The 288,358-nt window shown below is 36.7% G+C and overlaps 2 long non-coding RNA genes and 1 pseudogene across 3 annotated transcripts, besides 2 other annotated features; 1 reads left to right on the top strand and 2 right to left on the bottom strand.

Annotated features, from left to right (window-relative positions):
• Positions 1-22,055: 22,055 nt before the first annotated feature.
• Positions 22,056-171,498, top strand: LOC105370529 (uncharacterized). Its single transcript, XR_943932.3, has 3 exons — positions 22,056-22,180; positions 168,188-168,267; positions 169,830-171,498. It is a non-coding gene; the product is annotated as an uncharacterized LOC105370529 (long non-coding RNA).
• Positions 109,615-110,149: an enhancer, noted in NCBI's record as "OCT4-NANOG hESC enhancer chr14:62912186-62912720 (GRCh37/hg19 assembly coordinates)". NCBI's record gives its function as "activates a minimal SCP1, AML or CMV promoter by ChIP-STARR-seq in naive and primed H9 embryonic stem cells {active_cell/tissue: H9 hESC(naive and primed)}" and the evidence as "EXISTENCE:reporter gene assay evidence [ECO:0000049][PMID:30033119]".
• LOC105370528 (uncharacterized) lies at positions 135,333-156,771 on the bottom strand. Of its 2 annotated transcripts, XR_943931.2 has the most exons (5): positions 156,735-156,771; positions 152,410-152,534; positions 151,617-151,925; positions 149,750-149,974; positions 135,333-135,669 (listed from the first exon to the last, which is right to left on the bottom strand). It is a non-coding gene; the product is annotated as an uncharacterized LOC105370528 (long non-coding RNA). The 2 variants fall into 2 exon arrangements; XR_007064203.1 differs by lacking the exon at positions 135,333-135,669 and having other exon boundaries at positions 149,039-149,974.
• Positions 231,274-231,830: an enhancer, noted in NCBI's record as "NANOG hESC enhancer chr14:63033845-63034401 (GRCh37/hg19 assembly coordinates)". NCBI's record gives its function as "activates a minimal SCP1, AML or CMV promoter by ChIP-STARR-seq in naive H9 embryonic stem cells {active_cell/tissue: H9 hESC(naive)}" and the evidence as "EXISTENCE:reporter gene assay evidence [ECO:0000049][PMID:30033119]".
• ATP5F1AP4 (ATP synthase F1 subunit alpha pseudogene 4) lies at positions 268,260-269,869 on the bottom strand (annotated as a pseudogene).

Here is a 288,358-nt window from a genome sequence, read left to right on the forward strand (position 1 = left end):
CCATGAAAGAGATTTATAATCTAGGGGAAAAGATGAAAAAAAAATAAGGAAGTAGAATTCACATATGTTCTTTTCCTTTCAGATGGCTGAAGTGCATTTTCAATAAATGTAACAAGCAGTTTGTGAAATGTTTTCCAATAATATCTTTCACCTGTTAACCCAGAAAGATAATTTAATCGGGTATACAAATTTTGAAAGCAACTAGTACAGAGTGTGATATCTATATACATGTTTATATTATTGTGAATTTTATTTTGTTGTTTGTGGCCTAGGATTTTTAGTGGCATAATTGTATGGGGGTCTCCTGGAAGCACTGATGCTGAACAGATATCAAGAGAGTATTGCTGGTCTGAATACTTTGCCAGGAAATCTGTGGTAGGATTTTTCTCCAGTATGAATCAGAAAGAAATCTAATCTAGTGGAAGAAAGGGTATTATTAAAATTGATTAGAAGACAGAAAAAGGGCTAGGTATTTTTAATTTCAGGCATGACAAAGATGTAATCATTAGTCAACTGCACAGTGTTTACATTTAGTATAGAGATGGGCCACAGATTTACTAGAGCTGATTCATCCATATGGGTCTGACAGACACTGGATTTAATACAATTTTCTGTTAGGTCAATGATATAATGAAAAAAAATCTACATTCAAACACAGAAACAGTAATTAGACATGAGTTAATATGTGTTGGAAATAATCCCCTCTTAGGAGTTAGGGGATAGTCTGTTAAGGCATTTGGAAGTCTGTGTAACAGAGGGAGGAGGTCACAGAGACCAGGTATTCCATTACCATAGTCTGTGAATTGTTACAATGCTTTTGTACCTGGTGGAACAAACTACTGCCTTGAGCTTCTGTCTGTCCCTCCCCTGGGCCATCCCTGATTTACCGATGATCTTACGCCTGGAGGGCTAAAGCAGCCTTGCAGCTTTCTGCTCCAGCATTAGGGCCTGCATCTATTCTGATTGATTCAAGGGCCTTTCTCCAAAATCATCCTTAAATAATTAAGCACAAGTCCTGCACAAAGGAGTTGACTTGGATTGTTAATAAAGATAATTACAGTTACAATTTCTTGAGCTCTGCAGACATGAGCTGTCTCTAGATGGTATGATCATAGTGTGTAAATAAATTAGGTGCTAGTGTATTTATATTTTGCCTCCTTTCTACCTGGCAAGCATGGATCTAAGGATGGAACCCAAGCACTAGCAGATGATCATGTTTTCTGGGTTGAGGTGGCTTTTGTCAATTGGTTGTGTTACTAGGTATTGAGGCAGAAACCCAGATCACTTTGCCTGCTACTTGTTAACAAGGAGAGTTGAGGTCACCAAAAAGGAGTGGAATGAGAAGTGGGAGGGAACAAGGATGGCTTCCCCCCCGCTAATTAGGACACATCTCCCAGAATGATATGTGGTGTATTTAGATGTTTCCTACTACTGCCTTTCCAGGTAAGTGCCAATTCACAAAGCTGATTTGAGACCAAACTTTCTAGTCTTAAATATTAACTCCTTTTGTAAGATCATTGTAATAAGGTTGCTTCCTAGTCTAAGAGATTATAGGGGGACAGCCAGGAAGAAAAGAACACAAAGTTACTGAAAAAGCTATAGCTTTAATTATTTTTGTTAATGTTCCTTCTGGGATGTAAGTTGTAACAGACAGAAAAATATCAGAGCAAGAAAACCACAACAGTACATTTGAAATAAAGATTTATCCCCACACTACCATTATATGATAGAAATGAAATGGGCATCATAATTTCTTTAAAAGAAACCATCTGTTAACTTTTTACTTGAGTGTGGAAGTATAGAAAAAATGATTTTACTTAATTTCTAATGCAAGCTGGATAAAGTAAATACTATGGATCTGTTACTGGGAAATCTATTGACAAGATTAACAAGATGGCAAATTACATTTTCTACATTTGTACAGAATTTAAACTGAGCAGATATAAAGTTCTAGTTAGCTGTATAAATCCCTGTTTACCCAGAAGTATAATGACCTCATGTGTGCACAGGCCTTCTTATGTATGTGTACACATCCATGGCCAGCAGCAACATCATTCTAGCAATATTGACAGTCAGGTTGGCTACCATGGGATAAATTTTTATCAGTTATGTAAAAATGGCTTTGGAATTTAATGTGTGATGAAATATTCAGATATATATTTAGGTTTGGGATTCAGCTAAGAAGCAGCACCACCAAAAATGATGGGTTTCCTAGATTGCTCTTCATCCTTACCAAGGACAAAAAAATCATTGCCAAGGAAATAAGACTCAAAGTTTGCCAGATACTCTAATCAATATTTTTCTCTCACCCTCAATGCACTTCCCTTGCCAGTACCAGTAAAAATAAAATCAACATTCCACAAATGTGGAAAAGTTATAAACAACACTAGAGATTCAAGTTCTAATATTGCTGTAGAATTCAGCTGCTGGGGTGATATTGGTGAGTGGTTTACCTTTTAGAATTTTTTCCTCACTAGCTTCAGAGTCCTGTATTGAAATGCCATGGAATTTTCCAAAGCTTTCTTTTCTTTTTGTTATCTTCTAAAATGTCTGTTCATAATCAAACTTTATCATATCCAGTTTACAACCATGGTGACTTTTACTCACTGGTCTTCCTTAGATCCAGTGTCATAGATTCAGAAGTGAGTGACACAGTCTTCCTTCAATTTATATGATCATATTCAGAACAAAAAAAACTCAGGCCAGTTTCCTCTTTCCCTCTAAATGACTCAGGGAATTTTAATACCAACGACACTCCTATATGAATTAGGCCTTTTCATTTTGCATTGTGCTAAATGTCACTTAATCCTCACAATAACATTATGAGATGAGGATGGTTAGAATCAACCCCATTTGGCAAACAAGGCATCCTAGGTTAGGGAAAGTGAAGTGATTTGCCCAGGTTCAATCTCCTGGCATGGATCTGGAATTAGAACTAAGCCAGTCCAGTCCCAATGCTTGCCCTCAGCTTTTTCGCTCTACTGCATAAGCTGAACACAACATTTCCTGTCTGTGTCTCCCAGCGCTACCATGGGAAGTTAAGCGTTTAGGGACCGTTAAATTCTATTGATAATATTACCCTCTGTTTTTCTACCAAGATGAAAAATTTCCATTTTGACATAAATATTTGCAGTGATGTTGCCCATCTCTTTTCCCCTTTTCCTCTATTTTTTCTCTTAAACCTACAGACATGCTTAAATTATCTCTCAGTCCTAACATGTCATTCAATCCTCTACCCCTCTGCCAGTGTCAGATCCTGGGACTCTGCTCTTTCTTGCCCATAGTGGTTCTCGTAAGAGTCTTGCTGTGCATCCCGTTCTGCACCACTCGCTGACTCCTTGGCTGTCGGCTTCTGCTTCTTCCACTTTATGGGAAACACTGCAGAGCATGACTCATGAGCAAATTTAAGGGCCTTTTCTATCTTGACTCTTCCTGACTTTTTCTATAACATAATTGAAACCCCTTTATTCTTTTAGAAATTCTGTTTTACCTTCTTAGATGTTATATTACCCTGGTTCTCCTGTCTAAATCTGGAGTTGACAAACTATGACCCTCAGACCAAATTTGGTCCCCTGCCTTTTTGTGTAGTTAAGTTTTTATGGGAACATAGTCATGTTTATGTAGCATCTATGCTGTTTTCATACTATAACAGCAGCAGTAGTTGCACCAGAGGGCTGTGGGAGTAGCAAAGCCAGAAAAATTTACTACCTGGCCATGTACAGAATAAGGTTGCTAACTTCTGCTCCAAATGATGATTTTAGGTCTCTACACCAGGGGTGTCCAATCTTTTGGCTTCCCTGGGCCATCTTGGAAGTAGTATTGCCTTGGGCCGCACATAAAATACACTAACACTAATGATAGCTGATGAGCTAAAAAAAAAAATGCAAAAAAACTCATAATGTTTTAAGAACATTTATACATTTGTGTTGGTTGGACAGCATTCAAAGCTGTCCTGTGCTGCATGCGGCCCATGGGCCATGGGTTGAACAAGCTTGCTCTATACCCTTTCTTGCACGTAAATGCATTACAGATCACACAGGGCCATTTCTGGATATTTTTTCCCTTTTTTCTGTACCATGTCCTGCAGAAATCACCTCCATTTCCCTTCTTCTACACCCCACCTCCCTGAGGTCAGTATTCAAACATCTCTCCAGTCCTGGATACTCTCTGGAGCTCCAGACCCCTAACACATTTTCATGTGATTTAAGGGACATCACCACATAGGTGTTCTACTAACACCTGATGCTGAATGTCCTTAACCTTCTACATGAAGGAGTCACACCTCCTGATTTCCTGTTAAGTCCATCACTGTCTGTTTATGATGCTATCGGCAATTTCTTTTACCACTGTTGATAGTTTACAATGCATATTCATGTCTGGTGCCTCAATCTTCCCCATTATTCACTATTATTTCCTCTACTCTTTTCTCCTAGATTCTCACATTTGTGAAATTCCTGAATTCTGTGGAGTTGACATCTACAATATCCTCATACCCAGCCTTTCCTTTTCATGCCCACTGCCACTACCTTAGTCAAACCCTCACACTCTGTCACCCAACGGGCAGCTTTTGTGTGTCTCCATGGTGTTTTTGCAACACTACAGAATTAATATTTTTATAAAGGGAAGTTATGATCAGATCTCCTCTGGTCAAGAAGTTTCACCTTTTCTCTATTGCTTATCAAATAGTGTCCACACTTAACAGCCTGCTGTATATTTGAATTCATCTGACCAACTGGGCTCTCTGATCTCCCTGAACATGTCTCATGAGAATTCATTTGTTTACTTTTTCTCATGCTGTTTCCTCTGTCTAGACTGGCATTCTCTAATCTCTTTAGATCGGATTCATTTAGGATCTTTTTGGAATATAAGCTACTCCATGAAAATTGTACTAACCTCCTCAAACAAATAAGATCTGTTCTTACTTTGCACCCCAACAGCACTGGACTTGCTATTCTACTGACTCTTGGATTTCTTGTTTCTGTTGAGTATTTGTTAAGCATTTATTTCCCCTGCTAGGCTGAAGGACCTGCATTTGGGGACCGGTTTTCACTTATCGAGAAGCTCCATTTTAACCTAGCAGGATAATATAGGTAATTCCAAATGAAGTCACTTTAAATATTTTTTTGGATGAAGGTTAACAATATAAATACATCCAAGTGCATTCGTAGAACAAGTATTTTTGAAAAAACACACTGAACAAAGTCAATTTTTTTCACATCTAATTTTTATTTTCTTTACCATAGTATGACTACAATCTATAAGGCTGCAGAATAAAACCATGTTCTCAAAATGGCCTCACATATTTAGCAATGTGTAGGCTCTATTAGTCTGCCAGAAATATGATCAAGTGACAAGAATTGAGACCCAGAAGTCCTACAGGTGGATGTGTGGAAGGTGGATGCCATCCATACACAGTGCACTTTGCCACAGCCCCCTCTCTCTGCATTACATTCATCCTAGTGTTTTCTCATTTAGGTTTTTCTTGTGCTTTTAGTTCATTCTTGCAATGATGTCTACCAGTGCTTTTAATAACTGAAAATATAAATATTATTTGTAAAACATTTAGCCAGTATGATCTTCCCTCATTAAATTTGTTAAATTTATGATCATATGTCTTCATAAGTCCAATTAATTGCTAAAGGCTTCACCACTCCTTTTTAAATACAAATATGTTTATTTAAACTGAGAAAGGGGCAGGGAGTAGCGGTGGGAAGAAAGGATCCTTGCAAGAGATGGACCTGGAGTTTGAGCTCTAAATTTACCACTGGTCACCCTCATCACAGGTAGCCCATTTGCCATGTGGTCATGTCACCCCTTTTCTTCCAACCATACCTTGTCCTTACTCGACTGTGCTCTCAGCAGGTGAGTTTGTCTGTCCTGGCCACTAAGTTCAGACATTGAATTGGCCAATGTTTTCCCTTTTTTTTCTGTACATTAAATTTTAAGTTGACAGATAACCATATATATTTATGAGATACAATGTGATGTTTCCATACATGTATACCTTGTGAAATAATCAAATCAGGCTAATTAACATATCCATCACTTCACATACTCCCTTGTGGTGAGAACATTTAAAATCCAATCTTTGAGTAATTTTGAAATACACATTATTATTAACTGTAGTCACCATACTGTGTAATAGATCACAATAGCTTATCCCTTTTGCCTAACTGAAACTTTGCATCCTTTGACCAACATTTCCCTTTTCACGAATTCTTCCCCAACCCAACCACTGGTAACCATCATTGTACTCTCTAATTCTATGCATTCAACTTTTTTAGATTCCACATGTAAATGAAGTCGTGGGATTTGTCTCTATGTACCTGACTTACTTCACTTAGCGTAATGTCTTCTAGATTTATCCATATTGTTGGAAATTACATAATTTCTTTCTTTTTAAAGGCTGAATAGTATTCCATTGTGTGTGTGTCTATATATGTGTATATATATGCAACATACATCTATACATACACACCGTATCTTAAAAAATTCATTCGTCTGTTGATGGGCACTTCAGTTGTTTCCATGTCTTGGCTATTGTGAATAATGCTGCAACGAACATGGGTTTACCTATTCTTTTTTTTTTTTGAGACAGAGTCTCGCTCTGTCACCAGGCTGGAGTGCAGTGGCATGATCTTGGCTCACTGCTACCACCGACTCTGGTTCAAGCTATTCTCCTGCCTCAGCCTCCTGAGTAGCTGGGATTACAGGCACGTGCCACTACACCCAGCTAATTTTTGTATTTTTAGTAGAGACGGGGTTTCACCATGTTGGCCAGGATGGTCTCGATCTCCTGACCTCGTGATTCACCTGCCTCGGCTTCCCAAAGTGTTGGGATTACAGGCGTGAGCCACCGTGCCTGGCCAGGTTTACCTACTCTTAATGGAAAGAAGTCAGTCTGGAGGACTGAGTTGTCCAAAAATAATTAGGGCATGGATAGAAGAAATAGACATGTTAATAATTCTTTTTATAGCTTCTGTTGTTTCTCATGCCATGTAGTCTTACTATAAAAAGCTGGTCTTTTGCAACCAACTCTGCAGCTATGCCCTTGCTGATTCAGGCCCAGATAGATTTTATGCACATGTGACTCCTGGGCTTTAAGATTACACTGCCTGGCTAGCACTCATAAGCTGATATACCTTTTGTATCCAAACCACGTTGAGTGAACATACAGTATCTGAACCAATTTTCCCTGACACATTGAGGTCATCACATCCATCTTTTGTGAGGGAATGCAGAGTCAGAATATCTAGAAGTTACCAAGAAATGTAGTTCACATCTGGAGAAGGTAGGAGAAGCTGTGTGAAGTTTAGGTAAGAGGTCTTCTGTGAGACCTCTATGAATAGAGCTTTCTCTTGGATATTTTACTAAATTGAGGCCAGATAGCTCTACGGGAGCCCATCTCCACTTCAAAGAACCACTCATAGGTGGTTGCCTCTCTCATTAGTCCTCATTAATCTTATTCTCATTACTCTCCTTTCTCACATTTAGAAAGATGAAATGGCTCTTTTTTTTTTCTTGAAAACTGGTACTAATAATAATGAGAGTTCAAAATGAAGATTTACTGAGTTCCAGGTGCTGGGCCAAATAGTGTACATGTGTGATCTAATTTAATCCTTAACACTACCCTACAAGATAGACCTTATCTCCATTTTACAGAAGGGTAAATCAACACAGAGAAGTTTGCTGACTCGCCCAAGTTTACATAAAAGTATTAGTAGGCTGCAGACTTGGGTGAACCAAACTCTGTCTTAGTTTAGAGTTCATTTTTTCAATCCTCAACTTTTTAAAATATTTTGAGGAGAGATCTTAAGTTCAGAAGTAAGAAGGACTTGCTGGGTGCTCTTTGAGTCATCATTTTGGGATAGACCTTCATTAATACAAGCATTCAGAGACTGCCTTTAAGCAATTCTCATTAGGGGTCTAATTAAACATTTTGAGCTGTTCCTAAAGTTGATGGTGCTATCCCTTGTTCAATAGTGTAATTGAAAGTGGCTGAGCACAGATGAGTCAGGCTTTCTCATCGCTTCTACAAACTTATTATAAGCTCATTAGTGTCAAGTTAGCTGTGGCCTAAACAATGTCTCATCCTCCATCACAATGCCACAGAGAAGACATGAGGATCAAGATGTATGCTCTTCAGAAGAGCTTTCTAGGGCTACTCTCATGACCGGGTGAAGGAGCACAGTATATGGTGGCTGCAGGAAGAGCTAATTAAGTCTTGGATGTGGTAAAAAGAATAACTTTCAAAGCAGAAGAAGAATGAATTTTAGAGTGGATATGTAGAGTGGCAATTAAAAGAGGCTGCACTCTTGTGGTCATCAAATTAAGAAGTACAGAGGTAATATAAGAGTGTAAAGGGGCCGGGCACAGTGGCTCATGCCTGTAATTCCAGCACTGTGAGAGGCTGAGGTGGGTGAATCACTGGAGATCAGAAGTTTGAGACCAGCCTGGCCAACATGGTAAAACCCCATCTCTACTAAAAAAAAATTCAAAAAAAAAAAATAGCCAGGCATGGTGGCGGGCACCTGTAGTCCCAGCTACTTGGGAGGTTGAGGCTGTAGAATCGCTTGCACCTGAGAAACAGAGGTAGCAGTGAGCCAAGATCACGCCACTGCACTCCAGCCTGGGCAACAGAGCAAGACTCTGCCTCAAAAAAAAAGTAAAAGTAGAAAAGAAAATATCAAAAGAAGGAAAACCTGGAATATGCATTAATATTTAGCTTGTTTTCAAATCCAAAGAACATGCTTATTTTGGAATACAGTTATGTGATGCTTACTGATGGGGATACGTTCTGAGAAATGGTGTAATTAGGAGATTTCATCATTGTGTGAACATCACAGAGTGTACTTACACAAACCTAGATGGATAGCCTACTTACTACACACCTAGGCTATATGGTATAGCCTATTGCTCCTTGGCTATAAACCTGTATAGCATGTTACAGTACTAAAAACTGCAGACAATTATAACACCAGGAAGTATCTGTGTATTTAAACAGAAAAAGTACAGTTAAAAATACAGTATGAAAGATGAAAAAATGTTTCACTTGTATAGGGCACTTACTATGGCCACCAAAGAAACTGGAAGTGTATGAGGTGGTGAGTGAATATGTGGTAAATGAATGAGTGGTGAGTGAATGTGGAGGCCTAGAACATTACTGCGCACTACTCCAGACTTTATAAATACTGTACATATAGGCGTACACTAAATTTATAAAGCCTTTTTCTTTAGTAATAAATTAACCTTAGCTTGCTGTAACTATTTTACTTTATAAACTTTTAAGTTGGAACTATTTTACTTGTTCGTAATACTTAGCTTAAAACACAGGCCAGATGCAGTGGCTAACACCTGTAATCTCAGCACTTTAGGAGGCCAAGGTGGGTGGATCACTTGAGGCCAGGAGTTCAAGACCACTCTGGCCAACATGGTGAAACCCCATCTCTATTAAAAATACAAAAATTAGCCAGGCTTGGTGGTATGTGCCTGTAATGCCAGCCACTCAGGAGGCTGAGGCAGGAGAATGGCTTGAACCCAGGAGGCAGAGTTTGCAGTGAGCTGAGATTGCACCACTGTACTGCAGCCTGGGTGACAGAGTGAGACTCCATCTCAAAAACAAAAAACCACAAACATGTCATACAACTGTACAAAAATATTTTTTCTTTATGCAATTATTCTATAAGCTTTTTTGTATTTTTAAAATTTGTATACTTTTTATACTTAAAAATTTTTTTTGTTAAAAATCTAAGACACAAACACACATTAGACTAGGCCTACATGGGGTCAGGATCATCAGTATCACTGTCTTCCACTTCCACTTCCACATCTTGTCCCACCGGGATGTCTTCAGGGGCAATAATGCATGGAATTGTTATTTCCTATAACAACAATGCTTTCTTCTGGAATACCTCCTGAAGAACATGACTAAGGCTTTTTTCCAGTTTGCTTTTTACTTTTCATTAAGTAGCTGGAGGTTGCCCTAAAATAATGATAAAAAGTTTAGTATAGTAAATATATAAACCAGTAACGTAGTCACTTATTATCATTATATATGCTATACATAATTGTATGTGCTATAATTTATACAACTCTCAACACAGTAGGTTTGTTTACACCAGCATCAACACAAATGTGAGTGATGTGTTGTGCTTCATCATTATGATGGCTAAGTCATTACTAGGCAATAGGAGTTTTGTTTTGCTCTATTATAATCTTATGGAACCACTGACATACATATGGTCCATCATTGACCATAACATCATTATGTGGTACATGACTGTACTTAAGTAATGGAAGGAATGGCAGGGATATGAGAAGAAAAAGGGAGGTTAGTAAAAAGGTTGAGGTGAAAAAAGAATTTGAAGCATAACCCTATAATAAGTAGATGAATTTTGTTAATAACTTTGGTCCCAGTGGCAGGGCTGTTTCTAGTGTGCAAGATTCCTCCACACATAGGACTATTTGAATTTCACAGCCAATCTATCAAATAAGGAAGGCAGAAAGTCTTAGCCACATTTTAAATGTAAAATATAAATGTGAAATGGAAAAATGGAGAAACTGGAGCTAAGAAAGGTAGAATAATTTTCATTAGGTCATATAGCTATGCTTGTAATACTTCTTCAGATGCTGTGGTTCACCAGCTCATTTTTTTTTTCCTCAGATATTCTAGAAATTTCTGTACTGTTAATGGAGTCCATCTCCCTTTACCAATGCAAATCCACACTAATGGTTGGGAGTCAACACAGAATCAGGAAGAAGAATGTTAGAGTCTATGATGAAATATAAAAGATTAGCTGGACTGGAGTTTAAGTACTTAAGACCTGTGACCCAAAGTAACATGCTCTCTGTAGTTTCTTCCATGCTGCGGTGAAATAGTTCATGGAAATGTTAGCTTGGCTGAATTCATTTAATACAAAAGGTCTTTATTTTGTTTATAAAAAGTGTCTGGTAGTGTTGTAAATGTTTATAGTATATTGTAATGAGATTGCAGTGTTCACATTTCTCTACCTGTAAGTACAGTTTAAGGCTTATTAAATAGCCTTATTATTATTATTTTCTGACCAGGGCATTTTATTGTTCCATGTATCTTCAGGCATAGCCATTAAATGGGAACCACAGCTTCATTTAAAAACTGGGTAGAGCAGGGGTGTCCAATCTTTCGGCTTTCCTGGGCCACACTGGAAGGAAAAGAATTGTATTGGGCCACACATAGAATACACGAACACTAACAATAACTGATGAGCTAAAAGGAAAAAAAATCTCTTAATGTTTTAAGAAAGTTTACGAATTTGTGTTGGGCTGCATTCAAAGTCATCCTGGGTGGCATGCGGCCCACGGGCTGCAGGTTGGACAAGCTTGGGCTGGAGATTGTGATAATTAGTAGAGCTAGGTTGAAGTCAAGGCTGACCAGGGTGCTCAGGACTCCAGGGAGCTCAGGACTCCAGGGAGCCAGGCTTAAGGGCAGACTGGAAATTCGGATGCTCACAGTCATGCTTGCCTGCGGTGCCCTTTCCCAAAGTTTAGTAATCACATATCTTGAAAGCTGCAGTAGAGAACAACTCCCAGGTGACATTCATTACCTTAAAGTGCTAGACTTTGACAGAGATCTTCTGCTCTAGAAGTTGTCCTGAAATTTCCAAAAACAAGGAGATTTGAGAGCTGGAGAGGGTAACACAGGGAGAACTACAGTGACTGATGTAGAGCTGATTCTGGGCGGTGTAATCGGACTGCAATCTGCATAAACAACTCTCAGAGGAACATCTGCCATGCCTTTGGGTAAGTGACATCTTTTTCCCCATATTATTCTTGGACTCAAGGCATGAAAAACAAATGAAAGTCTGAATGGTGTGACATTTCTGGCGGTGCTTATGAGCTTCATCCTGCCTGCACATATTTAAAGGGAACCCATGCAAATTATTTCCAAGTCAGGCGTGACTCAATGTGACAGTACCTCCAGAAACCTCCGCCCCATGAAGCAGCTTTCCTTTTTCCCTGCAGAGAGCATTATCATTTTGCCTCATGTTGCTGTCTCAGCATTTAAAGTCTGATACTAATTCTACTGATTGGTCCTGAGTTCAATTCTGTATTCTGAATTATATCCTGCATATGTTTTGTGCACTCACTGGTGGTGTTATTGCTAATGATAAACATGATGGTGATCTGTTTGGACAGGGATTCTCAGCCATCGTCTAGTCAGAAACAGCCAATTAATGAGCTCAGGAACTGGAGTGCAAGAGATGGTGAGGCTGACAGATCCAATAGGTGTAGTGAGGAATGTGACGGAAAGAAGGCTAAAGAAACCTACCTGAGGCAGTCCTTACAGAGGATGGCTGCGAGGGAATCCTGAGACTTCACCAAGTTTGGGTTAGAAATCTTTTAGTTGGATGTATGACAGTGCTTCGATTTCAAATTAGAAAATTTTCCATCTGCAAGTTCAAAAGTGGCCTCATTCTTTTTTACTTTATAAATTTTAAATTATGCATTATGTGTATAATAATAATTATGTGTATAATAGTTATACATATTTGTAAGGTGTGTGTGATATTTTGATATAAACGTATGATGTGTAGTGATCAAACGGGGTAACTGGGGCATCAATCATTTCTTTGTGTTAGGAACATTCTAATTTCTATTCTTTTAGCCATTTTGAAACATACAGTAAATTATGGCTAACCAATATAGATGAAAGTGTTTTAAGGAGAAGAATGTCATCATTCATAGCAAGATCTCAGCTGCCTGCTGGTTGGTGTCTGTGACTATAGCACATGTTTTTTGCCATGTTGGTGCAAAACACTTGAATTCCCATGGGAAAGGAAATAATAGGATGTGATGAAGTCAGAGGTATTCTAGTTGGGCTTCTCACTGTCCTGGTTTGGGCGACATGGCAATCTTCAAAGAGATCTATGATCGTTAAAACCTCTACCCTGACCAGAAGGTAGGGCCATGCTGGTAGGTGCTGAGGACGCAGCATTGAGCCAAAGAGGATTATTCTCAAGCCTCTAAATCTAAAGGAATTTGTCCTGCTAGGTTTTGAATTTGCTTGGGACCCATTAACCCTTTCTTTCTGATTTCTCCCTTTTGGAATGGAAAGGTCTATTGAATGCCTTGTCCCACCCATTGTATTTTGAAGGAAGATAACTTGTTGCCTGGTTACACACGTTCACAGCTGAAGAGAAATTTGCTTCAGGATGAATCATAGCTCCAGCCTCACCCATACTTGATTTAGATGATATTTTGAGCAGACTTTTGCTGAAATGGGTTAAGACTTAAGGGCTGTTGGGATGTGGTGAATGTATTTTGCATGTAAAAAAACATGAATTTGGCAGGAGGAGGGCAGAGGATAGGGTGTTATGGGCTGAGTTTTGTCCCTTACAAAATTAATATGTTGAAGTCCTTACCTTCAGTTCCTCAGAATGCAACTGCATTTAGATATAGGGTCTTTAAAGAGGTAATTCCTTTATATTTTATCATTTCTATTTACATAAAAGGAAGCCCCTGGAGTAGAACTACCTTTGGTCCTGAGCTGAGGATTACTTAGGCACAAGCCTCAAAAAACCACACATGCGCGTGCACAGCACACCCCCACCCCACTATAATGGGGTATGTTAAAGGGACACAGGGGCCAGCTGGAAGAGCTCCCAGTGGTCACAGCTGGGAAAATTTGAGTGACAAAATAAATAAAAGGGCATTGGATTATAACTCAAAGTATAAAATATCTACAAGTTCATACTGAAATCAAAAATTATTACATATATAAATAAATGAGGGAGAATAGGGAAAGCTCTCCTGCAGAAGAATTACAAATAATTTATAGATATACTCTGGCCACAAGAAAATGGAACATAACTTCCCACTCCTTAAGTGTAGATTGTGCATAGTGAATTCCCTGTATAGAATACAGAAAGGGGAAAAAAATAACTCGACAGTGGAGAAACTTGATAAATATCGCCTTAGTCACATGATCAAGGTTAACATAAACAGTGATATGTTATACTGTTATTATGTACCCTTTATATAATGTGATAAGAATGGCAGTGCACCACCAGAGTCTTCCAAAAACCCATAAGCTCAGTCAAACTATAAGACAATATCAGAGAAATCCAAAATGTGGGAAATTCTTCAAAATATTGAGAGTCCTTCTACTAGGTTGGTGCACAAGCAATTGTGGTTTTGCACCAACCTAATAAAAACTGGCGAGGTTATCAAAAACAAGAAAAATATGAGGAACTGTCACAGCCTAGGGGAGCCGAAGAAGACATGACGATGTAATATGGTATCCTGGGTGGGATCCTGGAGTAGCAAAAAGAAACTAGGTAAAACTTAAGCAGATCTGAATTAAATGTGGGCTAAAGTTAATAATAATGTATCAATATTAGTTTATTAATCATGGTGTACCATATTAATGTAAGTAGTTAATAATAGGGGAAATTAGGTTAAGGTATATGGGAACTCTGCACTAGCTTCACATTTGTTTAATGTCAAACTATTCTAAAACAAAAAGTTTATTTAAAAAATCAAAACAGAAAGTTGAAACAGAATATTTTGTCTTTAAAATAATTATTGTGGTAAAAACACTTAATATCAGGTCTATCCTCTGAAATTTTTTAAACTTTATTTTTAAATTAACCAATAATTGTATGTGTTTGTAAAGTACCTTGTGATGTTTTGATACATACAATTTACAGTGATCAGATTAGGGTAACTGGTATATCCATCATCTCAAACATTTATCATTTCTTTGTGTTGGGTACCTCCAATATCCTCCTTCTGGCTATTTGAAACTATATATTATTGTTAATATAGTCATCCTGAGTGGTATAGTACACTAGAAGTTATGTCTCCTATCTAGCTGTAATTTTATATCCTGCCCTCTTAAATTTAAAGTATACAAATAATGTTGACTATGGGTACAAAGTTATACAGTAGACTTCTAGCTTATTTACCTTGCTTAACTGGAATTTTATGCCTTTTACTATTAACTCCCCGTTTTCCCCTCCTCACAATCCCCAGCAACCACAATTCTACTATTTGACTCTATGAATTAGACTATTTTAGATACTTAATATAAGTGGAATCATGTAGCATGTGGCTTTCTGTGACTGGCTTATTTCACTTAGTGTAATGTCCTCAAGCTTCATCCATGTTGTCACATATTGCAGAATTTTCTTTTTTTTTTTTTTAATATACTTTAGGTTTTAGGGTACATGTGCACAATGTGCAGGTTAGTTACATATGTATACATGTGCCGTGTTGGTGTGCTGTACCCATTAACTCGTCATTTAGCATTAGGTATATCTCCTAATGCTATCCCTCCCCACTCCCCGCACCCCACAACAGGCCCCGGTGTGTGATGTTCCCCCTCCTGTGTCCATGTGTTCTCATTGTTCAATTCCCACCTATGAGTGAGAACATGCGGTGTTTGGTTTTTTTGTCCTTGCAATAGTTTGCTGAGAATGATGGTTTCCAGCTTCATCCATGTCCCTACAAAGGACATGAACTCATCCTTTTTTATGGCTGCATAGTATTATGGCTATTGTGAATACTGCTGCAATGAACATGGGAATGTTAATATAACTTCAAGATGCTAATTTCTGTTCTTTTGTATAAATATTCTGAGTGGGATTGCTGGATCATATAGTAGTTCTTTAATTTTTTGATAAATCTCCTTATTGTTTCCATAATGGCTGCACTATCATACATTCCCACCAATAGTGTACAAGGGTTCCCTTTTCTCTACATCCTCACCAACAATTATTACCTTTTAAAAAATAATAACCGGGTCAGGTGCAGTGACTCACGCCTGTAATCCCAGCATTTTGGGAGGCCGAGGTGGGTGGATCACGAGGTGAGGAGATCGAGACCATCCTGGCTAACATGGTGAAACCCTGCCTCTACTAAAAATACCAAAAAAATTAGCTGGGCGTGGTGGCGGGTGCCTGTAGTCCCAGTTACTTGGGAGGCTGAGGCAGGAGAATGGCGTGAACCCAGGAGGGGGAGCTTGCAGTGAGCCGAGATGGCGCCACTGCACTCCAGCCTGGGCAACAGAGTGAGACTCCGTCTCAAAATAATAATAATAATAATAACAACCACCATTCTAACAGGCATGAGATGATATCTCACTGTGATTTTGACTTGCATTTTCCTGGTGTCTAGCGATCTTCAGAATTTTTTTGTATATGTGTTGACCATTTGTATGTCTTCTTTGGGAAAATGTTTATTCATGTTTTCTGATCATTTTCTGTTTTTTTCTGACCATTTTTTGCTTTTTTCTATTTACTTGTAGGAGTTCCCTGAATATTGGATATTAATTCCTTATCAGATATATAGTTTGCAAATATTTTCTTCATTCCATAGGTTGCCTTTTCATTCTACTGTTTATTTATTTGGCTTTGCAGAAGCATGTTAGGTTGATGTAGTCACATTTATTTATTTTTGGTTTTGCTGTCTGTGCTTTTGATGGTATATCCATAAAATCATTGCTAAGGCCAATGTCAGAAAGCATTTCCTCTATGTTCTAGGGGTTTGATAGTTTCAAGTCTTGTGTTTAAGTCTGTTTTGAGTTGATTTTTGTGTCTGTGTAAGATAAGGGTACAATTTCATTCTTTCGCATCCAGTTTCCTCAGTGCCTCTTATGGAAGAGACTCTCTTCTCCCCATGTGTATTTTTGACAATCTTGTCCAAAGATCCGTTGAACATATATGTATTGATTTATTTCTGGGGTTCTCTATTCTGTTTCATTGAGATACAGATACCCACACATATGCACATACACATATACATAGGCATATACATACATATATACACATAAATACATGCATATCCATGTCTGTCTTTATGCCAGTACCATACTGTTTTGATAACTATAGCTTTGTAATATATTTTGAAGTTGGACAGTATAATGCTTCCAGCTTTGTTTTTTCTCAAGATTGCTTGGTCAATTAATAGTCTTTTGTAGTTTCATATGAATTTTGTACTTGTTTTTTCTATTTCTGTAAAATATACCATTAGAATTTTGATAGGGTTTCTTTGGATCTATACATGTTGCTTTAGGTACCGTGTACATTTTAACAATATTAAGAGTTTCAATCCATGAACACAGAATGTCTTAGTATTTGTGACTTGTTTAATTTCTTTCATCAGTGTTTTGCAGTTTTCAGTATACAAGTCTTTCACTTCTTTAATTAAGTTTATTTTATTCTTTTTGTTGCTATTGTAAATTGGATTGTTTTCCAATTTTTAAAAGATAGTTTGTTAGTGTATAGAAATGCAACTGATTTCTATATTGATTTTTGTATCCTTCAACTTTACTGAATTCTTTGATTAGTTCTAAGAGCTTTTTTTTCCCGAAAAAAAATGGAGTCTTTAGGGTTTTCTACATAGAAGATCATGCTGTCTTTAGACAGGGACAATTTCATTTCCTTTCTAGTTTGTATGCCTTTTATTTCTTTTCCTTGTTCTTGCTAGGACTTCCAGTGCTATCTTGAATAGAAGTGGTAAGAGTGGACATCCTTGCCTTGTTCTTAATCTCGGAGGCAAAGCTTTTAGTTTTTCACCATTGAGTTTGTTGTTAGCTCTGAGATTTTCCTAGATAGCTTTTACTATGTTGAGATAATTTTCTTGTTTTGTTGGAAGTTGCTATGGTGAAAAGGTATGAAATTTTGTCGATGCCTTTTTTGTATCTTTTGAGCTGCTCATGTAATTCTTATCCTTCATTCTGTTTATGGGCATATCACATTAAGTTTCATATGTTGAACCATCCTTGCATTCCAGGGATGAATCTCACTATGCCATAATGTATGGTCCTTTTAATGTTATTGAATTCAGTTTGTTAGTATTTTTGTTTACAATTTTTGAATCTGCTTATCAAGGATATTGGCCTGTAGTTTTCTTTTCTTGTGGTGTTTTTGTCTGGTTTTGATATCAGAGTAATTCTGATCTCATAAAAATATTGGAAGTGGCTTCTCTTTAACTTTTTGGAAGAGTTTAAGAAGGATTGGCATTAATTCTTCTTTAAAGGTTTGGTAGAATTTACCAGTGAAGCCATTAGGTCCTGGCTTTTCTTGGTTGGGAGGTATTTTATTATAATCAAATCTTTGTAATAGTTATGGGCCTGTTCCAACTTTCTATTTCTTCATGATTTAGTCTTGATAGGTTGTGTGTTTCTAGAAATTTATTTAAATTTATTAAAATTATTAAAATAACATTTCTTTAAAAGGTTATCCAATTTGTTGAAGTATAATTGTTCATGCAATCCATTTTAACCCTTTTCATTCCTATGGGATAATGTCTCATTAATTTTTAAATTTTATTTATTTGAGTCCTCTTTTTCCTAGTCTAGCAAAGTTTTGTCCATTTTATTTACCTTAAAAAAAAACAATTTTTAGTTTCAATGATTTTGTTTTTCCTTTTTGTGTTTTGTATATATTGTGTTAATATTTATTATTTCCTTTCTTCTGCTAACTGTGAGCATAGTTCTTTTTCTAGTTTCTTTTGTGTAAAGTTAGGTTGTTTAATTGAAAATTTTATTTATTATTTCAATAGTTTTTTGGAAACAGGTGTTTTTTTTGTTACACGGGTAAGTTCTTCAATGGTGATTTCTGAGATTTTGGTGCACCCATCACCCAAGTAGTGTATACTGTACCCAGTGTGTAGTTTTTTATTCCTCACACCAGTTCCCTCTGAATCTCCAAAGTCCCTTACATCATTCTTGTGCCATTGCATCCTCATACCTTAGCTCCCACTTGTGACAATATACAATGTTTGGTTTTCTATTCTTGAGTTACTTCACTTAGAATGATGGTTTCCAACTCCATTCAGGTTGCAGTAAATGCCATTATTTCATTCCTTTTTGTGCCTGGATAGTATTCCATGGTATAGATATATACCACATTTTCCTTATCCTCTCATTTGTCGATGGGCATTTAAGCCAGTTCCATATTTTCCCAATTGTGAATTGTGCACTATAAACATGCAGGTGAAATGTCTTTTTTATATAATGATTTTTTTCCCTCTGGGTAGATACTCAGTAGTGGGATTGCTGGATCAAATGGTAGTTCTACTTTTAGTTCTTTAAGGAATCTCCATACTATTTTCCATAGTGGTTGTACTAGTTTACATTCCCATCAGCATGTAAAAGTGTTCCTTTTCTACCACAATGATGCCAACATCTATTATTTCCTGATTTTTTAATTACAACCATTCTTGCAGGAGTAAGGCAGTAGTGCATTCCGGTTTTCTCTATTAGTGATGTCGAGTATTTTTTGGCCATTTTTATATCTTCTTTTGAGAATTGACTATTCATGTTCTTAGCCCATTTTTTGATGAGACTACTTGTTTTTTTCTTGCTGACTTGTTTGCGTTCCTTATAGATTCTGGCTATCAGACCTTTGTCAGATGCATAGTTGTAAATATTTTCTCCTACTCTATGGATTGGCTGTTTACTCTGCTGATTATTTCTTTTGCTGTGCAGAAGCTTTTTAGTTTAATTAGGTCCTATCTATTTATCTTTGTTTTTGTCACATTTGCTTTTGGGTTCTTGGTCATGAACTCTTTGCCTAACCCAATGTCTAGAAGAGCTTTCCTGATGTTATCTTCTAGAAATTTCATGGTTTCAGGTCTTAGATTTAAGTGTTTGATCCATCTCAAGTTGATTTTTGTAAAATTTTCTTCATTTTTAATGTAGGCATTTATCTCAATAAACTTTCCTCTTAATAATGTTTTTGCTGCATCCCATAAGTTTGATGTTTTGTTTTCATTTTCTTTCGGGTATTTTTTTCTAATTTCCATTTTGATTTTTTCTTTAACTGAATAATTCTTCAAGGATGTGTTGTTTAATTTCCACATATTTGAGGATTTTTCAGTTTTCCTTTTGGGATAGGTACTTCTAGTTTTATTCCATTGTGGCCGTAAAAATATAATTTAAACCTTCTTAAATTTGTTAAGATTTGTTTTGTGACATGTGATCTTTCATGGAGAAGGATTCATGTGCAGTTGAGATGAATATGTATTCTGCTGCTGTTGGGTGGAATACTCTGTATACATATGTTCAGTCCATTTGGTGTATAGTATTGTTTAAATCTTCTGTTCCCTTACTGGTCTTCTCTCTGGTTGGTCTATTGAAAGTAGGTTATTGACATCTTCTATATTATTGCATCACTCTATATTTTTCCTTTCATATCTGTCAAGGTTTCCTTTATCTAGTAGATTCTCTGATGTTGGGTACATATATATTGTTCTATCTTCCTAGTGCATTTACTCTTTTCTCATTACAAAATATCCTTCTCTCTGTATCCTGCAACAGTCTTTTAGTTAAACTAAATTTTGTTTTATGTATATCTAGACACTCCTGCTCTCTTTTGGTTAGCATTTGCATAAAATAAGTTTTTTTCATTATCTTTTCACTTTTAGCCTTTGTGCATCCTTAAATCTAAAATGGGTTTGTTTTACACAACATATAATTTAGTCTTGCTTTTTTTTAAAAAAATTAAATCATCCTATGTCTTTTGATTGAGGAGTTTAATCCATTTACATTTAAAGTATTCACTGATAGGAAAGTATTTATTATTGCCATTTAGTTAGGTTTTTCCCTGTTAGTCTTGTAGTTGTTTTGGTATTATTCCCTTTTTCTGCTGTCTTTCATTGTTTGTTGATTTTTTTGTAATGATATGTTTTGATTCCTTTCTTTTCTCTTTTGTGTAAGCTCTAAGGTCTACAAGTACTTTATTTTTTGTGGTTATCTTGAAGTTTACATAAAATATCTTATAACAGTTTATTTTAAGCTGATAACAACTTCAGTTCAATTGCATCCAATCTCTGCAGTTCAACTTTTCCCCACAGGTTTTATTATAACAATCTGTATTTATTCATACTATGTTTCTTTTAATATATTTTAGTTATATTTCTAATACTTTTGTCTTTTAAATTTATATTAAAATTGAGAATGATTTACTTACCACTACTACCATAATATGGTACTTCTTTCTATATTTCTTTATCTTAACCAATGAATTTCATGCTTTCTATACCGTCATTTTCTTTTCATGTTAACTTGAAGAACTTCCATTAGAATTGCTTGTAAGGCAGGTCTAGTGGTAATAAACTCCCTCAGCTTTTGTTTGCCTGGAAAAGCCTTCATCCCTTTTTTCTTCTGTCTGAGAGTTAGTCAGACATAGCATTTTTGGTTGACAGGGTATTTCTTTATCTTTTTTTTTTCTTTTAGCATTTTAAAATTATGTCTTTGACTTTTGACCACTTGATTTAATGTGTTTTGCTGTGAACTTTTTTAGTTCCTCTTATTTGGTGTCCTTTGGGCTATTTGGATCTGAAGTCCATTTTCTTCCCTAATTTGTGTGTTTTTCAGCTATTATTTATTTAAATATTTTTTTGATCCTTTGTCTTCTCCTCTGGAATTCACCTAATGCATATATTGGTCCACTTGGTGTACAATAACTTTCTCAAGCTTTCTTTACTCTTTTGTATTCTTTTTCCTTTTTCTCCTCTAACTGAATTATTTCCAGTGTCTTATCCTATAGGATTTATCTTCTTTCTTTCTTTGGAACATCTTTGACTGATTCTTTATTTTCCTTGACTCTCTGTGTTAGTGTCTGGGAATTAGACAAAACAGGCATCTCACTCAGTCTCACAGACTTGTACAGAGAAAATCCCCATCAATTAACTCAGCCAGAGATTTTAGGAGCCTCTATGTATTCTTTTTCTCCCCAGGGAAAAGCAGACAGTTGTGGATTTTTCCTGCTTGCTCTTTTCTCTGCCAAGAGCAAGGACAATCCATGGTTTCTATCAGCCCATGCTGCCATTTTTATTATCCTCTGTGTGGCTAGAATGTGCCAGACCTGTAAGAGCTCAAAAACTGGCAAGAAAGATGCTAGTTCTTTGGGCAGCCCTGGAGAAGGTGGGCTATTGGTTACACAAATTAGCTCTTACTCTCTCTAGGGGAGAACTGAGAGCTGTGATTTTCATCTGTTTTCTTTGTGCTAAGCAGCAGGGAGGATCATTGGCATTTACCAGCTCAATCTGCTGCCTCTGTTCTCTCCCAGGTAGCTGGACAGTACTGGACCCATCACAATTTCAATACTGGGAAGAGAAAAGCCAGTCCTCTGGGGAAAGATGAAGCACTGGACCTACAAACTAACTACTTTCAACCCCTGGATGAATCTAGGAGGTAGGGTATCTCTTTTTGATTATATGGTACTGCACTGGGGAAGAGTCTCTGATAAGAGGACTGTTCTGAATCTCCTTTGGCCTGAGTGAGTGTTTTCACACTTGACCAAGTTGCAGGAGCCTTTTAATTCATTTCCTATTTCTCATAAAGGGAATTTGTCCATGTATTGTCGGTGAATTCAGCTTGGTTGTGGGGTGGAGGGTCCAAAGCTTCCTACTCCATCATCTTGCTCACGTGTATTTCCAAAAGATGATGTCTCAGTGTTCAAGTAAGTATTAAATCATAACTTCCATCATATCACTAAACTCAAACAGTATAATTGAGCTTTGTATACAAAATGTTATGGAGTTGAGCCTTTTGTAAAGTTTTAAAATTTAAGATAATAGTAATATATTTATACACAGATGAAAGAAATCAAAGGAAGTAACACAAGTACTTATAATGAAAAACTACAGTCCTCTGCCCTCATGGAATGTGTCTTGCTCTCTAGGAGGACTGCTTTTTAATTATTATTTTTGGGTTTATATCCATGTCTGTGACTTTATTTTACTTTTTCTTTCACAGATCAAGAAAAGGTTCTCTTACATTTTCAGCTCTTCTTATGCCTTCCTTCCTATATGTGTTTATCACTATTTCTAGTTTCTTGGATATTTTGCATTGTAACTTAAGGTGATACACATATATTTATTTATTGCTTTATTTCTTCAATCTCTACTTAGTCAGGGAATGTGTTTAATCACTGATTTTTTTCAACACTCCTCCTTCTTCCCATCTCTTGTCTTTTTGCTATCAACATACTATATTTGTTGACTTTTAAAATTAATCAAGTAATACATGACCTCTATTATTTATGTTTTCTTAGAAAATATAAAACTTTGTTTTGGGTATTTTAATTTTTTTCTATGGTTCTTTAACTTCTTATGTCACTCTGTAACTTATTTTTTACACTGAATAGTATGTTTTAGGTACCTGTCTAACTTACTGAATATGGAACTATAAATTTTTTCCTGCTCTAGTAAATATAGCATGCTTATATGGTGTTGTTTCCGAGTTGACAAATATTTATATCACTTTCATTTTTATGTTATAAAAATGCTGCAATTAACACCAGCATACAGAGTCTTTTGCATTTGTGTACCTGTTTTTCACAGATATGAAAAATGGAATAGCTGAGGCATGGATCAAGCAAGGATAAGCACATATTAAGCTGTTAACAGATATTGCCAAATTTTGTTTATATTTTGTTAAGAAATTTTTGTTTATGTTCATGAACATTTTGCCTATGTTTAAATAATTTTTTGACTGTTCTGAGCTTATTGCAGCAGAGGTAGTAATTTAACTTTTTCAAACTGGTTGCTAAGGAGGTTGTAAGTAGACTACTGTTGTCATATGTTGTCTCCCTATTGGCAGTTGGTGTATTCAGTCTCACAGCCCTCCCTCTGTGTCATTATCTCATTTCTAAGAGATTGACCAATACAGGGAACGCTGAAAATCAAGATCTTCACCACTTAAAAGTTGTTCAGTTTTCTCCCTAGTCATTTGAATTGTAGATCTTGATTTTTTGTTGTTATGTCACCACGGTGATCATTTAATTAGAGAACAGCTGCACAGAAGCATTTAAAACTCTGAATAGAATGCACCAAACCAGCATCATGACCACTATGAGGAAAATAAAAACAGTAGTTTCTCTGGGATTTCAGAACCAGGAACTCTAATTGCCTAACTCAGACTAAAAGAGCAAATCCTGTAGGCCATGAAGTTTAACCTTAGCCAAGTAGCTTTTCCCTACCTTGTCTGTTTCATTGATTCAGATACAGCAAGGAGTATTTGCGATGGGACAGGCATCATCATTACTAGCCAACAAGAAAATCTTAAGCAATGTGACTGTACATCAGTACTTATGCCCAATAAATTGAGACTGATCTGTATTCCATTTAGGGAAGAAGTAGAATCATTAGTGACTTATGACAGAGTTAGTGATGGTTTCTTACAGTGTTTTTTTCTATTTTTATGATTCCTATTTTGGGGAATACTGCTATGATCATTTGCATAAATGATGAATTAGTAATTCCCCCAGGTTGAGTGCCCAAATAATCAAGGATAATCCTGTTTTGAAACTTGTATCTGAATTAGAATTTCCAGCATTGGTGATTTACAGAATAAAGGCTTCTGCATACAGACAAAACTTGGAATAGTTTTCCTAAATTGCATGAAGTGTTAGTCTGGGGCAAACAGAACCACCCTGGAAAAAGGTAGTATCCAATGGCTCCATGAAGAACCAGGAAAATAACTAGTTTTTAATAACATGAGGTCAGAACTGAGGCCTTATGTTAGCTAGGTTATATATTTAAATCTTTATGAGTCTCTTCCTGGTGACAAGCAATTTGTCCACTGCTCTAGAAAGATTTTTGAGAATTACCTATGATATGATCAATAGATTGTAATAATTGGTTCTTTTTCCGGGAAAGAGGAACACTAGCAAAATAATAGGTTGATTTTTAGAAAAGTCATTTGTCTATATAGGTGTAATTTATTCTGCTTTTTATAATAAGTACATAATGATAGCATTATTTGGCTGTAATTCCTTTTGGTTTCATTTGATGAAAACAGAATTATCCAGAGGGTTTTATAATTGGGGTCTGGTGATGAAAGGTGTACCCAGCATTTGGTAAATTGGCAGTGGCTATTCTTTGGAGTAAGTTAAGAGTGACATTAGACGTTAGAATTAGTACGTTCTGACCTAGCTATTATAATACAGAAAGAGAAAGAGGATTATGGGTGTACAACAGCCAGATATTAATAAAATAATAAGAATTATTATAACCAATCAGACAGAAAATCAGGAGTCTGAGTCTGATATCTTGGGCAGAAGTTGTCCACTAAACAAGGTCCTCTGCTTGTTTCAAAGATCATCTGTCTAATTCAAAATATCAGATGCTTCTAGAAGATCTTCGAGAAACCTGAATTTGAGGCTCTCTATTGGAATTATGTTCTAATTCTATAGAGTTCTGGATTGTTGTGAAACATGACTTGAGTTTCACTATACTGTTGTTAACAATGCTAACAGTACTTCCAACAGGGTTTAAGAGGATTTTTTCTGTTTTTGTTTTTTTTAGGTTTTTTTTTTTTTTTTAGTAGATGAAATCTCCAGTTGAAGAGCATATAGAGGCTGTTTAAGAGGCTGTGGGAGGGCAGCCTTAATCTGTTGGTGATAGGTATAGTACATGTGTCTCTCACAATTCTTTGCCATGTCTCTGTGCAGAAGGGAGGAGTCTAATAACAGGATGAATTCCCTAAACACATGGTGTATTGTGAGACCTAAAATTTCAAGTGTTGCCTTCATATTTTTGAGCCTCACAGGGCCCTAAAAGCCTAGGTCTGTATTCCCCTGCTCTTGTCAGGTATGCTCTCCATGTGGTGGGAAAGGACCCACACTTGGCTGATTTTCCTATTAGCTGATCAAACTGCAGCCCCCCCTAATTCTCAACGTAATGAGTTTCACCTCCTTGCATGTCTGTGAAATTATTCAAGCCAGTTATAGCCTCCTGTAAGAACCAAGGGTCACCTAATGCTCTTGTTACTACAAAGCCTGCTTCCCACAGTCCCAGCTGTTTCATTGTATTCCCAAGCACAGTTCAGCCACCATGTGGCCCTGGTGGCATCCTCATTCTCTCAGGCTATGAGTATATGTGACTAATAAAGTGCTACAATTCTCATCCTTCCAGTGCTGGGTATTATGTGTTCAGCCGTCTCATACTATTTGGGGTGAGAACTCCCTCCTTCACCAATGGGATGAATAAGAGGTGATCAGAACACACGGGCCTTCCAATTACCAGTTAGTGGTTGGTAACTGTGTGTCCCTAAGGGCTATTAGGGATAGTGGGAGTAACATTAGTAAGGATGCTTAAGGGTTTCTGGGAGTTTGGCAGATTTTAAGGATGCCATTATTTTTTTCAAACTTTGCAGATGATTGTGGTTAATAAGGGTAGTGTAATTTTTGCATACAAAGCGAATCATTACAGAGTCCTTTTATGATGATTCCTGCAAAGTATGAGCCTCAATCACTTGATATAAAAGTTGGTATGCCCCAGGTTGGAAGCACAAAATCAGTTAGATTTTTAGTGACTGTGAGGGCTACAGCTTTTGGGCAAGTAAGAAAGCTACAATAATACCCAGAACCTGTTCTTGAGGATGGAAGCTGGATAAGATCCACCTGAAAGCATTCAAAGGACCCTTACAACTTTGATTTCTACTCCACCTCGGCACTTTCTCCAGTGTCATGTTGTTAACAGGTGATACATAACACAACAAATAATCTTGCCTGTCTTTTTAATGTTTCCCCAGAAGTGTTGATTTAGGACAATAACCAATTTATCTGCACCATGATGGGTAGTTTCATCAATAGATTTAGCTAACATTCATTTGAAATTATCTGATGCTACCAAATGGCCATCTTGAGATACCCAGATATTATCAAAGTGAGGGCACAGCCAAATTTTTTCCATTTTTTCCTTTTCAGAATCAGGGGCTAAGCATTTATATGTTATAAACAACCTCTTTGTTGTTTATTTACATTTATTTTAGGTTCAGGGTTACATGTGCAGTTTTGTTAATATAGGTAAATTGCTTGTTATGGAGATTTGGTGTACAGATTATTTTGTCACCCAGGTAATAAGAATAGTACCCAATAGGTAGTTTTTTGAACCTCACCCTCTTTTCTCCCTCTACCTTCAAGTAGGGCCTGGTGTCTCTTTTTCCCTTCTTTGTGTCTATATGTACTCAATATTTAGCTCCCACTCACGGGAATATGTGGTGTTCGATTTTCTGTTCCTGTGTTACTTTGCTTAGAATAATGGCCTTCAGATGTATGTTGCTGCAAAGGACATGATCTCATTCTTTTTTGTGGCTGCATAGTATTCCACGCTGTATATGTACCATATTTTCTATATCAAATCTACTGTTGAATGGGCGTTAAGGTGATTTCATGTATTTGCTATTGTGAATAGTGCTATGATGAACATGCACATGGCTGTGTTTTCATGGTAGAGCAATTTATATTCCTTTGAGTATATGCCCAATAATGGGATTGCTGGGGTTGAATGGTAATTCTGCTTAGAGTTAATTGAGTAATTGCCAAACTGCTTTGCACAATGGCTGAACTAATTTACACTCCCATCAGCAGTGTATAAGTGTTCCCTTTTCTCCGTAGCCTCACCAGCATATTTTTTTTTTACTTTTAAAAAATAGCCCTCTCACTGGTTTGAGATGGTATCTCATTGTGGTTTTGATTTGCATTTCTCTAATGAGGGGATGTTGAATATTTTTTCATGTGTTTGTTGGCCACATGTATGTCTTTTGTTTTTATTTTATTTTATTTTATTTTATTATTATTATACTTTAAGTTTTAGGGTACATGTGCACAATGTGTAGGTTAGTTACGTATGTATACAAGCCACATGTATGTCTTTTGAAAAGTGTTCATGTACTTCGCCTACTTTTTAATGTGGATTTTTGCTTGTGAATTTAAGTTCTCTATAGGTTCTGAATATTAGACCTTTGTCAGATACATAATTTGCAAATACTTTCTCCCATTCTGCAGGTTGTCTGTTTACTTTGTTGATAACTTATTTTGCTGTGCAGAAACTCTTTAGTTTAATTAGGTCCAACTTGTCAATTTTTGCTTCTGTTACAGTTGCTTTTGGCATCTTTGTTATGAAATATTTGCCAGGTCTGATGTCCAGAATGGTATTTCCTAGGTTATCTTCCAGGGTTTTTATAGTTTTAGGTTTCATAGTCAAGTCTTTAATCTGTCTTGAGTTGATTTTTGTATGTGATATAAGAAAGGAATATAGTGTCAATCTTCTGCATATGCTAGGCAGTTATCCCAGCACCTTTATTGAGTAGGGAATCATTTCCTCATTGCTTGCTTTTGTCAACTGTATTGAAGATCAGATAGGCGTATGTGTTTGAAATTATTTCTGGGATCTCTGTTCTGTTCCAGTGGTCTCTGTGTCTGTTTTTGAACCAGTTCCATGTTGTTTTGGTTTCTGTAGCCTTGGAGTATAGTTTGAAGTTGAATAATGTGATGTGTCCAGCTTTGTTCTTTTTGCTTAGGATTGCCTTGGCTATTTGGGCTTCTTTTTGGTTCCATATGAATTTTAAAATAGTTTCTTCTAATTCTGTGAAGAATGTCTTTGGTATTTTCAAAGGAATAACATTGAATATGTAAATTGGTTTGGCTAATATGGCCATTTTAATAGTATTCTTCCTGTCCCTGAGCATGGAATGTTTTTCCATTTGTGTCATCTCTGATTTCTTTGAGCAGTATTGTGTAATTTGCATTGTAGACGTCTTTTGCCTCTCTGGTTAGCTGTATTCCTAGGTATTTTATTCTTTTTGTGGCTATCGTGACTAGGATTGCACTCTTGATTTGGCTATCAGCTTGTGTGTTGGTGGTGTATAGGAATGCTACTGATTTTGTACATTGTTTTTTATCAGTAAACTTTTCTGGAGTTGTTTATCAGATCAAGGAGTTTTTAGGCAGAGATTATGGATATTTATAGATATAGAATAATCTGTAAACAGGGATGGTTTGACTTCCTCTCTTCCTATTTGGATGTCTTTTATTTCTTTCTCTTGCCTGTTTTTGCTGACCAGAACTTTTAGTACTGTGTTGAATAGGACTGATGAAAGAGGGTATCCTTGTCTTGTTCCAATTTTCAAGGGGATTGTTTGCAGCTTTTCCCATTCAGTATGGTGTTGGCTGTGGGTTTGTCATAGAAGATGACTCATTATTTTGAGGTATGTTCCTTCAATACCTTGTTTATTGAGCGTTTTTAACATGAAGAGAGGTAGAATTTTATCAAAAGCCTTTTCTGCATCTATTGAGATAATCATGTGGCTTTTGCTTTTAATTCTGTTTATGTGATGAATCACATCTATTAATCTGCGTATGTTGAATCAACCTTCCAGCCTAGGGATAAAGCCTACTTGATCACGGTGGATTAGCTCTTTGATGTGCTGCTGGATTCAGTTTGCAAGTATTTTGTTGAGGATTTTTGCATCCATGTTTATCAAGGATATTGGCCAGAAGTTTTCTTTTTTTGTGTGTGCGACTCTGCCAGGTTTTGGTGGTATCAAGATGATGCTGACCTCATAGAATAACTTAGGGAGGAGTCCCTTCTCCTTAATTTTTTGAACTTGTTTCAGTAGAAATTGTACCAGCTCTTATTTATGTATCTAGTACAAGTCAGTGCAAGTCAGCTGTGAATCCACCTGGTTATGGGTTTCTGGTTGGTAGGCTTTTTATTACTGATTCAATTTTGGGTCTTGTTATTGGTCTATTTTGGGATTTAATCTTGGGAGGTTGTAGATTTCCAGGAATTTATTAATTTTGTCTAGGTTTTCTAGCTCATGTGCATAGAGGTGTTTGTAGTAGTCTCTGACGATTTTTTGTTTCTATGTGGAGTCAATGGTAACATCTCTTTTGTCATTTCTGACTGTGTTTTGGATCTTTTTTTTTCTTTATCAGTCTTGCTAGTGGTCTATGTATCTTATGAATTCTTTAAAAAAAACCAATACCTGGATTCGTTGATCTTCTGTACGATTTTTCACAGCTCAGTCTCCTTCAGTTCAGCTCTGATTTTGGTTGTTTCTTGTCTTCTGCTAGCCTTACAGTTGGTTTGCTTTTGTTTCTTGAGTTCCTACTTGTGATCTTAGGCTGTTAACTTGAGATCTTTCTAACTTTTTGATATGGGTGTTTAGTGCTACACACTTCTCTCATAATACTGATTTAGCTGCGTCCCAGAGATTCTGGTATGTGGTATCTTTTTTCTCATTAGTTTCAAAGAACATCTTGATTTCTGCCTGAATTTCATTATTTGCTCAAAAGTCACTCAGAAGCTGATTGTTTAGTTTCCATGTAATTGTATGATTTTGAGCAATTTTCTTAGTAATGATTTCTATTTTTATTGCACTGTTGTCCAAGGGTGTGATTGGTATTTTTTTTTTTAAATTGGAGGATTGTTTTATGTCAGTTGTGTGGTCAACCTTAGAGTATGTATCATGTGCAGAGAGAAGAATGTCTACTCTGTTGTTATCCCTCCAGAGATTCATACTTTAGGGATTTAGTTAGAATTATTACCTCGAGGCTGTCTTACTGGCACAATAACCTGCTAGAGTATGTCTTTTAGCTTCTTTCCTTTTCTTTTTTCTTTTTTGGCATGGGCCTCAACTTTTATAATAGCTGTTTGTCTAGGAGGTGATAATGCAACTAAAAGTTCTACAACTTGTCCTTTCTTTACAAGTGGATGTACAACCCCAATTATTTTCAAAGCCTCCCCACATGTTGGTTTAGAAGCATACCTGTTGTCTGTATGTATGTTGACTCTCTGGTCTTTGGTTTATTGAGAAGCTCTTTATCATGTGCAACAAGTTAACAAGTTTTGCCATCTGAGATGAGTTTATTCCAGGTAGAGATCTATATTTTAAAGGACAACTTAAACAAGTGATAGAGTGTTCTTGATAGTTTCTCATTTAATTTTTGAGGCACGATCCAACAACAGGTAATATTAGGTTAGGATTCAAACTACATGAGTCGCTAATAAATCTAATTAAGTTACAGAAAGTTCCTTAGCTGAAGCAAGATAATTAAGAGGTTCCCTGCCTTTTGTTAGGGTCAGGAGAGTGGCAGGATTCAGCTGTGAACAGTATGTGAAATAGAGTAGCAGCATCTCAGCAGAGGTTGATGGCTGGATGAAAGTGTTGCATGCCCTCAGTTACTAGTAATGTCTGTACTGAATGAAGAGCTGTTAGATTATGTGGGGGAACCTAGAGCTAGTCCAACAGAAGCTACAGCATTTTTCCTTTTTTTGAGACGGCGTCTCACTCTGTCACCTAGGCTGGAGTGCAGTGGTGCGATCTCGGCTCACTGCAAGCTCCACCTCTGGGGTTCACGCCATTCTCCCGTCTCAGCCTCCCGAGTAGCTGGGACTACAGGCGCCCACCATCAGGCCTCGCTAATTTTTTGTATTTTGAGTAGAGACGGGGTTTCACCGTGTTAGCCAAGATGGTCTCGATTTCCTGACCTCATGATCCGCCCACCTCAGCCTCCCAAAGTGCTGGGATTACAGGCGTGAGCCACCGTGCCTGGCTGCTGCAGTAATTTTTACAGTATAAGTTATTTCTCTAAGACCACAGGGTTAAGACTTTGCAACTGGGTCTAGGACGTTTTAGAAAGAGATGGGTTTTTGAGGGTTCTTATAAGTGAAACCTAGAAGAGATTGTCCATATGGCTTATATACAAATGGACAAAAGAGTGTTTTATAGTTAGGGATGCCTATGGAAGAGGGGTCTATTGAAAGACTTCTGGCCAGGTGCAGTGCCTCATCCCTGTAATCCCAGCACTTTGGGAGGCCGAGGCGAGCGGATCATTTGAGGTCGGGAGTTTGAGACCAGCCTGACCAACATGGAGAAACCCAGTCTCTACTAAAAATACAAAAAAATTTAGCCAGGCGTGGTGGCACATACCTGTAATCCCAGCTACTTGGGAGGCTGAGGCAGGAGAATTGCTTGAACCCAGGAGGTGGAGGTTGCGGTGAGCCGAGATGTGCCATTGCCCTCCAGTCTGGGCAACAAGAGCAAAACTCCATCTCAAAGAAAAAAGAAAAAAGAAAAGCCTTCTATAGGTTATGAAAGGCCTTCTCATGCTTGAGTTCCTACTGAGGACTTAATCCATAAACAGGTAGCAATCTCAGAAAAAAATAATTGACCCTGCTGTCTGCAAAACCCAATTAAGCATGGAAATCTTCTTAATTGTTATTTTGTGAGGGGTCTAGGAAAAGTTGGTATTGTGTTTTGTCTATTAGGAGATAGTGATAATCCATTCTAAGTCTTTCCCTAAATAGTGCATTGAGTTTTTATGATATTAACTTACCTTTTTAAACACTGTTGTTGTTTTGCTAAGGCTAAGTGCAAGTAGATGGAATTGTTTTTACCGATTTCTTTTTTTGTGTTGTTCTCTAAACAAAGTGGGAGATTCACTACTTATTATATCACAAACTGAATCACAGGGAAATTTAGGTCTTTGAAGCTTCTACTGAGGACCTGGGACAAATAGGACAAGCTTCAGTGAACCCTGGGGACATGATCAATTCATATATATTGTTGCTCTCTGCAGATAAAGAAGGTATTGACCGTCTTGGTACAGGGGTACACAGAGCAAAGATCAATTAATATGGTGAAGCAAGTGGTTTCAGGTAGAATTGATGATAGGTATGTAATCAATTTAAGTACTACAGTAAATGAAGGGATAATAAGTTTGTTGATGGCCATGAGATTTCAAACAAACTAATATCCTTGTCCTTTTGGTTTCTTTAATGTCAGGGAGGGAAAGTTACAAGGGCTATTGTAGAGTATGAGAAGGCCTTTGGATATATGACCTTCAACTACAGGTGTGAGTCCATTGCTTCTGGCTTCAAGGAATATTGGGGAAATGTAGGTAACAACTTTGCAGGGTCTACCTGAATTTTAACGGGTTTTATTCTAGTTTACCTATGTCAGTGGAATTTTTAGCCCATAGAGTGAGGTGCGGTGCCAGTACTTCTATTTTTGACATGCATTAAATATAATAGAGAGGGCAAAGATATGCCCAGAACAGATACAACTTGATTATGAATAGAGGAGTCCTCTGGAACATCCATAAAGAGTCCTGCTGGTGTAGGTTTAATATTACAATTCCATTTGCAAAATCAGTCTTTCTCTGTTAAACTTGCAGGTGTGGTATCACAACGCAGGGAGGAATGTCTTTTAATCAAGGGCTCAAGGGTTAGAATTAAGGGCTGGGAGACAGGGAAAATCTGTGTTATCAGGAATACCTACCCCTTATTTGGCATGTTTATGCCTAAGATTGTGCAAAGGTGTCAGCATTTAACTGTAGAAAGAATAGCACTTCTATCTACCAGGAATTAATGAGGTTAATCACTGTATTTATAGTTAACTCATTTTGAGTGTTTAATTTTAAGACAAGATACTGGGTTATGTTTTTCCTTCCTTGGAGCGCTCTAGTTGAAGTAAACTGAGGGATTTTGTTTTGATTTGGTTTTTCTTTTGTCAGATGGAACGATATCTCTTCCAGTATCCCTTCGGTTTATAATATCTATAAATATCCTTGTTAATAAGTGTTTGGCTAGGAATTGGGCCAGTTAACTCTTAGATCTGCAGTGCCATAATGTTATTTTGGGTCCTGTTTTTATTTTTGTTTTACAGCTCTTCCAAAATGTTCTGTCAGGAGTTGTATGTGAATCACCATGATGAACATACTATAAATGAGCAAATATAAAGTGAAAAAGACACCATCTCTGTTTCCGGGGACCTTAAATATCTAATAGATGCATTGTAAACCTTAATTTGGGTTAAAATTTCCCCATAAAACTTTTTTTAATTCAAGGAAATGCATAATGGATACATAGATTGGGACCTTGATGAAGTTAGACTAAGCTTTAAAGGTAGGTTGATAGATCCAGTGATCAGAAAACGAGTCACATATTTAATATAAATGAGCATGTCCTTCATATGAAACACCTTATTAGGACCATAATATGTGCACTGTCAGGTGCATCCACTTATGTATTTTTTTTTACAAAGTATTTCATGCTTTAGATCTTCCTTTATTTCAGTGGTTTGTATCCATGGGTAATTTTGCTCCCTGAGGGATGTTTGACAATGTCTGGAGACATTTTTGGTATCACAACCAGGGGCAGAGGGATTGCTACTGATATCTGGAAGGTAGAGGCCAGGGATTCTGCAATGTACAGGACTCCTTCCCCTACTCCCTAATAAAGAATTATCTAGTCCAAAATATCAATAGGGCTAAGGTTGAAAAGCCCTTTGTTTAGCAAAGGTGATGGAATTCTGAAAGCAAATCCCTCAATTACCTATTTGTCAATGCCAAAAGGATAGCTTGTTAGTTGCTTAATTTCATACAACTGAGAATGGGGGCTGGACTGAGTGGGTCAAAGGGACCAGGAGTGGAATGAGGTGGGAAGATGGAAATGACTTCAACACTAATTTATTAACAGATATTTAATTCTTTGAAGTGGAGAACAGCTACTCAGTAGAACCCAGGTTACCATGGTAGCATGTGGCTTCAATCACTCCTGATTAATTTCTAGCAATTACAATAAATGGGAGCTTCTCTTAAATCTCTTGTAAGACTGAGAGAAACAGCATCAAATGAACCATTCTAAGAAGCAGAGTCTGATGCATTCAATTTTAAAATCTGGACTTTGTTTTAATCCCATGCCTGGCTCAGAAATGGCAATACTGTGGCTCTACACTGTGAGAGACTCCTTTCCATATGCTGCTGATAAAATGATTACCATTGGCATATCCCAACCATCTGCTCCTGGAATTCCAGATTGTAAAGGTGAAATTGACTTAGAGTTGCATCAAGGATACTGGAGATTGTTTTGTCTTTTTCATTCTATTAGTGTGCTGCTCATGTTTATTTTAAGCAGCTGAAACAGTAGCAAATAATCGTGCTAAATTTTCAATGCCTGTTTATTATGTATATTTATAACAGATTGTCAAATCCTGATAGGTGTTTACATCTTTGGTAGTGAGAGGTTGTTTCCATTTTAAAATGTTTTATTTATTGTTCAGATTTTGCAACAACTCAGGAAATAAAACATGTACAATACAACTATCTCTTTAATCAAATATATTCATTTTTAATATTCCATTCCAGTGTTGTTTATATAAATATATGAGGTAATACAATTTTGTATTATTCTTTTGCACCTACTCATAAGAAATTGGACTTTTTCCTTAGTTATAATCATTATTTTACACCTAAGGTGTTTCTTGAGTAGAATTTCTAAATCCTTCAGGGAAAATGCAAACAGTATTTGCTTCCAGTGTGGAGGACTAGATTGCCTCTCCTGAGTGAGGGTGAGATCCAAGCTGGCACTCCATCCTGCAGCATCGTGTACTGTACACATCCCAACACCTCTTATGAGGACCTGGGAGAGGAGCTTGGCAAATTGACTGTTTTTGTTAAACATACTTTCAAAAACTTCTATAATTTCTTAAACATGTACTAAGTGTCTGTTCTGTAACAGGCTCTGTGCTGTCATGAATACACAGGTGAACAAAAGACATGTACATGGGCCCTGCCATCTTGTTTACATTCTGCTGTGATAAAAGTGTGGGGCTCCGAGGGTGGATAAGCAGGGTGCTCTGGAAGAATGCAACAAGAACATCTGACTTAATCTCAGGGAAGTGTGTAACAGTCATGACCCTCACTCCTCAGAGCTAGATAAGGTAGCTGTGGATGTGCACCCACAGATCCTGCCCTGGCTTTTGTCCCTGTTCTAATTATACCACTGGTAAATAAACAATTTATTTTTTTTTATTTTCCTTTTGCTACATTCTCGCCACCTGCAAATTTCAGTTTCTACAAATTTTAGTTTCTGCAAATTTTGCCCCCTCAATTTCTGATCATTCCAACTCCTTGAAAAGGTCAGAGATTGAGTGTTCCCACTACAGAAAGGCTTTCTGACAAAGAACCTGGCTTAGATGGCCTATTAAATATATCAGAGATCCAGAGGTAACAAAATATTGTTAATTCAGACTTCATGAGTGTCTTAGTTCAGGCTGTTATAACAGAGTGCCGTAAACTAGGTGACTTATAAACAACAGAGATTTATTTCCCAGAGTCCTGGAGGCTGGAAGTGGGAGATCAGAGTGCCAGCATGGTCGGGCTCTGGAGACAGTAAGTGAGGGGTGCCTCACTTACTCAGCCCACAGCTCTCAACCCCTTGTGGGTAGGGGTGCATGCAGGTGAGCATGTTCAGGAGCCGGGGCAAGCGCTTCTGGGCACCAGCAGGAGCAAAACTCAGTGCGGGCCCATGGCAGCATCTGGGAGGGGATTATCTGTGACCCCCGAAGCCCCAGCGGGTGTATGTTACTGTGGGCTCTTTCAGCTTTGCCTTCCGTGGATGCCTTAAGTGTTCAACAGCTCACTGGCCCTCTGTCTTTTTGTGTGAGGCAGTAGCTCTCTGTCAGGGAGGACAGAGGGTCAGTGTGACAGCCTTAGTGCTCCCGTGGTACTCGAGCTCTTTTTCAGTGTCTAGGAAAAATCAGATTGCATAAACGAAATGAAGGATAGGAAACACAGGGGATTTTATTGCTGATGGAAGTGGCTATCAGCTGGAAAGGGGATGGTGTGGGAAGGTATTCTTCCCCTGAAGTCCTGCCATCAATGAAGTCAAGCTGCTTCTTTCTGACGTTCAGCTGCTTCTACTCTTCTCCCTCTCTCTGCTCTCTGCCAGTGGAGCCTGAGTTTTTATGGGTGCAGGATGGGTGGTGGGGTGGACCAGGGTTGGTTTTGGAAAATGCAACATGTGAGTGGGAAAACGGATATAAAGTTCTCACTTTGGGCCTCAGTTTCAGGCTTGAGGGTGGGGATTCGCCAGGGACCCTGCCCTTCTGCCTAGAATTTTCCTGCCTCCTGTCCCTATCAGTTCCATCGCTAGTCCCATTCTGATCTCATGACTTAATTACCTCCTAAAGCCCCTCCCCCAACTTCTTAATACCATCACATTAAGGGCTAAGATTTCAATATATAAATTTTGGGGATACACATTCAGTTCATAACAACTAGTCCAGAATATGAGATGATTGCATCTTGGTACACTCTGTTTTTAAACATGGACCTGAAAGGTCTATTAACATAGTCAACTTTCTTATGAAAAACCTTACAACTGGAATGTTTATGTATAAATATTCACAATTTTAGGTCTTAGTCATTAAAGCACACCCATAGGGCTCTAGAGAAGATGCCTCTGGTGCCCTAGTCACTACCTCTCAATCCAGCTCTAATTTCAGCTACAGCACCTCTTTAAATTAACTTCATGCTGACAGCCTCTCATCTCAAGTTCTTGGTGCATTTTCGTACTCACTGCTGTAGAGCTTTCTCTGAAGCCAGGAGAATCTGACATCTCCTCCCCTGTCTTATTCTCCCAATATCTTGACTGTCCTTTCTTGGGGTCAATTCGCCCAAAAAGCCACCAGCACGTAATGCCCTGTCCCAGGCTCTGCTTTTAGAAGGTTTCAAAACTAAGATGGCTCTCAACTTGGAATTTCACTGTGTACTTGCTTGTGTGAAAAAAATAACAATTTAAAATGTTTTCTTTGATATATTTAAGGTTCAGAATTTTTCATAGCTTCAGCCTGACCTTACCTAAATGTATCTCATTATTTCAGTTATTAATATATTTGACTTTGAGACTTCCTGGAATTCATAGGAAGAAAGCCTGCTTGTTTTGTTCTGTTTTGATTTTTCTTGTCTTACCTGACTGTAGACTCATCCTCTCTTAGTTGGAGACATGGGCTGATTTTAGAACTTTTATGAACTAAATAATCTTCATTTAAAAAAATAAATGAAAATAGCAGTGGAGGTGTGGTCATTAAATTTGACAGCTTTTTATAAGTGATTCTCAGCTTGGCCAGCTGCCCTTCATAAGGCAAAGGCACTCTCAGCTGTTGCTGTGGATAGATTTATGGAAACTGATTCAATGTGAATATTGACACATTCTCTAGAAGTGAATATGAACTCTATCTGAAGTTCAAAGCCAATACAAATCTGAAATGTCTAAGCCTTCTTTCTTTCATTTATATATGTCTTTAAGAAAAAGGGGATATCGGTAATAAATTTGTTATATGGACGTGGTATATTGTTTTTGGTCAGGAACATATTTGAACCTGAAAAGAATTAACAGATATATAAATCAGACTGAATTTCTATGCTCTTCATATATCTAGAGGATCCTTTCTTTTTACCTGACTCTTACATAGTTTAACAGCCAGTCTTCCAATCCTACCATAAGCTCAGGAAAGGCTAGTTAGTGCCATCTAATGACTGCTGATGTGCTTATGTTATTCTCTTAAAGGTATGTGGAGTCTGTTAAATATTGTCTCCTAAAGTCCCATGCAGATGGCTTCATTGTAAGCAAGAGGTGACTACAATTAAATAGAATTTAGCCAGAGGTTTCCATGCCAAGGTAATCTTTTCTGTGTTTCTCATCTATTATGTACCATGATTCAGAAAGTAAACATAACTGGGTATCAGTTAAGGGTAGGTTTTATTGGGAAAGTAGAAACTCCTATAAACAAAGAGTGAGCAAGAGAAAAAACTGATAAGCCCACACAACCAACCCCCATCTCCTCATCTCCTCACAGTGAGGCATGTTGTGGCCAGGGCTCTATAGGATTTTCTCTGTGAGTCTGTTGCATGGGATGAGACCTCAGTCATCCCTCCTTCAAACCCTCAGTCACTATATGCACAAGCATGATAGCAACCTTGTTGGGAAGGCAGTAGACTCCTTGATGTAGGAAGTCTGGATATAAGGATCAGGAATTTACAGGAGTAGACCATAGCCACACAATCCCCAGTGACCTTGAGGTCCATGGGAAGTCGTAATCACTTTTCTGGAAGTAGAATGACTCCAGAACTGTGGGAAGCTGAGTTTGTGTGCATCCCCCGGACTGGGAGCAGGGCCAATCCAGACCCAGTTAGCCCTTTGTCTAGGACATCCAGGGATCTTTCATGGAGTGACTCTTGGACAAGTCTGCTTTATCAGATTTCTCAGAAGAACTAGATCAAAGAAAAGAGTAAAGGTCTGCCTCAAATTCAAAAGTTTTTTCCACCTTATTAAGCAATAAAGGAAGAAAAGGGCACCCATTTAGCTAATCAGTTCAGCTAAGTCAATCTTGGCAGTCACCAGGGTGGCAATTGTCGTAGTTACATTGTTGCAAATATGTTCTGACACTCACACATTTTAACCAAGGTCGATGTGTGTGGTTTACTTTACCTGACATTCATATAGATATTTCAGCTTTTTTTTCTGGTTAGTTTTTGCATGGCCTATTTTTCTCCACTCTTTTCCTTTTAGGCTGTCTGTGCTGTTGTGGGTCTCTTGTAAAGAGCATTAATTGGGTCTTGCTTTTTAATCCAATGTGACAAGATTGTTCTTATGATTGATGTATTTAGACCATTCACATTTAAAATAATTATTGATATATTTGAATTAAAATATATTGCAATTTTTTTATTTTCTACTTTCTTTTCTTTTTCTGTCTTGGAATAACAGAATTTTAATGATTTTTATCTGTTTTGTAAACTTAAGATTTTACCTCTTTTTGAAATTACGTTTAGTGATTGCTCTAGGGCTTACAATATACTTTTAAAATTAATCTGAGTCTACCTTTAAAAATAATCATAAGGCTGGGTGCAGTGGCTCATACCTGTAATCCCAGCACTTTGGAAGGCTGAGGGAAGTGGATTGCTTGAGCCCAGGGGTTTAAGACCAGTCTGGGCAACATGGCAAAACATCATTTCTACAAATAATACAAAAAAATTAGCTGGGCATGGTGATCCATGCCTGTAGTCCCAACCACTTTGGAGGCTGAAGTAGGAGGATGGCTTGAGCCCGGGAGGTGGAGGCTGCAGTAAACCAAGATCATGCCACTGCACTCCAGCTTGGCAACAGAGTGAGACCCTGTCTCTCTCTCTCTCCGTGTGTGTGTGTGTGTGTGTATGTATATATGTATACATATGTGTATATATGCATAATTATATATATATACACATAGATATATAGATACATCTATATACCTATATATAAATATGTATATATGTGTATATAGATATATCTCTATGTATATATGTGTATATATACATATGTATGTATAGATATATATAGATGTTTATATATATATAAATATGTATATAGATGTTTATATATATCTATATAAATATATATATTACCACATTACTTATATTGTCAGGGATTTTCAACAGTGTTATTACCACTTTATCCCTCCCACCCTTTGTGCTATTGTTTTCATATATATTGCTTTTATATATGCTATAATTATACAATACAGTGTTATAATTTTATTTGAAACAGTTACCTTTTAGAGCAATTGTATGTTTGAAATGATTTTTATTTTATGTTTATTTGTTTCATTTCCAATTTTCTTTATTTCTTTATGAAGATCCATATTTTATATTGATCCAAGTTTCTAATCTAAGTTGTTCTGCTTGAAGAAATTCTTTTAACATTTTCTGTAGGATAGGTCTGTTATTAATAAATTTCTTTAGTCTTTGTTTTGCAGACATTTTTATTTCTCCTTTATATATCTTGTTTTATTTTATTTTATTTTATTTTTGAGACAGGGTCTCACTTTGTTACCCAGGCTAGAGTGCAGTGGTATGATCTCAGCTCACTGCAGCCTCAACCTCTTGGGCTCAAGATATCTTCCTACCTCAGTCTCCCAAGTAGCTGGGACTACAGGTGTGCACCACCATACCAGCTACTTTTTTTGTAGACATGGGGTTTCACCATGTTGCCCAGGCTGGTCTCAAGCTTCTGAGATCAAGTGATCCACCTGCCTCAGCCTCCCAAACTGCTGGGATTACAGGTGTGAGCCATTACGCCCAGCCTCTTCTTTGTTTCTGAAATATGTTTTTGCTGGTCTAGAATTCTGGGTTAGGAGATTTTTTTCCTTTTAGCACTATTAAAGACTGTTCATTATCTTCTTGAATGCATAGTTTCTGACAATAAATGCACTGTAATCTTTAATCTTGTTCCTCTGTAGGAAATGTCTTTGTCCTACAGCTGCCATGAAGATTTTCTCTTTGTCTTTGAATATTTTATGAGTTTGAATATTTCTTCATTTGTATTTGGCATTATTTAAGCTTTTTGAATTTGTGGTTTAATATATGTCATTAATATTGAAAAATTCTTGACTATTTATTTCTTAAAATATGTATCCTGACCTGTTGTGTCTCTCACTGCTCTTTGCAAGATTTCAATTACATGTTAGTTCTTTTTATTTCTGTTTGAGTAATTTCTATTGACCAATCTTCAACATCACTGATTTTTTTTGGCTGTGTTTATTCTACTCACAGGACTTCAAAAGCATTCTTTATCTCTCTTACTGTGTTTTTTATTTCTAGTAATTCTATTTGATTCTGTCTTATGGTTACCATCACTCTGCTGAAATTGTCCACATGATATTACCTGTTGTCTACCTTGTCCATTAGAGCCTTCAACATATTAATTATAGTTTTTTAAAATCCCCTGTTTGATAGTTTCAACATCTGTGTCATATGATAATTGCTTTGTCTCTTACAGGTGTGTTTTTCTTGCCTTCCCATGCTTCACAATTTTTGTTAAAAGCTGGATATCTTGTATAGAGCAGTAGATACTGAGGTAAATATTTTTTATGCTTGCAGATCTGTCCACCTTTCCTTCTTTTAAACCTGAAGTGTAGGGGTTTGTGTTCATCTAGATAGGAGTTAGACTGGATTTGAGGTTTCTGTTGCTATGGTTACCACAGACTTAAATTTTTTTCAAGTGATATTTTGTGTTTAGGTGTTAGGCTGGTTTGTAAGAGATTATTTTTCTAATTTCTACTCATCCTTTGGGTCTTTACTTTGGGCTATTTTCCAGACAGAATTTTTCTCTTGGTCTTCTCCCATCTGTATCCCACTGTCATTTTTACTTTACACTTTCTTAGCCTGCTGGTAAAGAGTGGATGGGTGGTTCTCTGTTCTGATTAAGCCCTGTCTTCTGCAATTATAGTGTCCCTGAGTTTCAGAAGTTTTGTCTTCCCAAGTGTTCCTGATCTTCTTCCAGATCTAGCCCTGTACCTGTCCCTTCCCCAGTGGTTGAGCTTCATTTTTTTCTTTTTCTCAGCTTCAGTGGGCTTCTACCAGTGCCCTAATAAAATATTTTTTTCTTTGCTTCTCCCCCGTAGATTTAGACTTTTGTTCCATATTGGAGATAGGAGAAGCTGGTCTGCAAGTGTTTCAGCAGTGTTACTGTTCTTCCCCAGCCAACGCTGGGAGGGAATTTTTTGTAAGAATCCTCCCATAATTTTCATTTGAATGTGTGCTGGAGTTCGTGGAGGGATAAGTCTGTAAGTGCTAATACCTCTCCGTTGGTAGTTCCCAGCAGCTTTATACTCTCACTCCAACCCACAATCCACTTTTAGTAAATCATTTAAGATTCTATTGGAATTATTCTCTCTGCCTTATATGGTGTTTATGTATATCTGCCCCAGGTGAAATAAGTGCTGAGGTCCTATTTATTCTGTAGCTGACTATCTCTTTGGATCTTTGGTTAGTTGTTTGCTCTGTTACATCAGTTCTGTAGTGTAATCAAAATGATTTGTTAAGGAGCAGTTAGTCCAGGTTTTTGTTTGTTGTTAGTATGGGAGTAATGCTCTTTCCAGCTGTCCATATCTCTGCACTGAAACTGAACTCTGCAATGTCTATTGGAGAGTAGTGCTAAGTTTCCCAAATTCACTGGAACACTCAACGTAGGAAAGACGTGTCTTCTCCCTAAGATGATCTATAGATTTATGTAATTCCTACCCAGTAAGGAGTTTTCAGACATAATACAAGCTAATTCTAAAAATTAAATGAAAAGACAAAAGACAGTAACTAAAACAGTATTGAAAAAGAATAAAGTAGGTGGAATCACTCTATCCAATGATAAGCTTTATTATAGCTACATTAATCAAGAAATTATGGTATTGAAAGCTGGATAAACACACAGATGAATTGAACAAAACAGAGAACCCCAAACAGACCCACACAATTATGCCCAATGGATTTTTTTTTACAATTGCATAAAAGCAGTTCAATGGAGGAAGAATAAATTTTTCAATAGATGATGCTGGGAAAATTGGGTATCTATAGGCAAAACAAAACAAATCCCATCCCAAATGTCGTATCTTATGCAAAAATTAACTGAAAATGGATCATGGGCTTACATGTAAAACAAAAACCCAAAAATTTTATAGAAAAAAATGGGAGAAATTCTTCAGTTCTGAAGGCTAGCCAAAGAGTTTTTAATTGTGACACCAAAAGCAGAATCCATTAAGGAAAAATCAAGAAACTAGACCTCATCAGAAGTAACTCTTTTCTTCTGTGAAAAAAGCTGTGAAGAAGAAAAAGGGAAAATAGACTTAAATAAAATACTTTTAATTCATATATTCAGCAGCGACTTTGTATTTAGAATATATAAAGAAATCTCAAAACTGAACAGTTAAAATTAATTACAAAATGAGTAGAGACATGAACAAAAATTTCACCAAAGAGGGCATGCAGATTACACATAAACACATGAAAAAGTATTCAACACTATCCTTTAGGGAAATACAAATTCAAACCATAATGAGCTACCACTACATACCTGTTAGAATGGTAAAATGAAAAATAGTGATGACACCAAATGCTGGCAATAATTTAGAGAAACCAGATCCACTCATACATTACCGATGGGGATGCAAAATGGTACAGTCATTCTGGAAAATAGTTTGATAGATTCTTATAAAACTATCATAAATTTATAATTTGACTCAGTAGTTGTACTGTTGGGCTTTTATCTAAGAGAAATGATAACTTGTGTTCATACAAAAACCTGTATTTGAATGTTCATAGCAGTTTTATTCACAATGGCCCAAACTAGAAACAACTGCAAGGTTCTTTAACTGGAAAATGCTTAACTAAGGGAGTTTAAGCATGGAATATTATGAAGGGGTGACAAGGAATAAATTATTGTTATACCCAACAGCCTAAATAAATCTCTCGGAGATTATGATGAAGAAAAACAAAGCTAATCTCAGAAAGTTATATACTCTGATTCCATTTGCATACCCTTATTGAAATTATAGAATTATGGAAACAGAGAAATTGTTAGTGTTTACCAGGAGTTAGGAAAGAGGGTTAAAGGTTGGTGTGGACATGAAAGGATAACAAAAGGAAGCCTTGTGATGGAACAATTCTGCATCATTATTGTGGTAGTGTTAACATGAAGTTACATGTGACAGAATTATATACAGCTACACATACATACAGGAAAATGAGTGCATGTAAAACTCTTGATCTAAAGGATTGGTGGATTCTTTCAGTGCCAATTTCCTGGTTTTTGATATTACACTGTAGATAAGAAAATTGAGTTAAGCATGTCCAACAAATTGCGGGAAGGGTACGAGTGACTTCTCTATACATTTTTTGCAACTTCCTGTGAATCTGCGGCTATTGCAAAATAAGATTAAGAAAGAGTCCCCAAAGAGTACATGGATTATTATTTGCCTATGTACTAACTGTTATATAGAATTTTAATCATGAAACAAATAATGTAAAAGATTATTTGCCTTGAAAAGCTAGGACTTGAAGATATGACAGGTTTATTACCATATAAATAGTGATCTAGGCCGGGCTCAGTGGCTCATGCCTGTAATCCCAGCACTTTGGGAGGCCGAGGCAGGCAGATCACAAGGTGAAGAGATAGAGACCATCCTGGCCAACATGGTGAAACCCTGTCTCTACTAAAAATACAAAAATTAGCTGGGCGTGGTGGTGTGCACCTGCAGTCCCAGATGGTCTCAGCTACTCATGAGGCCAAGGCAGGAGAATTGCTTGACCCGGGAGGCGGAGGTTGCAGTGAGCCGAGATCGTGCCCGTGCACTCCAGCCTGGTGACAGAGTGAGACTCCATGTCAAAAAAAAAAAAAATTAAAATTAAATAAAAATAAATAAATACTGATCTAAGATAGTTTGCTAAAAGAAAAATTATATGAATATTCAAAAGTGTAGGAAACTCAAAAGAAATATTTCTAAAGGGCTAATTGGTAGATCTGAGTACTTCAGCCAAAAGATGTGTTGTATAATGATAGCTTAATCAAAAAGTTATTTTGGGGGTGGGGGTGGGGTGGTTAGAGCCTAAAAAATTATTTTGAAATAAAGTTTTGGGATTATAAATGTGTTCTATGCTTTATAAACTGGCTAGAACTTTCAGAGAAAATAAGCACTGATTAAAAAACAAAACTAAGGCAAACATTTTAAAATGATAATTTATACATATTAGATGAAATATAAAACTACTTATCACTTAATTTCATGCTTCTTATAATCTCAAAATAATACTGTGTCTCCAGATAAACAATTTTTTGAGGATAAGTCTATAGCTTTTATATACACTTTATGTGGTCTAAAAAACTCAACCACACATTTATTAAGAACTTCCTAAATAACAAACTTTTGTTCATTTTTGAATGTAATTTTTAAACAATCTATAAAGTTGTCATTTGTATCCCTATTGTGCAGAAAAGAGAACTGAGACTCAGAGCTGCCTTGCCCAGTGTCACATAGCTAATAAGCTATGGATTCAGGATTCAAATCCTAGTCTCATTTTAAAGTAATTTTCTTTTCACTGCAACACTGACTTTTTTCTTTCCCTAATTTACTGCAGAACCCTTCACAGTGCTCATCAGATAGAAAGCACCCAATGGTACTCATTGATTAATGAGTACCATGAATTTAATCTTCAAGTGCAATTAGTTCAGTAATGTGAGTTACTTGGCCTACAGCTTATGGCCATTGCCAGCACAGCAATGAAGTATCTATGTATCAGGCTTTTTTCTCAAAGCGTGTCAAAACTGTAGTCTGTAAGTCAACTGTGATTACCGCATCCTGGGATTTTCTTGCACAAACCAGCTCACTAACAACCTACATCAATTGGAAGTCTTTCTACCAGAGGCAGAAATTAACCCACAGGATCCTTTTTTGGGCATAGTTTTCCCTGTGAAGAGCCATCCTGCAAACCTCAGGTGTTTGGGAGCATATGAACTGATCCAACATCTCGTTGAAAATCATTGAGCACTCACAATGCCAGCTTAATTGCAGGCTAAGGTGGTTTCTCCCCCATTTGTGTGTGAAGGGCTAGTACTGTACAGTGACTCGGAGGCAGCTGGGGCAGGAGCACTAAGGGTGAGTGATGACCATGGTAGCAAAGGGTCTGCACTGGGTTTACACGCGGGTACAGCAGCAGCTTTCTAATTGAACTTACTGTGCGGGCAAATTAATCACTGTGACAGATTCCCACTAATCTGCTTGATTGAACTGTCATTTCAGCAGGACCACTTTACTGTCTCTGTCGTGGGTACAGCCATGGTCCCCAAGTACAGCAGGTCCTCAAATAACCTGAGGAAAAAAATTGTTTCTTGGCCAGGGCCACTGTCTATGTGGAGTTTGCATGTTCTTCCCAGTCTGTGTGGGTTTTCTCCCGCTACTCCAGTTTCCTCTCACATCCCAAAGACGTGCACATTAGGCTGATTGTTGTGTCCAAATGGTCCCAGTCTGGATGAGTGTGGGTGGGTGTGAGTGTGCCCTGCAATGAGATGGCATCCTGTCCGGGGCTGGTTCCCACCTGTGCCCTCAGCTGCTAGGATAGGCTCTGGCCACCCTTGACCCTGAACTGCAATAAGTGGGGAAATCATTATCTTATTTGTTTTTTATTAATCTTTCTTAAAATGTATGGCTAGCTCATGTTTATTCCAATGTTTAATGGCAGAAGTGTTTGGGGTCTTTATTTAGAAGTTTGGTGATGTTTTTTGTGACCAGAAATGTGCCTTAGGAACTTAACTCTTGTTTATAAATAGCCTATGGTAAAATTGGTTTTGTTATATGTCATTTAGCTTAAAGTCACAGTTTCCAAGAACCTGTCAACTACATTAAGGACTTACCGTACCACTTTTCCCAAAGGTAGACATGCTCATGAGTATCTGTACCACTGACAGCTGGCCATCTGCTGTAATGTATATTGCATATGTATTTCTGATCAACACAATGAGCATATGCCTGTGTCTCCCTTTCCCAAAAAGAGTATTGCGTATTAATAGCTTTGAAGGAAGAACTGTTAGTTGAAAAAGGCTAAGAGGATTAAAAAAAACACCCCAACTCAGAAATCCAATTCAGCAAATATTAAATGCCTAATATGGGCCAGGCACAGAAATACATGCTGAAGATAAAGGTTTGTAAAGGACAGATGTGAATGCTTTACTCACAAAGTTTATATTCAGCTTACCAAGGTGTGCTTTCTCTCTTCCGGTTTTTCTTCTATTCTCTCCTAGGACTAAAATTTAGGGAAGGGAACTTTCAAAGAATAGAGTAGGTCCTAAATGGGGAGGCAGTATTTGCCCACTGCTTCAGCCTACCCATTTTAGACTCAAGCAGGTGTGAATTTGAAATGTGACTCCCTCATTTACAAGCTCTGTCATCTTAGTCAAGAATATTAAGCCCTCTGAATTTTAGCCTTTTAATAAATAAAGATTATGATGCTAATTTAAGAATAGTTCAAAGAATAGAAGTGGGGATTATACAGGAGTATAGAAATAAAATGCTTAGTCCAGTGTGTCTAGCATGTATAGTAAGTATTCAATAAATGTTAGTGATTATTAGGTTCAAATGGCACAGTAAGGGCATTTATGCCAAAGGGGGTGCAAAATGCCTTTCCTGATGCTATCTGCTGCCTCTGTGTTGCATGGCACAATCTTTTTCCTTGAGCGTTCCCTACTGTGTAGGCTGTGAATCATGTACAGGCAATGATTGCAGAAAATAGGTGTGAAGAATTCAATATTTATGCTATTTAACTAACAGCCTCCTCTTCTGAAGCACTTTAGCTATCACACAGTTTGATTCAAAAATAATTGATGGGAGTGAAGAGTCAAATGATTCTTTCTTTTCATCCTTAATTAAATATTAAAGACAAAGCCTGACTGATGGCAAGAGATGGCTGCTTTTGGCCTGGACTTCAATGTTAAGGAGAAAAAATATCACAAAGAAAAAAAAATCGAAGGTTTGAAAAATGGTGCCAATGAGGAATTTGAGCCTGCATTTCAAAGGTCTATGAACAGCCAAGTCTCATTGATTTATTGGGTGGAAAAGTGTAACTTTTAATTTACTTTTTATCTTGGTGAATAAACCTGTATAAATTTGGAATTATTGCAATTTCTTTGTAAATAGCTTTATTGAGGCATAATTGACATACAAAAAACTGCACACATAAAAATTGCACAATTTGGTAAGTTTAGGCATATATATATACATATATATATGTATATATATATATATATATACATATATATATGTATATATATATATATACATATATATATGTGTATATATATATATATATATATATATATATATATGTATATATATATATATATATGTACACCCTTGCAACTGTCATCGCACAGAAGATTCGAAACACATATAGCATGAGAAAATACTTCTTCCTGCCCCTTAGTAATCCTGCCCTTCCTTCTCTGTCCCTCATCTTTAAATACCTGCTAACCTACTCTCTGACAGATTAGTTTGTGTTTTTTAGAATTTTATATAAATAAAATCAATGTGGGTGACTGGCTTTTAAAAATTCAACATAATTACTTTGAGAATTACACGTGTGTATTGATATTTTCTTTTCATTGCTACATAAAATTCCTTGTGTGGATGTGCTACAAATTACCTGTGAGTAGCTCCCTATTGATGGATATTTGTTTCCAGTTTCTGACTGTTACAAATAAAGCTTCTCTGAATATGCATATACAAGTGATAAAATATAACTATGTTTTCACTTCTATTAGGCAAATTCTTAGGAGTGGAATGGCTATTTGATATGGCAGGTGGCTGTTTAACTTTATAAGAAACAGCCAAATTATTTTCCAAATTGAAAGTATCATTTTACGTCTGAACCAGCAGTGTATAAGAATTCTAGTTCCTCCACATCCTTGTCAAACTTGTATGATCAGTATTCTCAGTTTTAGCTATTCTAATAGGTGTGTAGTGGTATCTCATTGTGGTTTCAATTAGCATTTTCCTATTGCTAAAGATATTGAGCTTAGTAGCAATTCATCCAATCTTCTTTGCTGAAGTATGCAATCATATATTTTGCTCATAATTTTATTGGCTTGTTTGTTTTCTTATCTTTGAGTTTTTAGCGTTTTTAAAAAAATATATTTTGGGTACAAGTTCTTTGTGATTTCTAAGTATTACCTCCCTGTCAGTGGATTCTTTTCATTCTCTTAAAGTCATTTCTCACAGAGCAATTTTTTTTTAGGTTTAATAAAGTCCAATCATTTGATTTTTAAAAATGTGAATTATGCTTTTGTTGCTGTATCTAAAAACTCATCACTAAACACAAAGTCACAGGTTTTCTCCTATGTTTTTATCTAGAAGTTTTAGAATTTAAAATTTTACTTTTAGGCCAGGCGCGGTGGCTCATGCCTGTAATCCCAGCACTTTGGGAGGCCGAGGCAGGCAGATCACCTGAGGTCGGGTGTTCGAGACCAGCTGGGCCAACATGGCAAAACCTCGTCTCTACTAAAAATACAAAAATTAGCCAGGCGTGGTGATAGGCGCCTGTAATCCCAGCTACTCGGGAGGCTGAGGCAAGAGAATTGCTTGATCCTGGGAGAGAGAGATGGCAGTGAGCTGAGATTGGGTCATTGCACTCCAGCCTGGAGGACAAGAGCGAGACTTTGTCTAAAAAAAAAAAAAATTACTTTTAGGTATGATATATTTTGAGGCAATTTGTGTGAGGTATATACTGAGGTTTTGTATTTTGTATATTATGTCTAATTGTTGGAACACAGTTTGAAAAAATGATCTTTAATCTTTTCAGTTAAGGCTATCCTTAATTGAATTGCCTTTGCACCTTTGTCAGCTGTCAATATGTTGATGATACTTGTGTGACTCTATTTCCAGGCTCTCTATTCTTTTCCATTGGTGTATTTTTCTAACTTTTCACCAACAACACTCTCTCTTGACTATTGCAAGCTCTTTGTATTAAGTTTTGAAATTGGAGATGGTGAGTCCTCTCATGTTGTTCTTATCTTTATTTCAGAATTGAATTGGCTATTCTAGTTCATTTGCTTTTTCAAATAGATTTTAGAATTAGCCTGTTGATACCTACAAATAAGCTTGGAGGAATTTTAATCAGTATTGCAATAAATATTTTCTTAAATTGGAGAGAGGTCACATTAATACTATTGAGCCGTCTAAACCAAGAATATGGCATATATCTCCATTTCTTTGAAAGACATTTCTTTAATCAGTGTTTTGTAATATTCAACATAATTATTGACATGTTTTATTAGATTTATACCTAAGTACTTTGTTTTATTTGGTGCTTTTATTGCTGAACATTAACTTATATCCATTTTGTGTTTTTTATATTTAAAGTTCATTCGAGTGTTTCATTGCAACTATAGAGGGATGTGATGGGCTTTTGTATATCAGCCTTTGATATGGTTTGGTTCTCTGTTCCCACCCAAATCTCATCTCGAATTGTAATCCCTGGGAGGTGAGTGGATCATGGGTGCAGTTTCCCCCATGCTGTTCTTGTGGTAGTGAGGGAGATCTCATGAGATCTGTTGGTTTAAATGTGACAGTTTCCCCTGCATGCTCTCTCTCTCTGTTGCCACCGTGAGAAGATGTGTCTTGCTCCACCTTCATCTTCTACCTTGATTGTAAGTTTCCTGAGGCCTCCCCAGCCATGCAGAACTCTGAGTCAATTAAACCTCTTTCCTTTATAAATTACCCAGTCTCAGGTATTTCTTTATAGCACTTTGAAAACAGAGAATTGGTACCAGTAGAGTGGGGTACTGCTATGAAGATAATCTGCAAATGTGGAAGTGACTTTGGAACTGGGTACCAGTCAGAGATTGGAACAGTTTGGAGGGCTCAGAAGAAGACAGGAAGATGTGGGAAAATCTGGGACTTCCCAGAGACTTGTTGAATGGTTTTGACCAACATGCTGATAATGATATGGACAATGAAGTCTGGTCTAAGGTGGTCTCAGATGGAGATGAGGAACTTACTGGGAACTGCAGTAAAGGTCTCTGATGCTATGTTTCAGCAAAGAGACGGGCAGCATTTTGCCCCTGCCCTAGAGATCTGTGGAACTTTGAACTTGAGATAGATGATTTGGGATACCTGGCAGAAGAAATTTCTAAGCAGCAAAGCCTTCAAGAAGTGACCTGGCTTTTCCTGAAAGTATACAGTTATATGTGCTCACAGAGAGATTATTTGAAATGGGAACTTATGTTTAAAGGGGAAGAAGAGTGTAAAAGTTTGGAAAATTTGCAGCCTGGCCATGTGCTGGAAAAGAAAAATCCATTTCCTGGCATGGAATTCAAGCCTGCTGAAGAAATTTGCATAAGTAAGGAGGAGCTGAATGTTAATCACCAAGACAATGGGGACAATGTTTCCAGGGAATTTCAGAGATCTTCAAGGCAGCCCGTTCCATCATAGGCTTGGAGGCCTAGGAGAGAAAAATGGTTCCATGGGCTAGGGCCAGGGCCCAGCTGCTCTCTGCAGCCTCAGAACTTGGTGCCTTGCATCCCAGGCACTCCAGCTCCAGCCATGGCTAAAAGGGGCCAATGTAGTTAAGGCTGTTGCTTCAGAGGGTGCAAGCCCCAAGATTGGCAGTTTCCACGTGGTGTTGGGCCTTCGTGTGCACAAAAGACAAGAATTGAGCTTTGGGAGCCTCTGCCTGGATTTCAGAGGATATATGGAAATGCCTGGATGCCCAGGCAGAAGTCTGCTGCAGGGGTGGAGCCCTCAGAGAAAACCTCTAATAGTACAATGTGGGGTTGGAGCCCCCACACAGAGTCCTCACTAGGGCACTGCCTAGTGGAGCTGTGAGAAGAGGACCATCATCCCCCAGACCGCAGAATGGTAGATCCATCAACAGCTTGCACCATGTGCCTGGAAAAGTCACAGGCAATGCCAGCCTGTGAAAGCAGCTGCCATGGCTGTACCCTGCAGTGCCACAAGGGTGGAGCTGTGCAAGGCCTTGGGAGCTTACCCCTTGCATCAGCATACTCTTCATGTGAGATATGAAGTAAAAGGAGATCGTTTTATAGCTTCAGATTTAATGAGTGCCTTGCTGGGTTTTGGACTTGCATGGGGCCTGTGTCCCCTTTGTTTTGGTCAATTTCTCCCATTTGGAACAGGAGCATTTACCCAATACCTGTACTCCCATTGTATCTTGGCAGTGACTACCTTGTTTTTTTATTTTATAGGCTCATAGGTGGAAGCGACAAGTGACTATTTGCTTTGTCTCAGATGAGACTCTGGACTTGGATTTTTGGCTTATTGCTGGAATGAGTTAAGACTTTGTGGGGGACTGTTGGGAAGGCATGATTGGTTTTGGAATGTGAAAAGGACATGAGATTTGGGAGGGGCCAGGGGAAGAATAATATGGTTTGGCTCTGTGTCCCCACCCAAATCTCATCTTGAATGGTAATCCCCATATGTCGAAGGAGGGACCTGGTGGAAGGTGATTGGATCATGGGAGCAGTTTCCCCCATGCTGTTTTCATGATAGTGAGAGCTCATGAGATGTGATGGCTTAAATGTGGCATTTTCCCCTGTGCTGTCTCTCCTGCCCCATGAGAAGACATGCCTTGCTTCCCCTTTATCTTCTGCCATGATTATAAATTTCCTGAGGCCTCCCTAGCCATATAGAACTGAGTCAATTAAAACTCTTTCCATTATAAACTACCCATTCTCAGATATTTCTTTATAGCAGTGTAAAAATAGACTATTTTATAGTCTTTTTATAGCAGCATGAAAATAGAAAACCTTGTTTCCTGTTTGCTTGCCAAACTCACTTACTAGCTCTAGAAGTTTTCTTATAGATTCTTTCAGATTTTCTGAGTAGAAAATAACATTGTCTGTAAATACTCTAATTTTTTTCTTTCTAATCTGTGTGCCTTCTGTTTGTTTATTTTTGTCTTGTTACTTGAGGTAGAACTTCTAATACGGTTTTGGAGAGAATTGGTGACAACAAACATACTTGTCTTTTCCTAATCTTAGAGGGTAAACATTCAGTATAATCCTTTCTTTATGCTTTTCACTGTTATTCTTTGTTAGGCTAAAAATTTATTTTTGTATTTCTAATTTGCCAAGAGATTTGATAAAAAAAAATTGAATTTTGGAAAATGGGTTTGCTGCATCCACCAATGCAATTATTTGGTTTTTCTTATGTAGTGTGTTAATTTAGTGTATAACTTTGGTTGAATTTGGAAAAATGGTCCAAACTTGTATTCCTGAGAGGAACCTCAATTGATCATGATGAACCATCCTTTTTATATATTGTTATATTTGATTTGCTAATATTTTGTTGAGCATTGTCATATGTGTGATCATGAGAGATATTCGTTGATAGCTTTATGTTCTTGTAATGTATTTGATTTTCATGTTGGAGGAATACTGGCCTAGTAAAATGAGTTAGAGAGTGTTATCTCTTCTTCTATTTTCTAGAATAGGTTAATAGAATTTTAGATATTTCTTGCTTATATGTTTTACAGATTTTATCAATGAAACCAACTGTGCCTGTAGTTTTCTTCTTTGGAAGATAATATAACTACAAATTTGATTTCTCTATGATCATATAGGTTATTTATTCTCCAGTGAATTATGATAGAATAGTAATGGTTTATGTTATCTAAATTATTGAATACAGTTATTTAATAACTGCATTCAATTTATTGATCTAAATTATTGGATATAATTATTTGAAATATTCTCTTATTATCCTTTTAATTTCTATGGGCTCAATCATAATGTCTCCTCTTTTATTCCTGATACAGATAATTTTTTCTTGGTTAGCCTGGCTAGAGGTTTATCAATTTTATTGAAGTTTTCAAAGAACCAGCTTTAGTTTCATTGGTTTTCTGTATTGGTTTTCCAGTTTTTACTTTATTGACATCTTTTCCACTTTTCATTATTTCCTTTCTTCTACTTGCTTTGGGTTTAATTTTTTCTTATTTTTCTCATTTCTTGAAGTATAAGCTTAGGTTACTGATTTTAGATTTTCTTTCTTTTTGAATATATATATTTGATGGTATGAATTTTCCTCTAAGCATTGTCTCAGATGCACCACAAAAATGTTGACATGTTGTAAATAAACTCAGTAAAAAGTGGGCAGAGGACATAAACAGACACTTTCAAAAGAAGACATACAAGTGGCCAGCAAACATATGAAACAATACTCAACATCACTAATCGTTCAGAGAAATGAAAATCAAAACCACAGTGAAATTCCACCTTACACCACTCAGAATGTCTCTTATTAAAAAGCCAAAAAATAACATGTTGGGAAGGTTGCAGAGAAAAGGGAACACCTATAACTATTGATGGGAAGGTAAATTAGCTTAGCCACTATGGGAAGCAGTTTGAAGGTTTTTTGTTTGTTTGTTTGTTTGTTTGTTTTTGTAATGGAGTTTTGCTCTTGTCACTCAGGCTAGAGTGCAGTGGCACAATCTCAGCTCACTACTACCTCTGTCTCCTGGGTTCAAGCGATTCTCCTGCCTCAGCCTCTCAAGTAACTGAGATTACAGGCATGCACCACTACGCCTGGCTAATTTTCGTATTTTTAGTGGAGATGGTGTTTCACCATGTTGGCCAGGCTGGTCTCAAACTCCTGACCTCAGGTGACCCACCCGCCTTGGTCTCCCAAAGTGCTGGGATTACAGGTATGAGCCACCACACCCAGCAACACTTTGGATATATTTTTTAAAGAACTTAGAACTACTATTCAACCCATCAATCCCATTACCCAAAGGAAAATACATTGTTCTATCAAAAAGACACATGCACTTATATGTTTATTGCAGCACTATTCACAAGAGCAAAGACATGGAATCAGTCAGACTTGTCCATCAATGGTGCATCGGATAAACAAAATGTGGTACCTTTATACTGTGGCATACTACATAGCCACAAAAAATGAAATCATATCCTCTGCAGCAAGATGGATGCAGGCCATTATCCTAAGCAAATTACTGCAAGAACAGAAAACCAAATACTATATTCTCCATTACCAAATACAAATGTTCTCAATTATAAGTGGGAGCTTAACATTGGATACATGTGGAAATAAAGGTAGGAAGAGTAGACACTGGGGACTATTAGAGGAGAGAGAGGAAGGGTGGGTATGGGCTGAAAAACTACCTCTTGGGTGCTATGCTCACTACCTGGGTGACAGGATTTTTTGTACACCAAACCTCACGTGTTATGCAATGTACCCATGTAACAAACTTGTACATGTACCTCTTGAATCTAAAATAAAAGTAGAAAATTTTTTAGAAGATGAAAAAGCATTGAAAAAAATTTCATATGTTTTATATTTATTTTCGTTCATATCAAAATATTTTTTAAAATGTCCTTGAGTCTTCTGCTTTGAACCATGAGTTTTCTATAAATGCGTTAGTTTCCAAGTATTTCAGGATTTTTTAGGTACTTTTCTATTATAGGTGTCTTGTTTAACTTTACTATGGAATATGTATTCTTTCCTTGTTGTATCCAGCTTTCTATTAATGTTCATTAGGTCTATTTGGGTGATAATTTTCCTACGTCTTTTCTACTTTAATAATTTTATTTATATTATCAGTTACTAAGACAAAAGTTTTACATGTATAATTATGGATTTGTCTATCCTTTAATCGTCTATGCTTCATTTATTTAGTTCTTTTGTGAATATATATGTTTAAATATATGTACACATTTATATAGGGTATGTTCCATATTATATATTTATATTTTTTTCTTCAATTTAGTATGTGTCATGGCCACTCCAGCTTTCATTTTTATAGTGTTGGAATAACATACTTTTCCATTTCTGCACTTTTAACCTATTTATATGGAGAGAATATAATGGATATTGCTTTTTTAATACAATGTGACAATCTGTCTTTTTCCAGTTTAGAAAACTTATATTCCATCAAATTGCTAATATTGTTGAATTACACTATGTTACTAGTTGTTCTTTCTTTCATCTTTTCTTTATTACTTTCTTTTTTATCTGCCTGATTTTAAATAAGTTGTATGTTATGATTATTCCACTTATCTTTTCTACTGGCTTTTCATTATTTATACCTCTTGAAAAATAAGTTTAGCAATTATATGGCTTACAATACAAATCTTTCGTATTACAGTTTGCCTTTAAATAAGATTACACATCTTTATATTTAATGGAAAAACCTACAAAAATGTACTCTCAGTTTAGTTATACTCTTCTTTTTGGCATTGCTGTTAATAAAGTGGTCATACGTGCTAATTAGTTTCTGATTGTTTTGTGTATCCTTTGTTCGTTTTCTTTTCTTATTATTTATCTATGCAATTTGGTGATTTTCTGCAGTCATAATGTTTGATTTCTTTCTCTTTCTCATTTGTGTATATGCTCTATCAGTGAGTTTTATACTTCCCTGTGTTTTTATGACAATAGATATTGTTCTTTAGCATCCAGAAGTAGGACCCCCTTAAGCATTTCTGTAGAATTGGTCTAATGGTGATGAATGTCCTCAGTTTTTGCTTGTCTGGGAAAGACTTTATTTCTTCTTCATTTCTGAAGGATATCTTTGCTAGGTGTAGTATTCTTGGATAGCATTTTTTTTCTTTTAACATTTTGAATATATCATCTCACTCTTTTCTGGCCTGTAAAGTTTCTGCTGAGAAATCTGATGTTAGTATAATGGAATTTTCTTAATATGTGACTTGATACTTTTCTCTTGCTGTTTTTAGAATTCTCTCTTTGTCTTTAACTATTGACAGTCTAACTATAAGTTCCTTGGATAAGACCTTTTTGAGTTGAATCTATGTGGCAATGTTTGAGCTTTCTGCATCTGAATGTCGATATCTCTTCCAAAACTTGGAAGGTTTCCCGCAGTAATTTCATTAAATAGGTTTTCTATGACTTTTCCTATCTCTTATCCTTCTGGGACTCCCAAAATTCAAATATCGGTTTGTTTGATGGTGCCCCATATGTCTTTTAGGCTTTCTTCATTCTTTTTTACTTTTTTTTCTGACTGAGTGATTTAAAAAAAACTATTTTTTGAAATTCAGAATTTTTCTTTTGCTTGATCTAATAGATTGTTGAAACTCTCAATTGTATATTTCATTCTTTGGAATTGTTCAGTTTCAGCCTATTTGTTCAGGTTTTTTTCCCTTATAATTTTCATCTCTTTGTTGAATTTCTCATTCAAATCATGAATTGTTTTCCTGATATTTTTTACAGAACACTGTCTATCCGTGCTCTCTTGTATATTGCTGAGTCTCCCTAAGGTCATTATTTTGAATTCCTTTTCAGGCATTTCATAGATTTTCTTTGCTTTGGGATCTGTTATTGGAGAATTATTGTTTTCCTTTGGAAGTGTCATGTTTTCTTGCTTTTTATGTTTCTTGTGTCCTTACATTAATATATGCACATCTGGTATAACAGTTGCTTTTTCCAATTTTATGAAATAGCTTACATTGGGACTTTTTCTGTAGGTGTATCTATAACGTTGGTTGGGTAGGGTACTTTAGTTCTAGATAGGCACTATAGTGTAGTTTCTGTATAATGTAGTCAGCTTCTTGGGCTGTAATCAATGTCAGCAAAATCTGTGAGTTCCTCAGTGGCTTAGGTGGTGATTGTTTATGGACACTATAGTGAGGCTTTGGTGAGAACTGGGGTGCCAGGTGGGTCAGTCCTCAAGCCCCTGGGTGGCATACATGGGCACAGGCTGTGACAGCAGTGAGCCTTGGTGGGTTGGTCCTTGTACCTCTAGGTGGGATGTGTGGGCATTGTTGTTAGTGGTTGCTGGCCAGATGGGCATGTCCTTCAGCCCCTGGGCACCACATGCAGGCATCAGTTGTTGTGGTGGCCTTGGGTGGGCCAATGCTGGGGCCCCCAAGCAGTGCACATGAGCACTGGCAGCAGTAGGCCTGGAAGGACGGTCCTCAGGACCCTGGGTAGCACATGGGTATCTGTGGTGGTAGAAGCAGCCCAGGTGGGCCAGGTTTTTGGTCCCTGATGGTGTGTATGAATGTGCCATGGCCCTTCTGTTAGAGGGGGTGGGGTCACTTTTGGTGGTGGTGGAGCCAGTTAGGCAGCTCTCATGCTCTGGGAAGAGCACACTTTGGCTTTTTGTGTGCTGGGGGCAGCCTCTCTGATGCATTTGATGTACTATTCCCCAGGCTATAGGACATTGTAGGGTTTGGATGCTAGAGATGTGGCTGCACTGCTGGGTCCAGCTGATGTCGCAGTGCTGCAACCCTCTGAATGGATATTGGGAGATGACAGCAGGGTTCCAGGAATGTGGAGATGCAGAGATTATCTAATTATATTTTAAAACACTTAAAAATGAAAACATAATATATTTTAATATTACTTTTATTTTAAACATTGTTGAACTTTTATTTTAAACATTGTTTTATTTTTTATAGATCCAAACTTCTGCCCCATTTAATTTTCCTTCTGGATGACAAATTTTCACTAATATCTTAAAGCATAAATTTCAAAACATAAATCTCAGAGGTTGAAAATCTCCTTTCTTTAATTTTCTTTTTTCTTTTTTTTTTTTTTTTGAGACGGAGTCTCGCTCTGTCGCCCAGGCCGGACTGCGGACTGCAGTGGCGCAATCTCGGCTCACTGCAAGCTCCGCTTCCCGGGTTCACGCCATTCTCCTGCCTCAGCCTCCCGAGTAGCTGGGACTACAGGCGCCCGCCACCGCGCCCGGCTAATTTTTTGTATTTTTAGTAGAGACGGGTTTTCACCTTGTTAGCCAGGATGGTCTCAATCTCCTGACCTCACGATCCACCCGCCTCGGCCTCCCAAAGTGCTGGGATTACAGGCGTGAGCCACCGCGCCCGGCCCTTTCTTTAATTTTCTAAAACAATTTTTTGTAGTCATTTCTGAAAGATATTTTCACCAGTTATAGAATTCTTTGCGTATACAGTTGTACCTCAATATACACATGGGATTGGTTCCAGAACTTCCCGGGTACCAAAATCTGTGTATACTCAAGTCTTGCATTTGATCCTGCAGAATGCATGTATACAAAAATTTGGCCCTTCACATACGTAGATTTTGTATCTCATGAACACTGTATTTTTGATTTGGATTTGGTTAAAAATCATCTGCACATAAGAAGATCCAGGCAACTTAAATCCGTGTTGTTCAAGAATCAACTGTGGTTTTCTTCAAGTACCCTAAGGAAATCTCTCCTTTGTCTTCTGGCTTGCATGGTTTCTGACAAATATGCATAATTATAAATTGTATTCCTTCTCACATGTATTTTCGCCTCTGTCTTCAAGATTTTCTCTGTAGCTTTGGTTTTAATGGTTTTAATATGATATGTCTAAGTGTGTTTCTTTAGGCTTCTATTGTTTCTCGCCTTCTGTGAGCTTTTTGGAGCTGTGGTTTTATGTCATTCATTACTTTTCAAAAATTCTCTGTGATTTTTTTTCCTTCTATAATTCCTTCCTTTCTTCCTGACATTTCATTTACACGTGTTATTTTACACGATATTATCCCACATCTTTGGATGATTTCTTCTTTTTAATTAACACTTTTTAAAATTGGTGTTTCAGTTTGAGTAGTTTGTACTGACCTATCTTAAAGTTCACAAATTCTTTCCTTGGCTCTGTCAATCCTACTGATGAGCCTAAGAAGGAGCTTTCTCAGTAACTATATCATCATCATTTCTATTCTACCCTTTTTTATGGTGTCAGCTTTTTGATAAAATTTTCCATTTGTTTATCCATTTTGTATACTCTTTCCACTAGAGTGTTTAGCATATTAATCATACTTATTTCAAACATACTATACTATAGTTCCATCATCTTGTTGAACAATTCTGCTATAAAGAGACTCTGGTGCATTCTTTTTTTTAAAATTTTTAAATTATACGTTAAGTTCTAGGGTACAGGTGCACAATGTGCAGGTTTGTTACATATGTATACATGTGCCATGTTGGTGTGCTGCACCCATTAACTCGTCATTTACATTAGGTATATCTCCTAATGCTATCCCTCCCCCCTCCCCCCACCCAAAAACAGGCCCCAGTGTGTGACGTTCCCCTTCCTGTGTCCTAGTGTTCTCGTTGTTCAATTCCCACCTATGAGTGAGAACACGTGGTGTTGGGTTTTTTGTCCTTGCGATAGTTTGCTGAGAATGATGGTTTCCAGCCTCATCCACGTCCCTACAAAGGACATGAACTCATCCTTTTTTATGGCTGCATAGTATTCCATGGTGTATGTGTGCCACATTTTTTAATCTAGTCTATCATTGATGGACATTTGGGTTGGTTCCAAGTCTTTGCTATCGTGAATAGTGCCGCAATAAACATATGTGTGCATGTGTCTTTATAGCAGCATGATTTATAATCCTTTGGGTATATACCCAGTAATGGGACGGCTGGGTCAAATGGTATTTCTAGTTCTAGATCCCTGAGGAATCACCACACTGACTTCCACAATGGTTGAACTAGTTTACAGTCCCACCAACAGTGCAAAAGTGTTCCTATTTCTCCACATCCTCTCCAGCACCTGTTGTTTCCTGACTTTTGAACGATCGCCATTCTAACTGGTGTGAGATGGTATCTCATTGTGGTTTTAATTTGCATTTCTCTGATGGCCAGTGATGATGAGCATTTTTTCATGTATCTGTTGGCTGCATAAATGTCTTCTTTTGAGAAGTGTCTGTTCATATCCTTTGCCCACTTTTTGATGGGGTTGTTTGTGTTTTTTCTTGTAAATTTGAGTTCTTTGTAGATTCTGGATATTAGCCCTGTGTCAGATGAATAGATTGCAAACATTTTCTCCCATTTTGTAGGTTGCCTGTTCACTCTGATGGTAGTTTCTTTTGCTGTGCAGAAGCTCTTTAGTTTCATTAGATCCCATTTGTCAATTTTGGCTTTTGTTGCCATTGCTTTTGGTGTTTTAGATATGAAGTCCTTGCCCATGCCTAAGTCCTGAATGGTATTGCCTAGGTTTTCGTCTAGGGTTTTTATGGTTTTAGGTCTAACATTTAAGTCTTTAATCCACCTTGAATTAATTTTTGTATAACATGTAAGGAAGGGATCTAGTTTCAGCTTTCTACATATGGCTAGCCAGTTTTCCCAGCACCGTTTATTAAATAGGGAATCCTTTTCCCATTTCTTGTTTTTGTCAGGTTTATCAAAGATCAGATGGTTGTAGATGTGTGGTATTATTTCTGAGGGCTCTGTTCTGTTCCATTGCTTTATATCTCTGTTTTGGTACCAGTATCATACTGTTTTGTTTACTATAGCCTTGTAGTATAGTTTGAAATCAGGTAGCGTGATGCCTCCAGCTTTGTTCTTTTGGCTTAGGATTGCCTTGGCGATGCAGGTCCTTTTTTGGTTGCATATGAACTTTCAAGTAGTTTTTTCCAATTCTGTGAAGAAAGTCATTGGTAGCTTGATGGGGATAGCATTGAATCTATAAATTACCTTGGGCAGTATGGCCATTTTCACGATATTGATTCTTCCTATCCATGAGCATGGAATGTTCTTCCATTTGTTTGTGTCCTCTTTTATTTTGTTGAGCAGTGGTTTGTAGTTCTCCTTGAAGAGGTCCTTCACATCTCTTGTAAGTTGGATTCCTCTGGTGCATTCTTTAGTATGTCATTGCATTTTTCAACTCTAGATTTTCTGCTTGGTTTTTAAAAACTGTTTCAATATTTTTGTTAGATTTTTCTTTCTGTCTTATCTTGAATTTGTTTGAGTTTCCTCAAAACAACCATTTTACATTCTTTGTGTGAAAGGTAACATATTTTCGTTTCTCTGGAATTCTTCTCTGGTATTTTATTTGGTTCATTTGGAGAGGCCATATTTTCCTGAATGGTCTTGATGCTTGTAAATGTTTGTTGGTGTCTGGGCATTGAAGAATTAGGTATTTATTGTAGTCTTCCCAGTCTGAGCTTGTTTGTACCTGTTCTTCTTGAGAAGGCTTTTCAAGTATTCAAAGGGACTTTGTTATCTAAGTTTTTGATCACTACAGCCATACCTGCATCAGGGGGCAATTCAAATTCAAAAATGCTGTGGTTTCTGTACACTTGTAGAGGTACTACCTTTATGGTTTTGGATAAAGTCTGGAAGAATTCTCTGGATTACCAGACAGAGACTCTTGTTCAACCATACCTGTATTGGGGGGCACTCTAAACCCAGTAATGGTGTAGTTTTTATATACTTGTAGAGGTGCTACCTTCATAGTCTGGAATAAAGTCTCAAAGCATTCTCTAGGTTACCAGGAAGAGACTCTTGTTCTCTTCCCTTAGTGTCTCCTAAACAAACAGAGTCTCTTTCTCTCTGTGCTGGGCTACCTGAGGCTAGGGGAGGGGTGACACAGGCACTCCTGTGGCCACTACCAGTGGTACTGCACTGGGTCTGACCTGAAGCTAGTACAGTACTGGGTCTCTCCCAAGGCCCACTGTAAACACTACCTGGCTACCACTTATGTTTGCTCATGGTCCTAGCACTCTACAATCAACAGGTGGTGAAGCCATCCAGGCTTGTGTCCTTTTCTTCAGAGCAGCAATTCCTGCCCCCAGCCCTAGACAGGTCTAGAGATGCCATGTGGGAGGCAGGGCCTAGAGTCAGAAATCTTGGAAATCTACCTTGTGCTCTATTCTACTGTGGCTGGGATGGAACCCAAACTGCAAGACAACTGCTTTTCCTCCTTTTCCTCCCCTTTCCATAGGCAGAGGAGTCTTTCCCTGTGGCTGCCACCAACACAGCCCTATGGGGAATATTGCCAGACTACCACCAACATTCACTCAAGAGCCAAGAGCTCTTCAGTCAGCTCATGGTAAATGATGCTAGGCCTAGGACTCGCCCTTCAGGGGAGTGGGTTCCACTCTATCCCAGGGAAGTGCAGGTCTAGAAATGACATCCAAGAGCTAAGGCCTGGAATCAGGGACCCCAAGAGCCCACTTGGTGCTCTATCCCCCTGTGGCTATGCTAGTACCTAAGGTGTAAGACAAAGTCCCTTTTACTCTTCCCTCTGCTTTTCTCAAGCAGAAGGAGTATCTCCTCATAGTTACTGCAGATGGGAATGTGCTGGGTCTTACCTGAAGCCAGGACCTCTGAGGGTGTCACCCAAGACCCATGCCTACCACTTGCTGATTATTTAGGGCCCAAGGGCTCTTTAGTCTGCAGGTACTGAATCCTGCTGGAACTGGGTCCTTACCTTCAAGTCAGCAGGGTTCCTCCTAGCCCAGGATGTGTCTGTAAATGTTGGCTAGGAGCTAGGGCCTGGAATAAGAGCCTCAGGACTCTGCCCAGTGCTATATCCTACTGTGCCTGAGCTGGTACATAAGCTGCAAGTCAAGGTCCTCTCTACTCTTCCCTCCCAAGTAGAAAGGAATGAGCCCTTTTCAGAGCTGCAAGCTGCCCTGCGTGGGATTGGGGGAAGGGTGATGCAAGCACTCCCTTGGCCTCCCCTGCTGATGTCTCACTAGGTCATATTCCCCCTTTCCCTCACCAAGTACACTGGCTCTGAGCCCAATACAGCACTAGAACTTGTGTAGGAGTTACAGTTTGTGGCCACCCTTTCAAGTTTATGGAGGATCATAGAGCACTTTAGCCCATGGTGGTGAGGCTTGCCAGAATTCAAGTTCCAACCACAGGGTTGGGCGATTCCCCTCTGGCCAGGGCTAGTTGAAATGCCCCCTTTGTGGGTATTGGCTGTGTTCTTCCCTGTGTTGCTTTCTCAGTGGAACTCAGGGCAGTACTGAGTTCCAGTGCAAAGTCTCATAATCACTGTGCTCTTCCCCCGACAACAGCACAGATTCTCCACACCACATGGCCACTGCCAGGGGACATGGGAGGGATGGCAACGAAAATTCAAGACTGCCTTTCCTACCCTCTCCAGTGCCTCTTTCAGTGATATGAAGTTAAAACCAGGAGCTACGATCACTCAGTTGATTTTCGGTTGTTGTGAAAGTACTTTTTTTGTGTAGACCGTTGATCAATCTGGTGTTCCTGTCAGGAAGACGGTTGGTGGAGGCTTCTAATAGGCCATCTTGCTCCCTAGTTCCATCAGTTGGGTCATCTCTGTCTTTTCCTGCAGATTACTTCAGTTTGTTTTCCTTTATCTCATTTGTAATTGAATTTGGATATCTGCATAGAAAGTAGTGATATAAAAAGCTTCACTTTTTTTTTTTCTGCTAGACCATTAGTGTTGGAGGTTGGGTTAGTCTTATCAGGCATGTAGGCATGTGTTATGCTTAGAATTTGTTTTTTATATTTTTTTTCAGTGCCTTACCAGGTTCAAATTCCACTAACGTTACTGTGTGCTTAGGGTGGGAGGTTGGGTGAAGAAGGTTTTTCTCAATGTTACTGTTCAACTCTCAGCTTTTAGCATTTCCTATGAAGATGCAACACAAAGGGACTCAGTCTCTATGCTTTTGTCCCTCTTCCTTGTTAGACTGCTCTTGCTTATTACTTGATAATGGCTACTCTGGCAGTGTAGTAAGAGGATTCGGTTTTCTTTTTCAAGCTTCAGTCATAAGCAGGTCTTGTTTGCCTTTGTCTCAGGGACGGGACTTTCTCAGTGACCCTCTCCTGTTTTCTTTAGGCGTCAAACTCTGCCCCATGTCTTTGTTGTGTCTTGTATGGGTAAGAATTTCCTATTCTTCCTCCAGTGTTAGGACATGTGTAATGTTATTGTTGTATTAATACAATCATGGGCATAGGATGACTTCTGGACCCTCTCTTAGTGGTAGTGTTTTCCCCCCTTAACCTTTCCTCACCTGTAATATATTCTGGAGTATATAGAGTTTGCTACTCTAACTTATGCTTTTTATTTGGTTTCAGGGAAAAAAAAATGACAGCATTTCAGACATTTCCCACAGTGGCTTCTACTGTCTCTCAGATTTCCTATGTGAACCCAGTGGATATATATGGGGGAAAAAAAGGCCTGAATACCTGCAACTGTCTTTTTTTTCATTAACTACCAGGGGTCCTGTATTCTCACACAAGCTTACACTCAGCCTTTAGCAATTTATTAACCTTTTTACCTGATTCTTCTTACCTGCTTGCATGACACCCAGAGCCTGCAGTGCTCAGCTACTGATAAGCCAGTGCTTACTCCACCTCTCTTCCCAGAGGAGCTCATTTTTTCATAGTTTTTAGTCTAGTTTGTCATTTTTCAACTATAGTTCTCTGATGGATGTTTAAATTTTATGGCCGGGTGCAGTGGCTCACACCTGTAATCCCAGCTCTTTGGGAGGCTGAGCCAGGCAGATCATGAGGCCAGGAGATCAAGACCATCCTGGCTAATATGGTGAAAACGCATCTCTGTTAAAAATACAAAAAATTAGCCGGGCGAGGTGGCAGGCGCCTGCTAGTCCTAGCTACTCAGGAGGCTGAGGCAGGAGAATGGCGTGAACCCAGGAGGTGGAGCCTGCAGTGAGCCGAGATCACGCCCCTGCACTCTAGCCTGGGCAACAGAGAGAGACTCCTTCTCAAAAAAAAAAATTACCATTTTCTAATTTAGCCAGATGTGTTTTGGATAAGTGGTTGTGACACTCTTCAGCTTTCTCAATCCTATGTAAAAATGTTTTTCTCATATTTAAAAAAAATTAGTGATAACAAAATAATAGATTTTTATGTGCCACAAATTTTATCAGCAGTAGTAATAGATGGCATCTAGTGAGTGCCCAAAGGGTACAAAGAACTCTGCTAAGTGTCTTGCGTGCATTATCTCATTTAGTAATCAGCCCCACCAAATACTTACAAGGTAGGCAATACTGTATTAAAATTTATAGGTAAGACCCTTATGACTCAGAATTGTAGTATAACTTGCCTGTGGTTACATAGTAGTTAGGTGGACCGAGGATTTCAATCTAGTTCAGTCCTACTATTCTGCTTTAAAATTCAATAACTGCCTGAAATATACCAATGAATGCCATTCATAAAATATTGCTTAATTCATGATAAATATACAAAAGGCAATATTTTTTCTATATTGGCCTAAAGGGAACCCAGAAGCTAATTTATACATTCACGCCCATTATTTTTTAGTAAGAGAGTTGGAGTGGTAGGACAGGTGGGTGTCAAACAACATTAGAAACAGATTTCAACAATTTATTCATTAAATGGAATATAATGTAATGGAGACTCCTTTAACCAAAGAGAAATAGTAATTAATAAATAAGTATATTAGTAATAAAGTATATTACTAATTATACTGAATGCAATAAATAGCATTGGTATAGTAGAATCTTATCAGATCATCATCTCCTCTAATGAACTGCAGAGTTCAGCACTACCTAGATACTTTGAATAGCAGGGGCAGGAGGACTTTGTTATGATCATAATACTATATTACATTGATCTTTACTTAAATCAAATTGTGTTTCCTTCTAAATGAAGAAGCTAATGCACTAGTTTAAGAGCCGCAGAGTTCCTAAGGGTTACTGCTAATGTCTGTATTTTTGTCTTGATATGAATACACTGTGTTTTAACTCTGCTGTTTTGATTTTACCTTTACAGATGCATGGTTGAGATTGTGTTCAATTGACTGAAAGATCAGACTTATTCTTCCAAATGCTAATAGAATCATTTCAAATAAACTGTATTTGGGAAAAATTGTCTTCTTAAAATGAAAACTACCACGAGTCCATATCAAGACTTCCCCAGTTGATGTACAGATTTTTCTTTTGTTTCCCACTTTGTCATTGGACTCATGATACTTCTAGTTAATTGGTTAAAAAAAATCTTGGCATAATTGTTTCCCCCTTCCTTCTTAATCCATGTATACATGCTTGAAGAGATAGCATAAAATAATGAAAAAAATTGTTGATTTTGTCTCTTGCTGCTTATAGGACTTTCTCTTTGCCTGAAAATTTTGAAAGTTTGATTATAATGTCCTGGGGTAGTCTTATTTGGAGTGAATCTTACCAAAGATCTTTGGGTAACAATTCTAGTCTGTATTCATTTAGAAGTGTGACCTCGGGCAGCTGAAGTGACTGGAATATTGGAGGGGAATTATATGGCATCTCCTAAGATTCCTTTCAACTCAAAATTTGAATGACTTAAGATTTCTGTTGCTTTCAAGCCAACATTTGTGTTTATTATACTGTAACCATATTCTGTTCTCTATTTTTCACATTTCCTGTGGATCATTTTATGTTTGACAAGAGAGTAGATTTCCGAGTTCTGCATTAGAAAGAGACATCACAAATCCTCTTAGAAAAAAGTTAAATTCTCTCAAAACCTAACTACTGGAGTGTGGGAGGCAAGAAATATGATCCTTGGCAAAATGGTTGGCCCCTAATCTTTTTCATTACACTAACATAAAAAGTCTGCAGAGTCATGGATTTTGGTATTTCAAAAACTAGTATCACGCAATCCTCAAGAACCATCATTTGGTATGGTGGCTCACGTCAATGTCTACTGTACTTAAAGAATCTCTGGTTAAAGTTCAGAAAAAGTGAAATGAAAAACATGGAGGTAATAAATCCATATCTGCTTGGGAGCAAACTTGCTACAAATAAATCATAGGCCTTTGATTAGAAAAAGCATATGTAAGTATTTGACAGTTTTTAAGTACCAATGTTCCTTTCCCAAAGCAATCTGCTGGTACAAGTGTACGTGAAGCTGCTACAATTGTTTGGGCTAGAATTTGTTAGAGCTAGAAACTCATATGACCTCCCCAAAGGCCATTGAGGTTGTTAGTCATGTTAGAGAGCAGATGTACCCTGGGTCAACATTTGGATGTTCTTGAGGAAAATGAATTGTAGAATGAGCCTGCATCTTAGAGGTAGTCCTGTAAGGAGTCTAACTGGTACACCTGGCTAATTTAAATAATGCAGGCTCTCTCACGCTCTCCTGAAATTAACATAAGGTTTCTGTTGCTTTAAAACCAACATTTGTGTTTACTATACTGTAACTGTATTCTGTTCTCTATCTTCCACATTTCCTGTGGGTCATTTTATGTTTGGCAAGAGAGTAGATTGAGAGTTTTGCGTTAGAAAGAGGCCTTAGAGTCTTGCTGAGTCTCCTCCTCCTTTAGAGACTCTTGCTGAGTCTCCTGGACTGACTTTGGCTAGCAGTGATGTCCCAGGGTACCCCAGCACTCACTCTGTTTCACCCCTTAGTGTGCTTGCCAACCCTCTTCTCTTAACTTCTAAGAAGATCAGATATCCTACAAGCTCCTGGACTTTGACTATTCTTACTAGGGCATTACAGAAGATTGGGATATTAGAATGTTGCTGCCACACTGATTCTCAGTGACCTCACTCACTCATGGGGGAGACTGATACAGTTTGGGTATTTGTCCCTTCAAAATCTCATGTTGAAATGTGACCCCCCAGTGTTGGAGGTGGGGCCTAGTGGGAGATGTTTGGTGGATTCCTCATAAATGGCTTGGTGCCCTCCTCACATAATTAGTAACCTCTCACTCTATTAATCCTCGTGAGATCTGATTGATAAAAAGAGCCTGGCACCTCCTCCTCTCTCTCTTGCTTCCCTTCTCACCATGTGACACTCTGGCTCCCCTTGCCTTCCACCATGAATAAAAGCTTCCTGAAACCTTACCAGAAGCCAGATGTTGGTGCCATGCTTCTTGTACAGCCTGCAGAACTGTGAGCCAAATAAACCTCTTTTCTTTATAAATTAACCAGTTTCAGGTGTTTCTTCATAGCAGTGCAAAATGGACTAATCCAGGGACCCAGGAAAAGTTCAATGCTCTGGGCCAGTGGTGGTCCATTCCCTGACCTGGACATTGAGTTCTACACAGAGGTCAGAGCTCTTATCTATTCCCACCACTGCTGCCTCAGGTGTACAGCACCTTAGGGTGGCATGGGTGGTAGCAGGTACCCTGTATCTCCCACTGTTGGCATCCAGGGTAATCACTCCCTCTTCAGGATCCATGTTACATGTAAGGCATTTTCTTGGGGAAACTATATCCATCTATCTCTGAGGAATTCTGAAACTAGAGCTCCACAATGCCAATTTCTTGCCACCAACTGATGTGTTGACACTGTGCCCTCTCAGGTGGGTCCTTAAGCCTTGCCAGGTGCCAATTAGGGACAGCCATTTCCCATGTGAATGAGTTGCTCTTCTTTCACCTTGTCTATCTTTCCCACTGATGACAGTGTGTGGAAAGCAGGAGTGTGGTAGATGTTGAAAAAAACCATAGGAATAGAGTGATTACAGCTAACGAGTTTAAGAGAAGACATGGTTAGAAAGTGTGTTATTCTGTCTTTATGCTATATGATTCTGAATGGTGAATTTAGCGTGATCAGAAGATAATCATTCATTCACATTTTCCTTTATACTCTGTAAGATTTGCATTTGTGTTATCAATGAAGCACAGTAACAACCATGAGAGTTGTTGGAAGCAAATATCTAAGGGTGTCATGATAAAATGAGGCAGCCTCATGAGTAAATGGTATTACCAGCACTAACTAAATTGTATTAGGGATGCTGACAGAGGCAAGAAAATCTTGTTTCAATACAAACAGTTCCTGAAGAGCCATGGCATCATGGGTTACTAGCATTGCTGTCTTCTCCGTACAGTGGGAGATAGGAAGTTAGTCTGGACCGGCATATTTGACAATAAAGAACAGGAAGAAACAGTTTCCGGACCTGAAGAGAAAGAGGTGGTACATAGACACTAGGAGGAATCTCTTTGTGCCCTGAATGGACAGTAAACACATACAGAGCACTACTTCTCTGCTTATAATTCTAAAATAAATTATACTTCACAAGGACCTATTGGGAGTCTGAAAAAATGTTTGCCTGAGGCCCCGTGTACCGTAGCAGTGACCTTAGAGAATGACCAAAGCAGGTAAATTTCCTTTATAAACTGCTGTTGTTAACATAAAAAGATAAAGGGGGAGCATGAAGAAATGTCATCTATTCCTCCTCAGTAAAACACATACAGTGAGAATTTAGTGGAATACAAACGAGGCAACATTTTGTGTATTGTTTCAGTGGCAGCACAGTGGGGGCCATTGTGAAATGGACATAGATAAAGGTGAGCAGAATGCTCATACGCACCTGTGCAGCTGAAAGAATGTCAGAAGTGATACAGGATAAATCTGTGCAGATCATTCAGGGTACCCCTTTCTCAAGGACCATGCTGAGACAATGAGAGTACATAAGATTTATCTTCTCCCCAAGTATCTTTTATTACTTTTGCATAATAAAAGTTTCATAATCATGAAAAATAGTTATATGTTATTCAGCTAGGGCAGTTCCATAATTTAAAATACCAAGTTGTTTTGTTGTTCCAGAGGTTTGCGCTCATGTACTGAAAGCTATACATATATGTTCATACATTTTTTTTCTTTTGAGACAGGGTCCCACTCTGTTGTCCAGGCTGGAGTGCAGTGGCACAATCCTGGCTCACTGCAACCTCTGCCTCCTGGGCCCAACTGATCCTCCTGCCTTAGCCTCCTGAGTAGCTGGGACTACTTGCACACACCACCATGCCCAGCTAATTTTTGTATTTTTTGTAGAGACATGGTTTTGCCATGTTGTCCAGGCTAGTCTTGAACTCCTAGGCTCAAGCCATCCACACACCTCAGCCTCACAAAGTGCTAGGATTACAGGTGTGAGGCACTGTGCCTTCCCAAAAGCAGTAATTTAAAAAATGAATAAGAGTTGCCCTGTTTACTGATAGGTAGATAACAAATGGCCTAAGATATATTGATATCTTTATTCTTTTAGTTCTTTGTTCTCTGGAATTCTTTCTAATATTTTTACTCATTTCTATGCAAAATTAACATCCAGAGAGTCAATATCTAAAATTAAGAGGAAACTGCCTTGCTATAGTATTACTGAAATAATTGCAAGAGACAGGACAAGAGAAAACATTTTCTTAACTATGCTTATTATTGTAAATAAAATTCATCAGGCTGGTATATTACTTAGAATAATGCATTTACAATAAAATTTAGGTGCTATAGGAATAATTCACATGGAAATGCAAATATTTTAGCTAGTCAGATATAGAAGCAAGGCATGAACTACATTGTTATACTAGCTTAAAAAGTTAAAAGCCATAAAATCATCATCTGTTTCTTTGACCATCTTTTAAAAGAAATATCTAAAAGAGATAACCTAATAGGACATGTCAGTGATGCTACTTAAACAATCCCAGAAAGACTTAATAGATGTTTAAAAGAATAAATCAGCCAGGTGCAGTGCCTCATACCTGTAATCCCAGCACTTTGAGAGGCTGCGGTGGGCGGATCATCTGAGGTCACGAGTTCAAGACCAGTCTGGCCAACATGGCGAAACCCTGTCTCTACTAAAAACAGAAAAATTAGCCAGGCGTGGTGGTGCATGCCTGTAATCCCAGCTACTCAGGAGTCTGAGGCAGGAGACTCGCTTGAACCCAGGAAGTGGAGGTTGCAGTGAGCCGAGATTGCACCATTGCACTCCAGCTTGGGCAACAAGAGTGAAACTCCATCTCAATAAATAAATAAATAAATAAATAAATAAATAAATCTACATTTATTTCATTTGTTGTATGTATTCATTAGGTAAAAATTAGAAAAACAAAAACTGAATTTGAATGAGATGTAAATCTTCCCACAGCTCAATATTCCAATCCTTTACCTATATAGGTACCTGTTTGATGAATGGACACATATTTATTATGCATGTCATATTTTGCATACAGTTGCAGCCTGCTTTTTTACTCATTATATCACATATTTCCATGTAAACGATACACGTGTATTATCTAGATTATTCAGTGGTTTCTAGAATTGCGCCCTGTGAAGGTACTGCAATTTATTTAATTATTCCCCTGTTCTGGGAAACGTGGGTTGTTGGTAAACAACCCTGTGATGAACACGATTGAAAACTTATCTGTGTGCACTTGCTTGATATTTTCTTAGGATAAGAGTAGGGGAATCATTGGGTCAAGGGGTGAAAACATTTTAGGAACTTTTAATACATATTATTATATTGTCCTCCAGAAATGTTATTTGCTGTGCTTTTCTTCAGCAAAGGGATATCAAAGGGTTTTTGAATGCCTAAGTAATCACTTTGTTTTACCGACTTGCATCACAAAATACTTTATGCTCTGTTTCTGTTTGTGTTTAATCAATAATGACTTCTAAACTTTGATGTTTAAGTGACTTTGTTATGATTTACGTTATAATCTGGAAACAAACTCATTTATACAAAAGGGAGGAAATCTTCATTTAATCCTTTGTTAAAACAATTAAATTTTTGTAATGAAAATAATCTACCCTGATTAATTTTATTTGCAAATGCCAATATTGGCATTAAGATATCTTTGTAGAAAAGTTTTATTGATATTCTGCTTTTTCCAATTGGGTATATACTAACTGATGTTTATATTTTTATTTTAAAAGCTTGATAATGGATACTCAATTTTTATTAGTGCTTGCATATGAGTATCACATTTCTACTGTTTTAAAATTTTAATAATACACTACCCTAGACTTCATCATTTCATCCTTCTGTATCATCCCTCTAAAAGCCTGTTTCAAAGGCTTAAAACTCCTGGAAAGTTTGTTTTGTTATTCTGCTGAAATTTACAGTTGTTTATTCAATTTAAGAACAAGAAACCAAGATGCATTTTTCTTACCCGTTAAACTTTTTTTTCTATTTTAGAAAATTTATAAAAACAAAATTAGCAGCAGGTTTGAAAATTCCATAACAGTACCATCTGTTCAAGGAGATGAGAAACATACTTCAAAAATAACTTTTCAAGCAATGGTTCAAAGATATGTGGGTTCTGGGATTTCCATTATTAGTTTTAGTTTTTCCATTCCCCGGAAGCATTTTCTAAGAAGTTACTTCAGTTACTGGGAATTACTGGGAATGACTCAGATTTGCTGTTGTTATTTTGCTTTGAAACAACTTTTTATTATTAGAAAAAATTAATACAGTTTGAGTATTTCTTATCTGAAAGGGTTGGGACTGGAAGTGTTTTGAATTTCAAATTTTTTTCAAATTTTGGGATTTTTGCATATACATAAATGTATCATTTGTGTATACATAAATACCTTGGGCAGGAAACCCAAGTCTAAACACAAAATCCATTTATGTTTCATTTATGCCTTATACACATGGCCCAAAGGTAAGTTTATACAGTATTTTTAATACTTTTGTGCATGGAACAAAGTTTGTGTATTTTGAACCATCAGAAAACACAGTCCTGGTTTAAAGGAACAGATGATAACATAAATTGAAAGTTTCACAAAAACTATTTCAATATAGCTATACATACACACTTCCAAAGTATGTAAACATTGAAGTTTTTAACCTTCACTTAAGCTAATTAAGTATATTTAGAAGTACATTAAATCATTTTAAGTAAATGAAAACTACCTATAAATACATTAAATCATGAGATGATACAGAAAAGAAAGAAAAGTATTGCAGATTTAATAATGGCATGTAATTCATTTCCATGAATTTCAAATAACACACTCCAAATTTGCATGCACACGTTATTAAGTATATGGTAAATTTTCATTTGTGCTAGTGACAGCAAAGGCGGTTGCCAGTTCATGAGTATATTCTAGGCAATTTTCTGAATGATACACTTCTAATTACAACACTTTGTTAAATCATGTAACACTTGGTCCCATGGCATCCCTCCCTGCTCTGCTGGTGGCATCAGCTTGAATTACTGCATTTAGAAATGTAAGGCTGCTGTTTTACTAATTGAGACTGCTTCTGTGATAAGCCTAGAGGAAAAAAAGCTATGCTGATTCACAAAAGAAAGACCTTTACATGACAAAATACTTTGCCATAGTGAAGTGTATAGAAGAGTAAAGTATAACGTGAAAAAGCTTCGCTCCAGTAGCCTCTCTTGAAGTTACTTTAGTGTAGAATACTGAACATTCATAAATGCTTTTAGGGGTTTTATTCATTTGAATACTTACAGAGCAAATCAATGGAAGATATTTTTCTACTATGAAATGCTGAATACTAGAGATTTTAGAAAAACAATTGGTAGTAAAATGTTTTTACTTTGTAGCTTATCAAGATTAAAAATAAGCTTCTCCATTTGTTTTGTTCTTTTACTTTGTATATAACCAGCACATATGGTCAGGCCTTGCGAGAGTGGCATATCTGGGAAAGAGGAATCACTTTGTTTCTGCTATATAGTAACTAACAAATAAGCACTCGCATTTCTTGGCTGATTGTCTTTTTGATGTACCATTTCTGTGGTGTTAATAAACATGCATGAAAGTTTACACTGAAACCAGTTTACAGTGAACCCCATTTTTTTGTGACTTGGCATTGAATTTATGAGAGCTGCCAGAACTTATTAATGTGTTCATTTTTTCTCTGTTTAATATTGCACTTTCCATACAAGCTAGGAATAGTGTTGGATGTGTAACATCTATTTTCAGCCATGACTCACTGATTTCATCAGCATATTAGGGTCAACATTCTGAGGCTAAAGAGAAAACAGACTTGGATGTAGAGGAAATGCACACTAACTTCTGATGAGATAGCAAATAAATATAAATACTACATATGACATTTAGTACTTAATATTTCCTATGTAGAATATCATTTATTATACTTATCCCAGCTCTCCCACTTGTTAGCAGTTTGGCCTTGGGAAAACTACCAAACCTCTCTATGCTACAATTTTTTTTTTTTTTTAACCTGTAAGATTGGTATAATAACATTTGTTCCACGGTTATTGTGAGGATGAAATAAGATAATACAAGTAAACTGGAAAAGTAAGCAATCTATAAATGTTAGCTTTTGTTTTGTGCCTTGAATAAAAGTGAAGTTCAATTACTGTTTTTAAAGTACATTGCTGTGGGGAAACTGGCAGAAATTTTTTTCTTGTTTCATAAAGAATATTTGTACTTGTGTAATTGTATTAGTCTGAGTTCTTCAGGGAAACATAACCGTAGGACATCTATCTATATGTATGCATTAGGTTAGTGCAAAAGTAATTGCAGTTCTTGCCATTAGCAGTAATGGCAAGAACTGCAATTACTTTTGCACCAACCTAATATATATGCATATGCCATCACAGTGACTGTTCGTAATTATTCTAGGGCTCTAAGGTAAGCACATAAAGGCAGTTTTTGTATTTATTTGAAGTTTTTATTCACCTTAGAATGTACAGGCTTTCATTGGCAGAGGAGCCCCAATTTGTCCATTACAAACAGAATTTCTTTTGAACTTGTAAGTATTCCCTACTGAAGCTGGTCTGTAGTAATTGAGAATGTTATCCACAAGAAGAGAAAGTGGAGATGAGAGGCTGAGAGAGAAAAGGTTTGGGTGGCAGCAAGTCACTGGTTCTAGACTTTGCCCACTATACCCATCCCTTCTGGGTTGTATGAACTAGTCATTTTCCCTCTTTCTCTAAGCATATATGCATTTCTTCCTGTAACTTATAACCAAAGGAGTAATGACTAATAGAATGAAAGCTATTATATTTTAGGATGGTATTTAACTCTAGAGTTTCAGGAAACACAGCTCATCACATATGCTTTGGGTATCTTTTTAGAGATTAGAGTTATCATGTTAATGCATTCCCTCATTCTCTTGACCTTGAGAAGGCAATACATCCGGCCCCTCCCTCACTCACATTCTGTGTCCTACATTTGATCTTAAAGTTGTATACCTGCTATGTCAATCAAAAACTATTTAAATGATTTAGTAATAAGAGCATTTGAAAACCCTACTTGCTATCTCTTTGACCTTTTTTCTCTTCTCTTCTGCCAATCACAAATTTGCTTCTATCTGTATGTAGAAAGAGTCCAAAATAAAGCAACCCTAATTTAAATTTCATGGAGAAGACTGGGGATCCACAAACAGTGCTTTTTTTGGTAACAGTATACCTAGTGGCGTGTACTAAAATTTCATTCTCAGAAAAATATTGATAGATATTATATGCAGATAAAATAAAACGATTGCTTTTCACTGACTACTTTGTTGGAGAAAATAGGTAAAAATGACAAAACAAATATGCAGTAAGGTAGGGGGTAAAAAAGAGAACAAGAGTAGAAACTACACATTGCAATTCTTAATATGTAACAGGATAGAGTGATTATTTTTTAAAAGTCCCTGCATACTGGGTAGAGTATTCATTTACCACAAGCAGGTTGTCATGTGATTTAGAACAGTGAACTTGCCCAAGAATTCCCATGATCTCTTTCCATATGATAGACGGACTAGAAGCTGAAGATCAGAGTGTGAAGCTGAAGATCAGAGAAGTATGCCTTCTAAACATCAGCGGCAAGTTCCCTTTTCTCCATATCATTAAGTTCTTTCCAGGGATCAAACCCAGTAAGAAGCCTCAAGGGGACATAGGTTTTGGAAACATAGATTTGCAACTTTCCCAATTATAGAAAAGAAAGATTGAAAGGAAACATGAAAATTTCAAATTGGAATCAATGAGAGAACTAAAACTGTTTCAAATGGGATAGGGGAGGGAGTAGGCACAGATAACCATTACCAGAAATTGTAAACTGGGGAGTAGAAAGCAAGATGAATACCTCTTCCATTATGTCCAGACAATTTCTTTACAGCTTACAAAAACTGAAACACAGAAAAAAAAGTCCTTAGTCCTTATAACAAGTAAATTAACAGTGTTTTGAAGAAGAAAGAAGTCCAAAAGGAAAAAGTGATGAATATAATCAGATTTCTTCTAAAGTTTCTGACGTTACTGCATGGAGACCCTAGTTTGATTGTCTTTGGAGCAACAGCAAGCCTGTGGGTTACCCAGATACATGGTCTCTGAAAGGTCACCTTGGACACGACCTAGTTGACCATGTGATCTGTGGAGAGATAGTCTTTATGGGATGTGGTTGGCTGCAGTGTTGATTCTTTTTCCAAACTCAGATGCCTTCCAGAGAGAGCACATGTTTCTGGATTTAAGAAACAAGTAGTGACATGGACCATTCTGCCATAGACAGTGAGAAGTAGCATACATTTTTTTAGCCTTCACACATCTCAGTTCAACCACAATAGATGGATGTGTTAGCAGTTGAAGGATCAGGATTCTCTTTTCTTGATGAAGAAGAAAGTACAGTAGAGGGAGTTATGTGAGAGTTAGTGGAAGGGCACAAGTCATAGCCTTGTGGGAGAAGCACTCCTCTGAAATCTCTCCCAGTTTTTTCATGAACTCCAAAATAGCACTAAAGAACAGAGAGAAGCCAAAGATCAAATTAAGCTGTCTGCATGGGGTCGACTGGAGCACAAGGTAGGCAGTCAACTTTAAAACCTTGGAGAATAGAAACAAGAATTTCAAATCTGTCTTTGGTCAAAATCATGATATGAATGAAACTTCTTTCTGAGATCCTTCATACTATAGTATCCTTTTAATAATTCCTCGTTCAGTATGTAAAACCCTTAAACATAATTTATCTTGGAAGGTACAACATAAAAATGAAGATTGAATTAATGATAGGAGTTGGAACAATAAAACGTAATTTATGAAGAGAGAGTTTATTTTCCTGCTAAAGACTACAGAAATTGATTTTAACAATAGAATAAAATAAAAATGTCCAAGTGGTTACATTTTTAAAATAAAACTTGTAGGAAGTTTACGTGATGAGGGTTCACATTTTAAGTTCAAAACTTAAAACATTAATACCTTGCAACTCAGCTGAAGGTGAAAAATTACGTTACATAGGAAGGGTTATGACATTTGTCTTTCTTCTCAGTGGGGAAGTCTGGCTTCTGCTGGAACCCCACTCGGGAAAGTTACTCCTGAATACAACCTGTAACCATCACCACAGGGTACACTGATAAAAGGTGGCATGGAGACTCGTAAATAGAAGGAATCATTTCTAGGGTAGAAAATAAGGCAAAATAATGACTTTATTATTAGTCTTTTTGAAGGGAATAAAAAAAGTGATAAAGACTCTTACTTAAAAAGAGCAAGTAAGTAATTAAAGAATAAGAATTCTTGACTAATAGTAATAAACTTGGTCCTTGCTGGCCAAACAGACTTAGATCATCAAAGCCTAGGAGAAACCATTCAGAAGAGAAACGTTTCTGTTAGCTGAGGACTTTCTTCAGAAACTTAAAAAGCAAAATGTTTATTTAGGAATGCTACCATGTATAATTAACTCATGGTATATGTAAATATTTTTAAGTTAATTGTGTATTTACCCATCTTGGAGATGCTTTAGTAATTGTTAATAAGACCTTATATTGTTGATGAAGTTACCATTTAGAGAACTAATCTAGGCATAATAATGAGAAGACATATGACTAAAGGAGTCAAGACTCTGGCACCTAGAGTAGTAAAAGACATATGAACAATATCCTTTATAAAATATGTCTTATCAAAGCTTATTTCCATCTGAGAGTGATAGCATTTTGCCATTTTAAGAGGGAGCTCATTATATCATCAGTAAAAGCTGATTATCAATATCGATTCACTGCAACCTCTGCCTCTCGGGTTCAAGCAATTCTTATACCTCAGCCTCTGGAGTACTGGGATTACAGGCACTCACCACCACATCCAGCCAATTTTCATATTTTTTGTAGAGATGCGGTTTCACCATGTTGGCCATGTTGAGGTTGAACTCCTGACCTCAAGTGATCTGCTCACCTTGGCCTCCCAAAGTGCTGGGATTACAGGTGTGAGCCACCACGCTGGGACCTCTCATCACCTCTTAAACCATAAGTCTGGAACTGCTGAATGTGTATTTCCAAATTTTAATTGAACTTGAATCAACAAATTACCACTGAGAAAGCGGGTGGGGGACTTCTAGAGGTAAACGTAGTATCACAGTTAGTGATGAAAGACTGAATGAATTATTTCCCTTTAAGATTAAGAACAAGACAAGAACATCTACTCTTACCATTTTTATTCAACATGGTACTGAAATTCTAAGCCAGCACAATAATGCAAGAAAAATAATTTAAAAGGGCACAGAGTGAAAAAAAGATATAAAACTGCTTATATTTGCAGGCATATAATTGCACAGAATTTCCTGAGGAATCTACAAAAATTCCTAGAACTAATAAATGAGTTCAGTATGGTCACAGGATGAAAGAAGAACACACAAAAATCAGTTATATTTCTATATACTAAAAATGAGAGAAAATCAAATTAAAAACTCCAATGCTATTTATTGCTCCAAATAAATACTTAGTTCTAAATCTAACAAAATATGTATAAGATCTGTAGGCTGAATTACAAAATAATGAAAGAATCATAGAAAACTAATTGGAAGAAGTTTCTGTGTACATGGATTGGAAGGCACAGCGTAATAAGGATGGCAATTCTCCCCAGATTGATGTGTAGGATTAGAACAATTGCTGTACAACTCCAAAAGGTTTTACTAGACATAAAAATGCTTATTCCAAGGTTTGTGTGGAAGGGCAAAGGGCTGAAAATAGCTAACACAATACTGAAAGAAATGAAAAGAATCACTCTCTCCAATATTAAGGCTTACAATATAGCCATACTAATCAGGAGATTGTGGTATTGGCAGAGAGATAGACACATAGATCAATGAAACACAATAGAGAGCCCAGAAATATACCCACACATTTGTGCCCTAGTGATTTTTCTTTAATAAAGGCACAAAAGCAATTCGATAGAGAAACCATAGCCGTTTCAACAATGCTGCTGAAGTGATTGGATATGCACAGGCAAAAAATAAAAAAATAAAGAATAAATAAAGTAAATAAAACAAACATACAAAACATTTTCAAAATGTTTTTGAAACCTTCTAAACCTTCCAGTTTACTCAAAAGTTAAGTCAAATAACTCAAAATGGATCACGGACTTAAATGTGAAATGTAAAAGTTAAAAAGTTTTTAGAAAAAACCAGAAAGTTTGCAGGACTTAAAGCTAGGTGAAGAGCTTTTATATTTGGTGCAAAAGCATCACGATCCATTAAAAGAAAGACAATTTGGACCTCATCAGAAGTAAAACTTGAAGGAAACTGTGAAGGGGATGAAGACACCAGGTACAGACTCAAAGAAAATACTTGCAATCTACATATCCAACAAAGGCCTTGTATCTAGAATATGTTAAAGAATTATCACAATACAATGGTTTAAAAAAACAATTCAGGTAGAAAATGGACAAAAGACATGAAAAGACCTTTCACTTAAGAGGACATAGAGATGGCAAATAAATACGTGAAAAAAATCATTAACCATTAGGGAAATGCAAATTTAAACCAAATTGTGATGTCACTACACATCTTTATAATGGCTAAAATGAAAAAGCTGTTACACCAATACTGGCAAAGATGTGGAGAAACTAAATTACTCACACATTGCTGATGTCAACATAAAATGTTATTATTACTCTGAAAAATAGTTTGTTAGTTTCTTGTAAAACTAAAGTTACGATTACCATATGACTCTGCAATTAGACTCTTGAGATTTTATCCATAAAAATAAAAACATAGTCACACAAAAATCTGCACGTGAACGTTCATAGCAGCTTTATTCATAATAGTCAATACTTGGAAAGAATACGGATGCTCTTAAATGGTGAATGAGAAAACTGCGGTACATACATACCATGGGTTGTTAGGCATCCACATAAAGGAATGAATTCTTGATATCTGCAATAACCTGCATGAATTGCTAGGGGGTTTTGAGTTAAAAGTCAATCTTAAAAGATTATATACTGTATGATTTCATTTATATAGCATTGTTGAAATAACAAAATTATAGAGACGGAGAACAAGTTAGTGATTGCCAGGGTTTAGGGATATAGAGAGGGTAGTAAGTGTAGTGTTAAAGAGGTAGTAAGAGGGAGGTTTGTAGTGAGGAAACAGTTCTTTTGATGATAGTGGTGGTTACACAAAGCTACCTACATGATAAAATCACACAGAATTACATAGCCACATGTGCATGTGCACAGATGAGTGCATGACATACAGAAATGAGTACACGTAAATCTTGTGAAGCCTGAATAAGATTGTTGGGTTTAACAATGTCAGTTTCCTATTTTAATAGCTCTATAAGGTATTACCACTGGAGGAGACTGGGTGAAGGGTGCATAGGACCTCTCTGTACATTTTTTAAGACAAATTCTTGTGAATATATAATTATTTAAAAATCATAAGTTAATGAAATTTCTCAAAGATTATATGTATTATTCTCCAATTCTGATAAGTGTTGCATACAGTTTAAATCATGAAACCAATAGGTAATATAATCAAACAGCATTTGCCTTTAAAAGCTAGAGGGGTGACTTGATAGGCTTGTTTTGGTATAAATAGTCATATAGCATACCTTGCATTGAGAAAAATTATATGAATAATCAAAATGTAAAGAAAAGGCAAACTTCTCTGAAAGGTGAATTAGCAGATATAAGTACTTCAGCTGAAAAGAGAACCTAAGCGCTCTGTCATGCTAGACAAATTAAAACTCTATTTTAAAGTCTAGCTGTGGGATAATAAATGTGTTAAATACTTTGTATACTAAGCATGGAGAGAATAAGGACTGATTTTATTTTATTTTATTTTAATTTATTTATTATTTTTTGAGATGGAGTTTCACTCTTGCTGCCCAGGCTGGAGTGCAATGGCACAGTCTTGGCTCACTGCAACCTCTGCCTCCTGGGTTCAAGCGATTCTCCTGCCTCAGCCTCCCAAGTAGCTGGGATTACAGGCATGTGCCATCATGCCTGGCTAATTTTGTATTTTTAGTAGAGATAGGGTTTCACCATGATAGTCCGGCTGGTCTCAAACTCATTACCTCAGATGATCTGCCAGCCTCGGCCTCCCGAAGTGCTGGGATTACATGCATGAGCCACCGTGCCTGGCCAGGTCTGATTTTAAAAACAAAGCAGGCGGTTCAAAATATGATTGATAATTTTTAGTTATTAGGTAAAATGCAATTCCACTCAGCACTTGGTTTCATACACCTGATAATCTCTAAATAATATTCTCTGTTTAGATACAGTGATGGTTTCTTGATTGTGAGTCCATAGCTTTTATATATTTTTTGCATGGTCTAAAAACCTTTCAACCCCAATTTAAGACCTTACTAAACAACAGATACTTTTTTCTATGGTCTTGAATATGATCTTTAAATAGTCCTAGAAGATTGTCAGTAGTATTCTCGTTGTGCAGCTTAGAGAACTAAGGCTCAGAGGTTAGATGCCTTGCCCAGTGTCCACACAATTAGCAATAAGTGGTATATTCAGGAATAAAACTCTAGTTTTATTCTAGTCTGACTCCACAACACACTTCCTTTTTTCTTTCCTCTATTTCCTACAGAGTCCCCCTCTGGGGGCTGTGAGTGAGAAGGTTGCCAATAATACTTAGTAAGCATAACTCATATAACCATGAATTTCAACTTCAGGTGCAATTGGTTACACAATGTGAATTTCCTGATCAATGGCTCCATACCTATGACATAGTAATAATGAAATACATATGCATCATGGTATTTTCTCAAAGCATGTCATGTCATGTCATGTCACAGTTATAGTTAACTGTGATATCCACGTTCTGGGATTTTCTTATAGGAGCCAGCTTACTAACAACCAGTACACAATGAAACTCTTTCTCCTAGAAACAGACGTGAACCCACAGGGTCATTTTAGGGTATGGCTTTCCTAATGTCAGTGACCTGGTTTAATATTATTCTACAGTGTTTGTAATATGTTAACTTTCAAGGTGGCCGAGTAAAGGATGTACTGGACTTCCTGTACATTTCTCTGCAATGTCCCTCAGATTCTATAGTTATTGCGAAGTAAAAGTTACAAAACCAACAATTGTTTGGCACATAATTGAACTCAGGTCAGTTATCTGAATATGTGGTTTCCTACTAAATGTGGCACTAGACTATGTGTTTTAGTTTCACATAAGTGGTACAGATGAGAAATGCTTCCATGAGTTGGAAGAGACCATTGAGAGGTTAGAGTCATGAGAGACAAGGTTTCATGAAAAACAGATATTTGAGTTAGACCTTGAAGAGTATCATTTTTCTTAGCACATTAGCGTTAAGAAAGGCAAGAATGATTAGATAAGAGTGGGAGCAAATAAAAAGGGGAGGAAATGGGTGTGGTAGGCAGAACAGAAATGGACCAGAGGAATCAGCTTATGAGAAGCCGGGAGAGACAAGGAGGGCTCTGCCTGTTCCTAAATTGTCTATGAGAAGTCGGTGGAGATGGAAAGGCCCCGATACAGGACTTCTGGAGGAAAAGCTCCCCTGTTCCATATTGAAAAGATCATCCTATGGTCTTTTCTTTTTTAAGGAAAAAGTAATAAAGTTGTAATGGTTTTTACTGCCTGGGTTCACCTCCCACCTCCACTTGTTACCAGCTGAGTGGCTTGTACAAGTTTTGACCTTCCTAAACTTCAGTTTCCATATCTGTAAAATTATGGTAATAGTATTTCCTCAAAGAATCATTGTAAGCACAAATAACAAATGTTCAGATGATTGCTTCAAAAATGTTCAATTAATGGAGATGGCATTGATGATAATGATTCCTTTCTCCCCAATAACTATGTTTTTTTGTGGTGGGAGTACAACTTTCCAGAATTGAGGACCTGCCATATTAAGACTTAGGTCTGCCATAAAATGTGAGATATTATTAAAATCTTGATGTTATTGTGGTTCTCTCTCCTTTCTTGGACTAGCCATACTTTGGTTTCTTTTTCCCGGACAATACACACATTGCACTCAGTTCTTGTCCCGTTTTTGACCTGCTTCATTGCTGCTAGGTAGTTTCATACACTAACACTTCCATGGGTTGGCAAAGATTACTGCTTTTAATTAAGACATTGGTCAGTAATTAGGACTTCTTGGTAAAATCAAATCACAAGCAAAATTTGACAAACTTAATAGGCTCATGGTGAGTGTATTAGTTAAGATTATTTGTTCCTGGCTATATAAATACAACCGACTGATTTAAACCAAGGGAAATGTATGGCTAGAATATTGCATGGCTCCTTGGATCATCAGGAACAGTGGACACAGAGGATAAGAAAACAGGCAGAAAGGAAATGAGGTAGATAGCATTCCAACCCTTTGCCAAGGCTATACCAGAGTGTCAGTCCAATGAAGCCACTGCTGCTCTGGTACAGATCACAGCTTGCCACCTCCTGTCCTACTATCCCTGGATGCTACTGCAGACATGTCTTCTATGACTGCCCCAGCCATTAGATGTCTCTACCCAGTCATGACAGCAGAAAATAATTCTTCATTACCACTGTTTCTAAGTTACGAATTCCATATTAAAATGCTAGCAGGATGTACCCATATCTGAGCCCAAGTTTAGTGCTCAAGCACTAGCTGCAGAAAGGGCTGGCAAAGTGAGAAACTTTGGCAGCTTCTGTGGTAAGAAGTAGGCTGTGTCTTCTACAAGTTTCATGAGATAGAGAATTCCCTAAACTTAAAGGAATGCTGGGAAGTCTACAATTGGTAAATTTCCATCTAGAAAGGTAGAAACGGGAGCCCTATGGGAGGGCAGTGATTCTTAAAATCAGAGTGTATTAGTGGTTGTTCTTATTTTTATCTATGTAATGAGTCTGCTTCTCTTGCACTTTGTTTCTTTACAATATTCCTAAGAAGAGTCTCATTATGACCTCAATAACACAGTTGATAAATGAGGTTTTTTAAATTGGTTGTTCATAGCTAGATTTTCAGCTCTCACTCTCTCTTTTATATCCCTAGTATTTGTATAGAATGAAATATGAGGAGCAATTGAAGCAGAAATTAATCGATGGAATTCCAAGTAGGAAGGAGCTGAGTTCAGATGCCAGCCCTGTCACTATCTAGTTGTGTGATTGGCAACATCATTTAATCTTTCTAGACCTTAGTTTTCTTCTCTATAAGATGGGGATATTATTACCCAATTTGAAAACTGATCCAAAGTTTAAAAGATTGCTTTTAAATTAACCTGGTAGAATGCCTAGCATAAAACAAAATATTAGATAACTAACAAATGATAACTTTTTTGTTATTTTTGTCTTCCTCTCTTAGAGAGTCATTGGCTACAAGGACTTTAGTGTATCTGCAATGCCTACAAATATTTTCTTTTTCTTGTTTCTCCTTCAGTCCCTCCTAGTTCCATTGTTTGCTGTGATAGCTACTGAGCTTTGTTTGATTGGCTACAGTAGTCAGACATCCAGAAAGATTGTAGTCTGCCATCCAGAAGATTTATTCTTCCTGTTGGACAAGGATGAAGCTATCCATAGCACTTGGGAAGAAGTCTTTCTTACTAGAAAAACAAAACAAAACAACAAAAAAGGAAAAGAAGTAAAGATTGGGAAGGGATGTGTCTTGTAGATCTGCTAGTGAGCAGCATATCACCAATAGAGCTGGACAAAACTAGCAATATGTTACCATTGAAGCTGGTAACACTTTATCTAGAGGAATGCACTACACAAATAACTTGCAACTCTGTAATGCCCGACTACATTCCTGGAAAGCTGAATGGCAACCTGAAACTCTCTTCTCTGTTTACCCATGTAAATCTGTCCAAGGGAACTCAGGTCTCAGCAGCTTATTTTCTTATTAATAAAAGCACAGAGTGATATGAAATTAACATATGTATCAACAGAAGCACAGATTGCATAAAGAGATCAGAATTCTCTCAGGATGATTCTGCCCATTAAGATAACTGCAGGGCATAATATTTCATTATGTGCATTCTAATTGAGGAAATAAACTTTCATTTTCTCTATTTTTGATATCAGCATTTGGGAATATTGAGACAATTTAGAATAAGCTCTGGCTTGTATAGACTTGAAAAGAAAATGAAATTTGTTTTTAAGCACTTACACATTGAACAGTAGCTCTTAGAAAATTTGTTAACCTGGGTCATATTTACACTCCTATTGCCAAACCAATGATTCGCTACTTAGGATGAATTTATGGTCCTTTCATTACTTAACAGTTATTTGTGTCTTAAACTAAGAAAGACAGTACCTAAATATAGAAAGTGTGTGCAAATGAGCCTGTATATGAATTTTAGTTTGTAGTTGTAATGGAGTATCTAACTCAACATGAAAAACTGGAGTTCCTAGGGCACAGGATTTAATCTAACAAATAATTATCTTTCTCAATAGTACCATAAAGAGAACCCTAATTAATGTGCTAACAGCTACTCCCTGTTTACAGGGCATTATCTCAGGTCTTGAGCTGTAACAAATATACATGAAAATTAATGCTCACAGAGCAGAGAAAGAATACATTTAATTGCTAGAACTATGCTTGTGAGACATTTCAATCAGAGACAGCACAAGAAGGGAATCTTAAAAAATTATCTCCTTGAAGTCCAAGCCTAAAATGAGCTATTCCTTATAAAATAATTTACTGTTTTGTTATCTACAGACATAACCCAGAGGTCATCTCCAATTCCCTCCTGGAATTAAATAACCTTGGAATCTTACACATTAGGGACCCTGGAGGTCACTAGTCCAATCCATATCTTAGATATGGGTCCTTGACAGATGGTTTTTTAATCACTAATGGGATCTATCCAGTGTTAGGAAGCTCACTGGCTCTTAAAGCAAACTTTCCCAGATAAACAGTTTAACAATGAACATGTATTATTCTAAAATTATTTTCTTGAAATGTGGCCTGATTTTTTTCTTTGTTCTAGCTTCTGAAGCCGTTTAGAAGAAGCGTAGACTATTTTTATCCATAGTAGCCCTTCAACTTTAAATTGAAATATATAAACATGTTTCTCCCATATTGTCAAACCACATATTTCCTTCTTTTTCAAATGTTACTAGTGTATTCTGGTTTTCTAGAATTAAAATATCATGGGGCCTCCACTTCCAGCAATGTTGGCTTAGGTAAACTTGCTATTGAAAGCAACTTATCATTTTGGAGGGGAAAATTGAAATATTTTCCAAAATATGTCAAAATACTAACAATATGATCAGAGCAGAGGATGAGAACCTAGAAGGGTCAGTAAAATACTTGGACAGCTTTTACCCTGGGGTCACTTATCAATGCATAATACACAGGCTGAGACACTAGGCCATACTTCTGGTGACCCTCAATTGGATAGGGAGACAAAACCCAGTATCTGGGACTCAACAATGGTACAGATTCTAGAAAATATCCTTCGTTTGGCTTTAAGATCTTTCATTTAAACATAAGGGCAGACTAGAAATAAACAAACCCTAGGATGGTATACAAGCCCTGCTTCATATCATCTGGGTTCCCTAGAAAATCTTAAGACTTTAACATATATAAAGATGATCCTGAACTGTTAGTTCCCCACGCATCTGACTGAGGCAAATGAAAAATAATCCCTGTCAGAAAATATTATCATTTTATAATTCAAATTATTTCTACAAATAACTTTTCAAATGCAGCCTTTAATGATTCGTTAAAAATAACTAGGCACATGAGAAGACAAGATAACAGGTGCAAAAATATAAGAAAAGAAAAACAGACAAAGGTAACATAGAGATTAGAAATAATTGGAATTATCCAGTCTATCACTGATGGGCATTTGGGTTGGTTCCAAGTCTTTGCTATTGTAAATACTACTGCAGTAAACATATGTGTGCATGAGTCTTTATAGTAGAATGATTTATAATCTTTTGGGTATATACCCAGTAATGGAATTGCTGGGTCAAATGGTATTTCTGGTTCTAGGTCCTTGAGCAATCGCCACACTGTCTTCCACAATGGTTGGACTAATTTACCCTCCCACCAACAGTGTAAAGTATTCCTATTTCTCCACAGCCTCACCAGCATCTGTTGTTTCCTGACTTTTTAATGATTGCCATTCTAACTGGTGTGAGATGGTATCTTATTGTGGTTTTGATTTGCATTTCTCTAATGACCAATGATGATGAGCTTTTTTCATATGTTTGTTGGCCACATAAATGTCTTCTCTTAAGAAATGTCTGTTAACCTTCACCCACTTTTTGATGGGGTTATTTTTTTCTTGTAAATTCAGCAAACACAGGAACAGAAAACCAAACACCACATGTTCTTACTCATAAGTGGGAGTTGAACAGTGAGAACTCATGGACAAAGGGAGGGGAACATCACACACCAGGGCCTGTCAGGGGATGGGGGGCAAGGAGGGGGAGAGCATTAAGACAAACACCTAATGCACACGGGGCTTAAAACCTAGATGACCGGTTGACAGGTGCAGCAAACCACCATGGCACATGTATACCTATGTAACAAACCTGCATGCTCTGCACATGTATCCCAGAACTTAAAGTAAAATTATAAACCAAAAAACACAAACAAAAAAAGAAATATTAGAATTATCAGACATAGATTATAAAACCAATGTCCTTATTAAGTAAAAGTAGATAAAAGCAAAGTATAAAAATAAGGGAACTGGAAACTATAAAAAGTGATATATACTGTATTTTAAAAAGAAACAAAAATAAATTCTAGAACTGTAAAAACAGAACATTAAAGGAGTTATTATAACTAGATCCCTTATGTTCAAGAAGACAGAAAAAAGGATAAACATGTTAAGGCACTACGTAAAAGAATAAAGACCCAAATAGAACATCTAGAGAGGAAATATCCATTCTGTGACTTCTTGGTTCCTACATTCATGCCTCATGCCTACTTAGGGATACAGAACAACAAAGGGGTCTCTTAATTTAATGATTATGCTACAACTTAAAGGATGAACCCCAGCCCTTCAGAGTGTTGTCTCTGAGCTAGTAGCTCAGCTATCCTTTAAGAATGTTATTTCAGTGCTCTATGAGACTTACTGTTACTGAGTGGTATAGTATACGTTATAAATAGTGGGCCCTATGATGGGTGTAATCCTACGACAGCCCACTCTCACATGTCCTTTTCTGTAAAGTGGGTCACCTGGTCAGATGCTATGCTGTGAGATTTCATGCCTGTGAATCGGGCATTCTGTAAACCCTCAGACGGTGGTACTGACTGAGGCTTTGCAGGCAGGAAAGGAAAACATGTGCCTGAAGTTCTTACCTACCACTGTTAAGATGAACCATTGACCTTTCTAGGATAGATGAGGCCTGATGTAGTCAACTTGTCACTAAATCATCATCGGTTGGTCTCCTCTAGGAATTTTGACATATTGAAGGGTCAGCATTGGTGTCTGTTATAACAGGTAGGATATTCAGAAACCACAGATGCTGGATCTGCTTTAGTAAATACCATTTACTAAATGTGGAGTCTATACCATTGGCTCCACACACAGACTTTGTCTCTGCTACCATGACTACTACTTTCATATTACAGTTCTAAGGTAACAAAAATTAACATCAACCAGCCAAGACATGTTGTCTATTTGGTTTTTCAGTGCCTTTTCCATGTGGATGCTTTCTAGTATATGTTAATGACTTTGTGGCTGGTACTATCTGTTTGCCCATGTACTTCTAGTGCACAACTCCTTGACTTCAGTCATCTAGTGCTTTCCCTTCCAGACCTCTGATCATTCATCCAGGCCATTGGCCGCTGACCAGAAATCACTATATATTTTCACTGTGGGCCACTTCTTAACCAGGTGCACTGTTGACAGCTCTGCCCATCAGAGAGATTTTTATCTCCACAGTCTTTCAAGACCACCCATGAGTAGGACTTTAATGCAGCCGCTTCCATTTTTAGCTTGCATCCACTTATTAAGCCAACCAATTATAAGCTAAGCTTGGGGTTTTTCTTCCTTGTCCTTTAATGAATCAAATGGGATTACCACCCCCAACCAAATCAGCCAAAGGTATGAGTTCAGGAAGGGATATTTGTGTTTCCATGTCAGGTGATATGGGGGTTTGCATATCTGTTAATGTTGCTCTGTCATGTCCTCTGGTCCTCCTTGGGTTCAATCCCATGGTTATATTTCTATCTTATGAAAGTCTGTGCTAGGATTATCTCATTTTGTGATTTGGTGGGTCTGACAGAACCTAACTCATTATGAACAGTTCTAGACCCATGGACACTTGGTGCTCCATGGTCAAGTATTTCATCTCTATACTAGCATTAAACTAGCACACTAAAAATTGTTCTTTGAAAGGCATATAATTCTATGACTTTCTGCAGAATCTTAACGTCCTTCTTGGGTGGTTTGCCTTCTGTATCTTCCCATGGCAATGCAACTTTCTGGTGGGTCTGTGGCTTCACACAGTTTATTCCTCCCAGCATGTCCATGTCCCTCAACTTCTTTATTCTTTTCTTCACTATCTGACAGTGCAACTCAGTTGTCTCCACTTCACTTAGCATTGCTTTTTCCAGGCTTCTAATTGCCACTTCAACAATAAGTTTGCTTGATCTCCTAGAATTCTTGCCCCAGAGGATGTCCTGAGAAAGTGCCTTTCCAAGTCTATGAATTCTTGCTTATTCCATCTTATGTTCTGACTCTGCTGATCAAGCACCCTCAAAATCCAATCCGAGGAGCCCTCACCTGGTTCCTTCCAGTACAAGCTATCTAATTCTTACACCCACTTTGGCATATAGCTTTTTCCTTCCTTATCATGTCTAATATATCCAGCTCAATTATGCTGGGATTTAACCCAATTATTGGAATGGCTGTCAGAAAAGCAGATGGAGGTGCACCTAAGGTGAACGTTTATTGCTTTGCATGGAGGGGGTCTCTGTAATATCTTCTAATGGAGGAGAAATGCTAGTTGTTATCAGAAAAAAAGCCCTCTGCCAGGCCTACGGGTCTAGGGTATTCGACACGGCCAACTTCTTTGGAGGCATCCCCTTTCACATCCCCATCCTTTCTGGGTTCTAGGCTTTCCCATGCAAGACCCTAACAGATTCATCTTCACTGAGAATTGAAATGTCATTTTTTTGTGACTCTATCAGATTATCAGTCTGCTGCTTAGCTACCTCTGTTCTTCTGTGAGAGATGGAATCATTCTTCTAGGTTCTAAAGAGGCTCTCTTGTTAGAGATTAATTGTTTTCAGTGGCCTTCAGTTTCTCATTATCTCTCTACATAGAGACAGTACAACATTGCAGTAACCAACCAACTCTATTGTTATCGTAGCGATTGCCTACATGTTGCCCATTGCCTCCCCACTGCCCCCATCTCTTTCAGATGCCTGAAACATCTCACCTGCAAAGGTATGGAAATGACTGCTGCACTAAGATGCTTCCTTGGTGACCAGCAGTGAAACCTTCAGCAACTGAGTTGTCTGCTTGTGCCAGGGACTACTCTACCCCATTCAGGGTGGTGTCCTTCTCACTCTTTGGACATTGAATAGCCTTAGCATGAAGGTAGAAGATGATCCAGGGGAGCACCAGCTGGGGCCATCAGCAAGTGAAGCTCTTCGCAGCACGAGAGCTGACTGGTGCATTTCCATGGCTGCTGTACAAGATAATATATGAAATTGTTTAAATAATGTCCTATTTTTATTACCATTGCCACAGGATATAATCTGTCCTAGTCCAGTTTACAGCTTGCAGATATTCTTTAATCATCTCTTTGTCTACAACAGACTTTAAATCATTTAACAGTTTTTAACATATTTCAGAATGGAGAACATTCTCTTTGAAGAAAAAAAAATGTGGTTTTTGTCTCTTTATTCATTCACCTCTTATATTCCCTCTTCCTTACCTGTCTTTATTCCAGATAGTGGTGTTTGCAGCTATGACATTGTGGCGTTGTGGTTATTGTTCTCTCTAGAGAGAGAGAGAGAGAGAGAGATGGATTTTTTTTATTAAAGCAATGGGTCTGAGGATTGATGGAAAAAAAGAAAGAGTGGACAGTATAACTTGGCTGTCACTCTTAAATCTTCTTTTTGATAGGAACTCTTCTTCTTCTTTTTTTTTTTTTGAGATGTTCAAAATGGAGTTTCACTCTGGTTGCCCAGGCTAGAGCGCAATGGCGTGATCTAGGCTCACTGCAACCTCTGACTCCCTAGTTCAAGCGATTCTCCTGTCTCAGCCTCCCGAGTAGCTGGGATTACAGGCATGCACCACCACACCTGGCTAATTTTTTATTTTTATTAGAGATGGGGTTCCTCCATGTTGGTCAGGCTGGTTGACGAACTCTTCTTAATACTCACGTAGGCTTACAGGACTATCATAATGTCAGTGTCAAAATAAAACAAGAGAAATTTCACTTAGTGGGCAGACAATCTATCATTCAATCCTAAGAGGTAACAGGAGTTGGAACAACCAGAAAAGACCAGAAAACATTTAAAATAAAGACAAAGTTGGGGGTGGGAAGGCAGAATAAAGTCTTGAAAGTTTTAGGTGATAAATATTTCCATCAAAAGTAACACTTAACTTTATAAAAGCATGCCACAATTTATTATTCACTATAGGTGGCAAGATTCAAAAGCATGGGAGCAATTACATTTTCCTCAGAATGTATTTGTATGTATAACTTGATACAGGAAGCCAGAAAAGTAGATACTTCTGAATTCTAAAAATTTTAGAATATCAGAAATATACCAGTCTGATATAGCCTATGTTATGACATTTCACATTTTAGCTTTAATTAATTTTTGTTTCACTTCTATAAAATTGCTTATCTTAAATTTCAAGGGCTTTTAAACTTCATTTTCAGATACCAATTGCTTAAGGCCATTTATTAGTTTGTTTGGATAATTGCTGTGTGGTGGGGCTGGTTGAACTACTTGATAGGCAGATATTTCTATGTCAATTTCTATAAGAACATTGACCACTTTAAAATTTCAAATTTAGTACTTTGAAAGAAGAGAAAAATAGAATTAGGGCCCATGGCTGCTGATGTGCCATTTAACAAAATTTCTTGAAAGATGTTAGCTAATTCATGAGTGATGCTTCTGGACTCCTGAAATGTTCTCATATTCCACTGAGACTATCATCCTTTCTCATAATGCCTTACATGACTCTTCCCTGCTCTAACTAACTGGTTTTAGAGTACATTAACCCACTTTTAAGAATTAAACCCACAAGAAATGTACTGCTTGCCTCAATTCCTCATGTCACCCAAGAGGGACAAAAGGGTAGATTGGGTGAGGAATCCTCCCGACAAAACCACATGAAGCCTGGGCCAAATGGAAGATAAAAATAGCTAAAGCTAAAGCCAAGAGATTATCATAATACCTTTGCACAGCTTGTGAGCTAAATCCTTAGTGGGCAAGATCCATGTTGTATGCTTGTCTTACACAACTTCTGGTTGATTCAGAATTGTTTTTAAAGTGAGCCATGAATCTTGGTGGGTATTTTTCGAAGCATTTCTATCAGTTCTAACAAGACCAAAGTCACCTATTCAGCCCACTTAGAGGCAGCAGAAAGTTTTTTCCCTTTGCCGTGGGGATTACCCTAAGATCTAGGGTCTCCCAACAGTGTATTCTCAGACACAAAGGGAACTAGAGGAAATAGCAGGCATTTCTCAGTGTGAGTCATACCTACATGGAACACTTTCTGTTTGTAGTATATCATTTGCATTATCTTCTTAAAGAGCAGAAAAATGCAATGACATGGCATGTTTCTACCTCATTAGGTAATATTTATTTTTTAAAAATAAGATGAGTCGGCTGGGTGTGGTGGCTCACACCTGTAATCCCAGCACTTTGGGACGCCAAGGCAGGTGAATCACTAGGTCAGGAGTTTGAGAACAGCCTGGCCAACATGGTGAAACCCCATCTCTACTAAAAAATACAAAAATTAGCCTGGTGTGGTGGCACATGCCTGTAATCCCAGTTACTCTGGAGGCTGAGGCAGGAGAATTGCTTGAACCGGGGAGGTGGACGTTGCAGTGAGCTGAGATTGTGCCACTGCATCGCAGCCTGGGGGACAGAGTGAGACTCCGCCTTGGAAAAAAAATAAAAATAAAAAATATGATGAGTCAATTTCCATATGGCAGTGATTTTATGTACATTAGGTCCCTGTTAGATGCTCTGGGTATTTAATTTTTTACTTTTTATTGATATATCAGAGTTGTACATATTTTTGGGATACTTTTGATATTTTGATACATGTATACAATGTTTAATGATCAAATCAGGGTAACTGGGATATCCATCAACTCAAACATATATCCTTTGAATTGGGAACATTACAGTTCTTCTCTTCTAGCTATTTTGAAATATACAGTAAATTATTTTTAACTATAATTTCCCTGCACTATTAGAATACTAGAACTTCTGAGTAACCTTTGCTTTCATATAACTAAGAGTTAATATATTTTTTATAGAAATACAAACTTATTTTAAAAGGTAAAGAAAAATTATTCTCTTGGGCTAGACAAGTCAGAGGGCCAGCAGTGAATTTATCCAGACAGTAGGGAGATCAGGAGGATTAGCATAATATGCTAATAAGGGATGCTCCACTTCCTTGGTCTTGGAGACTTGTTGCTAAGCAATACCCACTACAGCAGTGTAAAAGATATGAAAACATAATTCAGTTATAGGAACAATAAAAGCCCTTACATTTTCAAAGGAGGTTGCAATAATACATAATTTCAGGCCAAAACCACTCTGGAGCTCACATGAGGGTTGCCGAGCAGTAGCAAATTATTCAGATTTATGAAGGGGTTGTGTGAGATTAGCAAAAACTTGATGGAAAATTGGGTTAAGCCTCACTGCCATTCATCACTCCTCTACAGCAGGACAATAACCATAAGCACAATGACATTACAAGAAACCACAAGTATACAAGAGATTTATTTCACCAATATGATGCTATCAGATCGAAACTAGATTTAAAGTTCCCATTTTGAAGGTGGGATATTTCATTCACTTAAAATTGTTTCTAAAGTTAACAGGCATTTTCTAGTAAAAGAACAATATTAAAGACCAAATATTTTCAAAATTTCAACTTTACATACATAAATATATCTCTCTTAAGCAATAAGTATTTTGGGCACATAACCTGAAATATTAGAATTCTATCTGAGTTAATTTTTAGGACTAGTTTTTTTTATTATTAAGTGTACTTGGTTTGGATAATAAGTAATTTGGAGGCTGAAATGTGAATTCCTTTTAATGCATTTATAATATCATAAATTACAACCAAGAGTGGTAAGTTTTTAAAGAGGGATTAGTCTCTGAAGAAGGATATATTGGCATTTCTAGTCATGCAGGTTTATTTTAATTGTGTTGAGAAAATATGAGGTATATTGTCACCACAAAGGCATTCTCTCTTGATTCTGTTGCTCTGATTCAAACATGACCCTTTCCTAAACAACTGAATTTTAAAGTCCTTACTACATGAGAAGGATCCATTTATATATGTTTTACATGTTGCCTGTAAATTCATCTCTCTATGTAACACTGTCCCTTGTTAGGGTTATTGACTGTTTCAAATATCTGGGGCAGCAGGGAACTACTGTCCAAAGTATTCTAGAAATGTTTGATGAGCATCTTAACTCTATTAAGTAATAATTTGATGAAATAACAGGTGTGCTTTTGTGCTTCTACCCATGTGCATCCCCCATTCATGCCCGAAGACATGACATTGCCATTCCATTTGTCTCAGGGGAGAGCTGTCTGGATTAGACACTTCTAGTACCTATAATAAAATTTATGAGTTCACTTGAAAGGAATATTTAGGAAGATTAGTAGATCAGCCAGCACTCTACCCATCACCCGGGCTATGTAGAGCCTTCTAAGCTGGAGGAACTGCGGGAGAGTTCAAAGAAGAGGCAGAGGTTCACACTGAAGTTTGTTCACACAGACTGGAGACAGTTCTGGTGGAAGGAGATCCATTTAAAAATGCATACAATTTGGGGACCTGAAAATGGTGGAGACCTGTGTCTCGCCGGGCTCACTGGATCTCTGGTAAAAAGTAACCTCACTGAGTATCTCATAAATGGCTGCCATGTGTCTTTAGGAGAAGAGTGAGGCTTTACTGATATATCTGAGTCCTCTGCCTCAGAAAGACATGGGCATGTAGTGAAATCTTTCCTGTGCTCCTGGGAAGGGTACAGAAGGGCTGAAGGAGAAGCAGCAGCTCTGAGGAATCCCACGGTAGGATCAAAAAGAAAGCAGAGTGGTATACATGATCTCATGACCTGAGGTTGTGGTGAGACCTGGGAGGGTCCGGTAGGGTAGGGGCCATGACTGAAATCCATGTGGGATGTCTGTGCTCCTCAGTGGGGAGCTATAGTTCCCACCCAAGCATTAAAGAGAACTAATACCTCTGCAGCTGAAGGAGGCAGTATTGCCCTATTCTGAGCATTTTCAACTTGGTAGTGTATACACAGGGAAATAAATTACTTTTTCTTCAGTGACTACTCCCAGCTTTGCCAGGCCAATTAGCACTTCTTCAAAGGCAGAGCCTTTAAATGACATGTTGAGAAGTTTGTATAACTTCCTGGTCAAGCAATTCTAAACTTTTAATTTCATATTCTATTCCAAGCTGCTTCTCTACCCCAGCCCCCATCACCCATGGAAATCTTGTCTTATGGGAGGGAAATGCGATCTGCTTTCTTAATCCTTCTGCCAACCCAGGATTTTAAAGTAGAAAGGGACCATGGTTTAGGCTAAGGCCATCTATCTCCTTTTTGTATTCCCTTTCTTCTTTCATTCCTTCATTTCTTTCTTTCCTCTTTCCTCTCTTCCTTTCTTTTCTCCTCCTTTTCTTTTCTTCCTCCTTTCCTTCTTCAGTTCCTCCTTCCCTTTCCTTCATTCTTTTTTCCCTTTTCCCCTTTTTTTCCATTCATTTTCCTCTTTCTCTTTTTCTTCCTTTTTTCTTTCCTTATATTTTCTTCCTTCCCTCCATCTTTTCTTCCTTCCCATAACCTTTTTATTGTTAAATATAACAAAAGTCATCTAAAGTTCTGCTTTGCAAGGACAGTCCTGAGTTATGCCTGCTGTTTCAAGCAGTACCCCATCCATTTTTTACTATCAAAGGTACATGAGATTGAATGGCTCATTACACAGTCATGCCAAGTGTAATAGCATGTGAACCAAAGGTACATTATCCCAAGATAACATTTATATAGCTTCCATAGGTCCAGAAATAGCATGCTGCCAGTATTTAGGAAACTTTCTTCTAATTCCTCTCCAAATCACTACCAAAGGTAACCACTATCCTTACTTGAAACACTATGCTAAGTTTTAAAAATTTTATAAAACTATTCTTTTGTGAGATTCATTAATGTTGCTGAGTGCAGCTAGAATTTGTTTTCGTTTTGGTATAAATATTCCATTAAAAAATTCATTCTACTGTTAAAGGTAGTTGGACAGTTTCTATTTTTAGAGTATTATGAATAATGCTGATAGGAACATTTATATACATACCTTTTGGTATATACATTTCTTTTAGGTAAAAACCAAAGACAAGAGCTACTCAAATAGAGTATGGACATATCTAGAATTGAATGGTAAACTGTTTTCCAAAGTGCATGCTCGTATATAATAATATGGCTGATTTTTTTATATGGATATAGTTTTATTTCCCAAAATAACCCTTTGTAAATTTTAAAATTTACAGATGAGAAAACTGAGACTTAGAAATGTTAAATTTCATGTTGCCGCTCAGACAGGTAATAGGTAGTGGAGCCAGGTGTTGTGCTAACTATTCTACTATAGAGGACTCATACTGAACTTTAGGGTTTACTCGCTCTCAGATGTTGAAAATACTGCTAGTTGCCACTCCTCCACATATTCTCCCTGTCTTCCTAAGCTGCAGAATCCCAATTTTCTCCAGGAAGCAAAGACTGTGTTTTCTAGTCTCATGCAGCTAAGGGTGCTCAATTAGACATAAGCAAAAAGTTTAGGTGAGAAAACTGGGAAGGGCAATTAATGAGGACTGACTCTTTTAGGAGTCACATTCTTTTGTCCTTTCTCTACTTCCTTCTTCTTCCTGCCCCAAACCTAGAGGCAATGGTTGGAGTTTCAGCAGCCATTCTGGACTATGAGGAGGCCCTTGAGGATGGATTTGTCTATTTCTTCTTTCAGGTCTATCAGTTTTGCTTCATGTATTTTGAAGCTGTTTTATAAGATAAACAATCATATGGGATTGTTATGTCCTCTTGGTGAATTTACACCCTTTATAGTGGTGAAATGAACCTTTATGCCTGATGTATTAGTTTCCTAAAAGTACTGTAACAAATTATCACAAACTGGGTGGCTTTAAAAAATTTATTTTCTCACAGGTCTAGAGGTTAGAAGTCAGCAATCAAGGTGTTGGCAGGGTCCCTTTCCCTTTCAAGGCTGAAGATAAGAATTCTTCCGTGCCTCTTCTGTCTTCTGATTGTTCCCAGCAATACTTGGTGTTCTTTTGTTCTTTATCTTGTGACAGCATAGCTGCAATCTCTGCCTCTGTCTTCACATAGAATTTTCCTTTTGTCTCTGTGTCCATATTCCCATCTTCTTATAAGAACACCAGTCAAAATGATTTTAGGGCCCTTTCTAATTAAGTATGACTTCATCTTAAATTGAGTAAATCTGCAAAGACCCTATTTCCAAGTGGGTGTGAATTTTGGGTGAGCATTACTTTTTTTTTTTTTTTTTTTTGAGACAGAGTCTTGCTCTGTCACCAGGCTGGAGTGCAGTGGTGCGATCTCAGCTCACTGCAACCTCTGCCTCCCGGGTTCAAGCGATTCTCCTGCCTCAGCCTCCCTGGTAGTTGGGATTACAGGCACGAGCCACCACGCCCAGCTAATTTTTGTATTTTTAGTAGAGATGGGGGTTTCACCATGTTGACCAGTATGATCTCGATCTCTTGACCTTGTGATCCACGTGCCTCAGCCGCCCAAAGTGCTGGGATTACAGATGTGAGCCACTGTGCCTGGTGGGTGAGCATTACTTTTTAAGAGACATTACTCAATCCAGTACATCTGGTAATATCCTTTGACTGAAACTCATTTTCTCTTATGTTAATATAGCCAGTCTAGTTTTATTTTTACTTGTGTTCATATGGGATATCTTTTTCCATTCTTTTACTTTTAACATATAATTGTTTTTTATATTTAAATAATCTTTCTTATAGACATATAGTTGGATCTTGCTTTTTTAAAAATCCAAGTAGATAATTTCTGTTTTTTTTAATTAGAGTATTTAGACCATTCACATTTAATGTAATTCCTAATATGGTTAGATTTAAATTTATCATCTTTCTAGTTGTTTTCTATTTGTATTCCATCGTTTCTCTGTTCTCCCTTTCTCATTTCTCCTGACTCTATTGTTAACATTTTTGACTCCACTTTAATTCTTTTCTTGACTTATTAACTATAACTTTTTGTTTTATTATTTTGTTGGTTGCTTTGTGGTTTATGGTGTACTTATTTAATTTATTTATTTTTTTTTTTTTGAGACAGAGTCTCACTCTGTAGCCCAGGCTGGAGTACAATGGCATGATCTCAGCTCACTGTAACCTCTGCCTCCTGGGATCAAGCAACCCCCCTTCCTCAGCCTTCCAAGTAGCTGGGACTACAGGCGTGTACTATCACACCTGGCTAATTTTTGTATTTTTAATAGAGGCGGGGTTTCACCATATTGGCCAGGCTGGTCTCAAACTCCTGACTTCAAGTGATCCACCTACCTCGGCCTCCCAAATGTGGTATACATTTTAAACTTATTATAGTCTATATTAAAGTGATATTTTATTAACTGACATATATAAAAACTTTAAGCTAACACACTTTCTTTACTTTCTCTTTCTTCCTACCTCTGCCCCTGACCTTCCTACTATTGTTTTTTGTATATCTTACTTATACCTATGTAATAGGCCCCAGAATAAATTGTTAATTTTGTTTGAACATTAAATTATCACTTAAAGAGATTTAAAACAGTAAGACAGGCATATTTACTATTTTACCCATGTGGTTACCATTTCTAATGTTCTTCTGTGTAAATAGATATTTCCAGTTGGTTTCATTTTCCTCCTGCCTGAAAAACTTGCTTTATCATTTCTTATAGTGTAGGTTTATTGATGATAAATCATTTCAATTTATTTTTGTCTGATAAAATATTTATTTCACTTAGGTTTTACAAGGATATTTTCTGTAGGTATAGAATTCTATATTTTTATATCAATACTTTAAAGATGTTACTCTCCCATCTGCTTATTTGCATTATTTCTTATGGGAAATAGTAGAACACCCTTTGTTCTCCTCTATGTAAAGTATCTTTCTATCTGGCTGCTTTCAAGATTTTCTCTTTATCACTGTTTTTGAGCATTTTGACTGTGATACATCTAGAAAAATGTCTTCAGCTTAGGGTTTCTTCAGTTTAGAATTGGTTGACCCTTTTAGAGGTCAACAGTTTAGAGTTGTTGCTGCATGTTTCTCTGTGGGTTTATAGTACTCATCAAATTTGAAAAATGTTTGGCCATTATTGCTTCAAATAATTTTTCTTTTCCCCTCATCTCTCTCCTTCCTTTCTGAGACTCCTGTTACCTCAAAACCTACCTGAATTGTTCCACAGCTTACTGATGCTAGACTTATTTTTAAAATTCTGTTTTTTTCTGTAATGTTTAATCTGCCATTATTCTTTAGTATATTTTTCACTTTTTACATTTTAGTTTTCACGTGTAGAAATTCAGTGTGAATCTTTTGTATATTTGTCATGATTCTCTTCTATTTTTTAGCATATTTAATACAACTATAATAACTTCTTTAATGTTACCTGTTAATTCTAACATGTCAATTTTAAGTTTGCTTCTATTGATTGATTTTTCTTATCTTCATGAGTTATATTTTTCTGCTTATTTGCATGCCTGGTAATTTTTCTTTCCAGACATTGTATATTTTACATTGTTGGATGCCAGATATTTTGTATTCTTATAAATAATCTTGAGATTTGTTATGGGATGCAGTTTAGGTACTTAGAAACAATTTGATCCTGTATTAATCATTCTTGGATTTGTTAGGTTGGAAAGAAGCAATGCTCAGTCAAGGACTACCACAAAAGCAATGCCTTTCTGTGTACTCTGCCCAGTACTTTGTGAATCATACACTTTTACAGTCTTCCTGGTAGTAATCGGCCCATTTCCAGCCCTCTGTGACTGTTAGACCCTATTACCTCTAATTATTGTGTGTTCTTTCTCCAGCCTCAGGTGTGTTCCTCACATACAGGTGCTGATCAATAATCAGGTAAATACTTAGAGGGTTTCTGTACAGATCTCTGGAGTTACCTCTTTGTGTAGCTCTCTCCTATTCAATCGGTCCTGCAATACTGTCTGTCTTATTCTACTCGAATCTCATCTCTGTATTAGTATTCAGGGGATTGGCTGGGTACCTTCTGAAGTTTCATTTTCCTTTACTATGGCCTGGAAACTCTCTGAGGGCAGTAAGTTAGAGAAATTGTAGGACTCGATTAATTTGTTCGTATTTCTCCGGGGTCATTCTCTTTCATTGCATGATGTCCAGTGTCTTGAAAACTGTTGTTCTATATATTCTATCCTGTTTATTTGTGTCAGGCAGGAGAGGAAATTCAGTGCCTGCTACTCCATCTTGGCAAGAAGTAAAATTCATTTTGATATATTTAAAATATTGACATTACATCTAGCAATCTTGTTAGACTCACTAATCATAACATTTTAGGTGTATTCTTTGGCATTTTAAACATATACAATCACATTATTCACAAGTATACACAGTTCTATTTCTCTCCTTTTCCTTTGTCAAGGACCCACCCCCTCCTACTTCACAGAGAAAATAGAGGCCCCAAGGCAGGGTATTAGGGTGATGCTGGCCTCATAAAATGTGTTTGGAAGTATTTTTTCTGGCTCTATTTTTGGAAGAGTTTAAGATGTTGGTAATAATTCTTTGAATGTTTGAGAGAAGTCAGCCATGAAGCCATCTGATCTGGGTTTTCTTTTATTGGAAGGCTTTAATTACTTTCTTAGTCTTTTTATTTGTTTTTCATCTTTTCAGGCTTTCCATTTTTTCCTGATTCAATAATGGTAGGTTGTATTTTTCTACAAATTTAACCATTTTCTCTAGGTTATTTAATTCATGACCTATAATTGTTCATAACAATCCATTATGAACCTTTTTATTTCTGAGCCATCTGTTGTAATGTCTCCACTTTCATTTGTAATTTTACTTATTTGAGCTTTCTCTGTTTTTGTTTTTAGTTACTCTAGGTAAGAGTTTGTTGGTTTTGTCAATTTTTTTCAAAGTGTCAACTTTTGGTTTTATTCATTTTTTTTGGTTCTCTATTTGATTTATTTCTGTTGTGATCTTTATTTTTTCCTTCCTTCTGCTAACATTGGGTTTAGTTTGATCTTTTTTCTAGCTCCTTAAGACATAATGTTATGCTATTTATTTTGACTATTTCTTTTATTTAAAAAATGGAGGCATTTATTGCTATAAGCCCTTCCCTTAGAGCTGTATTGATGCATCCCATAGGTTTTCATATATTGGATTTTCATTGTCATTTATCTCAGATTTTAAATTTTTCCTTTTGATTTTTTCCTTGACCCATTAGTTGTTCCAGGAGCATGTTGTTTAATTTCCACATATTTGTAAATTTTCCAAAATTATTCTTGTTATTGATTTCTAGTTTCACACCATTGTGCTGAGAAATAGTCTGGATATTATTTCAGTCTTCTTGAATTTGTTAAGACTTGTTTTGTGGCCTAATGCATTGTCTGTCCCGGAAAATATTCCATGTGTACTGGAGAAGAATGCATGCTCTGCCTCTGTTCAATTAAAAATTCTATGTATGTCTGTTAGATCCATTTGGTCTAAAGTGCATTTTAAGTCCAGTATTTTCTTGTTAATTTTCTATCTTGTTAATCTATTAATTGTTGAACATGGGATAGTGAAGTCCCCCACTGTTATTATATTGTTCTCTATTTCTTTTTTATGTTCATTAATATTTGCTTTATAAATTTAGGTGCTCCAAAGTTGAGTGCATATATATTTACAATTGTTATGTCCTCTTGATGAGTTGACTCTTTTATCATTACAAAATAAACTTCTTTGTCTCTTATAATAGTTTTTGACTTGAGGTCTAAGTTTATCTGATGTTAAGTATAGCTACCCCTGCTCTCTTTTGCATGGTACTGTTTTCCATCCTTTCATTTTTTAGCCTATGTATGCTCTTAAAGCTAAAGTGGGTCTCTTCTAGGTAGCATATAGTTAGGTCTTTTTTAATCCGTTTAGCCACTCTATGTTTTTTGATTGGAGAGTTTCATCTATTTACATTCAAGAATTTACTACTGCCATTTTGTTAATTGTTTTCTGGTTGTTTTGTAGCTCCTTTACTTCTTTTTTCATCTCTCATTGTCGACTGTTGTGATTTGGTTATTTTCTGCAGTGCTAAGCTTTTATTCCTTTCTATCATTTATCTGCTGTTGTTTCATTTTGTTTTCTGTTTGTTTTTTGCTTTGTGGTTATCATGTGGCTTACATAAAACATCTTATAGCTCTTTCAAGCTGTTAGCTAGTTAGCTTCAATCACATACACATACTCTAAACTTTGTTGCCTCCCATTATTTATATTTTTATTTTCAACATTTACTTTTTTATATTGTATATTTCTTACCAACTTACTGCACCTAAAGTTACTTTTGACCATTTTGACTTTTAAACTTCATATTAGACATTTGAAAGATTTACACACCACCATTAGAATACTAAAGTATTCCAAATTTGATTATGAATTTACCTCTATCAGTGAGTTTTATACTTTCATGTTTTTATAATAGTAATTATCACTTTTTTTCCCAATTAAAGCACTCCCTTAAGCATTTGTTCTAAGGCATGTATAGTGGTGATGGATTCCCTCAGCTTTTGCTTCTCTGTAAAATACTTTATTTCTCTTTCATTTCTGAAAAATAGGTTGGGTGGGTATAGTATTTTTGCCTGGCAGTTTTTTTTTTTTCTTTGAGCACTTTGAATCTATCATTACGTTTTCTCCTGGCTTGCAAGGTTTCTGCTGAGAAATCCACTGATAGTCTAATGGGGATTTCATTGTATGTCTCTTGACGTTTTTCTTTTTCTGATTTAAAAATTCTCTGTTTGTCTTTGACTTTTTTATTGTAATATGCCTAAGTGAGGAGCTTTTTGGGTTGAACCTGCTTGGGACATTTGAGCTTCATGGATCTGCTTGTTTGTATATCTCCCAAAACTGAGGAAGTTTTCAACAATTATTTGATTAACTAAGCTTTCTGTGCATTTCTCTGTCTCTTCTCCATCTGAAACTCTTATAATGTTAAAATTTATTCACTTAATGTTGTCTAATCATTTTTGTAGGTTTCCTTCTTTCTCTTAGTTTGCTGTCGAAGCTCTCATTTGTATTTTTTATTTTATTCATTGATATCTTCAGCTTTAAGACTTTTGTTTGGTTATTTTTTGTGACATATATCTCTTTATTGAATTTCCCATTCAGATAGTGCATTATTTTCTTGATTTCATTGAATTATCTAGCTGTATTCTCCTGTATCTTGCTGAGCTTCCTTGAGATCATTATTTTAAGTTCCTTTTCAGGTAATTTATAAGTTTCCATTTCTTTGGTGTCAGTTACTTGCAAATTATTGTGTTCTTGTAGTGGTGACATGTTTCCTTCCTTTTTCTTCTTTGTTATGATCCTGTGTTGATGTCTGCACATCTGATGGAGCAGTTGACTCTTCAGTTATATATTTCTGGCTTTCATAGGGAAAGACTTATGTGCAAATGAGTTGGAACTAAGATGTCAGTTGGACAGAGTGTGTTGGCTCTGGGTTCAGGTGGGCATGGTATTATAGTCTACATACATGTTCTTCAACTGTGATCAATGTCAGTGATGACTGCAGGCACCTCAGTGGTCTGGACTTCAGGAGACTGTGGCAGGGGTGTTTGCAGGGTTGGTTGTTAGAGTTCATAGTGGCAAACTTTTTAGGAGTCTTTTATTTTCTTTCCTCACAGTGGGAGACTTAGCTGATGGGGTCCTCATTGGTGTTGGGTCTGACACGGGCCATAGGCAGCTCAGGAGCACTATGTTCCAGGGTACAGGTGCTCAGAATGGCTGTGGAGCTGGTATGCTGGATTCAGTGTCCTGTTGAACTATCGTAGCACCTTTGATAAGAGCGAAGGTTTACTCTCTGAGGCACAGTGGATGCAGCTCTCCCACCAAGCTGAGGACTGTAACTCTAAAGGCACTCTCCAGTAGCTCAGCCCCAGGAGACAGAGATGTAACTGTGACTCCGATCCTCCAGCACTGGCAAAACTCCAGGAAAGGAGGAGTGTTTCACAGGTTCAGGCCCCAGGAAGAGGGCACAACTGCAATCCAGGTCCTGGAGCCAGCAGAGCTCAGTGGCAAGTTGGGCACAAGAAAAAGGAGATATTGCATAGTGGTGACTGGACCCTGGAGTAGTGGGACACAATAGTGGCCCAGGCTCTGTACATCCTGTTGCAGCAGCAGCAAAAACCCAGGAATGGTAGGAAAGCTGTGGCTTGGGCCCTAGGTGGTACAGAACACTGTAAGCATGGTGCCACTCCCCAAGGAGATAGGATATCTTAGCAACTCAAACTCTGGAAGGCTGGTTCTGATCTAGGGAGGTAAGGCACTGTGGATCTTTGGCCCAGAGGGTGAAGAAGCACAGCTCAGGAAGGCTCTATTTCCTTGGTGGGGCAGGGTGCTATGTCAGCTCAAGCACAAGGAAGGTGTGGCTGTTGTACTGGACTGATGTTCCAATTCTGGGAGGGGAAGAATCAGGTGGGACCCTGGGTTGGTTCAGGTCCTAGAGGATGAGGTTGCTATGCAGACTTGGGTGTAGTTTCTCTCTTGCACAATGATCCTGGTACCCAGGGAGATCAGAGTGCCACACTGGGTTGGACGCCAAGGTTATGGCTCCTCTCTTCATCTGGAACTCCAATTTCAGGAGGATGAGGCACCAGGTTGACTCAGGCACTAGGGAGCACAGTTGCTCCACTGGCTCAGGCATGGATTCTCTGCTGAGCCAGAGCACTTGGTCCCTGAGAGGCAGGACACCCCATGTGCCAAGGTTGCAGCTGCTCCCTTGGGTAGAAGCTCCAATTTCCTCAGCACAAGGCACCAGATTAGTTCAGGTGCCAAGGGTATGTAGCTGCTCTGGTAAATCCATTATATCTTACTCACTGGGCTGAAGGGTATGGTCCCTGAGGGGCAGGGTGCTGTGTTGGCTGTGCACGGGGTCACAGCTACTCTCAAGCCAATGCTTGATTCCTGTGGAGCAGGCGATAGGTTGGTTTGAGCATCAGGGAGCACAGCTGCTCTGCTGGGCCTAGTCTTTGAGTAGCTGGGGTTGAGGGGAGCAGCAATTGGGATTGGGGAAGTGGAATGCTTCCTATGCAGCTTATTTCAAGATGGTAGGGGGCTACAGAAGCTGAGTGAGGAAATGGTATCCTACCATTTGTGTGAAAGTGGGGGTGCAATGATGGCAGAGCCTCAGGGATGGAGGGATACAATGGCTACTGGCCCCCAGAACAGAACACACTCTAGCAGTAGCTCTGGTTTTAACATGTTGCAGTGCAGTAGCAGTTTGATTCACAGGGTGCAAGGTACAACATAGGCTCATCTGGAGTAGTGCCTCCATGTGAATTCTATGCAGCTCCCTTAGCTGGGCTCAGGGTCTGTGAGGGCTGCAGGATCCATTAGTAGTGAAAACTGTGAGTGTCCTCTACAGTGATGGAGGCTGCTAGGGGCCTTCTGCTTATCTTTTCCTTGCAAGGAGAAGTCCCTCCTGGTCCCAAGCTGATCTCAACTGAGGAGGAAGAGGGTATGGTGGATACATGATGTTTCTTTCTCTTCTGGATGTGTACATCCTGAGTTTCTGTGCTCCACAGAGTTTCTGCCACTCCCTTGCTGTTCCCCAGCACTCTCCTTTAGTCACTGTGGTTGAAATGTAGTTGTTCATTCATCATTTGGGTCCTTTTTTGTTGGGGGCAAGTGTTAGGCACCTCTAGTGAGCTGTCTTGCTGACATCACTCTCTGTAGCATTTAATAATGGAAAATTTATTTGTAGAACTATGCCTGTCCTACATCTTCTTTCTCTTATCTTTCTAAACTGATTATTTGAATATTGGACATCTAGGACTGAATCTTTAATCTTTGCTCTCTTGTTCTTCACATCTTATTGCTGTTTCTATTTCTAAGAAATTTCCTTAAAATTATTTTATACTGAATTTCTCATTAATAGTAACTTTTAAGTGCTCTTTTATACTTTCTCAGAATATATTATTTTAAAGCTTCTTGAAACTGCCATTGCAAAATTATAACTGAGACAGTCAAAGAGATCTTACCTAACCAACTCTGTCTTACTTTTAACCTCCAAGCTGTCCTTGTGCATTCCTGGGTGAAGGCTGAACTAACTTTAAGAGGAACTTAGTTTATACTTTAAAACAAAGACAATAACAGCCCTTTCCCAAAACAAACCTCCTTGCCTGGGGACTAGACTGTCTTTGTGGGACTAGACTGCCTTTGTAGTACTAACAAATTAGCCAAACATTCAAAATTATGGTTTAGGAGTCATGTAGCTGGAGGCTACAAGATTCTGACTCTCCCTAAACTTCACCGAAAATCAGTGTTTGAGATATTTGGCCGACCCTGAACTTGATGGGTCAGCTGGCACCACCCATATTGATAAACTGGCTCATCTGATCTGTGGCCCCCACCCAGGAACTTACTCAGCACAAGAGGAGAGCTTCAACTCCCTATGATTTCTTCTCTGACCCAACCGATCAGCACTCTTGACTCACTGGCCTTCTTCCACCCACAAAATTATCCTTAAAAATTGATCCCCCAATGCTTGGGGAGACTGATTTGAGTAACAATAAAGCTCTGCTCTCCCATACAGCCGACTCTGTCTGAATTACTCTTTCTCTGTTGCAATTTCCCTGTCTTGATAAACCAGCTCTGTCTAGGCAGCAGGCAAGGTGAACCCATTGGGTAGTTACACTCTTATTCTTATTTTAATTTATTTTTAGTGTTTTAAAAATTTTTTTCATTTCCCTGCCCATTACCTCTAATTCCTTTTTGTGCATTTGTTTGTTTTTATCTTTGTTTTTCACATTAGAGTCTTTTCTCAAACATTGGGTGAATTGTATTGAAGGGCACTGATATGGTTTGGCTCTGTGTGTCCCTACCCAAATCTCACATCAAATTTTAATCCCCATAATCCCCGCATGTGGGGTGGAACCAGGTAGAAGTAACTGAACCATAGGGGCAGATTCCCTTATGCTGTTCTTGTGATAGTGAGTGAGTCTCAGGAGATCTGATGGCTTGATAAGCATCTGGCATTTCCCTTACCTGCACTCACGCCGTCCTGCTGTCCTGTGAAGATGCCTGCTTCTACTTTGCTTTCTGCCATATTGTAAGTTTCCTGATGCCTCCCCAGCCATACGTAACTGTGAGTCAATTAAATCTCTTTTCCTTATAAATTACCCAGTCAAGGTTATTTCTGCATAGCAGTGTGAGAACGGGCTAATACAGCCACTCAAAAGCTGATGGGACACCCCATGTGCTTGCTCAGGACTTATAAATTCGTTGGCTGCTTTGCAGGGTGAATCACCAGTTGTCAGTATCTCTAGCCCATTTCTTTTGCACTGATTGGCACCTCCAAAGGTGAATCATCTAACATCCTTAGAGAAGGATATTACTGCCCACATTCTCAGAATAGTTTGTTACAAGAGGAGTGGATAACTCAACATTCAGAATATAGGATTTCAATTAATCTTCTGTGTTTAGTGCAATGACAACTCAGCTGTGCTTTTGGTCTCCACATCCAGTCTCTGGTTCATTGTAGATAGTGATTAAATTTCTAGTCTTCTGCCAAGAAGACACAGGAGCAGCAGCCCAGCTGTATGTGTGACAGGGTCGGGGTTCTAACTGCTTTTCTCACAGACTTAGAGCTTGTGTTCCTGGTTTGAGCTCTACCTCTAACAAAAAGTTTTAGAAATACTGAGCACCTCTAATTATGGGTTATTCTACTGCATGAAGTAGCTAGTTTTTAGGCTTCCCTCACTGCCACCATATGTTTCAAAAAATTTCTGGTCTTCAAGTTCAGTTATAACTCCTTCCTTTTCTTTACAGCTTTTAAAATTTATTGTAATTTCCTCTCTCATCCTCCTTAACTTTGTGAATTTATGCTTCTTAAAATTTCCTTTACTGTAGTATATTTATACAATGAAGTATGAAATAGCAATATGAATGCTATTTTTATAGCATTTGATCTATAATTAATATAATTAATATGGAGGAAAATAAGCCAGATACAAAAGAATTCATACTCCATGATTTTTTTCATATCAGGAAAAACCTGGAAAAATTAATCTATGTTGTTGGATGTCAGGGTAACGAATACATTTGGAGTTACTACAGTGATTGGCAATGGGATGAGGGAGTTCTTGGGATGCTTAGAAGGTTCTGTTTCTTGCTGTGTTTGCTGGTTACACATATATGTTCAGTGTTGAAAATTCATCAAGCTTTATACTTACGATGTGTGCCTTGTTTTGTGTGAATTATATATATGGTTTACTTCAAACTTTTAAAAGTTTATTTACTGCCATTTTAGTAAGTTCTGGAACACAGTAAAAGTCAACGCATAGATTGCATCTGTGATTTTTAACCTAAAGTTCCACATTTGTACAGTATTTCGTCATAATTTACTATGTGTCTATTACTAAAATACCTTTTAATTTACCTGGGGACATATTTAGAAAAATCGTGAAGCAAAGTTAACTATGCCTTTCATATTTATATTCCTCTACATCTCCAGCAACATATTTTGCTTCTGCAGCAGATTAACAATGCAATATGCTTACCTAAAAAGGGTCTTCTTTCTAGTAGTCAGGAAACTAGTTTTATCCCAGATAAAATCTTTTTATCTAATTTCATCGTAGACATGACCTCTTCTAAATTTAGTTTGGTTTACCCCATGAACATTTATTTTCTTTAGATAAGAATTGAATTTCTACTATAATCCCAGTGCTGTATCATAAACTGTTGAAACTAATCTTTTGTGCAAATACATGCATAAATAGTTTTAAATGAAGGTAAAATGTAATAAAGTACTAAACCCTGTGGCTTTTTAGGCAAGTCTGCCCTGAATGCCCCTCCTTTTTCTTATTACTCTGCCAAATACAACTGTACTTGAAACTGCCTTTTCAAACATTATAACAGTGACAAAATTATGACAGTGAAAGAGATCTGATCTAAGCAACCCCCATCTTGCCTGTAATCTTTAAACTGCCCTTAATTATTCCTGGGCTTGAGCCAAGCTAACTGGGAGACTTTATAGTTTAAATGACAATAGCCCTTCCCCAAGACTAAATCGCCTTTGTAAAGCTCATGAAAGACCACCATGATAGGAGAATGAAGAGCCCCAGTTCTGCTAAGATGTAGGCATAAATGCTTACCAGCTGTTATTCTGGAGGTCACAAGACTTGCAACTCCCCAATCACTCCTGCAGATAACATCATTATTGTGCAACCTAAGATTGGCTTTCTTGGGTATCTCTTCAGGTTTTTGCATGGGATGACTTCACCCGTGGGTCCCGTGACCCTACCCGGAAGCTGACTCCTTGTCCCACCAAACTATCCTTGAAAAACCCTACCCTCTGAATTTTCAGTGAGATAGATTTAAGTAATAACTCTATCTTCTACCTGGCGTGACCAGCCTCTAATATCTTTTTATCTTTTCTTTTTAATTATTATACTTCAAGTTCTGGGATACATGCGCTGAACGTGCAGTTTTGTTACATAGGTATACATGAGCCATGGTGGTTTGCTGCACCCATCAACCCACCACCTACATTAGGTATTTCTCCTAATGCTATCCCTCCCCTAGCCCTCCACCCCCTGACAGGCCGCCGTGTGTGATGTTCCCCTCCCTGTGTCCATGTGTTCTCATTGATCACCTCCTACTTATGAGTGAGAACATGTGGTGTTTGGTTTTCCGTTCTGTGATAGTTTGCTGAGAATGATGGTTTCCAGCTTCATCCATGTCCCTGGAAAGGACATGAACTTATCCTTTTTTATGGCTGCATAGTATTCCATGGTGTATATGTGCCACATTTTCTTTATCCAGTCTATCATTGATGGACATTTGGGTTGGTTTCAAGTCTTTGCTATTGTGAATAGTGCCGCAATAAACATACGTGTGCATGTGTCTTTATAGCAGCATGATTTATAGTTCTTTGGGTATATATGCAGTAATGGGATGGCTGGGTCAAATGGTATTTCTAGTTCTAGATCCTTGAGGAATTGCCACACTGTCTTCCACAATGGTTGAACTAATTTATACTCCCACCAACAGTGTAAAAGTGTTCCTATTTCTCCACATCCTCTCCAGCATCTGTTGTTTCCTGACTTTTTAATGATCATCCTTCTAACTGGTGTGAGATGGTATCTCATTGTGGTTTTGTTTTACTTTTCTCTAATGTCCAGTGATGATGAGCTTTTTTTTCATATGTTTATTGGCTGCATAAAATGTCTTCTTTTGAGAAGTGTCTGTTCATATCCTTCACCCACTTTTTGATGGGGTTTTTTCTTGTAAATTTGTTTAAGTTCTTTGTAGATTCTGCATATTAGCTCTTTGTCAGATGGATAGATAGCAAAATTTTTCTCCCATTCTGTAGGTTGCCTGTTTACTCTGATGATAGTTTCTTTGGCTGTGCAGAAGCTCTTTAATTTAATTAGATCCTCTTTGTCTACTTTGGCTTTTGTTGCCATTGCTTTTGGTGTTTTAGACGTGAAGTCTTTGCCCATGCCTGTCCTGAATGGTATTGCCTAGGTTTTCTTCTAGGACTTTTTTTTTTTTTGAGATGGAGTCTTGCTCTGTTGCCCAGGCTGAAGTGCAGTGGCACGATCTCAGCTCACTGCAACATCCACCTCCCAGGTTCAAGCGATTCTCCTGCCTCAGCCTCCTGAGTAGCTGGGATTATAGGTGTGCACCACCATACTCAGCTATTTTTTTGTATTTTTAGTAGAACTCCTGACCTCGTGATCCACCTGCCTCAGTCTCCCAAAGTGCTGGGATTACAGGCGTGAGCCACTGCACCTGACCGTCTTCTAGGATTTTTATGGTTTTAGGTCTTACGTTTAAGCCTTTAATCCATGTTGAGTTAATTTTTGTATAATGTGTAAGGAAGGGATCCAGTTTCAGTTTTCTGCGTATGGCTAGCCAGTTTTCCCAACACCATTTATTAAATAGGGAATCCTTTCCCCATTGCTTGTTCATGTCAGGTTTGTCAAAGGTCAGATGGTTGTAGATGTGTGGTGTTATTTCTGAGGACTCTGTTCTGTTCCATTGGTCTATATCTCTGTTTTGGTACCAGTGTCATGCTGTTGTGGTTACTGTAGCCTTGTAGTGTAGTGTAAAGTCAGGTACCATGATGCCTCCAGATTTGTTCTTTTTGCTTAGGATTGTTTTGGCTATGTGGACTCTTTTTTGGTTCTATATGAAATTTAAAGTAGTTTTTTTCCAGTTCTGTGAAGAAAGCTAATGGTAGCTTGATGGGGATAAAATTGAATCTATAAACTACTTTGGGTAGTATGGCCATTTCCACGATATTGAATCTTTCTATCCATGAGCATGGAATGTTTTTCCATTTGTTTGTGTCCTCTCTTATTTTCTTGAGCAGTGGTTTGTAGTTCTCCTTGAAGAGGTCCTTCACATCCCTTGTAAGTTGGATTCCTAGGTATTTTATTCTCTTTGTAGCAATTGTGAATGGGAGTTCACTCATGATTTGGCTCTCTGTTTGTCTGTTATTGGTGTATAGGAATGCTTGTGATTTTTGCACATTGATTTTGTATCCTGAGACTTTGCTAAAGTTGCTTATCAGCTTAAGGATATTTTGGGCTGAGACAGTGGGGTTTTCTAAATATACAATCATGTCATCAACAGGACAATTTGACTTTCTCTCTTCCTATTTGAATACCCTTTATTTCTTTCTCTTGCCTGATTGCCCTGGCCAGAACTTTCAATACTATGTTGAATAGGAGTGGTGAGAGAGGGCATCCTTGTCTTGTGCCAGTTTTCAAAGGGAATGCTTCCAGTTTTTGCCCATTTAGTATGAACTTTTTCTTTATTGCAATGCCATGGTATCCATGAATTGGCTTTGTCTGTGCAGTGGGCAGGAAGAATACGTTAGGCAGTTACATACTCAGTCTTCTCAAGGTCATAAACAAAAATCAAGCCCTTTTTTTCTAAAATTTCTTAACTCTATAATATCTTTCCTTACCCTGTTTGCTTCTGCTTTGCCAGACAGTTTCTCTAAATTTGGACTGGTCAATTTGATTTCTACTTTTGGATATCAAACTATTAGTCACCCTCCTTTCATTATTAATTTTTAAATTGAGTAAATGAAAACTTTACTCTCCATTATAAAAGAGAAGTGGGAAATACAGGTTACAGATCTTAATCTTAGTATATTAATAATCAAGCTATCTTCTATGAAATGATTGGTGTTATGTTGATGCTAAATTTAAAATTAACAGCTACTAATGCTTGAAATGTAGATCATGTAGGATCAAATTGGTTGCCATTAACAAAAAAACCCAATTCAACTAGCTTAAACATTGGGGTTTAGGTTATTGTCTCATATAACAAGAAGTCTGTAGGTAGGTAAATAGAAGGTGAGGCTTTCTCTATCGCTCTACTCTGATCTCTCTGATGTGTTAACTTTGTTCTCAGGTTTGCTCCCCTCATGGTTGCAAAGTGGCTGCCAGCATTCCAGGTAGCATATTCTGATGTGAAAATACCCAGAGGAAGAAGACAGTATTTCTTTCTGTGTGAATTTTTTCTTTCTTCTAAAGGAAAAAAAAAATTTCTCAAATTCCCTGGCAAATTTCATTTAATTCTCATTGCTCAGAATTAACTCATCTGTTCATGCCTAAATCAAATCACTAGTAATAGGATTGAGATTATAATAACTGGTTTCAACTAATCACGAGTTACTTCTGACGTAAGGATAGACTCCCCCTCAATGAAGGATGAATTATTGAACAAATTCGTTATTCTGTTTATAAGGGAAAAATGAGTGAGACATGAATATTTCTTTAAAAAGCAGTGGAACGTAATATAATTCAGTTTACTGTTTGCTTCATTTCTTTCACTTCTATTCAAATCCACAGACTTTTCTTGATGTTCACTGTCATGATGCTAGCAGAAAATATCAATATTGTTACTGGAAAGGAGCCCCAATCCAGGCCCAAGAGAGGGTTCCTGGACCTTGCACAAGAAAGAATTCAGAGCAAGTTCATAAGTTTATTAAGAAAGTAGAGGAATAAAGAATGGCTACTCTATAGTCAGAGCGGTGGTGTGAGCTGCTCGACTGAATACACTTACAGTTATTTTTTGATTATATGCTAAGCAAGGAGTAGATTATTCGTGAGTTTTCCAGGAAAGGGGTGGCCAATTCCTGAAACTGAGGGTTCCTCCTCCTTTTAGACCACATAGAGTAACTTCCTGACATTGCTATGGCATTTGTAAACTGTCATGGCACTGGTGGGAGCTTCTTTTAGCATGCTGATGAATTATAATTAGCAGTGAGAAACACCAGAGGTCATAATTAACATAATAAGCCATGAGAATGACCAGAGGCCACTTTTATCGCCACCTTGGTTTGATGGTTTTGGCTGGCTTCTTTACTACATCCTTTTTGATCAGGAAGGTCTTTGGGACCTACATTTTGTGCTGACCTCCTATCATCTTGTGACTAAGAATGGCTAACATCCTGAGAGTGCAGCCCAGTAGGTCTCATCCTTATTTTACCCAGCCCCTATTCAGGATGGTGTCACTCTGGTTCACATGCCTCTGACAAATCTCTTCTCTCGACTTCTGTAGTAGACTCTTAACTGGTCTCCCTGCCTACACTGTTACTTCCTCTGATGTATCTTCCACGTTATAAATGGTGTGCTACTGTGTGTGTATGTGTGTGCCTACGTGTATGTATGTGTGGAATATAATTATATCTATGCTTAAATCTTATTTATTTTTATCATGGCAATTAAACTTAACATGAGATCTCTCCTATTAATACATTTTTAAATGTACCATACAGTATTGCTAACTTGCTGTTCAATGGGTATAAAGCTTCAGTTGTGTAAGACCTATGAATTATAAAAAATCCGCTATACAATGAGCTGAAATCTTAAATAGCAACTTGGGTCACTCTCAGTCTAACCTTCTGTGTTCCAAGCACACTAATCTTTTTTTTTTTCCCCTCCTGGAACACGCCTAATTCTCTTAGTTCTATCTCGAGGGTCTTGCACATGTTCTCTTTCTGAAAAACTCCTCTCTTTTCCTTTCTTTTATCTTCCTTACCCACCCCATCTAAGTCAGAGCTCAATTCAAGCATTGTTTCCACAGAGAACTTTCTCTGAGTCTCCATTCTAGATCCAGCCTCTACTCCAACACAGGTCCTTAAAACTATTTGCTTCAGTAAAGCTGAGGTTTATCTACATCTAAGAAAAAAATACAAATAAGAGTGGCTTATACAAAATAGAGTTTTATTTTTCCCTTGTATAAAAAAAGTCAGAAGTAAGCCAATCAGGACAGCTATAGCAGCTCCATGTCATCAAGAACTCAGGCTTTTCTTTTATTCTGTTCCATCATCCAGAAGGAAAGTAATATATTTTACCCCAAATATATTTCTTTGACATATTATTAAATGGCGGCCCTTTAGCCAGCAAACAGAAGTGCAGAAGTGGCCATGCAAAGCTGTTTGTGTGTGTGTGTGTGTGTGTGTGTGTGTGTGTGTGTGTGTTGGTGGGGAGGGGGTGGACAATTTGCATCTGTAGAGAATCTCCATTAATGCAGCTATGCCCCTCCCCTTCCTATCCCCTTCCCAGATTCAGGAGAGATTGAGAGTCTGACATCTATAAAAGTCCAAAAAGAAACAATTACCATCTGTTCTCTCTGAGGGAGGTTCCATCTACATAGCAAGACCACCTTTGCTAGCCAAGTTTCTTCCTTTCTCTCTCTCTTAACCTGTCTTGCCGCTAAACCTGATTAACCAACATAACCTGTTCCTGGCCATGCTCTGAGTCTGCATTCTTTATTGTGGCCTCAGGACGGCATATAAATTTCTATAACTCATTGAAAAGTTGGTTCTTCATTCTGAAGACTGCCATTATCCGTGTTAAATACATTTGTATATCTTTTCTCCTATTAATCAATTTGCCTCAAGTCAGTGATTTTTAGCAAACCCTTAGAGGGCCAAGATCCTCCACAATCCTTAGCAGCTGACATTCATCCTCAGGGTCAATGATTTGTCACAAGATTGACCTTGCAGCTCTAGCCTTCCATAGTTGTCTCTGTTCCAGGCAACAGGGAGGAGAAGAGGTAAGGTCAGAAGCTAAATTTTGAGCTCCCAGCAAAATCCTACCCCTGTAAAGAATTTTTCCAAAAACCCCACCCAATAACCAATAGCTTCTGCTAACTTCTTTTTTTTTTGGATGGAGTCTTACTCTGTTACTCAGGCTGGAGTTTAGTGGTGTGATCTTGGCTCACCGCAACCTCCGTCTTCTGGGTGCAAGTGATTCTCCTGCCTCAGCCTCCCAAGTAGCTGGGATTACAGGCACCCACCACAACGCCTGGCGAATTTTTGCATTTTTAGTAGAGACGGGGTTTCACCATGTCGGCCAGGCTAGTTTCGAACTCTTGACCTCAAGTGATCTGCCTGCCTTGGCCTCCCAAAGTGCTGAGATTACAGGTCTAAGCCACCATGCCCTGCCGAACTTCTAACTTCTTTCAGCCATCTATCTCTTCAAGAAAGTCTTTTATCCACGCCTCTTTGCAAATATGTACGTGTATATATATGTGTGTGTATATACATATATATGCAATTATTTGAGCACCATTATCTATATATGTGTATATATATGTGTGTGTGTGTATATGTGTGTGTGTGTGTGTGTGTGTGTATGTACAAATAATTCCTTCCCAAAGTTAGTTCGGCCTACGCCCAGGAATGCTGTGCCCAGGAATGAACAAGGACAGCTTAAAGGTTAGAAGCAAGATGGAGTCGGTTAGGTCTGATTTCTTTCACTGTCGTAATTTCCTCAGTTATAATTTTGCAAAGGTGGTTTCAATTATAATAACTGGTTTCAACCAATAAACATTTACTTCTGACATAAAGATGGAATCCCCTTTGATGAAGGGTAAATTCTTGAACAAATTTGTTATTCTGTTTATAAGGAAAAAATAAATAAGACATGAATATTTATTTAAAAAGCAAGAGAATGTAATATAATTTGTTTACTATTTGCTTAATTTCTTTCACTCCTTTTCTTTCATTCAAATCTACAGACTTCTCTATCTTCACTGCCATGATGCTAGTCAAAAAATACTAATATTGTTACTGGAAAAAAAAACTATACACATATAGCTTTTTAGCTGAATATATTGCTGATAATGTACGGACCTGTTACAGAGGAAGAAACAGAAGACAGAATAGGCAACTAGAAAGCTTTACAACATAAGTCTCACTATTCATAGTTATGTATTTGTGTGATAACAATGTTTGTTTTCCACTTCACAGTACAGCTCATGGAGGGGGCCTCTATCCTGGCATCTAACTCATAGGAGAGAATAAATATTTGTTGAATGAATGAATGAATTTGCCTATCTATTACATAATATTTTCCTCAGTATCAACTCTCACTTGTTCTTGTAATTTGAGTCATATAAAGCCACTTGTTGGATGGTTCTGAAAACTGGACAACATGGATTGTGTGAGATTTAGCCAATACAGATATAACTACATCTTCCTTTTAATAAAAGACTCTGACAAAAAATTCATGTAAAGACATTTCATAGTTCAACTGAAATATATGCAAATGTTCCAGCATCTAGAAAGTACCTGACCCACTCTCAACTGCTTTGGCACTCCAAGTCCGTCTTACATTAATATTCATATTGGGTTTCAAGAGAGGCATTTTGCTAAGTTTAGAACCTGCAATAACTCATGAGCTAAAGAAAAAAAAAATTTAATCAAGCACTAAACTTTGTGGACCCAGTTCATTTACCCTTGGCAGAATGCAGCTTCCAACAGAACAGCTTATATAGCTGATTATAAAAGCTATAAGAGTTCCCAGGACAGACGATGAGTCCAAGAAAGAAAACATCCCAGTAGTGATCTGATTATTTAACTGTTGAAGACTGAGATGTGTAATAACAGATGTTCCTTCCTCCAAAAGCAATTTTAAAAGCCAGATGGAAAAATAACATGAGACAACCATATTCTTCAATTTAACAAATTTCAGGTCCAGTTGAGAAGAATTTGGGTGAGGATAGGCATAAAACACTAGTCAAGGATCTTTTCAAAAATACAGAATTATAATGTCATATGCATAGCATTCTGCTGGGGACTAGACAGCTCATGCAGCCACAATGTTTATATTATTCTGGCTCAAAATGATATCTTTGCTTTAATTTATGTACTAACTAAAGAGAGTCTGGAGGTCACCACCCAACTACTCGTGAAGAGAGGGGTTGACAAAGGAAATGACATAATTTCTGCCAATGTAAAGCCGGCAATTTGACAGGGTCACTTTTATCTTCCTCATCTTAAAATACTTGCACATCTTAGGTAATGAAAAGAGAACCACCGCCAGAGAGAGTCTGAACCATGAATATCAATGAAAAGGAAGAAACAAAATGAAATAAACAAAATAAATACACTGCCCCAACAAAGAAACTCACATTCAGCAAGTCCAGTACACTGTGTGCTCCGTAGATTTCAGGCATCATGGGGGCTACAGCAGTGGATAAAACAAACATGGTTCCTATGCGCAGGACTTCATATCTTCAGAGGAATAAAGCCCAGAACCACCTGATTTGCAGTTGACATGTTTCATTCATTAGCATAGTGTATTTAAAACAAGAAAATGATGACGATAATCATGATAATAATAAAACAACTAATCAGTTGCTGATGGAAACTGCTTCCCTATTGCCCTGGAAGGGTGGACTTGAAAACTAAACACCTCATTCATTAAAGAGCTTAAGCCTCAATAGCATAAGTACATGCATAAGGACCCAAATTCTTGTCCTTGTTGGGCTGTGTCAGATTTTATTAATTTCAATTCTTAACACCATTTTGGGATACACCGACTTTGTTCATGTGTCTTCTTCAAGGTAAGCTGAATAAGTAGAGCAAACTGACAGGACCCCAGTTTGCTGAGGCCAAGTTGGCATGCTGGGAGCATCCACCAGCAAACCTCACAGAGCTGCTGGGGACAGAGTATTCTTTTGTTCCACATAGGATTTTCTAACATTGTCTAACTTTATTTTCTGTTGACAGAAGCTGCTATATATCATCACTTTATTAAAGTCATAAAAAAAGAACAATTTTATGTACTCCATGGGTTCTTTATTCAGTCATTTTCAGACGCCAGGTTGTTCCATAAAAAGGACTAGATGAACCGTGTTTTTGTCACAGATGCCATATTTTCAGAGGGGGTTGTACAGGCCCACCCCATAGGCAATAAGCCATAACATACATTACTCACACAAAGACCACAACAGAAGACTAGAATGACATTGCTTTTTAATTTTTAGATGAACCAGTGTGCAACAAGATATATCTCATGTTGAACAACCCAGTGCTATGATATAGGTCACCTAGGCTCATGTTCGAAACTCCAGCAGTATTGAGAGAAATAATAAATTCTTGCCAGGAAGATGAAGTTAGCATAATTTTTCCCTTTGTGTGGAAACAAAAATGGAAAGAAGCTAAATATAATACTTCAAAAAATAAAATTCACAATATTCTATAACAAAACTAGAAGAATGTAAGGAAATTTTTGGCTTATTCCAGTTTTCACAATCCACCACATAGAACAGAAATTATAATTTGAATAGAAAGTAGTATCTCTCTCAGTTTTCAAGAATATACTTCTTGTCAATGCGAAAGTACTGCTTGCAGAAATTTTAAATACCGCTTTTAGTAATAGGGTTGGCTGACAGCATGAAAGGCCCTTTCTGTGAGGAGAATTTATTGGTTTAACACAATTAGCTGATATATTTTCTCTCTGTTCCCGTAGCTGAATGTGGCCCATCCTATCAATACATATTTCGGTCTACTGTTTTCACATTTTCTGAAAAAATCTGTTGGACTAGCATACTTTAAAATCAAGATCTGTTATTATTTCTCTCGTATTTACTAGACAGTCAACTCTAGCCATTTTTTTTTTCTGAATCATCAGAAAAACAGATTTTGAGGCTTGTAGACTCACTATAATGACATCATTTCAGAATCATCATTATAGAATGAAGAATGTCCAGTTCTCCAGAGATAATAAGGACACTACTTTGCCATGAATTCAGGAAAAAAGTACTTGGAATGGTCATTGTGATTTAAAATTACAAGAACTGTTAATTTACAATGATATCACTGGAAAATATATATCAAGCTAAAAAATGCCGATAGGTGTTTAAAATTAGAAAAAGGGCTGGGAGCAGGAGTGCATGCCTATAATGCCAACACTTTGGGAGGCTGAGGCAGGAGCATCGCTTGAGCCCAGGAGTTAAAGACAAGGCTGGGCAATAAAGTGAAACCCCTGTCTCTACAAAAAATTAAAAAAAAAATTGCCTGGGCAAGGTGGTACACGCCTGCATTTCCAGCTACTGGGGAGCCTAAGGCGAGAGTATTGCTTGAGGTGGGGAGATTGAAGTTACAGTGAGCCATGATCCTACCACTGCATTCTGGCCTGAGTGACAGAGTAAGACCCTGTCTCAGGAAAAAAGAAAATAAAAAGCCTGCATCTCACCTCCTTTGATCACAGTCTTTTTATTTTTGGTGCTAATATCTAGAAAGAACAGTTTGTTTAGAGCAAACTGGGTGGAGCTTAATTATTACATTTGCAAAACATACAAACACAATTTTTTCTTCCTGACAAATTTTAGCCATTAGAATATCTGACTGATAAAATTAATAGTCATTATTTGCATAATTCATGGAGCATTGACGTATCTCTTTAGGGAAAGTAAGTCATGGGCATAAAATCCAGGTTAAGTGATGGTGCTGTGCTTTAAATGGATTCACAGTTTGACTGGGAAAAGTAAACTTTATCAAGAAAAACAAAATTTTCAAAGCTTACCTGTGCTGAAGGGATTCAATACAAGTGAAGTAATGAAGACTAGGACTAGAGATTGTGAACCCACAATCTATATCTGAGACAGGTCTCAGTCAATTTAGAAAGTATATCTTGCCAAGGTCAGGGATGTGCCCCTGACCCAGCCTCAGGGGGTCCTGACATGTGTTCATGGTGGTTGGGGCACAGCTTGGTTTTATACATTTTAGGGAGACATGAAACATCACTCAATATATGTAAGACGTTCATTGGTTTGATCCGGAAAGGCGGGATAGCTCAAAGCGGGGAGGGGGCTTCCAGGTCATAGGTAGATAAGAGACAAAGGGTTGCATTACTTTGAGTTTTTGATTAGCCTTTCACAGAATATACAATTTATAGGAAAAGTCACTGATACCTTAGTCTGGCTTAGTGAAACAGTAGGGCAAAAGAGGCAATCAGATATGCATTTGTCTCACATTGAGCAGAGGGATGACTTTGAGCTCTGTCTTTCCTTTGTCCACAGGGAATTTCCTCATGGGCAAATTGTGAGGGCAGTATGTAGCTTTTAAAATCTTTGTAGCTATCTTATTTAGGAATGGAATGGGAGACAGTTTTGCCCAGTGTAGTTCCCAGCTTGATTTTCCCTTTGGCTTAGTAATTTTGGGGTTGCGAGATTTATTTCCCTTTCACAAGATGGTAGGTAGGTATAGCTTGTAATCAGGAAAGGTAGACAGAAGTGTTACCCACCCAGACTTATTGGAGGAGATAACTAGATATTTTAAATAAAATTTTTATTAAAATGATGTAGATTCACATGCTGTTGCAAAATAATAGATTTCTTGTGTACTTTTCCACTTTTTCCTAATGATAGTTCTTTGCAAAAAACTATAGTATAATACAACGTTAACATTGATACAATCAATGATTTTATTCAGATTTCCTCAGTTTTCTCTGTACTTTTGTGTAGATTAAGCTCTATACAGCTTTGTCACATGTATAGGTTCATGTATCCATTACCAGTGTAAAGGTAACAAATAGTTCCCATGCCACAAAATCCCTTCTCTTGCCCTTTAATTACCACACACACCCACTCTCTGTTCCCATCCACAAATCATGTCACTCACCGATCTGTCCTCTCTTAAATGTTGTCATTTCAAAATTTTGTATAACAGGAATTATATAGTATTTAATCTTTTGAGATTGAGGTGTTTTTATGCTACATAATTCCCTAGAGATTTATTCATGTTGGGTGACACTGCTGTCGTGTGTTTCAGTAGGTCATTCCTTTTAATTGCTAAGTGGTAGTCGATGGCATGAATATACCACAGTTATTTCACCTGTTGAAGGACATTTTGGGTGATTCCAAGTCTTGGATATTACAAATAAAGCTATTATAAACATTCTTGTACAGATTTTTTGTGTGAACATAGTTTTCATTTTGAGGGATAAACGCTTGAAAATGTAATTGCTGGGTTATATGGGTAACTGCATGTTTAGTTTCTTTTTATAAGGGAAGTGGATTTTTAATTTACATGAAGAGCACTGTGTTTCCTATATTTAGTTCTTATATCAATAACTAAAGAAAACTCCCTGGGGCCTGGCAGTGTGGCTCATGCCCATAAACCCGGCACTTTGGGAGGCCAAGGTAGGAGGATTGCTTGAGCCCAGGAGTTTGAAACTATTCTCAACAACATAGTGAGACCTTGCCCCTACCAAAAAACAAAACAAAACAAAACACACGAAAGAAAGAGAGAGAGAGAAAGAGGAAGGAAAGAGGAAAGAAAGAAAGAAAGAAAGAAGAAAAGAAGGAAGGAAGAAAGGAAGGAAAGAAAGAAAGAAAGAGAAAGAAAATCCTGGTGCTGTCATTAAGCAGTGAAAATCACAAACATTTTTGGGATTTTAATGGAAGTTTCAGATGATCTCATCAGGAAAAACATCATCACCACAATTATTTAGTTTCACTAAATCTGTGTTGCACACTATTTTAAGAGTCTCTATACATTAACTCAGTTGATTCTTAACACAACATCAATATATAGGAACCTGAGGCACAGGGACATTAAGCACCTAAGGTCACAAAGCTAGTATACGGCAGAGCCATGATCCAAACCTAGGCACTGTTATTTCAGAGTCCAAACAAACATCCCAAACAGCATATTGAAATCAATTTCAGGTATATCTCTACACCTCAGTGGACTTTATTGAGATGTATTTCATATACCATAAAATGTACCGATTAAAAAGATACAGTTCGGTGTTTTGGAACATACTGGGTTGTACACCATCACTACAATATAATTTTAGAACATTTTTGACTCTCCGACAACACTCCAAAACAAAACCCTGTGCACATTAGCAGTCAGTCCCCATTCCCCTTCTCCACTCCCCCACTTCCAGCCTCAGGCAACTGCTAATCTGCTTTCTGTCTCTACGGATTTGCCTAGTCTGGACATTTCACATAAATGGAACCATACAATACAATATTTGGTCCTCTGTGACTGGCTTCTTTCCCTTAACATGATGTTTTCAAGGTTCATCCATGCTGTCACGTGTGTTGGTACTTTTTTATTGCTTAATACTCTTTGATGTAGGATTATACCACATTTTACTCATCTGTTCATTAATGACCATTTTGGTTGGTTTTACTCTTCGGCTATTATAAATAATGCTACTATGAACATTCACTTTTGAGTTAATACATAGATATATGTTTTCATTTATTGTGGGTATATACTCAGGAGTAGAATTGCTAGGTCATAAGGGAACTTATGGAACATATGGGAGCTGTCAACACTTATATTGTCCTTTATATATTTTAGCCACCTTAGTGTATCTCAGTGTGGTTTGATTTGCATTTTCCTAATTATTATTGAGGTTAAGAATCTTTTTAATGTGTTTTTTGATTCTTTGTGTATCTTCAGAGAAATGTCTTTTCAAAACCATTGCCTATTTTCTAATTGGTTGTCATTATATTGCTGAGTTGTACAGGTTTTTTAGGTATTCTAGATAAAAGTCCCTTGTCAAATATGTCAATTATATTTTCTCCCATTCTGCCAGTTTTTTTTCTTTCTTAATGGTTGCTAGATAAAAGTTTTAATTTTAATGAAGTTCAATTCATCAATTTTTCTCTTGTCACTTTTGCTTTTTGAGTCATATCTAATAAACCATTGCCTAACCCAGGGTCACAATGATTTGCTCCTGTTTAATTTTTAGGAGTTTTAGTTATTTGTTCTTAAAGTTCAATTTGTTATCTATTTGTAGTTAAGTTTTTGTATGATTGAGGTGGGTTCCAAATCCATTCTTTTTTATGTGCATATCCAGTTGTTCCATCATATTTGTTGAAGAGATTATCCTTTTTCCATTGAATTGTTTTGACAATCTTGTCAAAAATCAACTGTTCATCAATGTGTGGGTTTATTTCTGAACCCTCAATTCTATTCCATTGATCTACATATCTATCTTTATGCCAGTACCACACTATCTTGATTATTATAACTTGGTAGTAACCGTGAAATTTGCAAGTTTGAATCTGCATCTGGGTTCTGTTCTTTTTTCTTTTTTCAAGATTGTTTTGAGTATACTGGATCACTTGCATTTCTTATACGTTTTATTATCAGTTTCTCTATTTTTGCAAACAAAGCAAATCAAACAACCCAGCTGGGATTTTGATGAATCAAATCCCACTTGAAAATAAATTGGGCCTAGGGAGCGGCTGAAATGTTTGATGCCCCAATAGTAAGATAGTCAAAATTGTGTTATGCTTGTCTTCATGGAAAACCTAAAATTGAGGTTTACATTCAATTTAAAATGGAAAGAACATCTGAATCAAATCCCAGCTGGGTTGTTTTGTTGTAGATTCAACAAAATTAAGTTACTTTGTGTCAAAGGACAAAGGGACCTTACCCTAGGCAGTTCATTCTTAGTAGAGGTCTAGCTTGTTTTTTCAGACTTTTTTGCTGTAACTGTACCCAAGGTCTCACCGATGCAATTACCCAGTTGGCGATAAAAAGCACTGTGCTCTGGCTGGTCTCCAGTAAGTCCAACTGTAACACTGATGAGGGACTGGTCACCTCTGAGAAGGACAAGGAGTCCACTCCTATCAATTCCTCTATTTCCTTCATTCCTGCCAAAGTTTATAACCTTTCAGAAATTCTATTTAGTTTCTTAGTCCTTGGGCAATATTGAAGTGCTAGGATTGTCTGGTTTGAAAGTTGTTTCACAGTCATGTAAAACTCAGGTGCAAATTTGTTACTCAAGATATTCTTACAATATAGCTTGCTTGTCTGGTAAATTATTCCTGTAAAATAGATGTGGTTTCTGAACTTATGGAGCTATAGTCTAGTTGGAAAGACATTATATAATTACAGAAGTATGTTGAAACGAACTGATTTTTGAGGATCCATATTACATCAGATAGGTAAAGACAGGCAAACTTGAGGAGTATTGGTTTGGAAATATACATAGTTATCTGGGCCTAGGGAGTGGCTGAAATGTTTGATGCCCTAATAGTAAGATACTCAAAATTGTGTTACACTTGTCTTCGTTGAAAACCTAAAATTGAGGTTTATATTCAATTTAAAGTGGAAAGAAAACATGGAAACTGAGCACATCTCAGGGCTTCAGCTTTTTGTGTCATTGTAGATGAATGATAATTCATTGTATTTTGTTTTAGAAAATTGTAGCATAAAATCAAGGTCCCTTTATCCAAATTCTTAGAGTTCTATTAGTAATTAAATATCTACCCCGTGACTATGTTATTAATTCAGCCTATAACACTGTAACGTAAAAGTGATTGAAAAGCTGCTAAAATGTACTAGTTAATACAAAATGTAGCTCGGAAGAGAGAAATCTGAATTCCCTTGCAGACATTAGCTTCTTAAGTCTGAGTCACATTAAATATGGATACATTCAAATCTCTATATTTAAATGTCTGAGTTTTATATTATTTAAATATTTTTCTTTGGCCTATTTCTGTAACTCATCTTCCTCTGACATAGGATGATTGGTCATGGGGAATAGATTCAGCTTGTCCATTTGGTACTCTGATGGTGGTCATCTACTGTATTGCCTCTTCCTAAGTCTCTTCACCAAGGAATTCCTGCTGTCCCATTCTCACTCCCTGCTTAGGCCCTTTGAGAATTTAGCCTCTTTGAGGACTGAGGAGAATGCTTATGGGTGGATGTGGTAGCCTTGGTGTCAACAGAGAGTAATAGGCCATAAATAAAAAGCAATGATTTTTTAAAGCTAGACAGATCTGGATTCAAGTCATGCCCTGTACCACTGTGCTATCTGGGTAAACTTGGACAAATTATTCACGCATTCTTGCACTCTGTTTGTTTTAATGTTCAAAATGGAAATAATAATGCTGCTTTCACAAGATTTTTCTTAGGAAGATAAAATAGATATGAAGCCATAAGGTAAGAATTAGGTGTTTAGTACATTCCAGTTCCCTTCCATGCCCTTTCTGCTGATATAAACCTAAAGGTACCAACCATAGATGAACAGTGGTTGCTACAGACTGAATATTTGTATTCCTCCAAAATTTATGCATTGAAACCTAATGCCCAATGTGATGTTATATGGAGGTGGGACATGTGGGAAGTGGTTAGGTTATGAGGGCTCCACTCTAATGAATGGGATTAGTGCCCATATAAAAGAGGCTCCAGGGAGTTCTCTTGCCCTACTCTGCCATGAGAGACTAAAGTGAAGAGACAGTCATCTATGAAGCAGAAAGTGGATTCTCACCAGAAACTGACCATGCTGGCACCCTGATCTTGGATTCCCCAGCTGACAGAATTGTGAGAAATATATTTCTGTTGTTTATAAGTCACCTACCTAGTCAATAGTGTTTTGCTGTAGCAGCCCAAATGGACTAAGACAGCGGTTAAAAGTAATTGCTCAGAAGTCTTCACATTACATGGGGCACTTGACTTTTACACTTAAAAGGAGTGCATTTATTTTTGTAAATCATACTTCAATAAAGCTGATTTCAAAAAGTGGGGTACTTGAAAGCAAGCTCAACTCAGAATGGCTCTAGATCTCTCCATCGACCTTCTTTTCTCTGTAAGGTATGCACATCATCTTTTTACAAGCACTGTGATTTTCTCAGGCAAAGATTGGAGAGTGACTTGTCTACAAAGAATACAAAAGACCTTTTTTCAACTGCTTAGACTCAGAGTAGTCTCCCTTTATCCACAGGAAATATGTTTCAAGACCCTCAGCAGGTACCTGGAACTATAAATAGTACCAAACCCAAGTGCTGTCAATTGAACACATTTCTGTTTGCCTTCTACCTTCAAATTTAATGTCTTTTCTATCTTAACTAAGCACTCATCTCACGCTGTGGCCATAACTTTTGTAGTTTGAGGTGTGATGGCAAAAGTAGCCAGCATTTCTCCTTCTAATTCCTCCTGAATTTATTTCTCCTCCTTTATAATTTCAGAGATAGAAAATTCGTTCTTACTGCAGACCTTAACAACCTCAGCATATGATTTTTTTCCTTATTAAATTGAGAACATTTACCTTTTCACTTAAAGCACTTTATAGCTTCTCTTTAGTGTATCCGAATTGCCAGCATCACTACTCTTACAGTTTGGGGCCATCATCAGGTAAAATAAGGGTTACTTTTGTACAAGCATCGCACTGTAGCAATTGATCTAACAACCAGGCTCCTTAGTGACTAATAGGCAAGTAGCATCTACGGTGTGGATATGCTAGGCAAAGGGATGAATCATGTCCCAGGTGGGACAGAGAGGGATGGCACAAGATTTCATCATGCTACTAAAAATGGCGTGTAATTTAGAACTTATGAATTGCTTATTTCTGTGATTTCCCATCTAATATTTTCAGACTGTGGTTGACCAAAGGTAACTAAAACCAAAGAAAACAAAACCTTGAATTAAGGGAGAATTACTGCATCTTATGACTATATATACATACAAACTTTGATTTTTAAAGTTAAAGGTTAGTATGCTTTGAAGACGTCTTAGGTTGATCACGGGATCCTAGCTATTCCTTCCTCACTACTCCGCAGTCAGCACAGGGGTAGCCTAGAATGAATAAGGTGGTTAGGTCAATATGTTTTGCTAGTTGGTCACCATCCTGGGAAAGATATAATACTTTGATGCAGCTGAAGCAGATGGATACCTATTTCAAATGGTATGTATGCTATATAAACACACGATTCTCTCATGAAGAACAATTCAATAATATCAGCCAACAAAATGCACACACTTTGTGTAAACCACACTATATTTTTCAGTTTGATGATGATCTCATTTATATTTTCATATACGTCATGGTAAATAGTGCTCACTCCTTGTCATTATACTCAATCTGTTTACTGGCTATGGGATCTCTCTCTTCTTTTTTCTTAAGTGTGTGTGTACATCTATTTACCTTTCCATTGAGGTGAAAATCTCTTTCTAGCACTGTTACAAATTTTACGATATGAGCTGCTTTATGCTTGTCTCTACTTACCAAGATATGCTGGATTTCAATGGCTGAAGGGTTTATTTTCCCTTTGAAATTGTAAGCCAGAGGAATTATTTTATACCAACAAATTTTCATTTTATTTTTCTTGCCTAGAGGTATTCTATGATTTATTCTTCTTCTGGTTATATATTTAAAGATACAATAGATAAAACACACTCCAATCCATTTTCTCTCTCTCCTTTCTTTTTCTTTAAAGCAGCTTTTATTTATTTTTATATTACTAACCCAGGGCAAACTCATTTGTGCTTTCAGTTCCCCAACCTTGAATAATCAGTATCTTAAACATTCCTCTGATAAAATAAGGTCTAGATTTCCAATAACTCTGTAAATATTTGTGTCCTATATGTTGAATCATTCGTCAACTAAAATCATTCAAGTCAACACTGAAATCAGTTCATTTGGGGTTGATGAGGGAATAGTCGATCTTTGATGATAAAAGCAGTTACTGAGATCTCAGTGTGGGCCATTTTCTGTTCCCTGCAGTGAAAAGTTATTTGATTCTACGAGTCAGGTGCCCTGGATGGCATTTTTCTCCCATTTCTGCCTGGCCTAATTCCACCATTCAAGATAAAGCTCAGATATTATCTCCATAAAACCTCCTCAGTATGTCTGGAACTTCTTTTCTGCTGATTTCCCCATACTTCTTGGTTTATTTATCCCTTATGGCACCTATCCTGATTGAAATTATAATAGTTGCTTATAAACATGTTCCATCTCCCCCACTAGATTATTAAACTTGTTTAGCAATATAACAACTATCTCTAATCTACCATCTGTTGCCTCAAAGTATTCAATATATTGCCTTCCACGTATTGGTCACTCAGTACATGTTTATTGAATGGGTAAGTGGATACCAAAGCATTTTAGGTAGAGCTTTTCTAATGAGGTGATATTTGTGTTTTAAGAAAAAAATCTGATGTCTCAAACTACCTTTGTAATAATTATTCAAATGCTTATTATCAAATTGTCCAGATAAGTGTAACTCACATAAATTCCAGAGCTCTTGTGGGTCAGCATGTTCCATTGAAAGAAATATGTCTGAATCTGAAAGCTGTGAAGAATATCATAAAATTTTACTATATCCTGAAGTGTGTCACAGGAGTTTTACACAATACATCACGTAAGAAGACTTCCTAAAAATATTCTATCTTTCTCCAAGATTTCTCATCCATGGTTTCAACTAAGAATATTTTATTCTCTCCAGTGAAATTTTTTACAATTAGGATTGCAAAACTACATACATTCAGGTAGATCTGTGCACATCATTATCTATTTGGAAAACTGTCTGTAGAATTGTGCCGTGTACCATCCATCCAGCCATACGCAGCAGCCCACAGTCATGCTGTTCTCCATTCATTTATACATTCTCTACATCATGTTACTTGCACACAAAAGTCCTTACACATGGCTCTAAGCCATTTTTAACCCCCTGGAAAGTGTAATTCCTTGACTTGGCACCCTTTCTCTTAAGAATTGATGTCCCTTGCAATTCTGATGAATACGAGTCTCTACCTAATTAGACAAAAATCAATTGCGATCAATACTCAAGAAATGAACCCCCTACACAACACTCTAAATTTGCTTTCTGATCCCTAGCAGGAACAACTGTCTATTCATTCATATACTCAATACTTTAGAACATACTGGGTACAAGGAATCATACTATATGCTGGAAATAAAATAATCAGTGATGCTGTCCTTGATTTTAAGGAATTTAAAACCCAAGTATGGAAGCCAAACAAGTAAATTGACAATCATAAAAGTACTATAAGAAGCATAAGTAAGGACTGCTATAGAAATACACAAGTGAACTTTTCAAGGCATGCATGAAAGAGAAAACATTCTATAGAAGTTTCATTCATTTACTTAATAAGTTAATATTCAGCCGGATCTGGTACTAGGTGCCATGTTAACAAGTCTGTATTTTATCCAGAAGGAAATGTGGAACTATTAATCACTGTTAAGCTTGCATGTGGCATAATCAGTTTGGTATTCAAGAAAATTCTGAATTACTCCACAGGTAAAGTTTTATTGGGATAACAAAGGGAAAGAAAAGGAGTAAAAAGTTATTAGAGGTTACTGATCATAAGGAATAGGATGAACAAGGAAAGAAAATTCAGTGACTGAAAAGCAAATAAATAGGAACATAGCAAAAATTCAGGACTGGCTAAAGAACTTGTATAGTGTAAATAACAGAGTGAGAAAAATCGAGAGATCATGATTCAGAAATGTTTTAGGATTTTTAGATGTAGAGGAATTTTAGGGGACAGTAGATCTAGGGTGTACCCAAAAGGGAAGACAGCTGAAATGTTAGATAGTTGAGATGAAGACCAGTGGAATTGAGGAGGCCATAAACTTGGATGGGTACTCCCCTTGGAAGCTGAGTTTAGCCACTTCGATGTTTGGACTCAAAGTAAAGTATAAAAAAGACAGTAGTCTTATGAGTTTATCATAGTGGATAAGACACTATTTCAGGAGGCAGATTGCAGCATACTAATTGTATGCTCTTCGGCAAGTTACTTAGCTCTTAGATTTTCCTCTGGGAAATGGGAATAATAATGGCATGTATCTCAAAGATTGGAGGTTCTTAGAATGATCTCTGGCATGGAGTAAGCTCTAAAAATGTTAGCTATTATTTTAATTTATATTGTAATGATATCATTAAAAAGTTTTAAATTTCTTAAGTTTCTGTTGCTTGAGCAAAAATAAATGAGAAACCACAGAAACATGTCTCAGTTCCTGCTGTTAGAATGATGGTGAGAACTATAGGATATCTTATAAACTGATTGCAAAAGTATGCCTTGGAGTAACAAATAATGGCTTAAATTTAGTTTTATGAAAAGCTTTTAATTTAGGTTTGCAGTAACATATGTTATATTTTAATTAAGCATGAGTACTGGTTTATTCTTCTGGTACAGGAGTGTCACAATTAACTTTCTCAAAGTCTCCTTTGATTCAATTTTTAATGTCAGTAACATAATTAACTACTCTCTTTGGCTTTGGGTTATCATCATGCAATGAGAAACTAGAGCATGAGTCAGTAAAAGGAAGGGTTGATGAGTTCACAACTGGCTAGCTTTTGTCAGGTTTATATCTTTAACTCCACATCAGCTAGCTTCAGTGTCTTTGGCCCAATATAATCTAATAGGAAAGATTAGCTAAAAGTAAAAAATATCTTCTGCAATTCCAAAATAATTGAAATTACATAGATTGATAATACTATCCTGTCCACAAACTGATTCAAAGGTTCTATTCATCTGACTTACATTGAATCAAATTTATCTAATACTCCAGACTTCTTACCGTAACTAAATTCGAAGTCTGAGTGCTTAGTAATCTCAGTTATCTATTTACTTTAAAAAGTAGGAATACTATAGCTGGTAAAATAGAATTACTGTCTATTCTTTGGAACATTATAGTTTAAACAACTTGGTGGTCTTTGTATTCTCAGATATAACTAAAAGGCTATTCAAGTGATTACATAAATTTTATTGTGAAGAAATACTCTTGGGACGATATAAAGGATCCCCATCGAGTTGTCCTCTAAGATACTCTATAATTAGAGCAGTTTCTTACTAATAGTATACATTTTGAAGTTCATATCTGAAGTTATTTTTATGACTTGGAATAGGGGAGCAACTATGAAGTGGCACAAATCTAATGTTGTATGAGCATTTATTGGTTGAATTCTAGGCCATCCCCAACTTTTATACAAAATACATTTTAAACATTCCATTCTATTGTTGGAATGTGAGAAAGTAAACTTGTGTGTTTGTGGGAGAAGGAGACATATAATGGGATGAGGGGGACTGGTTGAGAATGTTCCATATCTGAATTAAAAAAACCCTAATTTTACCTGTGTGTTCAGATACAATTATCAAGGATATACTTCCAGTACTGCATATATGTTCTCTTGATTTTGTTACCCGTTTTAAATTGTGTCTTCACAATTTAAAACTGAAATTTTTAATTTCACAATCAAAACTGAAATTTTGATAAGCACACCACCAATGACAATCGCATCTGTAAGAACTAATTGTTTTATATTTTGCAGCAACATTTTCCTTAGGAAAGAGTGGTACTCAATAAGGAGAAGTGATGTAGGTCAGAAAGCTTGGGCAGCATGGTACACTGGTTAAAAGCATCGACTCCACAGTCAAACTGCCTTAGTCCAAATTGTTACTTAATAAAGTTAAATTAAGCTTTTTGGAAAGCTGCTTTATTTCTATATTCTGGTTTCTCATGTAAACCTCATAGGGTCTTTGCAACTGTTGACTGAAATAAAACATGTAAATTGATTAAAATCATGACGGGCACAAAGTAAGTGTTCAATTAACAATAAAAACAATTTATCTGGGCCAGAAACTATACTGTGCAGTTTACATATTACAATTCAGTTAATTTTCATATGCAGAGTGAAGAATCTCAAGCACAGAGAGGTCCAGTAGCTTATAGCAATGGAATTTCCATCTCAGCAGATGACTGTTGAATTCAGTGTTAATTGATTTACAATACTGACTCTTAAATAATGTTAATTGCCATTATTCCAATTTTTGGATGTCTATTTTTGAAAAAAAAGTTTCTAAGTTTTGGGTCTTCTGTGTAGGTTCAGTACATTTTGGGGGTCTGGATAACTTAGGATGGCATCTTCATCACTGAGTCTTTTCTTTTACCTTTAACTCATTGACTTCCTTCTGTTTGGTATAAACATTCATCACAGATGCTATAAAAATTCAAATCCAGTACTAACTACCCAATGAGACAGTAGGCCCCTTGATTGATAGCAGGAAACACAGGAATCACTAGTGCCATGCTGAGGACACATGACGGGGTCTACAGCATTTTCAGATAGATGCTTATGTAACTAATGACTTCAGTTTATTTTAAATACATATGTAGGAGGGTTGAAGCCTCCTATGAGTACAGAAAGGTTATCCCAACGCATTATTTAATATATCTTCTGATGAGGCTCGTAGAGATTCTAGATTTTCCTAATTATTGCTCTGGTTAAGCAATAAATAACAAATTGATCATTATGTAATGGCATAAATATGAATCCATTAAAATACTGTCCCAACTCTGGCTCTTATTCTTCCATCTAGCTGCCAAAGGAACCCAGAAAGTAGATACTCCAGGAATTCTGACAATGCAAATTATTCAGGTTTCCCAGCATGTCCTGCGGGCACAATGAGGCCATACCAGCTCAGGCTGTGCACTCTGATCCACACTTACTAAACTTTCTGTAATTTCCATAAAAGTCAGTTATGCATGAAGAACAATTCAGCCAAAATTGGATACTTTTACTGACACAGCACTTCTTGGATGACAAAACCAGAGACTTTGTAGGGTCTTAGACCTGGCATTAGGTATCATAGAACTTTCTCTTATTTATTGATGATGGAATAGATCATGTGTGCAGAAAAATCTGAATGAAATAATACTTGAGGCATTTTAGATCATTTCTATGTGTAATGCCATCTTAAGAATGTACATAGGATTGAGGTTTCAGGTCTTTCTAAGTGGAGTTTTCTTGTTTATTGATTCGTCAAATATTCTAAAATTGTACCAAGGAATGATAATTCATATTTCTATTTTCACAAGTATTATATTTAACAACATGGTTTTAATAGAAAAGAGATCATTAGGAGGTTGGCTTGTGTGCCTTATTGCAGCTTAGTTACTCCCACCTGTAAAGAAATACACCTCTACATGTTGCATAGTACAATTAGAAGTACATGCAGAATGAAAGCCACAGGGCCAGAAAGAGGCCAACCATCTGAGAGCATATTATAAAGTGACCTATGGCCCTGCTAAGGCTTTAGGGTCAGAGATGAGTAATACTGGCTTCAGAAGACAGATGACCAACAGATAGAAAACTCAAGCACTGTAGCACACATTTTATCCAAAATAAAAAATAATAATATGAGCTTAGGATTGACTGAAAGACCTTTTTTCTCTGGCATAATTTGGAGGTTTATGGGTCAATGAAGAGTTCACAGGGCTGGTATCACTAGCCCATGAGTTCCCAAATCATTGCCTTTTCTTCTCAGTACTCCAGGTACTTTCTAAACACAGCATTACTCTAACCAAGTTTACAATGCACAAGACTGGATAATATATTACAACGCATAATGTTTTAAACATTAAATAATATTCTACTTTGTATTGAAGAGTTAAGCATTTTTTTTCCTAACTAGGTCATAAACTTTTTTGAGGGTATAGTATATTGACATGAGTGTGTGTGTGCTCCAGAGAACCTAACATATGAGTTTCATAGCAGTTTTTTAAAGAATGTTCATTGAATTAAAGTACACAAAGGTCATTGAAGGATTAATGTCATTGGTCAGTTGCAAAGAAATAATACGGATGCTAGAAATAGCATAACTATGAATACAATAGAGACTCTAAAAAGAAACCATAACATGTATTTAAAAATTATTTGGTCTAGGTTAAAAACATTTGGCTAAACAGCTGGGCTATTTACTACGAATAAGAGTCACAATACTAAACAGTGATTAATACTACCAGCAATTCTGAGCTATTGTGTGGATCTGTTTTATTCCTCCAAGGGTCACTTTTATGGCAAACGAAATGAGGCAGTAACAGACAACACAAATGTTATACTTATTTAAGCATTCGGAAAAATAATGCAAACTAGCACTGTTGCTCTTACTTATAATATTAAACTCTAATGAATTATTGGTAAACCTAATACTGATATAAAGTTCCCATTTATTATACCATGATTTCTATTGGGAAGAACATAATATACTCAAATCTGTCAGTGTTACAATGAAGAATCATATTTGGTCAGATTCCAACAGAACATGAAATATTGCTAACATTTTCCTTGCTATTAATACTTGTGCACCCTGAAGTGGGCCAAAGATTGAAATTGAATCAAGGAAGATGTAGAACATGTGAAAACACCTACCTTAGTGGAATATTAAGTTCTGTAGCTCTCTCCTAATGTAGGTAAAAAATTGTAATATGAATATAAGAATAGTGGAAGTTATTTTATAATTCCTGTGATTTGTGATTGTCGGTTTACAGTTTTCTAGTGCTCAAAGTAAAACACAGCAAAAAGTAATTTTGACATGCTGCAGCAGAGTTGCATAGTCGTATACTGGTGCGGCTCCATGGGTTTATAGCATCCACATCATGGAAACCATAGCAACAGCAACGACCTCCTCTGTAGCACTGAAAATGCAAGTCTCTAGTGTCATAGCTTCATTCTAACCACTGTAAGAGAGAACTTAATAAACACATAAATCATTTAGCCTGTAGACTGAAAATTGTTAATGTCCTGTTTTTGACTTCCTTCAGTGTTTGTTTGAGACTTGTCAGATTTAGACTCTGTTGGGTCCCATTCCAATACCTTTTCAAGTTCCTCCCATCCGTCTGGGTCTTCCATCCAGGCTCTAATCAGAGTGGCAGAAGTTGGCAATGTTGTTCATGTGTGAGGTCGTTTTTAGCATCATTATCATCATCATTATTTGTATCCTTTCGTTACCTATTGGGCTTAAAAATGTCTCTGAGTCTTCATATTGGCTGTAATCAAGAGAGAATGGTTTCAAGATAGATGAGAGGAGAGTAGTTAAACAAAAGATTACAGTTGAAAAGGCTCCAAAGTTTAAATTCACCATGTATAGCCAAATGCACAGAGTTTCATGAATCCTCGGTATGGGTTAATTTCTTGATTCAAGATGGAATATCTCAGGATCTTTATTGGAGTAAGTTGGCTCACTCCCAAATTTATGGGACTGTAAAGTAGTATAATTTTTTTAAAAATAGCATGTTTTTAATATTGTTCTCAGTGTCTTGAAATTTCATCTTTTACAGTTCTCCCTGATCTCTCCTTCTCATTCAACTAATCACACATTCACCCTTCAAGATTTATCAGGTGCTATCTCCTCCATATATTCTTGACTCCATCTCTTCCCCTACTTTCTCCTATTCCATGCTTTCACTCATCATAACCTTTATAGGTATGTAATTAACCTATTAATCTTTCTTTCAATTAAGCTGAAAGCTCCTTCGGGGCAATAATCTTGTTTGCTTCTTCTTTTAAGCCCCTAACAAGCACTAACCTTGACATGTAAAATATGCTTAATACATGTTCGTTAAATTGGATGAAAATCAGTGGAACCATTCTAAACTAGTAAGAGCTTTGGAATTGTAAATTGTTAGAAATGCATCTGGAACTGTGGTTCCCAAATACTTGTTCACAATCTAGTGCTGGATTGATAAGAAATACTTGAAGATTTTTAGAAACATTTGATTTATGGACCCCATCTTCAGATATTCTAATATAGAATATTGGAAAGGTATGTTGCATTGTGTGATTTTTGAAAAATATCCAGTTTTTAGTCCCTTTGAAATGATATTGGTAAAACAGATGTTCTGAAGTTTCCCTCATTCATAATATCCTGAACATACTACATTCAAACTCAAAATCAAATAGGTATATTTAGCTGAAGGTAAGTTTCATGGGAAGTTGGCTAGTGGGAGCTATTTTGGAAAAGCATCTCTTAAACTTCCTTCTTCTCCCCCAAAATAGTTCAGAACAGGAGGAACTAGAGCAAAGATGGTTGTTATCAATAGAGACTCACCTCTTCCCCCAAATATTTTCATTGTTAATAGTTCATATCTGTTGTAACTGTCAGATTTTTATTTAAAAAATTCCTAAATCAAATGGGATATTCAAAAACAATGTTTAAATATGTGTTTTTTAAATTTTACTTTATCCAGTGAAAAGATTTTGTTTTTTCTCTAGATTTTGTTTTTTGTTTTTGCTCTAGATTTTGTTTTATCAATCCAAAAATATCTGTATTTTTCCTTCATTATTTACGAGTACTCTCGCAGGGTAGAGAATTCTAGCTTATCAGTTACTTTCTATCAGCTTAAAGATATGTCTTAATTGTCTCCTAGCTTCAAATGGTAGTAGAGAGAAGTCAGCTGTTTGTCATTTTTTCTTAGGGCAACTTATCTTTTGTTCCACTACTTTTAAGACTCCTAATTGTCTTGGGTTTTATCAAGTTTATTATGTCTTTGTGTATTTTTAAAACACACACAAACACATCATATATTTAAATATATCCTCCTTGAATCTGTGAATTGGTGAATTATTTAGTTATTAGAAATCCCTAGCCATTTTCTCTTCAAATATTGCTTCTGCATTCTCTCTCATCCTCTGGGACTCCATTTCAATGCCTTTTAGATTTTCTAACTGTAAAAGGAATGTCAATTTCCCTCCTGTATTTTTTATCTTTTTTTTTTTTTTTTTTTTTTTTTTGAGACAAGAGTCTCGCTCTGTCACCCAGGCTGGAGTGCAGTGGCGATCTCCGCTCACTGCAAGCTCCGCCTCCCGGGTTCACGCCATTCTCCTGCCTCAGCCTCCTGAGTAGCTGAGACTACTGGCGCCCGCCACTACGCCCGGCTAATTTTTTGTATTTTTAGTAGAGACAGGGTTTTACCGTGTTAGCCAGGATGGTCTCAATCTCCTGACGTCGTTATCCGCCCGGCTCGGCGTCCCAAAGTGCTGGGATTACAAGCGTGAGCCACCGTGCCCGGCCTTTTTATCTTTTTTTCTAATATTTAATTTTGTGTAGTTTCTTTTTACCTTTTAGTTCACAAATTTATCTGCATCTTGTCACATCTCTTGTTAAATACTCAATCAGTTGTTCTTAATTTCAGTTATTTCTACAATTTCTTTTTTGATGCTTTAATGTTATTTGTCATAATTTTCAGTTCCTTTGCTAATTTTTTTCAAGTTTGATTATTATCTTTGAAATAGAGATCGTTATTGTTAGCCTGTGTCTGAAAATTCCATTATCTGGAGTGCCTTTGCATCTCCTTCTCTAGTTTCTGGCTAATTTTGTTTAATCATCATGTATAATTTGTAATGTATTCTGGGTATATTGTTAGAAAAATATTTTTAGAAATAATTTCAAATCTGGGAATAGTGTTAGCTTCTTCAAGGGAGAATTTTGCCCTTTGTTATAAGACATATGAGGGCAGTAGCAGGCTGAGAACCAAGGGCTGAGGGTTTTATGGTTTAACTAGAATACTAGCCAGAGCATAGACTGTACCATCATTTCAGAAAATAGTTCTCCAGGGTACCAGTTCAGAGCATGACTGTTATACTGGTGTCTTTGTCTTTGGTAGGCACCAAACTACAGACCTCATTCTTTCTGCCCCATAGAGCAATTAAGACTCTCAATGACTTTCAAAAAGTTAGAAAATGGTCTCAGGGCAAAAGTATCAATGTTTCGGGTACACAGGAAGTAGAGGCTCAGGACTGAGACACATGCATTGTATACCTCTGGTCGTTAGCCAGGACTTATATTTGAGTGTGTGCCCCTGAGGCAAAAACAATTCTGGCTCACCTCTGAGCAATAGTCCTTTTTCTGTTCTCATCCTGATAATTTGTGAGTCTCCTGTAAGGTCTCTGAACTTTTTAAAAGGTGCTTTTGTCAAGCCTCCTTAGTGGTTATTACCAGGGGAATTAGTCCTATTTACTAGGATTGTCAATGACTAGACACTGTACTGATGAATTGTTATTTATTAATGGTTGTTATTCATTTTATGTTGGTTTATGGTTTATCTTTTCCTCCTTTTTTCTGGCTTGACTCTCCTTAGTTGTTATTGCCAGGAGAATTAGTCCTATTTACCAGGACTCTCAATGACTAGATACTTCACTGATGAATGATTTATTAATGGTTGTTATTCATTTTGTGTTGGTTTATCTTTATTTTTTCTGGCTTGATCAAATTGCTACTCATTTCCTTTTCTATTTATTAATTTTATAACTCCAATAAATGTTTTAATAAATTAATTATTGTGTTCCTAATCTCAATATCCATTATTAAAAACACATTGCTTTATGATTACATGAAATCAAGATATCCAAGCTATCCACGATCAATATTTTCCTGCTAATAGACTGAAACTTTTCAAATATTTTTATATCCATTCTACTCCTCCTTGAAACATGAGACATTTGGGATTGTTTTACTTGGTCTCCTTTTTCCAACCACACCTACCCTCTCTACCAAATGCTAAGCTGTATTAACAATATTTACTTGATAGTGGGTTTCTTATACTTAAGGAATCCTTAAGTATCCTTTGGTACTTAGGTCACACATTTCTAGATAGCTTACTAAGTACGTATTGATTTGACTTCATAGGCGTTGCAGTGCTCTTTGCTTAACACCACGTGTCTATTTCTGACATATGTTGCTTTCTAAGTATTTCTCTCAGATGGAGCATGTGCTGATACATTCCTTCAATGCTTGATTTCATGCTAACATATTCTGTTTGGAGTTGGGAATAAATATTTGCTTAAATCCTAATTATTAAAATCCTATAATAAATATAGTAAAGTTATAGGTACCAGACTACAAAGTGATACAATCTCATTTCCAGAAAATTAATTTTATAGATTTAAGTATGTTGCAGTGGGAGGTAGGCATGGTCATACAGCACTCAGGAAATACAAAGTGGTAAACCATCAAGGACTAACAAGAAATCTGATGCCTTGTGGTTTTTCTTTGTAAATAACATTTTTTGCCTGGAAGTTTGTCAATTTTTTCAATTTCTCCTTAGAATTTGTTAATTGTAAGGAGTAATGTTAGCAATATAGCAGAATACAAGATCTCAGTGCTTAATCTACCCACAGAGCTATTAAACACATCAAATTATCTATCTATCTATCTATCTATCTATCTATCTATCTATCTATCTATCTATCTATATGGAGGGAGACAGAAAGAGAGATGTCCTAACCCTCCCCACTCCTGCTGCCAATACCTCAGAATGACATTTGGAAAAAGGCTTGCTACAAATATAATTAATTAAGTTGAGGTTATACTGTAAGTACAGTGGGCCCCTAAGCCCATATGACTGGTATCTTTATAAAGCCAATATGACTGGTATCTTTATAAAGAAGCCACGTGAAAACACAGGCAGACAGAGAGAACCATGAAATGACAAAGGCAGATTGCTTTGCAGTTATGCAGCTGCAAGCCAGGAACACCAAAGATTTCCAGCAAAACAGCACAAGCTGGGAAGAGGCAAGGAAAAATTCCTCTATAGTTTTTAGAGGGAATATGGCCTGCCAACACCTTGATTTTCGATTTTTAGCCTTCAGAACTGTGAGACGATAACTTTGTTGTTTAAACCATCCTCTTGTGGCACTTTGTTATAGTAGCCCTAGGAAACTAGCATGTCCTGTGTCTTGGAAGTGAATGAAAAGAACACCCTTTCTGTTCAATGGACTTAAATAGGCTGGAGGACAAATGAGGGAGACTTTTCTCCCAAAGATACAAATCAAGGTCTTTGCTTGCAACCTCTTACTCCTTCCTTTCACTGAAGATCTGTCAAATATTGAATTGTTCTCTGAATGCTTTCCACAATCATAAGCCCTTGAAGTAAGTTACAGCTCAAATTTGCATTATGTCCACTAGCTTTGCTGAGACAAAGAGCCAAATACTTCTTCCTAGTTTGAATCCATCTCTGGCCATAACCTTTCTCTTGTGAGTCTCTCTTACTTTTCCCAAAAGCCAAGGCCAAGCTTTTATTTCTTTAATATAATCTTTCTTTGTGCTTGAAAAAATGGGCTCATCCATAGACTCGCTTCTGTTTATTGCTGTATAGTTTACATATAGTAAAATTCACCCATTTTGAGTACAGTTTTATAAAATTGATAAACTTTTATAGTCATGTATTACCACAATCAAGATAAAAGAATATTTCTATCATCCCTACATTTCCCTTGTCTCCCTCCTATCACCTCCAACAAGCCCTTGAATACGACTGATTTCCTCCTCTATTGTTTTGCTTTCCCTAGAATGTCACATAAATTGAATCATACAGTAGATAGAATTTGACTTGTTTCACTCAGCATAATGGTTTTAAAATTCATGCATAATATTGCATGTATCAACAGTTGATTCATTTTTATTACTGAGTAGTGTTCCATTGTATGGATACATCATAAATTATCACTTCACCAATGGATAGATTTTAGATTGTTTGTGATTATGAATAAAGCTTCTATATAATTCATATGTAGGATTTTTGGTGGACATAGATCTTCCCTTCTCCAGATAAATACTAGGAGTAGGATTGCTGTATCTTAAGTATATGTTTAAATATAAGAAACTCCCAAACTGTTTCCCAAGGTGACAGTACCTTATTGAATTTTTATCAGTAATGTGTGAGAGTTGTATTTGCTTCACATCATCACCAGCATTTGGTATGTCAGGCTTTGTTTTGTATTTTTCTAGCTATGCTATTAGATTAGTAAGGAGCTCTTTGTAACTTTAATATGCATTTTATTAATGTCTACTGGTGTTGAGCTCATGTGCATATTTACCACCTGTATTTCTTCTTTGGTAGACTACTTGGCTATATTCAAATAGTATGCACATTTTTTATTGTGTTGTGTACTCATTATTGAGTGAGTTTCCGGAGTTCTCTATATATTATTGAGACAAATCCTTTAACAGATACGTATTTTGTTTTCTCTATGTCTGTGGCATATTAATTCAAAGAATGGATGTTTTAGATTATGATAAAGTCCAATTTGTCATATTTTTGTGGTTTATCCTCTTAGGGTCTTAATCTTTCCCTAACTCTACGTAACAAAGTATTATACCACTAGGTTTTATGTTTAGATTTATATTTATTTGGGGTTATTTTTTGGCACATGGTATGAGATATGTGTTGAGGTCAGTGTTCCTGTATATGAGTGTCCAAACAGCATAGCACCATTTATTGACAAGCCTATCACTTCTATATTAAACTACCTAAGTGATATGTATGGCTGGGATTAATTCTGGACTCTCCAGTCCATCCAATTAATTTATATGTGTATTCTTTTGCAAATGCCATGCTTTCTTAATTACTTTAGCTTTATGGTTAATTGAAATCAAGTAGTATAAAATCTTCAACTTTATTCTTTTTCAAAATTTGGTTATTTCCAATCTTTTTTTGCTGTCATCACTATCTACAAAAACTAGGACTGTGTACAATTATTTATAGATTGGCATTGTGGCCATATTCTGTCTTCTCGTCAATGTATAGGTCATAGATCTCCATTGATGTGTCTTCTTCATTTTGCTCACTAATGTCTTGTAGTATGTAGCATGCAAATCTTTGATAAACTTTTATAGTCATGTATCATCACAATCAAGATAAATAATATTTCTACCATTCCCAAAAGTTCCTTGCCCCTCTTCTATAACCTCCAGCAAGCCCTTGAATACCATTGATTTCTCTATTGTTTTGCCTTCTCTAGAATGTCATATAAATGTAATCATCCAGTATGTAGTCTTTCAAGATGGTACTGTTGTTAAATTCAGTTTCCAATTCATTGCTAGTATATAGAAATATAATTGATTTTTTGTATGTGAACTGCGTCCTCAAATCCAGTGAAAATACTTGTTAAATATCTTTTCATAAATTCTGTGTTTTTCTTTTTAGACAATATTATCACATGTTAATTAAAACAGTTTTATTTCTTCCTACCCAATCCTTTGCTTGCATTATTGCACTGGCTAGGATGCCAGCATGAGGTTGAAATGAGAGCAAGCATCTTCATTTTATTTCACCCAATGTGAATGGGAAAGCATTCAGCATTTCACCATTAAGTATGATATCATCTGTAGGATTTTTCTGTACATTCTTTTTATCAAGATGAGGAGTTTTTTGTAAGTTTCTACTATGTTAAAAGTTTTTAATCATTAATGAGTGACAGATTTTGTCTAATGCTTTATGTCTGTTCAAGTGATCATTTGAGTTTATATTTTATTAAAATAAGGTATTTTTGGATGTGAAACCAGTCTTGCTCTCTTGGGATTAATTCTATGTGATCATGGTGTCTAATAGTTTTGATGTTGCTAGATTTAGTTTGCTAATGTAGTCTTTAGAATTTTGGTATCTGTATTCATGAGGGATATGGGTTGTTATTATTTTTTTGTGATGGCTTTGTCTGTCTTTGACATCAGGGTAAATACTGACTTCTGATGAGTTTGGAAGTGTTCTGTTGTCCTCTATTTTCTAAAAGAGTTTGTGGAAGACCAGTATTCTTTCTTTTTATAAGATGATGTTACATCTACTAGTTTTGTCAAATACTAAGAGAGAAGTATTAAAATTTCCAACTCCAATTGCGAAATTGTCTCTTTTTCAGTTCTGTCAGTTTTAGCGGTATGTATTTTGACAGTCTGTTGTTTGATCCATATTTACCTTGATTACGTCTTGATGATTTGGTCCCTTCATTATTATGTAATGTCCCTATTTATCCCTGGCACTCTTCTTTGCTCAGAAGTCTACATCATTTGCTATTAATACAGGTTGTAAAATTCTTTTGTATTAGTGGGATTTTTGGCCTATGTTTTCTATCCTTTTTAAAACCATCTATATGGTTTAAAAGTTATATTTATGGTTTCTTTTTAAACCATCTAAAGTGTTTCTTGTAAAAGTACATTGTAAAAGAGTCTTGCTTTCTTAATTCAATTTAACAATCTCTGCCCTTTAATATGTTTTGACACATTAAAATTATTGGAGGATTTGCATTTAAGTTTTCTATTTGTGCCCTATTTGTCCCAATTTAGTAATTGTTACTTTGTTAAATTTTCTTGCCACTTTTGGATTCACTTACATTTTTATTGTACTTTATCTTCATTAATTTTATCCATTTTGAAAAGTTTAGTGTTTTTCCTAGTGTTTTACGGTCTACCTTAAAAATATTATACTACTTCGTGAATACCATAAGCTTTCATAATATTTCCAATACCTCCCTCTCTACCTTTTAGCTATTTTTAAATGAATTTTATCTTTATATGTTTTGAAACCTATAATACATTGTTACTATCATTGCTTTTATCTAGTAACTTATCTTTTTGAGTGATTAAAAATAAGAAATAATTATCTCTTATAGTAGTCCTCATTCTTAGCATTTCTGGAAACTCTCATTGTATTGATTAAAATTTGTGACTATTACATTCTTTCTGCCTGAGGATTGTTTATAGTACAAATCTGCTGGCAATGAATTCTCTTAGTTTTGTTTATCTGAAAAATGTTTTATTTTATCTTCAACTTGGAGGAAATTCTGACTGAATATTTCATCTTCCAGCTTGAATAATTTTGAGGTGAGGTTGTTGGATATGTGTTTTGATGTATTTCATTATTTATTTTTGGTTGTTGAATATTCAACGATTTCTTCTGCCAGGTTCTTCTCTCTTTTTATTCTAGGAATTCAAATATACCTAGGTTAGTTCCTTTGAGACTGTCTGTCTCAAACTTCTTGAATGCTCTGTATATTATTTTCACTCTTTTACCTCTTTTTCAGTTTGGGTAATGTCTATTTACCTATTTTCATGTTGACTGTTAACTTGAGATCAGTTAACTGCTGAGGCCACCAAGGAATTTCTTCATCTCTTGTGTCATCTTTTATTTTTACCATTTTCATTTGATATTTACGGTTTTTCTCTCTGCTGATGTTTGCTACCAGTTTATATATTTTACCTTTTTTTAAAACTATATCTATTACATTTTCATCATAATTATTTTATAATTAAATACCTTACCTAATAGTTTCAATACCTGGGTCATCTCTGCATCTGGATCTTTTGATTGTTTTGACTTTTGATGATAAATTTTATTTCTTGCTTTTGATGTGTCTTGTAACGCTGGATAATTACTGAATGCTGGGTAAAGAGTATGGCACTTAAGACTGAGGCAAGCAGAATTTACACTTGAAGATCTCAGCATCTTTTCTTCTATCAGATGGTTAATATTGATTTTTAAGCTCCTTTTGAATTTTGCTTTTGTTGTGATTACTTACATAGATCATAGACTTCAAATTCTTCCAGTGGTGGGCTAGCACCTGTCAGTTATCTACCCCTAGCTTTTAGCCATCACTGAGTGCCATTGCAAGCAGGCTTCTGTGTGTTCTTGTTTCCCTCTTAATGATAAGCAGCTATCAGTTGGTACTCTGTGCTATGCTTGTCCCCTTTAGGGATAAGGATGTTTTGTTACTGTTCTAGTCCAGCCTTTGTCACAGGAACTCTCAATATGCCTGAACCTTGGTAATGGGGTTTTCTCAATATTTCTTCCCCATTTCCTTGTCTGCAACAATTTGCCACTGGTCTTTCTTCGGAGTTACCCGACTCTTTCATTTCACTAGGAGATCTCCACCTGGTATTCTAGGATTTTATATTCAGAATGATTTCTTTTCTCTTTTAGGAGTAAAGAATTAATTTTTTACTCCTCACCCAGTGGTTTTACCTGTGTATCCAAGTGGCCTTGTTGCCACTCTTCCAGTTGCTTAAGGCATTTTCCTTAAAAGATGCAAGCAGGACTTCGTGTCTGACAACCCCTCCTTGCAGCTACCAATCATCACTATAGGCTTGCTCCACCAAGGCTATTCTGTACAGCTTCCTGACTTGACAGCAATTATTATTCTGAGCACCCAGATTACCCTTCTGGGCAGAAGCTTACAAGTGACAGCAGACTTAAATGTCTCTTCCTCTTGTATTTAGTCAGTCACAGATGAAACAGTTTTTGGGTCCTGTTTTATTCTTGGAACAGTTTGTTCCTTTTCAAATTTCAGAATAGTTGGTTACCTTGTGATATTATCTCTATAATTCTGTTGTTTCTCCAGATTTCTCTTTTTAGGTTGGGAGCACAGTCTCTGCAGCTTTGTATGGAGTTTGGTTCACTGATTTTGACCTCTGTTCAAAACTGTTCTCCAGTCATAAGATAAACAAAAGCACATTGGCGTTTCCAAAATGTAGGAATAAAATGTTCTATATTCCACCATAACTCTAGTTGTTCTTGTCTTATACTCTGGCTAATTCTCCATTATGTGTTTTCTTCTTTAGCATCCCTGACCACTATTCTTTCGGGTTTTTTCCCCTCTCCATTATCTTTTTTGTCTTTCTTTTCTCCGCCTTATGTCTTAATGTTCTTCTAACAATTTGAATACCTCATCTCCCTAGGATTCTCTCAAACCTCAAGTCTCACTCATCACAACTCTATCCTCTGAGATTACCATCCTAATTAGCCAAGGCGGAAGCTCCTTTTCACAAACTCTCACTTTAAAGCAGACAGTGTGAATCTCTTTGACATCAGGTAATTCAGTTTACAAGGCAATTAACATTTACATAAATGCCATTTAATACAATGATATTTTATTGTAATTTATCTCATTTTTCCCATATTGGTTGATAATGTCCAAATCTGTCATAATTTTAGAGTATAACAATTCTGTTAATTATATGTTATATTGATAAATGTTTAGATATCAACCTGACTTCTCTTAAGCTAGCAGATAAGAAAATTGGTAGAGTTTGAATCTGACTCTTAATTTTTAAAGAAGACAGTTCCTGTACTATTCACCTTTTAGAGCAACTACCAGATTCCATATAATTAATGTATATTTTATAAGAGTGATAATGGTCTCATCAGGAGTCTTATAATTTAGCAAATTGGTTTCCCGTAACTTAGTCTTCTATTTCCACTAGGAAACCATATCGTTATTTTAAATTGCAACTTTTTAAAGTAAAGTAAAGTATTAGCACTTGAATAATTTGTTTGTTTTCCCTATATAGTTGCTTCATCTTGATTTATTTTCTTCTTTTCTAGCTCCTCTTTATCTTCAATATTTCATCTACATCCCAAATCCATTATATTTTCTCTCTTGAGACTGCTTTTTGAATTTTTCTTCTGTTCAATATTCCATGAATGTGCAGAGAAGTTTCTGGCCAAATTCTCTCACAATTTATTGAAACAAAACAAAATAAGAAAGCGGTAAAAATTTCTGTGTTGCTCATAAGTATAAGAAAGAAAATCATTTTTATTTTATATATTTTTTGGATCCAGAGTCTTGCTATATTGCCCAGGCTGGAGTGCAGTGGCGCAATCTTGACTCACTGATTCTCCTGCCTCAGCCTCCTGAGTAGCTGGGACTACATGCATGAGGCACCATACCCTGTCAGAAAATCCTAAAGAAATTTAAATTCTTTTTAGCCATGAGAAGTGAACCTCCAATACATTTTACAATATTTTGAGCTTAAGAGAAGCTCAGAGACAGTGTCTTGGCAGAAGATGTTATTTGTTTTGCTGACATGATATCTGACAATGTTTGGATTAGTTGTCAACATTTAAAAAATTTACATAAAATCTAGATTTATAGTTTTTCTTTAGAATGTGGAAGAATGACACGATTGGGCTTACATTTTGTTTTTTGAGATGGAGTCTCACTCTGTCGCCCAGGCTGGAGAGCAATGGCCCGATCTTGGCTCACTGCAACTTCTACCTCTCGGGGTTCAAGTGGATTATCCTGCCTCAACCTCCCAAGTAGCTGGGATTACAGGCACATGCCTGGCCAGGCCTGCGTTTTAACATGACAACACAAATGGCACAGCATAGAACATAGGACATAGAAATCTAGCTTTTCATATACAGTCTTCACAGATGCCCATGCCACACATTTTAATCATCTGGCTGGCTCCTGAAGCATTTGAGTTCATAGCTATTGCTTTAGAGATTGGCCTCTAATAGAGGCATGCACAGTTTCAGTGGATAAAGAACCAATCAAAACAAGTGTTCAGGTGATAACATTGTCAAAACTCACCTATTACTTGCTCCTATCTCATGCAAGCTTTCCCAAATATTTTACTTAGATTACTCTAGTTTCGATGACAGTTTGAGTGTAAACAGGGGCACTATCAAGAACTTGTTAGAACTATAATTGTATAATGAGACTGCTTCTCTCAACTCTGGCAAATGGCTGTCCTACTTATGAACAGACTCTTGATGAGCTCACACAATTATCTGTAATTCTTTTTCACTTAAATTTCCAGCTAGCTGTAGCTTCTACTTAAAATGTTTGTTTATTAATTTATTTCTTTAAAAAAATAAATGTGTTAGTCTTCTTTCCAGAAGAATATTCCTGGGAATAGGTGGGAAGTAGACAAATTATCCATTATATAGAGCTTCTGTTTGTTTGCAAATAAAGATTCAATGCAGTATCATAGGGATAAGGTCTATGACTGGAAATGAAACAAGTAAGGGCTGAAGACTAATGTGTTGGTTCTACTTTACATAGGGTTGTTAGCAAAGACATCACTGAGGAGGTGATGTCAGAACAGAGGCCATGTGAAAATGAATAGTGCAACTGTCTAGGGGCAAGGTTTTGCAGGCAGCAGCAAATGTGAATGCTTTGACATCTTCAAAGTCTACTGGTCCAAAGAGGCTATCCCAGAGAGATAAGGAAAGTGAGTATTAGAGAATGAGGTTAAAGATGAACCAAATTAAATAAATAGTAGGATATAAGAATGTAAGAATGAACCTTGATCCTTCTCCTGCTGAGACTTCACCCTGTCGTGGCAGAAAGTGTGAAGAAAACATCATTGCCTTTGGATTATGCCAGCACTTTGAGCATTATGACATGTTCTCTAGATCTGAATTCTGGACCTCATATGCCTCTTCTTTGTTTCAGGCACAGTTAATTTTCTTCTAGACTTCTGACTCCTTCCTGATAACTGGTTACTGAAAACAAGCTCCCTGATCTCTGAATTAAATCTTTGATTTTGCAATCTATAATTGGGTCCTAACCTCGAATTTATATACTATTGCAAGGTGTCCTAATTTCCCAGTGCTTGTGACCTCTGCTTGAATATGACCTCCTCTGGTTCTTCAACCTTCAGCTTCCCCTCCTCTGCATTGTGAAGCAGGTGAACTGTGCACTGGTTACCAACCGCTGGGAAAAATTCCCACTGCATGGGGAATAGCAAATATCATCACTAAGCCCATCACGAGAAAGAGAAGTCTTAACACTTCAGTCCACTGCATTTGGATCTGCAATTTTTATCACTTGCATGAGTCAGGTGAGACATAATACTCATACAAGTTATGTGAAGCAATTTTATTATTCACACATAGGCGGTAAGGGGAAGCAGAGCCCTAGAATTCATGATGAGCTTTTCTGAAGCTCAGAAAAGCTGCCCAGGGTGTCTGGCATCTTATGTGTGCCCCACCTGCACTGCAGCTGAAAACAGTGTACCTTGGGTTTTATATCCCAGGGATAACATAATTTGCCAAGCTAAAATGCTGAAGGACATCTTGTTCCAGGAGGGGCAGGAATAGAGCCTGTTCCTTCTTATCTCGGCAAGCTGCACTGCCAGCATATTCTCTATGTTTATGTTTGAGAACCTCACATGAGAAAGGGGGAGAGAACTGGGTCAGTCCAAGGTCACCCGGAGCTCTGTCCTGCACACATACCTGCCTTTCTTGAGGTGTTGCTTGAAATAACAGTTCTATACCTGCTATTTGACCATTATACTGATATCAATCTCCAGTTCCACTAATACCTATTGTATAGATGACTTCATGTAAGTAGATAATTAAGAAGATAAAATGCATGCAAAACAAATACTCCCAATTTTGTGCCTAAACATGATGCCCAGAAGAGATTTTTAAAGGTTTTCTCTTTTCATACACAAATGGACAATGCAATTTAACATGTTTTGCTAGTCACAAGAAAATGTTTTACGTCGACATCATGACTTTTATGCCACAAAACCATTCTCACGTCTTGGACTCTGTAGAAATAAATATTTACCAATCACACTGAGGATGCACCAGCTTGATGGCCCAGGGAATCAACATCTCAGCACATTCTTTAGCCATCCAAAACACCGTAATTTGGGGTTCTTTAGCATAGCCAGTTTTGTTGGAAAAATTCGCTCAGTTATGTCCAAAAATCAGTTGATTAAAAGTATTTTTACATATATCAGAATAAAATACCGATATTCTTCCATCTCCCCTTTAGTTACACTTCTGAACACTAAAGACCAAAAAAAAGAAGAAAATATAGTCTCATTAATATGTTTTAAAACTCCTTTTTACCACTTTGCAACAAAACGATTTCCTCAAATGACATTAATATGAACAATAAAATAGTTTAGAACTGGCTGCTATTTCTGAGGTTTGAACATGTTTTACTTTTCTACCTGTTCCATTTTTTCCGAGATAATATCTAACATAAGTTTTTAATAATATAAATTTTATTTTCAGTTTTTCATGAAACATGTATTTCCTTTTTATTTTAACAAACCGCTATTTATCACCTATTCTATGCTGCGTTCTCTATGCCGGGGAACTAAAAAGAAAGACATAGTCCCTTCTTTAAGCTATTCATAATCTAGAGGAGGAAAGTGAAAAGAAAACAGTTATAATATGTATGCTACTTATAATATCAGAATTGTATATAAGGAATCAGAGTAGTCAATAGGAAGAAGTGGTCAGCTTTATCCAAATGTTAGAAGATAAGGCAAGTAAGATACTAAATCCACAGATCTGGAAGAGGCAAAACATTAAAGTAAATTACCTGGAATATTTGCAAATTCTCTTTTGAAAAGTGTGAAATCCTTATTGTCCATAGTTCATCAAATTGAGTATTAATTATCCCTGGTGTATTCACAAACCTTAGAGGAAACTATCATGGCCCATAAATCTCATTTTTCTCACCGTAGAAGCTAATGCTCAATGAAAGGTGGGCAACATGTGCATGCATGGTTATGAGAAAAGTACTGATTATTTTTATTGCCCTGAATGGGCCTATTTATTCAAGAGCAGTGATATGCTATCATAGATGATAGTGCTCTTAACGATTTTATAGAAGAAACAAAGCCAATGCTACCGGGATACCCACATCTGTTTATCCATTTTAGAAACAGCATTAAAAAAACATTGATTACATGCCTGAACAAGAATGCGTTCAGATCTTTTAGGCAGCCTCCTTTGCATTTAATGTAACTAGTGCCATTGCCTCTCTGCAGGTAAGGGACTTACTTAGCATGGGTAAGTGCCTTGGCAGTAATACTGAAGATGCCTGAGTAAGTCTGCTGATGGTATTAATGATTTATTTGAATCCCTGGACATAAAGGGAATGTTAATTCTAGTGGCCTGGTAAAATTTGAACCAGGCAATTGATAGGCAGAAATTAGATCCCAAACCCTACCTAGCAATTTAAACTGTATGTACATACATGACCTCATTTTTCTTATAACGCCATATTGAATGACTATAAAAGATTGGTAGAAGAGGTACCTCATCTAAGTCTGATGTAAATCATTTTTAATTCATTTTACTAATCATATATAAAAAGTGACTATATATTTTGAAATATATAGTCAGTTGCAACAAATTGAAAACAAACTAGATGATCACTACAAAGGAATAAAAAAGGGATTCTGTATTGTATTTTCTATTCATTATGTTTCCACATGTTCTCACAGGGTTATATCTCCCAAGATCATGGTTTCAATTCATGTCTGGAATTCACTCCTAGACTTCAAGCCCCATATGCTAGTCCTTAACAGATATATTTACCTGGAGGTTCTCAACACATCTCAGTCCCAAACTCTGAAATTATTCTCATTAGTTATTCTATCATCTTATACAAAGAGAAAAGATACTTCTTATACCTATTCAGGTTGCCAAGTCAGAAACTTGTGTGTCATCATAGACCCTTTCCTCTTCCTCTCCATTTTTCCAATAGAAGAGAATTTTTGAAGTCATAAGATTTCAATCTGGTGCACATTTTTTCATTCATATTCTCCTTTACATCTTCACTGCTATTACTCTGGTTCTGATGTTGACCATCTCTCTGTAGACCATTGGAATGACTCCCAGCTGAAGGCTTCCACTCCAAGGTTTAGAACACTTCATTCTTACACTTGCAGTTTCCAAGGGTATCTACATGTTCAGCAGATGGTTTGAAGTTAAGGACATAGCTGTATTTTAAAGTAAAAGATTTGAGATATTCAGTAATTTGAAATTCTAGGAGTAAATTAGATCAACCAGCCCAAGTTTCATGAGAGATGATGACCTAGTAATACTAGGCTTTACAATTTATTGCTTTGAGAATCCCTCTTAAATATATGTATTAATGTTTACTTATAAATATTTAAAAATATTTATTACTATAAAATAGTTATTTAAATTGGTGTAAGTATTAACTTCTAATATTTAACAGGGATTGTCAAAACAAAAGAAGAAAAAATTAAAGATAGTGGAAATGTTAGAAATGCAAACTTTTCAATTGTAATAAAGCTTGTGATTGCAATTTGCCCCATTCTGGATAGTAAGTATATCCCCCACCACCACCCATGAGTGCTTGAATACAGTAAGCTAAGATTAGGTTATCTATTCTTCAAGTTAGCCACTTGCTCTTAGCACACCAAAAAGTTCCTAGGATGAAATGAAGCATTTGACTACCTGTTCCTAGATGTCTCTTGTAATTGCCTGCTGTTTTTTTGTGATTTGTCTCACACGATTTTTCAGTCACTTCCTCTCCATTTCACAGTTCAGATAAGGTGGTCTTCAACTGGTGAAGTGAAGTGCTAAAGAGAATGGTGCAGTTGCTAAATATACGCTTACTTGTTGAGTACTTGGGAGAGAAAACATCTGTGCAATGTAGTTTCCAGCATCATGGGAAAACTGAAAATGAGACTACTAAAGCTAAAAATGAAACTACTATAGCTAAAGAGCAAAACAAATGTAATGCAATAATTTAAAGTACTTAAGTTAGACAACTTTCTCTTTAAGATCATAAGGAGGGTTGTTAAATATAATACCCTCCATATTATAGTCTGCAGAGGATTAGATAAGTGAACATTATTGTTATAGTTAATCATCTGAACAAACTTCTGAGTTCCCTTAGTATTTAAGAATTACGTGTTATACTCCACCGTACTAAACATTCCCACACTTAATTTGTAAAGGTAGATAAATTGAACAGGAGCTCCTAATCAGCACGATTTCTGTAACAGCAGAACCATGTCTCCCCTCCCTTAGATGACATCTACTGTAAAAAGAGAAACCAATAGTGTACCAAACACACCATTTTGCAAGGAACCAGCTCTTCTGGAAAGCAATAAGCAATGTGTTATGTGACTCTAATGCCTGTTTTACATTAAGGTATCTGGCTAAAGTGAAAAGCTCATTCAAAACAATCACTTAATGGCCAGGTGCGGTGGCTCACGCCTGTAATCCCAGCACTTTTGGAAGCTGAGGTGGGCAGATCACGAGGTCAGGAGTTGGAGACCGGTCTGGCCAACATGGTAAAACCCCATCTCTACTAAAAATACCAAAATTAGCCATGTAATCAGTGCATGTAATCCCAGCTACTCAGGAGTCTGAGGCAGGAGAATTGCTTGAACCCAGAAGGCAGAGGTTGCAGTGAGCTGAGATCACGCCACTGCACTCTAGCCTGGGCAACAGAGCAAGACTCCATCTCAACAAAAGCCACTTGTATTACTTCTAGGGCTTTTCTCCATAGGAGAAAAAAAGAAACTGTTAATGATGTTGAAATCATATAGGTGTGTGGAGAAAGTCATGTGCCACCATTATTTTTAAAATTTGGGATAAACCTATATAAGAAGTTCTTTGCAATGCACGAGGACCTAAGCACTTAAGAAAGTCATTTACGGTATCAACTAAATATGTTTAGAGTTACTATAAGTCAAAATTCTTCTCGACGAATTCAAGTTGAAACATTTCTAGTGCCCTATTGAGTTGTTTGACTTGTATAAACAACTTTTAAGAAAGGTCAATCAACTACACTTTCCAAAACATTTGATTTTCAAATCATTATAATAACAGTAATTCTAGTGCTATTAGCCCTTACACTGCATTCAGCTGTAATGTTTTCATAGCATTTATATATATATATATATAGCATTTATATATATATATATAGCATATATATATATTTGAGATATATTTGAGACAAATATATATATATATATATTCGAGACAAATATATATATATATATTTGAGACAGAGTCTCACTTTTGTCATCCAGGTTGGAGTGAAGTGGTGGGATCTCAGCTCACGGTAACCTCCACCTCCTGGGTTCAAGCGATTCTCCTGCCTCAGCCTCCCAAGTGGCTGGGATTACAGGTGTCTGCCACCATGCCTGGCTAATTTTTGTGTTTTTAGTAGAGACGGGGTTTTGCCGTATCGGCCAGGCTGGTCTTGAATTCCTGACCTCAGGTGCTCAACCTGCCTCGGCCTCCTAAAGTGCTGGGATTACAGGCCTGAGCCACTGTGGCCAGTTCCAAATATTTTTTATTATGGCAAAATTCACATAACAAATTTACCATGGTAACCAATTTTAATTGTACAGTTCAGTGTTACTATATATACTCATAACTTTGAAACTGTCACCAATATTCATCTCCATAATTCTTTTTATCTTATAAAACTGCAATTCTATACTTATTAAACAATACCTCCTCCTTCCCCCAATCCTCTGGAAACCACCATTCTACTTTGTCTCTATGATTTTGACTACTTTAAATGTATCATACAGGTGGAATGATACAGCATTTGTCTTTTTGTGACTGGTTTGCTTACTTAGCATCAAGACTTCAAGGACTATTCATATCGAAGCATATGTCAGAAATTCCTTTTTAAGGCTGAATAACATTCCATCATATGTATATGCCAATTTTGCTTATCCATTCATCTACTGATGGACGCTTAAGATACTTTCATGTTGTAGCTACTGTGAATAATGCTGTTATAAACATGGGTGTAGAAATCTCTTTGGGATCCTTTTCTCAGGTCTTTTGGGTAAATTCACTGAAGGAGAATTGCTGGATCACATGGTAATCCTATTTTTAATTTTTTTGTGATACTGCCATACTGTTTTCCATTCTATTTTACATTTCTTGCAAAAGTGTTCCAATTTCTCCACGTCCTAACATTTGTTATTCTCTTTGGTTTTGGTAGTAGCCATCCTAATGAGTGTCAGGTGGTATCATGTTGTAGTTTTGATTTGCATTTCCCTAATGATTAATGATGTTGAACATCTTTAAATGTGTTTTTTGTATTTTCTTTGGAGCAATGTCTATTCAAGTCCTTTGCTTTTGTGGCTGTTAACTTTGGGAATTTCTCTATATATTCTGAATGTTAATCCCTTGTTAGATATGATTTGCAAATGTTTTCTTTCATTCTGTGGTTCACCTTTTTACTCTATTGATTTTGTCTTTTAATGCACATTTAAAATTTTTCATGATATCAAATTTATCTTTTTTGTTAACTGTGCCTTTGGTGTCATACCTGAGAAATAATTGCCAAATATAATGTGTTCATGTTTTCTTCTAATAATTTTACAGATTTAGGTGTTTGATCCATTTTGAGTTAATTTCTATATATAGTATTAAGTTCATGTACAACTTTATTCTTTTTATATGTGGATATCTAATTTTTCCAGACCATTGCCTGAAAGACTGTTCTTTTCTCATTTGGTCTTAACACCCTTGCCAAAAAATCATTTGACCATATGTGTGAGGGTTTATTTCTGGGCTCTCTATTCTATTCCAGTGGTCTACATGTCTGTTTTTATGCCAGTACTACACTGTAGCTTCATATTAAGTTTTGAAATCAGAAAGTGTGAGTCCTCCAGCTTTTTTTTTTTTTTCCAACATTGTTTTGTCTCTTTGGGCTTCCTTAAAATTCCGTATAAATTTTAGAATGGGTTTATCTATTTCTACAAAAAGAAAACACTGGATTTTGATAGAAATTGCACTGAATCTATAGATTGGTTTGGGTGATACTGACATATTAACAATATTAAGTCTTTCCAGGAACACAGGGTGTGTTTCTATCTATTTAAGTCTTCTTTATTTCAGTAATGTTTTGCAGTTTTATTTTGGCAAGTATTTCACCTCCTTAAGTGAAACCCTAAGATTTATATTCTTTTAATGCTATTGTAAATATGATTATTTTTATAATTACCTTTTCAGATTGTTCATTGTTAGCATGATTTTTGTGTATTAGCTTGTATCAGCCTGCTATTTCACTGAATTTGTTCTCACAGTTTTTTGGTGGAATCTTTAGGGTTTTCTATATGTAAGATTATCTCATCTGCAAACAGAGGTAATTTTACTTACTCTTTTATAATTTGGAGGCCTTTGGTTTTTATTTTTAATTACTAATTGCTCTGGCTACAACTTCAGAACTACGTCAAAGAGCAGTGTACTAGTGATCATCTTTGCCTTGGTCCTGGTCTTAGACAGAAAACTTTCATTCTTTCTCCATTGAGTATGATGTTTGCTGTGGATTTTTTATGTATAATTTGTTATGTGGAGGCAGTTTCCTTCTTATTCTAGTTTGTTGAGTGTTTTAATCATAAAAGCATGTTGAATTTGTAACATGCTTTTTCTGTATCAATTGGGATAATCATGTGGTTTTTATTCTTTCATTTCTTAATCTGTTGTATTACAATGATGGCATTTTTTATGTTGAATCAGTCTTGTATGCAAGAAATAAATCTCATTGATCATGGTATATAATACATTTTTAAGGATTTTTTTCATCAAAGATATTAGTTTGTAGTTTACTTTTTTGCAGTATGTTTCTGTCCAGCTTTGATAATGCTGGCCTTATAGAATGAGTGAGGAAGTGTTTTCTCCTCTAACTTTTTTGGAAAAAAATTTTTTTTTTCCTTTTTGAAACAGGGTCTCACTCTGTCACCCAGGCTGGAGTGCAACGGCATGATCAAGCTCACTGCAGCCTCAAGTGATTCTCTTACCTCAGCCTCCGGGTTAGCTGGGACTACAGGCACGCACCACTACTCCCAGCTATTTTCTGTATTTTTTGTAGAGAGAGGGTCTCACCATGTTGCCCAGGCTGGTCTTCAACTCCTGGGCTCAAGGAATCCTCCTGCCTCAGCTTCTCAAAGTGCAGGGATTTCAGGTGTGAGCCACCACACCCGACCTGGAAAAGTTTTAAAAGGATTGATATTAAGGCTTTTTTTTAACTTTCAGGAGATTTCAATTAATCTTATAATTTTAGGTCTATTGAAACTTTATTTTTCCATACGTTATTGGGGTACAGGTGGTATTTCATTACATGATTTGTGAGATTTTGGTTTGCACCATATTTGTAGTCTTTTATCGCTTGCCCCTCTCCCACTTTTCCCTTCCAATTCCCCAACGTCCATCGTATCATTCTTATGCCTTGGCGTCCTCATAGCTTAGCTCCCACACATCAGTGAGAACATACGATGTTTGATTTTCCCTTCCTGAGTTACTTCACTTAGAATAATCGTCTCCAGTCTCATTCAAGTCACGGCTAATGCTGTTAATTCATTTCTTTTAATGGCTGTGTAGTATTACATCATATATGTATACCAGTTTCTTTAACCACTCATTGATTGAAGGGCATTTGAATTGGTTCCACGATTTTGCAATTGCGCTGCTATAAACAAGCTTGTGCAAGTATCTTTTTCGAATAATGACTTTTCCTCTGGGTACATACCCAGTAGTGGGATTGCTGGATCCAATGGTAGTTCTACTTTTAGTTCTTTCTTTAAGGAATCTCCACACTGTTTTCCATGGTGGCTGTACTGGTTTACATTCCTACCAGCAGTGTAGAAGTGTTCCCTGTTCACTGCATCCCTGTCAGCGTCTAGTCTTGGCAAGTTTTGTATTTCTAGAAATCTGCCCATTTCAACTAGGTTATTTAATTTGTAAACATAAAATTTTTATGATACTCATAGTCCTTTTTATTTCTGTAGAAGTGTTAGAAATGGTCCACTTTCCTTCTCAATTTTAGTAATTTTAGTCTTTTTTCTTAGACATCTAGATAAAGGTTTGTAAATTTTGTTGATCTCGTCAAAGAACCAAGCTTGTTTTATTGCTTTTATTTTTTTTAAAAAGGACAACATCATATTTTATTCATTTATTTGTAAACTCGGGTACAGAAGTTTGAGCTACTCATTCTTACAAGCTCATTAATGGGTCATTATCATCATTGGTCCATGCAAGATCCCTCTCTTGTTTTATTTATTTATTCCCTCTTATACTCATGACTCACTTCCTTTCTCCTCCTTCCTTACTACAGACAAATATTCTAACATATTTAATGTGTATGTGTATTTGCACAAATTCTTCACATATTGTGACATGTATGCATGTATTTAGTTCACAGAAAGAGTATGTTATAGGTTTCTCTAGTTTTTTTTGTACAATCAGCATAACGTGGTTTCAGGGTCCATTCAAATCACTATGTGTGTGTTTAGTCTGTTGCTGCTAACGACTGCACAGTACTCCATGGTATGCAGTCACATTTCGCTTGCCTCAAACTCACTGGTACCACAAACAACAATGCAGTGCACCTTCTTGTATTCATCTCCATGCGGACCTCTCAGAGACTTTAAGATATATACTCCGCAGTGGAATGGTTGCTCAGAGCTATGGAATACTTAGGTTGACCAAGTATGACTGGCATGCTCTCCAGAAGAGATGCGTCTATCTACATCTATCTACACTCTCATCAATCAGTCCTGTTATTCAGCTTTGTTTTTTTCTTTTATTATACTTTAAGTTCTAGGGTACATGTGCACCATGTGCAGGTTTATTACGTATGTATACATGTGCCATGTTGGTGTGCTGCACCCATTAACTCATCATTTACATTAGATATTTATCCTAATGCTATCCCTCCCCTAGCCCCCCATCCCACGACAGGCCCTGGTGTGTGATGTTACCCTTCCTGTGTCCAAGCGTTCTCATGGTTCAATTCCCACCTATGAGTGAGAACATGCGGTGTTTGGTTTTCTGTCCTTGCGACAGTTGCTCAGAATGATGGTTTCCGGCTTCAACCATGTCCCTACAAAGGACATGAACGTGTCCTTTTTTATGGCTGCATAGTATTCCATGGTGTATATATGCCACATTTTCTTAATCCAGTCTATCATTGATGGACATTTTGGTTGGTTCCAAGTCTTTGCTATTGTGAATAGTGCCGCAATAAACATACGTGTGCATGTGTCTTTATAGCAGCACGATTTGTAATCCTTTGGGTATACACCCAGTAATGGGATGGCTGGGTCAAATGGTATTTCTAGTTCTAGATCCTTGAGGAATCGCCACACTGTCTCTTCCACAATGGTTGAACTGGTTTACAGTCCCACCAACAGTGTAAAGTGTTCCTATTTCTCCACATCCTCTCCAGCACCTATTGTTTCCTGACTCTTTAATGATCGCCATTCTAACTGGTGTGAGATGGTATCTTGCTGTGGTTTTGATTTGCATTTCTCTGATGGCCAGTGATGATGAGCATTTTTTCATGTATCTGTTGGCTGCATAAATGTCTTCTTTTGAGAAGTGTCTGTTCATATCCTTCGCCCACTTCTTGATGGGGTTTTTTCTTGTAAATTTGTTTGAGTTCTTTGTAGATTCTGGATATTAGCCCTTTGTCAGATGGGTAGATTGCAAAAATTTTCTCCCATTCTGTAGGTTGCCTGTTCACTCTGATAGTAGGTTTCTTTTGCTGTGCAGAAGCTCTTTAGTTTAATTAGATCCCATTTGCCAATTTTGGCTTTTGTTGCCATTGCTTTTGGTGTTTTAGTCATGAAGTCCTTGCCCATGCCTATGTCCTGAATGGCATTGCCTAGGTCAACTCACACCAAGATACATTATAATCTAACTTTTGAAAGACAAAACAAATAGTGAATCTTGAAAGTAGCAAGAAGGAAGCAAGTTATCACATACAAGGTATTCTCAATAAGATTATCAGCAGGTTTCTCATTAGAAACTTTGCATCTGCCAAAACTGTCCTTTAAAAGTGAGGGAGATCACATTCTCAAAGAAACAAAATCTGAGTAATTTTATTATCATTAGACCTACCCTGCAAAAAGAATTTTCTAAGGAGTCCTTAGAGTTAAATGAAAATACTGTAGATGGTAACTTAAAGCCATATGAAGAAATAAAATTCTCAATAAAGGTAAATATGGATAATTACAAAAGGAAGCATTATTGTACCAGGAGCTTATAACTCCTCTTTTGTTTTCTAGATGCTTTTTTTAAATGAATACATTTTTTAGAATGATTATTAGTCTAAAATCTAGTATTACTGTAACTTTTGTTTGCAATGCCAGATTTGGTTTTATATAACTTAAGAGACAAATACACTTAAAAAACTTAATAGTTTGTTTCTGCACACCCAATGTATAAACATGTAGTTTTGTGACATCAACTAAAAGGGATGGGGACACAGCTATAAAGGAGCAGAGGATTTGTATGTTTTAAAGTTAGGTTGGTATAAACCCATCTTCACGGTAACCACAAAGAAAGTAGATATAAAATATACCCCAAAGAAAATGATTAAGGAATTTAAATATATTGCTACAAAACAAACTAAATGGAAAACATAGAAAGGCAAGAAATCAGAGGGAAAGACTATAAAGCATATGAAAACAAAGAGCATAATGATGCTAGTTAGTCCCTCAGTAGTAATTACTTTAAATATAAATGGATTAAACACTCCCATCAAAACACAGAGATTAGCAGAATGAATTAAAAACACATGATCCAACTATATTGTGTCTACCAATGACTCACTTTAGGGACTGCAGAAATGTTGGTCACATGGTACAAAGTTTCTGTTAGGAGGAATAGATGACAAATATCTAAGGTAATCGTTATGCTAATTAGCTTAATTCACTAATTCTGCATTGTATACATTTATCATACGTCAGTGTATATTTTTTGGCAAATATATATGTATATATATTATATATGTGTATATATATGTATATATATTTTATATATATATAGCCTTTGTCTAATATATTTGCCATCAAGTCTTTCAGGGACAGTTTCTCTTCATCTTTTTTTTTTTGGCTTTGAACTGGCCATACTTTCCTGTTTCTTTGTATGCTTTGTGAATTTATGCTATATTAGTCTGTTTTCATGCTGCTATAAAGAACTACCTGAGTTTTATAGTCTCAGGTAGTTCTTTATACCTGAGACTGATTGACTCACAATTCCACATGGCTGAGGAGGCCTCAGAAAACATACAATCATGGCAGAAGTTGAAGGAGAAGCAAGGACCTACTTCACAAGGCAGCAGGAGAGAGGGGGCAGACAAGGGTAGTGCCAGACACTTAACAAACAACCAGATATCATGAGAACTCTAGCACAAGAACAGCAAGGGGAAAGTTCATTCCCAGTCACCTTCCACCAGACTACTCCCCCAACATGTGGCGATTATAATTTGAGATAAGATTTGGTTGAGGACACAGCCAAACCATATCGCTCCACCCTGGCCCCTCCCAAATCTCATGTTCCTTTCACATTTCAAAACCAATCATGCCTTCCCACGAGTCCCCCAAAGTCTTAATTCATTCCAGCATTAACTCAAAAGTCCAAAGTCTCATCTGAGACAAGGCAAGTCCCTTCCACCTCTGAGCCTATAAAATCAAAAACTAGTAATGGGGGTACAGGCATCGGGTAAATATTCCCATTCCAAATGGGAAAAATTGGCCCAAACAAAGGGGCTACAGGCCCCATGCAAGTCCAAAATCCAACAGGGCAGGCATTATATCTTCAAGCTCCAAAATAATCTTCTTTGACTGCACATCTCACCTCCAAGGCATTGGGCAGCTGTGGCTCTGCAGGGTACAGCCCCCATGGGTGCTTTCACAGGCTGGTTTTGAGTGCCTGCGGCTTTTTCAGGTGCATAGTACAGGCTGTTGATCTACCATTCTGGGGTTTGGTGGACTGTGGCCCTCTTCTCACAGCTCCACTAGGCAGTGTCACAGTGGAGACTCTTTGAAGACTCTGACACCCCATTTCTCTTCTGCACTGCCCTAGCACAGGTTCTCCATGAGGGCTCTGCCCCTGCAGCAGACTTCTGCCCGGACATTGACATGTTTTCATTCATCCTTTCAAATCTAGGCAGAGGTTCACAAACCTTAATTCTTGCTTTCTGTGCACCTGCAGGCCCCACAGCACGTCTAACCTGCCAAGGCTTGGGGCTTACACCCTCTGAAGCCATGGCCCAAGCTGTCCATTGGCCCCTTTTAGCCATGGCTGGAACTGGAGCAGCAGGGTCCTAGGCCCAGCCCACAAAACCATTTTTTCCTCCTAGGCCTTGAGGCCTGTGTGGGAGGGGCTGCCATGAAGCTCTCTGAAATGCCCTGCAGACATTTTTTCCATTGTCTTGGCTATTAACATTTGGCTCATTACTTATGCAAATTTCTGCAGCCAGCTTGAATTTCTTCTTAGAAAATGGGTTTTTCCTTTCTAGTACATGGTCAGCCTGCAAATATTTCAAACCTTATGCTCTGCTTCCCTTTTAAACATAAGTTCAAATTTCAGACTCTCTCTTGTGAACACATATGAGCATATGCTTTTAGAGAAAGCCAGGTTACCTTTTGAATGCTTTGCTGCTTGGAAATTTCTTCTGTCAGATAACCGAAATCATCTCTCTCAAGTTCAAAGTTCCACAGATACTAGGGCAGGGGCAAAATGCTGCTAAGGCATAGCAAGGGCGACCTTTACTCCAGTTCCCAATAAGTTCCTCATCTCCATTTGAGACCTCTCCAGCCTGCACTTCATTTTCCATATCACTATCAGCCCGTTAGTCAAAACCATTCAACAAGTCTCTAGGAAGTGTCAAACTTTCCCTCATCTTTCTGTCTTCTTCTGAGCCCTCCAAACTGTTCCCAAGTTGCTTCCACATTTTATGTTTATAGCAGTGTCCCACTCTCCTGGTACCAATTTTGTATAGTAGTTCATTTTCACACTGCTATAAAAAACTATGTGAGACTGGGTAATTAATAAAGAAAAGAAGGTTTAATTGACTCACAGTTCTGCATGGCTGGGGAGACCTCAGGAAACTGGGAATCATGGTGGAAGGAGAAGCAAGGAGGAGAGGGAGTTGGGAGGATGTGCCACACTTATCAAACAACCAGATATCATGAGAATAGCAAAGGGGAAGTCTGCCCCCACAGCTCAGTCACCTTCCACCAGGCTTAGAGATGAGATTTGCATGGGGAAACAGAGACAAACCACATCATATGCTTTGTGAATTTTTTGTTGAAAACTATACATTTAAATCTAAAAATCTCTGGAAATCACATTCTGTCCCTATCCTGGGTTTGCTGTCATTTACATTGTTTCTGGAGGCCATTTTTGAGCCTTCCCGTGGGTATGCATGGTTGCTTTTTGATTTTCCCCACATATGCAGTTGTATTCAATGTCCTTCTCTTCAATTTCTGGCTCCCAAAACAAAAAAAGAAAAATGAAGGTAAGTGGAAAAGGGTGTCAGCTGTTTCACTCTCCTAGAAGTCACTTCAGCTAGGATAGGAATTTACAACAATGCAGGAGCATCTCTTTGTCTACACCTGTGTCAGCAGAAGCAGCAATCAGGAACCAGAGCACAGATTGTAGATATTTCAAAGACAGGTTCCTTTTTACCCACCTTCACTCAAGCAAGCTGTTTGCAAACTGTTCCAGGAACACAGGAGCACAGCTGCTTGCCATGTGGCTAAGACCTGGAAATGAGTGTCTGCTACCATGATAAATGCTGAAAATGAACAGATATTAACTGCAATTTACTTTCTAAGACTTTTCTCTGGAAGTTCCAAGCCTTCAGCAGACTCCAGAGTTCCCAAATACTTACATCAGACAAATTCTGCCAGTGCAATTGTTGTCTAGGTGGGGCAATGTATTCCTGGAGGTTCCTACTCCACCATCTTCCTAGAATCCTCTCCTCTCAAAATAGTGTTAAAAGTTACCTTGGTGCTGATCTATATTATTCCTGCTTTATCAATATGATTTATAAAGTCTTTGACATATTAAATCCAAAGGGCATTCATTTTGGTATTGAACATTTTTCTCAAAAAGCAAAAATAATTACAAGGACAACTAAAAAAAAAAAAACTGAAAGGCAGTTACGCAGTTGAATACTGACTAGTGACAAATACCAAGACATTTTCTACCAAATGATATTCAGTTAATGTTCTCGGTTTCAGGTTCCAAGGTATGACCCTTGTGGTCCCTTTGGGTCATGATGTTGCTCACACAGACAGACATTGAGATTCCTGTCCTCCTCTCTCTTCAGCTTGTGAAAGTTCATCCTGTCTGGTCTCTGTATCCCAAGACAGGCTGAACATTTATTTGCCTTTAGGCTGCATGTGAAGGATTCTCTTACTGCTTCTAGGCCTCCACATCAGCTCATGATTCTTCTCTGATTCCAGAGAGTCCAACAGGACAAAGTACCTCAAAAATACTCAGAGCCACAATTTGTTGTTCACATCCTTTCATTCAAGTGAGAAAGTACAAAGCTCCTGTCGTGAAGTTTATGTTTTTGATCTTGACTTAGGCTTATTTGTGCGATCAGATGAACCCACTCTAAAGTCTAGGTAAAATCCTTGAGTCCCTCTTAATTTTCCAGTTAGGCTGACCGGGAACTTCATTCTTGAACTGGAAATCTTATAGAATAGGTTATGTGGCTTATTCTCCTTAGAGAGTTGAAGAATGTACTTCTGATCATAAATGAATCAAATTCCCAGGTTTTAAATATTCTGATTCTTTCTTCCTTTTAGCTCTAGGAGAGTCAGAGATACTTTCCAGGATAGTGGCTTGGGTATAGGTTGTTGATATAAGGCAGGAAAAGAGATGGTATTCTCAGTTAACATACCTCTTAGGACCAACTGCTGGTAATTGGGCTAAGAAAGCAAAAGGATGGATAGAGATTTAGGCAGGCGGATGATTTATGAGTTATCTGACATATGGAAAAGTGGAGTCAAAGCCAAAGCTAAAATGAGAGCAGTTGAAAATTACAGGGCAACGCTCTCAAGGTAGGAACAAGCAGTAAATCAGATTTAGACGCGGAGGGCTCAGTACCCTGGATAGCTCTGTTGGAGATAAATCATTCAGATCATATCCTGAACCTGCCTCCACATTCTTTTAGAAACTGCTTATTAAAAGTAGCCTAGGCTTTTTTGGACACATTTTCATGGAGGATGGGATACAAGTGTTATTTTGATAAAAATGTTTGGTGTCAATGAATGCCCTATGAGATCAAGAACATAAATCAACAAATAGGTTGTGGTACGGAGACATAGTCTGCTCTACTCATTAGCAGTTCACGTCATGGGAACATTCCTTTTCCTTATCCAGAACCAGGTAAGACTATAACCTTGACAATTCACAGTTCATCTGTTAAATGTATGTTGTGTGGCCCTGTGATCGATGCTCCACATTTATTACTCAGAACTTTTCAGTACCTATTTGCCATACTGTGGAAAAGTTAAATTTGCCTCAATACTTTAATTAATTCCAACACAGAAATGTCAATGAACAGTCATGATGAGTGCTCAAAGGAAATGCCTGTAAGACAGACAACAGGTGACTCATTGCAAAGAATATACATTTTAGATGTGCAAAGAACATAGTGTGCTTAAAGCTTTTCATTGGCAGATGATTGAAATATGGAGGCTCTTGTGAGGTACACAGTGACTGTTATCATGAGTTTTTCTGATATGTTAAAATTTCTGGAAAATAATTGACACAGCCACAAAATCACTAGTATAGCCTTAGTCTTGGTGTACAGATGGATGATGTCAATTCTATTAAACTCAGAGTAGAAAAGTTTTTAAAAGATTAGCCTGAGAATTAAGCAGATTTTGCTGTCATACAATCACTTATGAGTCCTTGCAAGTCAGCCTTACCAGATACCAGCTAAGAATGAGAATTTGAGTCATAAAGAGCAATGAGTACTACAAAGAAACAAAAGCATATTCAAATCTAATTGGATGATTAATACTAAAATAGGAAGAGATTTAACAGGAGCAGACACATTTGAACTTGTCCCTTTTCCATTTTCTCTTAGAGATATGACATTTCATCCTTTCCTCAAAACCTAATAGTATAGGTTATGTGTCATACATATAAAATAAGCACATAGTATTCCCTTTGTTTCCAGTTTATCACTTAAGAGTGCCTCTTTGTGGGTCTGAAGTTGTATATTCTTAGAGCCAGTTACCTGCATATAAATATATAGAAAAAAGTGAATAATGCATGTTTCTCTTCCCTAATTCCCTAATATACAAAATATAAGAGAGTTGAGGTTTTTAACTCATGCACTGGGAGACTCAGTAATCTATCTATGGCTTCTTTGGCAAGGTTGTAATTGTGATGCAGTACAGGATGCAAAAGCTCTTAGGCTAGATAAGTACTAGAAACCTCTCATCTCTTGTTATCTGGGTTTCCAAGGTGATGAGAGTGTAGGAAGAAACTAGAAGATCAGGTGTAATATCATGGCTAATCATCTTTCTAAAAGATTTTTTTTTCCAGGATATTACCTGACTCTCACAGTGCCAGGGATTTTCCAGGCAAGACTAGCATCTTTCTTAAGTTACAACAATGTGTGAACAAATATAAGAAGCTACAAATACTGGGAAGGTAGATTCTGATCCCTGTAACAAAATAGTTGAATAGTAGAGCAGTCCAGAGGTACAAATTTGACAGTTTTATATTCCAGGTCCCACCACTGGTCGTTGGGGGCCAAGTGGAAGAAGGAAAGGAATTAGGAAATAATGAATGAATATATAGAAATAAGTATACGGCAAAGAGCTTAAAAAAATGCTTATAGGAAGGTAATTCTCAGCCAGGCACAGTGGCTCATGCCCATAATCCCAGCACTTTGGGAGGCCGAAGCTAGCAGATCACCTGAGGTCAGGAGTTCAAGACAAGCCTGGCCAACATGGTGAAACCCTGTCTCTACTAAAAATACAAAAATTAGCCAGGCGTGGTGGTGCGTGCCTTTACTCCCAGCTACCTGGGAGGCCGAGGCAGGAGAACTGCTTGAATCCAGGAGGAGGAGGTTGCAGTGAGCCGAGATCACGCCACTGCACTCCAGCCTGGGCAACAGAGCGAGATTCCATCTCCAAAAAAATAAAAAATAAAAAAATAACTCTCCTGCTCTTTACAACTCTGACACCAGTGTTTTTCCTGTTTCTGAAAAGAAGCAGGAGGATTATAAATTCCTCTGAATCTATGACAGAAACAAAAAAGATACAATGTATCATCAAGTAGAAGAGAGATTTATGACCTGAAATTGGTACATTTGTTCATATTTGTGCATTAGCAAACAGAAATAGGAACAGATCTTTGTCCTTAAAACATCTAAACTATAAGCACTTGAAGACAAAGATTAACCAATCTTTGAGTTGATATTTTCTAATGCAAGAAGGTTATGAATCTGATTTGAATTTCTCTGAGTATAGAGGAAGGTAAAGAAATACCAGAACCAGGGTAATGAGAAAAAAATGTAATTTCCCTTACCCAGTCAGTATGTAGGCATTCATCAATGCACTAGTGAAAGGAAATTTGTGGTTAATGGTGAATTCCCACACTCCCTATTGATTGTACAAATAGGGAGTGCAATTTGTACTCCTACAATGACACTTACATATGCATATCTGAAATTAGCTTGTATTGTCTATTAATAGAGTGTTTCTGGTTGATTCTGTCATATGGATTCTGTCATAAAGAATTCAGTTTTTCTTACCTAATAACACTTGTTGTCTCTATAAAGTCTTAAAATACAGTTTTTCACAAAAAGCCTGGACTATATAGACTCACATAAAATATTGTGGAAAATACCATTGTTCAGAATTGACAGACAAAATAAACATGGGTCCTTGTAGTCCACACATCCACAGGGAAGGCGTGATTAGTGAGCTAATGTTCAGGCACAAAGAATTATAATACACAAACTTGTGAGCCTGTGGAAAGCTTGAAGTGTAGTGGAGGCCGCAATTCCTTTAAGAGCCACACTGCTTACAGTGCATGAACTAACAAACACATTTTGTGTGACATAAAGTGTGGGGGCTGTGTTAACTGGGCATTACTCTTTATGCTCCAGCTACTTTTCCATATTTTATATTACTTGAATAAGTTCCTGAGTATGCGGTGGGAAAGCATGAATAAACGTAAAAGTTTACACTCTGAAAACTAAGAATTTATATAGAAAGCCTTCTTTGTTATGAAAGTAACCCACGGCAATTGACCAAAAGGCATATTGTTAAACTTCTGGGACTTTTTTAAAGCGTATAAATAAAGGGTACACACTGAGGCTCCAAACCTGCTTAGGTGTCTCCTAGTTCTGTAGCAGGTAGCTTGCCTGAAATTTTTCCCTGCCTGATAACTAATCTGGTTAACAATAAATTCTTGTGTTTTCATCCAGCAGATTAGTCCCGATATCAAGGCAATGTCAAGAGTGAAGGGGAGGATCAAGATTTTTTTTGAGTGATTGTTTCCTGGAAGGTAAGTTAGATACAGCAAAGATTGAAACAGGACTCATTTTGTAGTGGGGAGTTTTGGATGCAAAAGAGAATAACTATGTGGAAGTCTAAAACAGATGTTAAAGTTACTACATATTGCAAGGCATTTATTGAAGAAAGACTTGAGATTGTGACCTTGAGTAGTGGCTTTGCCCAGAATAGGCACTAAGGCCAGGTGGTACCTGCTACTAAAAATTGGAATCTTGTTATTGCTCCTTTTGCTCAGATCTAAATGCCTGAGCCAGCACCGTTATGCTACACATTTACTTCTCAGTTTCCTAAACAAGGATGACAAGTCTAATTTTATTATCCTTACTCTAGCAAAATACCCAGTGTCATCTGTAAGGACAATATGATCAAGTCCTTTGGCTGAAGAATGTATTTCCTCAGCCATAATGTCCCCAAGGCTTCTAAATAAAACAGATATTCAAACTTTACTTTTAGAAAAAAAATCACTATGCTGCATTTCTAAAAATAAGTTTTGTTCAGAAAGAGCTTCTGTAATGCTAGAAGGAAGCATTCTAGCTGAAGTTTATAGAGAGTGGCTGTGGAATCTCCTAACTGATGTATGGTCAACAGCCTGACATTAACTCTAGTCATGGGTAAAATGAAGCTAAAGGGTAAATGATCTGAAGCCTAGTGAGGAAAGACCAAGAGCAGCAGTGATTGAAGTTCTATGGGTCTTCTGGGTCAGACACAAATGCCTGCAGGGTCCAGGTTGGCAATGCATATTTGTAAGAAGCAGTGGGTATAATAGAACATGTAGCCTTAGGGACTATGACATGTCAAGCACACACATCTGGGGGCTAAAATTCGCATATGAACCACTAGTTTGTGATTCCATGCCAAAAAGGTCCTGTAAGTGTTTTCCAAAAATTTTCCCAGTGTTATGTGAAAGAGCCAACATATAGTTGAGTCTGTCATCTCTTATGATCATAGTTATTGAGACCATCTCTATGCGAGATACAAGGAACATCATCCATTACCACAGAAGAACCCATGCCCTTCTGGGCCCAGAAAACTCTTATTAAAATACTATCTTGGTAAAAAATTTTAAGGCTAAAATCGAGGGAGAAGATTTTTATTAACCAATAAAATAAAATATTTAATTATAATAATATTTAATTAATAATAAAATAAAATATTTAAACTAAATGCTGCATAGATTACAAGATCTAAGGTGAAAGAAAATTTTGGAGATAAAAGGAATGGAATCAAGGTAATAGGGCTATGTTTTCTGCTACAAACCAAATCGAGAAAACGTATGATTTTTTGGTGACTCATTGAGAGAATGCTTTTATCATGTGGCAAGGAGAAAAACTCTTTTGGAAGGAATAAGACCATTTTGTCCTAATCAAAACATTAGAAAATAGTTGAAAATAACATTCTTCTTCTTCCTTTGGAAACTCAGTTGTCTACTCAGTTGGAAGAAGTCTTTTCTTAAGATCAAGAGAAGAAGGCTCTTCTGTGTTGTGATTCTTTTAATGTTCCAACAAACAATAAAAGACATGCACACATAAAGCTTAACTAATTGATATCTTTCAGGAGTATTAAAGAGAGGCACAGAAGAATGCTTCTGCATAGGACATGAAAACATACTTGGTAATCAGCGATCATGTGGTAGCAGCCACACTGTTTAAGATCATGGATCAGAAATGTCTTTAAGATGTCAAACAAATGAAAAACAAAAACAAACATTTCATGGTCATGGACAGGAAAATCAATATTGTTAAAATGGCCATACACCCCAAAGCAATTTATACATTCAGTGCTATTCCTACCAATGGCATTTCTCACGGAATTAGGAAACACAATTTTAAAATTCATATGGTACCAAACAAGAGCCTGAATAACCAAAGCAATCCTAAGCAAAAAGAAGAAAGCTGAAAGTATCACACTACCCAACTTCAAACTATACTACAAGACTACAGTAACCAAAACAGCATGGTACTGTTACAGAACTAGACACATAGACCAATGGAACAGAACAGGGAATTAACTCCCTATTCAATAAATGGTGCTGGGTAACTGGCTACCCATACGCAGAAGACAGAAATTGAATTCCTTCCTTTCACCATACACAAAAATCAACTCAAGATGGATTAAAGACTTAAATATAACATCTAAAACTATTTAAAAAAACCTACAGGAATACCTAGAAAATACCATTCTGGACAGAGACCCTGACAAAAGTTTTATGACAAAGACTCCAAAAGCAATTGCAACAAAAACAAAAGTTGACAAGTGGGACCTAATTAAAAGAGTTTTTGCACAGAAAAAGAAACTACTAACAGAATAGACAGACAAACTACAGAATGTGAGAAAAAGTTGAAAAAGTATAAATCAGGCAGAGGTCTAATATTCAGCATTTATATGGAAGTCAACTCAATAAGCAAACAACCTCATTAAAAAATGGGCAAATGACATGAAATGACATGAACAGACACTTCCCAAAAGAAGACATACACATGGCCAACAAGCATAAAAATAAGTGTTCAACATCACTAATCATTAGAGAAATGCAAATCTAGTAATAAGTGAAAAAATAACAGATGCTGATGAGGTTGCAGATAAAAGGGAATGCTTATACACTGCTATTGGGCATATAAAGTAGGTTAGCCACTGTGGAAAGCAGTTTGGAGATTTCTCAAAGAACTTAAAGCACAGCTAACATTCAACCCAGCAATCCCATTATTGGGTATATACCCAAAGGAGTATAAATTGTTCTACCATAAAGACACATGCATGTGTATGTGAATCACTGCACTATTCACAACAGCAAAGACACACATGGAATCAACCTAGATGCCAGCAATGGTGAACTGGAAAAAGCAAATATTGTATATATACACCATGGAATACTATGCAGCCGTAAAAAAATAACAAAATCATGTGTTTTGCAGCATCATGGGTGGAGCTAGAGGCCATACATAATACTAAGCAAATTAACACAAGAACAGGAAACCAAATATTGCATGTTCTTTCTTTAGGCGGGAGCTAAACATTGAGTACAAATGGATACTAAGAAGGGAACAATAGACACTGGGGCTTACTTGAGGGCAAGGATGGAGAAACTGCCTATCAGATACTATGGTCATTACCTGGGTGATGAAAAAATAATTTGTACACCAAACCCCTGCAACTTATCCATATGACAAACATGCACATGTACCCTCTGAACCTAAAATAAAAGCAGAAAAAAATGAAAAAAAAATCCCGGTCTCAAAAAGAAAAAAGTTCTTTAACTAGAATTTCATTCATTCACTCAACAAACACCACCAGCACTAGGAATGTATCTGGAAATAAATCCCTGCGCTCTTCAACTTCCAATCCAGTGCAATTAGCAAATAAATTAATGCATGTTGAACATATCAGATAGTAATATGTGCTATGAAGAAAATGTAGTATAATAAAATAGAAGGAGATGACAGATGCTGTGGTCGCAAAAGTGGTCAGAGAAAACCTCTCTGATAAGGTAATATTTGAGCTGAGACTTTGAGGAAATAATGCGGTGAGCCATCTCATTCCATTACGTTTGTGCCCTGGGTAGAAAACAGCAATTTCCAGTTGTCAAAGATCTGAAGATAGGAGTGGGATTTTCATATTTGAAGCAAAAGAGGTCATTGTATATCGACTAAAGAGAATGGTGGTAGCCCTAGTTCCATTTGGTTATGTCATGTTATGTAGTCCCTTGAAGGTCAAAGCAAAGACTGTATCTTAATTGAAGTGGGATAGGAAGCACTGCAGCATTTTATGCAAAGTAGTAACTCAATCTAGTTCACATTTTGAAACTAATAATTTAGAGACCATTTGAAAAATATGTTCTAGGAGTTCAGGAGTATAGGAGCAGAGAGACTGGCTCTTCCAGTAATCCAAGTGAGAGAGAATGACTTGAATTAGGATGGAAGCAGGTGAAGGCAAGAAGCTAAACTACCTAGATTTGCTGATGTATTAGGTATGTAGAAAAAAATAGTCAAAGATGATGCTGTGGTTTAGCATAAGCAATCAAAAGAACAGAGTTGCAATTTACTAAGAAACATCTGGATCTGAAAGCAGCATGTTCAGACACTAGAGGAAAATTTAGAGTTCAGTTGTGGAAATATTGAGTTTCAGATGCCTTCTCCATGTGTAAAATTTGAGTAGGCAGCTGAGTATACAGCTTTGGAGAGCTAGAGTTATAAATTAGGAGTTAGTATACAAAAATACATAAAACCATGAGGCTTGATGAAATCACCTGGGGAATGAGTATAAAGAGACAAGAAAAGATGTCCTAGGACTAACATTTAGAGGCTGAGAACATGAGGCAATTCCAGCAAAGGGAACTAAGAAAGACTTACTTGTTAAAGGGAAATGAAGAAAATTATATCCTGGTAGCCAAGTGAAAAAAGGTGTTTTAAAGAAAATTAGTAAGCAAACATTAACTGTGGCTATTTGGTAAAGTAAAATGGCACTTGAGAACTGACCGCTGGATTTTGAAGTTTACAACTGGCTGGTAACTTTGATTAGAGCACTTTCAGGAAAGCGGTAGGGAAGAACAATGATAGAGTAGAATCAAAATCGAATGAGCATTATTTTCTCCAGCCAAAATTGAGTAAGATTCATCATCCCCCTTGAAATAATTAAAGGGGGAAAATATAATAAGCAGACAACATATATGAGACAATGGTTTAAGACGCTGGTTATCAAGCAATGAAGAACAGTGATTTCTAAGACACTGGAAACAAGTAGCTGAGCCCTATAGTTCCTCCAGTTGACAGTTTTGAGAGAGTTTCCAAGACTGCACCACCAAAAGGAGGCAGAACCAAGGCAGAGTTTTGCAGTAAGATGACCAGCTCGTTCCAGTTTGTCTGGACTTTTCCATCTTAAAAGTCAAAGTTCTGAATCTGACAATCCCCTTCCACCCAAATCCCATGATAACAGGAAGAGTTGGTCACTTTACCTGAAGAACTTGAATTAAAGTGGAGCTGAGAATCAAGAAAACTAAATCAGCTACAGCTCACAGGGAAGACTACCAGAAAGGAAAAGCAGTACAGAGATCTGAAGGTCACCCTCAATTTTGCAGCTGAGTATTGATTAGCATATTCAGATAAGGAAATTGCCTGAGACTGGGAAAGAACCAAATGAAAGGATTAAAGGCAACAGAATGTGGTTTTTCTGATAAGAAAAACCATGAATAGTTCCTATTTCTGGAGCCAGTCAGGAAAGTATCAGGTTTTGTAGGACATTAGGTGAAGCAGTCAGAAGTATCTTGCCTCAGTACTGGTAATAATTAGCTCTAGGTGAAACAATGCTATGGTTTCAACCTAACAAGTCTTTAAGGCTGAAAAGATCAAAGTGTTCACAAGTTAATTAAGTACATTCTAGAGCAAAGCTCAAGAAAAGTTATAGGAAGACAAAAACATGCAATGCCCAAAGAAGTAAAATTCACAATAAATGTCATCAAAAATTATCAGACAGGAAGGACATCAGCAAAATGGAGAAATAGGAGGCTCCTGAATATCCCACCTCCCAAAGACACACCAAGTGAACACCTACACACTGATCAATTCTCTCCTAGAGAAAGCTGGAATTGAGTTGAAAGACTCCCATACAATGGACAAATGAAAAATTATACAAATTAAAACACATAGGAAAAGTGGAGATACACTCGCTAACTCCACACTGAGCACACAATCTTATGCATGGGAAGGAAACCCCAGCTTTTTCCCAAATTTTACAGTCCCTGCTGGAGCTCCTGGCTTTTAATCTCTGTGCTTGAGGAGAAAAGTGAAAAAAGAGTGAAGACAGCCTAAGAAACTTATATGATACCATCAAGCAGAATATTATCACATTATTAGGGTAGCAGAAGGAAAAGAGAAACAAACAATGGCAGAAAACTGCCTGCATTAGAAGAAGGAAATAGAAATCCCAATCCAGGCTGGGCATAGTGGTTCATGCCTGTTATCCCAGCACTTTGGGAGGCTGAGGTGGGCAGACCACTTGAGGTCAGGAGTTTGAGACCAGCCTGGCCAATATGGTGAAACCCTGTGTCTACTAAAACTACAAAAATTAGCAGGCTATGGTGGCAGGTGCTTGTAATCCCAGCTACTCTCATAAGCTGAGGCAGAGGTAGCAGTGAGCCAAGATCACACCACTGCACTCCAGCCTGGGAGACAGAGCAAGACTCTGCCTCAACTAAGAAAAAAAAAAAAAAAAAAAAAAGGAAGAATCACCCCAATCCAGGAAGTATATTAGTTAGAACTAATAAATGAATTCAGTAAAAATTATTCAGGATACCAAATCAACATACAAAACCAGTAGCTTTTCTATACACTAACAGCAAACTATCTGGAAAAGAAATTGAGAAAACAGTCTGATTTACAATAGTAACAAAAAAATTAAAATACTTGGAAATAAATTTATCCAGGACGTGAAATACCTCTATGCCCCAAACTGTAAAACACTGATAAAAGAGACTGAAGGAGACACAAACAAATGGAGGTATATCCTATGTTTATGGACTGGAAGAATTAATTCTGTTAAAATGCCCATACTACACAAAATGATCTACAGATTCAATGCAATCTCCATCATAATTCCAATGTCATTTTTCAAAAAAAAATTCTAAAATTCATATAGAACTGCAAGACACCAAATATGCAAAATTTGCAATCTTAAGCAAAAACGAGGCTGGAGACCTCATACTCCCTGGTTTCAAAATATATTGTGGAAGCTATTGCAATCAAAAGAGCATGGTACTGCCAGAAAAACAGATATATCAGCCAACGGCATGGGTGAGACAGCCTAGAAATTAACTCAAGTATTTATGGTTAGTTGATTTTCAACAAAGATGCCAAGAACAATTGGGATAGGACAGTCTTTAATAAACTGTGTTAGCCAAACTGAATATCCACATGCAGGAGAATGAAATTAAACTTTTATCTTATGCCACATGCAAAAATTATCTGAAAATAGATAGATGCCTTAAACGTAAGTCCTGAAACTGTAATGTTCTCAGAAGACAACATAGGGGAAAAGCTCCATGGCACTGGTCTGGACAATGATTTTGTTCGGATAAGACTCCAAAAGCACAGACAAAAATGCAAAAAGTACACAAATGAGATTGCACCAAACTAGAAAGACTCTATACAGCAAAGAAAACAATAAACAGAGTGTGAAGATAATTAACTGATTGGGAGGAAATATTTGCAAATGATGCATCTAAAAAGGGGCTAACAGCCAGAATATACAAGGAACTCAACTCAATAGCAAGAAAACAAATAACTTCATTAAAATATGAGCAAAGGATCTGAGCAAATAATTCTCAAAAGAAGCTATATAAATAGCCAACATATATATGAAAAAATGCTCAATATCTCCAATCAGGAAAATGTACATTAAAACCACAATGAAATATCATGTCACACTTGTTAGAATCACTCTTATTAAAAAGATGAGTGAATCACAAGTATTGGCAAGGATGTGGGAAAAAAGGAACCCTTGTGCACTGTTGGAGGGAATGTAAACTAGTACACCCATTTTGGAGAATAGTATTAAATTTCCTCAATAAACTAAATATAGAACTACTATATGATCCAGGAATCCCACTTTTGGGTATATATCCAAAGGAATTATTGTGATTATTAGCATTATTCACAATAACCAAGACATAGAAGCAACTAAGTATCCCTCAGTGGAGTAATGGATAAAGAAAATGTAGTCTTATATACACAATGAAATAATATTCAGCCTTAGGACATTCTATCATTAGTGACAACATAGATGGACCTTATGTTAAGTGAAATAAACCAAAGACAAATACTGTATGATCTCACTCACATGTTGAGTCTTAAAAAGAATCTCATAGAGACAGTAGAGAGGTGATAGCAGAGGCTAGGGGGAAAAAGGGAGGGATAGAGAAAACAAAAGTGTTGACCAAAGGATATAAAGTTTCGGGTAGACTTGAGAAATAAGTTTTAATGATCTATTGCACTGTGTGGTGACCACAGTTCATGATAACATATTTCACATGCACTCAGACAGATTACAGATTTGGCAAAAACAATTCCGGTGATCAAACAGAACTACTAGGTGTCTTCTTACCCTACTGTGCACATAATTGCTTTTGAACCAGGAAGTAACTTCACTGGCTTCTTGAGGCAAATGTGGCTTTAAGTAAAAGCTCTCGGAATGTCATTAGCTGGAAGAAATGCCCATGAAGGCAAATAACACATTTTAAACTGAAGTTTTCATTGTTGCCATGTTGCATAACCAATTCACTCATCCGAATTTCCCACCAAAGGCATTGGGTCTAAATGGAAAAAAAACTTCATTTGTAACATCTTGAAATTCACTTTTAGAAGACTTGATTACATGTAATTCTAAATCTGTCATGGTTTCAGGATTTAATTGAAATCTATTTTCCTCTGCAAAGTCCACCAGATCTTCAAATAAGCATTTATAAGGTACATTACTTTTTCCAGTCATTAATACATAAGTGAGATTATTTTAGAATCTTCAGATCCAACAAGGGCATGAATTGTATATAGTTAATAAAAATAGTGGGGACAGTTTTGCAAGTGTCATCCATTTTAGCCAAAATGAAACATGTGCTAGTTTTTCTGTTAGATTTAGTGGATTATATAAGTAGTGTATCTTCTTCAGTAGTAAAATTCATAATAAAAAATAGTTTACCATTTAATGTGTTTTATAACACTAGAGGAACATCAATATCAGCAAGTGTTAAGAAGCTCTTTGAGCTTGTTAAATTATTTGTATTCTCCAACAAAGGGCGGCGTTTGCAGGCAAGCATGCTGCAGTGTTTGAAGGGGCAGAAGTTTTACACAATCGAATAATTCGGCATAGGAGATTTATTGAATCTTTTTCCTGCATTTTCACTTCTTTAGTCTTCAAAATACTCACTGCGTGTATTAGTCTGTTTTCACACTGCTGATAAAGATATACCCCAGACTCGGCAATTTACAAAAGGAAGAGGTTTAATGGACTTACAGTTCCATGTGGCTGGGGAGGACTGACAGTCATGGTGGAAGGTGAAAGACATGTATCACATGGCAGCAGACAAGAGAGCTTGTGCATGGAAACTCTCGTTTATAAAACCGTCAGATCTCGTGAGACTCATTCACTATCACGAGAACAGCACGGGAAAGACCTGCCCCCATGATTCAACCACCTTCCACCGTGTTCCTCCCACAACATGGGGGAATTTGAGATGAGATTTGGGTGGGGACACAGCCAAACCACATCACTACACTTGTATTTGGAGAGAGGTTCACAGTACATCCCTTATCAGCTTGGCACCCATATGCATGTCCTTAAACAATACTTACTCCAAATAAAGAAAATAACAAGATAATAACTCCACCTAACATGATGCAACTATTCTGTGATTTTAGACTTCAGGGGTTACGGTGTTTAGGATTGTGTCTCTAGACATTATGACTCAAACCAGTATATATCATGTTTCCTTTTTTCTTTTCTTTTTTTTTTTTTTAAGAGAGAGACAGGATCTTGCTCTGTCATCCAGGCTGGAGTATTGTAGTGGTGTGATTATAGCTCACTGCAACCTCAATCTCTTGGTTTTAAGTGATCCTATTGCCTCAGTCTGCCAAGAAGTTGGGCGTGCATGCCACCATGCCCAGCCAGTAGTTTTTATTTTCTGTAGAGAATAGGGCTGACTATGTTGCCCAGGCAAGTCTCGAACTCCTGGCCTCAACCATCCTCCTGCCTTGGGCTTCCAAAGTGCTGGGATTACAAGCATGAGCCAGCACACCTGGACCGTATTTTCTTTATTTATTATCTATCAATAGATGTTTGGGTTGTTTCCACATTTTGACAATTGTGAATAATGCTGCAATGAACATGGAAGTGCAGATACTGCTTCAAGATCATAATTTCAACTTCTTTGGATATATATACTCCAAAGTGGGATTATTGGATCATATGTTAGTTTTATTTGTATTTTTGACAAATCTCTGTACTGTTTTCCATAGTGGCTATACCATTTTATATTCCCACCAACAATGTACAAGTGTTCTGATTTTTCCACATCCTCTCCAATTCTTTTGTTTTTTATAATAGCCATCCTGATTGGTGACATCACATCATGGTTTTGATATGCACTTTTTGATGATTAGTGATGTTGAGCACCTTTTCATATATCTGTTGTCCATTGTTATGTCTTCTTTGTAGAAATGTCTATTCAGGTCCTCTGCCCATTTTTAAGATGGGTTATTTGGGGTTTTTTTTTCCCATTGAGTTACAGGAGTTTCTTATATTTTTTGAGTATTAACCCTCATTCCACCATTTTATAAGTTACTCTTTTACTCTTTTGTTTCCTTTGCTGTGCAGAAGCTTTTTACATATACATAGTCACACTTGCCTGTTTTGTTTTGTTGCCTGTGCTTTTTGTGTCGTATCCAGAAATAATTCCCAAGACCAAAGTCAAGAAGCTTTACTATCTGAAACTATAAAACTCCTAGCAGAAAACATAGGGGAAATATACATTTTAAATGCCAAACAGCAAGAATCTTTTGCTAAGTATCCAAATATGTTGATGTAACCCGATAGAGATTACAAGTGTGTAAAGCTTGTGACATGGTAAAACTTCTTTTTAATACTCCCATGGAAGCTTCATTGGACTTACTCATCAGTATCACTATGTTGGCTAAAATGAATAGCCAGTTAGATCTTGTCTCAAGTTCTGTTTCTAACGTCATAGCATCATGCACCCCAGTATTATTGACTATAACAGTTATTTCTATGGCCTTTGGAATATTTGAAGCACAGCCACGTTTTAGAATGATTTTTCTCCAAATACAAAAGTTGCTTGCTGTTAAAAGCTCCACACCACTTTTGTCTTATGAACTGTAGTACATAGATCTGTATATTTCATTTTACCTTCAGTTAATACTAGGACAACAAGCACTGAAGCTCTGCCAGGACCTGTAACATAACAGCAATGTGACAACCAAGCTCTTTACAAAACTTGTTACAAGACTGGATGGCGGTACGCCAACATTAAAAAATCATGGATGCCTTCTTTCTTCACCAGGGTTGTGCTATAAATTTTTTCACATATTCCTACTATTGCAATAGCTCTGTACTTCTTAAATTTTTCTATAATTTTAAGATTGCGTTGGTCAGATTCTATGTAATAAAAAAAAATGGTCTTGTATCTGATTTCCACAGGGACTGAGCAGTGTATTTGAGCCATGTTAATTGAGTTAATGACATCCATTAAGTTTATGAAAGAATTTTTAAAATTGAATACAGAAATGAAAAGAAACTAAAAGTCTTCTTCAACATACTTGACTTGTAATTCTCAGTGCTTCAAGTATGAAGTTGGGAGTAATAGGAAATAAAAAGCATCACCAAACGAGATGCAGCAATCCTTCAATCTGGTAGTACTGAGCCACTAGAAAGGAATTACACTGAGGTGTGCCCTATCCAGGTAAAACCTTTTGGAAAATGTTCTGTAAATTTCAATTCAAAATTCTGTGTCAACTTTAACCATAATGTGGGGAACCTTGGTGGATTAATGATGAATTTCAACAATTCATTTGTCTCCACAGAGGTCGGGCTGTGCTTGGTTGGAATTTCTACTGCCCTTCAGAAACTCCATAAATATGACCAAAAACACCACAGGAAAAATATGTGTTTCCTCATTGAAGATTGTGGTCTAATCATACAACTGGTCTATAGGCAGTTGCAACACAGGTGGTGAGACCACAGGCTCTGCCATTCAGTGGATGACTCCAAAGAGAACATGGTCCCAAGTTGGCCCACATTAGAGGAAGCCAATATGCATGCTGAGGCTCAAAGTTTAGTTTTTACTCAAGGAATGAAATCTGGGAGAGGAAAGGAATTCCAAACAATGTCAGTGAAGAATAATTTTGTGAACTGAACCTACTGAGCCAAGAGAAGGACTTACTTAAGGGATGGAGGTGGATATTTGTGTGTATTTTGTAGGAGAAGTATAAGGATGTTCATGGGTTGGACAGGGGGTCTGTTAGTTGTCCTTCAGGATTACTGTAATTGCTATGGTTCCAAAGGGTAGACCAGAACCTCCTGGCTGAAAACGCTTTAGAAACTTACCCTTCAGAATAAAACTTATAATTTTCACCACATCATACGTAGTCTGCTTACGTTGCTATCCTCATTTGCCATGCATCCTCTCCTCCTTCATCTTATTCTCTAGCAATTCATGTTCCTTGTCACAACTCTAAGGTTCATGTTTTCCTACCTCTGTCCCTTTGTTAAAAAAGGTGGTTGTGGGAGGCTGGTAAGAGTTAAAACCTGGATACTCAGCTCCAAACTTTCCATCAAATCTAGTTTCCTTCTTACTAATTGGAACATGATTATGATGTACACCTAGTTTTAGATACCATCCTAAAAGTAATAGACCCACTTGCTTATACAATCATTACAGAAAGATAGATCAGAATCTGCCTTTAACTTTGAAGCTGTCTGCTCCACTTACCAACTCCCAGGAGAGAATGTCAGTCCTCATGTCACTGTGTGGCCTTTCCATTCAGGGATTATCGACTTTCTGCTCCAAAGGCTGCTTTCAGCAATGCAGGGGCCTTCAGTCAACAGAATTCTTATTTTTAGAAATGCTGCATTTTCTAAAAATAGTCCCTGATAGTTCTTATTGTCTAAATCTAAAATCCCCTTGGGTAAATGCATATGAGTACACATCTTTACAATTATGGGACCTGACTAGGAAGTTGTAACACTGACATAAAATTCCAAGGATTGAGGACAAATAAGATGACTTGTATAATATTTTTAAATCTCTGGATAGAAACTGCTATATACATCCAAGGTAAGACAGAATAATAGTATTAAAAAAAAAGAATATGGCAGACCTAAAATAACTAGCCATCAAGGAAACATACACACACACACACACACACACACACCAGTTCCCTCACTGGTTTTTAGTCAGGTTGCTAAAGGACAGTTATGAATATTAATGTTAAAGGACCTATAATCTGAGAGGATGGTTTCCCAAGCTTTCCCCTGTGTCTTTTCCATGGGCTTTTTGTGCATTCCTCTAAGTTCAGTTAAGAAAGGAGAAAAAAATGCTCATTTTAGGGGAGTTTCCTAAACCAGCAAAATTATCAAGGATTGTGAGTAATCCCTCTCCTGTAATTATCTGTTTTCATCTTCCTCTTTAATAATCTTTTTCTTTGTTGTATTGTTGTCTTTGTCTTATTATTATTACACTTTAAGTTCCAGGGTACATGTGCACAATGTGCAGGTTTGTTACATATGTATACAGGTGCCATGGTGGTGTGCTGCACCCATTAGCTTGACATTTATATTAGGTATATCTCCTAATGCTATACCTCCCTGCTCCCCCAACCCCATGACAGGCCCTGGTGTGTGATGTTCCCCACCCTGTGTCCAAGTTTTCTCATTGTTCAATTCCCTTTGTCTTCTTTTAAGGTAACATTTCTATTCACTGCTACAACTCAAGGGCCTCTTCTCCACTTTTACCTTACTGCAAGTGCCTTTTCTGTTCAATGGCAGACAATGAAAGTATGAAGGGTTTCAGAAATTCTCCTCCTTCCCCCTTCTTTATATTAACCTCAAAAACATCACACTTGCCCTAGTTCTGTGGACCTCTTGCCCAACCCCACTCCAATACTGTAAATTCTCCCTACTCCTGCTGACACTGTCAGTTACATCCAACACAGTGAGTCTTATAGTTCCTGCTAAAATAATGCCACATCAGGAATTCTCTTTTGCCTCTTCCCATTTGTCTCTCAGGAAGATGAACCAAAATCATCTGCTATCTGACCATTTCAAAATGGGGCAGACACATTTTAGGAAGCATGGTCACTATACATTTTGGCCTAGAAGTTCATACTTCCTATTTCCCCAGGGAGAACGTGGCCACCTCACAACTCTTCCAGACTTGCATCTCTTTTCATCTCTGTATTTCTGAGAACCCATCTGATCTCTGTTCTTATCTTCCTCTGGGGAAGTGGATAGATAGACATGAAGCTTTGAAGTTACTGAGGGTTGTTGATTTTTATTTTCACTGTTTATAAACTATTATTAGTCATGACTCATCAATCCTTTCATAACCTTAGCTTTCTCGTTTGTAAAAGTCACTTGTGTATGCCTATTTCTCACTTTCCAGAATCTCAGTTCCAATATACTTGAAATTCAGGACATTCCTATTAGGATCCTACTTGTAAATATTTTTTAAATATATTTCATCACAATCCTCTAAATTTCGAAAGCAAGAAGTGCACTAAAGTATATCCTATGTATCATTCATGAGAACTTCTAACCTAGAGAGGCCAACATTATATTCAGAAAGTGTGGAGAACCCCAATAAGACACTCTGCAAGATCATCTCCAAGACACATAATCATCAGATTAACCAAGATCAAAATGAAAGAAAAAATGTTAAAGGCAGCTAGAGAGAAACACCAGGTCACCTGAAATGGGAAGCCCATCAGACTAACAGCAGACCTCTTAGTGGAAACATTAAAAGCCAGAAGAGATGGGGGCCAATAAACAACATTCTTAAAAACATTCCAACCCAGAATTTCACATCCAATCAAACTAACCTTCATAAGCAAAAGAAAAATAGGATCCTTTTCAGACAAGCAAAGGCTGAGGGTATTTTTTTACCACCAGACCTGCCTTACAGTAGCTCCTGAAAGAGGCACTAAATATGGAAAGGAAAGACCATTACTAGCCACTACAAAAACACTCTGAAGTACACAGACCAGTGACACTATGAAGCAACCGCATTAACAAGTCCTCAAAATAAACCTTCCAGCATCATTATGACAGGATCAAATTCACACATATCAAAACTAACCTTAAATGTAAATGGGCTAAATGTCCCAATTAAAAGACACAGAGTGGCAAGCTGGATAAAGAACCAAGACCCAGTGGTATGCTGTCTTGAAGAGACCCATCTTACGTGCAGTGACACACATATGTTCAAAATAAAGGAATGGAGAAAAGTCTACCAAGAAAATGGAAAACAGAAACAAGCAAAGGTTGCAATCCTATTATCTGACAAAACAGACTTCAAACCAACAAACATAAAGCAAGACAAAGAAGGGCATTACCTAATGGTAAAGGGTTCAACTCAACAAGAAGATATAATTATTTTAAATATATATGCACCCAACACGGGGCACCCAGATTCCTAAGGCAAGTTCTTAGAGACCTTCAAAGAGACTTAGACTACCACACAATAATGCTGAGAGACTTTGACACCTGACTCACGATATTGGACATATTATTGAGGCAGAAAATTAACAAAGATATTCAGGACCTGAACTCAACACTGGCTCAAAGAGACCTGATAGATAACTACAGAAATCTCCACCAAAACCAACAGAATATACATTCTTCTCATCACCACATGGCACATACTCTAAAATCAACCACACAATTAGAAGTAAAACAGTCTTCAGCAAATGCAAAAAAACTGAAACTGAAAACTGAGAGTCTGAGGCAGTCCCTGAAAAACAAAAAACTGAAAACTGAGGGACAGTCATAATAAATGGGCAAAAGCTGGAAGCATTCCCTTTTAAAACTGACAGGAGAAAAGGATGTCTTCTCTCACCATTCCTATTAACATAGTATTAGAATTTCTGTCCAGGGCAGTCAGGCAAGAGGAAGAAATAAAAGGCATCCAAATAAAGAGAGAAGAAGTGAAACTATCCTTGTTCGCAGACAACATAAAAACACCGTACATAGTTCCAGCCCAAAAGTTTCGTAAGCTGATAAATAACTTTAGCAAAGTCTCAGAAAACAAAAATCAGTATACAACAATCACTAGCATTTCTATACCCTGACAACAGCCAAGTCAGGGGCCAAATCACGAACAAACTCCCATTCATAATTGCCACAAAAGAATAAAATACCTAGGAGTATAGCTAACTTGGAAGTGAAAGATCTCTACAAGGAGAACTGCAGACCACTGCTCAAAGAAATCAGAGATGACACAAATAAATGGAAAAACATTCCATGCTCATAGATATGAAGAACTGATATTGTTAAAATGGCCATACTGCCCAAAGCAGTGTATAGATTTGATGCTTTTCCCATTAAACTGTCATTGAGACTCTTCATCAAACTAGAAAAAAAAAAACTATTTGAAAATTCATAGGAACCAAAAATGAATGTGAATAGCCAAGGCAATCCTAAGCAAAAAGAAAAAACCTGGAGGCGTCACACTACCCAACTTCAAGCTATACTACAGAGCTACAATAACCAAAATAGTATGGTACAATAACAGACACACAGACCAATGGAACAGAATAGAGAACCAAGAAATATGGCCACACACCTAACAACTATGTGACCTGCAAAAACCTGGCAAAAACAAGCAATGGGGAAAGGATTCCCTACTGAATTAATGGTGCTGAGATAACTGGTTAGCCATATGCAGAAGATTGGCATTGGACTCCTTCCTTACACCAAGTACAAAAATCAACTCAAGATAAACGGACTTAACTGTAAAACCCGAAGCTATAAAAACCCTGGAAGACAACTTAGGAACACCATTCAGGACAAAGGCATGGGCAAAGATTTCATGAAGAAGACGCCAAAAGCAATTGCAACAAAACCAAAAATTGATAAATGCAACCTAATTAAACTTAAGAGCTTCTACACAGCAAGAGAAAGTATCAACAGACAACCTACAAAATGTGAGAAAATTTTTGCAAACTATGCATCTGACAAAGGTCTAATATCCAGCTTCTATAAAGAACTGAAACTAATTTACAAGAAAAAACCAACAACCCCATTTAAAAGTGGGCAAAAGACATGAACAGACACTTTTCAGAAGATGACATACATGCGGCCAACAATCACATGTAAAAAAGCTCAACATCTCAACATTAGAGAAATGCAAATCAAAACCACAATGAGATACTATCTCACACCAGTCAGAATTGCTACTAAAAAAAATCCAGGGGCAGTTCCAAGATGGCTGAATAGGAACAGCTCCAGTCTACAGCTCCCAGTGTGAGCGACACAGAAGATGGGTGATTTCTGCATTTCCAACTGAGGTACCGGGTTCATCTCACTGGGGCTTGTCAGACAGTGGGTGCAGGACAGTGGGTGCAGTGCATCGAGCATGAGCCGAAGCAGGGTGAGGCATTGCCTCACCTGGGAAGCCCAAAGGGTCAGGGAATTCCCTTTCCTAACCAAGCGAAGCTGTGACAGACGGAATCTGGAAAATTGGGTCACTCCCACCCTAATACTGCGCTTTTCCAATGGTCTTAGCAAATGGCACACCAGGAGATTATATCCAGTGCCTGGCTCAGAGGGTCCCACGCCCACGGAGCCTCACTCATTGCTAGCACAGTAGTCTGAGATCGAACTGCAAGGCGGCAGCGAGGCTTGGGGAGGGGTGCCCACCATTGATGAGGCTTGAGTAGGTAAACAAAGCAGCTGGGAAGCTCCAACTGGATGGAGCCCACCGCAGCTCAAGGAGGCCTGCTGGCCTCTATAGACTCCACCTCTGGGGGCAGGGCATAGCCAAACAAAAGGCAGCAGAAACCTCTGCAGACTTAAATGTCCCTGTCTGACAGCTTTGAAGAGAGTAGTGGTTCTCCCAGCACGGAGTTTGAGATCTGAGAACGGACTGACTGCCTTCTTAAGTGGGTCCCTGACCCCCGAGTAGCCTGTCTGGGAGGAACCCCACAGTAGGGGCAGACTGACACTTCACACGGCCGGGTACCCCTCTGAGACAAAACTTCCAGAGGAATGATCAGGCAGTGACATATGCTGTTCAGCAATATCCGCTGTTCTGCAGCCTCCACTGCTGAAATCCGGGCAAACAGGGTCTGGATTGGACCTCCAGCAAATGCCAACAGACCTGCAGCTGAGGGTCCTGACAGTGAGAAGGAAAACTAACAAACAGGAAGGACATCCACACCAAAACCCCATCTGTACATCACCATCACCAAAGACCAAAGGTAGATAAAACCACAAAGATGGGGAAAAAACAGAGCAGAAAAACTGAAAATTCTTAAAATCAGAGTGCCTCTCCTCCTCCAAAGGAATGCAGCTCCTCACCAGCAATGGAACAAAGCTGGACAGAGAATGACTTTGATGAGTTGAGAAAAGAAGGCTTCTCTGAGCTAAAGGAGGAAATTCAAACCCATGGCAAAGAAGTTAAAAACCGTGAAAAAAGATTAGACGAATGGCTAACTAGAATAACCAATGCAGAGAAGTCCTTAAAGGAACTCATGGAGCTGAAAACCACAGCACGAGAACTATGTGATGAATGCACAAGCTTCAGTAGCCGATTCGATCAACTGGAAGAAAGGTTATCAGTGATGGAAGATCAAACCAGCTAACATCATAATGACAGTATCAAATTCACACATAACAATACTAACCTTAAATGTAAATGGGCTAAATGCTCCAATTAAAAGACACAGACTGGCAAATTGGATAGAGTCAAGACCCATCAGTGTGCTGTATTCAGCAAACCCATCTCACGTGCAGAGACACACATAGGCTCAAAATAAAGGGATGGAGGAAGATCTACCAAGCAAATGGAAAACCAAAAAAGGCAGAGGTTGCAATCCTAGTCTCTGATAAAACAGACTTTAAACAAAGATCAAAAGAGACAAAGAAGGCCATTACATAATGGTAAAGAGATCAATTCAACAAGAAGAACTTACTATCCTAAATATATATGCACCCAATACAGGAGCACCCAGATTCATAAAGCAAGTCCTTAGAGACCTACAAAGAGACTTAGACTCCCACACAATAATAATGGGAGGCTTTAACACCCCACTGTCAACATTAGACAGATCAACAAGACAGAAAGTTAACAAGGATATCCAGGAATTGAACTCAGCTCTGCACCAAGCAGACCTAATAGACATCTACAGAACTCTCCACCCCGAATCAACAGAATATACATTCTTCTGAGCACCACAACACACTTATTCAAAAATTGACCACAGAGTTGGAAGTAAGGCACTCCTCAGGAAATGTAAAAGAACAGAAATTATAACAAACTATCTCTCAGACCACAGTGCAATCAAACTAGAACTCAGGATTAAGAAATTCACTCAAAACCACTCAACTACATGGAAACTGAACAACCTGCTCCTGAATGACTACTGGTTACATAACGAAATGAAGGCAGAAATAAAGATGTTCTTTGAAATCAATGAGAACAAAGACACAACATACCAGAATCTCTGGGACACATTTAAAGCAGTGCATAGAGGGAAATTTATAGCACTAAATGACCACAAGAGAAAGCAGGAAAGATCTAAAATGGACACCCTAACATCACAATTAAAAGAACTAGAGAAGCAAGAGCAAACACATTCAAAAGCTAGCAGAAGGCAAGAAATAACTAAGATCAGAGCAGAACTGAAGGAAATAGAGACACAAAAAACCCTTCAAAAAATCAATGAATCCAAAGAGCTGTGTTTTAGAAAAGATCAACAAAATTGATAGACTGCTAGCAAGACTAATAAGAAAAGAGAGAAGAATCCAATGGACACAATAAGAAATGATAAAGGGGATAACACCAGCAATCCCACAGAAATACAAACTACCATCAGAGAATACTATAAACATGTCTACTCAAACTAGAAAATCCAGAAGAAATGGATAAATTCCTGGACACATACACCCTCCCAAGACTAAATCAGGAAGAAGTTGAATCCCTGAATAGACCAATAACAGGCTCTGAAACTGAGACAATAATTAATAGCCTACCAACCAAAAAAAGTCCAGGACCAGAGAGATTCACAGCCGAATGCTACCAGAGGTCCAAGGAGGAGCTGGTACCATTCCTTCTGAAACTATTCCAATCAATAGAAAGAGAGGGAATCCTCCCTAACTCATTTTATGAGGCCAGCATCATCCTGATGCCAAAGCCTGGCAGAGACACAACAAAAAAAGAGAATTTTAGACCAATATCCTTGATGAACATCAATGCAAAAATCCTCAATAAAATACTGGCAAACTGAATCCAGCAGCACATCAAAAAGCTTATCCACCATGATCAAGTGGGCTTCATCCCTGGGATGCAAGGCTGGTTCAATATACACAAATCAATAAACATAATCCAGCATATAAACAGACCCAAAGACAAAAACCACATGATTATCTCAATAGCTGCAGAAAAGGCCTTTGAAAAAATTCAACAGCCCTTCATGCTAAAAACTCTCAATAAATTAGGTATAGATGGGACATATCTCAAAATCATAAGAGTTATTCATGACAAACCCACAGCCAATATCATACTGAATGGGCAAAAACTGGAAGCATTCCCTTTGAAAACTGGCACAAGACAGGAATGCCCTCTTTCACCACCACTCCTATTCAACATAGTGTTAGAAGCTCTGGCCAGCGCAATCAGGCAGGAGAAAGAAATAAAGGGTATTCAATTAGGAGAAGAGGAATTCAAATTGCCCCTGTTTGCAGAGACATGATTGTATATCTAGAAAACCCCATCATCTCAGCCCAAAATCTCCTTAAGCCGATAAGCAAATTCAGCGAAGTCTCAGGATACAAAATCAATGTGCAAAAATCACAAGCATTCTTATGCACCAATAACAGACAAACAGAGAGTCAAATCATGAGTGAACTCCCATTCACAATGGCTTCAAACAGAATAAAATACCTAGGAATCCAACATACAAGGGTAGTGAAGGACCTCTTCGAGGAGAACTACAAACCACTGCTCAACAAAATAAAAGAGGACACAAACAAATGGAAGCACATTCCATGCCCATGAATAGGAAGAATCAATATCATGAAAATGGCCATACTGCCCAAGGTAATTTATAGATTCAATGCCATCCCCATCAAGCTACCAATGACTTTCTTCACAGAATTGGAAAAAACTACTTGAAAGTTCATATGGAACCAAAAAAGAGCCCGCATTGCCAAGTCAATCCTAAGCCAAAAGAACAAAGCTGGAGGCATCACGCTACCTGACTTCAAACTCTACTACAAGCCTACAGTAACCAAAACAGCACGGTACTGGTACCGAAACAGAGATATAGACCAACGGAACAGAACAGAGCCCTCAGAAATAATACTACACATCTACAACCATCTGATCTTTGACAAACCTGACAAAAACAAGAAATGGGGAACGGATTCTCTATTTAACAAATGGTGCTGGAAAAACTGGCTAGCCATATGTAGAAAGCTGAAACTGGATCCCTTCCTTACACCTTATACAAAAATCAATTCAAGATGGATTCAAAACTTAAATGTTAGACCTAAAATCATAAAAACCCTAGACGAAAACCTAGGCAATACCATTCAGGACATAGGCATGGGCAAGGACTTCATGTCTGAAACACCAAAAGCAATGGCAACAGAAGCCAAAATTGACAAATGGGATCTAATTAAACTAAAGAGCTTCTGCACAGCAAAAGAAACTACCATCAGAGTGAAAGGCAACCTACAGAATGGGAGAAAATTTTTGCAATCTACTCATCTGACAAAGGGCTAATATCCAGAATCTACAAAGAACTCAAACAAATGTACAAGAAAAAAACAACCCCATCAACAAGTAGGCAAAGGATATGAACAGACGCTTCTCAAAAGAAGACATTTATGCAGCCAACAGACACATAAAAAATGCTCACCATCACTGGCCATCAGAGAAATGCATATCAAAACCACAGTGAGATACCATCTCACGCCAGTTAGAGTGGCAATCATTAAAAAGTCAGGAAACAACAGGTGCTGGAGAGGATGTGGAGAAATAGGAACACTTTTACACTGTTGGTGGGACTGTAAACTAGTTCATCCATTGTGGAAGACAGCGTGGCGATTCCTCAAGGATCTAGAACTAGAAATACCATTTGACCCAGCCATCCCATTACTGGGTATATACCCAAAGGATTATAAATCATGCTGCTATAAAGACACATGCACATAAACAGCATGTTTATTGCGGCACTATTCACAACAGCAAAGACTTGGAACCAACCCAAATGTCCATGGATGGTAGACTGGATTAAGAAAATGTGGCACATATACACCATGGAATACTATGCAGCCATAAAAAATGATGAGTTCATGACCTTTGTAGGGACATAGATGAAGCTGGAAACCATCATTCTCAGCAAACTGTCACAAGGACAAAAAACCAAACACCGCATGTTCTCATTCATAGGTGGGAATTGAACAATGAGAACCCTTGGACACAGGAAGGGGAACATCACACACCGGGGCCTGTTGTGGGGTGGGGGGATGGGGAGGGATAGCATTAGGAGATATACCTAACGTAAATGATGATTTAATGGGTGCGGCACACCAACATGGCACATGTATACATATGTAGCAAATCTGCACGTTGTGAACATGTACTCTAGAACTTAAAGTATAATAATAATTTAAAAAATCCAAAAACATAATGTATGCAGGCGAGGTTGTTGAGAAAAAGGGGCGCTTATACACTGTTGGTGGGAGTGTAAATTAGTTCAACTGTCATGGAAGGCAGTGTGGCAATTCCTCCGAGATCTAAAGACAAAAATATCATTCAACTGAGCAATCTCATTACTGGATATATACCCAGAAGAATATAAATCATTCTATCATAAAGACACATGCACTTGGATGTTCATTGTAGTACTATTCACAACAGCAAAGATGAGGAATCAACCTGTATGCCCATCCATGATAGACTGGATAAAGAAAATGTGGTGCATATACACAATAGAATATTATGCAGCCATAAAAAAGAATGAGATCATGTCCTTTGCAGGGACATGGATGGAGCTGGAGGCTATTATCTATAGTAAACTAATGCAGAAACAGAAAACCAAATACCACGTGTTTTCGCTTATTAGTGGGAGCTAAATGATGAGAACACATGGACACATAGAGAAGAACCACACACACTTGGGCTTATCAGAGGATGGAGGGTGGAAGGAGGGAGAAGATCAGAAAACATAACTAATGGGTACTAGGCTTAATAGCTGGGTGATTAAGTAATCTGTACAACAAACCCCCATGACGCAAGTTTACCTAAGTAACAAACCTACCTATGTACTCCTGAACTTAAAAGTTATTAAAAAATGGCCGAAATCCAGAACATTGAAAATACCAAATTCTGTTGACATTGTAGAACAACAGGAACTCTCATCCACCACTGGTGGGAATACAAAATAGTACAGCTGCAATGAAAGACAGTTTGAGAGTTCCTACAAAACTAAACATAACTAAACATCTTATTACATGATTCAGCCATTGTGTTCCTTGGTATTTATTTACCCAAAAAAGTTGAAAATTTTGGTCAACTAATCACAAAGAAAGCTATAAGCTATCAGCAGCTTTATTCATAATTGCCAAAACTTGGAAACAACCAAGAAGTCTTTCAGTAGGTGAATGAATAAGCTGTGATACATCCAAACACTGGAATATTATTTATTGCTAAAAAAATGAACTATCAAACCATAGAAAGACATGGAGGAATATTAAATGTATCTTACTAAGTAAAAGCCATCTGAAAAGGCAACATGCTTTATTATTCCAACCATATGACATTCTGGAAAAGGCAAAACCATGGAGACAGTAGAAAAATCAGTGGTGCCAGGGGTTAGAGAATAAGAAGGGATGAATAGGCAGAACATAGAGAACTTTTAGGACAGTGAAACTACTCTGTATGATACTGTAATGGTGGATACATAACATTACACATTTGTCCAAACCCACAGAATGTGTAACACCAAGAGTGAACCCTCGTGTAAACTAGGGACTTTGGGTGATAATGATGTGTCAATGTAGGTCCATTGATTGTAATGAATGCACCACTATGCTGGGGGGAGGGAATAGTATGATGATGATAAAAGAAGTTATAACACTGGGAGAGAGGGGTGGCCAGGGAGTACATGGGAAATCTCTGTACCTTTTAATTTTTCTGTGAACCAAAAGCTACTCAAAAAAATAAAATCTACTTTAAAAAAATACATATGTGCATATCTACCATGGTTTGCACATTTCTACCAAGGTGCCAATAAAATTTATAACTTTTAGATTAAAACAGAGAAGGGAAAGCCCACAATATTTCTAGCTGGCAATTTGTGAAAAATAAAAAATTAGATAATTACCATGTCTAATTTAAGATAGGTATAATAAAATCGATATTTTCTTAATTAAATATGCTGTTATTACTTTTGCATTTTAGTGAGCAACAAATAAAATTATTTGATTTCTTCATTACCATTATTTGATTTATGACCATTCTGGTTGTTTAATGCTGTGTAACAAATCACCCCTAGACTTAGTGGTTTTAAAACATCAACAATCACGTTACTGTCTCAATTTCAGGGATAAGAAATTTCAAAGAGACTAAACTGGGTAGCTCTGACTCATGGTCTCTCATGAAGCTGCTGTCAGACAATGGTTGGAGCTGGAACAGGAGCAAGTTGCAACTTCTAGGGGCTGGCCAAACCTCTTTCCTCTCATCTACATTTTGTCTGTTCTGCTCAGTTAGTCCCTGTTTCTGACCATTGCCTGTTAAAATGCAAGCTATTTAATATCAGTTATATTAAATGATATGACCTTTGAGTGAACAACATTGACCTTCTGGTCTGAAGAGTTTTCCCACTGCACAAGTGACTTCTTTGCCCCCACATAAAGGACCTGAAATTGAAGACATTTCATTATATCACTCAGCTCAAACATCTCAATGGAGTCACGTGTTCATTATCATGGTTTAGAGGGGGAAATTGTGGCTACTTAATATTAACAGGCTGTAAGTACAATCTTGAGGACTGTGAAATTTTCCATGATCTTGGTCTGACTTCTGCTTAAGGAAATACACAACATCAACATGCAAATACAAACATTTACAACCACACTAGGTCATCAAGACAAAATTTTGGGTTTTTTTTTCCTAATCAGTCTTATTTAAAAAGCTGACCAGAGTTTCAGGTTATATTATACATATATATGTATATATGTGTGTGTACATATATGTGTAAGTGTGTGTACATATAGGTATATATGTGTGTATATATATACACACACACACATATATATAAAAATGTATACACATTATAGAGTATGCATTTAAAATGAAGATTCTTGCCTTGACTTTTTATTAGCACACATTTCTTTTCCTGGTTAATAACCTAATGCAGTTGATCAGAAGCAGATCTGCCTATGCATTTAATTTAAAGGATAACTAAAGTCTTCTATGACCCTGACTTTCTCTCCCACTCTCTAAGTAGTTAGAATCAGAGGAACTGGCATTTTGAGTAAACTTTATCTCTTACAAGTTATCTGAGTCTAAAATACTCTTGGCTCATACTCAAATTCTTCAGCTCATATGGTCTACAATGTTGTGTAGTTTGGCCTCTGATCTCAGTATTATCAAACAGAAGACACTGATCAATCTTAATAGTTGTAATTACATAAAAATACATTATTACCAGCTTCTCTTAGCCTTCTGTCCATTTTGTTAATCACAGCACCAGTTTATTCATTTGTCTATAGTCTCTGCCCAAACACCAGGTACACTAGACCAGGTACACTTGGGTTACACCCAAGGTACACTAAAACAAATTTTTAAGAAAAAAGAAAGAAAAGAAAAATGGTAACGTTTCTGTCTGGGAATGGAGAAGAAAACTTATCAGAAGGCAGGTAAGATCAATATGTTCAGCCCATGATCTGACTGAGTCATTATTCATTTCTTCAGCAAGCATTACTCAGTATAAATCACATCCCATGTGAAAGACACGTTCTATATGTACCCATCATGTTTTTTAAGCAAGTGCAAAGATGTTATTTCCTCCATTCAGGATAGATGAGAGATGAGACAAGCTTTGGACCTTGATTGTCTTTCAGGAAGTCCTGAAAGAAGAACTCAGAGCAAAATTTGACTTCAAAAAAAATAGCCTTCTCTCAGTTGGGTAATCTTTTGTATTTCTAAATATCGCCATAGTTTTCCATTATCTTTCTTAATAATCTACAATACTATTTACTTATGTCAAGGAAATTGCTCAGGGCACTTGTTTAGAAGGCTTATAGTATACTTGAGCCTTCAAGAGCTTCAATTAAAGTGGTAATTATATTTATTCCTAGATAAAGCCAAGCTCCCTAACTGTGCCAATTTGTATATAAAAATGTGTATACATGTGTCTGTTCACACGCACAAATTTTTATCTGTGTTTCCAATCCTTAACAAGTTTCAATATGAAATTTGTTTATTGATCCTCACAAAGGAATTGAGAAGAATTAAAAGCAATTGTATACCCTTACCCTAGAAATTAAGGCATATCTACATTTATCTAACTAGGTAATATACAAATCAAGGTTATGTCGTAGAAGCAGAACTGCTACAAATTATATAGACTGTGCAGTTTAGTATAGTTTCAACTGTATGTGATTTTGGGAGCTACTGAAGCATCTACACAAGCTGTTGTTTCTGTTGTCTACTTTGATTCTGACTGGTCAGCCAGACTGGCAGTCAGGAAGGAAAACTGGATATGGATAAGAGCAAGGACCATCTTGAACCTACAAAGATGGACGAAGACACATAGGTCAACTGAAACCTATAAGGACAAACTGGAACTTGTATCTGTCTCTGAACATATTCAGCCTCAATAATATGGATCTTCAGGAGTCAGTGGCTTTGACATGTAGTTGCATATACACTAGCGCATGAGCTAGATTGGTGCCCTGCACAAGCCTTCAGAGTTGCTTCATTTCTGTCTTTCAAATATTGTACAAAATATTTTCCATGGCCTATACAAAACCAGATTTATGCAAGAAAGTGTGATCTAGAGAACATACTTAAGCTTAGATAAGTTGGCCTAGTACAGAGCCACCACAGAGAGATATATAGTAGAATCCAATTCTCCTAAGTCTTTTCTCATTCCATTTGCCAAGGTTAATGTCCAACAATGGACTGACGTACAGTATTGGCCACAGAAGCAGAGCCTAGCAGGCAGACCACAAGAAATAAAAAAAATTGAATTCAGTTGGGGTGGGATAACTTCTATAGTGGTATGACAAAGTCAACCACCCTTGCTCAACAAGTAGGAAGAAAGAGTCTTGTATTCTGGTTTATGCGCCAGGCATATTTCAGTAGAATATTAATCCTTGCTTTGACCCTCACTGCCTTTCATTGTTTATTCCATTAGTTCAATAAACTGCTCTCTTCAGGCAGTTCTTAGAAAGTAAATTACAAAAATAGTTGTGATGAGTAATTATCTAAATGTTATCATTTGCTTTGCTTCAGAGAAATTAATTATATCCTGTATTGAGCTATTGGATTCCTGACCATATGGAAAACCAGTGTGTGGCCAGGGAATAAGATGCTATTAAATATGCCTTACTCCCTTTGATCTCCTACATTTAGGATTTGTCTACCTAATTAGCAAGACAATAGAGAACAAATCTAAGTCATGAGGAAACAGTGCATTATAAAATATTCTCATTTCTCCAGATTTCTTATTTTGCTCATTTCTGATTTAACATTTTTCCTAAATTTTCTCCATCTCCTAATTATCGGGGACCTGGGCCTTAGGAACCATGGCCAAGCCTAAATGTTGTGCATGACATTGCTGCCTATTTGCACTATGTGGAGCCTGGAGGAACTACACAACACGACATGTCCTGGAGGAAAAGGAAAACAGAGTCAAGTAGTTCTTCTACATGATTCCAAGGGGCTAGAGAGAAAGTGAAAATTCAGGTTTACAGAAATAAGGTAAACACAGGAGGGTGAGAGCAGATGAAGAGATGGGGATAATGGCAGAAGTAAAGCGCACATCTCAAAATCTTCCAAGCAGGCTTCATCTTCATGTATGGACAAGGAGAGCCCCTGTACCACGAACTTCTAGAAGAACTATGTAGGCTCAATAGGAAAAAAATTAGACTCAAACCCTGGAGAGACCTAGGTCTACAACAAATGCACATGATGGCAGTTATTACACCGAGCCTGAGGTTTAAAGTAGACAAAGAATCAGAGCCAAATCTTGTAGGGAATGTAAAAGCAGAGTCCAAGCCTTGGCGCTTCCTCCAGTGTACACTGAAGCTTTTAGTCCTCTACCCTATGTACGCACTGTGACCACACATAGGCCACTCTTCCCTACTGCTATAATACTAACATTGAGTTGTTAAAACCTTACAGTACTTGATCAGTACCAAAATGTGATCGTTTTAGTATTTTTCCACCATGTCTAGTGCTACATAATAAGCAAACAACTCAGGAAGACTATTATGCAGGAGATATTTTTCTGGTTAGTCATCACAGTGTTCAGGTTTACTGGTGGACTAGCAGTGGAGCAGCTGATGTGAATGAGGGATGCTCAGCACCTGAGCTTGGAGCTGGGGCAATATTTGCTTTTAGAATAGTGGCTGCTACTCCCCACCCAAAGCCCCAGAACAGGCCTATATTTTTCCTCTTTGATCAGCTTTTCTCCCCTCCCTGAACAAACAAGGACAAGTATGGAAAACTGGAGGATTATATCAGATCCTCTAGAGAATCTCAGGAGATTTAGGAGAAAATACAGAAAATAACACAGTATTCTAAAAACAAATAAACACACGCCCTTTCTTCTGAGGAAAGAAAAAGTTAAATTTACCCTAAAGTCACCCAAACATGTGGTGAGGATTTCATCTCATTCACTGCTAGAATTCACACATGGCTGAACGGGCAGGTGGACTGACCAAGGTCCATTTGCAAGGAGATTGAAAACTTAAGGAAACTCATCCCAAGAGAGAAAGATAAGCTGACCCAGATTCGATTTTTTAATTGCCGGAGAGGGCAGTGATAGGTTCAGTGTGATGGATAGTATTTGAATTTTCCCTGTTTCCTTTATAGCATTTTGCCTACTTTGCAGGGAGAGAGAAGGACATAATTAAACATTGAAAAGGCTGTTTCAATAAATTCCATAATGGTTTAGGACCCCTATATCTCCACTGAGACACAGAAGGGCTTGAAATGCTGACATCTCTTTTTATCACAGATACCCTTGAAAATGTAGCATCATGTATTCTTCAGCTTTCCAGTGACAGTAACAAGTAGAAGGTGACACCCACAAGAGTCATGGCAAGTCTACTAGAAACAGACTTATTGGTGAATACCTGGAAATTCTCCCTGGGGATACCCCAAAACACTTAATTTTGAGAAGGGCCTCAAATATTGAAATACTTTGAAATATTTGAAACATTTAAAATATTTTCAAAGGGCCTGGGTATCTTGCATCAGAAAGTATGAGCAAGATCCAATTAAATTTGAGTTATTGTGTGACCATTTACCTACCCAGATATTAATGAGGTTTGGGGAATTTGGGTTAATAAAAATAATTGGGAACCTTACTAGTTTTCTATGGCTGACATAACAATTATTATGAAAAAACTGGGTGGCTTAGAACAAACTAATTTTATTATTTTACCTTTTTGGAGGCTAGTTCAAAATCAAGGTATCAGCAGGGTTGGTTCCTTCTAGAGGCCCTGAGGGAGAATCTGATGGAGGCATCTTCTCTAGTTTCTGGTGGGTGCTCTAGTCTCTGTCTATGTCTCCACATGACATTTTCCTCTGTCCTCTTCTATTATAAGGATACCAGTCATTGGATTAAGGGCCCACCCTAAGTCAGTATGACCTCATGCTAACTAATTACATCTACAAAAACCCTATTTCCTAATAAGTTCACATTCTGATGTTCCAGTGAACATGAATTTTGAGAGGACACTAGATAACCCAATATAGGAACAGATCTATTAGGTTTTTCTTGTAATTACTTTTTAATAGCCTATTTTTCATAAATGAAAAGATAACACTTGCTGTATTGTTGACATATGCAAAACAATGTTGAATTTGGAGTCAGTTATCTATGTATTATGGATAATGTATTTTGTAACATAATGGACAAGATATGTTGTGCATTATGGACAAAATGTCTTGTAAGATTCAATGACTTTTATCTTAAAGTTTGTCAGAATATTTATACTTTTAAAATTTCTGACTTGAACAGCAACCCTGAATCATCCAAGGGAACAAATGTCTGTTTCAAGTCACAGTTGAAACAAAACCTGCGTAAGTCCTCTTCGTAATTCATCTATAAAATGGATTATAGGAAATTCTACTTTTGATTAATTATTCCAAATGGCATTCCCCTGGGTGTTCATTAAGAGTTCTAGAACTTAATTTATGTAGCATTCCATTCTTATGCTTAGTTTAGGATGGCTCGTGATAATTTATTAAAAAATAAAAAATTAAGGTCATATCAGACTTCAGAAGAAGGGTCTAGAGAAGCTGCCCCAATCAACAGTTTCAAAGAATGTGGCTAGGAACAGCCAACCATGACAAGACCAGATAAAAGATAAAAGAGAGTCTGAGATTCTAAAACATCCACTTTCAGTTGGCTTAGTTTTTCTTTTATCCAATACAGGATAAAAAGGAGAAATCTGTATACAAGTAATTTATACTTCTGGTACTTTTTTAAATCATCTTGTAATCTCTAGCTCTAAAGGAAATGGCAAGAGCCCAAAGCCATCATTGCTAGCATTCCCATTTGAAGTATGAATAACCTGTTCCACTTTCATCTCCTTGAGCTACTTTGCATTATTCACATCTTTGCTTCATACTACTTTCTATCAATTTTCTTTTGCATAATTTATCAGGAACTAAAATTAGCTGGGTTATTGGCAAATGAGATGTTGCTAGTTTTGTGTAACTATGTCTTAAATTTTTTTCTCTAGCACAGCTTATAAACTCTCCAGTTAACATAAAAACCATATGAAGAAGGAAAAAGCCTTTAAATAAATGAGAACTGATGAGGTAATTTGGGATGCCATAAATACACGTTTTTGCTTTTTCAAACACGGTCACCACTTTTGTTTTATATTTAGTTCTAAAGGTTTCACCTCCCTTAATTGACTGAAATCTTTGAGGCCAACAGTTGAGGCTTATTTAAATTTGGGGTCAGGTTTTGGCATTGTGCATAACATAGAAGAGCAGCATTTGAGGAGCGTTTGTTGACTCGATTGGGAAGTCATGTTAAGACCATATACTATTTTTACAGACAGGATGCCTTCTTTTTGCCCCAAAAAAGGAAGTTTGGGTTATTTTCTAGGCTTCTTCAGGGGAGCAATGGTGGAACATAAGCTCTGAGGAAGCTTTTTTTCTTTTTTCCCTGAGGTCCTCTTTGGTAGTGAACCACTCCCATTAGGTGGGCCTGCCCTTTAAGAGCTCAGAAATCTGTTCTACAATGTCAAAGAAAGCTGATAAAGTAAATAGAGGGTTTATAATCCATCATTCTAATTCTACGTGGAGCTTTGAAGTGATTGTAAATAAAGTTAATCTTATTTCTACTGTACTTAGCTTGTGTCATTGCCATAGTTATTGTATATTTAAGTGCATTATAACTAAAAAAGTCTAGTTGCTTGCAATCATTTAAACAATTACCAGTTGACCATTGTATCACAAGTTTAAATATAAATGGATAGGAATATGAATTTGCTACACAGGAAACAAAACTTTATGCTGGTAATTTCCTCTAGCAGCTACTTTTATGCCTGAAACCTGGAATAGACAACTCATTTTCTAGCATTCAAAACAAAATATCTAAGAGGAAGAACTCCTATAAACAGTATTCTTCCATTACTGACAAGAAAAACCACTGCCTTTATTCGTGATGAAAACCAAAGTCACCAGAGGGAGAAGTTGATGCTCCTGGCAGGTGAAGGAAATGTCAGTTTTAGAACTTAGTGAAGGATAGGGAGGAGCCAAGATGGCCGAATAGGAACAGCTCCGGTCTACAGCTCCCAGCGTGAGCGACGCAGAAGACGGGTGACTTCTGCATTTCCATCTGAGGTACCGGGTTCATCTCACTAGGGAGTGCCAGACAGTGGGCGCAGGCCAGTGTGTGTGCGCACCGTGCGCGAGCCGAAGCAGGGCGAGGCACTGCCTCACCTGGGAAGCGCAAGGGGTCAGGGAGTTCCCTTTCCGAGTCAAAGAAAGGGGTGACGGACGCACCTGGAAAATCGGGTCACTCCCACCCGAATATTGCGCTTTTCAGACCGGCTTAAGAAACGGCGCACCACGAGACTATATCCCACACCTGGCTCAGAGGGTCCTACGCCCACGGAATCTCGCTGCAATCAAACTGCAAGGCGGCAGCGAGGCTGGGGGAGGGGCGCCCGCCATTGCCCAGGCTTGCTTAGGTAAACAAAGCAGCCGGGAAGCTCGAACTGGGTGGAGCCCACCACAGCTCAAGGAGGCCTGCCTGCCTCTGTAGGCTCCACCTCTGGGGGCAGGGCACAGACAAACAAAAAGACAGCAGTAACCTCTGCAGACTTAAGTGTCCCTGTCTGACAGCTTTGAAGAGAGCAGTGGTTCTCCCAGCACGCAGCTGGAGATCTGAGAACGGGCAGACTGCCTCAAGTGGGTCCCTGACCCCTGACCCCCGAGCAGCCTAACTGGGAGGCACCCCCCAGCAGGGGCACACTGACACCTCACACGGCAGGGTATTCCAACAGACCTGCAGCTGAGGTTCCTGTCTGTTAGAAGGAAAACTAACAACCAGAAAGGACATCTACACCGAAAACCCATCTGTACATCACCATCATCAAAGACCAAAAGTAGATAAAACCACAAAGATGGGGAAAAAACAGAACAGAAAAACTGGAAACTCTAAAATGCAGAGCGCCTCTCCTCCTCCAAAGGAACGCAGTTCCTCACCAGCAACAGAACAAAGCTGGATGGAGAATGATTTTGACGAGCTGAGAGAAGAAGGCTTCAGACGATCAAATTACTCTGAGCTACGGGAGGACATTCAAACCAAAGGCAAAGAAGTTGAAAACTTTGAAAAAAATTTAGAAGAATGTATAACTAGAATAACCAATACAGAGAAGTGCTTAAAGGAGCTGATGGAGCTGAAAACCAAGGCTCGAGAACTACGTGAAGAATGCAGAAGCCTCAGGAGCTGATGCGATCAACTGGAAGAAAGGGTATCAGCAATGGAAGATGAAATGAATGAAATGAAGCGAGAAGGGAAGTTTAGAGAGAAAAGAATAAAAAGAAATGAGCAAAGCCTCCAAGAAATATGGGACTATGTGAAAAGACCAAATCTACGTCTGATTGGTGTACCTGAAAGTGATGTGGAGAATGGAACCAAGTTGGAAAACACTCTGCAGGATATTATCCAGGAGAACTCCCCCAATCTAGCAAGGCAGGCCAACGTTCAGATTCAGGAAATACAGAGAACGCCACAAAGATACTCCTCGAGAAGAGCAACTCCAAGACACATAATTGTCAGATTCACCAAAGTTGAAATGAAGGAAAAAATGTTAAGGGCAGCCAGAGAGAAAGGTCGGGTTACCCTCAAAGGAAAGCCCATCAGACTAACAGCGGATCTCTCGGCAGAAACCCTACAAGCCAGAAGAGAGTGGGGGCCCATATTCAACATTCTTAAAGAAAAGAATTTTCAACCCAGAATTTCATATCCAGCCAAACTAAGCTTCATAAGTGAAGGAGAAATAAAATACTTTATAGACAAGCAAATGCTGAGAGATTTTGTCACCACCAGGCCTGCCCTAAAAGAGCTCCTGAAGGAAGCACTAAACATGGAAAGGAACAACCGGTACCAGCCGCTGCAAAATCATGCCAAAATGTAAAGACCATCGAGACTAGGAAGAAACTGCATCAACTAATGAGCAAAATCACCAGCTAACATCATAATGACAGGATCAAATTCACACATAACAATATTAACTTTAAATATAAATGGACTAAATTCTGCAATTAAAAGACACAGACTGGCAAGTTGAATAAAGAGTCAAGACCCATCAGTGTGCTGTATTCAGGAAACCCATCTCACGTGCAGAGACACACATAGGCTCAAAATAAAAGGATGGAGGAAGATCTACCAAGCACATGGAAAACAAAAAAAGGCAGGGCTTGCAATCCTAGTCTCTGATAAAACAGACTTTAAACCAACAAAGATCAAAAGAGACAAAGAAGGCCATTACATAATGGTAAAGGGATCAATTCAACAAGAGGAGCTAACTATCCTAAATATTTATGCACCCAATACAGGAGCACCCAGATTCATAAAGCAAGTCCTGAGTGACCTACAAAGAGACTTAGACTCCCACACATTAATAATGGGAGACTTTAACACCCCACTGTCAACATTAGACAGATCAACGAGACAGAAAGTCAACAAGGATACCCAGGAATTGAACTCAGCTCTGCACCAAGCAGACCTAATAGACATCTACAGAACTCTCCACCCCAAATCAACAGAATATACATTTTTTTCAGCACCACACCACACCTATTCCAAAATTGACCACATAGTTGGAAGTAAAGCTCTCCTCAGCAAATGTAAAAGAACAGAAATTATAACAAACTATCTCTCAGACCACAGTGCAATCAAACTAGAACTCAGGATTAAGAATCTCACTCAAAGCCGCTCAACTACATGGAAACTGAACAACCTGCTCCTGAATGACTACTGGGTACATAACAAAATGAAGGCAGAAATAAAGATGTTCTTTGAAATCAACGAGAACAAAGACACCACATACCAGAATCTCTGGGACGCATTCAAAGCAGTGTGTAGAGGGAAATTTATAGCACTCAATGCCTACAAGAGACAGCAGGAAAGATCCAAAATTGACACCCTAAGATCACAATTAAAAGAACTAGAAAAGCAAGAGCAAACACATTCAAAAGCTAGCAGAAGGCAAGAAATAACTAAAATCAGAGCAGAACTGAAGGAAATAGAGACACAAAAAACCCTTCAAAAAATCAATGAATCCAGGAGCTGGTTTTTTGAAAGGATCAACAAAATTGATAGACCGCTAGCAAGACTAATAAAGAAAAAAAGAGAGAAGAATCAAATAGACACAATAAAAAATGATAAAGGGGATTTCACCACCGATCCCACAGAAATACAAACTACCATCAGAGAATACTACAAACACCTCTACGCAAATAAACTAGAAAATCTAGAAGAAATGGATACATTCCTCGACACATACACTCTCCCAAGACTAAACCAGGAAGAAGTTGAATCTCTGAATAGACCAATAACAGGCTCTGAAATTGTGGCAATAATCAATAGTTTACCAACCAAAAAGAGTCCAGGACCAGATGGATTCACAGCCGAATTCTACCAGAGGTACAAGGAGGAACTGGTACCATTCCTTCTGAAACTATTCCAATCAATAGAAAAAGAGGGAATCCTCCCTAACTCATTTTATGAGGCCAGCATCATTCTGATACCAAAGCCGGGCAGAGACACAACCAAAAAAGAGAATTTTAGACCAATATCCTTGATGAACATTGATGCAAAAATCCTCAATAAAATACTGGCAAACCGAATCCAGCAGCACATCAAAAAGCTTATCCACCATGATCAAGTGGGCTTCATCCCTGGGATGCAAGGCTGGTTCAATATACGCAAATCAATAAATGTAATCCAGCATATAAACAGAGCCAAAGACAAAAACCACATGATTATCTCAATAGATGCAGAAAAAGCCTTTGACAAAATTCAACAACCCTTCATGCTAAAAACTCTCAATAAATTAGGTATTGATGGGACGTATTTCAAAATAATAAGAGCTATCTATGACAAACCCACAGCCAATATCATACTGAATGGGCAAAAACTGGAAGCATTCCCTTTGAAAACTGGCACAAGACAGGGATGCCCTCTCTCACCACTCCTATTCAACATAGTGTTGGAGGTTCTGGCCAGGGCAATCAGGCAGGAGAAGGAAATAAAGGGTATTCAATTAGGAAAAGAGGAAGTCAAATTGTCCCTGTTTGCAGATGACATGATTGTTTATCTAGAAAACCCCATCGTCTCAGCCCAAAATCTCCTTAAGCTGATAAGCAACTTCAGCAAAGTCTCAGGATACAAAATCAATGTACAAAAATCACAAGCATTCTTATACACCAACAACAGACAGAGAGCCAAATCATGAGTGAACTCCCATTCACAATTGCTTCAAAGAGAATAAAATACCTAGGAATCCAACTTACAAGGGACATGAAGGACCTCTTCAAGGAGAACTACAAACCACTGCTCAAGGAAATAAAAGAGGACACAAACAAATGGAAGAACATTCCATGCTCATGGGTAGGAAGAATCAATATCATGAAAATGGCCATACTGCCCAAGGTAATTTACAGATTCAATGCCATCCCCATCAAGCTACCAATGACTTTCTTCACAGAATTGGAAAAAACTACTTGAAAGTTCATATGGAACCAAAAAAGAGCCCGCATCGCCAAGTCAATCCTAAGCCAAAAGAACAAAGCTGGAGGCATCACACTACCTGACTTCAAACTATACTACAAGGCTACAGTAACCAAAACAGCATGGTACTGGTACCAAAACAGAGATATAGATCAATGGAACAGAACACAGCCCTCAGAAATAATGCCGCATATCTACAACTATCTGATCTTTGACAAACCTGAGAAAAACAAGCAATGGGGAAAGGATTCCCTATTTAATAAATGGTGCTGGGAAAACTGGCTAGCCATATGTAGAAAGCTGAAACTGGATCCCTTCCTTACACCTTATACAAAAATCAATTCAAGATGGATTAAAGATTTAAACGTTAGACCTAAAACCATAAAAACCCTAGAAGAAAACCTAGGCAATACCATTCAGGACATAGGCGTGGGCAAGGACTTCATGTCCAAAACACCAAAACCAATGGCAACAAAAGCCAAAATTGACAAATGGGATCTAATTAAACTCAAGAGCTTCTGCACAGCAAAAGAAACTACCATCAGAGTGAACAGGCAACCTACAACATGGGAGAAAATTTTCACAACCTACTCATCTGACAAAGGGCTAATATCCAGAATCTACAATGAACTCAAACAAATTTACAAGAAAAAAACAAACAACCCCATCAAAAAGTGGGCGAAGGACATGAACAGACACTTCTCAAAAGAAGACATTTATGCAGCCAAAAAACACATGAAGAAATGCTCATCATCACTGGCCATCAGAGAAATGCAAATCAAAACCACTATGAGATATCATCTCACACCAGTTAGAATGGCAATCATTAAAAAGTCAGGAAACAACAGGTGCTGGAGAGGATGTGGAGAAATAGGAACACTTTTACACTGTTGGTGGGACTGTAAACTAGTTCAACCATTGTGGAAGTCAGTGTGGCGATTCCTCAGGGATCTAGAACTAGAAATACCATTTGACCCAGCCATCCCATTACTGGGTATATACCCAAAGGACTATAAATCATGCTGCTATAAAGACACATGCACACGTATGTTTATTGCGGCACTATTCACAATAGCAAAGACTTGGAACCAACCCAAATGTCCAACAATGATAGACTGGATTAAGAAAATGTGGCACATATACACCATGGAATACTATGCAGCCATAAAAAATGATGAGTTCATGTCCTTTGTAGGGACATGGATGAAATTGGAAACCATCATTCTCAGTAAACTATCGCAAGAACAAAAAACCAAACACCGCATATTCTCACTCATAGGTGGGAATTGAACAATGAGATCACATGGACACAGGAAGGGGAATATCACACTCTGGGGACTGTGGTGGGGTCGGGGGAGGGGGGAGGGATAGCATTGGGAGATATACCTAATGCTAGATGACACGTTAGTGGGTGCAGCGCACCAGCATGGCACATGTATACATATGTAACTAACCTGCACAATGTGCACATGTACCCTAAAACTTAGAGTATAATAAAAAAAAAAAAATTAAAAAAAAAAAAAAAAAAAAAAAGAACTTAGTGAAGCCTGGTTTTCACATCTTTCTTTCACAGCCTCGGGCACTTTCTAAAGCAGGCTTAGGGCCAGACCACAGTCTTGATATGAAATCAGCTCCTCTAGTTTAGATCCCTCTGAGAAAGGATGCTCTATCATAAAAAGTTTATTTTTGTATATTAAAAATAAAATATTGTATTTAAGAATGCTCTAGAATTTACAATATTCCTGAAGGTCCTAGAGATGATGGCATTTAAAGCCCATTGCGCAGTACATTGCCGCTAACGTACACATTCAAATAAACTTCATATATTACAAAATTGCTTCTCTCAAAGGCAAAATAATAGCTGTACGTACAATCTAATACTTTATTATTCATGATCTAGCAGGTGATTGTGGTTCAGCATGCTAACCATAACGTAACAATTATAATAGATTATAGCAGTTTCCATTATAATTATTAGCAGTATTATAATGTTAGCAATGTTCTAACAGTTCAAATTAAGCTTATATTTGTAAAAGCAGTATACTTCATGAGAACATGGAATTAACTAGAACTGCCATGGTTAATGGGAATATGATGGAAGGCTGAACTTCAATATCATCTAATGCAGTATTATTACCATTAATGAAATCTAGTTCTATGCAAGAACAAATAAATGCAAAACAAGACAAACAGAAAAACCTCAGGGACAGGCCATACTTCTCTTTAACTTGCCAGTAGCACATCTAGAGGGCAAATTTTGCCAATAGGTTACTTAGAGGATAAAACTGTGTTCCATGTACCACAATTTCATAGTTATTATGATTATGTACTAAAAACTCAGTTTTTGACTTGAACTAGAGGGAAATGTATATAACCATAGTGACTAATGTAAGGAAGTAGACCATCCTTGAAATATTTACCACAGCTTTTATAATGTGGTATTTACTCTTAATTGACATCATGACAATGAATCTTTGCATTGATGTCCTAAAGTACTGACAAAATCTGCTGAATTATATGTAAGGGAGAGGTCAAGGTGCTGTTTATCATAACAAATGATAATTAGAAACAGATTCTTTAAAAACATTGAGGAATCCCAGAACTAAAATGCTCTTTGGGAAATTACCTAGCCCATCTCAAAGCATAAGGTAGTATCATAGCTAAGTATCTACCCTACTTTAGAAAGTGGATAGTCCAATAATTTCTTCATTATTCCAGTGAAATATTTAACAGCCCTTTGATCTAGGAAATTATTCCACCTAATCAAGAAACTGTAGGTCTCAGCAAAAATTCTTTTGTTTTCTATTGTTATACAATATAATAAAGAGAAAACTCTGGCATAAATAGAGAGTGAGCAAGGTTTGACTTTTCTACGTCCAAATGAAAATGAACACATGAAATATATTTGAAAGTGGCTCTGGAGGAAATAGCTTCTGGGGCTGGGCTCTTCCTTCTTTTGTTGAACCAACCCACCTTCAGTGTCCAGTCAATTTTCCTCCTTCAAACTTTGATCATCATTGGCAACAGAATGACCAAACTGAGTGCCCTAGGTTGGGAAAGAAGGACCATCTTTATTCAAGTACTTTTGTAAATACTTGTCTCTCTCAGCATATATCTCTTCTGGATATATTCACATTTTCTTCCTGGACAATTTTTGAGGGCATTTGATTGATTTTTTTTTCCATTACTAAAATTAGCAGCATATTCTTTTCCCCTAAACTTCCCTCCATGAGTTTAAACAGGAACTTCCAACTTGTTGTCCTAGCATTTTAATTTTTTAAATTTCAATATCTGTTTACAGTTTTTTAAAAGCAAAACCTATATTGAAATGTACACACCTTAAGTGTACAAATCTAGGAATTTTGAAAATGGCATATACCTGCATAATTCATACTCCCACCAAAATAAATAACATTTCCATTACCTCAAAAAATCCTTTCATACTCTTCCCACCTATTTTCTCCCCACCAAAGGCAACCACTTTTCTGATTTGTTTCACCACAGATTAGCTGTACCTGTCCTAGGGTTTTATATAAATGAAATCACACAGGATGTCGTCTTTATGTTTGACTTTTCCTTTAGCATAATGTCTATGAGATGTTTCCTTGTGTATTCCTTTGGAATTGAGAAGTATTCCATTGTTTGATTACATACAAATTTGATTTTACTATTGATAAATATTTATATGGTTTCTACTTGTACGGCTACTATGAACAAAGTGGCTGTAAACATTATTATACAAGTATTTACCTAGATATGTTTTTTCTTAAGTAAATGCCTAGCATGAAATTATTGGATTATAGAATAGGTATATATTTAACTTTATACCAACTGTCAAAACTATTTTCCATACTTCTTTTACCATTTTACTCTCTCACTACTAATATATAAGGGTCATAGTTGTTCTCCAGTCTTACTGAAGTTTGATACTGATGGCCTTTTTAACCTTAGCTATTCTAGTGGACTTGGAATGATGTCTCATGGCTTTCATATCAAATTTTCTGAAAACTAGTGAAGTATGTTTGCATATGCTTATGGTATCATCCTTTGTCATGTATCTATCCAAATCTTTTTTATCCCCACAACTATTTGAGAGGATTGAATATGCAAATTCTTTGTATATTATTAAAATTGGGTTGTCTTCCTATTGAGTTGTAGGAATTATTTGTTTGTTCTGAATATAAATATTATCAGATATATTCTATATAAGTATTTGTTAAGATTCTTAAAGTTGTATTTTGATGAATAGAAGTTTAAATTTTGATTAAGCATAGCTTACCTTTTTTTTTTTTCTTCTCCGGTAATTGCTTTCAGAGCTCTGCCTGAGTAATGTTTCCTAACCCCAGGCACAAGGATATTCCCCTGGTTTCTTCTATAAGCTATACATACTAGCTTTTATTTTTAGTTCTGTGATTTTTCTCAAACAAAAATTTGTGTATGGTGAAACATGGAGGTTGAGACTGTTTTGTTTTCATATGTGTTCAGTTATTCAAAACCCATTTGTTGAAAATGGTTGAATTTTCACTGTATTGTTCCATTGAATTGCTTTGGTGGCTTTATAAAAAATAAGTTGGTACAATTCAAACACCCTAGACATGATGTAACGTCAAGGAAAGGAGGACTCTGAAAGGCGGAGAAAAAGTTGGATAGCCCAGAGATCTGGAGACTTGAGAAACAACGTAATGAGTCTTTCAGTTTCCTTATTGTCATCCAAGTATCTGTGGACAGAACACTGTAGAAGTCTCCAACCCTGAAAGCCAACAGGCACAGTTAAAAAAAAAAAAAGCTTCCAGTAAAGTCTTTCTTCCAGCCAATGGGCTGGCAAAAGGGTGGTCCAGTGATAATAAACCTTTAGTATCTACCTAACTTCAGTCAAACAAAATGAAAAAAATTCACCCCTACTTCCACAGGTTTCAGGGTGGCAAAGTGGGAAGTTAACATTCCTGTCCATCGTTTAGTCCAGCAGAAGCAGGCAGTACGCTGATTCCCCTGCCAGGTAGTGGTGGTGAGCCCAAGGAGGAAGCTTATCTTCCAACGTTGCTGGGCTGAACAAGGATGTGCTCCAGTTCTCCAACCAGGGTAGTATGGGGTGGGATATTTCATCAACAGAGATTTCACTGCCACCCAGCAACAATAAACTTAACACCGCTAATGGGAGTAGGCAACATCACGCTTTCCTCCCCATCCCCCTTTGGGGGCCAGGGAGAATAACTAAGATTCTGCTCCCATTCATGATCAATGAAGGTAGGAGGTGGGAGTAATTCACACTTTGTCTCTCCCCTCCTTTTCTATGGTATCAATGGGTAAAGAGTTGAAAATACATACCCAATTAGCCCTAGTGTTACACCTCCACATGAGGACTGCCTACTAAAGACAAGAAGGTAAAATAGGATCTCACAATATCCAAAATGTCTAGAATACAGTTAAGAAAATTATTACTCATACCAAAACCCAGGAGATGATTCACCTGTTGGAATTATCTGACAAGGATGTCAAAGAAGACATCATAAACAATGCTTTAAAAAGTAATCAGAAAATCTTGTGAAATGCACTCAAAAATAAAAAATTTTGTGAAAGTAATAAAATTATAAAAAAGAACCAATGGAAACTACAAACTGAGAAGTACCAACATCATTTAAAAATTTGATGAATAGGATGGGAGTGACAAGAGATAAAATCAGTGAACATGAAGACAAATGAATTTATGCAGTATGAACAAGAGAGAGAAAATAGATTATTTTTTAAATGGGAGGAGGCAGAGCAAGATGGCAGAATAGAACCCCTTAGCTATTACCCTGCCCCGCCCCCCTCCCCCCTCCCCACCCCCACAGGAACACCAAATTGAACAACTATCCACAAAGGAAAGCACCTTCATAAGAACAAAAAATCAGGTGAGCAATCACAGTACCTCGTTTTAACATCACAGCCATGAAGAAGGTAGAAAAGACAGTCTTGAATTGGCTATACCACCCCTCCCCCAACCCCTGGCAGTGGCCACATGGCACAGGGAGAGAATTTACATGCTTCAGGGAGCAATGGCACAATGGTTACGGGACTTTGCATTGGAACTCACTGCTGCCAGGAGCAGCGGAAAGCAATGCAAGGCAGTATTGAGCCAGCACTGACAGAGGGAGAATTTAGAGTAGCCCCAGCCAGAGGAGAACTGTCGATCCCAGTGGTTGATATCTGAGTTCCATTTAGTCCCTACCACTGCAGGCTAAAGTGGTCTGGGGTTCTAAATAAACTTGAAAGGCAGTCTAGGCCACAAGGACTACAATTCCTGGGCCAGTCCTGGTTCTATGCTGGGCTCAAAGCTAGTGAACTTGGGATATACATTACCTAGTAAGACACCAGTGAGGGCAGCCAAGGGAGTGCTTACATCAACCCTTCCCCAACCCCAAACAGCACAGCTTCCAGCCCCAGGAAAGACTCCTTCCCTCTGCTTGAGGGGAAAACAGGGAAGAGTAAAGAGAGAGGACTTTGTTTTGCAACTTGAATACGTAGCAGCTCAGGCACAGTAGGATAGGGAAGTAGGCAGAGTCCTGAGGCCTCCATTCCAGGCCCTAGCTCCAAGATGACATTTTCTAAACATGCCCTGGGACAGAAGGGAACCTGCTGCCTTTAAAGGAAGTACCAGTCTGCAGGATTCCTCACCTGCTGACTAAAGAGCACTTGGGTTGCTGTAGGCCTTCAGTGAGATTCAGTGCCATGCTGGTGTGACTCAGCACATTCCCAGCTGTGATGGCCACAAGGAGAGAATCTTCCACTTGAGAAAAGGAGAGGGAAGAGTAAAGGAGATTTTGTCTTGCAGCTTAGGTACCAGCTTGGCCACAGGGAAAGAGCACCAAATAGGCTGCTGGGGTCTCTGATTCCAGGCATTGGCCCCTGGATGGCTTTTCTGGACCCACCTTGGGCCAGAAGAGGGCACACTACCTTGAACAGAGAGACCCAAGCCCAGCAGCATTTACCACAAGCTGATTGAAGAGCCCTTCACCATTGAATGAATATTGGAAGTAGCCAAGCAACACTCACCTTAGGCCTGGGGTGGTGGTGGCCACAGAGAGAGACAACTGCGGCTTCAGCAATGCAGAGGGAAGAATGAGAAGAGCTTTGTCTTATGGTTTGGGTGCTAGTTTAGCCACAGCAGAGTAGAACACCAAGTAGATTCCTAGATTCCTGACTTCAGGCCCTGGCTCCTGGATGGTATTTCTGGACCTGCCCCAAACCAGTGGGGAGCTTGCCATTGTTGAAGGAAAGACACAAGCCTGGTTGGATTCACCAACCACTGACCGAAGAGCCTTGGGTCTTGAATAAACATTAGAGATAGCCAGGCAGCGGTCACTGTGGACTGTAGGTGTGACCCACTGTTGTGCTAGCTTCAAATCTGATTCAGGGCAGATCCAGTGGTGGTGGCCACAGGGGTGCTTGTGTTACTCCTTCCCCAGCTCCAGCTCCATGTATCAATGAACATACACAGACATCAAGTCCATCCAAGAAAGCATGATCTCACCAAATGAACTAAAGCATCAGTGACCAATTCTAAGATGACAGAGATATGTAACCCTTGAGACAGAGAATTCAAAATAGTTCTATTAATAAAGCTCAAGGAAATTCACAATCACACAAAGAAGGAACTCAGAATCCTATCAGATTAATTTAACAAAGAGATTGAAATAATTTTAAAATATCAATGAGAAATTCTGAATCTGAAACATTCAATTGACATACTGAAGAATGCAGAGGCCCTCAAAATCAGAATTAAGCAGAAGAATTAGTGACTTTGAAGACAGACTACTTGAAAATACATAGATCAGACATGAGAAAAAATAAAAAAGAATGAAGCACACCTATGATATCTAGACAATAGCCTCAAAATGGCAAATTTAAGAGTTATTGGCCTTAAAGAAAAGGTAGAGAAAAAGATTAGGGTAGAAAGGCATCATCACATAGAACCTTCCAAATCTAAAAAAAAAAAAAAATCAATATTCAAGTGTCAGAAGGTGAGAGAACACCAAGCAGATTTAATTCAAACAAGACTACCTCAGACATTTAATATACCAAAAGGTCAAGGATAAAGGAAGAATCCTAAAAGCACCAAGAGTAAAGAAATAAATAACATACCAAGGAGCTTCAATACATCTGGCCGCAGATGTATAAAATACAACCAGAGGAAAATCACATTCACAAAAAGGAAGAGAGGAAGGAAGGAAAAAAAGACCATGAAACAACTGAAAAACAACAAAATATCACCTTATTAATCAATAATAACATTGAATTCAAATTGACTAAACTATCCAATCAAAAGATACAGAGTGCCTAAATGGGTGCAGGGGAAAGACTCAATCAGCTGCCTACAAGAAACATATTTCACTTATAAAGACACACGTAGACTGAAAATAAAGGAATGAAAAGATATTCCATGCAGTGGAAGCCAAAAAAGACCAGGAATAGCTATACTTGTGTCCGACAAAAATAGATTTCAAGACAAAAACTTTAGAAAGAAACAAAGTCATTATGTAATGACAAAGGGGTCAGTTCAGCAAAAGGATATAAAAATTGTAAATAGATATGTGACCAACACTGGAGTACCCAGCTATATAAAGCAAATAATATTAGACCTACATACAATAACTGGAGACTTCAACACCCCACTTTCAGCATAGGACAGATCATACAGGCAGAAAATCAACCAAGAAACAATGGACTAAATCTGCACTATAGACCAAGTAGGCCTAATAGTTACAGAACATTTTATTCAACAGCTGCAAAATACACATTCTTCTCCTCAGTACATTGATCATTCTCAAGGATAGACCATGTTAGTTCACAAAACAAGTCTTAAAATACTTGAAAAACATTGAAATCATCTCAACTATCCTCTTTGACCACAATGGAATAAAACTAGAAATCATTAACAAGAGGAATTTTGTAACCTATACAAACAAATGGAAATTAAATAATATGCTCCTGAATGACCAGTGGGTCAATGAAGACATTAAGAAGGAAATCGAAAAATTTTCCGATACAAATTAAAATAGAAACACAACATATCAAAACCTATGGGAAATAGAAAAATCAGTACTTAGAGGAAAGTTTATAGCAATAAGTGCCTACATCAGAAAATTAGGAAAACTTTAAATGGATAAGCTAATAATATATCTTAAAGGCCTAAAAAAGCAAGAGCTTGCCAAACCCAAAATTAGTAGAAGAAATAACGAAGATCAGAGCAGAAATAAATTGAAACAAAAAATACAAAAGATAAATGAAGCAAAAGGTTTTTTTTCTTTTTTTTTTTTGAAAAGGTAAACAAAACTGACAAACCTTTAGTCAGGCTAAGGAAAAGAGAGGGAAGATCCAAATAAATAAAAACAGAGATGAAAAAGGAGACATTACAACTGATACCACATAAATTCAAAGGACCATTAGTGGCTACTATGAGGAACTGTATGCCAAAAATGGGAAAATCTAGAAGAAATTGATACATTTATAGACACCTACAACCTACCAAGATTGAACCATGAAGAAATCCAAGACTTGAATAGCACAATAACAGTAATGAGATCAAAGCCTTAACAAAACATCTCCCAGCACAGAAAACTCTGGGACCTGATGGCCTCACTGCTAAATTCTATCAAACATTTAAAGAACTAATGCCAATCCTACTCAAACTATTCCAAAAAACAGAGGAAGAGGGAATACTTCCAAACTCATTCTACAAAGTCAGTATTTCCTGGATACCAAAACCAGACAAGGACAGAACAACAACAACAACAACAACAAAGTAAGAGAAAAGAAAAATCCAGGCTGATATTCCTGATGAACATTGAAGAAAAATCCTTGAAAAAAATACTAGCAAACTGAATTCAACAACACATTAAAAGGATCATTTATCATGACCAGGTGGTATTTATCACAGGGATGCAAGGATGGTTCAACATCCTGGGGCTCCATGGGGATGGATCCCTCTTGGCTTGGTGCTATACTTGTGATAGTGAGTTATTTTGAGATCTAATTGCTTAAAACTATGTGGCTCCCCACACCTCTCTGTTGCTCCTGCTCTTGCCATGTAATGTGTCTGTTCCTGCTTCACATTCTGCCATGAATAAAAGCTCCCTGAGTTCTCCACAGAAGCTGAGCAAATGCTGGCACCATGCTTACACAGCATGGTGTTAATTAAGCCTCTTTTCTTTATAAATTAACCAGTCTCAGATATTCATTCAAAGCAATGCAAGAATGGTCTAACACAGAAAGTAATCCCATTTAGCTACAAATAAAATAAAATACCTAGGAATAAACTTAATCAAAGAAGTGAAAGATCTCTGCAATAAAAACTATAAAACATTAATACAAGAAATTGAAGAGGACATGAAAAAGGAAAGTTATTCTATGCTCATGGATTACTAGAAATAATATTGTTAAAATGCTCATACTACTCAAAGCAGTCTGCAGAGATTCAATGCAAACCCTATCAAAATACCAATTACATTCTTCACAGAAATAAAAACATAATTCTAAAATTTATATGACACCACAAAAGTCCCAGAATAGCCAAAGCTATCCTGAGCAAAAAGAACAAAACTGGAGGAATCACATAACTTGACTTCAAATTATAGTAAAGCTAAGGTAACCAAAAACAGCATGGTACTAGCATGAAAGCAGACACATAGACCAATATAACAGAACAAAGAACCCAAAAACAAATTTATACATCTACAGTGAACTCATTTTCAACAAAGTTGCCAAGAACATACATTGGGTAAAGGAGAGTCTCTTCAACCAGTGGTGCTGAGAAAACTGGACATCCACAGGGAGAGATAGGAAACTAGATCCCCATCTCTTGCCATATACCAAAATCAAATCAAAATTCATTTAACACTTAAATCTAAGACCTCAATCTGTGAAAATACTAAAAGAAAACATTTGGGGGAAACTCTCCAGGACATTGATCTGCAAAAGATTTCTTCAGTAATACTCCACAAGCATAAGCAAAAGCAAAAAATGGACAAACAGGATCACAAAAAGTTAGAAACCTTCTGCACAGTGAAGAAAACAATCAACAAAGTGAAAAGACAACTCATAGAATGGCAGAAAATATTTACAAACTATCCAACTGACAAGAGACTAATCCAGAATATATAGGGAGCTCAAACTTAAAAATTTCTGACAATCCAATTTAAAAATGGCAAAAGATCTGAACAGACATTTCTCAAAAGCCAACATACAAATGGCAAACTGGTTTATGAAAAAAGGTGCTCAACATCACTGATCAGAGAAATGCAAATCAAAGCTACAATGATATATTATCTCACCCCGGTTTAAATAGCTTTTATCCAAAAGACTGGCAATAACAAATGCTGGCGAACATGTGGAGAAAAGGAACCCCAGTATACTGTGGGTGGGAATGTAATTAGTACAACCACTATGGAGAACAGTTTGGAGGTTTCTCAAAAAACTAAAGAAAGAGCTACTGTATGATCCAGAAATCCCACCAGTGGTTATATACCTAAAAGAGAGAAAATCAGTGCATTGGACCATATCTGCACTTTCATGTTGTTGCAGCACTGTTTACAATAGCTAAGATTTGGAGGCAACCTAAGTGTTCATCGACAGATAAATATAGCACTGTTCACAATAGCAAAGATATGGGATCAACCTAAATGCCCATCAATGATGGACTGGATAAAGAAAATGTGGTACATATACACCATGGAATACTATGCAGCCATAAAAAAGAATGAGATCATGTCCCTTGTAGAAACATGGATGAATCTGGAGTCCATTATCCTTAGCAAACTAAAACAGGAACAGAAAACCAAACACCCCATGTTCTCACTTATAAATGGGAGCTAAATGATGACAACACTTGGGCACATAGAGGGGAACAACACACACTGGGACCTTTTGGAGAGTGGATGGTGGCAGGAGGGAGAGGATCAGGAAAAATAACTAATGGGTACTAGGCTTAATACCTGGGTGATAAAATAATCTGTACAACAAACCCCCATGACACAAGTTTACCTATGAAACAAACCTGCACTTGTACCCCTGAACTTAAAAGTTAAAAAAAGTGCATATATACAATGAACAACTATTCAGCCAAAAAAAATGAATGAGATCCTGTCATTTCCAATAGCATGAAAGGAACTGAAAGACATTAAGTGAAGTAAGTCAGGCACAGAAAGACAAACTTTGCATGTTCTCACATATTCGTGAGAGCTAAAAAATTAAAACAATTGAAATCATGCAGATAGAGAGTAGAATTATGGTTACCAGAGGCTGGGAAGGGTAGTGGGGGGGACGGGGGGGAAGTGGGTACCATTAATGGGTACAAAAATATAGTTAGAATGAATAAGACCTACTATTTGATAGCACAACAGGGTGATTACAGTTAACAATAATTTACTGTACATTTTAAAATAACCAAAGAGTATAATTGGAAAGTTTGTAACACAAAGAAATGATAAATGCTTGAAGTCATAGACATCCCATTTACATTGATGTGATTATTACACATTGCATGCCTGTATCAAAATATCTCATATACTCCATAAATATGTACACCTATTATGTACCTATAAAAAAACCAGAGTCTCAGGGACCTTTGGAACCATAATAACAGAGCTAATATTTGTATCATTGTAGTTCTAGACGAAGAGAGATTTGAACTGAAAAAGTACTAAAAGAAATATGGCTAAAAACTTTCCAAGTTTCACAAAAGGCATAAATCTACAGATCCAAGAAGCTCAACTGACCTCAAATAGGGTAAACTCAAATAAATCCACAATTATATGTCCAGGGAAATATCCTTCAGGATTCAAAGGGAAAATAAAGATATTCTCAGATGAATCTATAACCCCATTCTAATCACAATATAAACATTAGACAAATCTCAATTGAGGGACACTGGAAAATACCTAATCGGTACTCCTCAAAACTGTTGAAGTCATCAAAAACAAGGAAACTCTAAGAAACTACCATAGTCAAGTGGACCCTAAGAAGACAGATAATGACAAAGCGTATTGTAGAAACTTCAGTTGGATCCTGAAATAGATAAAAGGCATAAAGTAAAAGCTAAGGAAATATACACTTAATTAATATCATTATCAGCTTATTGATTGTGACAAATATACCATACTAAAGTAAGATGTTTATAATAGCAGAAACTGAGTGTGAGATATATGGGAACTGTCTTGCTATCTCTGCAACTTTTCTATGAATCTAAAACTTTTATAAAATAAGAATTTTAAAATAACCCTAAAATGTAAAGAAATCCCACAACTCAATACTAAAAAGCTACTAATCCAATTCAAATGGGCAAAATTTTTGAACATACCCTCAACAAAGAAGCTCAGATAGCAAATAAGTACATGCAAAGATAACATCATTAACTATCAGGGAAAAGGACATTATAACTAGAATATGTATAGACTAGAATGGCTGTGCTCAAGAAGGCTGACAATGCCTTGTGTTGGCAGGAATGTGGAACTGTTACTGGAAATGCAAAGTGGTACGGCTACTTTGCAAAATATTTTGGCCGATTTTGTGAAGTAAAATATACATTTACCATATGACCCAGGAATCCCACTCCTAGATATTTTTCTGATCGCAATTAAAACAGTTCTGCTAAAATACTTGTACAAATATGTCCAAGGCTATTTTATTCAGAACAGTCCAAAATTAAAAAGATCCCTAATATCTATTGACTGGCTAAAGGAAGAGTAAATTGTCTCATATACAAACAATATATTACTACTTAATAGATTTTGATGGCCTTTAAAAATTTTATTTGGAATTTTTGTGGATACACAGTAGGCATATATATTTCTGGAGCACGTTTGGATATATGCATGCAATGCATAATAATTACATCATTGAAAATGGGGTATCCATCCTCTCAAGCATTTATCTTTTGTGATGGCTTTATAATGTGCCAACCTGGCTGTGTAAGAATTTCCTTTTCTTGTATGTTTCTAGTTAGTATGTACTACTTTTAATGTTCTTATTTGCCATCTGTGTATACTCTTGGATGAAGTGTCTTTTCAAGCCTTTTGTCTATTTTTAAATTGAGTTATTTCTTACTGTTGAGATTTGAGAATTATTTATATATTCTTAATATATTCTAGATACAAATGTTATGCTGGATATGTCTTGCAAATGTTTTCCCCAGTCTGAAGGTTGTCTTTCTAGTCACTTATCAGTATATTTCACAGAGCAAAAATTTTAATTGCAATGAAACCCAATGTGTTACTTTTTAAAATTCCATAGACTCTGCTTTTGATATCATGTCTGAGAACTCTTGTCCTAAATTCTAGCAATGGGATTTCTCCTGTATTTTTTTTCAAATTTTATTATAGTTTTATATTTTACATTTAGTTCTATGATCAATTTTGACTTTTCCTTTTGTATAGGGATTAGGTTTGAATCAAGATTGCTGCATATTAATCTCAAATTTTTCTAACATTGCTTGTTGAAAAGACAATCTATTTTCTACAGTATTCCCTTTTCACCTTTGTGAAAAAAAAATTGCCAAATGAAATTCTTCTGAATTGTACTCTTTAAAATCATTAAAGTGGGAAATTTTATGTGAAAATAAACCTGATCACATTTGTGAAGATCTATTTATGAACACCACGCTCATTAGAACAGATATGTTCCATTGATCTGTGTCTACTCCTTCACCAGTACCAAATTGTCTTACCGATTTTCCAGTCTTCAAATGATTAGTGTGACACATCTAACTTTATTTTTGAGAACTGTTTCAGTTTTCTAATTTCTTTACCTTGCTCTATTAACTTTACAACCATCTTATATGGTACACATCAATAAAAATTCCTGTTGGGATTTTGTCAAATCTGTCAGTTAGTATCACAAAAATTAATGTCTTAACTATTTTGAGTATTTCAGTCAAAGGTATGACATGAATTCCTATTTACTTAGATCTTTTTTTATTTCTTTCCTCAGCATTTTATAGTATTATGTGTAGAGAACCTGTAGATTTATTAGGTTTATACCTGTATATTTCAATTTTTATAGCTATTATAAATATTTTTTAAAAAATTTCAGTTTCTAATTGTTCATTGCTAGTACATAGAAATTTGATTGATATTTGTGTGTTGATCTTGTACCTTGTAACCTACTTAAGGTCATTTATTAGTTTTAGGAACTTTTTTCTAGATTACATGGACATTTCCACTTAGATCATCATGTAATCTGTGCATAGGGATAGTTATATTTTTTTTCTTTCCAATACATATGCCTTTTATCAGGGCCAGTCATTGCTGCTCACATTTACTATCTGCTACTGTCTGATGGGAACAGCCCAGCATCCAAATTCAGGTTAAAAAATATTTTCTGCACTATCACCCCACTTCTCATTCAACTGTCTCCAAAGGTAGAATTTGAATGCTTCCTACCTGAATTTCTCTTATGCTTAATGGTACTGTTTGAGAACTACCTTTTCTTCCCTGCAGAAGCAGCCACTCTGTTCATATCGCATCCCAATGATCTTTATTTCTTTGAAAGTTTATATGAGGATGACTGCTGTGATTGGAATGCTTGTGTTCCATCAAAATTCATATGTTGAAATCCCAACCCTAAGGTGATGATATTAGGAGGTGAGGTATTTGGAAGGTGATTAGGACATAAAGGCTCCTCCCTCACCCATGGGATTAGTGATGTTATAAAACATGATGCTTGAGAAAGACCCTCACCATGAAAGGACACAGCAAGAAGGGGCCATCTATGAACCAGGAAGCAGACCCTCACCCAGACACTGAATCTGCCTTGACGTATGATTTCCCAGCCTTCAGAACTGCGAGAAATAAATTTCTGTTATTTATGAGCCACCCAGTTTATGGTATTTTGTTAAAGCAGCCCAAACAGACTAAGACAATGGCATTTAAAAATTTGTCTATGAAGATTCTAGTTCTTTTCTTCCAGGATGACTTGGAGGCCAAGTGGCTTGAGATGATGCTAGAGATGACCGTACTCACTGGTTTGAAAGAGTTGGTTGTTAGATCCCTCCCTACTGTATTCACCAACTTGACATTGCCTTTTCTACTGCCTTTGAAATTGATTTAAGCTAGATGATTAATACCGGAGTTTTGAAAGATCCCACTTGGTTAATTGGATTAATATAGCCCACCCTATGTTAATTATTTTTTGTCTACATGTATATCAAATCCTGAAAATGACATGTTAAAATCACAATTTATACTAATAAATGTGTTGGAGTCTCACTTTTTTTTTTAATATAGTGTTATTTGGTATATAAATGATCATTTCTCTTAGGTGTTCTGAATAGCCCATATATTTTATTATTCTACATCTTCTGTCTTATTTGTTAATCTAACATATTTGCACTTCCTTTTTTCATCTTAACATTTCCTAGCACATCTTTGCTCCCTCTTACACTTTCTACATCTATAATCTCAAATGATAAATGGTAATAAATGTGTTAATTACAGCAAATTCAATTGCAATGCTGGGGGACTGCTGATAGGAGACAAATAGACTGTGGGAAGATTTCCTCAGAAAAGTATCTTAATCATAGTAACCCTGTATGTTTACCAAACTAGTTAACCAAAGACAATTCATTCATTGATTTGCTCGTTTATTCTTTTAATAAATGTCTGTTGACTGTCTCATACATTCCAGGTACCATTCAATTGTCAGGAATATAGCCGGGAACAAAGGAAAAAATACCTGCCTTCATAGATCATAAATTCTGGAGGAACAGATTAATAAATAACAAATGAATTTACACTATAAAATCAGGTAATGGTCATACTATGAAGAAGTAATAGAGTTAAGGGTGCAGATAATTACATGGGGTGGAGGAGAGACTATTTTATATAGGCATATCCAGGAAAGAATTCTCTGAAAATATGATATTTGAGCAGATACTTGAATGAAATGAAGAATCGAGCCATGTGAAGAATCAGGGGATAAGCATCCCAAGAAGACAAAGGAATATGTGTTTTGTAGTAGAGACGGGGTTTCACTATGTTGGCCAGGATGATCTTGATCCCTTGACTTCGTGATTCACCGGTCTCGGCCTCCCAAAGTGCGAGGATTACAGGCATGAACCACTGCACAAAGTCTCGTTTCTACTAAAAATACAAAAATTAGTTGGGCATGGTGGAATGTGCCTGTAGACCCAGCTGCTTGGGAGGCTGAGGCAGGAGAGTCACTTGAGCCTGGAAGCCGGAGCTTGCAGTGAGACGAGATCGTGCCACTGCACTCCAGCCTAGCGACAGAGCAAGACTCTGTGTCAAAACAAAACAAAACAAAAACCAGAAAAACCACTGTGCTTGGAGCAGAGCAGGAGGCATGAGGGAAGAAGTGAACTCGAGAAAAACCTGATCATTCAGTGCCTCATAGGCAAGGTAATGACTGGATCTTTCTAAAGTATGCATCCATGGGCACATTTTAAGTAATAAAGTAATTTGGTAGGATTAAGGTTTTTAGTGGCTATTAATGCTGCATGGAGAACAGAGTATATAGAGACAAAAGTGAAGACAGGAAGTCAATTTAGGAGAGAGACCATATTTGAAAGTAACAATAATGATAAAAATACATGTCAAGCATGCACACGTGCTTTGTTTACATTTTCCTATTTAATTCTCATTACAATGCTGCAAGGTATTACTCCAGTCTTACAGACAAGGAGAATGAAGCAGAGGCTAAATAAATTGCATGAGGTCACACACCTAGGAAGTGGTGGACCTGGGGTTTAAGTCAGGTGTGAGAGTGATCTCACAAACTATATACTGCCCTATGCACTTTGCCTTTAGGTCAATTACACAAGCATTGCCATTAGTGCACTTCCCAATTTTATGTATTTCTCATTTGCTGTATGATGATATTCATTTAAGTATCTTATTTCCTCACTGATTTCTTTCAAAGGAAGGAGATATATCTAACCAAATTAACATTTTGTGGCTATTTGAAATTCTAAATATTTGCTGGAAGGAGAGAGGCCAAGTATAAAATCTTTAATTAGAACAGATATATACTACATTCTTCCAAGACTGTGTGGTATCTAATGAAGTACATGATATAATCCATGAGAAGTCATGAGTGACTTTTAGGGTCTTCATGATAAATGGCAAATCAGCAGCATTTTTAGTCTCAACTTTTATCTTATCTGAATTACTAATTAAAACCAGAAAGGGTGTCTATATTTATGTGATGATGCATAACAAATGAAGACAAGTAGTTTTGCATTTGTCTTTTAGGAACAAGTGCACCATTATAGGAAAAAACAGATTAGCATCCTTCTTGGCATATTCCACAACGATCCTATTTATATGAAAGAGCTGCAAATGCACAATATGTACAGAGCATTAGTTTGGCAAGATCAACCCTGTGCTCTGGTTTATGGCTGTGATTCAAACTTCCTTATTGTTTCCATAGTTTTGGAATCACTCTTTCATTTAACAGTCTTTTATGAAATATTTGCCTTTTTTTGTTCAAAGCTTTTTCCAACACCCCTAAGAAATTATCAGCAGGAGCAGGAAGCCTAGTTTTCGGAGAACTATTAACTATATCAAGAGTTAGCTGATGAAAAAGACCACACAGTGGTCTAAGTCTTGCTTGTACTGAGGCTTCTTAAAGGTTCAATAAAAATAAACAGTTATATTTTACTAGATTCAGTGTAGAGTTTTTCTCATGAACTATATGTGATTATCAATCAAATATATATATACATATATACATACATACATACATACATACATACATTTACAGCATGGGTTAAGGATACAGTTTGCTTTCTCACATACACCTATGCAGAGACAAATCTGACAATTAGAAGGGTCTCTGTTAAGCATCATGGGATGATACAAATTTGTATCAGACATGGAACCTTCCACATACATTTTGAGAGTAGGTGAAACATAACAGAGCCAGTTCTGTAGCAAAGGTTATGTGAGTGATTCAAAAATGCTATGCAAAGACAAAAAATAAAAGCACTTCTGGCCTGTATAATGATACAGCTACATAGTAATGTAATAGAAAAGTAAGAGCTAAAGTAATCAAGAACAATAAACAGTAACACAAAGACGAAAAATTAACTTGGAGAATTAGGAAAGTTAATTTAAAAAAGAGAACTTACAAGACACATATAGAGAACGTTCTTTTATTCATAAAAAGAAAATCATGAAAATTATCTGATAATCAGTAGGAAAAACTAGAATTGTACCTCACAGTGACAACATAAGAACTTACGTACTGTATTAGGAATATAGGTAGAAATTTTTATCTTTTGAGTAAAAATAAATGATGTAAAATTTTAGAAGGAACATTGTCTTTCTGCCTCCATCTCTCCAGGCACACATTGTGAAGGAATTTGCTTTAGGCTTGAGACGGAGAAAAGGTAAGTTCTTAAAAGTTTTTGGTCGCCATTCTAACTCGTGTGAGACAGTATCTCATGGTGGTTTTGATTTGCATTTCTCTGATGGCCAGTGATGATGAGCATTTTTTCATGTGTCTGTTGGCTGCATAAATGTCTTCTTTTGAGAAGTGTCTGTTCATATCCTTTGCCCACTTGTTGATGGGGTTGTTTGTTTTTTCATGTAAATTTGTTTGAGTTCTTTGTAGACTCTGGATATTAGCCCTTTGTCAGATGAGTAGATTGCAAAAATTTTCTCCCATTCTGTAGGTTGCCTGTTCACCCTGATGGTAGTTTCTTTTGCTGTGCAGAAGCTCTTTAGTTTCATTAGATCCCATTTGTCAATTTTGGCTTTTGTTGCCATTGCTTTTGGTGTTTTAGGTATGAAGTCCTTGCCCATGCCTAAGTCCTGAATGGTATTGCCTAGGTTTTCTTCTGGATTTTTATGGTTTTAGGTCTAACATTTAAGTCTTGAATCCATCTTGAATTAATTTTTGTATAAGGTGTAAGGAAGGGATCCAGTTTCAGCTTTCTACATATGGCTAGCCATTTTTCCCAGCACCATTTGTTAAACAGGGAATCCTTTCCCCATTGCTTGTTTCTGTCAGGTTTGTCAAAGATCAGATAGTTGTAGATGTGTAGTATTATTTCTGAGGGCTCTGCTCTGTTCCATTCGTCTATATCTCTGTTTTGGTATCAGTGCCATGCTGTTCTGGTTACTGTAGCCTTGTAGTATAGTTTGAAGTCAGGTAGCGTGATGCCTCCAGCTTTGTTCTTTTGGCTTAGGATTGACTTGGCAATGTGGGCTCTTTTTTGGTTCCATATGAACTTTCAAGTAGTTTTTTCCAATTCTGTGAAGAAAGTCATTGGTAGCTTGATGGGGATGGCATTAAATCTATAATTAAAAGTCAGAAAACAACAGGTGCTGGAGAGGATGTGGAGAAACAGGAACACTTTTAAACTGTTGGTGGGACTGTAAACTGGTTCAACCATTGTGGAAGGCAGTGTGGCAATTCCTCAGGGATCTAGAACTAGAAATACCATTTGACCCAGCCATCCCATTACTGGGTATATACCCAAAGGATTATAAATCATGCTGCTATAAAGACACATGCACACGTATGTTTATTGTGGCACTATTCACAATAGCAAAGACTTGGAACCAACCCAAATGTCCAACAATGATAAACTGGATTAAGAAAATGTGGCACATATACACCATGGAATACTATGCAGCCATAAAAAATGATGAGTTCATGTCCTTTGTATGGACATGGATGAAGCTGGAAACCATCATTCTCAGCAAACTATCGCAAGGATAAAAAACCAAACACTGCATGTTCTTACTCATAGGTGGGAATTGAACAATGAGAACACTTGGATACAGGAAGGGGGACATCACACACCAGGGCCTGTTGTTGGGTGGAGGGAGGGGGGAGGGATAGCATTAGGAGACATACGTAATGTAAATGACGAGTTAATGGGTGCAGCACACCAACATGGCACATGTATACATATGTAACCTGCACGTTGTGCACATGTACCCTAGAACTTAAAGTATGATAAAAAAATATATATATACATATATATATGTATATATATGTATATATATGTGTGTATATATATGTATATATATGTGTGTATATATATGTATATATATATGTGTGTATATATATGTATATATATATGTGTGTATATATATGTATATATATATGTGTGTATATATATATGTATATATATATGTGTGTATATATATATGTATATAAAAAGTTTTAGACAACGAGTAAATGACTGGTAATGAATAAATGGTGACAATATAAGTTATATTAATTTAAATAATAATGAATAGTATGTTACTTAAAGCATCCAAGTAGAACTTAAATGACCTTATCTCAGAGGTGTTGTAGAGATAATTCCTTTTTTAAAGTAAAAAAAATTGGCATAAGTGGATTACTTCTAAGCTTCATCTCAAATATGAGATATTTGTGTATAATGTTTAATTTACTTTGTTTAGGCTATTGATTTTCCTGATACTATTCCTTTTTGTTATAAACATCTTATTGATTTTTGTTTATTGTAAGTATCAGATGCAAAATCTATCATTGCATCTGTATCTATCACTGCCTATTTACTGTAGCAAAAATTTATAACCAAGGAAACACAGAGTGAAAAACAAAGAGATAACATCTCATTAAATATGCAACTTATATCAAAAGTTTTATGCTATATTTGTTCTTATTACACAAAGTATGTTCATAGTAGGACATTTACAAGACTCAAATAAAATATAAATCACCCTGTGGGCCAAGGAAAGGAAACATTTTTTTCCCTTCCCTTCTCACTTTCCAGAACAGAGGATTAATATTATAGGCTATATGCTGGAATGCTGATTTTTAGGGCATATTTTCTAGCGCCAGAATCACTGCATTTTAAAAGGTGAGAACCTGGAGGTGGTTTTCTTCTCACTTCCACATAAGTGGCTGAAGTTGTAATTGGATCCAGGCCTTCTAAGAGGCCCAACCTGTTCCCTCCTATCTTCTGCCACCAGAATATAGGAGGGCCCAAGATGCAGTCTGGGAGTGGAGGAAGTGAGGGGCTCAGTGAGCAGTGAGTTTAGAAGAGATCCTTTACATCTGTATCCTAGGGCACGAGCCTACTAGGATTTCAGACACACAGCCTAATAACATTTTGTTTGTTTGTTTCTTGGAGGACTTGGGTAGAAGAAAGGCTGACATATGGGACAGGCATACAGTATTACTTGATCAAATATAATCTACTAGCACTATAATCTCTGATTTTCAACAATTCCCTCTACCCAGAGATAATCACTGGACACTTTAGTAAAAATAATAATAATAATCTCTTTAATTCCAAGCCTTTATGTCTTCTTTTCCTGCTAATGGGTCCAGGAGGGTTTTGTCATTATTAACATAATCTTCTGAAATGCACATTATAAAGCCTATATTTTAATATAACAATTACCTTCCATGACATTAAATATATTTTATAACATTTAAAAGTTTGCTTGCATCTATATTTAATTATGGGACACATGGGTGTCCAATATTGTTAGTGGCCATCCAACAGCCATTCTCTCTCCTTTTCCTGCTAATTTAATCATGATTTTATGCTTAGTCCATAGGAAATTATTCAAAACTTCTCCAAATCAATCATGAAAATTCTATTTTTCCAGGTACCTACTTTCCCAGACTCCTTGCAGTTGGAATTTGCCATGTGACCCACTTTTGGCAATAGAGAGGTAAGGGCAAGTTGGCTAGGATAGGAGGATTTCAGAGGAATGTCACTCCTCCCCAGGATGAATGGAGAACTCCATTTACTGTCTTCTTGTTTTTGTTTTCCCAGCCATGTTTTTTGGATCTATGGCTGTAACTTTATGACCCAGAGAAGTGAAACTAAGGAAATGCCATCAAATGAGGATGACAGAGAAGGAGGCTAGAAAGAGAGGGGTTACTCCATAAGATCACAGAGCCACTGAAGCAAACCTGGAATAGGCTACCTTGAGACTATATAATAGAGTTTTCTGTGCCTTGCAGCTAAATAAAACCTATGTTTCAAACCTTTTCCTCTTATGAGCAGAACTTTTATGAACATTTATATACTGGTGTCTTTATTCATATCTGTGATTATGTCTTTATGATGAACTCCTAAAGACGGAATTACCAATTCACAGGAGATGCAAAACACTAAGAAAGACTTTTGGTACACACTGTCAAATTGCCCTCAAGAAAGATCGCACAAATTCAGGATTCAATAAACACTATAGAAACTCTTAAAAATGTAACTGTACCAAAACAGTTGATTTTCCTTAAGGAGAGCCTACATCTCTGCAACTTTTTAGAAAGCCCAGCAAAACTCCAAGAGAAGACAAAATAAATAAAGTCTGGGAAACACAGTAAAATATATAGAATGACATCTTCAATCTGTAAATGCATAAATACATAAAGAAATCATCTAAGTTTCCAGACTTATGGATACCTGGTAGAACTATCAACTGACGAGGCTGGCTGAGTTTCAGATTTTGAATATCTCAATTAGCCTGTGCAGGAACAGTCACTTTGGAGCACAGCATAGCTCTGTGGATAATGTGCTTGTCCCCTGAAGACTGTCACAAGAGAGCCTGAAAAAAGAAAACTGCCCCTGGAATTCTATTCTCAGACACGTAGTGCTGAGTTTGTGACTTAAAATCCTTACTTCCCCATCTGCCCAGTCTGTTTTCCCTAATAAAGGTCATTTCAAAGAGTTATAAAGGCAAACATCAGCAGTAGCATATTAAATGCAGTGAAATGGTAGTGAAACATACGGCAGGCTGATTACTGCAATATAGCTCAAATTTATGACACAATAGAACCCCATTATCGGGTTAGTTACCTAAAAGGTGAAAGAAAGGTCAAAGGTATAGAATGTCCTTTGGAGAAGTTTTATTTGTCAATCTCTGTATTATAGATGTTTGACAAGTTAATTTTTCAATGTACCCCACTGTGACTATTCTCAGTATCTAAATTTACCTGCTCAGATAGGTCTAAGGAAAATCTCTGTGACACAAAATGTCATTTCTCCTAATGTAAAATTTATTTCCAGCTTCCTTTGGGATTAGTTAACACTAGAAATACACGGCAGTTGCAAATATCTATCCATTCTGATAAGAATAATAAGTTCATGACTACTATCCTTGACTGCTCTAATAAATGAGTCTATTTACTTCTAGCTATATATTCTCATTCTGTATGTCTGACACACGGATATGGTGTTAATGAAAGAAGCGATATGGGAAGACCTGGGATCTAGGACCAGCACTGTGAACAACACATTATTTGCTTTATAATAATTTAGGTTATTGACACAGGTGTGAAAGAATGACAACCACATGAGAATATTATGGTATGGTAAAAGTCAAGAAGTGGTAAAACCCAGAAAAGAAAAGGAAACAATCCCCCTGGTTTTAAAAGGCTTAAGCTCAACGATAAAAGTATTGTTGTTGTTAAAAGAAAGAAACTAAGGGACTACTGCATACATCCAGAGGTATCCACATGGTCTTTGACCTTGAGATGTTTACAAAGTTAATTAAGAGGGGAGTACAAGTGCATAAAAAAAAGTCGACTATGATGCCCACACAAAGAAAACAACATGTGAAGACTGGAATTTTGCTCTCACAAGCCAAGGAGCTACCCCAAGCTCCTACCCAAAGCTAGGAGAAGGGCTGGAGCAGATCCTTTGGAGAGAGCGTAGTCCTGCTGGCACCTTAACTTTAGACTTCAAGTCTTAGGAACTCTGAGGCAATACATTCATGTTGTTCTTAGCCAGTTTGTGATACTTTGTTATAGCAGCTCTGGGAAAGTAATACACTTGTGTCCTCCATATTTCTCACCATCTGAAAGTTACTTCGTTTATTTTTTTATTTGTGTCTTATTTCCCATCTTATTTCCTGCATAGACTGTCCCATGAGAGGGAGCACAGTCCTTTTCTGTGTGCCGGAGATTCATATTTGGATGATATGCGATACTTATCTTTGAGGGACTTAATGAAGTATTTGTAACTAAAATGTAAAGCATTTCTATTCCATTAAGTGAATGAATATTGAAGTCCTGCTACGTTCTAGATGCTGCTACAAACATGGGACGCAGTGGGTAGCAGGAAAACCTGGCCCCTTCTCTGAGTTTACATTCTGCAGAGAGAAAGATAATAAACAAAATAAAGAATATAGAACATGGTGTAATAAATATTAGAATTGTGAGATAAATGTAAATGGCTTGATCAAGAAAGGTCAGTCAGAAATAAACTAGATTGGTTTGAGGAACAGAGAGGAAGTGAGTGTTCAGATCAGGTAAATGAAGTAGTAGGTGGACAAATGAGAATGAGAGGAAGAGGTGTTGGATCTCATAGGGCCTGGCAAGCTATGGCTAGGGTTTGGATTTTATTCTAAAGCATAATGGAAAGCCATTAGGAGGTTCCAACTAAGATCATACCATGTTTTCAATTCTTATTTTTTATGTTAATTTTTTGAATTTTAAATTTTGGTGCATACATAGTAGGTGTATATGTTTATGAGTTACATGAGATACTTTGATACAGGCATGCAATGCATAATAATCACATCAAGTATCAATAATCAAGTATCACTCTAGCTGCTGTGGGGTAAACAGACTATACGGAGACAAAATTAAACCCAGAAAGATTATTTGACATGGGGGCTATTGCTAATTGTGGCTTTGTCTGGGGTGCTGGCACAAGTGTTGAGAAGAGTACATGTTGTCAGTTGTATCTTGGAGGTATAGCTAATAGGAGCAGCCATTGGATGGAATATAGAGGTGCTGGAAAATAAGAAATCAGTCCTAATTCTTAGGTTTCTCCATGACCTCTTACCAATTAAAATAAAACTGTATTTATTGGATGGCAATTCTTCAACTGAGAAGAGTTTACTTGATGTTTACATAGAAGATGGTAGGTAGCCATCTGGGATAGATGATTTTTAAGCTTTTACAACCCTGAGTGCCTATGATCCTTATGTTTAGAGCAAAGCTGCTACTCTACCTTTGGTCAAACAGTCCTAGGAATTAAGCTCGCACAGTGAAATGATAGTATGGAACTAGGATGGAGACTCCATCCATACTCTAAACATGTTATTTATGAATTTTCCAATGTTATATAATGCTTTAATAACAATCCTTTTCTGGATCCCTTTGTATTGTAGGTTTAGTGTTAAATTCTTTGCATATGCTACCAATTAATCCTCATAAAAATGCTGTGCAGTAAATAGGATGAGCCTCATAAATCAAACAACTGAGTCTGAGAGGACAGTAATAAGGCCAGGATTTAAGGGCCAGGAAGTGACATAACCAGAGTTGTAACCCATATTTTTTCTAACTTCCAAGTCTGTTCTACCTGCCCTCTGATTTGTAAAGACCTTCAATGAGTAATAAAGACTGTAAGAAGAATTAAAAATAAGGTAAAACAAATAAATACTTTTATCTTTTAACTTATTTGAAATTTGGTTTGACATATAAGATAGTATAAATTTGTTTCCGTGTGTGAATATATACATACAAATTATAAATATATACACATGCATAAAATATATATAAATTTATATGAATATATCTATTGACTCTGTATAGGTATATACATACTCTACACACACAGACACATGCACACACTCTGGATAGAAACAAAATATATTATTAAAATAGGTAAAATTCCCTTGCCATGAGTGACTTTTGTGATTTCAGAACTAACCAAGTATTCTTACAATACATCAACACTTTTTGCTTATTGGAGAAGCTTCCTCAAAGCCAAAATGAGAGAGAAATCTTTAAAAAAAAAAAAAAAAAAGTGGGATGCAATTTTCATTGCTTGCTCTATGTTCCCATTCACTGGTTGCTTAGAGAAATAAATCAAAGTGACAACGAGTTGAAATGGAAATCAAATTTTGCTAGCATTTTCATTCAAAGAAGAATTCTTCAAAAAGCCGAAATTAGAAGAAAAAATGAAAGTCATCCTCACTGCTAATGAAATGTTCCCTTGCTGTCTTGCAGGATGTGGCTGCAAGAAAAACAACTTGGACTTAACCAGAAACTCAAAATACACTGCATTTTCAACTTAGTAATTAGGCTTATATGGGATGTCACAAACAGTGATTGTTACAATGGACTGGCTTTGAAATGCATACTCTGGATTAAATGGTACTTGAATGGTGAAGGCACATTCTGCAGGCATGGCTAATCTATGTGAAATGATGGTGCTGGGGAAGCCACTCCTGCTGGCTCTGACTAAAGCCTGTCCCCATGCACCTGCTGGAAGAGCAGGTGTTTTTTTTCCATAGATCTGATTTTAAAAATAAGGTTAAAAGATGACAGCTGTGAGAAAATGAAGCCATCCTCTAGAGAGTAGCTGCCTTATGGGATAAGGAAAACAGTTCTTGGAAGCAAACCCTGCAGCACTTTATTAGTCAGGTGTGAAAGGAGAGCTGTCTTCTCTGGAACTTAGGCTGAAAATTTTTCTTTTAACCCTCACCTTGGCAATATAATTTTTTACTCTTCGAAAAGTAAAGAAAATGAACCTCTGTGGCCATATATTCTTTTCACATTTTTTGACAAATATTTATTGAGCAATTATTTAAATGCTATAATTGACAATACTAATATGAACCTAAAAAACTAAAGAACTCTATGTATAAGGAAATTTTAATGTACATTAACTAAAACATTGTAATCCAGCATTTAGCACTTCTACACACATGTGAACAGGCTGTTGTTATTATCTGCTGAGGTCATTTGGTGGTACTGCTCAGGGTTACTAAAATTTTTACCATGAATAACATTTAAAAATCAAATATATTTTGTACGATTTCTACTTATACAGGACATGGATACCATGAAGCAATTTAATGATAAAGAAGATACTTTTCCTACATTGAGAGAGCTAAGAATCTGATGGAGAAAAGAAACACACAATAAAATTCAAGTCCAAGTGGTTTCTTAATTTCCCCAGTTGGATTTCATCTCTCTGTTCTGCACTTCTAGGACACTTTCAACAAGTACCTGAACTTGTCCTGGAAGTGCAGAACAGAGAGAAATGAAATTCATCTTGGGTAGTTAGGGAACCATTTAAGGAGATCATAGTTGAATCTGGGTCTCAGCCTCAACGTAAAGAAAGATTAGTGAAGCACAATGAATAATCCAGCAGAAAGATGGGTAGAAACAGTGAAAAGCCCAGAGACCAGAAAATTTGGAGAGTGACAAACAATAATACGGTGTGGGGTGGGAGTAGGGGAAGGGGATATTTTAGCAGAAGATTAAGATGAATCTTCTGCTAAGAAGTAATCTGGCCTCGAATACGCTATCATGCTAACAAATGTGGACCTTATTTTTGTAGAAAATTTGGAAACATCAGCAGTTTTGAGCAGTAGAGGTTCATGATTTTAATGAAGCTTTAGTAAGATAATGCTTGTGGCTATGTTGAGGACAGAAAGACCAGTTTGGAAGCTATCATAATACAGCCAACCCCTGACTTAAGATGACTTTACTTAAGAATTTTTGACTTTACAATGGTGCAAAAGTCATACACATTCAGTAGAAAACATATTTTGACTGTCCATACAACCGTTGTTTTTCACTTGTAGTATTTAATAACATACATGAGATATTCAACAACTTTATTATAAAATAATATTTGTGTGAGATGCCTTTTGCCCCACTATAGTGTAAATTAAGTGTTCTGAGCACACTTAAGGTAGGCTGTGCTAATAAGCTATGATGTTCTGTAGTTAAGTGTACTAAGTGCATTTTCAACTCAATATTTTCAGCTTAAAATGGGTTTATTGGGATGCAACCCAACATAGGGAAAGGAGCATCTGTAGTTGCAAGAAATAATATTTTAAGAGGCAAGAGGTAATTAAGTTTCAAATTAGTGCAGTGGAAGTAAGAATGAGGTAGGATGCAGATATCGGTAATGTGAAGAAATAGAATTAGTATTGGTTGTTAGCAGTTTGAGTTTTTGGTCAGCTATTCATATGACGATGTCTTGACCACTATTAGAAATTCTGATCAGGGGTCAAGGGAAACCAGGGTTGGAGATGTAGATCTGAGAGTTCTCTGCATTGAATTTATGAGTTAGCCATTTAGGTGTAGATGGATGCTGTCCAAAGGAAAAAAATGTAGCAATCCTAGATAGAGAACCTGGGAAGATACCAGTATTTAGGAGTTGGCTTAAGAAGCAAAGTCATCAAGGGAGTATTCACAGGAATACAGAAAGGAGTGATAAGTAGTGGTCCAGGCTATGGAGAAGCCAAGTCAGATGGACTGAAGAAGGAAGAAGTTGGTCTTAGTAATATGTGATCATTTTGACAACTGGTAGAGAAGATTCAGAGACAGTGCGATAGCCAAGTCCAAACTGCTGTGGGTTGGGAAATAAAGAACTGAGAAAGGAGAGTCAGTGAACAGAGATGACTGTTTATGGCATTCAGTATTTAGGATGAGAGAGTACATTGAGTGAGAAGTAGAGGAAAATGGGATTTTGGGTGGTGGGTGGGGGTGGGGGTGGGAATAAGGACACAAGAGAATGTCCCTGGAAGGCTAGACAACCTGGAAAAGGAGAAAATAAAGAGTGAGAGAGAGGATCTAAGATGGGTAAAGACAAACACGTAGTTGAAGTATATGGGTTGCCATGGTGAGGTAGAGAGAATGTTTACAAATGCAGAAGGTTTTGAGATGGATGACAAGAAAGCCCACAAAGTTGAGAAACTGGGAAGTACAGCAGTTAAAGGTGATGGGCCAAGGCAGATAGAAGCAGGAAGAAAAGACTGGAAATGAGACTGAATAAGGTTTAGAGAAGGAGACCTGGTTGTTGAAGTCACTCAAGAGGAAGGCAAGAGCAGAAAAGGAGAAGAGAAAAATCTTATAACTAATTGGTGTTACTATCTCTATCAGGCTATAGGTAGCATGTGCATACATTTATACATGTACATACATGTACACACATATATGTCATGCATCACAACTATAGGGATATGTTCTGAGAAATATGCCATTAGGCAGTTTCATCATTGTGCAAATATCATAAGAGGACTTACACCAACCAAGATGGAATAGCCTACTACACACCATGCTATATGGTGTACCTTATTGATCCCAGGCCATAAAACTGCACAGCATGTTACTGTATTGAATACTGCAGGCAATTGTAACACAATGGTAAATATTTGTCTATCTAAACATAGAAAAGGTACAGTAAAAATAGTGTTATAGGTCAGGCTCGGTGGCTCACACCTGTAATCCCAACACCTTGGGAGGCCAAGGCAGACAGATCACATGAGGCCAGGAGTTCGAGACCAGCCTGATCAACGTGGCAAAACCCCATCTCTACAAAAAATACAAAAATTAGCCAGACATAGTGTTTCATTATCTGTAATCCGAACTACTTGGGAGTCTGAGACACAAGAATTGCTTGAACCTGGGAGGTGGAGGTTGCAGTGAGCTAAGATTGCACCACTGCACTCCAGCCTGGGTGACAGAGAAAGACCCTGTCTCAAAAAGAAAAAAAAATACAGTGTTATAATCTTATGGGACCACTACTGTATATGTGATCTGTCATTTACTGAAATGTTATTATGTAGCACATGATTATACATACATACATATATATATTCTATAATACCTATGAAATTTTAATATTAATTCCTGTTCCTGCTTCTTTTTTCAGAAATGAGATTACATTTGGGGAAGTATTTTCAAGGTCCTAAAATCAAGTTGTTATAATGAGAGAACAGAGAAGACTCTGTAATATTTCACATTATGTAGTGTTTTTTTCAGTCATCAGAACACTTACACATATTACATGGTTTTATAACCCTGGGTACTATTTAGGCAGGAATTTTTTTTCTATTCTGCAAATGAAAAAAACATGTTGTGGCCACACAGATCTTCATATTTTGAAACCCAACCCACAGCATTTTTTACGGTAAACTATATATCACACTGCCTTTCTGCTCAAAGACTTTAAATGATTTTTTCTATGCAAAATTAAAATATGAAATATTTTCAGTGTTCAGGTTCTTATAAACTGAGTTTATATGCATATTGGTATATTAATATACTCCTTATAATTTTTATGAAATTTCAACATTCATTACATGTTCCTTTGAATTCCAAGAAAATCTTTCATTGCATGAATATTACCATTATCTCACTTTCCAGCTTTCTCAAAGCCGGGCACTGTGAGGAATGCCTCAGACTGGCAAAAAAAAAAAAAAAGTTAGGATGTTACTGGAGAGAAAAGAAACTGCACTTTGATAATATTAATTATTTAGCTGAAAGGTATGGTTCAAATATTCAAGAAGCTTTTGGCATTTCCCACATTACAGTCAGGCACTAGAACGTAGCAACACAGAAATGTACTTGTTACCTGAGGCATGTTTTAATTTGGGGTTCAATGATTCAGTCCTACATGACCAACTAAAATAAAAACCTATATTCTGGAAGTTGGTTTGTGAGGACTTTGGGGTTAACAACTCTGAACAACTTAAGCACTACCTACCAGAGTATGCTGCTTGTTTTCTTTGGCTTAGAATTGTACATAGGTAGAAAATGATGAACATCCATTCAATTGTGACATCTTTTCTTTGTCATTTCATAGAAAAGGGGATATGTCATCAGTTGGGCAGCAATAAGAACTGCATTCTTCTAAAGTGGATTTTAAAGTTATTAACCCAGAGTTTCATCAGGGTTCCTTTTAGTAGGACCAATATCAAGGGACAGTTTCTGTTGCATCTGACCTGCAATTTATTTTTTATCAAGTTATGTCAGAACTAAAAAGTGGTGGGGTTAAGAGCATCAGTGCTTTCTGCAATGTCAAGGAACCCATTTTTGAATACTAGTTCTTTCCCCATGGTTCTGTCTGAGGCATGTAATTTAAAAAGTCTGCCGTATTATTTTGGAGGTTAAGCTGAGCACTTCTTTGGGTAATTGGGGTCATCTTCCAGTGGGCAGTACTTGAACTGAGACAATTCTGATTTTAATTTTTTTTTCTGAGGATATCTTGAGAGATGGCAGTGAAAAAGTCAGAATAGAATGCTCTATTTTTAAGAAGGATTTATGAATGTTTTAAAAAATTCTTTGTCCCACATATATCTAATTTTTTTATACGTACAGAATTGTTCATTTCAGAACTTTTTAGGAAGTACTTTTAAATGTTTCTGATATAGTTCTTAGAAGTAAGATTATTCATTCATTCACTCCATTCCTTTTGATTTTCTTTGATATTAGTACATGTGAGGCGAGCAGAAAAAATAAAATCTGCCTTCTAAAAACACTTTGCAGGGCCAGGCGTGGTGGCTCACTCCTGTAATCCAAGCACTTTGGGAGGCTAAGGCGGGCAGATCACGAGGTCAAGAGATCAAGACCATCCTGGCCAACATGGTGAAACCCTGTCTCTACTAAAAATACAAAAATTAGCTAGGCATGATGGTGAGTGCCACTCGTCCCAGCTACTCAGGAGGCCGAGGCAGGAGAATTGCTTGAACCTGGGAGGAAGAGGTTGCAGTGAGCCGAGATATTTTGCATCTTCTCTTTTATTGCAGGATTTTTAAGAACTTACTTTTGAAATGCTGCAGAGCTGTGGTGCTGCAGAAAATGGATATTCAGCATAGTGAGACTTAACTTTCAATATGAATTTGATTGAAATCAGATGGGAAAACATTCTGGATCATTCTTCCTTCTCCTCTTGTCTGCTGGATATTATCTCTATAAATAAAAATAACCCCTGCAAAATGATAATTTGCATAATGATTTTCTTATTGCTTTTTGTAGGAGAAAAAAAAATAACAAGAAAATGACCATGGAAAGTAACAACAACTGAAAACGGATAAAATGAAGATGTGTGAAAGAGCACAAGAGTGCAAAACCAAAAGTATACAAGGAGTGTTTATGCAGTAACCACTTTAGAATGCCTTTCCTCATGTTTGAAGACTTCTAAACTAGGGCAAGGACAGATCCCAGCAACTACTGGAAGCATAATAAAGGAGAAGAATGAGGCATTTTCTTCTCTCATATACAGATTATATGTAATTAGGATGCTAAGGATAATTTTGTAACATAAAAACGGAGATGCTAAGGAGAATGGTTTCACCCTAGTTTATAGAAGGAGGGTATACTATGGTCTATCAAAGACTGAAAATTGTCCTCTGCTAATAAAGTCTCAAATCAGGGCAATTGGATTTCTTTCTTTTTTTTTTTTTATTATACTTTAAGTTTTAGGGTACATGTGCACAATGTGAAGGTTTGTTACATATGTATACATGTTCCATGTTGGTGTGCTGCACCCATTAACTCATCATTTACATTAGGTATATCTCCTAATGCTATCCCTCCCCACTCTCCCAGCCCCACAACAGGTCCTGGTGTGTGATGTTCTCCTTCCTGTGTCCATGTGTTCAATTCCCACCTATGAGTTGAGTTAGAGTTACTAGTCTCAAATAAATGCTTGGTAATGCCATACAATCTAAACATGTTGTCACTGTCAACTCACTATCTCATATTCTGCAATGATACCCTTCTATATTCTGAAATTCCTTCCCCATTCTCAGCAGATAGCCTCAGATCATATATCATACACACAATTGAACATATCACATAGAAATTTCATCAGCTCACTGCCTCCAATCCAATGAACCTAACATCTACTAACATCAACACCATCCAGGAAACCATGACCTCACCAGATGAACTAAATAAGGCACCAGGGAAAAATACCAGTGAAACAGAGACATGTGACCTTTCAGACAGATAATTCAAAATAGCTGTGTTGAGGAAACTCAAATTCAAGATGATACAGAGAAGGAATTCAGAATTAGATAAATTTAACAAAGAGATTGAAATAATTAAGAATCAAGCAGAAATTCTGGAGCTGAAAAACGCAACTGGCGTATTGAGAAATGCACCAGAGTCTCTTAATAGCAGAACTGATCAAGCAGAAGAATGAATTAGTGATGTTGAAGACAGACTATTGGAAATGCACAGTCAGAAGAGAAAAAAGAAAAAACAATGAAGCACGCCTACAGGATCTAAAAAATAGCCCCCAAAGGGCAAATCTAAGAGTTACTGGCCTTAAAGAGGGGGGGCTCAACACCCAAGTACAAAAAGGTTAGAGAACACCAAGTAGATTTAATCTAAAGAAGACTACCTTGAATCGTTTAACAATTAAACTCCCAAAGGTCAAGGATAAAGAAAGGATACTAAAAGAACCAAGAGAAAAGAAACAAGTAACATACACTAGAGCTCCAGTACACCTGGTAGCAGACTTTTCAGTGGAAACCTTACACACCAGGAGAGTGACATGGCATATTTAAAGTGCTAAAGGGTGGAAAAAAAGCCTTTTACCCTGGAATATATCTGACAAAAATATCTCTCAAACATGAAGGAGAAAATAAAGACTTTCCCAAACAAAAACTGAAGGATTTCATTAATACCAGATCTGTCCTATAAGAAATGCTAAAGGGAGTACTTCAATCAGAAAGAAAAAGCCATTAATGAGTAATAAATAATCACCTGAGGTACAAAACTCGTAAGTATACAGAAAAACACAGAATATTCTAACATTGTAACTGTGGTGTGTCAACTACTCTTATCCTAAGTAGAATGACTAAACGATGAATGAATCAAAAATTATAATGACAACAAATTTTCAAGACATAGTCAGTACAATAAGACATAAATAGAAACAACAAAAAGTTAAAAAGTAGGGGGACCAAGTTATGGCATAGAGTTTTTATTAGTTTTCTTTTTGCTTGTTTATTTATGCAAGTAGTGTTAAGTTGTTAACAGGTTAAAATAATGGGTTAAAAGATAGTATTTGAAAGCCTTATGGTAACTTCAAACCAAAAAACATACAATGGCTACACAAAAAAATAAAAAGCAAGAAACTCTCATATCACCAGAGAAAATCACCTTCACTAGAGGAAGACAGGAAGGCAAGAAAGAAAAGACCACAAAGCAACCAGAAAACAAATAACAAAATGGCAAGTGTAAGTCCTTACTTGTTGATAATAACACTGAAGTAAATGGACCAAATTCTCCAATCAAAAGACATAGACTGGCTGAGTGGCTGAAAAAACAATACTCATTGACCTTTTGCCTATGAGAAACACATTCAACCTATAAAGACACCCATAGGCTAAAAATAAAGGGCTAGAAAAAGATATTCCATTCCAATGGAAACCAAAAAAGAGCAGGATCACTATACTTATATAAGACAAAATAGATTTCAAGACATAAACTGTAAGACAAGAAGTTCACTACATAATGACACAAGGGTCAATTTAGCAAGAGGATATGACAATTTTAAATATATATGTACCCAGATATATTAAGGAAATATTACTAGAGCTAAAGAGAGAAACAGGCCCCAATACCATAATAGCTGGAGACTTCAACAACTTACTTTCAGCATTAAACAGATCTTCCAGACCAAAAATCAACAAAGAAACAGACTTAATCTGCACTATAGACTAAATGGATATAATAGATATTTATAGAACATTTGATCCAAGAGCTTCAGAATACTCCTTTTCCTCAGCACATGGATCGTTCTCAAGGATAGATCATATATTAACTCACAAAACAAATCTTAAAACATTCAAAAAAGTTTGCATTATCAAGTATCTCCTCTGACCACAATGGAATAAAAATTAATAACAAGAGTAATTTTGGAAACTATAATACATTGAAATTAAACAATGTGCACATGAATGGCCGGTGGGTCAATGAAGACATTGAGAAGGAAATAGAAAAATTTTGTGAAACAAATGATAATGGAAACACAACATCCCAAAATCTGTGGGATACAGCAAAAGCGGTACTCAGAGCGAAGTTTTTAGCTTTAAGTGCCTAAATCAAAAAAAGAGGAAAAACTTCAAATGAACAATCTAACAATCCATCTTAAAGAATTAGAAAAGCAAAAGCAACCCAAACCCAAAATTAATAGAAGGAAAAAAATAATGAAGATCAGAGCAGAAATAAATGTTGAAATAAAAAAATACAAAAGATAAGTGAAACAAAGTCAGTTTTTTGAAAAGTTAAGCAAAACTGACAAAACTTTAGCCAGACTAACTTTGGAAAAAACAGAGTAGATACAAATAAAATCAGAAATGAAGAAGGAGACATTACAACTGCTACTGCAGAAATTCAAAGAGCCATTACTGGCTACTATAAGCAACTGTAGGCCAATAAATTGGAAAATCTAGAAGAAACGGACAAATTTCTAGTCATACAACCTACTAAGATTGAGCTGGGAAAAAATTCAAAACCTGAACAGACCGATAACAAGTAATGAGATTGAACCCATAATAAAAAGTCTCCCAGTAAAGAAAAGCCCAGGACCCAAAGGCTTCACTGCTTAATTATATCAAACATTTAAAGAACTACTATCAATTCTACTCAAGCTATTCTGAAGAACAGAGGAGGAAAGAATACTTCTAAACTTATTCTATGAGGCCAGTATTACCCTGATACCAAAATCGGACAAAGACAAATCGAAAAGAACTACAGGCCAATATATCAGATGAATATTGATGCAACAATCCTCAACAAAATACTGGCAAACTGAATTCAACAATAGATTAGAAAGATCACTCATTATAACCGAGTGTGATTTATCCCTGAGATGTGAGGATGGCTCAACATATGCAAATCTATCAATGTGACACATCATATTAACAGAATGGAAGATAAAAACCATATGATTATTTCAATTTTTGCTGAAAAAGCATTTGATAAAATTCAACATCCCTTTATGATAAAAACCCCCAAAAAACTAGGGATAGAAGGAACATAACTCAGCATAATAAAAGCCATATATGACAGACCCAGAGCTAGTATCATAGTGAATGAGGAAAAACTCAAAACCTTTCCTCTAAGATCTGGAACATGACAAGGATGTCCACTGTCACCACTGTTATTCAATACTGTATTGGAAGTCCTAGCTACAGCAATCAGATAAGAGGAAGATATAAAGGGCATCCAAATTGGAAAGGAAGAAGTCAAATTATCCTTGTTTGTAGATACTATGATCTTATATTTGGAAAAACCTAAAGACTGCACAAGAAAACTATTAGAACTGATAAGCAAATTCAGTAAAGTTGCAGGATACAAAATCAGCATTCAAAATCAGTAGCATTTCTATACGCCGACAGTGAACAGTGTGAAAAAGAAAAAAAAGTAATCCCATTTACAATAGCCACACATAAAATTAATTACCTGGGAATTAACCAAAGAAGTAAAAGATCTCTATAATAAAAACTATAAAACATTGATGAAAGAAATTAACAAGGACACAAAGAAATGGAAATATATTCCATGTTCATGGATTGGAAGACATAATATTTTTAAATTGCCCATACTACACAAAGCAATCTACAGATTCAATGCAATCTCTATGAAAACACCAGTGATATTCTTCACAGAAACAGAACAATCCTAAAATTTATATGGAACCACATAAGACCCAGAATGGCCAAACCTATCCTAAGCAAAAAGAACAAAACTGGAAGAATCACATTACCTGATTTCAAATTATACTACAGAGCTGTAGTAGCCAAAACAGTGTGATATTGGCATAAAAACAGATGTATAGATAAATAGAACATAATGGAGAACCCAGAAACTAATCCACTCACCTAGAGTGAACTCATTTTTTGACAAAGTTACCAAGAACATACACTGGGCAAAAGACAGTCTCTTCAACAAGTGATGTTGGGAAAATTTGATATCCACATGCAGAAAAATGAAATTATACCACCATCTCTTGCAATATGTGAAAATCAAATCAAAATAACAAATCTAAGACCTCAAACTATGAAAACACTACAAGAAAACACTGAGGAAAATCTCCAGGACATTAATCCGGGCAAAAATTTATTGAGCAATACCCCACAAGCACAGGCAACCAAAACAAACAAACAAAAATGGGCAAATGGGATCACATCAAGTTAAAAAGCTTCTACAAAGCAAAGGATACAATCAACAGAGTAAAGAGACAACTCACACAATGGGAGAAAATATTTGCAAACTACCCATGGGGATTAAACCAGAATATATAAGGAGCTCAAACAACTCTGTGGGAAAAAAAATCTAATAATCTGATCAAAAAAGGGGCAAAAGGTTTCAAAAGATATTTCTCACAACGACATACAAATGGCAAACAGGCACATGAAAAGGTGCTTAACATCATTGATCAGAGAAATGCAAATCAAAAATACAATGAAATATCATCTCACCTCAGTTAAAATGGCTTATATCCAAAGACAGGCAATAACAAGTGCTGGTGAGGATGCAGAGAAAAGGGAACCCTTGTATGCTGTTAGTGGGAATGTATATTAGTACAACCAATATGGAGGATAGTTTAGAGGTTCCTTAAAAACTAAAAATTGAGCTACCATATAATCTACCAATCCCCTGATGGGTGTATACACAAAAGAAAGGAAATCAGTATATCAGAGATATCTGCACTCCTATGTTTGTTGCAGCACTGTCACAGCTAAGATTTGAAAGCAACCTAAGGGTCCATCAGCAAATGAATGGATAAAAAAATGTGGTACACATACACGGTGAGTGTACATACACACTATTCAGCCATAAAAAAGAATGGAATCCAGTCATTTGCAACAATATGGATGGAACTGGAGATCATTATGTTAAGTGAAATAAGCCAGGCACAGAAAGACAAACCACATATTCTTACTTACTTCTGGGATCTAATAATCAAAACAATTGAATTCATGAACACGAGAGTAGAAGGATGGTTACTGGGGGCTAGTAAGGGTGGGTTGGGGGGCTTGGAGGGAGGTGGGGATGGTTAATGGATACCAAAAAGTAGAATGAATAAGACCTACTATTTGATAGCACAATAGGTTGACTATTATCAATAATAACTTAATTATACATTTAAAAATAACTAAGAGTGTAATCGGATTATAACTCAAAGGATAAATGCTTGAGAAGATGAATACCCCATTTTCCATGATGTGCTTATTTCATATCGCATTCCTTTATTAGAACATGTCACTTAACTTGTAAATTATATACATTTACTATGTACCCACAAAAATTAAAAATATTTTAAAAAGAAACCATTAAAAACCCAGCAAACTTACCTATATCTGTACTCATCTTTTTCCTCTTTCCTATTTCATCAGAGAAGTCATAACATCTAAATCTAGTTTTTCCCAGTATATGAGGAATGTGCCTCAACACAATAAAGGCTTTATATGACAAACTCACAGCAAACATTATTCAACAGGAAAAACTTGACAGCTTTTTTATTTAAAATGAGGAACGACATAAAGATGGCTTCTCTTACCACTTCTATTCAGCATAGTACTGTAAGTCCTAGGCAGAGCTATTAGGCAAGAAAAAAAATAAAAGGTATTGGAATTAGAAAGAAATTGTGTTTTTCAGATAACATGATCTTATATTAAAAAAAAAACTCGAGAGACTCCACCCAAAAACTGTTAGAATAAATTCAGTAAAGTTGCAGGATACAAAATCAGTATACAAAAATGTAAGTAGCATCTCCATACACTGACAATCTGAAAAAGAAATTGAGAATACAATCTCATTTTTAATAGCCACAAAAATAATAAAATACTTAGGGATAAATTTAAACAAGAAGGTAAAAGGCCTATATACTGAAAACTGTAAAATACTGATGAAAGAAATTGAAGACACAAAGATTTCCCATGTTTATGGACTGAAAGAATACTATTTAAATATCCATACTACAAAAGTGATCTATAGATTTAATGCAATACCTAGTAATAATTAGCTTAACTTAGCCATTCTACAATGTATACGTATTTCAAAACATCATTTTGTACGTGATAAATATGTATTTTATTTCTATTAAAAATAAATAAATAGAAAAAAGTAAATGTAGTTCTTCCACTGATGCTTTTGTTCGGACTCTTCCTGGTTTTTCAGGAACTGCATCCTACTGTCCTTTCTTTGTGATATTGATTCTTCCTAGAACACGTTCAAGTCTCACAGATGAACCTTCCTTCGAACCCTCCTCTTATTGCCCCTTTTATCTTCTCCCCTTCACAGACTCTTTTCTGGCCCATTTTCTTATTTTCTACTCATTCCTCAATGTACACCCCACCCTCCAATCGATCCACCAAAGCAGTTCTTTCAAAGGTTACAGATGGCCTCCATAACTTTAAGGACCAGTTTAAGAATGTTTCCAAATCCATTCCACTTGGCTCCTTCCACTGACCCCTAGTCCTGGCCATCATCATCGCTTGCTGGAATTATTTTAAGAGCCTATCAACTGGTCTTTTTCAGTCTGACACTGTCCATCACAATTCATTTCTGGAATTACGGTAGGTATAATCTTTTCAAGACAGAAACCAAAACATTCCTTACCCGCCCATTGATCCCAGGACAAATACCCAAATTCTTAGCAAGGACAAAATGGTTTGTTGGTATGGCCCACTGGCTGCCTCTCCAGACTTGTACCAGAATTTTTTTCGTTTTTGGCTTTTTAAAAAATCTCTTTTCTCCAGCCCATCTGGTCGTTTTTCAGTTTCTCCTGCTACAGAGGCTTAATATGTTTGCCTCAAACTTCCTGCTCACCAGCCCTTTTCTCATTAATTCCTACCTATCCTTCAGATTTCGCCTCTAGTCACTTAATACCACAATCGAGATCAGCTTTCGTGTAATATGTCCTCACAGAATCATGTTCTTTTTTTCGGACAATCCCAGTTTGTAATTATTAGTGAGGTTTTTAAAATATTCATCTTCCTCAGTCTCCCCGTAAGCTTCATGAAAGTATAGATTGGGCTTCTTTTTACTCACAATTGTGTCTCCACCATGTATTCCTATATCCTATGCCTTAATTTATCAATTTTTAAAAAATAGAACTCTAAGATACTCATTATCTTCTTTTATTCTCCCACTTTAAAGTTGGATCTCTGGTTGAATCCACCATGGAGGTGCCAGAGGATAGAGAGTAGGCTAAAAGAGATAAAGTAATATGGAGCTTATAACCTGTTTTCAAGTTTTCTGGGTTGTACTTGGGCTAAGATTAGTGGTCTCTGACTCCTCTGTATTGTGCTGAGAACCTAAGAATCTATGACTTTCAGGGGGATGAGTTATAGAACAATTACACTGGTCACTCTTTCATGCGATTTCTCCATTGAGTAACCTATGTCACAATATTCAGACTCCCCATCCTTGACTGCAATGTCTTTTGGAACTGTAGTTTATATACCCAATGGAGAAGCAGCCCTCCATTGCCAGCTGCTAATCTTTGTTTACCTTGCCTCATATGTTATCCCTTCCTTCCCATTGTGCTCCATGTCCTCTCTTCCATAAGACAGTACCCTTCTGGTGTAAATAATTCTAGAGAGGTTAGGTGTGATAAGATCATGCCTTTTATTTCTTACAACTGGACTTCTCCATGGACCCATTTAACATCATACATGAGGGAAAGAAACACACACACACACAAAATAAAAAATTTTTAAATATAATTTCCAATGTATTTTTCTGGGTAGATTTAGATTTAGATTTACGTGTATTTATGTATAGCTCTCTAAATGTGCTTTGTTGCTCTTCCGTATAAATTATTTGTGTATCAGGTTTCTACAACACATACCCTGCCTTACAGCAAACACACATAAATATTGATTGACATCTCTAGAAAACTTTTATCACTGTCAGCAACAGATTTAGGTTTCCCTGAATACAGAAACATCACTTAAACCAAATTTTTGCTTTGCAATCTATACTAATATATACAGCATATGCCATTATTTTGTATACCCAAAGAGATGCTCAGAAGGTTGTATTCATAAAGTGAGTTAGTATAAAACAAGAAATTCTGCCTCCTACAAAACAATTTATCTTTCCTCTTTTCTCACTCTTCAGTTGAGGAGATGACTATGAACTTCTGAAAGCTTGTTAATGTATTACTTATGAAAGAAGCTTTAAAAAAGTTGCTTGATGTATCTTTTGGAGTCGGGAAGTGCATGTCCTTACATCAAAGAAATAAAGCAATGAATAGAAATCTTGTCCACAAGCACAAGGAGATAATGTCATTATCAATTGAAAGATTCCATTTTCCTGGAAAATTACAAATGTACCTTTCCCAAATTACTGATCCAATGATGCATTAGATAAAAACTATTTTTATTTGATCATAAATTCAAGTATTCAGTATAATGTAGAAACTCAAAAGGTATTACTCTACTAAGTTACTGTTTATTGTGTGATATATATGCACTGAGAATAATTATAAATAAAAGTTCTGTATATAAATAAAATTTTCTAGACTACTGAATTTACTCCCTTTTGTAAACTTCTTCAAAACAGTGAATTTTAAAAGCTGGTCAAGCAGAAGTTAATTTTTGGTCAAACTTATAGAAAAGTATTTTTCTGAACCAATGATATTATGCTTATGGAAATAAAAGGTGTTTTTTTTTTTTTTAGACAGAGTCTCGCTCTGTCGCCTGCAAGCTCCACCTCTCGGGTTCATGCCATTCTCCTGCCTCAGCCTCCCGAATAGCTGGGACTACAGGCGCCCGCCACCACGCCCGGCTAATTTTTTGTATTTTTATTAGAGACAGGGTTTCATCATGTTAGCCAGGATGGTCTCAATCTCCTGACCTCGTGATCTGCCCACCTCTGCCTCCCAAAGTGCTGGGATTGCAGGTGTTAGCCACTGCGCCCGGCCAGAAATAAAAGGTTTTACCTAGTGGTATAAAAACATGCAGATGAGGTTAAATGCTTTATAGCATCTTTTTACACTGGCTCACCTATCTTGGCTGCCTGGTTGCACAAGTATCCTTTTGAGTCATCCAGTGGGGCAGTATTGTCAACCACCTTAATATTTCCCAATATCAGAGAAATTTATTCCCTAATAGATGTTCTAACAATTCCCTCAAAACTTAGCTCTTCTTTTATAATGCAGTTACACTGTCTATCTAATAAAGCTTGATCAATACTATTTCTTCAATTACTAAAGTGTTCAGATATAAAGTTTAATATTACAGTGAAAACCATATACCCAACATCTAGATTCTAAAATGAACATTATCTATTATAGTTTATTTATTACATATCTGTATGTATCCTGCTATCAATACATAAATCCACCTAACTTTTGAGGTTTCAAAGTACAAGGATTGGTATAGTTACTCCATAATACTTTGATGTGCATACATGAAGTCCCATCTTCGTTTTTTCTTTTCAGATACATTTTACATACAATGAGATGAATGTTTTTAAAATGTACCATTCTATAAGTTTTGGAAAGAGAATTTATCTGACTTTTATCCCTCTTAAGATAAAGAATGGCCTAGAAAGTTTCATGCCCCTTCTCAGTCAATCCTACTTCTCAGAGACAAGTTCTATCCTAGTTTTCAACAATTATTAGTTTTGCCTGTCCTAGAAATTTACATAAATCGAATCACACAGGATATAATAGTCCCCTATTATCCATGGGAGATACATTCCAAGACCTCCAGTGACTGCTTCAAACCACAAATAGCACCAAACCACATATATGCTATGTTTTTCCATCTGACAACCTAGACAGGCACTAAGTGATTAACAGATGGAGGGCATGTACAACGTGGGTATACTGGACAAAGGGACGGATTCATGTCCCATGTGGGAGAAAGTGGAGTGGCAGGACATTGCAACATGCTACTCAGAACAGAACACTATGAAAAGTGTTTATTTCTGTAACTTTTTATTATTTTTAGATTGTGGTTGACCACAGGTAACAAACTACAGAAAGCAAAGCCATGAATAAGGAGAGGCTTCTGTATGCTCTTTTGTGTAATGCCTCTCTACTCAACATACTATTTTTGAGATTCATCCATATAGTTGTACAAGTCAATAGTTTCTTTCTTTTATTGCTAAGTAGTAGCTCATTGAATGAACATATCGGTTTATCTATCGCCTACTGATATACACTTGGACTCTTTCCAGTATTTGGCTCTATGATAAAGTACCATAAGTGTTCCTATAGAATTTGTTTTTCTTTCAATTATTCTAGTAAGTATGCAGTAGTATCTCATTGTGATTTTAATTTTCTCCGATGTGAACTAATGTTGAACTTCTGTTCATGTACATACTTTTACTGAAGTGCTTTTCTAAAATGTTGCCAGTTTTTTGTTTTTGATATTGAATTGTAAGAGTTCTTTACATAACTTGCATACCAGTACATTTAGATATATGTTGCATAAATATACTCTCCCAGTCTGTGGCCTGCCTATATATTTTCTTAATGATGAATTTTGATGATCAGAAATTTTACATTTTGACAAGTTCCATTTATCATTTTTTATTGTGCTTCTAATGTCACATTTGCAAACTTTTGGATGTACCCTAGGTCACAAAGATATTCTCTTATGGTTTCTTCTAAGAAAATTATACAGCCAGGCGCGGTGGCTCACGCCTGTAATCCCAGCACTTTGGGAGGCTGAGGAGGGTGGATCACAAGGTCAGGAGATCGAGACCATCCTGGCTAACACGGTGAAACCCTGTCTCCACTAAAAATACAAAAAATTAGCCGGGAGTGGTGGCGGGCGCCTGTAGTCCCAGCTACTCGGGAGGCTGAGGCAGGAGAATGGCGTGAGCCTGGGAGGTGGAGCTTGCAGTGAGTTGAGATCACACCACTGCACTCCAGCCTGGGCAACAGAGCGAGACTCCGTCTCAAAAAAAGAAAATTATACACTTAGAGCTAAGATCCATTATCAGTCAATTTTTATATAAGGTATGAGATTTATATTCAGGTTGATTTTCTTGCACATGGGTATCTAATTGTTCCAACACTGTGTGCTGAAAAAAACACATTCTTTCTCCACTGACTTTCTTCTGTAACTTTGTTAAAAATTGATCATATTTGTAAGGGTCTATTTTTGGACTCTCCATTGTTCCAAGATTTATGTGTCTGCATTTTTATATCATCATGACTTGAGTGTTATAGGTTTATGGTAAGTCTTAAAAAGAAAACACCGTCATTCCTACAACTCTCTTCTTTTTCAATATTGATTTAGCTATTTTAGTTTCTTTGCCCTTCCATTTAAACATTAGAATCAGCTTATTTATAGCTACAAAAAAATCCTATTGGGATTTCAATTAGAATTGCATTAAATATATAGTTAATTTGGAGAGAATTAACAGATTTAAATGCTGAGTCATCCAATCTATAAACTCAGTGTTAGTCACCATTTATTTCAGTCTACTTTGAGTTTTCAGCATGTACATCTTGTACTTTATGTATTTTGTACTTGTTTTATGTATCTCTACATATTATATATCAGAGACTATCGTAGATGGTATTGTTTTTAACTTTAATTTGTAATTGTTCACAACTAATGTATAGAAATATGATTGTTTTGTATGTTGACCTTGCATCGTTTGACCTTGCTAAATCACTTGTAAGTTCTAGGAGATTCTTTACAGACTATCACAGTCTAACATAGGCTATCATATAATCTACAAATCAGAGCATTGTTTATTTCTTCCTTTACATTCCATATGCCTTTTGTTTCCATTTCTTGCTTTATTGTGCTGGCTAAGGCTTCCAGTACCATGTTGAATAGAAGTGGAAAGAGTGGTCATTCTTGCCTTGTACCTGATTTTATGGGTAAAGTAGTCTGCCACCATCAAATATTATGTTAGATGTAGGATTTTTATTATGCTTTTTATCAGTTTGAGGAATTTCCCTTCTCAGTTTGTTGAGTTTTTACCATAAATATTTAAATATTTCTCTACATCTAGTAGTAAGTCTATCCTTCTTTAGACTATTAAGATGTACATTAATTGAAATTTGAATATTGAGCCAGTTTTGCATTCCTGGAATAAATATCAAAATTTGTTTTTTTAGATTTTATTACTAGATTATATTTGCTAAAATTTTGTGGAGGATTTTTGTAACTATGTGTATGAGAAATACTGGATTGTTGTTTTCATTTTATTTTACTTTCTCTGTTTTTGGTATTAGAGTAATGTTGGCTTCATAAAATTGGTTGGCAGAATGCTCTTCTGTGTTCTGCAAAAGTCTGTGTAGAGTTGAAATTGTTTAAATGTTGGTAAAATGTACCAGTGAAACCATCTAGGCCTGGTGGTTTCTTTTGTGAAAGGATTTTGACTTCTAATTGACTTCTGACTTCTTTTGCCCTAATTTAAATAGCTATAGGATTACACAGATCATCTACTTAGTTTTGGAAGTTTGCAGTTATCAAGGAATTGGTCTAACTTTTTTTTTCTTTCTTTTTTTTTTTTTTTTTTTTGAGACAGAGTCTCGCTCTGTGGCCGAGGCTGGAGTGCAGTGGCATGATTTCAGTTCACTGCAATCTCTGCCTCCCAGGTTCAGGTGATTCTCCTGCCTCAGCCTCCTGAGTAGCTGGGACTACAGGTGCACGCCACCACACCCAGCTAATTGTTGTATTTTTACTAGAGACGGGTTTTCACCATGTTGGCTAGACTAGCCTTGAACTCCCGACCTCAGGTGATCCACCCACCTCAGCCTCCCAAAAAGCTGGGATTACAAGCATGAGCCACCATGCCCAGCCAAGGAATTGGTCTAATTTATTGAAGTTTCAGATTTATGTGTGTAGAATATTTCTTAGTATTTATCCATCAACTCTCTATGGAAAGTGTAGTTATACCTCTTATTTCTTTTCTGATAGTAGAAATTTGTATCTGGTCTCCTTTTCTTGTCAGTTTTCTAAGAAGTTTATTAATTTTATTAATTTTTTGAAAGAACCAGCTTTGGTTTGACTGATTCTAATGTTTTTCTGTTTTTCACTTCATGATCTCTGGTCTTACATTTATTCCCTTCCTGCTGCTTGCTTTGAATTTACTTTGCATTTTACCTTGAGTCTTGAGGGGAAAGCTTAAATATTTTCATATGGCTTGTAGGCTAATTTCTTTTTATTTTAAAAATTGTTAAACAAAATACAAAGAGTATGGAATAAGACTTTATATGGCTAAAAAAGCACACAAAAAAATTGCTATGTGGCCCTTTGTAGAAAACATATACCAAACCCTGCATCAAATTTTTGATTTGAAACTTACCTTCCTAATATAACATTTAGTGCTATGAGTTTTCCTCTCAGCACTGATTTAGCAGCACTTTATAGATTTTTATGTTGAATTTTCATTTTTATTGAATTCAATACAAATCACAATTCACTGACAGGTCTTCTTTTGCCCATAGACTATGTGGAAAAACTTTGTTTAAATTAAAAGTAAAGAGATTTTCTGGTTATCTTTTTGGTGCTAATGCCTATTTAATTCTATCACAGAAAAACATACTTGCATAATTTCTATGCTTTTACATTTTTAGGTTAGTTTTATGACTCAAGATATACCTTGATGAATGCTTTGCATGCAGTTTTAAAGAGTATGCATTCTGCTGAAGTTGTGTGGGGTATTTTCTAAATATCTATTTAATCCAATTGGTAGATGGTGTTATTAGTTATTATACATCCTTGCTAATTTTGTATTAGTTCCATAGATTACTGAGAGGTAATTCAAGTCTTCACTTATAATCATGCATTTGTGACTTCTACTGTTAGTTCCATCCATTTTTTTTTACACATCTGTACTTCATGTATTATGAAGATCTTTTATTTGGTATATAATCATTTAGGATTGTTATGTCTTCTTGATGGATTGACATGTTTTTTCCTAATAATTATCTTTGCTCTGAAGACTAGTCTGATATTAATAAAAACTGAAGTTTTCTTTTGATTAGTATTTAATATGGGTTTTTCTCAATGCTTTTAACCTATCTATAAAATTATATGCAAAGTGTTGCATGAGTGACAAGGTTTTGTCCCATAGTCTCTGAAAATCCCGTAAGTGTAAGATTGGGATGTTTAACTCCCTTTTTGGACACTGAAAATCATGGTGGGTACATTGATGGAGGATACATGGTGGAGACTCTGAATTTTGCCTTCCTCTGAAGAATAATTCTCATTTTACTAAGCAATTAACTTGGCTGGATTCAAACTTCAAATTCAGGCTTCCCTGTTTATATCTATGACAGTGATTCCAATAAAGCAAATAGAATCTCTGCTCAACCTCTTCAGCTTCAAGTTTCTGAGTTTGCAGCAGACCTTGCTATTTCTTCCTGCAATCGCATAGTTTAACAATTAGCCAAGAATTTTGGTGACTTTTACATGCGGATTTTGGAGCTCCTACCTATATGATCTCTTCCAAGATTCTCTGCCCCTTAATTTTTATCTGCTTTGCCAGTCTCAAATCTATCTTCTACTGACAAAAAGTCAGTAGGCATGTCAATCCATCAAGAAGACATAAGAATCCTAAATGATTATATACCAAATAAAAGATACATTATTTTCAGTTTTCTGATGCCCTGAGCCATGGGGACTTTAGGGAATGCACCAGACAAAAATGCTTTAAATTTACACATATAACTAAGGTCTTGTCTTTCCTGTTTTTCAAATGAAGAATCCCCTACAGTTTCTGCCAGATTTTAACCACTAGCTAGCACATTCATATAGTTTGGTGATTTTACATATATATCCTAGATTTTATATCTGGTATCTTAGTTTTTGTTGTATGTGCTAGAGGTTTAGTCTGACCATGCCACATTGCTGTTACTGGAATCTGTAAGCTCCCTGTACCATTTATTCTGTGTGTGTCGATATCACATATTATAATCAGTGACCATCAGGGAAAGCTGTCATTCAGGCTTTGGATCTGCCTCTTGTTGTTTTATGCACAGTTTCACTCTAGAGGAAGATATTTACAGACGGAAGCAGCTAGCCAGCAGTCACCAGGAATACTGAGACTCCTTCACTAAGTCAAGAGGAGCCAGCCCTTTAGTCTGATTCACAGGTCAAAGTGTTAACATAGCTGGACAGAACATACTCCTGATTACCTAAAGGAAGAACATAAGAGCATTTCCTTTTGGGCTTATGCAGAATCTTGACCCTATTCCGGAAATCTCCTGATAATATTTCTATGTGAAATTAGATTAAAGATATCCACATTCAAAACTTTCATCATCTGTTGGTTTCCTGTTCTCCTCTTTTCTGGAGACACTGAAATTCTTCCATATTAGCAAAGGGAGATAGTAAATAATAGAAATATAATGGCTTGATACTTAAAATGTGTTATGTGGATCAGCAGTGTTAGCATCATCTGGCAACGCTTTAGAAATGCAGAAACTCAGGCTTTATAAATCCACTGAGTCAGAATGTGATTTTAACGAGATTCACCAGATGATTCTTAGGCATATTAAAGTCTGAGAAACACCAAGCTAAAACACAGGCTGCTTGGAGAAGAGCTTCTTAAATTATCAAAGGATATTATTTGTTATTCATGACAATCATAGACTAATACCAATAATATACAATAGAAATCAGTATAAAATATATAATATCTATTTTATTAGATTCAATAAACAGAATCATTATAAAAAATCAGATCATACATTAAAAACAAAAAGAATCATAAAAACTATTCATTGAAATAATGCCTTTTAGATTATTAATATTCACATATAAAACACTAAACATCTGTTGACTTTATAATTCACTACCTACTCTTTCAAGTTATTTTGTTTGAATTTATTTTATAATGCTTTGTATAAAAATTCCACCTAGGTTTTGGTGATTTCATTGCTTTATTAGCCAGTCAATCTCGCAAATAATACATTGTAGTTTTCTCATTTCAAATGTATTTACAAAATGGAATTAAATGTATGAAATCTTTTTGTCTATGTCTTCAGAATCACTTCCATTTTTACTCCTTGCCTTATTACTATTGCTACATGCAGAAAGGGATATCTTTGCTTGACAGAGATTCCAGTGAAGTTTGCTTTGCCATGTACAAATTGTTCAAAATAAATAATTCAAAACTTCCTTCCTTAGTTACTAGTTGCAAACAATAAATGTGGAAAAATATCTGATTATTCAAAAATCAAAATGGTAATGAAATATTAAGTTATCAAAATGTTTACTTTTTTTCATATTCGTGTACCTTTTGAATGCGAGATGACAGACTAACCTTAAAACATCACATCTCAGAACATTGTCTTACAAGACATAGTAGTATGCAGTTTGTACCATATGAAAACCATACCATGAATTCAACAACTGAACTGGTATAGATCCTGTTCAGAAGGAGACATCCACCAGCCATTCTCTTGGCTGTCACAATAATGTCTAATTACTATAAAAATATGCAAATGCTTACTCTCAAGTATAGTATTTATCTTTTTGCAGATCTGTAACAGGGTTGGTTGTATTCATCAATCCACATACCATACTCTAAGCAGCATTGTTCTCAAGTACTCAAATTAAATTCTGACCCAGTATACCAAGAAAATGGGCATTCCTCATTTTCATATCCACTGTTTTTCATGTAACAATGCTGAGTAATAAACTAGATGAGGCAGTGTAGATACAGCAGCTTTGTGATTTATGTCTATAGCTGCCTAACTAGAGTCCACTTGAGAAATGACAGGTTAGTACTCCAAAACTTCAAGACATACAGATTTGGATTTGCAAATTAAATTTAGATCATAAGTTCCCTTTTCCTAAGTTTCTCCTCTACTCTCCCCCAATCCCTTATCGAAATCTCACTTAATATGGTTCTACAGTATTCTCCATCCTAAGGTCATATTTGACCTATACCTCTGGCTCTTTCAATTTTTATTTCATTACATTATAGAGATTAGATATTCCATTTCTATTGTGCCTCACCAATAATTTTATATGTTAAACAAATCTATGCATATTTGCATTTATTCTGCTTCTTAGATGAAGCTGGTTTTTCCTTAATATTTTTATTTGTGTGTTCATTTCTAAACACTCAGACCATCTTCAATGCTTTATTTTAATTACCATAACAAGACCAATAATTTCAGGCTTCTGTGACTTTAGATCATAGTCTGACAATAAATGGAAGACAATTCCACTGAAGGAGGGGCCTGGCAGGTAATGGCAAAGGAGGGATACTAAATGTCTACTACTTAACAAGCCACTTGAGTACAGCGTCTCACTGCCACCAGTACTCTCAGTGAGGTACTCAATTACCTTATTGACTGGAGTGTTGTCTGCTAGTTCTTCCAAAGGCTTCAAAAATCTTTGAATTGACCAAATCATAAGACATTCCCTACAGCATTCAGAATGCCAAATGCCTTGGAGAAATGGAAACAATGGCTATTTCCTGCTTATATAACATATATTGTCATCTGGCTTCCGAAGCTGCACTACCTAGTCTCAAAGAATACTTAGTGAAAGAGACTTTGGACCTCCTTCTGTAATAATTTAAGGGGTGCATTAGGAAGATAAATCCAGAAAGAAAGAAATAGAACAGCATGAAAAAGAATAGATTGGAAGTAGGAATATTATGATAGGATTCTGATTAGAAGTAATGGGGGCCTGAATTAATGTAGAAGGACAAGAGAGAACAGAACAGTTTTGGGAAACATTACATAAATTGATTGAATATAGGATAATAGGGAAAGCATGTCTTTAGAGAGAGAAAAATGTTGAAAGAGTAATTTAGTATATTTTTAAGTAAATAAAATTTGAGGTGGCACTGAGATTCAAGTGGTATCCATAAATTTAGATATCTGTATAATAAAAATCCCTAAAAGATGTGAAATAATGGCAAGTAAAGGCATTCAGATAAAATTGTGGGTAAATCATAAAAACAGCAATCCTAAGTAATGACTAACTAATAAGTCAAAAAATAAATGGATGTTTGTTTTCATGCCCAAAGGGTATTGAATTACATGAATTATAGCTTTAAACAATGTCCTACAATGCAGCATATGATAAAACATGGCAATAAAATATATAAAAAACAAAATTAATCAGAAAAGCAGTAAGACTGTAAGACCCCAAGAGAGCAAAATAGTCTAATAGGCAAAAAGTTGAAGCAAATAATCCATACAAAAGGAAATATAGCCAATGAACATTTGAAACATTCCATTTTACTAAAAATAAAAGAAATTCAAAGAATTAAGATTTCTATACCTAATACTCTTAAGCTTAACAAATTAGCAAAGATGTTTAAAATATTGTGATTCCTCTAAGTTGGGGAATATATGATAATGCAGACTTAGCTATTCTGGTACAATACTCCTAAAAAGCAATTTAAAAATACATACATCAAAAGGCCTAAAAGTGTTTATGTCTGGAATTATACTGCTAGACCCATCCTATGGAAACTATCAGAAATAGGAAGACTTAAGCATAAAGTTCATTACAACTTCATCTATAAAATCAAAAAATGTGGGGGGATCCTAAATACCCCATAATATTGCCTTGCTTATTTCTAAACACTTTTATAGTAGATAGTATCTTCCTGAATTTTGAAACATATTAGGTACATATTGTTGCATAAATAACGTAGACTTTAAATTTTATGAATGTGGAAAAATGGTTCTAATGTAATATGAAAATGGACAAGCAAAATAATGCATACGTATTATGTATAATAATTACATTTTGTTATATTATGTATAACATACACGAGAGAAATTCACTAACATGTATATGTAACACTTATATGTAGTTATTTGAAGATTTTATAACTAGCAGGAATATCATTCTTTTGTGTTTCTACGTTTTCCAGTGTATATTCATGATATTGCAATAAGTAAATTTTATAGCTGAATAGTAATCATCTATGTTATGAATAGATCAGTTTGTTGATCCATTGTGGCAGCCATGGAGGTGTGCTCCTCAAGTCTACCTTCAGGAAACAAGCAAATGTGAGGAGTGTAGGGAACTGACAGCCTCAAGTTGCAATTCTTTACAAGCTGTTCAGTATTTGAGATGAGTCATCCTTTTTCTGGGTGGCACCGGGTGATGACTGAACACAGCTTGTATTCTAGGGTTCAGCTTTTCACAGATGTGAGGCCCACATCATGTTCTTAAAGATTTTCTATCTTATTCCAGCTCTCTTGCCTTTTCATCTTTTACAGGTGTTTCCCCTAATACACTCTTGCAATACTCTGTTTTGGCATCCACTTCCAATAGGACATAAACCAACAAATCCATTCACGTGTTGATGGATATTTGAGTTGATTCCACTCTTCAGCTATTATAAATAAAATTGCTATTTGTGTACAAGTAGTTTTGTGGGGCGTGGTGGGGGGATGCTTTTATTTCACTTAGATAACTATCAAGAGCGAAACTGCTGGGTCATGGGATATGTTTATGTGTAACTATTAGAAACTGCCCAGCTGTTTTCCAGAGTATCTGTACCTTTTTCACTCCCACCAGCAATATGAAAGTTGTGGTTGTTCCACGGCCCTAACACTATTTGATACTGTAAATTAAAAAAAAAAAAAAACATTTTAGTGGGTCTGCATAGGTCTCTCATTGTGGTCTTAATTTGTATTTTGCCGATGACTAATTATATTGAACATCTTTTCCTGTGCTGAACAACCATTTATATATCTTTCTTGGAGAACCATTTTAAAATTTCAGGCACTTTAAAAAATTTGGGCTGATGTTCTAATTATTGTATTACAGAAGTTTTTATATGTTCTAGAAAGTAGTCCTTTCCTAAAAATATGACTATTGTGAATATTTTCTCCTACTTTGTAGCTTGCCTTTTCATTTTCTTAATGGTGCCTTTTGGTGCCTTTTGAAAAGAAGGCTTTAACCTGATCAAGTACAATTTATAGTGTTTTTTTTCTTTTATGGTATTTTTTCATGCACAGCAATTTTCCTTTATTTTTTCAAGAATTCTTACAGTCTTATTTTTTGTATTTAAGTCTATAATCCATTTCAGATTAATGTTTGTTCAGTTTGAAGAAGTGTTGAGATTTTTCTTCTCTTACTATAGGTCGCCGGTTTACAATATTTGTTGAAAATATATGCATTATCTATTGATTAATATGTTTGGGCATATCTTCAAGAACACATTGACCTTGTGTATGTGGCTCTATTTCTGGAAAAGCTACTGTTTTGTTGATTCTAAAGTCTACCCTTACACCAATAACACACTGTATTAATTATCATAGTCTTATATAAAGTATTGAAATCAACTTTGCTCTTCTTTGAAAAATTGTTTTAGTTATTCTAGTTCAATTTAACTTCCAAGTCTGCTTGTCAGTTCTAGAATTTTTCTTTTTATGCTTTTAATCTGCTGATATTCCCTCTGTTCATTTATGAAGAGTATATGTCTCCTTAATTCTTTGAATACATTTGTAAAAAGAAAAGTCAAGAAAAGACCCATAAATAACTCATCTAGTATAATAATTGAAGAGTTTAAAGCCGCTACTATATATGTCTCTTTCCATATATTCTAATAACTCAAGCTGTCATGAACTCTTTTTTTTTGACTTTATTATTCACTTTTAATTTTAAAGTTTCTATGACAAAGAGTTTCAAACAAAACAAAATTAGACAAGATAATAAAATGAATCCAGACATACTCACAATACTATAATACTAAAATATATCCACAATGTGCATCCCCAATAACCATTAACCCATGTACAATTTTGCCCTTCCCACATCCCATCCATATTGCCATCTACATTCCACCACTATACCTCTCCTACTATCATTTGTAAGCAAAATCCTTAAGTATTTGAGTATATGTTTCTAGAAGATAAGTATTTTTTTTCAAACAAAAGCACAATATTATTGTTGTACGTAAACATTTAGTAAAAATATTTCATATCATAAGTATTCAAATATTTAGCCGCCACAAATTTCTAATTGCTGATTAAATGACATAATTTTTTTATGTTGTTTGAAACAAGCTCTAATTTAGGTTCATACTTTGTGATTGATTAATGTCTTTTAAATCTTTTTTTTATTATTATTATTGTCATGAACTCTTAACAGCTGACTTCTCAGCTTAGCATGACTGCCATGCTCTACTTGGACCCTGGCTCACTGTGCTGTGGTCAGAATATTATTTCCAGGAAGATAGCTGGTCCGGTAATGGAGCTTACCTTCCGTTTTCCAGCTCTCAAAGATTGCACTCTTCTACTGCCTGCTGTGCAGTGCCTGAATACAGTTGCTTCATATATTTTGTTTAGTTTTATGATTGTTGACAAGAAGACGAACTACTCTAGCAGAGCTTTTTTCTTTAATCTGAAAATGCTAGATTAGGTTTGATGATGGCATCAGTTAATATTTCTAGGCCAGTGATATGTAATAGAACTTTCTATAATGATTAAAATGCTCTATATCTCTACTAACCAATAAGAGGCTACTAGCTGCATGCAGTAATTGACCACTTAAAATGTAGTTACTACAGTTGAGGAAGTGGATTTCTAATGTGTCATTTAATTTAGATAGTCACATGAGGCTAGTGGCTACCATCTTGGACAGTGCAGTTCTAAGTACGAGGGATAAAAGCATTTACCTTGAACCAGCATAAGTGCCTTATGCGAGTAACTTATGTTGATGTTGGTTACTTGAGTCAATTTTCTGGCTTGCTTTGTTTCTTACAGTTTGTTTGGTTCTCAAACATCTGCCCACCCCATCACCACAAATCGCTCTCTGATACGTGTGTTCTTCTTATATTTCAGTTTCGGCATTGCATCTGACATGATGCCAATCTTAACCTTCCCTCTTTTTTTTTTAATGTAAGTAATATATCTATTATAAGGAGAAACTGTGTCCCAATCATCCCTAAAATTCACAATAGCACTATGTGCTGTGCCTCATTATGACTGATTGTCTATTTTTGACATTTTGACTCTTAGGGTGAAACTGAAGGTTTGTACTTACAAGAGGATCAGAATTTAGATAAACATTGATTGACATTACTTGATTTTACCAAGAAATAATCAAGGGAAAAACTGTGTTTTCCTCATATAGTTCTAAATTTATGCCATTAGAATATTGTTAATACTAGATCAACTTTAATTGTAGCTGTTTTTTCCTACTTCAGAATTCCATGTGCAAGAAAGGGTAAAACTGAGTATTAATTTAGATCTAATTGGCCACTCTAATAAAAATTCAGATTTCGGTGTTTTAACATCTACCTAATATAAAGTAACATAAGTAAATATATACAAAACCTAGATATAGGAGAGTGGTGAAACAAGATGGTGGAAAAGGACTCTCTAGGGGTCATCCCCCTAAACACAAAAAAATCAATTTGAACAACTATCCATGCAGAAAAATACCTTCACAAGAACTAAGGAAATCAGGTGAAAGATCACAGAATCTGGTTGTAGCAAAGTAAGAAAAATTGAATTGAATGGAGTGGGAAGAACAGTTCTATAGGACTTTGAAAAGAGAGAAAGAAAAAAGCAGAAAGCTTAAGAAAATGTTAGCAGAAAACTTCCTAAACCTGGAGAAATATGTAAATATCCAGGTAAAGAAAGGTTAAAGATCTTCAATCATATTCAATCCAAAGTAACCCAAGACTTATAATCAAACCGTCAAAAATCAAAGAGAAGATCTTGAAAATAGCTGGAGAAAATAAGTAAATAATGTATAAGGTATTCCAATATTCTAGCTGATTTCTCAGCAAAAATCTTACAGGCCAGGAGAAAGTGAGATGATATACATGCAGATGTTCACTGTAGTACTGTTCACAATAGCGAAGATATGGAATCAACCTAAATGCTCATTCATGAAAGACTGGATAAAGAAAATATGGTACATATACACCATGGAATACTATGCAGCCATAAAAAAGAGTGAGATCATGTCCTTTGCAGGAACATGGATGGAGCTGGAGACCATTATCCTTAGCAAACTAACACAGGAACAGAAAACCAAGGACCCCATTGTCCTCACTTATAAGTGGGAGCTAAATGAGAACACATGTACACATAGAGCGGAACAACACACATTGGGGCGTTTCAGAGGGTGAAGGGTGGGAGGAAAGAAAGGATCAGGAAAAATAACTAATGGGTACTAGGCTTAATGCCTAGGTGATGAAATAATCTGCACAGAAAACTCCCATGACACAAGTTTAACCTATGTTACAAACCTTGACTCGTACCCCTGAACTCAAAAGTTTTTTTGTTTTTTTTTGTTTTTCTGGGGTTTTTTTAGTGTAAGGTGATATATTCAAAAAGCTGAAGGGAAAAAAAAAATTCTGTCAACCCAAAATACTGAACCCAGCAAAACTATCCTTTGGAAATGAAGAGATAATGACTTTTCCATATAAACAAAAGCTGAGGTAGTTTATCACCACCAGACTTGTGTTACAAGAATTTCTAAAGGGAGTTCAAGCTGAAAGAAAAGAGTGCTAATAAGTAACATTAAAACATCTGAAAGTACAATACTCACTTGTAAAATTAACTACAAAGTTAAATTTAGAATAATACTATAATGATGGTGTATAAATCACATATCTATAGTATGAAGGTTAAAAGACAACTATTAAAAATAATAGCCAGAATAATTTAACCCTTTTGGCATTTAGAAAAAGAGTATAGCTCGCTGCCAAGCTAATTTTAGATAAACACACTCTTTGAGGCAGAAGCAAATCTGACTCCCAATGTGAAAATAAAATATCAAAACTGTTCTTGAAGTTACTTCTAAACATAACTAATATCAGAATCATCTGAATCATCTGAGTCATCCAAATTATCTATTTAGGAAAAATTAGATTCATAAAATGAATCTTTGGCCAAGAACTGTTCGAAAACGATGTTAACATCCCGTGTAGAAATGCTGTCTTTTCTAGCATTTGACATTTTCAGCGAATGAGAATTACTCTATTTTTTAGATGAAAATCCCACTACTAAAAACAGAATGCTAAAAACAGAATTTTGTTTCCAAAGTTGATATACTAGAACAATGTGAAAATAATAATAAAAACAACATATTTCATGGCAAAGTTATCTCTGGATAATTCTGCAGCCACAAGCACTGCCGGTGAGTATCTCAGGAAAATGGGAAAAGAATTAAGGTATATGCAATATAAAAGATGTAAATTGTGAATAAAATATTCAGAATATTGGGGGAGGAGTACAGTAAAAGTGTACATTTTTATTGTGATCAAAGTTAAATTGTTATCAGCTTAAAATAACCTGTTATAACTATGTTTTTGTACGTATCATGGTAACCACAAAGCAAAACCTATAATAGATACTCAAAAAATGAAAAGCAAGAAATCAGAACCTACCACTAGAGAAAAATTACTAGGTCACAAAGAAAGATAGCAAGAAAAGGAAGAAAGAAACAAAGGCTCTAGAAAACAACTAGAAAACAGTTGACAAAATGGCATATATTTTTACTGTCGATAATTACCTTGAATATCAATGAATTAAATTATCTAATGGAATGACATATTGTGGCAGAATAGATTAAAAACATGATACAACTAAATATGCCTACAAGAGACTTGCTTCACCTGTAAGTATATACAAAGACTGAAAGTGAAAGGATGGACAAATATTCCATGCTAATAGAAACCAAAAGAGAGCAGGAATAGCTAGACTTATGTCAGACAAAACAGACTGCTAAGAAAGACAAAGAAGGTCTTTGACTATAATCAATAATACATGTTGATAAAGGAGTCGATTCATTAAAAGGATATGACATTTGCAAATAGATATACACCCAACATCAGAGCATCTAAATACACAAAGCAAATATTAATAAATCTGACTGGAAAGATAGATTGCAATACAGTAATAGAAGACCTCAACACTTTCAGCAGTGGACAGATCATCCAGACAAAAAAAAAAGGGAAAATCTTAACCTTAAAATACACTCTTGATCAAATGGACTTAACAGACATATATAGAATATTCCATGCAAAAGCAGCAAAATATGCATTATTCAATTACACATGAATAATTATCCAGTATAGATCATATGTTAGGCCACAAAATAAGTCTTAACAAATGTAAAAAGTTTAAAATAATATCAGATATCTTCCTAATCACAACGGTATAAAATTAGAGATTAATAGCAGAAGTAGCATTGGAAAATTCAAAACCACATGGAAATTAAACAACATACCCCTGAACAACAAATGGGCCAATTAAGGAATTAAATGGAAAATTGAAAAATTTATTGAGACAAATGAAAACACAACTTATCAAAACTTATGGGATGATGCAAAAGGAGTTCTATGGGGGAGCTTTATAGCAATACATACCTACATCAAAAAATAAGATCTCAAATAAACAATGTTGCACCAAAAGGACACACAAAAAATAAAATACTAAGCCCAAATTAAGAAAATAAATAATAAAGGTCAGAGCAGAAATAAATGAAAGACACTAGAAAAATAGAAAATTAATAAAACTAAGAGTTGGTATTTTTAAAAAAATATACAACAAACTTTTAGCCAGACTAAGGAAAAAGAAGAATGAAATAAAAACAGAAATGAAAGGGGAGACTCTACAACTGATAGCAGAGAAATACAAAGGATTATAAGAGACTATTATGAATAATTACATACCAACAACTTGGATCATCTAGAAGAGATGAATAAACTCCTAGACACATGCAATATACCAAGATTAAAGAGTAAAAAAAAAAAACATAGAAAATCTGAACAGACCAAAAAAAGTGAGGAGACTTGTTCAGTAATTAATGTTTCCCATCAAAGAAAACCCCAAGACCTGGTAAACCCACTGCTGAATTCTATTAAACATTTGAAGAAAAACTACTATCAATTCTTCTCCAAAACCAGATAACAACACTACAAAAGGAAGGAAGGAAGGAAGGAAGGAAAGAAGGAAGGAAGGAAGGAAGGAAGGAAGGAAGGAAGGAAGGAAGGAAGGAAAGAAGGAAGGAAGGAAGGAAGGAAAAAACTACAAGCAAATATTCCTGATGAACATAGATGCAAAAATCTAAAACCTAATATTGGTATACCTAATTCTATAGCACATTAACAAGATCATCCATCATGATTAAGTGGGATTCATCCCAGGGATACCAGGATGATTCAACACACACAAATCAATAAATGTAACGTATCATATTAACAGATGAAGGACAAAAACCATAGTATCAACTCAATAGATGCAAAAAAGGTATTTGCAAGATTTGACATTCTTTCCTAAATACTATCAAAAAAATTAGATTTAGAAGGAATGTACCGCAATATGAAAAAAGGCCATGTATGACCAAAAAACAGTTAACATAATTCTCAATGGGGAAAAGTTGAAGGCTTATCCTTTAAGAGCCTACATTCCTGTAAGACGTGGATGTCCACTTTTGCCACTTCTATTCAACATAGGACTGGAAGTCTTAGCCAGAACAATTAGGCAAGTAAAAGAAACAAAAGGCATCCAAACCAGAAAGGAAGAAATTAAATTGCCCCTACCGACAGACAACAATTAAAAAACCCTAAAGGCTCTACCAGAAATGGTTAGAATAAACAAATTCAGTAAAATTTCAGGATACAAAAATCAACTTATAATAAATTGCATTTATATACACTAACAGTGAACTATCTAGCTTACAAAAAATAAAATAGGAATATATTTAATGAAGGAAGTAAAATATCTCTATACTAAAAACTATAAAACACTGATAAACAAAACTGAAGACATAAAAGGAAAGATTCCATGTTGAAGGATTGGAAAAATATTGTTAAAATGTCCATAATACTCAAAGTGACTTACAGATTAAACAAAATCTCTACAAAAATACCAATGACATTCTTCACAGAAACAGGAAAAACACAATCCTAAAATTCATATGGAACCAGCAAAGACCCAAAATAGCCAAAGCAATCTTAAGCAAAAAGAACAAAGCTTGAGGCATCATACTGCCTGCCTTTAAAACCTACTACACAAAGCTGTAGTAATCAAAGCAGTATGACACTAGCATAAAAACAGACATACAGCCCAATGGAACAGAATACAGCCCAGAAATGAACCCACACATTTATAATTAGTTGATTTTGACAAAGATGCCAAGAACACACAATGGGAAAAAGACAGTCTTCAATAAACAGTGTTGGAACAACTGGATACCCACATGAAGAAGAATAAATTTAGATCCTTATCTCACACCATATAAAAATCATCTCAACATGGATTACAAACATAAATCCATTTTGTTTCCCTGTTAGGGGAAAACCTCTGTGACATTATCTGGGCAATGATTTTTGGATGGGACCCCAAAAACACAAAGCAACAAAAGTAAAAATAGACAAATGGGGCTGGGCATGGTGGAGCATGCCTGTAATCCCAGCACTTTGGGAGGCCAAGGTGGGTTGATCACTTGAGGCCAGGAGTTCAGGACCAACCCGGGCAACATAGCAAGACTCTGTCTCTACTGAAAATACAAAAATTAGCTGGGTGTGGTTGCATGTGCCTGTAGTCCCAATTACTCTAGAGGCTGAGGTGGGAGAATCACTTGAACCCAGAAGGTGGAGGTTGCAGTGAGCCAGGATTGAGCCACTGTACTCCAGCCCAAGAACAGAGCAAGACCCTCCCTCCAAAAAAATAAATAAATAAAAATAAAAAAATAAAAAATAAAGTGGGATTACATCAAACTAAAAAGCTTCTACACAGCCACAAAGACTATCAGAGTGAAGATACAACCTATGGAATGGGAAAAAATATTTATAAACCATATATCTGAAAATGGGTTAATATCTAAAATATATAAGGAACTCCAACAACTCAATAGCAAAAGACCAAATAACCTGATTTAAAAATGGGCAGGCCAGTCGCGGTGGCTCACGCCTGTAATCCCAGCACTTTGGGAGGCCTAGGCGGGCGGATCACGAGGTCAGGAGATGGAGACCACAGTGAAACCCCGTCTTTACTAAAAATACAATAAACAAACAAACAAAAAAATTAGCCAGGCACAGTGGAGGGCTCCTGTAGTCCCAGCTACTTGGGAGGCTGAGGCCCGGAGAATGGCGTGAACCCGGGAGGCGGAGCTTGCAGCGAGCCAAGATCGCGCCACTGCACTCCAGCCTGGGGCGACAGAGCGAGACTCCGTCTCAAAAAAAAAAAAAAAAAAAAAAAATTGGGCAAAAGATATAAATAGACATTTCTTGAAAGAAGCCATACAAATGGCCAACAGGTATCCAAAAAGTGCTTATCTTTATTAGAGAAATGCAAATTAAAACAAAGTATCACCTTACGCCTGCTAAAAAGGCCATTACTGAAAACATGAAAGTGCTAGTTAAGATGTAGAGAAACGGGACCCCTGCACAATTGTTGACAGAAATGTAAATTAGTACAGCTGTTATAGAAACACTATGGAGGTTCTTTAAAAAATTGAAACTATGCCATATGCTACAGAAATCCTACTACTGATATACATCCAAAGGATATAAAATCAGTATTTAGAAGACATATCTACACCCCTATATTTATTGCAGCATTGTTCACAATAGTCAAGATATGGAATCAACCTAAGTGACCATCAACAAATGAAAGGATAATTAAAATGCCGTATATATACACAATGGAATACTATTCAGCCCTAACAAAAAAGGAACTCTTGTCATTTACAGCGGCATGGATGAACCTGGAAGACATTACATTAGGTGAAATAAGCCAGGCACAGAAAGACAAACACTGCATTATCTCATTCATATATGGAATCTAAAAAGTTGAACTCAATAGAAGTAGAGAGTAGAATGGTGGTTACCAGGGTCTGGGACAGGTGGGGAGAGAATTAGGGAGATTTTGGTCAAAGGAAACAAAATTTCAGATACATAGAAGGAATAAGTTCAAAAGAACAATAGTTACCATATTGTGCAATAGATAATATGTTATATTCTAGGAAAATGCTAAGAGATTAGATGGTAAGCTCACCACGAAATAACTATGTGAGGTAATGCATATGTGAATTAGCGTGCTGTAGTCATTCTGCAATATATATATTTCAAAACATTATATTGTATACAGTACAATTTTATCAATTGTTAAAAACTAGGTTTCAAAGTGCACAATCATGAGGATTAAGTACATCTGTCTAAACAAATGAAATAACAGAAAACAGCTTATTATCAATAGTTCTTGATGTTTTTGCTAGCAAGTTAGTGTGTATAGCATGTATAGATTGTTGTTGCTTTAATAATTTGGCCACATAAAAGAAATGTGAATTTGACATTTACATGGACTATAGGTCACCTATTTTTTCTTTTATAGTGTGATAATTGTACGTCATTAAATATGTATATTGTCTGATGATTTCATTTTAATATTATGATTTATATATTTATGAACCTCTCTTCATATATAATTCTTACGCTTCACATTTTATTGTTTTGTGACAGTCATGTCTTTACTACCCAGAAAATTGAAAAGATGAAACTAGTGCATTCACTCCATGTATTTGTCACTATTGAAATATACTGTGTTTCTGTAAATAAAAATGATAATATCAATATCAATAAATATAAGAATATAAATGTGATTATATATTATATATAAATAATATAGCTTACTCCTTACTGTATTTTTGTACTTATTAACCAACCTCTCTTCACTCCCCACTTTTCCCAGCATTATATTACATGTACCTCATAAATACATAAAATTAAGAAAAATGATAAAAATAATTTATAGTTATTATCTAAAACACAAGACTGATAAAGAACATAAAATAGTTTTTCTATTTTCCATAATGAAAGCAGAGCCAGTGCTATTTTAAGGGAAAAAAGTTACTATCTTCTGTTTTACAAGGTACTCCTTATAATTAAACCCATTGGCTTACATTTGTGTCCATTTTCTCTTATTCTGTAGTCAGTGAAGATTTATAATGTAATAGTTACTATCCAGAGAAGCATTTTGACATTTTATTTTTTTAAGCCACCAAGCAACATGGAACTGATATTTTTAACATGACTTCTATACAATTTGAGTATGAGAATCCTTTTATAAGTGAAGCTGATTACTAGGAAAAAAATGACAAAACCAAACTGATACTTGATGTGAATTTATAGTAAAAGCTTCAAATCCAGCCAAGAAGTTGGTTATAATCTCTATCAGCTTTGCATTTGACTGTTAAGGGATCTTTCCATCAGCCTTGATATTGCTGAACAGGGCTTGGTGTTGGCTGATAACATTTGCCAAGAAAGCGTTCTCAAACTTTGTGATCTTGCTAGGCTCCAGTTTATCAAGATAGCCTTCTTACATGAGTATAGATTGCAACTGCTTGTTTTCAATAGCCATGGAAGAATACCAGGCTTGTATCAGCAACTTAGGCAGATACACACCAGCTTTACAGTTGCTGAGTTTGACTGCATTAAAGTCCGAATCAAATTGGGCAAAAGCAGCATTCACAATAATGAGCCAATTCCAGCTTCACAGTACCTGCCTCCTACTTTACAGCCCTGGTTTGGGCAGCATATCCAATGGAGAACACAGAACAACATTAATGACAGGGCAGGTACTTTTGTAGAGAAATTCTGTTTCTAAGAAGATCTGTTAGTCAGCAATGGATATTCCATTTGCTGAAATGTAAGCAGATATTACCAGCTTGTGTTTCTGTGACCGGTGAAGCAGTCAAGGAGCTACTGCCAGAGGAATTACTCATTTTGGCTACCCTCTCCAACAGCCAGGATTATAAATGAAACATATCACCAGGATAGGCCTCACAACAGGGAGTCGGCAGAGCAGCAGGGACATCTGATAGCAATCACCAGCCTGTTTGGATAGATCATCATAGATGGCAAATGTACATTTGCCATTATCTCTAAAATATTCTCCCATAGAACAGCCAGAATAAGAAGCCAGGTACTGAAGTGGGGCAACATCAGAAATAGCAGCTGAACCACAATAGCTTACTTCATGACATCTACATGTGTAAGTCTCTTCACCAACTGGAAAATCATCTCTTAACTCGTTGCAATGTAGAGACAATATGGCTTCTTCTATCAGATCATTGGAGTGTATAATGATTGTGTCAATAGCAATTTAAATTTTGCCAGTCTGTCGGTTGTCAATAATCAGTTCACACGGACCACAACTAACTAACACGAAGCAACCCAAAGCCTTAATGCCAGACTACTTAGTTTCTGCAACAAAGTTTGAGGAATAATTCCAAGATTTTTCTAACCAACTTGTCTATAGGTTTTGGAATCACTGGACCCACATAATTAAGGACATGATCAAGAGTATCTACTACACAACCCAACAGCTCCTTACCAACTGGAATGTCTACAGTGGCTCCTGTCCTCTTCACAATATCTCCTCCTTCAGTTTGTCATTTCCAAACATTTTCAGGTTCCAAGTTCAGAGACATAACCTTTAAGCCTGAAGAAAATTCTTCTACTTCTTCTGCTTGAACATTCGTCAGTCCATGTACTTGGGCAATACCACCACCAATACTTAAGACAGGCTGAGTCTCTTCAAGGTCAGCAGAAGTATTATCTCTAACAATATGCTCTTCAAAAATAGAGGACATCTCCACCGTGCCATTCATGAAGAAGAGTGTTAGAGCCATGGACATTTATTGCAGCAATGAAAGATGATCCCAGAGCATTTTTGGAGACCAGACCAGCTCACCAAGGAAGGGTGCCAGCAATAGCCATGGCAACCACATTACACGAGAGCATCGTTGCAGTGTAAGCGGCTTCTCTGTGGCTACAGCCTCCAAACTGGCCAGGTAGACATTTTCTTATGTAGTATGTTGTACTATTTGGCTAAATGTCTCTATGTTTCAACAAGATGACATGCTTTTCACAGATAAAGATTCCAAATATCATTTATCTTGTCCTCTATGGCACCAGGTTTGGTGTTTTGCATAGAAGCACACATGTTATTTGAGATAACACAGTCCTGCCAGCTTACAGTTTTAAAAGGTGGAAATCTGCACCTATCTGCCTAATTGCCTGAAGTCACCATAGGCTCTCCCACCTTGTGCTTTAGCCCACTGTAGATTTGGATTTAAGCTCTTTATGCTTCTCAACTTGCTTTCTGGCTGATTATTCCCAAGTGGAGGTTGTCGACTGCTTCATGCCCTCTTTTGTGATTGGTCAGCACAACAGGTACCAACCATGAAATACTCAAGGTAGTAAAAGCACTTTGCTCATGCAACTGGGAATGATTAGTATTCATGTGTTGGTAGTCCAATTTTCATTCTTTCCAATGGTAATATGGGCTTTTTACTATATGACTAGAGGAAGATTCAACACAGGCAAATATACCTGAATTGAGACTTATTTCAATTCAGTTATATTGAATGGGAATGAATGGGAAAAAGAGAAGACACTGTGAATCACATTGTCCATGGTATTTAGAAGATTTGGACAGAGAAGGAAGTGAGATAGGGAATGAAAAAGCTAGAGGAGATTTATGCTTTCAGATTTTTGTTTCAGAATGAAATAAATTAATATCAACAAATTGCTGAAATTATGATAATCATTACATACTTGATCTCATGTAAAATAAACTCAGGGAAGGGAGATGAAAAGAGATCAAAGACAAGGAAATATGAAGAAATTTAGTGTAGGGAGATAAAATTTTGTAGAAAGGACTGAAAAGGGGATCTTGGCCAGCAGCTGGACCTCTTGCAGGGCAAACTAGAATCTCAGGCTGTGTCTTACAGGCATTACTCACAGCAGCGACCTGGTTTAGAACTTCTACTTCCATGAACTATGTTTTTCAATTTCCCTTCTTCATGGAATTAGAGTCAAAAGTCAAACTTCTTTTAATTGGTGACATTTCAAATATCTTTGTGCATGTTTCAAACACAATTATAAAAATTTATGGCTTTCCCGAAATGTATTAGACCTGAGCATTGATGCCACATATTCCATTGTTGGGATCCAAGGCCAATATCGTGTACACATAGAATAAAAAGAATTCTGCAATTGGATCAGCAGAAAAAAAAGGAGTAAATGACTTCTACCTGATTCTTTTTAGAACTGCTCTGAGAGGTCAAAGGGAGATAAGAGAACACTGGAATCTTGAGTATCGCAGGGAGACAGAAAATAACATTTTTAGTATTCGGCCATATTATTCCCATAATGGTGATGAAAAAAATCATAAATAAAACCACCATTTTGAACGTTTTTTTCTGATTTTCATACCCTTGACATCTAAACAAGCCTGTGAAAAATAACTTATTTGCATTTGGAACCAGCAATAATTAAAAGTTGGACTAAGACATGAAAATGCCTTGAGCATGATTTGAAGAAAAAAAACATGTTGACTGCACAGTATCTTGGATGTATAAAAGACAACATGCTAATGATGATTATCTGAGACATTTTGATGATTTAAGTTCATTACTTTGATTCATGAAAAGTAACTATTAGTCAGATTTAACATGATAGTCATTCTTTTATTAGTGACCCTAAAAAAACAAAGTCCAGTCTAGTTTATTAACTTAAGTCTATAGCAGCACAACTGATTTGATTTGGTGTAAACATTGGCTGGTGTTAACAATTCATCAGTGTTTTGTTTATGTAATTTAATTTTACCCAAAGCAAACTTTCCACACTCAAGTTGGTCCAGGAAATCAAATTCATCTTGCTTCTATTGTCAGCCTTTAAACAATTATTTACAAATGGACTGGCTCTAATTTTATAATTGTATCATATATTAGGTAAAGTTCCAAATCTGCTGCTCAATTTTACTTCTAAAAACTTACTCCTAAAGCACAGAAAATTAAATACAAATTATTCCAAACTACTGACTCAAAATATAGCAATGTTGGTCAAGGTAAGGTTAAATTCTAGCTTCTTCATCTTTGCCTTTAATATATGGATTCTAATACTGTTCTGAGAAGATTTCTCCTTTCTAAGAGAATGAAATTAAAAATAGCTTAAAGAATCCACAGATAGGAAATACAGCACATGCACGGATTTAAGGAGAAAGGCTGGTTATTTATAACATATTGCGATGTGTTGTCCTTTCCTTATCAAAGTAATGCTTTGGACAACCAAGAAAGTTTTGTCATTATTTTCACAGAAAAAAAGGCAATAAATTTACATTTAACTGAGCTGCCCACTTAATCTCTCTCCTGTTGTGACCATGTTGCCACATTTGCAAAGTTACTGGCATTAACTAGCATGCTGAGATAAACCTCACAGCAGTTAAGCTGTAATTTTTAATCTTATTTGTTGAATTTTTTAACTTCACCAATGTTCTGTTTTCTAAAACTTTTTGTTTTCTAAAGCTTCCTTTTCAGATCAGTCCTTTTTAGTTGAAAATGCAGTGTATCCTTTTAAATTGCTCTGAACATACCAATTAAAATTATTTTTCTCAGTTATTTTTAATTTTTTCAGTGGTATTTGTCCTATTACTTCATATTGGACTTCTTTTGTTCTATTGAGTTTCCTCAACTATTTGATAATATTTAATTTATATCATATGATAAGTATACATTTAGTTTATATAATTATATAATACAATTATTGAGAGGTAATTGACATGCATACATAATACAAAAGTGTTTTGGTTCAAATAATTATGTGAGTATGTATAGAAGTTCTGTTTTCTGTTTGGGTGACATTTTTCTTCCTTTCTTATTTTTACTTCCTCATATGAATTAAAATCAAACACTCATAATTTGAGAAAACTATTTAAATTTTAAATTTATAAAACTAAAAGTCATAGCAGGACTTCTGCTTCCAGACATTTTATGATAACTGGCATAAGATTTAAAGTACAGTGAGTAAAAAGACGGGAAATATATGAGCAGTTCTTTAATGACCTGTGGGACTACATAAAATGATCTAATATAAGGTTAATTGGAGTCTCAAAGGAGAAGGTGGCAAGCAGAAAGAATATTTGAAGAAAATGACTCAACATCACATTTGATAAATTTTAAATATATAAAATGAGTGAACTCCAAGTGAGAGAAACACATTTTTAAGAGTACAGTAAGGCATATCATTGAATTACTGAAGTGGTGATAAAGACAAAGTCACAAATCAATGAGAAAGAAAAATGATGTCAAGTGAATACATGAATGAATACATACAAAGTAATAAAAGGTATTGGAAATGGTAAATGTGTGGATGAACATGAAAGGTATTTTTTCCTTCTAAGTTTAAGAGATAATTGACTGAAAAAAATAAAATCAATATGACTATATAACCATATATACAAATAAAAAATATAAAAACAATATTACAAGAATAGGAGGAGTAAATGGAAGCATACTGCTCTAAACTTCCTGTATTATTTGGAAATGGTGTATTACTTTTTGAAAGTTACCATAAGTTGAATATTCGTATTGTAAACCATACAGCAACCACTAAAATTACTGCAAATAGGAATAGCTAATAAACCAAAAGGAGAGATAAAGTGGAATATTAAAATGTACTAACTTAATCTAAAAGAAGACAGAAAAAGGAGGAAAAAAGAAGAGAAAACAAATGGAACAACTACAAATAAACAAACCTAAAATTCATATGAAACCAAAAAAGAGCCCACTTAGCCAAAGCAAGACTAAGCAAAAAGAACAAATCTTGAGACATCACTTTACCCAACTTCAAACTATACTACAAGGCTATAGTTACCAAAACAGGATGATACTGGAATATTAAAATAAGCCCATAGACCAATGGAACAGAATACAGAACCCAGAAATAAAGCCAAACGCTTATTGCCAACTGATATTCTGCAAAGCATACCAAAACAAAGTGGGTAAAGGACCACCACATTCAACAAATAGTGCTGGGAAACTTGGCTAGCCACATGTAGAAAAATGAAAATGGATCCTCGTCTCTCACCTTATGGAAAAATCAACACAAGATGGACAAAGACTTAAATCCAGAGCCTTAAGCCCTAAAATTTCTAGAAGATAACATCGGAAAATTCTTTTAGACATTGCTGAGGCAAAGAATTCATAACCAAGAACCCAAAAACAAATGGAACAAAAACAAAAGTAAATAAATGGGACCTAATTAAACTAAAAAGCTTCTGCACAGAAAAAGAAATAATCAGCAGAGTAAACAGACAATCCACACAATGGGAGAAAATCTTTGTGCACTATGCATCCAACAAAGGACTAATATCCAGAATCTACAAGGAACTCAAACAAATCAGCAAGAAAAATACAAACAATCCCATCAAAAAGTGGGCAAAGGACATGAATAGACGATTCTCAAAAAAAGATATACAAATGGCCAACATGTGAAAAAATGCTCAACATGACTAATAATCAGGGAAATGGAAATTAAAACGAAAATGAGATACCACCTTATTCCTGTAAGAATGGCCATAATTTAAAAATAAAAAAATAATAGATGTTGGCATGGATGTGGTAAAAAACAAAAAAAACAAAAAAAAAAAAACACTTTTACACTGCTGGTGGGAATGTTAATTAGTACAACCACTATGGAAAACAGTATGGAGATTCCTTAAAGAACTAAAAGTAGAACTACCATTTGTTCCAGCAATCCACTACTGGGTATATACTCAGAAGGAAAAAAAAAGAATTATATGAAAAAGACAGATGAACCTGCGTGTCTATAGCAGCACAATTTATACTTGGAAAAATATGAAACCAACCTAAATGCCCATCAACCAATGAGTGGATAAAGAAAATGTGATATTGATATACATATATATCATGGAGTACTACTCAGCCATAAAACAGAATGAAATAATGCATTTGCAGCAACTTGAATGGAGCTGGAGGCCATTATTTTAAGTGAAGTAACTCAGGAATGGAAAACTATCTTATGTTCTAACTTGTAAATAGGAGCCAAGCAGCTAAGCCATGAGGATGCAAAGGAATAAGAATGATATGATGAACTTTTAGGACTCAGGGAGAAGACTGGGAGGGTGGTGAATGATAAAAGACTACATATTGGGTACAGTGTACACTGCTCAGGTGATGAGTGCACCAAAATCTCAGAAATCACCACTGAAGAACTTATTCCGTGTAACCAAATACCACCTGTTCCCTAAAAGCTATTGAAATAAAAAAAAAAGAAAAGCAAAAATAGGCTTAAACAGAGCCATATCAATAATTGCAGTAAAAATAAATATTCCAGCCAGGTGCAGTGGCTCACGCCTATAATGCCAGCACTTTGGGAAGCACTCCAGCCTGGGTGACAGAGCGAGACACTATCTCAAATAAATAAATATTCTGAACACTAAAATTAAAAGGCAAAGATGACCATGCAGGACATACACAAGACCTAAATATGCCAGCTATAAGAAACACACTTTAAATATAAATAAACATATAGCTTAAAAGTAAAAGATTAAAAGGATACAAAATGCAAATACATAAGAAAATGCATCACTCTATTAATAAAAGACTGTAAAACATGAAATATTATGAGAGAAAATAGGTGACATTTTATAATAAATGGGCAATCCATTAAAAAGACAAATATCCTAAATGCCTGTGTAAAAAGGTTTCAGTATAAGAAACCAGAGAACTGAAGCAAAAAAGATAATTTCACATTTATAGTTGGAGATTCATACTCCTCACTTGTTAATTTAAAAAGTAGACAGAACATTAACAAGGATATAAAACACATGAAATGTAATATTAGCAAACTTGAACTGATAGACATTTATAAGCAGTCCACCCAACACCTACAAAATACATAATCTGTTCTAGTGCAAATGAAAAATTCACCAATATAGAGCATTTTCTGGGATATAAAACAAGACTAATTAATTTGAAAGAATTAAAGTAACAGAATATTATTGAACCATAAAAGATTTAAACTATAAATAAATAGCAAAATATTTATCAAAAATCCCCTATACCTGGAAAATAAGCAAATTTCTAAATAGTCTGTGGATCAAATAAAAAGTAATAAAGTAACTCAAAAATATTTGGGGAAGAATGATGATTAAATACATCAAAGCAAAATTTGTGGAATGTAGCTAAAGTGGGGTTTAGAAGGAAATGTGTAACCTAAAATGTTTGTATTAGGAAAAAAAAGAGCTAAGTTAATGGTCTCAAATTCTACCTTCAAAATCTTGAAAAAGAAAAATTCAAAGTAGAAGGAAGTAATCAATATATTAGAAAGAGATACAAATTAAAAAAAAATCAATGAAACCAAATGTGTCTTTTACAATATCAATAAACCTCTAACTAGGCTGAGCAAAGAAGGAACAGCACACATGAGAATGAGAACAGATACAAATGATCAATATCAGCAATAGCAGGAATGAAAGAATGTATTTCACTATAAATACTGCAGACATAAAACGATAATAAAGGGAATTGTACTAAAAGTTTGCCAACAAAATTGTCATGTTTGATGAAATTGACAATATCTTTGAGTGACAATTTACTTAAATTGACATACATAATAGAAAATGTTAAAACCTCATAGCTATTAAAGAAATTGAATTTATAATTTTACAAAACCTACAAGAAAAGTCTAAGTCCATATTATTTTACTGGTAAATTCTACTTAACACCTAAGAATAAGTGCCAGTCATACATAAACTTAGTATATGGAGGTGTAAGTAACAATTTTAACAAATTTGAGGCAAGCATTACCCTGATATTAAAACCAGAGAAAGACATTAGAAGAAAAAAGTTATAAATATTACTTATAAATGGATGCAAAAGTCTTTAACAAAATATTAACAAACTGAATCCAGCAGTGCATCAAAAGGATAAGTCATATGATCAAATTGGATTTATTTCAAGAATGCAAGGTTAGCTTAACATTAAAAAAAATCAATTGATATTATTCATCATTAACAGGATTTTTTAAAAAGGAATATATTATCAACTCAATAGATGCAGCAACAGTATTTGTGAAAAGTAAAACCCACACTCTCAAAACTAGACACAGAAGGGAATACCCTCAACCTGATTAGTCTGTTCTCATGCTGCTATAATGACATACCTGAGACTGGGCAATTTATAAAGAAAAGAGGTTTAATTGGCTTAAGGTTCTGTGGGCTGTACAGACTTCTGCTTCTGGGGAGGCCTCAGGAAACTTACAATCATGGGAGAAGGCAAAGGGGAAGCAGGCACATATTCACATGGCAGGCAGAAGAAAGAACAAGTGAAAGGGGAAGTGATACACACTTTCAAACAACCAAATCTCATGAGAACTCTATCACAAGAACAGCAAGGGGGAAGTCGGGAAGTCTGCCCCCGATTCAGTCACCTCACACCAGGCCCCACCTCCAACACTAGGAATTACAATTTGACATGAGATTTGGGTGGGGACAGAGAGCCAAACCATATCAGGATGTGCGTGCAAAACCTACCACTTTATACTTAATAGTGAAAGAACACTTTCCCTTAACACTGGGAATGGAGCAAGCCTGTGTGATATCACCATTTCTATCCCACACTATATGAGGTTCTAGACAATGTGATTAGTCAAGAAATGACAGATCACACAAAAAATAAGTAAAAGTTTACATTTGTAGACAACATGATTATGTATATTTTAAAATCCTAAAAGATCTACAAATTTGCTAATAGAACTAATTTAATTTAGCAAGTTTTCAGGATATAGGGTCAAAATAGAAAAATCAACTTATTTTGTTTATACTAACAGTGGACAATCAAGAAAGGAAATTGAAAGGAAAATTAGTTGCAATCCATGTATCTGATAAAACACTTTTCTCCAGAATATATCAATAACTTGCATAACTCAGTAAGACACCAAATTACCAAATTTTAAAAATGAATAACAAGAGTACTTCCTGTTTCCAAGCTAACATGACCTTAGAAGTCAACACCCTCATCTTCACAACAAGAAAAATCTGAATGAACTGAAGATCTTATTAGATCCATCGGAGTACTGAGGTCAAAGGGCAAACTGCTGCCTTGAAAACCAGAGAGACAGACAGGTAGATACAGAGAATCACAGTGTGCAGGAAGCAAAAGCCTTCGCCTGGAGCCAGCATCAGAAGGATTACTTTAAATTATGAATTGCTAGAGGCTCAGTGTAGACTAGCTTAAGTTAAAAATTTCAAGGGGATACAGCTTAATGGGATGTCCACACTTCTGTGAGTTTTACTTCCAGGAACCAGCAGGAGGAAGGAAAAAGTAACCAGTTTGAAACACAGCTGGAACTTTCTGTTATTTTTAAATAAGACCACCCGGAAAAGGAAATTATTTTGCCAGAGCCTAGCCAGCTGGTATTTTACCAAAGCCTAACTAGCCCGGGGGGAAGGGAAGCATTCAACTCCAGCCCTTTATAGTCTTTGATGTGGAGGAAGGGAAATATCTAACTCGGGCTCACTAAAAGATCTAATCACTGGACTGTAGATTGCTTCCCCCCCCCCTTCACATCAGTAGGGCTCCTATATAATAACAGGAAGGGATTACAGCTAAAGAATTCTAAGCCTAAGACTATTTAAGGAGTCTTTAAGAAAACCCAAAGAAAACAGGGAGTCAAAAAAGGGATAACAGAGCAGATTTCAGCCACTGATACCAGAGCTACAGCAACCACTGTACAGCTAACCACTGCCTACTTCTAACCAGATAAACATCGAACCTCACACTAAAAGCCTAGCTATTATTTGACCCCATGAATTTTCTCAGGTGAACAAATGAAAGTGGCATTCTCATACGGTGGAATGCTACTTAGCAATAAAGAACAAACTGCTTCAAACACACAACATGGATGAATACCAAAACACCATGCTCAATAAAATAAGCCAGACACAAATATACTTATGGTATTGACTCTGTTTACATGAAATTTTAGTCGACAGTGACAGAAAGCAGATCCGTGTTTGCCTGGGACCAGGATGGGAGAATTGCTACAAAGAAGCTTAAGAGAACTTTGTGGGGTGACGGAAATGTCCAGTTACACATATCTACCAAAACCCACCGAGCTGTTCACTTAAAATGGGTGCATTTAACTTTATGTAAATTATGTATCAATAAAATTTATTCTAAAATACTAGCATGAATTTTTTGGGGTGAGATAAGATTAGTGAGGTAATTCTATAGTTCATGTGGAAAAAGTAAGATTCAGAAAGAGTTTGAAATGCAAGAATAAGAAAAAAATTGATATGCCAATTCTGAAAATGGTAAGGCTTTGTTACATAATACTATAAAAATTTAAGTTATATGGAAATTTAGTCTACCGGGAAATGGGACATATAATTGATGTCCGAACATCCATGAAGCAATAAATGAAGCCATATCTCCATTTATGTTTCAGTGGAATAAATTTATATATATTTTATTTGGATAAAACCCAAATGCATCAAATAGATACGTTTATGTATCTCATGTATCTATAATATCACTCATAAAACATAAAAATTGAAATGACACCAAATGTGACATTTTCACCCATTTCATGGATGAAGATCCAAAAGTTTCACAATGACTATGTTCTAGAGAATAGGGGCAAATGAGCATACTTATACTTTTCTAATTTTTTCTTTTTACAATATGTGACCTCTATGACAGGCGATCTTTGTACAACTAAGCATTTTAATCATGTGGAATTGGAAAAAAATAAACTTTATTCTAATATTAATCCTGCCTATTCTTTTGTCTAAATATCCAAATGAATTATATCTGTTTTGTCAAGATCATTTTTCTCCAGGGGCACAGGTTTTTGGCCAGTACAGAGAAAAAAAAATGCAGGTTTCTAAATTGCTATTCTTCCTGTAACATATGAAGCTGTGATTTGGCAAAGCAGGGGTCTCCAAATTTTCAGGAGTTGAAAAATATGAAGTCCAAGTCTTATGACAGCATTTATTACATCTTAAGCCAAAATTAAATTTCTGAGACAGGAATGATAAAACTTCAATATAAAATATGTTAAATGAAATAGTTTAATATATGAATTAAACTATTAAGCTACCAGCAATATATATTTTATGCTGGACTTGTCAATTTAGCTAAAAATTCCAATATGCTGGACTTGTTAATTTAGCTAAAAATTCCAATATCACAAAACAAAAATTTGAGTTAAATTTATGTTCCCAGATTATGGAATGACATGTAAGACAAGTTCATGTACAAATACCTTATCAACCATGAATTAAATGAGCAGAAATTTGGGTTGATTTTTAAAAGAGCAGTAAGCTTAGTGCAGTTCAGTGCTATTACACTAGCAGAATGCATTAAATAGTAAACTCTTACAAAGGCTTGTTAAAAAGCCTGCTTAAAAATATATCATAAGCCTTATTTTACATGGAACTAATTGCTCAGTCTTTAGTATGATATAGAATCTAATTGCACTTTTATCCATTTAGTCTCAGTCATGGTGCAAAAATAAATCTAACCTCTTAAAAGAATAAGAAATTGTTCAGAACAAAAGGAAGAATGCTTCAGGATATATATACACACATAATAACCACATATATGTGTGTGTATATATATCCTGATGCACATATATATAGTACACATGATACAGTATACACATATGTATTGCCTATGAGTTACATATGTAAAGATAACCTTCACATGTAGCTAGAAAAATATTCTCTCGGTTGCCAAGAAATGTTCATTAAATTATGTTCCCAGTTGAAATGAGGTCACTGTGAACTCAGTCAATTGCCTATCCTAGATTCTTCATATCAGACGAGTTCATAAAACCAAAAAGAATAAGATAGGGGATTCTAAGTTTGGCTACTGAGTGGTTTAAAAGGAAAAAATGATTAACCAGGATTCTTGTTACACGTAATAAACATTGTTTTTGGTAGAATGGTTGAATTTCACCTGTAAAATGTACTTATTAAGAAGTTTTTAATTAATGAACACCAAATAAAAAATCTAGATGTCTCTTTGTTCGAGAAAAATGTGTTCCCTAAGGATGGTGATTCAGAGGCTTTCAACGTACTTTGGAAATGCATGACTTCCTAATCAGTTCTTAAGTAAGAGAATTAAGAATGACTACTTCTCCATTTCCATGGAATAAAGAATGATTTCTGGCAGGTGAATATGGAAGACCTGGGTTTAAATTCTCATCTGTTCTCTAAATCTGACCTTTGTCAAGTCATTCAGTGTTCTTGTTTCACTTTCTTCATCTGTAAAACGGGGGAAAGAAGTCTTGCCTTAAACAGGGTAGCAGTGAGGAAATAATAAATGTGAAGAAAATTTTAAAATGTGGTTTTGTTTGAAAAGAAATCCACTGATTTTTAAACTTTTTTTCACTTTTATTTGGGCATTTCTTATAGAAAATTCTGTAGGCTTGTTTCCTTGTTTTCAAGTCCTCGCTCTTCAATTCTAATACAGATATGGTCCATGCTGCCTTTATTGTTGTGAAAAATACATGTAATGTACAAAAAAACACATTTAAAAGAATGCTTATATCCAGAAACAAGTATAAATAAGTATTTTACTTAGTAATAGAATTGGGCACGAATTGTGTTTAGTTTAATCAAAACTGAACCTGTCCTGAGCCAGGCCACTTTAGGCTTCTCAGCTGCATCTAATAGGTGGATATTCTAGATTTCATTGAGCTGATTTCCATTTTCAACATGATTGCCAATGGCAGTGAAAGTGGGAATAAACTCATCAGATTAAGTGCCAAGGCTCACAAATAAAGCAAACTTTACATTGTCAAAATATCCAACTTAACTAGAGAAAGAGCATTATAAAAAACACCTTCTCAGAAAACACGTTTAAAGGAAAGCAGTAAAATCCCCAGCATCTGGGGTGATAGAAACCTTATTGATCACGTGGTGCCCATCACCACTCCGGACATAGGTGACATGTATGTCAATATATTATTTTCAAGAGCATACTTTTCCAAAGATATATAAAGGTTAAACCTTTCTACACTCCGTAGCATCTTTTGGAAGTTCCTACTTTCAGACTCCATCCACCGACCCCCACCATCATAAAAAAACAAATCCCAAAATGTGCAGCAGGAGCCTCATCAGGAAAGACAGACAGGAATGTGTTACAATCACATCTTGCTTCTCAAATAGGAGATACTTGTCTTTGGGGATGTCCTATGGTGCTAGCATCATCTAAAAGGTACCTTTTTTGCCACTTGCATGAGAGAAAAAAACAGATTTTATAATTCTGGTACATTTAATCTATGATCTGGGAAAGCTAGATGTTGGAGACAATAAGTTTAAGATTAAATCATATTTCTGAGAGCTAAGATGTTGATCTACCCTTGATTTACCTGTTTTGTCGTTGTGCCATTCCTTTAATGGATATACATATACCCCAGCCACCCACATTTTCTTTCTTTCCCTGTTTATGCAGCTTTTTCTGGATACAAGCTATTTAGAAGAGCTTTTCCTGTCCCTCTTACTGTTCATTCAGGGCTCTGGCCCAGGCTCTTCTCTCATTCTATGTAATCTTATGCATGATCTAATCTAGACTCTCTACAGTTACAAGTTACAAGCTTATGATTCTCAAAGTTACAGCCTTAGAGATCTTTTATGAACTATAATACACAGACTCAAATATTCCACAACCTGTTGAGTACCTTAGTTTGAATTTCCCCAGACCCTCAAGCTGATCACATAAATAAGAGAATCCATTTATATCTACCTTGGCCAAATTCTTCCCTTCCAGTGTTCACTACCTCAATGAATGGCATTATCCTTCTCCAGGTGCCCAAGTCAGAAACCTGAGCATTTGGCATTTTTCCTGACACCTGTTTTTCTCTCTTCCTACATATAATCTCTAGTCTTTGCCAATTCTACCTCCCATATATCTTTTATTTTTTATTTTGTTTTATTTTATTCTCCTGCCTCAGCCTCCCGAGTAGCTGGGATTACAGGTGCCCGGCTAATTTTTGTGTTTTTAGTAGAGACAGGGTTTTGCCGTGTTGGCCAGGCTGGTCTCCAACTCCTGACATCAGGTGATCTGCCCGCCTCGGCCTCCCATAGCGCTGGGACTACAGACGTGAGTCACTGAGCCCGCTTTTAAACGAGTCCACAGCTCTCTATCCTTGTTATTACTGCCTTATCTCAGGTCTCCCCTAAGTTTTGCCTAGATCATCTCAAAACCTCTCAATTACACTCTGCCTATAATTTTATAGCCCCAAATAGCTGAGTGAACTTCCACAAAGCTATCATAGCAGTCTTCTTAACATTGTATATCCAGTTATGTCAGTTTACTGTTTAAAATGCTTTGATGGTTGTTTAAGAAAGGCTGAAATTCAAATTCACTATAGCATACAAGATCTGGTCTCTGTCCATCAAAAAACTCCACGTCTATTCCCTACCACCTACCTTGTGCTACATAGCTACCTGCGTAACAAAGTATTTTATTTGCAAATCTAGGAAATTGCCCTGCTCTTAATCTCTCCTCTTTCTTGGATAAACTTTTCCTGCTGCTTATAGTGTTGTTGACCTCTTTGCTTGTTCAGCCCCAAACTGTCGTAATTCTGTACAAAAGTCACTTCCTCTGTAAAGTTGTTTTTGATCTTCTGTTTACCCCCACTACTTGGACTTGATTAAGGGTCCCTTCCTCTGAGCTCCTGTATTATGAAGCTCTATGTTCAGTTATTACCCATTTCAGTATTTAGTAAGAACTGAATGTATGTGCCAGACATTGGACTAAGAGCTGGAGATATACTAAGATGAAGACACAAACTCTTCCCTCTATGATGCACTTGGTCTAGTCTAGCTCCTTTTTGGTACTATGTAATGCTGGTTTACTTGCCTTTTTCATTGTACTATGAGTTTCTTGAGACCAAGACATCTTGGCCTATAAATAGCTTCAGTTTTACCCGTATGTGGAATGTAACTTAAGGGGCCATAAAAATCCTTGTAACATTTTTTAAAAACTAGCATGCCTATCTGCAAATGGGCAGTGATGTTATCTACTTATTTGTGGTTTAAAAAAAAAACAAAAAACAAAAAACATCTTTTTTGACATGTTGTTTTGGTCTTTGTTCACATCCGTTAGCATTTTGGCAGAAGCCCAAGCTGTATCAGGGCATTATTTATGTAATGCTTCCTCTCAATACATGCCTTGGCTGAGTGGCATGAAAGCACCAGCTTTTCCATTAAATCAGGTCCTTATCTCTGACAGAATACTCACCTTGGTTTTCTTATTCTGCATTCTAGTTGCTTTAATAGACATCCTAGAGATTTTCTTATTAGCTCCCACTGCTGCAACCATGACAGCTGTAAACCATCAGTTGTTGGGCTTGCTGGAGGCCTGCAAAGTACTGTGCCATGATAGCATGCTTCATCCAATTCATGGAACAACCAAAGTTCTGAATTTATGATGGAACTTTAATACGGATGGTTGGGGTAGAAAGTATCTCAGAGCTACTAAAACTCACTTTTCCTCCCAATCAATGCCACAGTGCATTTCAGAAAGCACTTTTTTTAACAACCAAAAAGAAAAATATACATCTTCATATTTCTTGCCTGATGAGGTAAATTGTAGATACTTTTTGGAAATGTTTTGCATAAAACAACTCTTCAAAATTTTTATCTGTCATTGGGTACATGAATTGTCTGTACATGGAAAATGAGATAGGAGTTGGGAAATGTCTGAACACACTCAATAAAGGGTTCCCAGCTGTTTTTATGATAGTTTCTTTTCACCAAGGATGAATGTCACATACTTACACAAGTGTCCCTGAGATTCTGGGATCCTGTCTAAAGGTACAATGTTCCCAAAGGCTCTTTGAAGAATGAACAAAAGCTTAAATACTTCACTGCTGTGTTAGTGTTTTAGAAATTAAAGGAGACAGACAAAAGAAGCAGCAAAATACATTTTTCATACATTATCTCAGTACATATTGGCTACTCAATGAAAATATGAAATAGGGATAATATGATGTTTCCATTGATCCTTGTATCCTTATCAAGTTAATCCCCTCTCCTATGATTCTATTGTAACAGAAATCCAAAAGGAAAAGCAAATATTCCCACACAGTATGACAGTGTAATACTATCTTGGTTTTTAAATTTCTCAAAAATACATATTTACTATTCATGCATCAGTAAATTCTTTTTAAGTGACTAGTTGGTGATGACATTTTGAGAAGCGTTGAGAACTTGAAAGTGTCCAAAATGAGCATCTCCCATTCCCTTAATGAACTTAAAATGTAGGAAAGACATCAGCATTAAACATTTTCTCACATAAACACATGACTATAGTAAGCAATAAAGGGTATGGAGGGAAAAGTTAAAAGCACAGTGCAAGAACATAACATGTTAAGCAGCTTTTTCCCCATGTCTACACCCAGCATGGATGTGCAGAGGAGTCGTCCTAGAAATGGCACGGACTAACAATTTCACAGCTCCAACATGGGCAGAGCTGCCCACTGTTTTGCTTGCATCAAGGTTCGTTGTTGTGTTAGTCAGGAACCATAGCTGGGGCACCATGCTGCCTGATAGCCAGGGATGGTCCCTTCCTGGCTCACAGTATTGTCTATGATTGGCCACTGCCTGGAAAGGTCTATTTGGGGTTTGCCAGAGGAAAACTTAATGTTTGTTGCAAGGCAGAAAGCTTGAAACATACTCTTCTAGTTTTCTAAGACTCCTTCCAGACTGTTCACAACAACAAAGATAGCATTCTTTATACATCTCTCTCTAGTTCCAAACTCAACCACACACACCATTCAGCTTGAGCCTCACAGCTCCCAAGAGAGGCACAGCTTAGTGTTCTTAGTTACAAGATAAGGGAACCAAGGCTCAGAAAGGTTAAGTGCCTTGCTCGAGGTCACACAGTTAATGCATTTTGGCACTGGGATTCAAACCCAGCTCTCCTGAATCAAAAGCAAGAGTTCTTGTGGCCATGCCCTGGTGCTTACCTCCTAAGATGTTCATCACCCCAATTCCAGGGATGATTGTTTACATTCTGGTTTCTGTTGCCATCTGGTTTTTGAGCACTTCAGGAACAATTCTAGTCTTTCCAGAACTTAAGAGTGGTAGGCAGAAGACGAGTCACAAGTAACAGATATGCTAAAAGTATCTCTTAGTAGGAGAAGGAAATTCAAACGGCCAGTGTCACATTGTCAGAGATCAAAGTCCGGGCAACTGACAAACTGAGTTTTCAACAAAAATCCATGGGAAGCAGTATGTTAAGAGAAAGAGATAATGAACAGTTTTGTTAAGACATGGGAGTCTCCAAGTGGCAGATCTCATTTTAGAAACTGTTTAAATACTTCAAGAAAAAAAAAAGTAGATTTTATCAATGTGGAAAAAAAGTCCCAGGGAAAGGCATACTCATTTGAGGAAAGCATGCATGTATTCATTCATTCACACATTTATTTATTTACGGTAGTTCATACAAAGACCAGAGTTGAGGTATTAAAGCAACAATTACAGCTAGCTGCTGCTCCTGCCTGGTGAGCAGGTAAGAAAGGCTGTGAGTTAGACCTGAAAAAAAGCTGTTTAGAGGCAAGTGTGATTTACCTTAAAATATTCCATTCTGCACTTGAAGTCAGCCTTTAAAAAAATTTCTCTGGCTTACATCATGTTCTCAGGGTACTTGGTTCTCTCAACTGGTGTATGGTTTTTCTAAGGAACAGAGGTAGTGGTCAAGTCAAACCAGTATATAATTATGGGTTCAGTCTGGATTGCTGCAGAGTCTAGGAAGTAAGGTGACCTTGGAAGATTAGAAATTAGTATTTAGTGTATTCTCTCTTTTTCTGGCCTCTCAGAGCCTGGAATGCAAGAATAGTAGGATTATTTAAAGCACAGAATTGGCAGGGCATGGTGGCTGACACCTGTAATACCAGCACTTTGGAAGACCAAGGCAGGTGGATCACCTGAAGTCAGGAGTTCGAGACCAGCCTGGTCAACAGGGTGAAACCCCATCTCTATTAAAAATACAAAAATTTGTTGGGCGTGGTGGCACATGCCTGTAATCCCACCTACTTGGGAGGCTTAGGTAGGAGAATTGCTTGAACCTGAGAGGCGGAGGTTGCAGTGAGCCAAGATCATGCCATTGCACTCCAGCCTGGGTGACAAGAGTGAAACTCCATCTCAAAAAAAAAAAAAAAAAAAAAAACCCTAAATAAATAAAATAAATCAGTCACAGAATCTGAACTCAGGCTGCCTGGTGCTGAATCTTGGCTCTACCACTTATCATCTGAATGTCTGAGAGGAAGGTGTTTTACTTCTGTTATCTCACCTATAAAATGAAAATAGAAGACATTTCTTTTTCCTGTTCTTTCTCGTCACTTTTCCCTGTCCTTTCTTCTCTCCTACCCATCTTCCTTCTCTGCCTCTCTGACTCCTTCCCTTCTACTTTCTACCCGGCATCATACTCCCTTTTTTTTTTCTTTCCTTTTAGCATCCTCCACTTGTAAATCTTCCCACCATGGTAGCCAAAGAGGCCAGATATCCTGTCAACTGCAATATGACCTTGTATGGGCCAACAACTCTGCCTGCAGAGACTTTGCCTCTGGAGGGCACAGCACACACCTGTAAAGGGACATGAAGAATGGATGGTAAGAGCACAGCCACGGCAGTGTGGTGCGGTCAGGAGGCAGCATCCATCCTAGCTGCACTGCCGCACTCCCGGGTCCCCTGATCCCTAGACCATGCCTCAGCCTTCCTGTAGGCTGGCTGTAGTTTCCTTATGTCCATCCAAGCAATTTCTTTCTTTTTTTTTTCTTTTTTTTTTTTTTTTGAGACAGAGTCTGGCTCTGTCCGCCAGGCTGGAGTGCAGTGGCACGATCTCGGCTCACTGCAAGCTCCACCTCCCATTCGGAGGTTCGCGCCATTCTCCTGCCTCAGCCTACCGAGTAGCTAGGACTACAGGCGCCCGCTACCGCGCCCGGCTAATTTTTTGTATTTTCAGTAGAGACAAGGTTTCACCGTGTTAGTCAGGATGGTTTCAATCTCCTGACCTCGTGATCCGCCCACCTCGGCCTCCCAAAGTGCTGGGATTACAGGCGTGAGCCACCGCACCTGGCCCATCCAAGCAATTTCATCCAAGCAATTTCTTTTCTAAGTTAACCAAAGTTATATTGTTTTCTTCTAAGAATGCTGACAGATGAAATGGGAAGAATACTTCATTTGCAAGGACTAAAAAAAAGTGCAAGTTAAGCACTTAGTATACCAGGGGGCATACAATAAGCATTGAACAAATATTAGCTATAATAATTATAAAAACTAGTACTATTTTAGTATTACAGGCTATCTTACTGTATTTAAAAGAAATATACTTTTTTTCTGGGTATAATTTAAAATACATATCTGATTAAAAGAGAATGAATGATGAAGTATAAGAATTCTTTAAAACA

The sequence above is a fragment of the Homo sapiens genome, chromosome 14 (genome assembly GCF_000001405.40).
Source record: "Homo sapiens chromosome 14, GRCh38.p14 Primary Assembly".
Taxonomy (NCBI): Eukaryota; Metazoa; Chordata; class Mammalia; order Primates; family Hominidae; genus Homo; species Homo sapiens.